The 220,300-nt window shown below is 49.9% G+C and overlaps 8 protein-coding genes across 23 annotated transcripts; 5 read left to right on the forward strand and 3 right to left on the reverse strand.

Moving 5' to 3' along the window:
• The first annotated feature begins 9,914 nt into the window (after positions 1–9,914).
• Positions 9,915–45,982, forward strand: CANX (calnexin). 3 transcript variants are annotated; one of them, XM_047729382.1, is made up of 16 exons: positions 9,915–10,081; positions 10,375–10,416; positions 27,380–27,556; positions 27,811–27,884; positions 29,002–29,060; positions 29,520–29,661; positions 30,162–30,243; positions 30,775–30,967; positions 33,576–33,765; positions 36,358–36,471; positions 37,031–37,187; positions 39,473–39,688; positions 40,380–40,499; positions 41,380–41,506; positions 41,682–41,761; positions 43,612–45,982. In XM_047729382.1, exons 3-16 carry the CDS (start codon positions 27,383–27,385, stop codon positions 43,663–43,665), a joined length of 1,782 nt encoding a protein of 593 aa, XP_047585338.1. In that variant the 5' UTR covers positions 9,915–10,081; positions 10,375–10,416; positions 27,380–27,382; the 3' UTR covers positions 43,666–45,982. The 3 variants fall into 3 exon arrangements, with proteins under 3 accessions (XP_047585338.1, XP_047585337.1, XP_047585336.1); XM_047729381.1 differs by lacking the exon at positions 10,375–10,416 and adding an exon at positions 18,752–18,914; XM_047729380.1 differs by lacking the exon at positions 10,375–10,416.
• A 1,789-nt stretch (positions 45,983–47,771) lies between these two features.
• On the forward strand, positions 47,772–93,322 carry MAML1 (mastermind like transcriptional coactivator 1). The gene is made up of 5 exons (XM_047729846.1): positions 47,772–48,417; positions 82,334–83,746; positions 85,863–86,102; positions 88,427–88,523; positions 89,881–93,322. Exons 1-5 carry the CDS (start codon positions 48,070–48,072, stop codon positions 90,858–90,860), a joined length of 3,078 nt encoding a protein of 1,025 aa, XP_047585802.1. The 5' UTR covers positions 47,772–48,069; the 3' UTR covers positions 90,861–93,322.
• Positions 93,323–94,120: 798 nt separating this feature from the next.
• On the forward strand, positions 94,121–114,632 carry LTC4S (leukotriene C4 synthase). Of its 4 annotated transcripts, none has more exons than XM_047730224.1 (7): positions 94,121–94,960; positions 95,782–95,949; positions 108,569–108,674; positions 113,775–113,874; positions 113,985–114,055; positions 114,141–114,222; positions 114,382–114,632. In XM_047730224.1, the coding sequence occupies exons 1-7, from the start codon at positions 94,613–94,615 to the stop codon at positions 114,521–114,523; spliced, it is 1,017 nt and encodes a 338-aa protein (XP_047586180.1). In that variant the 5' UTR covers positions 94,121–94,612; the 3' UTR covers positions 114,524–114,632. The 4 variants fall into 4 exon arrangements, with proteins under 4 accessions (XP_047586180.1, XP_047586182.1, XP_047586181.1 ...); XM_047730226.1 differs by having other exon boundaries at positions 95,813–95,949; XM_047730225.1 differs by lacking the exon at positions 95,782–95,949.
• Positions 114,633–115,624: 992 nt separating this feature from the next.
• On the reverse strand, positions 115,625–125,293 carry MGAT4B (alpha-1,3-mannosyl-glycoprotein 4-beta-N-acetylglucosaminyltransferase B). Its single transcript, XM_047730222.1, has 15 exons — positions 125,162–125,293; positions 119,874–120,059; positions 119,643–119,783; positions 119,426–119,559; positions 118,978–119,024; positions 118,551–118,664; positions 118,292–118,367; positions 118,063–118,177; positions 117,613–117,743; positions 117,388–117,495; positions 117,058–117,251; positions 116,574–116,652; positions 116,403–116,490; positions 116,193–116,305; positions 115,625–116,107 (listed from the first exon to the last, which is right to left on the reverse strand). Exons 1-15 carry the CDS (start codon positions 125,256–125,258, stop codon positions 116,084–116,086), a joined length of 1,647 nt encoding a protein of 548 aa, XP_047586178.1. The 5' UTR covers positions 125,259–125,293; the 3' UTR covers positions 115,625–116,083.
• Positions 125,294–125,299: 6 nt separating this feature from the next.
• LOC125100230 (spidroin-1-like) lies at positions 125,300–130,184 on the forward strand. Of its 2 annotated transcripts, none has more exons than XM_047730238.1 (2): positions 125,300–125,746; positions 129,300–130,184. In XM_047730238.1, the coding sequence occupies exons 1-2, from the start codon at positions 125,300–125,302 to the stop codon at positions 129,324–129,326; spliced, it is 474 nt and encodes a 157-aa protein (XP_047586194.1). In that variant the 3' UTR covers positions 129,327–130,184. The 2 variants fall into 2 exon arrangements, with proteins under 2 accessions (XP_047586194.1, XP_047586193.1); XM_047730237.1 differs by lacking the exon at positions 129,300–130,184 and adding an exon at positions 126,308–126,863.
• A 6,161-nt stretch (positions 130,185–136,345) lies between these two features.
• SQSTM1 (sequestosome 1) lies at positions 136,346–147,257 on the forward strand. Its single transcript, XM_047730223.1, has 8 exons — positions 136,346–136,589; positions 138,371–138,466; positions 138,951–139,180; positions 139,293–139,434; positions 140,446–140,526; positions 144,864–145,075; positions 145,271–145,466; positions 146,406–147,257. The coding sequence occupies exons 1-8, from the start codon at positions 136,391–136,393 to the stop codon at positions 146,555–146,557; spliced, it is 1,308 nt and encodes a 435-aa protein (XP_047586179.1). The 5' UTR covers positions 136,346–136,390; the 3' UTR covers positions 146,558–147,257.
• MRNIP (MRN complex interacting protein) lies at positions 146,821–171,752 on the reverse strand. 8 transcript variants are annotated; one of them, XM_047730235.1, is made up of 8 exons: positions 171,568–171,752; positions 169,062–169,121; positions 163,364–163,452; positions 159,258–159,333; positions 157,765–157,919; positions 157,056–157,143; positions 155,803–155,812; positions 147,809–148,155 (listed from the first exon to the last, which is right to left on the reverse strand). In XM_047730235.1, exons 1-8 carry the CDS (start codon positions 171,631–171,633, stop codon positions 147,950–147,952), a joined length of 750 nt encoding a protein of 249 aa, XP_047586191.1. In that variant the 5' UTR covers positions 171,634–171,752; the 3' UTR covers positions 147,809–147,949. The 8 variants fall into 8 exon arrangements, with proteins under 8 accessions (XP_047586184.1, XP_047586186.1, XP_047586188.1 ...); XM_047730228.1 differs by lacking the exon at positions 155,803–155,812 and having other exon boundaries at positions 146,821–148,155; XM_047730230.1 differs by lacking the exons at positions 155,803–155,812; positions 171,568–171,752 and adding an exon at positions 171,026–171,097 and having other exon boundaries at positions 146,821–148,155.
• A 4,660-nt stretch (positions 171,753–176,412) lies between these two features.
• TBC1D9B (TBC1 domain family member 9B) lies at positions 176,413–216,169 on the reverse strand. 3 transcript variants are annotated; one of them, XM_047729646.1, is made up of 23 exons: positions 215,964–216,169; positions 212,656–212,766; positions 208,474–208,592; positions 204,775–205,003; positions 203,712–203,970; positions 202,764–202,971; positions 200,176–200,388; positions 191,751–191,760; positions 190,302–190,450; positions 189,905–190,055; positions 189,204–189,418; positions 187,498–187,615; positions 186,365–186,650; positions 185,177–185,306; positions 184,949–185,047; positions 184,140–184,208; positions 182,760–183,000; positions 182,322–182,387; positions 181,031–181,102; positions 180,736–180,786; positions 179,286–179,348; positions 178,657–178,763; positions 176,413–177,638 (listed from the first exon to the last, which is right to left on the reverse strand). In XM_047729646.1, the coding sequence occupies exons 1-23, from the start codon at positions 216,079–216,081 to the stop codon at positions 176,952–176,954; spliced, it is 3,771 nt and encodes a 1,256-aa protein (XP_047585602.1). In that variant the 5' UTR covers positions 216,082–216,169; the 3' UTR covers positions 176,413–176,951. The 3 variants fall into 3 exon arrangements, with proteins under 3 accessions (XP_047585602.1, XP_047585601.1, XP_047585603.1); XM_047729645.1 differs by lacking the exon at positions 191,751–191,760 and having other exon boundaries at positions 190,302–190,460; XM_047729647.1 differs by lacking the exons at positions 180,736–180,786; positions 191,751–191,760 and having other exon boundaries at positions 190,302–190,460.
• Between the last annotated feature and the right edge of the window lie 4,131 nt (positions 216,170–220,300).

Here is a 220,300-nt window from a genome sequence, read left to right on the forward strand (position 1 = left end):
CGCTGAGCGGGGAGCTAGAAGGGGTACTCGATCCCAAACCGTAAGATCATGACCTGAGCGGAAGGCAGATGCTTAACCAACTGAGCAACCCAGGTGTCCTGGGAAGTTTATGTCTATAGGCATTTGAACAAGATTGTGAGGTGGGTTAATATTTTGGAATTTTAGCCCTTGTATAGTTTGTCCTAAATAGTTCCCTTTTACACAGGTCCTTGTTACCACTTAAATGAAAGTGAGTCTTTTGTGGAAAACAAAGCAACTTTCTGGGCTTTCAACTTCCAAATCAGCCTCTGAACAATTTCGTTGGATTGTGAAAGCCTGACTTTTTTTTTAAGTTGTAAAGCTGAAAATTATACAAGGAGGGACACCTGGGTTGCTCACTCAGTTAAGCCACTGACTCTTGATTTCAGCTTGGGTCCTGATCTCAGGGTTGTGAAATCAAGCCCTGCATTGGGCTCTACACCAGGCATGGAACCTGCTTAAGATTCTCTCTCCCTCTCCCTCTCCCCTTCTCTCTACCCTCCCTCCCTCTCACATATGCTCTCTCTTCCCCCAAAATAAAAGTAAAATAAATAAAAATAGTACATGGAACACCTGTATACCCTTTATCCAGATTCCCCTACAGTCAACACTTTACACTATTTCCTTGATCATTTCTGAACCATTTACATATATCATGAGACTTTGTCCCTAAATACTTCAATCTTGTATGACCTTGTATGGTCTTGTGTGGTCTTGTATGACCACAGTACAGATATCAACCCAATGAATTCATTTCACTACAAATTACTTTAATCGACCATCCATGTTTCAATATCATCTGCCTCCTTATAATGCCCCTTAGTAGTGTTTTTCATTACAGGAGACCAGCTAGAGACTGGCATTGCATATAAGTATTGCGAGGGAGTCCTCTGTACTGTGGACAGACACTCTAAGACCATGTAAATATCCTGTTCCTCATCAAAATTTCCTTCCACATTTAGCCTCTGGTGGCGATTCTTACTTCAGCTAATCTTTACCATTATACTTGCAAAGTGATGCTTTTCCAATGCTAGCACTAACTTCATATTTGTCACTTAGCTCTCAGCATTCTACTATAAGCAAGAGGTCTCCCTTCTCTATCAGTATCATGAGATCATAGAAAATCTATATACTCTTTGTACCGCTCCCCCTCAATTCCCGACACAGGGCTTCTAAAACCCTTCCAATATCCTATGTGGTAACAGGACTAGGTGCATCTTTTGCTATCATATTTGACCTTTGACCCTTCTTTCGGATACAGACCTCCCAAATCCCTTGGAATTTTCCCAGGTAATAGCTGTGTCTTTTGTTCTAATGAAGTAGATGTTGGTGGGCTCCTGCATGGAGGCTGGTCACCAGAAAGAACAAGCCATGATTAGAAGCTTGGAACTTTCTGCTCCATCCCCCATTCTCCAGAGGGGGCAGAGAGGGTGGAAATAGAGTTAACCCCCCATACTTTAGGGGTTCAGAGAGCTTCCAGGTTGATGAGCGTATCTGTGTGCAGGAAGGATGGCTTATCCCCAAAACTACAGTATGGAAGTGCCTTTGCTTGGGACCCTCCCAGACCTCGTCCTATGTATCCTTTTAACTGGTTGTTCCTCTGTATCCTTGATCACATCCTTTCATAAGCTGGTAAACATAAATAAGTATTTCCCCAAGTTCTTCAAGCTGTTCTAGCAAATAAATCAAATCCAAGAGGAGGTCGTGAGAGCCTCTGATCTGGAGCCAAGTTGGACAGATGTTGTGAGTAACCTGGGGACCCACTACTTGTGATTGGCATCTGAAGCGTGGTCAGTCTCATGGACTGAGCCTTGCATCGGGGGGATCTGACGCTAGCTATCTCCAGGCAGATGGTGTCAGGACTGAGTTAAATTGCAGGGCACCCAGCTGGTGTCACAGAATTGCTTAGTGTGGGAAAAATTCCCACATATCTGGTGTCAGAATGGTTGTGAGTATGGTACTGGTATGAGTAAAGGGGAAACACAGGAGTGTAGGGTGGTTTTTTTTTTTTTTTCGTTTATCTATTTTTTGGTTATCTCTACACCCAATATGGTACTTGGAACTCATGACCCTGAGATCAAGAGTTGCATGCTTATCCCAGCTGAGCCAGCCAAGTGCCCCCTAGGTATTTTTCTTTACATTTTATTAATTTGTTTTTTTCTTTTTAAAAATTTGTTGACATTTTAATTTTTCACTGGCTTATAATTATTTTGAGTTCCAAATGGCTGTGCTCTCCCCCTTGAGATTCTGATGTAATGTTCTAAGGGTACAGCTTGGGCACTAGGATTTTTTTTTTTTTATAAGATTTTATTTGTTTGACAGAGAGAGAGAGCACAAGCAGGGGGAAAGGCCAAAGGAGAGGGAGAAGCAGACTCCCTATAGAGCAGGAGAAGCCCGATATGGGACTCGATCCTAGGACTGTGGGATCATAACCTGAGCTGAAGGCAGTGACTTAACCAACTGAGCCACCCAGGTGCCCGGGAACTAGGATTTTTATAAACTTTCCAAGTTTTTCTAATGGTAGACATGGCCCTTGCAATGTGACTCATAGAGACCAATGCAAGAAAACAGGAAAAAAGCAATGTCAAGGGAAGACATGCAGAGGGAAAAAAAATCTTCAACTAAAAGTATATGGCAAAGTGTGGAGATCAACAATTTTCTCTCCAGGAAACAATGATAAAGTTAGAGGAAAAAAATAAATCCAAAAAAACATTTAGGGGCGCCTGGGTAACTCAGTCATTAAGCTTCTGTCTTCAGCTCATGTCATGATCCCAGGGTCCTGGGATCAAGCCTCACATCGGGCTGCCTGCTTCTCCCTCTCCCACTCCCCCTGCTTGTGTTCCTCTTGTAAAAAAAAATCCTGTCTCTCTCTGTCAAATAAATAAATAAAAACTCATATTTATTTATTTTAAAAGAGATTTTATTTATTTGACAGAGAGAGAGATCACAAATAGACAGAGAGGCAGGCAGAGAGAGAGGAGGAAGCAGGATCCACACTGAGCAGAGAGCCCAATGTGGGGCTCGATCCCAAGACCCTGGGATCATGACCTGAGCCAAAGGCAGAGGCTTACCCCACTGAGCCATCCAGGCACCAAATAAAATCTTTTAAAAAAGAAGAAGAAAAAAACCATTCAGGGTTCTGGAAATAGACAAAAAGCAAAGGAGAAATTGAGGGGCATTTATCCATGAAAAACCACTGAACTCTGGGTGAGAACAGAGTCTGTGGTATTCTTGCCCCGGGCTGCTTGAATTCCCCCAGCCTGGGCAGCAGAAAGGCAGCCGACCATGACCGGGCAGACTGCACCATCCAACAGCTTTGCTGCCAGAAGGGGCTCACTGCATTTGGAACAAACCACAGCGAGCTGCTCCTACATACCCACTAGAAGGGCTACAACAACAAACACAGACAATAGCAAGTGTTGGCCATGCTGCAGAGAACTGAAACCTTCCGGCATGAGACTGTGAAATAGCACAACTACTTTGGAAAACAATTGGGGAATCTTCTAAAGCTAAACACAAATCTACCACAGAGATAGGCAGTTCTACTCTTACAGAGTACCCAAGAGAAAGAGAGATGTTTGTATAAAAACTCATATACAGGGGCGCCTGGGTGGTTCAGTCTTTTTTAAGTGTCTGCGTTCGACTCCGGTCATGATCCCAGGGTCCAGGGATCGAACCCCATGTCGGGCTCCCTGCTCAGCGGGAAGCCTGCTTCTCCTCTCCCACTCCCCCTGCTGGTGTTCCCTCTCTTGCTGGCTCTCTCTCTGTCAAATAGATAAATAAAATCTTAAAACAAAAACAAAAACAAAAACAAGTTCACATACAGATGTTCATGACAACATTACCTACGATAGCCCCAAACTGAAAAGAATCTAAAGGTCAATCAGCTGTTCAATGGATAGACAAATTGTGGCATAGCCTTGCGATGGAATATTTTATTTTATTTTATTTTTTAACATATAATGTATTATTAGCCCCAGGGATACAGGTCTGCGAATCATCAGGCTTACACATTTCACAGAATTCACCATAGCACATACTCTCCCCAATGTCCATAACCCAACCACCCTCTCCCGACCCCCCACCCCCTGCAACCCTCAGTTTAAGATTAAGAGTCTCCTATGGTTTGTTTCCCTCCTGACCCCATCTGGTTTCGTTTTTTCCCTCCTTAACCCCCATGACCCTCCGCCCTGCCTCCCAAATTCCTTATATCAGAGAGATCATATGATAATTGTCTTTCTCTGATTGACTTAATTTCACTTAGCAGAACACCCTCTAGTTCCATCCATGTTGTTTTGCAATGGAATATTATGCAGCAACGAACAGTGAATGCATTCGTATACATGCTGCTAACATGTATGGAAAGAAGACTACATATTGTATGATCCCATTTATTTTTAAAATTTCTATTACTTTATTTTTTTAAATTTAAATTCAATTAGCCAACATCTAGTACATCGTTAGTCTCAGATGTAGTATTCAATAATTTATCAGTTGCGTATAACACCCAGTGCTCATCACATCACATCACATTCCCTCCTTAATGCCCATCACCCAATTACCCCATTCCTCTCAGTATGATTCCTTTTATGTGACCTCTCTAGAAAATGGAGATCAATAGAGGGAGAAAGCCGTTCAGCAGTTGCCTGGAGTTGACTGGGAGTTGACTGCAAATATGGACAAAGGCTCACATATCCTGAACTTGGATTGTGGTAATGGCTGTAGAATTCTCTACATTTACTAAAAATTATTGAATCATTTACTGACAATAGGCAAACCTCATGGTATGTAAATTATATATCAATAAAGTTTAAAAAAAAAACCTATGTGAGGGTAGAATAAATAGATTTCTTAAAAATATTTTATTTATTTACTTGAGAGAAAGCTAGCAAGCATGAGTGGGGGAAGCAGCAGAGGGAAAGGGAGAAGTAGGCTTCCCGCTGAGCAGGGAGCTTGATGCGGGGCTTAATCCCAGGACTCTGAGATCATGACCCAAGCAGAAGGCAGATGCCCAATGGAACAGACTGAGCCACCCAGGTGTCCCAGAAGATTTTTCTGGTGTGTAAGATTTCAACAAAACCTTACTCCATAGTCTTGGGAAGCACCAGGAAGATGAAACTACCAATCATGGTAGTAAACCACAAAGAAAAATGGAAGATGTCAGGTTATTCAGAGAACATTAAAAGAGATGTCTGTACAAAGAGTCCATAGCTATTTTATACCATAGAGCCCCAAATTCGAAACAGCCCAGATAACTGTTACTTGGTGAATGGGTAAACAGACAGGCATCCTCATACGATAGAATACCACTCAGCAAGCAAAAGGAACAGATTTGTGATAAATGTTACCTTATAAATGAGGATCCTGGAAGACTCTGTTGAGTGAAAGAAGCCAGACACAAAACACTATATACTCTATGGTTCTATTTATATGAAGCTCTAGAAAAGAGAACTCTGTAGTAACAAATTAAGTCAGCTTTTGCCTGAGGCCAGCAGTAGGGATGGGCTGGGAATCGCTATGAAGGAATGGTAGTGTAATAAAAATCGGTCTTTGTTCTGGGTTCCTGGTGCACAGCTCCTAAAATCCTTGGAATTTCCTGAACGAGAGGAGCATCTTTTTTAATTTTTTAAGATTTTATTTAGTTATTTGACATGGAGACAGAGATCACAAGTAGGTAGAGAAGCAGGCAGAGAGGGGTTGGGGAAGCAGGCTCCCCGGTGAGCAGAGAACCGATGCGGAACTCGATCCCAGGACCCGGAGACTATGACCTGAACCAAAGACAGAGGCTTAACCCTGAGCCACCCAGGCGCCCCTTATTTTTATTTTTTAAAAGATTTTATTTATTTTGAGAGAGTGAGAGAGCAAGAGCAGGGGAGGTACAGAGGCGGAGGGAGAGAGAGAAACTTTCAAGCACACGCCACACTGAATGTGGAGCCTGACACCGGGCATGATCTCAGGACCCTGAGATCACGACCTGAGCCAAAATCAAGAATCGGACGTTTAACCTACTGTGCCACCCAAGTGCCCCAGGAGTGTCTTTTGTTATCCATAAGGACCCCCTTTTGGCCACACCTGAGTTTATGCTAATGAGGTGATTATTGGTGGACCCCTAGAGAGCTTCCTGTTGGAGGCTGGTTACTAGCCTCACCAGTAGGAAAGAACTAAAGAGGAATGTACAGTGCTCCCTCTGGCTGTGTGCCCCCTTTCTCTTTCAAGCAAGGGAAGGAGGGGATAAGCAAGAGTGAGGGCTGCTTTGCAGATAGGTAGAAGGCAAGTTAAGTTATAAGAAGCAATTGGTTAGGAAGGAGGGATTGGTCAACAGTTTTGTTTACAATGAGTTTTAAACATTTTATTAATTTTTTTTAGAATTTATTTGACACACACACACACACACACACACACAGAGCACATAGCATAGGGAGCAGCAGGCAGAGGAAAAGGGAGAAGTCGTCTCCCCACCGAGCAGGGATCCCACTGTGGGGCTCCATCCCGGGCCCCTGGGATCCTGACCTGAGCCAAAGGCAGATGCTTAATGACTGAGCCCCCCAGACATCCCTAAACATTTTATTTTTTAAAACTAAACACAAAAGCAGACATTTACATGATTTTAAAGTAAGCTCTACACCTAGTGTTGGGGCTTGAACTCATAAGCCCGAGATTAAGAGTCACAAAATCTACCAACTGAGCCAGGCAGGTGCCCCCATTTATGTGATTCTTCATTGAAAAAATAATATACACACATTATGAAAAAGCCTCCTTTTCACTATTCACTTGCAGAACCCACATATTGCACAGGAGGTACCTGAACCTAAAGTCAGAAAATGAACAAATCCACAAGTGTGGTTATGGCAAAATCAACAAGGACCAATTGCCCTGTCAGATAACCCTTGGATTTCTCCATCTCTTGGTAAGTATGGCATTATCTGCATGGGGGATCTGATTGATGAGATCTTCACTGTTGGAAAACATTTCGGAGAAGGAAACAACTTCCTAGGGCTGTCAGATGATCATTTCCACAAGCGGAATCAAGAAAAAGACCACCCATTTTGTAAAAGGTGGAGATATTGGCAACATGGAAGACCAGACTTGCAGGCTTAGTAGAGGGATGAATTGAGCAATTATTTTTGTAATTTGGTCAGTTAATCAACAGTGACTGCTTTTAAATTGCGAGAGTGGGGGGATATATTCCATGAGGTTTGTCCTTTGCCGCTGCCTCCTCCTTCTTTTTAAGATTTTACTTATTTCTTTGAGAAAGAGAGAGCACAATTTGGGGCGGGGAGAGCGGCAGAGGGAGAGGTGGAAGCAGGCACCCCGCCGAGCAAGGAGCTCTACTTGGGTCCTGGGATCATGATCTTAACTGACTGAGCCACGTGCCCCTTACTTCTTCCTCTGAAGAACATTATGCTCTAGCCAAAAAAATCCCAAGCAGGATTCTTAGCAAGATCTCCAGTCTTGCTCAGTCTTTGGCCCAGAGAGGATCCCCTAGATCAGCCAAGCTTGAATTCCCTCTTTTGGGGGGCTATACAGTTCACCTCCAGTCCCCCAGGCTCACACTCCCAGTGTTGGCATTGATTCCTCTCTTTCCCTATCCTCCTGAGTCCAATGGACCATTCTTCAAGCATCAACATTTAATGCTTTTGTTTCTATACATGCTGCTTTTCCCTAACCCTGCCCTTAAATCAGCTCCAAGAAGAGGCTTCCTAACTGTCCTCATAGTCTGTCTTTCAGAATTCCCTGGAATAATACTGAAATAATCTAAAATCCAAACCAGGGGCGCCTGGGTGGCTCAGTCAGTTAAGTGGCTGCCTTCGGCTCAGGTCATGATCCTAGGGTCCTGGGATCGAGTCCCACATCGGGCTCTCTGCTGAGCAGAGAGTCTGTTTCTCCCTCTCCTTCTGCCTCTGCCTGCCTCTCTGCCTACTTGTGTTCTGTCTGTCAAATAAATAAATAAAATCTTTAAAAAATAATAAAATAAAATCCAAACCATCTCCCTGCAGACTCCTTGGCTAGGCCTTCAAGGGTTAGCCCCTAACCCAATCCTAGAGCTGACATCCTATTGCTTGCTTAAACACCTTTCTCCAGCCAAAGAAATAAAATCTTTTAAAACACTCCAGCCTAGGGGCACTGGGTGGCTCAGTCGGTTCAAGCTTCTGCCTTTGGCTCAGGTCATGATCCTAGGGTCCTGGGATCGAGCCCCATATCAGGCTCTCTGCTCAGTGGGGAGCCTGCTTCCCCCGCTCTCTCTGCCTGCCTCTCTGCCTACTTGTGATGTCTGTCAAATAAATAAATATAAAATAAATAAACAACATCTAAAAAACAAAACAAACAAAAAACACTCCAGCCTAAACACACACTACCCATTTTCCTGTGTTTGCATATGCCGTTGCCTCATCTAAGGAAGACTTCAACTCTCTTCCAACTCTCCATCTACAGAAATCCTGCACACCTTACCAGGTCCAGCTCAAGTCTTCTTTCCCTGCCCATTCTAGATGAAAGCAGTTCCAACCCAAAGCTACATTACCTTCTCTTTCTTTTTAAAAAATTTTTTTAAAAGATTTTTATTTATTTGAGAGAGAGAGCAAAAGAGATCACAGAGAGAGGGAGAAGCAGACTCACTGCTGAGCAGGGAGTGGGATCATGACCTGACCGGAAGGCAAACTCTTTAACAACTGAGCCACCCAGGCACCCCTTCCCTTCTCTTTACTTTTTAGCCCCTTTACTGGAGTAGCTCTTTTGCTCGCATACAGTTCCTATAACTACATTATAAGCTCACTGTTTGGAACACGTGGCATAGGGAATATCATAAGTAAAATTCTCTTACACAGATCTGAGTGTTGAAGAACTGGAGAATACTAAACTCAGGCAGACATCAAACTCTGTCTCCTATTTTGTCCTCACAAGCGCCAGGAGGGAATAATGCTGGTTCCTAGGATAGGATATTCCGTTTCCTAAATCAGAGGTAAAAAGACTTAACCGTGGCTGATTCTTAACCTGCTGATTCTAGTTTTTTCCATCTTAAGATTCAGCCTTTGGGTCTCCAAACAAACGGAAGACCAAGACCAGGACCTATAAAGGCCGAGAGAAACCATTTTCTGAGGTTCTCAGCACATTAAAACTGAAGATGTGTCTGAAGTGGGTTACAAAAACTGATGTGTCTGACATCTTCCCATCCTTTTCCCCGAATGCCGTCTGTCTCCGGGCCCTTACGTGTAATCTTATTCAAGGAGACATCCCAAACTGAAAAAGGAAATAACCTTGGGTTATAGCATTCTGAACTCTGTGCTGGGTAAGGCGGCGGCAGGCTGCTACGCCCAGAGAGATGACTCTGCAGGAACGGTGGCGCCGGGTTACATGCAAAGCGCTGCGAAGTCAACTCCAGGCCAGGCCAGGGGAGCCCGCGCCGGGTTCCGTCCCGGGCCCGCACATGCCGCCTCCGGGAACCGGCCCCTCCCGATGGCCCAGCGGAGCTCCCACCCGGTCTGCCGACTGCCATTTGACCCTAAGCCAAAGGAACGGGATGCCCATCCCGGGGGCCAGGTCCAGGCCCCGGCGGCGTAGGAACCGAACAGCTGGGGATGAAAGGCCGGGCAGCGGGCCCACTAAGGTACCAGGGCAACCAGGCGCCCGAACGCCGGCCCCGCCCCAGGGCGCGCGCGCCCGAGGTTCCCGATTCCGGGGCGGCCCACCTCCTTCCCTCCCGCCCAATCAACAGCCACTTCCTGCCTCATTCCCAGCCAATCCTCACACTCCACGAAGAATAGCCCTAGGGGGCGTATGGGAAGGTGCATAGAGCGATGGCCACACCGGCCAATCAAAGACCGGAGCTTGTGCGGGGGGGCGGGACTTGGCGCCGGCCCTAGCTACTCAGGAGCGAGGGGCGGACGCAGGGCTGGGCTTCGCGCGGTGGGGCTCGCTCGCGCGGCAGCGGCGGTAGCCGAGGCCTCTTGGTTCTGCGGCACGTGACGGTCGGGCCGCCTCTGCCGCTGTCTCCACTGCAGCGCCGGGCCAGGTGTGCGGGCGGGTGGAGGCGCTGGCACCGCCCGCGGTCGCCGTAAAACTCGAGGTGAGACAGGAGGCCCACGCGTGTCCTCGGGCCTGTGAGGACCCTGGGGGGCCTGGGTGCGGGGCGCGGCGGCCGAAGGGCCGGGCGTGGCCGGGGCCGAGGGGGTCGGGCTGGGTTTGAGGGCCCAGGCCCCAGCAGACGCGCCGGTGGTGAGGGACGAGGCCCGAATCTGGGCTGCTCGGTGTGGGGAGCCAGGCCCTGGCCGCGCCGCCGGGGGCGGGAGGCGTGGCAGGTGCCCTAGAGGCTCCCTTGACCTCTGGGTGGCTAACTTCTTCCTATGGCTTTGCTTCTAGGGCTTTCTGAGGCCTTTTACTGGCTACCTGGGGAGCCGCGAGGTGGGTCGGAGTCAGCGGGGAAAGGTCTGGAGTGGGATCGGGCCTAGTCGGCGCTCCTAGCAGTGGGAGAAGGGGGTCTCAGACCGGGAGGGAACGTCTGGGATTAGCCTTACAGGTTCGGTGGGGGAAGATAAACCCGCGAAGCGAAGACTGAACCCTAGCACCCCCGAAGAGTGGAGAATGTGCTAGAACACGCCTTGGTTGAAAAACTTCAGTCTTAACATTTACACCTGTTTGGGGGTGGGGAGGGATCCAGTCGGAAATTCAGGGGACGTTATTAAAAAGCAGGAAAGCACCCAAAAGCTCACCGAGGGCAGGGCGCTTTATGGTGGAGGAAACGGGAGACCCAGAGCTATGAAATGACTGGCCCAAGGTCATGCCCATTAATTTTATGATCACGTTTGGGATTATAGCTGAGGGCAGGGCAGTTTTGGTGGAGGGGTTGAGGGTATAACGGCCCTGGTTCAAGCCCTTTGGATCATTTGTTGTTGTGTGAACTTAGGCAGTTCACTTACCGTTTGGGTCCTAGTTCTCCACAAATAACGGACGTGATAATACCTGATGAAGTTGTTGTTAGAACTAAATTGGGTGTACAGTAAGGTGGGGAAGTCTGACACATAGTGTTAGACGAATAATGATTGCAGTGTTGCTCAAATCCCAGTTCATTTGGTCCACTGCACTCCCATGCTGCGTTTCGAGTTAGGTCCTGTTGCCCAGTATCTGAAGTCACATTTACGTCTTTATTTTTAATTCAAACTTTAATGAACGTACAGCGCAGTGTTTGTTTCTGGCTGAAGCTACGTTTACAGTAACGGGAGGGAGAACTGGATCTAGTGGGTCGGCTGCTGGGAATGGCACACGTGAGTGAATGCCCGTTGAGGGAAGTTAAACTGAGTTGAATATTAAAAGCTTGCGAGGACAAAGGTGAGCCACGGTTAAGTCTCTTTTCCTCTGATTTAGGAAACGGAATATTTTGTTCAATTTTGTAATGAGTAGACTTCTGTCTTTAAGAGAGGAGTTGTGTTGAGTTTTGAGGTGCTAACTGTATCTTAGCTTTTTCCGGATCGTTTGGGGGTCATGAATAGAATCACTGCCATGTTGTACACTTGCTGTAATTATACTCAGAGCAGACTTGGAACCGAGAGGTAAAGCACTGTGTGGGAGTTCTTCGCACCAGCCAGGGTGCACAAGCCAGCAGGCCTGGTAACTGAATCACGAGAAGGCTGGAGTGAACGGTGTATTGGAGTGAATGAGTCCCACAACGGCAGATTTTCTGACCTATCTGAAAATGGGTGTTAGCATCCCGCTCCACCTAACTATCTTAATTGGTCAGGCAGTTCAGCTGACATTATCTTCCAAGAACCATGAGAGGTAAACGGTTGGGCAGAAGCTGTTGCTGCCCTTTTAGCAATCATGCTGTTGCATCCTTTCATGAGAGTTCACTTTGCCCTGCAAGATAGCTTCAGGCATGAAGTGACGGTTGGTAAGCAGAAGGCAGAGTCTTGAATTCCAGGCCCAGCATGGTAAGTAACTGACTTAGGAGCCACCTTGGTTTCCCCATCTTCAAGGTAGAAATGGGAAGTCTCCTGGCTGCCTCACCATTCGGGGGGGGGTTACTGGGAGGGACAAATAAGATGGTGAACAGGGAACTGCTACACTCCTGGCAGAAGAACTGGCAGTCCATAACAACTCCTAGGAAAAATAAAGGGCCCGCACATAGTTGTAACCTGTATAGCTTACTGTAGAACTTCATTGGGAAAGTGCTGCTGGTTGGTCGATTTTTTTAACTGCAACAGATGTACTTGTAAATTAAGCTTACCTTTGAGCTATGAAACGATTTGGAGAATTTTTTGTTTGTTTGTTTGTTTTTTGATAAAGAATTTAGAGGATTGGGCGCCTGGGTGACTCAGTTGTTAGGCAGCGGTCTTTGGTTTGGGTCCTGATAACCAGGGTCCTGGGATCGAGGCCCCCGTCGGGCTCCCCACTCAGTGGGAAGCCTGCTTCTCTCTCTGCCTGCCGCTCCCCCTGCTTGTGCTCCATCTCTCTCTCTGTCAAATAAATAAATAAAATCTTGAAAAAAAAAAAAAAGAAAAAAAATCCCCTTGAAAAAGGGGATCTTCAGCAATGTGTTTTGAGTATTCACATGTTAAACCTAATTAGGTTATAGGAAAAAAAAAGTGGTGGTATGGAAAAACCAATTATGTTCCCATCAATGAAAAACAAAATTCAAAACTCAAAACAAGGTGTGTGTGTGTGTGTGTGTGTGTGTGTATTTTTTTTTAAGATTTTATGTGAGAGTGATTACGAGCAGGGGGAAGGGTAGAGGGAGAAGCAGACACCCCAGGGAGCCAGATGTGGGACTACATTCCAGGACCCTGGGATTACGACCTGAGCCAAAGGCTGACATTTAACTGACTGAACCACCCAGGCACCCATATAGATATATTTTTAAGTGGATAAGCATTCACAATAAAGATTATGTTTTATGTGGGGCCCCCGCCCCCACAATGCTTTTACTTTTTGACTAGATGCATGTGTAATACAGTCAGAAGGTATAGAGTAGTAAATTGGTTCATCAGTGACTGGAATCAAATCCCTTTTAACTGATTCCTTTCCAATCGAAGACTTACAATTTCTTGCTTGCCTTAAAACTTAGAGTTTTATGGGGCGCCTGGGTGGCTCAGTGGGTTAAGCCGCTGCCTTCGGCTCAGGTCATGATCTCAGGGTCCTGGGATCGAGCCCCGCATTGGGCTCTCTGCTCAGCATGGAGCCTGCTTCCTCCTCTCTCTCTGCCTGCCTCTCTGCCTACTTGTGATCTCTGTCAAATAAATAAAATCTTTAAAAAAAAAAAAAAAACTTCGAGTTTTAGAACCATTAAAACTTACGTGGTATCACTAGGCCATATGTAGCAATAGTAGAAATCCCTGCTAGGGTTATGCATATATCCTGCAAGCCAGGCACTTGCATTTTGTTTATACAACGACCCTAAGAAGTATATAGTGTTCTTATTCTCATTTAAGAGATGCAGAAACTGAGGCCCCAAAGTTAGCAGTTCACTCACTGTACCAAGTTACTGGATAGTCCAGGAGCGATTGTGACTTCTGAGTACCTGCTCACAAACACTGCTGTGTGTCTAATGTGACCTCGGACAGTTTCTGTAATTTCTCTTAGCTTTAGTTTTCTCCTATGTCAGCTGAGGGTGATCAAACCTCCTGGGGTTCTTGTAGGGATTAAATTAGACAACCTGAGATATTTAAACCCCATAAGACCAACATTTTGAAAGGGTGTATTAATAGATGAGTGGATAACCTGCATGAAAGAAAGACTGCCTCATTTCTTATATGCTGCCTTAAAAAATAAATTGGTTTTTTTTTTTTTTTTTTTTTGAACAACCAAGAACATTAGGTAGGTCATTTCTTCTGTTCCTCTTTCTAATTTCTCATGGATTAAAGGAATTATTTGAAATAGCTTAACTTCTTTTAAGAGACAAGTCCCACAAAGAAAAGCCCAGAACCAAATGGCTTTACTGGTTAAATCTACCAAATACTTAAACAAGAATTAACATCAGTCATTCATAGACTCTTCCAAAAATAGAAGAGAGCACACTTCCCACTCATTCTATGAGGCCAGTATTATACTGATACCAAAACCAGAGACTTCACAAGAAGACTGTAGACCTGTATCTTTATGAAAATAGATGCAAAACCCTCAAAATGCTAGCAGATAGAATCCAGCAACATATAAAAAGGACTATACGCCATGACCAACTGGCGTCACTATCTCAGGAATGCAAGGTTGGTTCAGCATACAATAATGAATGTAACACTCTATGTTAATAAAGGACAAAAACCATATCTCATAGACACAGAAAAAAGCTTTTGACAAAATGCTCCCTTTCATGATAAAAATAAATAAACTGGGGAACGTGGGTGGCTCAGTTGGTTAAGCGACTGCCTTCAGCTCAGGTCATGATCCTGGAGTCCCCGGATTGAGTCCCGCATCGGGCTCCCTGCTTGTTGGGAGTCTGCTTCTCCCTCTGGCCCTCCCCTGTCTCATGCTCTCTCTCTCTCTCTCTCTCTCAAGTAAATAAAATGTTTATTTAAAAAAATAATAAACTGGGAATAGAAAGAACTTCTTCAGCTTGATGAAGTGACAATCCCTTCCTGGGGATTTCTTCTGTTCCTCTTTCTAATTTCACATGGATTATAGGAATTAGGGTTGAAATTTCCTAACTTCTTTTAAGAAACAAAGTCCCACAAATAAAAGCCCACAACCAAATGCCTTTATTGGTAAATTCATTCAGAAACCTAGGGAGCAATTAATACCAATCCTTCCACAAACTCCTCTGAAAAATAGGAGAGAGAGAATATTCTCAACCCATTTAGTAAGGTCAATATTCCCTAAATACCAAAACCAGACAAAGCCTTCACAAGAAAAGAAAACCATACACCTATATATATATTTTTTTAATAAAAATTTTTTTTTATTAACATATAATGTATTATGAGTCCCAGGGGTACAGGTCTGTGAATCATCAGGCTTACACACTTCACAGCACTCAACCATAGCACATACCCTCCCCAATGTCCATAACCCAGCCACCCTATCCCTACTTCTCTCCCCCATACACCAAAATACATACATATATATATATATATATATATATATATATATTTTTTTTTTTTTTTTTTAAACGTAAGTTCTACGCCCAGCATGGAGCTTGAACTCCTGACCTGTGATCAAGAGTCGCATGCTCTACTGACTTAGCAGCCAGGTGCCCCAGACCAATATTTCCTATGAAAAAAATAGACTTAAAAAGGTAAAATATAGAAATTTTAAATTTAATGAACTCAAAAAATAAGGCTCCATTTGTTTTAAATACCTTTTTTTCTACACAGACCCTTATTGAGAATAAAGTTTTGTGCTTTACAGGGTACAAATTTACTATTTCTTTAGCGTGCCCATTCCTAAAGTTGATCTAAGTGGTTATCTGAATTTGCTGAAATTCAATGCAGAATTGTCTGTTTCTGTTAAATCAGATATTACGTGTACAGGTGAAGTCTCCTGTGTTATTAAATGTATGTAGTAAAATAGTTGGGATTGTCTTTTTTCAGAATGTGCTGAGAACAGAATTAGAATTAACCAAGAAATAAATTGAATTTTGGAGAATTCATGAACAGAAATAATCAGTGACAAAGCAGGAAAAAAATCACAGATAAACATGGACATTTCTGTCTACGAATGCTGAAATTGTAGAGACACCATTGCAAGGAAGAGTTAAGAAATCATACAGTGTGGTTGGAGGAAAGCAAGTTTTTCTGGCCATGCAAAATTATTCAGCTTTGCTGAAAAACGTTGGAGGAGGAGGCAGGTGTATTAGACCTATGGGTCTTGTATGAGAATTGAACTAATTCAATTGGTTGTACTAATTGTGCATCAAAGAACGAACTATTTGCTTATACCTACCTATAAAGTCCTGGACTCTGATAGACTTTGTATTACCTTTTTCTATTTTCACAGCAGGCCTTCCCACCAGTAGTACTATTACCCACAGCTGTAAAACAGGGAAGAAGACTCCTGGGAGTTCAGTAAGCTGAGCAGGGCCACAGGGAGGAGCAGGGGAGTCTGGGGCCCAGGCTTCTCTGGGTTATACCAGCTACATGTGCCGTACTGCCTTGGGTTATCAGGAATTACTTTTCTGAATTGTCCATTTTAAGATAGGAAATTTCCAACTCTAGAAGTCAAAATGAATTCACTCTTGTAAAAGTTAAAAAGTGTCGACTGCAGTATTAAAAGTGAGTAGATTAGGTGCTCTTGAAGACTCCTGTCCCTGAGATTTTGAGAGCTGGACTTAGTGCTCTGTCCTTGGGAAATTGGGAATCAAGCCAGAAGTCATGTATATTATAAGTGTATAGTATAAATGTGTGTGTTTGTCCATGTGAATCCAGAGGGTGGAGATACTCTGGCATGGATATAGGTAGATAATTACATTTAATTACCAAAAACAAAACCGTTATTAACTGGAAGGAAAAGAGAAAGACTTGACCTCTTCAAGTTCAGATTTCTAATCCAGCTCATTTTTCTGAGTCTTCCTTTATAATTTTAAGCTTTACAGAAGGAGGTCAGTTTAAAGCTGGTCTCTGGACAACTTTGCTCAAGTCTGAAGTGCCATCTTTGTTGATCCAGTATACGTCATTTAAAAACATTTAATTTCATGGGGCGCCTGGGTGGCTCAGTGGGTTAAGCCGCTGCCTTCGGCTCAGGTCATGATCCCAGGTCCTTTCAAGCCCCACATCGGGCTCTCTGCTCAGCAGGGAGCCTGCTTCCTCCTCTCTCTCTGCCTGCCTCTCTGCCTTGCTTGTGATTTCTCTCTGTCAAATAAATAAATAAAATCTTTAAAAAAAAAAATAAAAACATTTAATTTCAGGGGCACCTGGGTGGCTCAGTGAGTTAAGTGTCTGCCTTCAGCTCGGGTCTTGATCCCAGGGCCCTGGAATCAAACCCCACATCGGGCTCCCTGCTCAGTGCGGAGCCTGCTTCTCCTTCTCCCTCTGCCTACTTCTGCTCTCTATCACTCTGTCAAATAAATAAATAAAAATATTTTTAAAAAGACCATTTAATTTTGAACTAATTATAGACCTGTAAGAAGTTGCAAAAATAGTACAGAGCAGTCTCTGGCAACCATCATGCAACTTCCCCCAATTGTAGCATTTTTTTTTTTTTTTTTTTTTTTTTTTTTTGAAGTAGGTTCCATGCCCAGGGTGGAGCCCAGTGCTGGGCTTGAACTCACAACCCTGAGATCAAGACCTGAACCAAGATCCAGGGTCAGACACCTAACTGACTGAGCCACCCAGGCATCCCCTGAGTTATTGCTTCTTACATAACTATAGTTCAATCTCAAATCCAGGAAATTGACATTGGTACAATCTACAGACCTTACTTAGAGTTTACCAGGATTTACATGCACTTGTGTGTGTATATAGTTCTATGCAGTTTTATCATGGGAATTTATTTTTGAAATTGCTGCTTTTTTGGCATTGTTTTTGTAGAAAGAGAATACTAGCATGAGTCTTAAGTGGTACTAACCTGTGCATTTTTTGCAAGTTAGATAAAGAAAAGAAAAGGTTATAGTATTATGAGTTTATTTTGATACTGACCCCAAAACCCCCCCCAAATTGATTTGTAGAACTACTACTACAGTATATTCATTAAGTCTGAAAACACAGGCAAGTATACATAATGTCATCAAGGTCACTTTTAATCCGTAAAACATTTTTATGTTTCCAGATTTTTAAAAATCCCCTTGCCCCTTGTGTTTTCAGACTTTATGGACACCATATTACAGATTGAGTTCCTGATTGACTTTTTTTTTTTTTTTTTCATATTTGATACCTCCTTGGCACTCGTGGAATTGGATACCATTAACAAACATTGGTTTAGTGTCTTACTCTAGCCACGTTTTCTGATGGGCATCAGATGCATTTTTTCCTTTAACCTTTTTAATATATAATTCCCAGTCTGAGCCTGTGATTGCCAGAAAACAATCTTGAACTCTGCCACCCAGCTTTTTTTTTTTTTTTTTTTAAGATTTTTTATTTATTTATTTGACAGAGAGAGATCACAAGTAGATGGAGAGGCAGGCAGAGAGAGAGAGAGAGAGGGAAGCAGGATCTCCGCCGAGCAGAGAACCCGATGCGAGACTCGATCCCAGGACCCTCAGATCATGACCTGAGCCGAAGGCAGCGGCTTAACCCACTGAGCCACCCAGGCGCCCCCATGCCACCCAGCTTTTATCAGAAGTCCAGTTGATTGACTGATGAGGATTTGAAGGATATGCAGTCTGTTGATTTCTCTAGAACCTAGGTATTGTAGGTTTTATTTTTATTATTTTATTTTTTAAAGATTTATTTATTTGAAAGAAAGTGTGTTCACTTGTGAGCATGGGGAGGGGCAGAAGGAGAGGGAGAGAGTCTCAAGCAGAGTCCTGCTGAATGGGGAGCCTGGTCCCACCCTCGATCTCACCACCCTGAGATCAGAACCCCAGCCGAAATCAAGAATCAGATGCTTAACCCTGAGCCACCCATCTGTCCCGTAGGTTTTGTTTTAGATCAAGTTCTGGATCAGTAGAAATCAGAACTTGGACCATATGGAGTTGGCCCCCACAGTTACTGGTTTTACTGACTAAGCCTTTGCTTAAAGGGTATCATAAGACAGAACCACACAAAACTCCCATTTGTATATAACTGAATGGTATTTTTGAGACAAGTTGTCCACTTCAGTAGATTCATAGATGTTGAAAGATTTTCATATTTGTGCTTTTGTTTTCTGATTGCAGGCTGTCCTGGGGGTCCATGACTGTAGTGATTTTAATTTGGCTAAGATAGGAATTTAAACAGCCCATTGTGAAACTCTCATAGCACCGACTAGCCTAGCTACAGGTGGTTCATCCACCCAGCATTTGCGTCCTGGCTCAGAGGGGCTTTGCTGTAGAGTTTAAGGTAAGAGTCTTGCAGTGATAAAAATTATGAGAGACAGGGAGAGAAGATGGCCTCTGAAAGAAGACCAAAAAATGAAGTGATCTAAGAATATAATGGCTTAAAGTTGGAGGTGGGGGGGCTGTCATGGCGTGCAGGAATGTGGGAAGCCTTGCTGTCAAAGAGCTGATAGATCTTGGCATGAACTGTGAAATAGAAGAGAATTTTAGCAAATGTGATCAATGTTTCTTTATTATAGGAGAATGTTCCTTGCTTTAAAGGTAATTGCTTTATGCACTTTTACTCCTCAACCTTCCAAATCTATGAACCACTTGCTCTGTGGCTCTGGGGAAGTTGGGGGGGTGTGTGTGTGCTGTTTGTTTTCTAAATTAAGCATTCTTGCTTTGTTGTTGAACTCCTTGTTATAGATTTCCTATCGATAATCTTAGAAACAGGAAAGCAAAGTGACAGTAGAAGTGTGCTCTCTGCTTAGGATTCTGTCAGTGTAAAGACAAATGAAGACTTTAAAGGGAGAAAAAAACCCTCTGAAATCTTCCTAGCTGTTAAAATATGTGAAAAATCACTTTGTGTCTTTCAGACAAAAGCATTTGTGGAATTACCAAGTAGGGTGCACTGTACCAGGCTGCAGGAGCCTTGGCTTCTGATCCTGATTCTGCCAATAACTGATTGTTGGCAAGTCGGTCTCTGGACCTCATTCTTGTGCAAAAAGGAGAGCTAGACTAGATTCCTGTGGTATATTTCAGCTCCAGGATTTTTTTGAAGGGGTGGGAGATCAACCATTTGAGGCATAATTGTGGAACATCTTTTTTTTTTTTAAATTAATTTTTAGAAAAGGCTTAGGTTTATAGAGAAATTATGAAGACCACACAGAGGAGTCCTATATGATGCACATCCAGTTTTCCCTACTGTTAACAACTTAAAATTAGTATGGAACATTTGATTATAATTAATGACCCAATCTTGATACATAAATATTAACTAAACTTTTCTTTAATTCATGTTTCCCTTGTTTTTACTCACTGTCCCTTTTCTGTTCCAGGATACATTGCATTTAGTCAGATTTCCTTAGGCTTTCCTTGGCTGCAACCGTTCTTTAGACTTTCCTTAGTTTTGACGGCCATGACATTTTTGAGGACTACTGGTTGGATGTTTTGTAGAATGTCCTCCTGTTGTTGCGATTTTGTTTAGTGCTTTTCTCATGATTAGGCTGGGGATACGGATTTTTGGGAGGAAGACTGCAGAGGTTAAAGTCCTTTTTTCATCACATTGTGTCAAGGGTACATACTCTCAACATGACCTCTCACTGTTGATGTTGACCTTGGTCACCTGGGTGAGATAGCTTTTGCCAGGTTTCTCCAGTGAAATGTTTCTCTCTCTTTCTCTCTCTCTCTCTTGGTTTTCCCATACTGTGCTCTTGGGAGGACATTACTGTGTAGCCCCCTACATGTAAAGAGTGGGGGATTAGGCTCTCCTTCCTTCAAGGAGGAGTAGCTGCATAGATCAGTTGGAATATTTCTGCATGGGAAACTTGTCTCTTCTCCCCCATTTCTTTCTTTACCCGTGTATTTGTATCAGATGGACATTTACTTTATACTTGGGGTATTATCTAGTACCACTTATTTTGTTGACTCATACTGTTCCACTTTGGCCACTGGGCACTCTTGTGTTCCTTTAACATAACACCCCCCCCAATCATGATGGGTGTTTTATTTTTGTTTTCTTTTTTGAACATTTCTCTGGCACTGTGAGATGTTCCAGGCTCATCTTTATTTATTTCCTACCCCAATCCTAGAGTTGGTCACTTCTCTAAAGGGCCCTGTTTCCTTTAATTGGAAGTGGTATTAAAAATCAAGATCTTGGGGGCGCCTGGGTGGCTCAGTGGGTTAAAGCCTCTGCCTTCAGCTCGGGTCATGATCTTGGGGTCCTGGGATCGAGCCCCGTGTCGGGTTCTCTGCTCAGCGGGGAGCCTGTTTCCCTTCCTCTCTCTCTGCCTGCCTCTCTGCCTACTTGTGATCTCTGTCAAATAAATAAATAAAATCTTTTTTAAAAAAATCAAGATCTTGGGGTGCCTGGGTGGCCCAGGGGGTTAAGCCTCTGCCTTTGGCTCAGGTCATGATCCCAGGGTCCTGGGATCGAGCCCCGCATCGGGCTCTCTGCTCAGCAGGGAGCCTGCTTCCCCCTCTCTCTCTGCCTGCCTCTCTTCCTACTTGTGATCTCTCTCTGTCATATAAATAAATAAACTTTTTTTTTTAAGATTTTATTTATTTATTTGAGAGAGAGAGAGAGAGTATGAGAAGGGGGAGGGTCAGAGGGAGAAGCAGACTCCCTGCCAAGCAGGAAGCCGATGCGGGACTCGATCCCAGGACTCCAGGATCATGACCTGAGCCGAAGGCAGTCGCTTAACCAACTGAGCCACCCAGGCGCCCTAAATAAATAAACTCTTAAAAAAAAAATCAAGATCTTGGTACTAGGTATATTTATTGCTACTGAGGTGTAGTTTCTTCTAGGCCTTCACAGGTGACACAGCAGGGAAACGTGTGTACTAACGGGCATATGTGTGCATATCTAGAAATACTACATGTAACCCTCTGTGAATTAGCTGCAGCATGAGTTTACACTGATGTCTCCAGCCCTCTCCCATTACTATAGGGCTGCTCCAGCCTCTTGCCCTTGCTTACCGGTCAGTGCGCACACCTAACAGTGAGAAGGTGGCTCCCACCTTCCACCACCCGTATACTCACTTGCTCAGTTCCCGTGTCCATATACAGCAGTATCAGGATTGTCAACCTGTACGCCCCTGGGAACGAACTTACCAGCTGGTAAAGTGCTTTTGCACAGTCTAGTTTACACACTCCAAAGTTACGTAGGTCAGCATCCTCTCTCTACCCCTTCCAGTGAGGTGGTTTAATGTATGTGTAACAGATTGTCACATCCTACGTGCTGTCCTTGGGTCACTCGACCTCCTAAATGATTTTCTAAGGTTTTCATCCAGTGAGATTCACTCTCTGTGCTGTGACGTTTCATGGGTTTTGACAAATGGAGTTATGTATCCATAATTCTAGCAACCTACAGAGTAGTCTCACTGCCTGAATTATCCCCCTGTGCTGATGGCATTCATCCTGACCACCTCCCCCGAACCTCTGGTGACCACTGATTTTTTTACTGTATTGTAGTTTTGCTTTTTCCAGAATGTCATATTGCAATTATACAACATTTTTCCCTTTCGGACTGGCTTCTTTCACTTAGCAATATGCATTTAAAATTCATCCAAGTCTTTTTGTGGCTTGATAACTCATTTCTTTGAGTTGCTGAATAATATTGCATTGCAGTTTGTTTATTCATACAGCTATTGAAGGATATTTTTGGTCCTTCCAAGTTTGGGGTGGTTATGGATAAAGCTGCTAGAAACACTGGTGTGGAGGGTTTTGTGGATATGTAATCCTTCAGATCAGTTGGGCAAGTACATAGGAACATGATTGCTGAATAGATGGTAAGACTCCGTTTAGTTTTGTAAGAAATTGCCACACTGTCTTCCAAAGAGGCTATGCTGTTTTGCATTTTCACCAGCAATAAATGAGAGCTCCTGTTGCTTCACACCTTTGCCAGTGTTTGGATCTTGGCCATTCTAATATGTGCATGGTGGTATCTTGGTTTAATTTGCAAGTAGCCAGTGACAGATGATACTGAGCATCTTTTCATGTTTATTTTTCATCTCTGTATCTTTGGTGAGCTATCTTCAGAATTTTTTGTCCATTCTGTAACTGGATGGTTGGTTTTCTCTTCGGTGAGTGTGAGTTCTTTGTACAGTTTGGAAACCAGTCTGTTATCAGTTGTGCGTTTTCCACGCATTTTCTCCTTGTCTGATTTGTCTTTTCATTCTCTTAAGTCTTTCACAGAGTTGAAGTTTTTAATTTAATAAAATCTGGCTTACTGATTTTTCTTTCCATATATCTTGCTTTCGATGTTGTATGTAAAACCTTATTGTGAGACCCAAGATCACCGAAATTTTCTCCTATGGTTTCTTCTAGAAAGCATAGTAGTGCAACATCCTGTGTAAATACCCACCCAGTCAGTGCTGCCTTTTGGACTCCATTCCATGTAGGGGGCTGAAAGAAGATGGGGGGATTCTGTGTCTTAGTAATGTTGGATTTTCATTAACAAAGCAGAGAATTAAAGTCACCTTAAAATTTATTGTTGAATTCTTTGTAAATATGAACAAATCTCTAACACAACTTGGAACATTTAAGTTGACTTACTAGTGGATCTTGGAACTAGAATGGACCTATTGGTTGTAGCATTTGGGGGGGATATTGGCAAATAACTGTAACAATACTGGTGTAACAGTACTGGTGTTAACACAGCGTATGTGGAGCTGGCAGAGGGTAAGGCTCATTAAGGTAAGAGCTCTGAGAGGCGTGGTTTGGCAGGACTGATGCCTCACAGGTTCCACGGCCTTCTGGATTATGTGAAGGGAATAGGTGAATGCCTGCACACTTCTCTCACCTAAAAAACCAGGTTCTGCATCCCAGAGTGTAGAGGAAACTGCAGTGGGTGAGAAGTGCATTTTCTGAAGCTTCCTAGAGACTTCCTGTGTTGTTCCTGACAGCCAGGTAGCCAGCCTTCTGCTCTGTGAAAAGGGTTTTCCTTGTAGTGGGACCACTCTGCCTCCCCGACACAGATGCCTCCCCCCCATCCCCCCATCCTAGGCCCACAGCCTGGGCTCACTCTTCCACAGTCGCTCTGCCCTCACTAACCCTATCTGAACCTCCCCATTCCAGATCACTCCTAAAGGCTCCTCCTGCCTGGTCGTCTTCCTGTCTTCTCTTCCGTTATGCCTTCTCAGTATGCAACTACATAGTAGCATTCTGTTTAGGGTAATAGAAATAGAGGATTTGAATTCTTTGAGTCTCACTTATTAGTTGTGATAATAAGTAGGTTATTTTGATTTCACTAAGTCTTGCTTCCTAACCCATAAAATAAAACGAGAGTAATACCTCACAGGAGATTTATATGAACAGTGTGTATGAAAATGCTTTATAAACTGGAAAACGAAGCCCAGATGGATTATTCATAAACCCTAAGCAGTGGTCTCAAAGTGTGGTTCCCGGAACTTGCTGGAAAAGTAAAAATCCAGGCCTGGACTGCATCAGAAACTCGGACCCAGTCCAGCAGTCTTCTTCAGCAAGTCCCTGTGTGATGCTGACAGCTGTTTAAGTTTGAGAAACACAGCTCTACATTTTACTTAAAAACTGAAGGAGAGCTGTTTTGGTTGGCCTGGGCTGCTGAATAGAATACCACAGCAGGGGCTTAAATCATAGGAAATGATTTTCTCTCAGTTCTGGAGCCTGGAAGTCCCAGATCAAGGTGTTGGGATTGGTTTCTGGTGAGGACGTTTCTCCTGCTTGCAGAGAACTGCCCCCTGATTGTGTCCTCATACGGACTCTCCTCAGTGCATGAACGCTCCTAGTGTCCTACGTGGGTACCAGTTTCCCTGGATTAGGGCCCTATGCGCCCTGTGACCTCTTAACCTTAAGTCCTCTCTTAAAGGTTTTGTGTCTAGATACAGTCACATTGGGAATTAGGGCTTCAACATGCACATTTGGGTGGGAGAATCTAATTCAGTCTATAGCAGCGATATATCAACACATTAAAACTTACTGAGAAAAAAAAAATCAGTTCTGTCTTTTTTAAAGGCAAGTGTTTAGCCCACCATACCATCTTCCTGATTAGCTTTTTTCTTTGGACAATGTGTGTTCCAGCACCAGTACTCAGTTCTAAGTAATCCATTGCTTTTGTACTTTTAATTACTACTAGTCTTAGCACATTTTATTTACTTTCAAAAAGTCTTAGCTATATGTTGTTTTAGCTGTGTTTGGGGCTAGTTTGGTTTTATAGCTTATACCTGGGACTCTAATCGCCATTTATAGCTTTGTCTCTTTCTTTCTTTTTTTTTTTTTTTTTTAGATTTTTATTTATTTAGGGGCATCTGAGCGGGTTGGTCTGACTCTGACTCTTGATCTCGGCTCAGGTCATGATCTTAGGGGTCTTGAGATAAAGCCCCTCATGGGCCTCCATGCTCAGTGTGGAGTCTGCTTGAGATTCTCACGCTCTCTTTCAAAATAAACAAAATCTTTAAAAAGAAAAAAACCTGCACACAAGTGGGGTGGAGGGGCAGAGGGAGAGGGACATGCAGAATCCAGGAGCCTGAGGCTGGCCTCCATCCCAGGACCCTGAGATCATGACCTGAGCCAAAGTCAGACACTTAACCAACTGAGCCACCCAGGTGCCCCATAGCATTGTTTCTATGGGCAAGAACTTGGGAATTAGATAAAATTGATTTAGATAAAAGGGTTAAATCAGCCTGTTTAGTTTCAAAGAGCAAGTTGTAAATCAAATAGCAATATTGCTATGCCATTCCAGAAAACAGAGGTCTTTCCAGTGAATAAATGAGAGATTACTTGTGTTTTTAAAGTATATAAGAAACTGAAGCAGAATGTTGATATTAAGAATTTTTTCTAAAGAGGCGCCTGGGTGGCTCAGTTGTAAGCGTATGCCTTTGGCTCGGGCCGTGATCCTAGGGTGCTGGGATTGAGCCCCACGTCAGGCTCCCTGCTTGGCAGGAAGCCTGCTTCTCTGTCTCCCACTTCCCTTCCTTGTATTCCCTCTCTCATTGTCTCTTTCTATGTCAAATAAATAAATAAAATCTTTAAAAAAAAAAATTTTTTTCTAAAAACCAGTCCTAGAGAAGGTTGTGAATGATTTTATTTAGCACTTTTATTTTCCGCACTAAATGCTAAGCATTTAGGAATCCAGTCTCTACCTTCTTTCATTCTATGAACACAGTCCTAAGATGCATAAATAAAGAAATACCACTAAATGATGCATGAAAATATAGTTATTTGTGTTGAGTTACTCATTGTAAAGGATTAGAGAGTTTATAAGGAATTGGCATTAAACTGAGCATGAGAATAAATTGATTTACATTTTTCTAGAAACTCAGCTGGTCAAAATGGCAGTGTTGGTTGTGAATTGGGGCCATTTGAAGTTTATGAAGGCGCTCCTTCAGTTTTTTTTCTTATTTATTCTTTTTGGATTTTGCCTGAGAAATAAAGGTCTTCATTGTAAATAAGAGACCAAAAATGTTAAACTCAGGTTTTTTTCCTTAAATCATTTTTTTGTTGTTGCCTTAAAACCACATAAGATTTACTGTCTTTTTTTAAAAATTAGTTTTTGTTGTTTGTGGTGATTTACTTTCTTAACCATCATTAAATAAATGTACAGTTCTGTGGCATAAATTACATTCACATTCTTGTGCAATCATCCCCTCCATCTGTCTCTAGAACCCTTATTCATCTTGCAGAACTGGAACTGTACTACGTACTATTGAATCATGTTGTCCATCCATGTGACTCGGCTTTTATATCTTTAGATCTCTGGTCCTTGGAAAGAGGACCCACTACCACCCATGACAGCCTAACACAATACACAAGGCACTTACGTGTTTAAAAGAACAAGAGGTAAGGGACGCCTGGGTGGCTCAGTTGGTTGGACGACTGCCTTCGGCTCAGGTCATGATCCTGGAGTCCCGGGATCGAGTTCCGCATCGGGCTCCCGGCTCCGCGGGGAGTCCGCTTCTCTCTCTGACCTTCTCCTCGCTCATGCTCTCTTTCACTGTCTCTCTCTCAAATAAATAAATAAAATCTTAAAAAAAAAAAAAAAAGAACAAGAGGTAAGAGTAGCTAGTCCTTGGTTTAATATTTTTGTTCAGTCTTAAAACACCAACTTAAAACCATGTCTAAACTTGGTGATCTTTGAACAATAACCATATCTATATTAAATCATTCATGTGAGGCTATTTAGCCCTTCTGTTACCATGTCATTGTAAATTGCAAATTAATATGTTAAAAAACTTTTGTCCATCATTGAACTTTTTTTTTTTTTTGAATTTTTTTTTTTTAAAGATTTACTTATTTATTTATTTGACAGAGATTACAAGTAGGCAGAGAGGCAGTCCGGGGTGGGGGAAGCAGGCTCCCCGCTGAGCAGAGTCCGATGCGGGGCTCAATCCCAGGACCCTGGGATCATGACCTGAGCCAAAGGCAGAGGCTTTAACCCACTGAGCCACCCAGGCACCCCCATCGAACTGTTTTTAAATGCAAGAAGTGAGTTGGAAATTACATTCTGACAGCCTGGTTCTGGGAAGCCAATGTGATAATTCTATATGGGGACAATCGTTTTGAGTTTCATTTGGAAATTTTTGTGAAATTCAGTCTTTTAACTATCTTAGGAAAACCCCCTTTATCTCTCTGGGCTCATTTTCTTTATCTGTAAAATGAAATAGTCACAGTAAAGTTTTTTTCTGATTTGAAGGCCTTAATTTTAAATAAGAGAGGGGTCAGTGATCTTTAAAAAATATTTAAAAGGACGCAATAACATTTCACTGATTTTACTTTTTTTTTTATATGTAGAACATGGAAGGGAAGTGGCTGCTGTGTATGTTACTGGTCCTTGGAACTGGCGTTGTTCAGGCTCATGAAGGACACGATGATGATATGATTGATATTGAGGACGACCTCGATGATGTTATTGAAGAGGTAGAAGACTCCAAATCGAAACCAGATACCAGCACTCCTCCATCTCCCAAGGTTTGAAGTGGTCTTTGAATCTATTTGTTTGACCTCTTGAGGTAGTCAAAGGATGAAGGTAAATTTGTCTCCTTTTCCACGGGCAAGCAAAGTTAGCTAAAATAGCAGCCTTTCTTATATGTTGCCAATGATAAATTACATATATTGAATCATGAGGCAGCTATAAAAGTTTGGGGTAATTGAAAGCAAATCTTACTAAGAAGGGAATCGTGCTGAAAATTGCAATTTTTGATACATTTTTAAATTTAACACAGGTTACCTATAAAGCTCCGGTTCCAACAGGGGAAGTGTATTTTGCTGATTCTTTTGACAGAGGAACCCTGTCAGGGTAAGTGATCTTGGGGAAAAATGTCTTGTAGGCAAGCATCATGTAAGTAAGATGTGATAGTGGATTCCTTTTCAGATAGCATTTTATAATTTTTTTTTAAAGATTTTATTTATTTGTCAGAGAGAGAGGGAGAGAGAGCAAGCACAGGCAGACAGAATGGCAGGCAGAGGCAGAGGGAGAAGCAGGCTCCCTGCCGAGCAAGGAGCCCGATGTGGGACTCGATCCCAGGACGCTGGGATCATGACCTGAGCCGAAGGCAGCTGCTTAACCAACTGAGCCACCCAGGTGTCCCCAGATAGCATTTTATATAGTAAAATGTCTTAACTATAACTATTTTATGTCCCCAGTGTTTGTCGTCATTTAGACGGAATTTAGAACATGTCCATTTAGAAAAGTTTTTTTAGAATATGTGGGTCTAATTTCCATTTCTCTTTTCCCCTTGATCTTATATATTGTTCTTTGGAACTGAGAAATTTTTTTCTCTTTAGTCTTAAAAGGGGAGGAATGCCTTGGTGACTTCAGTTAAGCATCTGACTCTTGGTTTCAGCTCAGGTTCTGATCTCGCATTGATAGGGTCGAGCCCCACGTCAGGTTCTATGCTCAGTGAATAGTCTGCTTCGGATTCTCTCCGCCCCCCACATCCGCACTCGCTCTTTCAGTAACTAAAAATCTAAAAAAAAAAAAAAAAAAAAGTGGAATTATTTCATGGGTTTGGTACTTTTTCTTACAGGTTTGTGAGTTGAATAGTATGTATTTCTGTTTGGCAGATTTAAAAGTTGAAAGTACTAGAGTGGGAGCACCTGGCTGGCTCAGTGGGTTAAAGCCTCTGCCTTTGGCTCAGGTCATGATCCCAGGGTCCTGGGATTGAGCCCCGCATCAGGATCTCTGCTCAGCAGGGAGCCTGCTTCCCCCTCTCTCTGCCTGTTTCTCTGCCTATTTGTGATCTCTGTCTGTCAAATAAATAAATAAAATCTTAAAAAAAAAAAAGGAAAGTACTAGAGTGATTAAGTAGGCTAAGAAGACTTGGTAGATGCTGCTTGTGTTAGTATTTACATTGTTTCTTTTCACAGGCCAGCTGGCATTTAAATCTTAATTTGGGGGTTTGTCCTAATTACAGGTGGATTTTATCCAAAGCCAAGAAAGATGACACTGATGATGAAATTGCCAAATACGATGGTGAGAGTTCCATTTGATTTACATAGAGTAGCAGACTGAGGCTTCACGTGTGGTTTCTATAGTGTGTCTTAAGGCAGGTCTGCAAATAGTATGTATACATTTTAAGATTTTTCCCTTAGAAGCTTTGCTGTCTGTGTGTTCATAGGATTAGACCTGTTGACTGCTTTACACCATAAAATGGAGAGGTAATGTGTCACCTGTGCTGCTGTCTATGTTAAATGGAAGGTCTTTCTAGGTGTAGATGAAGTGAATAAGCTACAGGTTTAAAAACCATATCCTAATACTTGTCACATGTGTGTGGTTAATGGGCTAGTTCTCATAGGTAAATGGAGTAGGTTAAAAATTTGCCAGTATGATAGATGTGCATGCCTTGGAGTTTTGCTTGTTACCATTTAAGAGATCTTCAAAGGCATGATTAGTGAGTGGATTTTTTTTTTTTTTTTTCCTGATGTCTTGCAGGAAAGTGGGAGGTAGATGAAATGAAGGAAACGAAGCTCCCAGGTGATAAAGGGCTTGTGTTGATGTCTCGGGCCAAGCATCATGCCATCTCTGCGAAACTGAACAAGCCCTTTTTGTTTGATACCAAGCCTCTCATTGTTCAGTGAGTCAAACGTTTGCTTGATAGAAACTTCCCAGATCTTAGGAAATTATAAGAATAATTACCTATCACAGTGGCAGGTTTGCAGTATATTTAAGCATCCTGTAATCCAGTACTTTTTTCCTGCCCAGTAAATTCTTTTGAAACAGATTAACTTAATTTTCTCCTGATGGCGAATGATCAGGATTTTGTCAAAAGTGTATACTGGGAATCTGCATTAAGGTTTTATTTTATTTTACTTATGCTTTGGGGGTGATTGAACAGCCATTCAAAAGCAAAAGAAAATGAGGAGCACTCAGTAAAGCATGAGACTGTTGATCTTGGGGTGTGAATTGGTGCCCCAGTGGGGCATAAAAATTACTTAAGAAAAAGGTCTTCAATAGGGTGAAATTTTTCTTAAGGATAAACATATGACCTGTGATAAAACATGTGACCAAGACTGGTCAAAGAAATTTGATCTTTCAAAATGCCTTACGGTTTTCTGGTTTTCTCTTTGAAATCAGGTATGAGGTTAATTTCCAAAATGGAATAGAATGTGGGGGTGCCTACGTGAAACTGCTTTCCAAAACCCCAGAACTCAACCTGGTACGTCCTTCCTGTTTCCTTATATGGCCACCCACAGTTGTCTTTTAAGAATCTTAGAGAAAAGGAAAGAGAATCTTGTAAGACCTGAGAAAATGAAGGCCTCCTCTCCTACTGTTAAAATATTTAGAGGATTGGGAATATTGACTTCGATGCTTCTTTTTTATTTGAGATGTGAATTTCAAAGCCATTGTGCCTTATCCCTGACTTCTGTTCTGTGTAATTTTTAGTTTTGGCAAACCTATTTCTTTGTTTTATGAAAGAAGCAGTAACTATCTAGATACATGCATTACTCTGTTTTGTTTTTGTTTTGTTTTTAAGTACTTTCATGTATCCTCAATGTAAGTTTCCCCGGGTAATTTCTGGTTATTCCTTTTCAGTGGTATCTATATAAGCCTCACAAATGAATCAGCATTTTTTTAAGGTGCCAGAAATTTACCTGGGATTTTTTTAGAGGAAATAGCACATTTTGAAAGTTTGCTTTTGAACCCTTTGATTGAGTCACTTAAAAATAATTAATTTTTGTTTCTGTAGGATCAGTTCCATGACAAGACCCCTTATACGATTATGTTTGGTCCAGATAAATGTGGAGAAGACTATAAATTGCATTTCATCTTCCGCCACAAAAACCCCAAAACGGGTGTATATGAAGAAAAGCATGCTAAGAGGCCAGATGCAGATCTGAAGACCTATTTTACTGATAAGAAGACACATCTTTATACATTAAGTAAGAAAACATATTAATTTGGGGGTATTATGGCACCATACATTTATTATCTGTTTAATTTAAAGATTACATATCTGGAGAAGACCGAAGTCTGCAAGTAAGAGTCTCTGTTGACTTAGTATTGTAGTGGTGAAAAGAACTTAATTTTTCAGCAGCAAAACTGCTTTTCCCATAGGTTGAATTGAAAAGTGGGGTTTGAGACCATCTTAAGAGTAAGTTTGTATGTTCCGTAAAAAACTTTGCTGATTCCCCTCATGTTCTCCATTGTGTATTTTCTTGTTGATAACATGTTAAATAATGGGACACAATAGAAATACATGTTGTGGGGCGCCTGGGTGGCTCAGTGGGTTAAAGCCTCTGCCTTCAGCTCAGGTCATGATTCCAGGGTCCTGGGATCGAGCCCCGCATCGGGCTCTCTGCTCAGCGGGGAGCCTGCTTCCCTCTCTCTCTCTGCCTCCCTCTCTGCCTGCTTGTGATCTCTCTCTGTCAAATAAATAAATAAAATCTTAAAAAAAAAAAAAAGAAAAAAAGAAATACATGTTGTTGTTTTCAAATTATCTTTCAGTTAAAGTTTGGATGCTCCAATACCTGGATGGTTGAGGTTTGTGTGTGTGTGTGTTTTTAAGATTTCATTTGTCAGAGAGAGAGCACAGGCAGGGGAATGGCAGGGCAGAACGAGAAGCGCAGTACGGGACTCGATCCCAGGACCCTGGGATCAAGATGCTTAATCAACTGAGCCACCTGGGCATCCCTAGACAGTTGGACATTGGAATGCATTTTTTATTTTATTATTAAAGATGTATTTGTTTATTTTTGAGAGAGAGAGAAAGACCATGCAAGGGAGGGGAAGGGCAGAGTGGGAGAGAGAGAGAAATCCTCTGACTGAGCTCAGAGCCTGGAATGGACTTGAGACCAGGACCAGAGCTGAAACCAAGAGCCAGCTGCTTAACCAACTGAGCCACCCAGGGGCCCCTGGAATGCGTTTTTTATTTTAATGAAGCTTTTCCTGCTGGTTTAAGTATATATAGACAGACCTCTTTTCCTAAAGAATACAGTAACTTTTTTCCTTTCCCCCTTTTTTTTTTTTTTTTAAGATTTTTATTTATTTGACAGAGAGAGACACAGTGAAAGAGGGAGAAGCAGGCTTCCCACTGAGCAGGGAGCCCAATGCGTGGCTCAATCCCAAGACGCTGGGATCATGACCCGAGCCGAAAGCAGATGCTTAACGACTGAGCCATCCAGGGGCCCCACCTTTTTTTTCTTTATAACCGAAGTAATACATACTCCATATAGAATTTAAAAGCTAGAAATAAGCAAAATAAATTACATTTAAAATTATTTGAAATGTCAACATTGTAATATGTATTTGACCGTATCTGTATAAATACGTGTAGTGTTTTATTAAAAGTCGAATGCTGGGGTACCTGGATGGCTCAGTTGGTTGAGCAGCTGGCTCTTGATGTCAGCTCAGGTCATGATCTGGGGTTGTGGAATTAAACCCCAAGTCTGACTCCATGCTCATTGGGGAGTCTGCTTCAGAATTCTCTTTCCCGCTCCTTCTGCTCCTCTCCTTGCACACATGCATGTGCTTTCTCTCTTAAAAAAAAAAAAGTTGAACGTGCTGTATTCCACTTACTCTCTTCACAAAGGTGTAAGAATATCTCTGTGAGAGCACATATGACTGACAACGTTGCCGGCCTTCGTTAACACTGAGGCCAGTGGCATAGGTGCTCCCTGCTTTCCATAGTATTCTGGATGTGCTGGGACCTAGTCAGTTGCCAGTGAGACATTTAGGTGTGGGATCCAGGCTTTAGAGTAAGTCTCACTTCAGATATGTTTATGGATTTAAAGTTCCACTGGACTCAAAAGTACAACCATAAGTAGACATGTGGTTTAATATATAAAATCAAACGCTTGTGTACTTGGAAATTTTGGTAACATAGATGGTAGTAGTACCAGTTCAAAAAATGAGGAAATGGGCTTTTCCTTATTGGGGGGTGGTGGTTATAATAAATAAACTTATTTGCCTGTTGATTGGTGTGTAACCATTTGTGTCAGACCATTATTTTTTTTTTATTTTTTATTTATTTTATTTTTTTAAAGATTTTATTTATTTATTTGACAGAGAGAGATCACAAGTAGATGGAGAGGCAGGCGGGGGGGGGGGGGAGCAGGCTCCCTGCTGAGCAGAGAGCCCGATGCGGGACTAGATCCCAGGACCCCGAGATCATGACCTGAGCCGAAGGCAGCGGCTTAACCCACTGAGCCACCCAGGCGCCCCTGTGTCAGATCATTATTGCATGAGTTTATATACCTTTGGTGTTTTGATGTTTTTAATGTCCATAAGTGAAGTCTTCTGCAACTTTAAATTTTATGTGTCATTTGCTTTAGTTTTAAAATCCCGAGGAACTAGCATTTATGATTTACAGATAAGGAAGAGAGGGTTAACTACATAAGGCTCCCAAGACCATCTTCTAACTCTGACACCCTGAGGTCATTACTCTGTGCTTCCATTTCCTATTAGAAATAGGATCTTCTGCTGTGGTAAAGAGAACTTGGGAAATGAGTGGTTGATTTATTTTTTTAAATTGCATTTAATTTTTTTCAGTCTTGAATCCAGATAATAGTTTTGAAATATTAGTGGACCAGTCTGTTGTGAATAGTGGAAATTTGCTAAATGACATGACTCCTCCTGTAAATCCTTCACGTGAGATTGAGGACCCAGAAGACCAGAAGCCTGAGGACTGGGATGAAAGACCAAAAATACCAGATCCTGATGCTGTCAAACCGGACGACTGGTGAGTCTTCACAGTGCAGCATTTCATATGTTCCATGTGGCTTAAGCAACTGATGTTGGCTAAGATCTCATAATTTCAATAATCTATGGTGCTCTCTAAATGGTAGGAAAAATGGGAGACCACTATAGCTGAAAAGGGGCCATAGTGATCATCTCGATTGCCTAATACCATTTTACAAGCCACAAAATGCTGAAATTGATGATAGAGTTTGCCTGTGGGAACATGGTGGGTTTGTAGCAGAACCTTTGTTCGCTTGGCCTTTCCAGGGCTTTTATGAATTCACATTTAAAAGTCTTGAAATTTTATGGGGCGCCTGGGTGGCTCAGTGGGTTAAGCCTCTGCCTCAGCTCAGGTCATGATCTCAGGGTCTTGGGATCGAGCCCCACATCGGGCTCTCTGCTCAGCAGGGAGCCTGCTTTTCCCTTCTTTCTCTCTCTGCCAAATGAATAAATAAATTTAAAAAAAATCTTTAAAAGTCTTGAAATTTTATTTAATTAATTTGTTTTTTAAAAGATTTTGGGGGCACCTGGGTGGCTTAGTTAAGCATCTGCCTTTGGCTCAGGTCACGATCTCAGGGACCCAGGATCAAGCCCTGCTTGATTTTATTTCTTTTATTTTATTTAATTAATTTATTTGAGAGAGAGAGAGAACGCATGCATGCACAGGAACAAGTGGGGAGGAGGGGTCGGGGGAGAGGGAGAGGTAGACTCTGCTGAGCAGGGAGCGTGAAGTGGGGCTCCATCCCAGGACCCTGAAGTCATGACCTGAGCCAAAGGCAGACGCTTAACCAACTGAGCCACGCTGGTGCCCTAAATTTTAAATTTTAATTTGTAAAATAACCTTTTTCCCATTTAAACAACACTTAAGACTCCTCTGCTCTGTATTGGGCAGTGGAAAACAAAGCCACAGGGATACCAGCTGCCCACACGGCTCCCAGTCGAGTTGTGAGGCAGGCAGACAAGGTGGGTGTGCGTGTGGTGAGTGATCTGGTAGTAGGTGTTAGTGAGTGACGAGAGCACCAGCTATGCCTGGTCCAGGGCCAGTTTCTTGAGCAGGGAAGTCAGACTGAGACTTGGAAGTGGGTTAAGGAGTCAGGCAAATGGTGAAGATGGGGAATGGTACTCCCAGCTGAGGAAAAACAACATGTGCAGTAAGTAGAGGGGTAGGAGTGAGCTTGGCATGTGTGAGTGAACTTGAGTATATGCTGTATAGCCTTTCTTGTTGGGTACGAATTGGAGAGTGATGAAAAGTGAAAATAGGCAGGGTTGTAGTCTTGTGGCCATGTTGGAACTATGATCCAGTGACTTTTAGAAATGTCAGAGAGTGACAAAGAGCAGTTAAATTCTAGCTGATGTTTTTCCTTCCTTAAAGTATGTGTACCTGAATTTTTATGCTGCACTAGTATAAACACTGAATTTATTTGTATATTTGTGAGTGTAGACCTGGACTCCGCCTATTTCAGTATCGTACTCCTTAACTAGCTGTTTTATTTTGGGGGTGGGAGTGTGAATGTTCAGCTTTATTAAAAGGGCCAGCTGAATGTTGTACAGTGTTCTGCGGTGTTCTCATGCAATTAATTTAGAACAAGCATGGGTCAAAAGCATAATCTTGGCAGAGGATAGAAGATGTCTTTGCTTACCAGTTAATGTGGGCTCTGTTTCATAATGCCTGCATAAAACTTTGAAATAAGCTACTTCTTGATGAACTTTTCTTTTAAGAGTAAATGTTTGAGTTACTGTTCACATACTAAAATCCACCCTCTTTCTGTCTCCCTGGTTAACCTGTTCTGGACATAGCTACTAACCTATTAGATTAACCTATTCTGGACATCCATATACTGTAATATATGACCTTTTGTATCTGGCTTCTGTGCTTGGAATAAAGACTTCAGGGTTCATCCATGTTGAAGTGTGTGTCAATACTTCATTCTTTTTTCTGAGCTAGAAATACTCCATCATGTGGATACCACCGCACTTTATCCAGGCCCCAGTTGACTGACGTTTAGGTGGTTTCCCTCTTTTGGCGGTGGTTATGAATCATGCTGCTACGAACAGTCATTACAGGTGTTTGGGTGGTTCTACGTTTTCATTGTCTTAGAGTGGAATTGCCGCTGTTTTCCTTTCCCGCCAGTGACATTACGAGATCTCCACATCCTCGCCAACACTTGTTTTTAGCAGTCATTCTTATAGCCATCTTATAGTCATTCTTATAGCCATCCTAGTGGGTGTGAAGTGATATTTTATTGTGGCTTTGATTTGCATTTTCCCAATGGCTAACGATGTTAAACGTCGTTTCATGTGCTTTTTGGCCCTTTGTGTATCTTTGGAGAAATGTCTGTTCACATCCTTTGCCAGTGTTTAAGTTGGGTTGTCTTTTTTATGGAATTCTAAGAGCTCTCTATGTATTCTGAATACTAGACCACTGTCAGATGAATGAATTATTCTCTTCTGTTTTCTAGAAGGGGTTATTTTAAATCTTGAGAGTAAGCATGACCAAAATATTTCCAGATTGCCCCTGTTTCAGATTTATAATGTGGGATCACACTGTGACTCTTTGGCCAGTGTTGTCCTGACCGGCTTTTTCTGTTGTAAGGGATGAAGATGCACCTGCTAAAATTCCGGATGAGGACGCTTCAAAGCCTGAAGGCTGGTTAGACGATGAGCCCGAATACGTACCTGATCCAGACGCAGAGAAGCCAGAGGACTGGTAAGAGCTTCGGTGAACTTCTTTTTTTTTTTTTTTTTTTTTTTTTAATTATTTATTTTATTTATTTTTCTTTTTAAAGATTTTTATTTATTTATTTGATCGAGATTACAAGCAGGCAGAGAGGCACGCAGAGACAGAGAAAGAGAGAGAGGAAGGGAAACAGGCTCCCTGCTGAGCAGAAAGCCCAATGCGGGGCTTGATCCCAAGACCCTGGGATCATGACCTGAGCTGAAGGCAGAGGCCCCAACCCACTGAGCCACCCAGGCACCCCTTCGGTGAACTTCTTAAATTGCCTGCTCTTTTATTGACATAAAAGTTACTGATTAAAGATAGCCAGGTGTCCAATTTAAGTGTAGGGCTCAACAAATTTAATTACGTGGTTGTTTTGAAGGCATCTGTCCTGAAAAACCCTTGTTACTAGAAATGCAGGGACAAAATGATACTCTGGTGACACAGTGTGACCCTGGAAGCATTACTGCAGGACTTCAGGGGAGCCTTGGCGCGGCTGTCCTAGTCATGGATCACAGAATCTGTTTGTAATTGGTTTCTACCTCCACAGGGATGAAGACATGGATGGAGAATGGGAGGCTCCTCAGATTGCCAACCCCAAGTGTGAGTCGGCCCCTGGGTGTGGTGTCTGGCAGCGACCTATGATTGACAACCCTAATTATAAGGGCAAATGGAAGCCTCCCATGATTGACAATCCTAACTACCAGGTGTGTGCCTCCTCATGGTTGAGTTGCCTCATTGATCTCTTTGTTTGGAGAGAAGTTTTGTCTATAGGGAGGCAGCATGGTTGATCACTATATTCAAACAATTGAATTAAAGACAAACTTCAGGGGCGCCTGGGTGGCTCAGTCAGTTGAGAGTCCGACTCTTGATTTGGGCTTAAGTCTTAAGAGTCAGGGTGGTGCATGAGGCTCCCCGTCCAGCTTAAAAAAAAAAAAAAAAGCAAAAAAACCCAAACTTCGGAATTGAGAGAGAGCTTATATGTTAAGCGTTGAAAAAAATAAACCTAGGGACTGGAAAGAGGTTTCATGATTGCTTTGTAACTTGTGTTTAAAATCAGAAAAGAAAAACAAAAACTTGTGATTTGGGCAGCCTGCTGTCGTGTGGTAGGGGCGTCGCAGCCACTGGATCCAAACTGGCAATCGGTGGGATAGACCATGGAGATGGGAGGGTGCTCCCTGACTGCGAGTCCGCTCGGTGCTTCGCTTCAGTATCTCAGCTGTGAAAAGACTGAGAGGTGCAAACAAAATGCTAGGCATACAGATGGTGACCACTCAGACCCTGGTCTCCTCAGTTTCTGTCTTAGATGATTTGTCATCGTTAATTTCCACTTTGTCCCCCTTTATTGTATCTTATTTTTCACAAAATATTTATTTATTTCGGAGAGGGAGGGAGCAAGCGAGCGAGCATGCAGTGGAGGGGTAGGAGAGGGAGAGAGAGTGTTAAGCCAACTGTGCTCTGAGCATGGAGCGTGACAGCAGGCTCAATCTCAAGACCCCGAGATCACAACCTGAGCCCGAATCAAGAGTCAGATGTTCAGCTGACTGAGCCACCCAGGGATCCCTGTCCTCCGTTATAATGTAAGGTATGAGTGTGTGTCTCTGTGCCTATACTGTGTGTATACATTTCTGTTTGTAAGTGTATTTTTAGTTGTGTAGTCAAGCAATAAAATAAATTAAAATAGCCCTTTAAGTAAAATGTCCCTTTAGAAATACAAATCAAAACCACAGTGAGATACCACCTCACAGCAGTCAGAATGGCTGAAATTAACAAGTCAGGAAATGACAGATGCTGGTGAGGATGTGGAGAAAGGGGAACCCTCCTACACTGTTGGTGGGAAGGCAAGCTGGTGCAGCCACTCTCTAAACAGTATGGAGGTTCCTCAAAAAGTTGAAAATAGAGCTACCCTATGACCCAGCAATCGCGCTACTGGGTATTTACCCTAAAGATAGAAATGTGGGGATCCAAAGGGGCACGTGCACCCGAATGTTTATAGCAGCAATGTCCACAATAGCCAAACTATGGAAAGAACCTAGATGTCCATCAACAGATGAATGGATAAAGAAGATGTGGCATACACACACACGCGCGCGCGCGTGCGCGCGTACACACCATGCAGCCATTAAAAGAAATGAAATCTTGCCATTTGCAATGGTGTAGATGGAACTAGAGGGTATTACGCTAAAGTGAAATAAGCCAATCAGAGAAAGACAATTATATGATCTCTGATATGAAGAATTTGAGAGGCAGGGCAGGGGGTTGTGGGAGGTAGGGAGGGAAAAAATGAAACAAGATGGGGTCAGGAGGAAGACTAACCATAAGAAACTCTTAATCTCATGAAACAAACCGAGGATTGCTGGAGGGGAGAGGGGTGGTAGGGATAGACATTGGGGAGGGTACGTGCTATGGTGAGTGATGTGAAATGTGTGAGCCTGATGATTCACAGACCTGAACCCCTGGGGCAAATAATACATTATATGTTAATTTAAAAAAAAAGAAAAAAGAAAAAAAAGAACCCGGTCCTTTAGCTGTTCTGTGGATGGCCATTTGGGTGGATTGCCTTCCACCCATGTTTGCTCTCAGAGTCTTTGCTGCAGTGTTCAACCCTGCGCACGTCTGGGTATGTGTGGTAACTATTCTTCTAGCTAGTTATCAAGAAGTACACTTGCTGGTTGAAGGTCACATACATTGCAAATCACCACTGAGCAAGCCTGTGCTTGTTCAAGGCTGTTCGTTGATAAGAGTTTGTTGGAATATGCCAGGCAGAGCAGGTGTTGGTTTGGGTCAAGGTCAGGGCTGAGGTTAGAAATTGAAAGTAGTTGGGAATCCAGACATCTTCATCGTTTATTCCCGGGTACTCAGTTACATTTTACAAAGTCAGCACTTACCTTCGTTGATCATGCAGAATTCATCTTAATTCTTATTTAGGTTCACCATACATTTGTGTTTTTCATTATCTGAAATGTTTTAAAAACTGTATTTTTTTCTCCAGGGAATCTGGAAGCCCCGGAAAATACCAAATCCGGATTTCTTTGAAGATCTGGAACCTTTCAAAATGACTCCTTTTAGTGCTATTGGTTTGGAACTGTGGTCCATGACCTCAGACATTTTTTTTGACAACTTCATTGTTTGTGGGGATCGAAGAGTAGTTGATGATTGGGCCAATGATGGATGGGGTCTGAAGAAAGCTGCTGACGGGGCTGCCGAGGTTCGTTCTCACTTGCTTCTCATGCATTTATGTCTGTTATTGCTGGTGACAAATCGTTTCTTTTATGGCAGCCTATCTTCTAAGATTTATCTTTTCCCCTATTTGAGAATATTGGCATAAAATATGTGACCGGATGCTTGCTAAAGACAAAATACTGGGCGTTTGGACATGATTTCATTAGTCTTATGTAATAGCTTTTTAGATTCCCTATTTGTGTTATGGGTAGGGTGTGTTTTGTTTTGTTTTTAATTAATGTGCTAAAACACAATTTAAGAAATTAGCCATTTAGGGTATTTTAATGCACTCTTAAATGTTGAATCTTGATTTACTAGTATACATAATTTTGCTCCAGTTTGGCCACATGACCAAGCTGTGAGTGGGAGAGCCAGAGATTACAGAGATCAAGAAATTCTTCATTTACTGGCCCTGAGGTTAAGGGGGCCTCTAGCAGGTGATTAAGAAACCTGCGTTCACATCTCTGAAAGGGAAATCACCTTGATGATAAGAGTAGGGGGGGAAATGGAGGTTTTTCTCTTACTTCCTTTTCAGGTCGTATGATTATCTTGGCTTGAACCCTTTGACAGAGGAGGAGCCTGAGTAGTGACATGCAGAAATTGAACAGTGAAACAGTGCAGCCTATATTTGGTGTCAAAACCCAAGGACCTGAAATCTGTCCTGTCCTGTTTTTCAGCCAGGTGTAGTGGGGCAGATGATTGAGGCCGCAGAGGAGCGCCCATGGCTCTGGGTGGTCTACATTTTGACTGTAGCTCTGCCCGTGTTTCTCGTTATCCTCTTCTGCTGCTCTGGAAAGGTATGAGCTTTTCTGTTAGTCACTTTTAAAAAAAGAACTCTTTTTATATTAGTATAAGATCTGTTGCCTGAGGTTTTCTCAGTAATGACTAGGCCACATCTGAAACCTTATTCAGTGCTCTCACTGGGCATTTATGGTGCCCAGATGGGAGCAGGATTTACAGGCCTTCAGTTTCTACTGGTGTTTTAGCCTGCTGTATTACTCTTCCCTAATATTTGGCAGAAGTCTTCTAGAAAACAAAAATAAAAAACCCAACAACTTAGATACAAAACCAGCCATCTGGGCCCAAACCAGCTTTTCCTCCTTGGTGTAGTTGTTTGTATCCATATGCTTCATAATTCAGTCTTTGATTTTTTTTCATTATCCATTCTTCCCTCATTATCCCTGCCCTTCCCCCCAAAAAACATGTGGGGATAATCCAGCCTTATTTTATTTTAAAGTTTTCTTGTTTAGTCTTTGTTGTATGCAATCCAGAAACCAGGAGAGAATATTCTGTTTAGGCACTCTACTTCTATTAAATGAGGATTGTGTTTCACCTTGCATTTGATATGTTTTGTAACCTGATCCCCAAAGTTCCTTTTTCAGCCATCTCCCCCACCATGCTTCTGTCTGTGTGTCTGTGCCTCAGTCATCTTGGGTGTTTAGATCTGCATGATCCTGCCTCACCCCTTTATTCTGATTCTTCCTTCTGCCTTTGACCCACACACACACTCACTGAAGAGAAAGCTCTCGGGGTGGGAATGTCTTAATACTTTTATTTATCTATGCCAGTATAGGGCCTCCCTCATGCAGAACTTCGCTCATAGGCATTCAATAATTACATGATAATGTAGTACATAAAAACATGAACAAAACTGTTGCACTTTGGGGAATATTTCAGAAACAGTCCAGTCCCGTGGAGTATAAGAAGACCGATGCTCCTCAACCAGATGTGAAGGAGGAAGAAGAAGAAAAGGAAGAGGAAAAGGACAAGGGAGATGAGGAGGAGGATGGCGAAGAAAAGCTTGGTAAGTAGACCCCAGAATATCTGCTTTAAGCAAGACCCTAAGGTGTTTCAAACTCAGAAACAAGTGACGAAAAAGATTGCCCTAGACTCCAGAAGTGTGTTCTAAGGCTGCTGGTCTAGTTAAAAACAAGTACGAGGTTTTGCTCATTTTGTTGTTCTTTTGGTCTCTGTCTCAGAAGAGAAGCAGAAAAGTGATGCTGAAGAAGACGGGGGCACTGCCAGTCAGGAGGAGGACGACAGGAAACCTAAAGTAGAGGTAACGGCAGGGGGGAGTACATCTTCTAGCTCAAGCAGCTCTGGGAAGGTGCATTTAAGTAGGGGCTTATTTTCAGAGGATAATTTTCATGGGCTGTGGCAATAAGAAAAAAATCCATGAGGATTAATTTTTTAAAAGTAGAATTCTTAGCAACATAGGGAAGCATTTCCTTGGATCATTTAAAACTACATCTGAATCTCAGAAGTATTTTTCTCTGCTGTAATTGATTTTCTGGAGTAAGCAGAAGGTTTCAGGGGAAAACCAATAACGTGTTTGCGAAGATGGTAACTTCAGATTCGGGTTATTATCCAACACGTCTGTCTCCTTTCTCTCTCCTCACTGTGCCCTGAAAAAGTATTTCCTTCCCTGGTGGTCTAGTGGTTAGGAGGGGGAAAAAAGTATTTCTTGAACAATGATTTTATTGTATTCTAAAATTTTTGTCCCTGTTGTTCATGGATTTATTCATTCAGCAAGTGCCTGTCATGGGCCTCACATTGTCCGTGAACAAAACAAAGATACCCTTCCTTTGGGGAGTCTAAATTCTAGTGGGAGGAAACTGACAATAAGCAGTAGGCATTATAATGAAGTAAATAATATGTTAGGAAGTGATAGGCTGTGAAAAATAAAAGAACAGAAAGAGGTATTGGAAGTACTGGAGGTGGGGTGGGGTGCAGTGTTAGAGATGGTAGGCCTTGTTGAAGAGGTGACCCTGGGGCCGACTTAAAAGAGATAAAGGACTTGGCTGTAGAAATGTCCATGGGAAGAAACATTCCTACAGAGACAACAGCCAGCCCAGAGGCCTGAAGTAGTAGTCTAGAAGACCATGTGGGCCAGTAGAGTCGGGGGTGGGGAAGGCTCCAGATTAGGTGGGGCATCCCAGGTGGTAGTGTGGGCTTGGCTTCTCCTTGTGAAATGGGCAGCCATTGCAGGCTTTGGGGCACAGGAGTGACAGGATCTGATTACGCTGGCTGCCGTGTTTTCTACAGACCGGGGAGAATCAATGAGACCAGTTGGGAGGCTGCTGTGATAATGCAGGCAAGATAATGGTGGCTATGAGCAGGGGTAGAGGAGAGTGTGAGAACTCACTGGGCTTCTTGGTACAGATTTTGGGGGGATTGAATAGTAGGATATATGAGGGAAAGAATAATCTACATCTTTCTTGAGGCCCTTTTGCAAGCACTGCTCTGTTTCAGTCTGCTCCTTCCTCGAAAACCCTACCCAGTTTCCATTCCAGCTTCTACAACTGCCCCTCCATCGATAAAGGTCAATGCTGTTGATACCTTCTGTGGCTATATTCTGTCTCAACTACAATGTAGACTTTGAACTAGATGTACTTCTTTCAGGTAGGGACCGGTCTCACACATGTATTTTATATTCCCCAATCTTCCTCACAAAATAGAAGTAGCTCTGTAGAGTACAAGGAGCCCTGGGCTTACAGTCTTGAGTGCTGTGTGGGGCCTGCTGGGACAGTCCCCCATCCCCTGAGATCCTAGCTTTCTCAGCCTCAGAATGGGGCTGATGTGCCCACAGGCCAGTAGGTTATTCAGGATTGAGCAAGATCACGTGGGAAAGCAGGGCATCTGGTCCTTTTAAAAGAAAATTTTGATGGATTAGATTGAGGAAAGTGGATGTTTACAGAAAACAGTACAGACAAAATTAGAGCATACAGAACCCTGCTGCCTTTGAGAAAACCATTGTTTCTGGTACATTTTCTTCTAATCGTTTTTCTTCTCTTGTTTTTGCTGCAGATGGGTTACCCTCAGCCTGGCTGATCTTGAAAGCTTGGTGAAGTTTTCACTTATTTAAAGCATTACTAATTATAGTGAATTTCTTATTTTTTCAACCAACAGGAGGATGAAATTTTGAACAGATCACCAAGAAACAGAAAGCCACGAAGAGAGTGAAACAATCTTAAGAACTTGATCTGTGATTTCCTCTCCCTCCCCTTTCCCTGCAAGTGTGGTCCTAGGAGAGGGCCTGGCACACCTTAGGTTGAAACTCAGAAAACCTCCAGACGTCACCATCGACAGGCTCTAGTCGAACACTAGCCCGTGTAATTGTAAACATCTAAGCAGTCAGTAATTGCAGTTGTGACATAAAGGACCCTGTGTCTGTAGAAAGAAAGCATATAACATTAATGGTTGTGAAATGTAACATGAAGCAACTAACTTGTATTTTGTTTTCGTTTTTGTTTTAAACATCTTTGTTTTTTAAAATAGAGTGATAGAACTTTGCCAGTCTTTAAAATCTTGGCTTAATTTAATATATTAATCTGTCCGTGCAGAAATAACACCAACCTTTAGAAATGCTAGGGGGATGAATTGCAGTTTTTAGAACCAAATTTGTTTTTTAAGTTTGGTGTTACAAAACATTCAAGTGTTCTCTGTCCCTTAAAATTGATAATCATGTTGAAAGTGCAGTCGTTTGTGGTTATAATCTTGTTTTGCTTGCTTCCATCGCCCAGTTCCTCCTAAGGAAACTGAGGAAATGGACTGGATGGAAGCCCAAATTTATGTAAAGGTTCCGTTTCAGTTGTATTAAAAATAGACATACAGAAAGAAGAAATTTTTCCTCTTGATGTTGGTTAGACCATACAGTGCGTGTGTTCTGTTGCCCTTGGAACAGCTCCGTTCCCAGACAGCTTTGCAGTCAGTGGAGGAAGTGGCATAAGGTGGCACACGGGCAGTCATGCTTCCCAAACTGGGGGAGTCTGGGCTCCAGCCGTCCGGAGCAGGGGGCTGTTTAAGGAATGCTCCCAGGGCATGGGGGCTCCCAAGTAGACGCAGATGTTTTCATCACTTCCACTGTGTTGACACTGTTTCCTTCCCTGTTGCCTCAGATCCCCAGCTTTCTCCTCTGCTATGCATTTTCTTCACAGCGCAGCTTGCAGTCCGTCGCTGAAAATGATTATACGCTCCGAATAGTGTTAAGCTTTATTGTGATTGTTTCTTCTTCCTTTTTTAAGCAGACCCACACCTTTCCAGGGTCAAAGTACAGGATAGAATACTGTCTTTCATCTTTATCCATTTCTTTTTACTCTGTGTAAAGACTTGAGAAGTCTAAGCCAGAGGTGAGCCAATTCAGAATTGACTGTAATTGAACACAGGCTAAAAGTATTTATGGGAGGAGTGACCTACAGCATGAATTATCTGATTTTTTTTTTTTTTTTAGCTGCTAACTTTTTAAGTCTTCATTTGCAGTTCTTATAACATTTGTGTCTTAAATTACATGATAAAGCAGTCCTGTTGAAAAAAAATTTTTTTGTTTGGGTATGTGGCTTGTAGAATTCTTTAAAAAGTGATCTTAGATTTGTTTTTTTTTCATGTGGAATGCAGATGGGTGCTATCAGAGCCTCTCCCCCATCACTCTAGTGTAATATCATTATTACACCACACTGAAATGTGTTCAGAATTGTTTTAGCTTTATTCTTTCTTCAGAGGTGTTTCAAATGTACCGATGACACTGTTTCTTGCACTGAATATATAAACACTCCAAAGTGTTTATATTGGGGAGATTTGGGGAGGAAGTATATTCGTAAAAGATGAAGGCTGTATCTGTTTATTTTGTTTATCTTCAATTTTTTACTGGTTCACTGAAATTCTTAGGAGGGTGGGATGAATTTTTCTTGCTGTTCCGTGCTTTATCCTTTTCATCTGTTGTTATGTGGTCACAGTGACCTTAGCTATGTAGCAGACTTTCCCAAATGTATTGAGTGCAAATAAACAGTTACTTAGCAAGACCTGAAAATATGTCTGCAGGTTTCTCCTTGAAGCAAATGTGTGGGATTATTGCATTTCCAGAAACCTGCCTTCCTCACTGGTGACCTTACGTCTCCTGTCTCACCTAACAGTTTCTTCCAGCTGATCTGTGGAATGACAAGTACAAACTAGAAGGTTCATTTGCCTTTCTGGGATTATTTAGTAGCAAAGTTTGTTTAAAAAAAAAAAAAAAAGGAAGAAAAAAAATCTTTTCTTGGTTTTCTCTTTGTTGAAGGTGCGCCCTTCCGATTAAATGTCTGACACATTAATGAATGACCAGCAGTATTTAGCTCTTAAAATGCACTTAAATTAATAGTTTTCCATGCTGGCTGTCTTGTCACAGTGTTGTAAAATCCCACTCCATCAGATGTGTTCAATTTCTCTTATCCACAAAATACTCTCCATTTTTCTCAAATTGTCACGTCACTAAATGGTATTACATTAAAGCCCTGTGTTAAGTGTCTGCTTTTGACTGAACTTCTTCATGGTAACTTCCAAGTCAAGTGTTATGCTGCAGAAAATGTGGATGGTTGAGTAATTACTTCATGTCACTGTGTGGATTTGATCCAGTCAATTCAGTGTAGATTGGGCATTCTTTCTCTGCTGGATTGCAGGTCAGCATTTCCTGTTGTAGAGTAGGAATAGCAGCTCAGAAATGGGGGAGGGGGCAGTAACTTGTAGATAATTTTTTTTTTTCTTTAAGATTTTACTTATTTATTTGACAGACCACAAGCAGCAGGTGGGGTGGGAGAGGGAGAAGCAGGGTCTCTGCTGAGCAAGGAGGCAGACGCTGGGCTTGATTCCAGGACCCTGGGATCATGACCTGAGCTGAAGGCGGAGCTATAACTGACTGAGCCACCCAGGCACGCCCCCCCCCTTTTTTTTTTTAAGATTTTATGATAACATTCTTTGATGTATGGGAGCCATTGAACTCTTAATTTTTATTAGAGAATGTCTGTTCAGAATCAGACTCTATCTTTCACATATTAAGTATTTCAAGGATGTTTTTGAAGTTAGGTCAAAACTTCTTAAATATGTGCTAAGGCTTTTGGATTCCTCGCTGGAAGGGAAGTACACAGAGTGTAGTACTCTTAGTTACTATTCTCTCCCCTATTAGAAAGTAGTTTAATTCTAATGTAAAATATATGTTTGAAGACGGGGGGGAAAAAACCCAGAACCATTGATGTGGCCTTCATGAGCTCTGGACACTTTTGACTTGAGCCTCTTGTATTTATTTTTTTACAGCATTGGTATAAAAACATACTACGTGAGTAAGAACTTTTTTTTCCTTCTGATTTTAAAATATTGTTGTGGGCCCTAGCAAAAAGTTACTGTAACAAATGTTTGAATTGGTGGTGGTCCTGGCACCTCCTGTTTAACTTTTGAGCAGTTAGGTTGCTCATGACTGTTCCCTACCTCTTGGGCCAACGTAGGCTTAGTTACCTAGTTTTAGTACTGAGTCACTGCTCCTGTTCCCCACCCCCAGTCTCCCACCCCTTATGCCTACTGGTTATAATACTAAACGTAATTGTCTGGTTGGATTTTGTTGAGTGACTCAATTTTACCTAAGCCACCATCCTTTAATGGCCCTGTTTTTTGGCTGAAGCTTCAGCCTTTACAGTTCTAGTCCCCAGTAATGGAGCCAGAATCCTCTTCACATCTGCTGGGGCTTTTTTTTTTTTTTTTTTTTTTAAGTAGTACTTTTGAAACTTGCTCAAACTTTTATATCAAGTGGAAACTGACAGTGATTCAGAATGGTGCAAGAGGAAGCCTCTTCCAGCTCACTCGTGGACAATTCCGACCAATGATGAGGCTGGATGTAAGGAATGCAGTGGAAAAACAGCTGACATTGAAAAAGCGTGGCTACTTTTGAGTTGATGGAAACAGCTCAAAAAGGCTGCAGGGGAAGAAACTGGTGAAGCGCTGTAGTGCCAGGCGGGCGTCTGGGTCAGGCAGTTAGCGATATGCTCTGCGGACGGCCCCTTTCCTCCGCGGGCCCGGAAGGGCCTGCCGGCGAAGGGTGGCGTTTAGGACCGGCTCCCGTCGGTCACACTTGGCCCTGTGCCCGGCACTCAAGCCCGCCCAGGGGCTTCCCTCCGCCCCTCACTTGAGAGTTCCTTTTAAACTCCGCTCAGGAGCCCCAACGCACCTCTTGCGTGCTCGCCCCCACCCCTCGGGCGGCCCGCTCTGCCTGCTCTGATTGGCCGCAGTGCCTGCTCATCAGCCGTGACGCCAGGGTCGCCTGCCGGAGCCCCGCCCTCTTCCGAGAGCCCTGAAAACAATTTTAAGATGGCGGCGACGGCGGCGCGGAAAACAATGGGGCCGGGGCGGCGGGGACAGGCCGAAGCCTGAGGTGGGCAGCGAGCGCCGGCCCGGGTTGGGCCGAGCGGGGCCTGAGGAAGACCCGCCGCCGCGCGCGACCCCGCTCCGCAGCCCGCGGGGCCATGGCGCGGCCGTGAGGCGGCCGGGCCGCCGGCGGGGAGCGGAGCCCGCAGTGCCAGCCGGCCCCGAGAGGCCCGCCCCGGGCCCGGCCCGTGCAGCCCGCGGCCCATGGTGCTGCCCACCTGCCCCATGGCGGAGTTCGCGCTGCCGCGGCACAGCGCGGTCATGGAGCGCCTCCGCCGGCGCATCGAGCTGTGCCGGCGCCACCACAGCACCTGCGAGGCCCGTTACGAGGCCGTGTCGCCCGAGCGCCTGGAGCTCGAACGCCAGCACACTTTCGCCTTGCACCAGCGCTGCATCCAGGCCAAAGCCAAGCGCGCCGGCAAGCACCGGCAGCCGCCCGCCTCGGCCGCGGCCCCGGCCCCGGCGCCCGCCGCCACCCCGGCGTCCGCCGCGCCGGCCTCGGCCCCGCGACTCGACGCCGCCGACGGCCCAGAGCACGGCCGCCCCGTCGCGGTGAGTAGGGCGTGGGGAGCACCCCCTGTCCCCTGTCCTGAGGGAGACGCTGCCCCTGACGCCGCCCGGACGCCTTGTGGCTTCCCCGGTGCCCGCCGCTCCTCGGGTCCGGCTCGGGGGAGGCTGACACGGCAGGGACGGAGCGGTTGTCATCTGCGGGAAACGGCACTGTGCCATTTACTTTGGGAGAACATGACCGTAAGGACCTGACTTAATTAAGGCCCCGGGCTGGGGAGGCTGGGAACTGTGGCTGAAAGGTTATTCTTCCGGGCTTGATTCCGAATGTTTGGTAACTTTTTGGGGGGAGCAGGCTGGCACAGAGTTGCCTCTGATAGTGGCCTCATTTATCCTGCGAATATTTATAAGGTCCCTGCTCTTTGAAAAGCCAGGGCTTGCATATGGAAATAAGCCGATCCGCGGTTGTCCAAATTAGACGGTTCTGAACGGAAAAATCCAAAAATCTTGGGAGATCACAGCAAAAGGCATAATACTGCTCACCGAGTTGCGAAGAAAGTATTATTGCTTGTTGAGGCAGCCCCGAAATGTGTGAACTTGTAATTCCAGTAATATTGTCGACAGCTCCCGTTTTAATTGATCAACCTCTTAAGAATCTCCGATGATGTTAGAGAATTTGTTGGTTAGAGGTTTACCTCCGTGAAACTGATTTATAAAAGGAAGATTATTTATTTATTTATTTATTTATTTATTTATTTTTTTTGGTGGTGGTTTTCCTGGTGATTTAAAGTTTAAAACAAGTGTTACCGGTCTAGTTTGTTCTGTGTGTTTTTAAAATTTGTGCCTTTATTACCTCTCACTAGGCTATTGCTGTGCTGGTCCCTTACTAGTCTTTGGTGGTTCTTTCTCTCTAAATGCTCTGCCCCCATGGGTCCTATGCTCTGGTGAGTGCTTTTCCTCATTCTTTCCTACACTGGGCTGCTGGACATTTCATTGCTTATTGTATCCACTAGTCCAGGCTTCTGAACCTCACTTTTTCCGTCTGTAAACTGTGGATGTCGTTTAGCTTCTTATCCTCCAGGGTTCTTACAAGACTCCAATGAGTGCGGGTGTGAAAATATTTCCTATTTCTTAAACAGAGAGGCTGCTGCCTGCAGGGCCCTTCTCCCCTTTCAGAATCCAGCCCTCATCCTTTGGCTCATCTTCCTCTTCTTTAAAGCTGGTTTCTGACCGCCCTAGCCCACCGTCAGAGTCTTCTTTGTGAAAACATTCGGAAAAGGTATGGCACATAGTGGTACTGCTTTAGGTCATGTCTTGCCAAGCCGACGGTAAGCCCTGGGAGGCAGGGAGGAGTTTGGCTCAGTCCTGTGCACATCTTAGGCCTCCCGCACATGCTGAGTGATTGATACTCAGCTTTGTAGTACTTTACTCAGTCATCTACCCTTCTACGCGCTAACCTTAAAAAGTAAAATGGCTTAATTTCATGAGCCACCTTTACTTACAACTCTTGTTTTAAGGAAAGCCTGTAAGAGTAGTGGATGGTCATTCCAATTTAAGTAAACAACGAAAGCTCATAAAAATTCTAGTTTTATACTCAAACAGTTGCCTTGAACACTCTGTAGAAGGTGTATGAGTAGTGATTCAATTTGTTTAAAGGGAGTAAGAGCTTAGACTATGTTATTTTTAGTGCTGATTTACTGGAAAGAAATGAGGCATGCTGTTTGAAGAGAAATTAATTCTGAGTGTGTTAGAACTTGAATATGGCTTGTCATTCATTCCTTCGGGTGTTAGAGCCTAAGCAGGTGGACCGTGTTATGTTGATGTCTTATCACATTAAACTTTGACCCAAGGATTTCATGAGTTTAAACTTCAGAGTGGAACTGCTCTTCCGCCTCCCTCTTAGAGAGAGGGACCCTTTTCACTTCAGTCTACAACTGATTCTGGCTGAGCTCTTTGGCCTTGGAATGGGGTTGTAGTAACAAGAATAGGTCCGTGTCACTAAGAAAACAGTGGTTTCCATTTTAATGGCTTACTCAGTTCAGAGAGGAGAGCGTCCTTCCCCAGATAGGACTTTGGCTTGGAGAGAGAGCACAGCTTTCCACAGAGAAGTGGAGTGGAGAAGGTGCCTCTTAGTCATTGTTATTTTGGACAGTTGTATATGTGTACTTGATCTGATTAATATCCCTTACATAGGGAATATTATTAGTTCTTCCCCCCCCCCCCCCAGTTGTACTATAATACTGGTAGGCAGCTGTTTCATCAGCAACCGTTTGTAAAACTGAAAAGGGATCAGATTTATAGAGTTCAACCTTCAGGTTTTTTCCTTTCTTAGGATGTCCCACCACCAGCAGTCTTAACCTTATTCTGCTTATTCTGTTAAAGAATAAAGAAGGCACTGAAGAAACGGTGCCTCAGACTTTTTTCTATTCTAGTTGTCAAGGAATGACCTTACTGTGTTTTCTTTATACTGTATGTGTATTAAAGACCAGATTGGTTTTTCTTTTTAAAATTTATTTATTTGAGAGACAGAGAAAGAGAGAGAGTGAGCAGAGAGAGGGGCAGAGGAAGAGAGAGAGTCCCAAGGAGACTCTATGCCAACTGCATAGCCCAGTGCAGGATTTGATCCCAGGACTCTGAGATCATGACCTGAGCTGAAATCAAGAGTCAGATGCTCAACTGACTGAGCCACCCAGGTACCCCCAGTATTGCTTTCTAATGACAGTTAAGACTGACTTCTTTTGGAATACCTGGGTGGCTCATTCGGTTAAGCATCTGCCTTCTGCTTAGGTCACAATCCCCAGGTCCTGGAATCAAGTGCGGTGTCGGGCTCCTTGCTTAGTGAGGACCCTGTTTCTCCCTCTGCCTGCCACTCCCCCTGCTTGTGCGCTCTCTCGCTGACAAATAAAATCTTTTTTTAAAAATTTCAACTTTTTTTTTAAAGATTTTATTTATTTATTTGACAGACAGAGATCACAAGTAGGCAGAGAGGCAGCTCCCCTTGCCAAGCAGAGAGCCCGATGGGGGGCTCGATCCCAGGACCCTGGGATCACGACCTGAGCTGAGGGCAGAGGCCCTAACCCACTGAGCCATCAAGGTGCCCCCCCCCAAAATTGACTTTTTATTAGGAATGCTAGATTATAGAGAATTATCTAACCACTTTATACAAGCGTTCTGTAATGAAAATCGTCTTATGCAATAGCTTAAGCATTTTCTTTTAGTAAAATGCCGTAAAGGTTTATGCTTCATCCCTTTATCCACTATTGTTACATTTTTGCTGCTTATTCCTGAAGTAGTTGTGAAAGTCTCTGGAGAAATTTGGTAGTTGCCTGCCAACCATTCATGGAAGTTGCCTTCCCTGCTTAGTTTAGGTGTAAGAACTTTACCTTTCTCTCTCTCTTTTTAATTTTGTATTTGTACATAATTTAAAACTTAGACAAAAGTTACACAAATACTACAAAGACCATTTGTACATCCTTCACTTAGATTCTGCCCTTATCACCATTGTGTCCCATTTGCTTTATCATAAGCCTACACGCTCTTTCTCCTGTCTACATCCATTCCTCCATCTCTTTCTCTCTCTCTTAAAACACCTTTGTTCTCTGAACTACGTGAGCACTACCTGCAAATCTCATAGCTCTCTACTCGCAGACACCCCAGTGTGTGTTTTTAAGAGTTAAGAAACATATACAGCATTTTAGTAATGATTTTGTAGACCAAACTGTGTTAGAATTATGCAAATAACAAATTACTTCCAGGGAATAGATGTTTCTGAACGTAAAATAGACATCTTACTGTAATCATGTGGCATAGTTTTAGAGAAGAGATGACTAATGTGGCTTTAGGATCCCATTTCTTCCTATAACATCCGGGACCTTGTCCTGGCCTTCTTTCCTTTTTTATCTTTAGTCCCCTTTCCCACTGGCCCTTCCCTTCAGCTTGAAAACATAAGCAATTATTCTCCTTTCTTTTGTCTTTTCTCACCCTCAAAATAGTATTCCATCTTTTTCCTTCCCTTTGCCCTTTCCCCTTGAACTTCCCATTTACTCATTAGCCCATTGTAATCTGCCTTTTCCCTCTTCTTCTCTTCCGAAATTGCCCCTTTAAAGGGCACCAAAGATGGAATTGCCAAATTCAGTGGCTTCTTAGTCATCATTCTTTTTGACTTCCTCCTTCTCAAGGCTCTTCTCTTAGTTTCTGCTCTCCTCTTCTTCTTCTTCTTCTTTTTTTTTAAAGATTCCATTTATCCACTTGACAGACAGAGATCACAAACAGGCTGAGAGGCAGGCGGGGTATTGGGGAGGCAGGCTCTGAGCAGAGACCCCCCCCATGCGGACTCGATTCCAGGACCCTGGGATCATGACCTGAGCCAAAGGCAGCAGCTTAACCCACAGAGCCACCCAGGCACCCCTCTGCTCTCTTCTGATTCTCTTTCCAGTTTTCTGGTTTTTTTCTCAGTCTCGTGCTTTCCCTTAATAATTCATGCAACGAGTACTTGAGTGCCTACTGTGGGCCAGAGGGGATTTTAAGCACTAGGAATACAGCAGTGAACAAGACAAATTAAAACTCCGGCTTCACGGAGAAAGAGATAGATAATTTTAAAAACTAATTTTTATAATATTTTAATGCTAAGAAAATATGAGAGGAGTATTGTGCTACTGGTTGACTTACAGTAGCAGCTTTAGATAAGATGCTCTGTCTTTATCTGGGCCTGATTGACAGGGGGTCATCAGTCAGCTGGAAGTCTCAGAAAAGAACATTCCAGTTAGAGAAAACCACCAGCACAAATTCTCTAAGGCAGGAACCTTCTGAGAAAGGAGGTCATTGTGGCTGGAGAGATGGCAGGTAGGTAGCTAGTGTGAGATGTGGGTAAGAAGGGCCAGATCAAGTGCACTGGGAAGAGTTAGCAGGGTTTTAAGCAGAAGCATGACTTACATTTTAAAGGCCATTCTGGTGCTATGGAGAATGCTTGGTGTTGGTGTACACAGGAGTGGATACAGTTAAGGCTTTTGCAGTGGTCTAGACTGAGGCTGGATATGGCAGTGGCGATGGAGAGGAGGAGTTGGGTTTTGTATAGCTCCCAAAGGCAGAGGTGACAGGGCTCAGTGATGGGCCAGATGGAGTAGATTGGGGGGTTGGGAGGAGGAGAAAGGGAGAATTCTGAGTTTTTTGGCTTGGCATGCCTTTTAGATACTAGTATTCCTGGGTTACTCTGCTCTCTACTTTTTCCACACAGTCCTGTTTTCCTGGGTCATGTCATTGTTTCATGGCTCCGTCTACCACCTATAATAGTAAGAGTCTGCAGATCTCCAGATCTTTCTTCCAAGTTTCAGATCCATATTTCCAGCTCTCTACCGGACCTTTCCACTTTTATTTCCCACATATCCAAAATGGACTCTCCCTTTTTCCTGCCAATCTTCTATTCCTTCTGAGTATTTTCCCTAGGCCAGTCATCCGAAGTAGAAACCTGTGAATTGCCCACTCCTTTCCTACAGTTGCCACTTTCCATTGGTCTGTTCAACCATTTGAGCCCCTGCTAAGAGCCAGGAATCATGGTCATACTGGACCTAGGTCTTGTAGCCTCAGGGGAGTAGGTGGCAAGCTAGTTTTTGCACAGCTGTGTTGAGGGCTGCAAAGCCTGGGGGAATACTGGGGAAGGGCTGCCTCTTGGATGAAGCTTGGAAGGCTTTAAAGACTTGACTTTTAGGGGCGCCTGGGTGGCTCAGTGGATTAAGCCTCTGCCTTTGGCTCAGGTCATGATCCCAGGGTCCTGGGATCAAGCCCCACATCAGGCTCTTTGCTCAGAGGGGAGCCTGCCTCCTCCTCTCTCTCTGCCTGTCTTTCTGCCTACTTGTGATCTGTCTGTCAAATAAATAAATAAAATTGAAAAAAAAAAAGACTTTTAAATGTCTTAAGATTTTGCTAGATGCTTTGCCTAAAAGGTGTTCTGTGGAGCATTAATTTTACAGAATATTAAAAGAGTTCTAGAGTTGGAGAAACAAATTTAAACAGTTTCTGTTATTAGGAGTTTTCCAAGCCTTTAAGTGCAACTAATATACATGGGGACTTGAGCTCTTATCACAGGGCATCTAATAGGATTTTGATCCCTTTGGGAAACTAAGCAAAAGCACAAAATTATGACAGTAAATAGTTCTTTGAATTTGGGGCTTCAAGTGTTAGAAGCTAGAAGGTGAAGCTAGAAAGGTAGTCATATCCTGAAAAGCTGTGTATTTGATACTGGGTGTTTGGACTAAATAATTCTTTACAACACTGCGAACCCCTTCAACACTTTTTTTTAAAAGATCTTATTTATTTATTTGACAGAGAGATCACAAGTAGGCAGAGAGGCAGGCAGAGAGAGAGGCAGAGGCTTTAACCCACTGAGCCACCCAGGTGCCCCCCCCCACTTCAAAACATTTTTATGTGGACATCTAAAACTTCATCCCAGGTTTTTAAGCTTACCAAAAATCGTAACGCAGGGGCGCCTAGGTGGCTCAGTGGGTTAATCCTCTGCCTCAGCTCAGGTCAGGATCCCAGGGTCCTGGGATCAAGCCCCACATCGGGCTCTCTGCTCAGCAGGGAGCCTGCTTCCCCCCACTCTCCCTGCCTCTCTGCCTACTTGTGATCTCTCTGTCAAATAAATAAATAAAATCTTTAAAAAATTTTTTTAAAAATCATAATGCGTTCATTGTGTTGATCAACTGTATGCTTAATTACCGTAACTCAGTTTATTAAGTAAAATATATGAAACAGTCTTATAAGCGCTTACATATATTCAGTATGAATCAACTGTTTTAAAAAGAGAAAAGACAGAAAATGCTATTTATAGTTTCAGGGGCTGTAGCTTTCAGAGAATTATAAATATTAACATTTAAAAATAAGATGGTTACATCACTTTTTAAAATGTAGCCTGTAGAATCTGAATACCTTAGCAGTATACTTTTATCATCCATTTAACAAATGCTTTTCTTTCATAGAAATTTGAAATCCTCTTGCAACTTGCATTTCTTTAATACTTGCCCCACATAGTTTTGGGTTTTTTTTTTTTTTTTTTTAAGATTTTATTTATTTAGAGACACAGAGAGAGAGAGTGAGCGCAGAAGCAGTGGGGGAAGGGCAGAGGGAGAAGGAGAAGCAGATGCTGGACTCAGTACTATGGTCCCGGGATTATGACCTGAGCCGAAGGCAGATGCTCAAACGACTGAGCCACCCAGGAGCCCCTGCCCTACTTAGTTTTATTCTAACATAATGTGTGTGTGTGTGTGTGTGTGTGTGTGTGTGTGTGTGTGTGTTTAGGTCTTTTTATTTTATCATTCTAGCAAATTTCTCAGCAACAATAAAGGCATCAAAATTGAAACTGAAAACTTTTCAATTTACTTTGACTATAAAGCTCTATGGATATTTTTGCTCTCTTTAAGAAAGGTTGAGTGAGTGCTGTGAAGTGTGTAAACCTGGCGATTCACAAACCTGTACTCCTGGGGATAAAAATACATTATATGTTTATTAAAAAATTAAAAAATTAATTTAAAAAAAGTTGATTTAAGGGTGTCTGGGTGGCTCAGTGGGTTAAAGCCTCTGCCTTCTGCTTGGGCTGTGGTCTTGGGTTCCTGGGATCAAGACCCCGCATCAGACTCTCTGCTCAGCAGGGAGCCTGCTTCCTCCTCTCTATCTCTCTGCCTGTCTCTCCGCCTACCTGTGATCTCTGTCTATCAAATAAATAAATAAAATCTTTTTTTAAAAAAAAGGTTGATTTATACAAAAGAAAAATATAGGTAGTATTTATAAGTTTTTGTGTGTTACATGTTTTCTTATTTTAGTAAGTTGAGTTAGACTAACTAGTGCACAACAAACAACAAATAGTGCACAAACAAACAACTAATATTAGTGCACAACAAACAACAAATACATCATAAATTTTTGTAAATAATCATTAAGAAAAAGAGCACAAGTTTATTAGAAATGCCTCACTTAAGGGTCCCTGGGTGGCTCAGTCGGTTGAGGGTCCTACTCCTGGATTTGGCTCAGGTCATGATCTCAGACTGAGCCCCAAGCGCTCAGTGCTGAGTCCAGTTGGGATTCTTTCCCTCTTCCTCCCTCTCCCCCACTCTGCCTTCTCAACCCTTCTCTTGCATGAAGTATCTCTCTTTTTCAAATAAGTAAAAAAAAAAAAAAAAAGAAAAGAAAAAGAAATGCCTCCCTTTGTGAGATGGATGAGTCTTTCCCCTTCCGCAGTTTGTTCATGGGACCATGAGTGAATATTGTTGATAAAATAAGAGTTTTCAATTCTGTCCCTATTTTTTGTTTTTATAAATGTAAGCTCCAGAAATCCTTATTCACATTAATGCAAAAGCAAGGAAGAAATTTAGTTCTAGCATTGTTACACATTTTTTTTGAAGCCTGAGTTGTATACCAAAATCACATGGTGATCAATCATCAAAAATTAGTTTACTAATTAACCTCAGGAATTGGTTATGTACTCTTTCAATTTTATTAAAAACAAAGAATTAGAAGCCATCTTGGATCTAGAGAGTGTAATGCGAAATAAGTGAAATAAGGCAGAGAAAGACAAATACCATATGATTTCACTCTTATGTAGAATTTATTTATTTTTGGGGTGCCTGGGTGGCTCAGTGGTTAAAGCCTCTGCCTTCGGCTCGGGTCATGATCTCGGGGTCCTGGGATCGAGTCCCACATCGGGCTCTCTGCTCAGCAGGGAGCCTGCCTCCTCCTCTCTCTCTCTGCCTGCCTCTCTGCCTACTCGTGGTCTGTCTGTCAAATGAATAAAAAAAAAAAAATCTTTAAGGAAAAAAAATTATTAAAAAAAAGATTTATTTATTTTTTAAAGATTTTCTTTATTTGAGAGAGAGAGCAGGGGAAGGGGCAGAGGGAGAAGAAGCAGCAGACTCCCCGCTGAGCCCAGAGCCCAACACGGGGCTCAGTCCCAGAACCCTGGGATCATGACCTGAGCTGAAGGCAGACACTTAACCAACTGAACCACCCAGGCCCCTCATATGGGGAATTTAAGAAAGAAAACAAGCAAAAGAGAAAAAAGACAAATCAAGAAACAGATTCCTAATTATAGAGAACAAACTGATGATTACTAGAGAGGTGAATCAGGTGTCAGGAATTAAGGAGAGCACTTGCCATGATGAGCACTGTGGGTGATGCATGGAAGTGTTGAATCACTACATTGTGCACCTGAAACTAGTATTACACTGTATGTTAACTAACTGGAATTTAAATAAAAACTTAAAATTAGAATCCATCTGCTAATGAAAGGATTAATCTCATTAATCAGTCACTTACTCATTTACTGAGAAATATACAAAAGGCTTTATCAAGTCTTATCAATTGATTACCGATTATACCGATTTTTCTTTTCTTAGAGGTACCTTGTTTAACCTAATATTCTCAAAATAGGTTGGGCCAATCAAAACACACTTTTCTACACTTTTGTCAATACAGTGTTTTTGATAAAATCCTTCTGTTGGCTTTGAATATATTTTCATCAAACTGTGACTATAGTTTGTTTAATATCTGAAAAGTTTGGACAGTCTCTGCCATGTAGCCTAACTGGCAAAACCAGTCTTTATTGTTAGACTTATTAGCCACATCAGGCTCAGCTTTCTATCAGAAAAGGTTTGACTTTATTTTTCAAATACTCATCCCCATGACTTCCATCTCACTTCTGAATTCTAAGGGGGAGAGTTAAAGAGCATGGAGTCTTGTGGTGAATTTTGTTACCTGCATCAAATACCACTCATTGCCTTCATATTTCTTACCCTGTTCTGTCTGCTTTCTTGTGGAGCATTCCTTCAAAGAGCTGATTTGATTACTTGAGGATGGAGGAGTGATGTCTTTAAATGGAAAATGCCACAACTCCAGCTACCCGGTCTATGGTGTGTCTGAATTTAAAGCATCCTAACTCAAAGACCAGATGTTCGCCATGTTAAGTGCTCAAGGCCCTGAGGTCCATGGAGAACTATTGTGTCTGTCAGAGCAGAGCAGCGGCAGAGACTTGGCACACGGTAAACATTTGGAGCAGCATTGGTGCTACGAGGCCTAGTGGAGCAACGGTCATCGGTGTGGCATCCAGTACCATGGGAATGAAGCCAGGTGATGCCCTCCCAAGATCCCCCAGATACTTTGAATGCAGTTCTTTGAAATGGCCTAAATTCTCTAGGTATCATCACATGTATCTTTCCCCAGTCTTGTAACATCTGCAGCTCCTCCTCATTCAGAATTCTGCTCATACATCATCTTTTCCGGGACTCCTCTCACGTCCCTCCTCAAGCTGGGCCAGGTGCTCAACCTCTGTCAGAAAAATCACGTTCAGCTTTAGTTAGTGTGTTTGCTGCTCTCCAATAGACTCTGAGCCACCTGCGAGCAAGACCAAGAGTCTAGAACCATACCTGCCACATATTCAGCAAGTGTTTATTCAGTGGATGACATTGCAGCTGGAACTGTGAATGGGGGACTCATAAGCTGTATGTTTTCAAGCTGGGATCATTTCAGAAGTGGAGTAGGCAGAAGTAAGACCTGTAGCCCCCAGTTTGCACTCCCATGTTCAATGCAGCATTGTTCACAGTAACCAAGAGGTAGAAGCAACCTAAGTGTCCCATCTGGACATGAATGGATGAAGAAAATGTGGTGTGTACATACAATGAAATGCTATTCACCCTTAAAAAGGAAAGGAAGTCCTGTCATACGCTACAACATGGATGAACCTTGAGGATGTTATCCTAAGTGAAATAGACCAGTCGCCAAAAAAGGCAAATACGGCATGATTCCACTTACATGAGATATCTAAAATAGTCACTCTTAGGAATAGAAAAATAGGATGGTAGTTGCCAGGGGCTAAAGGGATGGGGGTTGGGGGAGCTGTTCATTGGATACGGAGTTTCAGTTTCGCAAGATGAAAAAGTTCTAGAGATCAGTTGCACAGCATGTACCATATACTTAAAAAAGGTTAAGATGGTATATTTTATGGTACAGTTTTTGGAAAAATTAGCTACAAGATAAAATCTGTGATTTTACAAACTATATACCCTGGAAACTTCTTAGAAATATTAATGATTCTTAATTAAATTTATGTCAGTGAAATTAGAGAGACCAGTTTCATTCAAAAATCAATCAGAGAGGGGCACCTCAGTGGCTCAGTCTGTTGTTAAGCGTTTGCCTTTGGCTCAGGTCTTGATCCCAGGGTCCTGGGATGAGCCCTGCATCAGGCCCCCTGCTCAGTGGGGAGTCTGCTTTTCCCTCTCCCTCTGTCCTTTCCCCCCCTTCTTGTGTGCACTCTCTCTGTCTCTCATGCTCTCAAATAAATAAAATTTTAAAAAATCAGAGAAAGATATAATAGATTTTGTGATTCTCTGCTTAAATATAAAACAATGAAAAACTTCATGTTTTGTGTATCTATTTTGCATCTCTATTTCTGTATAGTTATGAATAAAAATTTGTTGATCTAAACAAAACTAAAACAAACAAACAACCCCCCCCCCCCCCAGTATGTCTTCCCTATGGCTCAGGGAAGGAAGGTGCTGTAGATTTGCATGCAAAAGGGATGAAGCTGGTTATGGGCCTGGATCCAAAAACCTGAATACAGTGACAGTTTTGGCCTAAAGTAATTACATGACTTTAGGTATGGTACTTTGTCTCTCTCCTCTCCAACCTCCCTTGTCTTTAAAAGATATTAAGGGGACAAAAAAAACTAACAGACCAGAGATTGTAAATTAAGTGGAAACATTTACTTCTAATCAGAGAACACAATCTAGTATGGTTTGGGCTCTGGGCATGTGGTTCAGGGGAGGAAAAATAGGGTGGTTCTTTTAAAGCCAGAAGACCACAGACCATCTCTTCCCTTGCTAGGAAAGTAAAGACTCTGTGTTGCTGACTGGCTAATGATAATCAGCACCTTTCCATTAAGGAAGCCCTGGGTTGCCCAGAGGTGGGCTGCTGTGTGAAGGGGCTACCCGCCTAGGATTTAGCCTTTGGCCGCCTCTGCTATTTAGATCATGATGTGCCTATCTTTGGATCATGGCATCCACTCACATTTGCTTTGATCTAAGTAGTCAAGGAACTCAGGTCAAAAGAAAATTTTAAAAGGACCAGACTCTCTTTCTTTCTTTCTTTCTTTCTTTCTTTCTTTCTTTCTTTTTTTTTTTAAAGATTTTATTTATTTATTTGACAGAACGCAAGCAGGCAGAGGGAGAAGCAGGCTCCTTGCTGAGCAAGGACCCGATGTGGGACTTGATCCTAGGACCCTGTGATCATGACCTGAGCCAAAGGCAGACGGTTAACTGACTGAGCCACCCAGGCGTCCCAAGGACCAGATTCTTTCAATATTTTGTCATTCCGTCCTCACAATGGTCTCATAAGGTGGATATTATTGTGGCCAATTTTACTTGTAAGGAAACTAAGATTCATAGGTTAAGTTGTCAAGGTTGCCAGCTCAGTGGTAAGACAAGGATTCAAACCAGAGTCCAGTACCAGAGCTCTTTCTCTTTCTACTGTGCCATTTAGGTTCTGCAGATGCCATACATGCGAAAGAACTTTTCAAAGATCAGAAGCCTTTTTAGAAACATATTACTGGTTAATACATGATTTATGATAGCACAGTTAATACATTATTTAGTATGGTAAAGACACTTTCTGTGGCAGGGGACATATGAGAATTGGGGCACTTGTAAAATATACATCTCCTTGCCTTCTGATGCCCTCCCTCCTCTATCTGTCCCCTGACTTTTATCTTTAGTCACGGCTAAAATGAGTTGCTGTTATTGGGGCTCCTGGGTGGCTCGGTTGAGTGTCTGAGTCTTGGTTTCAGCTCAGGTCATGATCTCAGGGTTGTAGGATCGAGTCCGGAGTGGGGCTCTGTGATCTGCTTGAGATTCTACCCTTTTCCCCTGCCACCACCACCGCCGCCGCCCCCCACCCCGCACTCTCTGTTTCTCTCTCAAGTAAATAAATCTTTAATACGAGTTGCTATTATTGATGGGAGAATGTCATATCCCTTAATTGTGTGTGTGGGGGGGTCAGTTAAATGTTTGGTCTCAGTTCTTCACTTTATAGGTCATTTTTTTTTAAGATTTTATTTATTTATTTGACAGAGTTCACAAGTAGGCAGAGACACAGGCAGAGAGAGAGGAGAAAGTAGGCTCCCTGCTGAGCAGAGAGCCTGATTCGGGCTCCATCCCAGGACCCTGGGATCATGACCTGAGCCAAAGGCAGGGGCTTTAACCCACTGAGCCACCCAGGCACCCCTATAGGTCATATTATACACCCACACCTTTGGCATAGCTTTACTTCTTCATCCCTTGATTTGGGGGCTTGGACATGTGAATTATTTTTGGCCAATGAGATATTATTGAGAGAGATTAAGAAGATGCATTGTATTTATGGAACAAGAATTTTAAAAATTCAGAAAGCAAAATCTTGGAATGTTTTTAAAATATGAAGTATATATGTGAACTATGCATATGAAATAGGAGTAATTTTCCCAAAAAGTAAAGAAGAAAAAGACAAAACAGATGGAAAATAAAAAAGAAAATTAGACAGCCAGTATAGGAGGTCCAACATCTGTCTGAATAACAGAAATAACAGGAAGTGAGGAAACAAGGTGGGAAATGATTAATAAAATAACTTGAGATCTGAAGAACAGGAGTTGCCAGATTCAAAGGGCATGCTGTGTGGGGAAGCACTGGGGAAGAAAATAGCCCCATACCAGTCACTGGGTTTAAAGAAAAGATTCTACAGGTTGCCGAGGTAGGGTACTAGGTCACATATCAAGAATCAGAATTGGAAGGGGCTCCTGGGTGGCTCAGTGGGTTAAAGCCTCTGCTTTCGGCTCAGGTCATGATCTCAGGGTCCTGGGACCGAGCCCCACATTGGGCTCTCTGCTCAGCAGGGAGCCTGCTTCCCCCTCTCTCTCTCTCTGCCTGCCTCTCTGCCTACTTGTGATCTCTGTCTGTCAAATAAATAAATAAAATCTTAAAAAAAAAAAAAGAATCATGGCTTTGGATTTCATGGCAGCAACATTGAAGCCAAAAGACATTAGTACAGTGCCTTAAGAATTCTGAAGGCAAATGATTACAAGAACTCTAGACCTAGACAAAATATACAAGAATGAGTATAGGATAGTCATTTTCAAAGATAAAGATTTTTCAAAATTTAACTGCCACACACCCTTTCTCAAGGACCTACTGCAAGATGTACTCCACCAAATTGAAAGGTAAGTCAAGAAAGAGTAAGACGTGAGGTGCAGAAAAGACAGGACTCAACATAGAAGAAAACGAAGAAGGAATCCCTTGGAGGATGAGGGAGCACTTCTGGGACGCCAGCTCTGGGGCTGATGTGGACAGGGCTGAGCCATCCCACAGTGCTGTGACCCCAGAGACAGCTGGGCATCACGAAGACCCCTCCCCATTTCCATCAGGCCATCTTCTTAAACCAAGGCCAGAACGCCCAGGACGGCTTGGCCCAGATTCTCATGAGGATTTGGCTTGTCTTGAACATGTGCTCCTGAGGGTCTCTCCCCTGATGCTCTGCTGAGTGCATTTGTGTCCCTCACAGAAGTTCTCAGCTTTTCTCTGAGAGCGGGAGGCAGCCCCTTCCCTCTGGCCATACTTCTGCTGCATGTCCAGTGCCTGGTCCAGATCTCATTCTTGCTAAGCACTCCAGTGTGAAGAGCCCCATGTTGCTCAAGCCTCACTGATGACCTTGCTTGCAACTTCCCCAGAAGGGGCCTTGTCACCTCCCAGGGAAGGGGAAGTCAGACCACAACCTGACCTGGAGACTCTTCTCACCTCCTCCTGGACTCTCTGTCCAGCAGGGGCAGTACTGCCCTCTTCTTGCACAGCTGGCATGTGCAGGAGACTAGGGCAGCGATCATTTGGGCATAGATTACGTGAGGCTGGTAGAGCTGTAGACAAAATCAGATAACACGAAATCAGGACATTCGTTCTCTCTTGTGGAGTGAAGAAGGAGGGTGCAGGAATTTATAAGGAAAGCTTCTGAGGCTTAATGTGTGTATGAATCACTTGGAGTTGCTTTTAAAATGCAGATTTATAGGGATGCCTGGGTGGCTCAGTCAGTTAAGCGTCTGCCTTCGGCTTGGGACACTATCCTGGAGTACCGGGATCGAGTCCCAGATAGGGCTCCCTGCTCAGTGGAGAGCCTGTTTCTCCCCTCCCTCTGTTTGCTGCTCTGCCTACTTGTGCTCTCTGTCAAATGAATAAATTTTTAAAAAATCTTTAATTAAAAAATGCAGATTTCTAAGAGGTGACAGTGACAGAGATGCAGTATTTTGTAACCTTTCAGGTGATGCCAGTTCTGTTGGTCCTGGGACCACACGTTGAGTGCCAAGGTCTGAAGTGTTTCTTAACTTGAGCAGTTGGAAAATGGTATTTGTTTTATTACTGTTCTTTGCACTGTGATGTGTGCATATGTGTATGATAACCTTCATAAGAGCAAGAAAAAAGTTCATTGCTAAAGAAAACTATGAGAAGGATGTGTTGAGCAATACGCCTGGAGACATAAGCAAGTCAACTCATAAAAGCCTTACATACTGTATTAGGGTTCTCCAGAGAAACAGAACCCATGTGTGTGTGTGTGAGAGAGAGAGAGAGAGACTGATCGGCTGGTTGATTATAGTAAGTTGGCTTGTGCAGTTATGGAGGCTAGCACGTGCTAAGATCTGCAGTTGGCAACCTGGAGACCCAAGAGAGCCAATGGTCTAGTTCCAGTCCAGATGTTGACAGGCTTGAGACCCCACAAAGAGCCAGTGTTTCCTGTTTAGTCCAGAGGCAGGAAAATCCTCATGTCTCAGCTCCAGGCAAGCAGACAGGAAGAGTTCCTTCTTACCTCCATCTTGTTCTGGTAGGCTGAGTGGGGTCCACCCGAATCAGAGAGGGCAATCTGCTTTACTCAAGCTACTGACGCAGACATTAATTTCATCTGGAAGCCCCCTCAAAGATGCACCCAGAATTATGTTTGGCCAGATAGACATTTGGACACTTGGTGGTCCAGTCACATTGATGCCCGGAATCAACCATTGTGTATACCATGGCAGGGAGCTTAAATTTGATTCTTTTTCATGTACTGTGGAGAGCCGGTTAAAGAATTTAAATAACGGTGAACCGTTGAGTAAATTTGTGCCTTAGATAATCTTTGCGTTGGTGTGGAGGATGGTGTGCAGGATGAATTGAGCATAGGTAGTAGAGAAGGGCTGTTTCATTGGTCTAGACAAGATATGATTAGGAGAAGCTAGAAAGTGGCAGTGTGGGCCAACGAGGTGGTAAAATTGGTGAAATTGGGGGATGTATCAAGAGGTTCTGATTTCGGGCACCTGGGTGGCTCAGTGGGTTAAGCCTCTGTCTTCAGCTCGGGCCATGGTCTCAGGTCCTGGGATCGAGGTCCGCATGGGGCTCTCTGCTCAGCAGGAAGCCTGCTTCCCCCTCTCTCTCTGCCTGCATCTCTGCCTACTTGTGATCTGTCAAATAAATAAATAAAATCTTTAAAAAAAAAAAAAAAAACTTCTGTTTTCTAAGATTCCCTTTCCTGATCCTGGATCAGGAGAAACCCTTCCTGGGCCAGGAGTTGCTGGGAAGTTCCATTTAGCCACGGGCGCCTCATTAGTGACCTTGCCAGGGCATTTGTGGGGGCCGGGGTGGGGGCATCAGATGTGGAACTAGTCTCCAGCTCCAGATATGCAGGGGTCTTGAGCTGCAGCCCCTTTGGAGCTTTGCCTAAGGTGCACTATTAATGTTGCACTGATCCATTTATAATTTCTACCTCAACTTGCCTCAGGTTGTCTCTTTCACCTCTGAGTTTCGTTTGAAAAAGTTGAGAATCTGTGTTGTAAGTTGGGTTGTGTGGTACGACATGATCCCATGCATGCAGCCTGTCTAAGGCGTTATGTGGAGAGTTAAGAATTTACATGTGTTCTGGGTACTGTGCCAGCCTTTCGTGTGGCAGGCCGCCAGCCACCCCCAGGACTGTGAAACGGCAGGGTGATGTTTATAGCTTATACCCCGCGGTGTTCTCTGCTGTGCCTTCAAGGCTTGTTAAGATGTGAGCAGCTGTCACTCCCACGTTCAGTCCACACCCGCACACCCACACACACTCTCTCCTGCATTGCTTCTGAGCTATAGTTAACCACAATCCTCCTCCTCTTTGCTCTGGTTACTCTCTCCAAGCCTTTTTTCCCTCCTCTGGGAAATGGTGACAACAACACCTGCTTTGCAGAGTTGCTCTGCCTGGAGCAGAATAGGTGCTTCATAAATGGTTGTTTTGGGGGTGCCCGGTGGGGCTCAGTGCGTTAAGCGTCTGCCTTCAGCTCAGGTCATGATCCCAGGGTCCTGGGATCAAGTCCTACATCAAGCTCCCTACTCAGCAGGGAGTCTCCCTCTCCTCCCACTGCTGTGTGCACTCGGGCTCTCTCTCTCTCTCTCTCTCTCTCATATAAATAAATAAATTCCTTTTTAAAAAAATGGTTCTTGTTTAGGAGGTTTTTTCTTTTTTAATTAATTAATTTTAAGTAAAACTTGGGTCTTGAACTCACAACTCTGAGATCAAGACGTGATCTTGAGGGAAAAAAAAAAATTAGATGCTTAACTGACTGAGCTACCCTGGGTATTTGCTTTTTTAAGTAATATACCCAACTCAAACTCATGATCCTGAGATCAAGACTTCTCACTGAGCCAGGCAGATGCCCCCAGGAGATTTCTTTTTAAATGTTTGCTGATGTGTTTACCTCTGATTACCTCTGTTAATCAAGTATGAGCCTTTGCCAGAGGACCTAGCCAACCACGGACTATTCTTTTGGTTGGCAAACTAGCGGGTCCCAACCACCAGGCAGAATTTAGAGAGCTGCTGACCGAACACTGGTGGTGATGAGTCAGGTGCCATCTGGTGCTGCAGAGACAGGTGAACAAGGGAGTGACCGTGCTCCAGGAGCTGACAGAGACAGATGCAGAGGCCAGTCATCACTGTGCTGTGTCATATGTGCCACACCAGAGGATGGTACGAAAAGCTAGGGCAGACTCTTCCGTCACCCTTGGGAGTTGGGGAAGACTTTGAGATGTGCTGCCTGCTATCTAGTGCAGGGGGGTGCCCACAGAGCTCCCTGTGCTCCTGGAAAAGCCACTTCTCCACCTCCCTCCATCCTTAACCCCACAGACCTGTGGCCTCTCCCCCTCACCAGCCTCAGAGTCCATTGGGACTGTGCCAGGGAGACTTAGCTCTCTGCTGCCACCTGCCCTCACTCACTGCATGCTAGCCAGGGAGCCTGCCAGGGACACTCTTCTCCCAGAGACCCCTCAGGCCAAGTGCTCTCAGCAAACCTCACCAGCTCTGCCTTCCGCATACATCCAGAACTGGCCACTTCTCACCACCTCTGCCACTACCACTTGGGTTTTCTTACCTAGAATATTGCCTCCTAATCAGTTTCCCTATCTGCCCGAACCTTCCTACAGTCTGTTGGCTGTGCAGCAGGTGGAATGAACTTGTTCCCCTGCTCAGTTTTCCATCTCATCTGAGGGAAAAGCCCACCCTTAGCCAGGGCCAAAGGCCCTCTGCAGTCTGGCATGCCTGGCCTTCAGGCCCTGTCTCGCTTTCATTCTCTTCCCTCTTCCAGGTCCCCTCTCCCACCATCTTTTCATGCACCCCACCTGTGTCCCCTAGGTATACTCCCACTTGGCCTCTGTGCCCCCTTTTCACTTAGCCTGGACCCTCTTCTGAAGATGTTGCCATGGCTCACTCTCTCATCTTCTGCTGACTTTGGCTCAAACTTCTCATGCTGTGTAAGGCCTTACCTGAGTATCTTTTTAAAATTGTAAACCCCACAAACTCCCTTTCTGTGCTTTATTTACTTGGGAACACAAGCCAACTAGTAGGTTCCAGGAGAGCAAGGGGGTTGTCTGTTCTTTGCTGTAGTCCAGGACCCAGATAGTGGCTGACTGAGCTCTCAGTAACTTTTTGTAGAATACATCGAATAAGATCATGAGGGTGGTTCAGTCGGTTAGGTGTCTGCCTTCGGCTCAGGTCATGATCCCAGGGTCCTGGGACCAAGTCCCACATAGGGCTCCTCAGTGAGGAGCCTCCTTCTCCCTCTCCCTCTGCAGCTTCCCCTGCTTGTGTTCCATCTCTCACATACACTCTTTCTGTCAAATAAATAGAAGAAAAAAAAAAAGAAAATCATGAAAAGGAGTTGGGGAGAAACAGAAAGGAAGATCAGGGTTGAGTACTTCCAGTACCAGTGAGGAAGCCACCTGTGCAGAGACACAAGGGGGCCTGGTGTGTTGAAGTTCAGCTTTCCTGATCAGGAGGGCAGGCTGCAAGGAGGAGCAAGGAGCTAAACGTACGGTGAGGCCCCCACTGCCTAAATCAGGCAGCAGGTTCAGGGTGCTTCCTTTTATCTTAGTACTGTCCTGAAAACTTACATTCAAGGCCCGTTTCTAGAGCCATGTCATCTGGTACAGTAGCCACCAGCTACGGGGGGCCTGTTAAGTGCTTGCAAGGTGCCTAGTCCAAATTGTATTGTGCCAAAAATTGGATTTTGAAAACTTCTTATTGAAAACCACTCCTCTAAAAAAGAAAAAGAAAGAAAACCGCCTGCTCTAGGGGCGCCTAGTTTAGTTGTTAAGTGTCTGCCTTCGGTTCAGATCATGATCCCAGGATCCTGGGATTGAGCCCCACATCGGGCTCCTTGCTCAGCAGGAAACCTGCTTCTCCCACTCCCCCTGCTCGTGTCTCTCTCTGTCAAATAAATAAATAAAATCTTAAAAAAGAAACCACTGCTCTTAACGAAACATTGATTTTTTTTGTTTACAAATGAAAAATTTTTTAAAGATTTTACTTTAGAGAGCATGTATGTGAGTTGGGGGAGGGGAGGGCAAAAGGGGAAGGAGAGAGAATCTGAAACAGACTGTGCTGAGCTCAGAGCTGAACATGGGGCTCCATCCCAGGACCCTGAGATCAGGACCTGAGCTGAAACCAAGAGTCGGACACGTAGCTGACTGAGCCACCCAGGCATCTCCATGTTGGTTATTTTTGAGCTGGGAAGGGCATTTTTTTTTTCTTTTTAAGTAAGCTTACACCCATTGTGGGGCTTGAACTCATGACCTCCAGATCAAGAGGCACATGTTGCAATGACTGAGGTAACCAGGTGCCCTGGAGGGGGATAATTTGAAGAGAATTCTCAGATAAGGCAGGTCCAGAAGGAGTAAGAAGGTGCAGCTGAAAGCGGTTAATACTTGCAAGGAGAGATGTTTTCCTCTCAGAGAGGAAGGAGAGAAGAGAAAAGTGAAGACTTTAAGAAGTTTTGAGATAAAAAAGAGGCGCATTTGATGGGGCCACATAAGTTGGACTTTGGGAAATTACTTTGAATTAAATAAATCTGTTCAGATCTTGGTTTCGTGCTCACTTTTGCAAATGCTTTGACTGCTTTAAAAGACCTTGGTGCCTTGATCTTGAAATTGGGGTAATGGTACAGCATGGACCCCAGAGGTTGTTGTGAAGATTAAGTGAACTAGAACTGTCTCCATTATAGGGCACAGATAGCCCGTGAAACTGAAAGACCGATGTGCTGGTGGCCAAAGAACAGTAGAGTGTCCATGAAGGGGATCAGTGGGGCAGGAGGGAGGCTTCATCTGGAAATGGTTGTTGGGCACCTGTAACTTGCTGGCGCTGGGGGTGGAGAGGGCAAGGTTCTTGTCCTCCACAGATGGGGCAAGACGCAGAGAAGTAGGTCGGTGTGTATTTTCAGTGTGGTTCCATGCTTTACCTTGAACATGGAGTATACTTTTTATATAAAATCCTTTGTTAGAGCACTAAGGATGGAATAAGGAACTTGACCAGGTGTGGGGTAAGTGGCCAGGGAAAAAAATACTACAGAGGAGTTGATGTTTGTGCTAAATCCTTAAAGTTTAGTAGGAGATCACCAGGCTAGAGGTATATTCTCAGCCCTGAAAGAAGTTCACTGTAAGTTGGGGCCCAACAGGAATGGCATGGGATTAAGTGGAAAGGCTCATTGGGATCAGATCAAACAGGCTGTTGGTGCCAGAATAAGGAATTTGACCTTGATCTGTAAGTGAGGGGGGAATAAGGGATGTAAAGTGGTTCAGATACGTGTTTTATAGAGATCACTCGGTAACAACATAAGGGGTGGGTTGGAACAGAGAGAGAATAGAAATAGATCAGATCAGCATGAAGTTATTTCAGTAATCTATTTTTTAAAAAACAAGGCATTCAGCTAAGACGGAGGTGTGGTGATGATGTGGAGAGATCTCACTGGAGATTGATTTAGGAGGTAGAGTCAGGAGAGGACAAGGATTGAGGCGTGCACTGAGTGAGGGAGCTTGAGAGGAAGAGCCAGGTCTGGAGGATATCCTGTTGGATATCCTTGTGGAGATTCCTGGTTACAGTCGAATACGTCTAGAGCACAGGAGAGAGAGCTGGGCACAAAGATGAAGACCCCAGGAGTACCCGGGTGACTCAGTGGGTTAAGCATCTGCCTTCAGCTCGGGTCGTGCTCTCAGGGTCCTGGGATCTCACTGGGCTCCGTGTTGAGCGGGGAGTCTGCTTGTCCCTCTCCCCACCACTGCTTGTGTGCTCCCCCCCTCTCAAATAAATAAAATGTTAAAAAAAAAGATGAAGATCCAGGAAATGTTCACTCAGTAAATATTTGAGAGACCACTCTGTGCCGGGTTGTTGGGCTGTGGCCGAGGCCCTGAGTGTGGATGGGGTACCTGGGGAAGACAGCAGTGGAAAAGGGGGAAAGGGGAAGCATGAGAAGCAGCAGCCTGCAAAGGGCCTTGGAGGCAGGTCCAGAGAGCCGTCTCTTGGGCCTTAAGGGAGGAACATGCATGTTTAGAGAAGAGAGGTGTGGTCATCAGAGTTCAAGTGCCTCAGAAGGGTCAAGCAGATATAGTTTAAAAGTGTCCCTTGGGGGGTGCCTGGGTGGCTCAGTGGGTTAAGCCTCTGCCTTCAGCTCAGGTCATGATCTCGGTCCTGGGATCGAGCCCCGCATCGGGCTCTCTGCTCAGCAGTGAGCCTGCTTCCTCTTCTCTCTGCCTACTTGTGATCTCTCTCTCTGTCAAATAAATAAATAAAAATCTTTAAAAAAAAAAAAAGTGTCCCTTGGATTTAAGATCCAGGAGGTCGGGACGCCTGGGTGGCTCAGTTGGTTAAGCAGCTGCCTTCGGCTCAGGTCATGATCCCAGCGTCCTGGGATCGAGTCCCACATCGGGCTCCTTGCTTGGCGGGGAGCCTGCTTCTCCCTCTGCCTGCCATTCTGTCTGCCTGTGCTCGCTCGCTCTCCTCTCTCTCTGACAAATAAATAAAATCTTTAAAAAAAAAAAAAAAAGATCCAGGAGGTCACCTTGGCACATAGGGCAAATTAGAGACCCATCCTTGAGGAAGCTCCAAAGTGAAGGAAGGGGATTGGCTGAAGGGTGAGAATGTTATCAGCTGCTTGGTTAAGCAGTAGGGGTGTGCCTCACAGCTCCCCCAGGAAGTGACTGTCCTCTGCACACCACCCCCCGCCAGCCCCTCTTTAGATGAGGAACCAGAGCTTCTCGAGATGCTGTTAATTTGCATGTGAGCACACAGCTGTTAAGCAACCAGAACAGGATCTGAACCCAGTTTAGCTATCCCCTTAACCCTGAGCTAAATGTAGAGTAGGATGGGGGCTAAAAGATGGGGGTACTGAGCATTGCAAATAAATGCTTAGCGGGGGAAAGACCTGGTAAACAGGGAGATGGATGGAATGGGAATGGGATAGAGAACCCAGGTGGAAGGCACAGCTTGGGAAGGGTAGAGTATCATCCTTACGTGCACAGACTCATGCACAGCCCCTCAGTAAGTCAGGATCACCTTGTGCAGGAGAAGATCTTGGTGTTTATGCTTTCAGTTGTTCGTGGTGCATCTTTTTCATATTTATCTGTGAATGCCTGATTGCACAGTATCACAGAGTTCCAGAGGATTTTATAGATCTGGTCTAATAGATAATTATCTGCTATTCTTTTTTTTTTTTTTAAGATTTTATTTATTTATTTGTCATCGAGAGAGAGAGAACACACACAAGTGAGGGGGGCGGCTGGCAGGCAGAGCAGGCAGAGGGAGAAGCAGGCTTCCCGCTGAGCAAGGAGCCCAAGGTGGGGCTCAATCCCAGGACCCTGGGATCATGACCTGAGCCAAAGGCAGCTGCTGCTTAGCCAGCTGAGCCACCCAGCCGCCCCTTATCTGCTGTTCTTTAAGTGAGCTCAAGTATTACCCCAAAATAACCCTTCTTTGACCCTCTCTGGCTACCCGGTCTCTCTCCCTCACTTAAAAAAATAATAATTAACTTATTTATTTATTTATTTATTTATTTATTTATTTATTTATTATTTCCTGAGAGAGAGAAAGAGTGCATGAGCTGGGTGGGGTGGGGCAGAGGGAGAGGGAGAGAGAATCTCAAGCAGACTCCCAACCGATCATGGAGCCCAATGTGGGACTCGGTCTCATGATCCCGAGATCTGACCTGAACCGAAATCAAGAGTTGGATACAACCAACTGAGCCACCCAGTTGCCCTTCCCTCACTTTTTTTGGCCTTTATTGAGATCCAATTTCCATACTATACATTTCACCCATTTAAATTCATTTCCCATATACAGGTTCCATAGTATAGTGGTTAGCACATCTGCATTACATTTCCCACATACATTTTAGTGGTTTTACATTTATCCACAGAATTGTCTGACCATCAACACAGATTTTAGAACATTACCTCATCCCAGAAAGCCCCACAACCCTAGCTGTCACCCATCAATGCCTCCACCCCCCAATTCCTGTCCAAGTAATAGGTTAATCTACTGTGTCTCTCTATCTCCCTTTTAAAATTAAACTTGGGGGAGGGGTCCTGGGTGGCTTGCTCGGTCATTAAGCATCTGTCTTCAACTCAGGTCATGATCCCAGGGTCCTAGGATCGAGCCCCACATCAGGCTCCCTGCTTGGTGGGAAGCCTGCTTCTCCCTCTCCTGCTCCCCCTGCTTGTGTTCCTGACTCTCTCTGTGTCAATAAATAAATAAAATATTTTAAAAATAAATTAAACTTGGGAAAGAACAATTCATACTCTTGTTACTTGCTTCCCAGTTACTTCTGAAGTCAAGGGTTTTTACTCCAGTCAGCCTTCTGGAACTGCTTTGGACAGTGGCATCAGTGAGTGACCTTTTGGACATGTTCTGACCAAGTGGACATTTCAGCTTTTATCCTTCTGGACCTTTCGGATGTATTTAACCCAGCATTCTCCCTTGTGCTCCGTCTTTATTATGGGCACTTCATCTGCCCCTTGGCTGCCTTGTCACTCTTCTGAGTGATTGGATCTGTGCTCATGGTTTCAGCTGCACACATTGCTGGTGACAGTCTTCCCCCTGGACTCATCATCAGTGTTATTCACTGCCTCTTGGACATTACCTGAATGGTCTAGTCATCTCTTCATGGCTAAAACTAAACTGTCATCTTCCCCCACCAAAACCCTGCCTTGCCTTTGTTCTCTGTCTTACTTGTGTGCCCAAACTAGAGAAAAACTCCTTTCTTCCTCAACCCCAATATAAGATCAGTCTTCAGGACCTGCTGAATTCCGCCTCCCAACTCTGAAATCCTCTCTTCTTCCTCATGCCTGCTCTCCGGCCCTCATCTCTTTCACAGACTACTTCGGTAGTCTCCTCCTTGGTGATCGCTCTGGCTGTGGCCTCTCTCCCTAAAATGTATTTGCCATAGAGGCATTAGAGATAGCTTATAAAAATGCAGATCCAAAAAAAATAATAATAATAATAATGCAAGTCTGACTTCATCTGCTAAGATCCAATTAAAGTGACATGCAGGGCAACATCACACTTAAGTATTTATGTAAAAAAAAAAATCTGAATCCGATCAAGCTTCTATCAGTTTACTGGAAATACAGAGGATAGAAGAACTTGTAAATGACACCTTTGGGTGGGCATACAATTAGCCAACTGTGGAAATGGAAAATGCTGCAGGACAAGGGACTACGTGTCTTGGACAAATAAATGGCAAAATTAAGAAAGGGGGAGAGAGGGGCGCCTGGGTGGCTCAGTGGGTTAAGCCGCTGCCTTCGGCTCAGGTCATGATCTCAGGGTCCTGGGATTGAGCCCCGCATCGGGCTCTCAGCTCAGCAGGGAGCCTGCTTCCTCCTCTCTCTCTACCTGCCTCTCTGCCTGCTTGTGATCTCTCTCTGTCAAATAAATAAATAAAATCTTTAAAAAAAAAAAGGGGGGGGGGAATTGTTATGTACTAGAAGTCCTAACAGCATGTCAACCAGATGCAGTGTATTGGATCCTGACTTGAATAAACCAAACTGCAGCCATGATTTGATTTTTTTTTGACATTCACTAATGATTTTGTGGTTATTTTTTGAAGAACTTTCATATTTTAGTGATGCGTGCTGAACTATATAAGGAGAAATGATATGATTGCTGTGTTAGCCCAGGGGTAGGGTATGAATGAGACAAAATGGGCTGGGCGTTGTTTCACTTGGGCAGTGAGTGCATGGAGGGTCATTCTACTTTCTCCCTATTTTAGTGTGTGTTTGAAGTTTTCCATAGTAAAGGGGTTATTTTGTTAGTCTCGGAAAGATCTTAAGACAGGGAAACTTGAACACTGCTGGCCTACAGGATGATAATAAGGAATTAAAAATTTTTTAAATTGTACTAAAATAAAACAAGGGGTGCCTGGATGGCACAGCTGATTTAAGTATCCGACTTGGTTTCAGCTCAGGTCGTCATCTCAGAGGGATGTGGCATCGAGCCCTGTGTTGGGCTCCACACTCAGGATGGAGGCTGCTTGGGATTCTTTCTCTCCCTCTCCCTCTTTAAAAAAAAAAAAAAAATACACACGTGTGTGTGTGTATGTGTGTGTGTGTAAATTTACCAGCTTAACCATTTTTAAGTATACACACTAGTACTAAGTACATTCATGTTGTTTGTGCAACCACTACCACCATCCGTCTCCATAGCTCTTTTCATCTTGCAGAACAGAAACATTAGCTGCCTACTTCCCTCTCCCCGCAGCCCCCAGACACCACCATTGTCCTTTCTGTCTCTGAATTCGATGATTCTAGGTACCACGCGTAAGTGGAATTCTACAGTATTTGTCTTTTTGTGACGGGTTTATATCACCTGACATAATGTCCTCAAGGTTACTCCATATTGTAGCACATGTCTGAATGTCTCTCTCTCTCTTTTTTTAAAGATTTTATTTATTTATTTGACAGACAGAGATCACAAGTAGGCAGAGAGGCAGGCAGAGAGAGAGGGGGAAGCAGGCCCCCTGCTGAGCAGAGAGCCCGATGTGGGGCTCGATCCCAGGACCCTGGGATCATGACCTGAGCAGAAGGCAGAGGCTTTAACCCACTGAGCCACCCAGGAGCCCCATCTTTTTTAAGCCTGAATAATATTCCATTGTATGGAGTTTATTCATTCATCCACTGGTGAACTCTTGGGTTGCTTCTACCTTTTGGCTACAGTGATTTCGCAGCTATGAACACAGTCTACAAATTATCTGTTCAAGTCCTTGCTTTCAGTGCTTTTGGAAATGGAATTCTTTTAGAAATGATATTGCTGTCTAACATGGTATATCTAGGTTTTTTATTTTTTGAGGAACCACCAAACTGTTTTCCATAGCAGACGCACTATATGGTTTCTCCATGTCCTTGCCAACACTTGTTATTTCAGTTTTTGTTTGTTTGTTTGTTTGTTTGTTTTGGATTGTAGCCATCCTAATGTGTTTGAGGTGGTGATAATTATTAGTGTTGGGGAGCTTGGGTGGCTCAGTTGTTAAGCATCTGCCTTCACCTCGGGTCATGATCCCAGGGTCCTGGGATCAAGCCCTGCATCAAGCTCCCTGCTTCTCCCTCTCCCACTCCCCCTGCTTGTGTTCCCTTTCTCGTTGTCTCTCTCTGTGTCAAATAAGTAAATAAAATCTTTAAAAAAATAATTATTAATCTTTTAGGTGTGATAATGCTATTGGGATATTATACACCCATGTATATTTTTAAGAGTTTTTACTTTTCAGAGATACATACTGAAGTATTTGTGAGTTGAATGGTATTATGCCCAGGATTTGTTTCTTAAATAATCCAATTTGGGGGGTAGGGAATAGGGAGGTGGAAATGCAACAAAATGGCCAAATACCAAGAGTCGTTTAAGTTGGGTGAGAGGCGCATGAGAGTTCAGTGTACTGTACTCTCTCGTTTTGTCTATTTTTTGAAATCTCACATTATTAAATAACATTTCGGGGTCATATTGGCGTCCGTTCCCAGCCTGACTTTCAGCACTTCCTGTTGTGCCATTTACACTTGAGCAATATTAAACTGCGACTTATTTTTTCTGCTTGCCTCCCTTCTGTCCACTCCCACTCTCAGTGTTCATTTGCGTATCCTTGCCTATGCCTCTCAGCCTGGAATGCCTGCCCCCTACTTCTGGATGACTTCTTTGTTCTTTTAGTACCTAACTCAGGTGCCCCCCTCTCCTTCCACCCGTAATACTCTGTCCCACCTCCATCGCTCCACCATCTCATCCCAGTTAGTGGGAGCAGGAACCATGCCTTATTTGTCATTTTTAACCCAGGACCCAGTGCCCTGCCTAGAATACAGTAAAAACCAAGTGCTTATCTGAATTTACAATTATTTTGTGCTCAACTTGAGTAGGGCAGTGTCTGGCAAATAGTAGGATCTTGTGTATGAGCAGTGCATGGGGATACCTCTGGGAAAAGTGGTGGAAGGATACATAGGACCTCTCTGTACTCTCTTTACAATTTCCTGTGAACCTCGATATTTTTTAAAAATTTTTTAAATTTGAGTATAGTTGACACAGGAACCTATAATTCGTTAAAAATAAAACATTAAAGAAATTATGGTAAAAATGTCTGGACCCCAAAGTATAAAGTTTTCTGGAAAATGCATTTCTCGGAACTTGCCATTTTCAGCATGTTCTTACAGGTGGATTCAGTGGGAAAGAGTAGTGTTTACTGATCTCTGTAGTATTTACCATCCTTCCAAAATCACTGGTGATTCCAAACTATGAAGACAAATATCTTAAAAGTGGGAATCTTGGGGGCACCTGGGTGGCTCAGTGGGTTAAGCCTCTGCCTTCGGCTCACGTCATGAATTCAGTGTCCTAGGATCAAGCCCTGCATCGGGCTCTCTGCTCAGCAGGGAGCCTGCTTCCCGCTCCCCCTCTGCCTACTTGTGATCTCTTTCTCTCTCTCTCTCTCTCAAATAAATAAAAAGAAACCTTTAAGAAAAAAATGGGAATCTTGGGGCGCCTGGTGGCTCAGTCATTGAGCGTCTGCCTTCAGCTCAGGTCATGATCCTGGCGTCTTGGATCAAGCCCTGCATCTGGCTTCCTGCTCAACAGGAAGCCTGCTTCTCCCTCTCCCACACCCCTGCTTATATTCCCTCTTTTGCTGTGTTTCTCTCTCTGTCAAATAAATAAATAGAATCTTAAAAAAAAAAAAAGTGGGAATCTTTAGAAGCAGGTTATATTTGGTTCTGTGATATTTTTCCTTTTCTTTAGTGTGTATGTGTGATTTCCTCACTGCATGGCCCGTTTTTCTGGTCACAACACCTTGATGGGCTTCTTCATGCTTGGCAGAGGGGAGGTGCTATTCTCACATCTTGCAGCTCTGACTCACTCCCTGCTGCCTGGGTTTCATACCAGACACCTCGCTCAGCCTCACAGGTGGCAGCAGAGTTAACGTGGGCCCTTCCCCATCAGACCAGGAGGGAGGCGGGGCTGCCAGGAGGGAGGGTCGGCAGCAGACCCTTCCCTTCCTTTGAGCCCCAATGCCTCCCGCCTTGGGAAGCATCCTGCAAGGATCATCTGCTGAAAGACAGGATCAGTGATCCTCCTCCGTAGCATGCCTTTGAAGGTTGCGTGAGATTCTGACACCATGAGGAATAGCTAGGGGCAGGTACTGAGCAGTCAGCAAGGCCACTGAGGAAGTAATGACTTGGCCCTGTGGCATTTGGCTCAGACTCGTGCCTTCCCGAGGTTGCTACTCAACACGGATTTCCTTCATTGCCCCTCAAATCACTGAAATCTTGAATGGTGCTTGAAAGTAGGTCGACTTTACCTGGAGATGGGCTTTTCCACCAACAGTCAGGGTTCCTGAGTGTCCGTACAGGGTACAAAAAGAACATAGGGGAGAAGGAAAAGTGGGTATGGTATTAGGTTGAATTGCTGCCTTTAAAAGTTAAGGATTTGTATGTTTCAGTCTACACTTTGGCAGCACTCCAGGGAGCTGTAGCACTGGTGTACAGCATGGGTGTGGTGGGAAAGTTGGTGGAGAGTTAAAACTAGTGCCGGAGCCAGGAGGACAGCGGAGCTGAGCTGAGGGTGACCAAGACCTAAGGGCAACGAGGTGCCATTGAAGAGCTTTCAGGAGGAGAGGGACAGGATCAGATTTGCCCTTCGATGCAGTCACTCTGACCGTAGCACGGAATGTAGTTGAAGGCAGAGATTGCAAGGAGCCTGGCTGTAGACATGGTTGAAATGATTCAAGCAAGAGAAGTTAGTGTGTAGATAGATCCAAGAATGCTGAGGAGGTGGGCTCAGCAGGACAAGGGTGTTGATTGGATGCAAGGAGTGGAAAAGAAGGGGCTAGAGCCATTCTCTGGTTCTGGTTTATATGGCTAGGTGGATGGTAGTGACACTGTTGGGGACAGGAACAGAGAAAGGAAAATGGGACTGGGAGAGAGGCTGCTTCAGGTTGGGACAGATTAAGTCTGGATTATCTGTGGTACACCCTGCACATCAGGTGGGTGGTTGGACAGACGGGGGTCTGGAGCTCTGTCGACATGGTGGGTAGGAGCACATTCATTCACAAATACTTATTGAGTGCCAGGCACTGTTCTAGGTAGTGGGTTTCTGCTTTTCATTCTAATGGGGGAAGCTCGGCTTATTCACGTGAGTGCCTCCATGGGGGACTTAACAAGGAGATAGGTTGGAGAGATGGAGAATAGTCGTTCTATGACTTTAGGAGATGAGGGACCCAAATTATGTGCTCCTAGGGAGATGGGGAAGAAGTGTTTTGGGCAAAGAGAACAAGTGCAAAGGCCCTAAGGCAGACAGCACGTTTGAGAAACTGTAAGAAGGCTGGTGTGACTCAGTGTGCTGTACCGTGGGGAGCATGGAAAAGGGGTTTGGATGGAGGGTGAGGGCTGATAGATCAGCACTTGATCCCTGACAGTTGGGTCTATTCTGAGTGTGATGTTCATTCATAGGAGTTTGAAGCCATGGGAGTAGATAAGATCAGAGTGTGTATAGAATACAAGAGGGGGCAATTGGGTGGCTCATTTGGGTGTCCGACCCTTGCCTTCGGCTCAGGTCATGATCTCATGAGTCGTGGAAGTGAGCCCCTTGTTGGGCCTGTGCTCAGTGAAGAGTCTGCTTGGGCTTTTCTCTCTCCACTTGCCGCTCCCCCCTGCTCATACACTCGCATGCACACTCTCTCTCTCAAATGAATCAATAAATCTTTTTGAAAAATTAAAAAAAAGAGGACTCCCATACTCATTTGAAGGGGAGACCTATCTCAAAGGAGACTAGAAGAAACAACCAGAAAAGTAGAAGAGAAAGCAAGATAATGTGGTAAAGAAATAAGAGGATAGAGAACTTTAAAATGCAGGGAATTGGGCGCCTGGGTGGCTCAGTGGGTTAAGCCGCTGCCTTCGGCTCAGGTCATGATCTCAGGGTCCTGGGATCGAGTCCCACATCGGGCTCTCTGCTCAGCAAGAAGCCTGCTTCCCTCTCTCTCTCTCTCTGCCTGCCTCTCCGTCTACTTGTGATCTCTCTCTGTCAAATAAATAAAGTCTTAAAATAAATAAATAAATAAATAAAATGCAGGGAATTATTAAGAGGCAGATGATGGAGGGAAAGACTGAAATTGTGGACTGCATTTAACAGCACCAAGGTCTTTGCTGGCCTCAGGGAAAGCAGCTCTAAATTCTCCCTTCTACTCATCTGCATCCAGCATCCCCAGAGGATGGAACCCATATTGCAGTGGGTCAGGGTACTGACTCTCCAGACGGGGGTTAGGGGGTCGTGTTTGGCTGATAGGAGGATGACCGAGGAAAAGAGGACCTGAGAAGGAGCAGGAAGCACTGGTGCTGCCCCAGGTGACTACCCACATGTAAGGAATATGGAGGAGAGAGCCACCCCTGTCTTAAGCAGCCACACGTGTTTGTTAACTCAGTGCAAGAGTACAGGTGTTAGCCTGTGGTTAGTCTGACCAGAAAGTGCACTAGAACTTCAGTGGTGGGTGGTAGAGGCCTGCAGGGTCCTTTGGTGGAAGACTGGGTGAGCGTACAGGGCCTCCAGCTTAGCATCAGGCACTTGGTACCCTTTAACAAAACCCCCTTGCAAAGGAAATGAACATCAGATCACGTTGTCTAGGACCAGATCCTCCTGGAACCCTGATGGTTAGGACGGGAGCCTCTGCACTGAGCACCCACAAGTACCAGATCTGCTGAGAGCAAGCCCATGTGTTTATCCATGGCAGCCAGTTTTGGATGCTTTGTCTCTTATACTGTTTATTCTTATATAATTTATAATCCTTTCAGGCTGTCTGCCCACTCTGTTGTAAATTCCCGGAGGTTAGTCTCCATGGTTTACCCATCTTCGTCTTCCTCTCCAGTGCCCTGCACATATCAGGCATTCCTGCAAATGCTCCAGATTGAAAAATCTGCCAGGGCCACCACATTCCACACTCCTCACCCCCGCCTACATCATTCCAGGTACACTTTGTGAGCAGTTGAGAAAATGACCCACTGTTTCCTTTGGCCGAAAGTAATGGGATTGCAAAATTGAGTTGTTCCTTTGGAACTTGTCTGCAGCTGTTTGCATGCAGATATTGAAAGAGGGAGTGGTGGCTTTTATAATTATTCAGGCAAAGAAAGATTCTGTTTCTAATCTGGGACAACCAGCTGACTCATCAAGTGTCCTGACCTCCTAGATTTCCATCTTCCCTCTTAGGAGAGTGGAAAACTGAGCTCCCAGGTTCACAGATGGCCCCAAGCTGACACTGAGGAACAAATGATTTTCCAAAAAGAAATAATAGAAAGATTAAAAAATCCAAGGAAAATGAACTCATTTTGATTTCCTTATGACGGATTAAATGGCTATGAATTGACTTCCCCAAAGGAAACTTCCCAACAGTAGATCTTAGTAAGGTCCATGTTAAGAGCATGGGTCCCTTCCCCGCTCCCGCCCCTAGGTGGCAGCAGGAAGCAGAAGAACCCACATGAAAGGAAGGCCGCTGTCTTTTTGTAGGGTCCTAGGATCAGCTTACACCTCTGCCCTACTGTTCCGCCTATTGAGTATCCCTAAGTGTTTAGGAGCTGACTTAGGTACCCAGACATGGATTTAGAGAAATACAGACTCAGCCAGGATTTATAGAGCCCTGTGCAGTGGGCTTTAACAGTAAAGAAAGCGGGAAATCTTGAAGGCAAGGGAGCAATGGAATTGGAACTCCAGATTGAGAAAATTTGCCCTCCTTGTTTCCTTGCTCGTTGTGCATTTGTATCTAGGCAGGAGTCCGGGTCAGAGCGCTCACGCACGCAGGCTTCTCGGGCTGCTGCCCTGGGTCTGTGTAGCCCTTCTCTGTAGCCGGACGACAGCGGTCTGGAGTTCTAGGTGCTACTGACTCCTCTGGTGGCTATTTAAAGATACAATGAAAGCTACCATTCGGAACTATGTAAATAGCATGGTGTAGATACTTAGGGTCAGTGGGAGGAAGGGTGAAGGACAAAAATGTAACCAAAGTAAGCCTGGAAAGGAGTAGCACCCTGTTAAGAGCTAAGTGTAGGTACCTCCACTTGGAGGAGTCCTGTCCCAGGAGCTGAAAACAATGCTGGGGAAGGAGTGGAACGATACCACCTTCTCTCCTCCCCACTTTCATTGTCACATTCTCTTCACGAAACCCCTGCATCTGGAGCCCTGTCTCAGGGCACAGTTGCTCAGCTGTTTCTGGAGGGCCTCTGTCTTCTTCTGTAGCCGTGTCTGCTTGGGTTCTGTGGCGCATGAATTCCACAGCAGCCACCACTTTTGTCTTGATCTGCACACAGCCCTTGTCCCCCCATACAAGGTGGACTGTTAGGAAGGTTAGCTGAACAAACCCTCTGAGGAGAAGAGGGGGAAGCAAGGACAGCAGTGTAAGGCATACTGGGCATACTGGCTGTGCTCAGAGGAATGCTTCTGATAAGAAGTGGGGTTTGTTGGGGCTCGTGACTGGGCACAGGAGATTGGAAGCTGCTTGGCCTGCCGCAGGGAGGAGGGTGGGCACATGGGAGCAGCCCTGCCTGGGGAGAAGGGATGGGGCCAGGCAGTGGCTCCTCGAGAAGCTGCACAGGGCAGGAAGCGTGGCCTGGTGCTCATGAGCTGCCCCCACTGAGGCCTGAGAAGGAGCCCCTAGCAACCAGGGCTCCTTCCTGCGGAAAGCGATAGAAATCCACGTTAAATCAGCTTAAACACAGGAGGAATTCTTTGGTTCCCCGAAGTGAAAAGTCCAGGGGCAATGGTCTCCTGTACAACCCGGACTTAGCGCCCTCGAGAACGGATCTGTATCTTCTGGTTCTTTCTCATTGGCTCCATTCTTGGGCACACTCTCTGACTAGATGACTATGGGCAGCATCAGGCTTGCGTCCTGTGGGAAGAGAGGGCCCCAGAAGCCAGGAACCCATGTGCTGACTGACGCGCGCTCACTTTCCTGGAGCGCAGGTAGTGGTCGGGAGTCAGGCCCAGCCATGGGACGTGGGAGAAGGGTAGTGGGGGTGGAGGGAGCATGAGCTGGACAAGCACAATCATTAGAGTGCTGTGGGATGTGGGCCTCGACTGACGTCACCAATAGACGCGGAGGGGCCTCCTACAGGATGCTGTGTCTTAAGTCCCTCTTGTCCATGTTTTGCAGCATCTCCACGATACGGTGAAGAGGAACCTCGATAGCACCACCTCTCCTCAGAATGGCGAGCAGCAGAATGGCTATGGAGACCTCTTTCCTGGACACAAGAAGACCCGGCGTGAGGCTCCTCTGGGTGTAGCCGTTGCTTCCAATGGCCTGCCCCCGGCCTCCCCCATGGGGCAGCCTGACAAGCCCGGCACCGAGGCACTGCAGGCTGGCAGCAAGCACTCCCTGGGGCTGGACTCCCTCAGCAAGAAGTGTCTGGCAGATGCGAGCCTCCACTTGAACGGGGGCAGCCACCCCGGGGAGCCCTTTCCTCTGAGCCTGAATAAAGAGCTGAAGCAAGAGCCCGTCGATGACCTGCCTTGCATGATCACAGGGGCCGGGGGCTCCATATCTCAGAGCAACCTCATGCCTGACCTCAACCTTAACGAGCAGGAGTGGAAGGAGCTTATCGAGGAGCTGAACAGGTCAGTGCCCGATGAAGACATGAAGGATCTGTTTAATGAGGACTTTGAAGAGAAGAAAGACCCAGAGTCATCTGGGTCAGCCACACAGACCCCATTGGCACAGGACATTAATATTAAGACAGAATTCTCTCCGGCAGCCTTTGAACAAGAACAGTTAGGCTCTCCACAAGTGAGGGCTGGGTCTGCAGGACAGACCTTTATGGGGCCTTCAGCTGGCTCTGGCAGCACAGAGTCACCCAGCCTGGGGGGCGCTCAACCTCTGTTCCACGCCTCTGGTCAGCCCGGGGCCGACAACCCCAGTCCCACCCTGATGCCGGCATCAGTGCAGGCCCAGAATGCCCCAAGAGCCCTCTCTGGTGTGGTGTTGCCCAGCCAGGGCCCAGGAGGGGCCTCGGAGCTGTCCTCTGCCCACCAGCTGCAGCAGATCGCTGCCAAGCAGAAGCGCGAGCAGATGCTCCAAAACCCACAGCCAGCCGCCTCCGCACCAGCCCCAGGCCAGATGTCCCCATGGCAGCAGACCGGCCCCTCCCACAGCCCCCTGAACGTCCCTTATCCCTTGGAGAAGCCTGCCAGCCCTCCCGGCTACAAGCAAGACTTTACCAGCCCCAAACTGCTCATGATGCCCGGAGTGAACAAGAGCTCCCCGCGGCCCGGAGGCCCCTACCTCCAGGCTGGCCATGTGAACCTGCTGAGTCACCCACCGTCAAGTAACCTGAATCAGAGCACCGTGCCTAGCCAGGGCTCGGTGCTGGACTACGGCAACACCAAACCCCTGTCTCATTACAAAGCCGACTGCGGGCAAGGCGGCCCCGCGTCCGGCCAGAGCAAGACCGCCCTCATGGCTTACCTTCCCCAGCAGCTGCCTCATCTGAGCAATGAGCAGAACTCCTTGTTTCTGATGAAACCAAAGCCAGGAAACATGCCCTTCCGGTCACTGGTTCCACCTAACCAGGTGAGCTCGAGGCTTCCCTCTCTGTCACTGTGTACCCCTGTGGTCAGCGGGAGGGAGGCAGGGAACAGCTGCCCTTGGCCTTTGAGTCCCTGGGAGGAGAAAATCGGCTGAGCAAAGTGGGCTCGATTCTGAATAAGCAAAAATAAGGTAGAATTCCCTGGTGTAACTTGGTTTAAAGTATCCATATGTTTGAGGCATCACTGGGCACCTGGGTGGAGGCATTGAGTTCTCCTGCCTGCCATGCAGCATAAATTCAGTCAGGTGTGGTCTGTGTTCTGCAGGGAGAGGTCACACTTGATGTGCTTCTTAGAGGCTTTGCCTTTTTAAATTTTAAACCACCTTTCAGATCTTTGCAAAGTACCTTAAGATTTAAACCCCATGCAGCCTGGCAGAGCTCTGTAGGATGGAGAATGGTCAAGCACCAGTCTTACCATGATCACTGTTTGCATTTCTCCTCATGGTCAGATGTGTTCGAAGATGTCTCTTCCCTGGCAACCTTCTCACAGTGATGGCGTGTCCCCCCAGCTTCCTCCAGGACAGAGGGGAGCGCACTTGTTTTTTCCCTCCACAGAGTGTCCTGGACTGTCCTTCATGTCTGGACATGTAGCTCTCTTGATACTTGTTACCAGTTGTGTGGCCACAGTTTTGAGGCATGCCCTGGTGTTGGTGTACCCCGTCGTCTCTGGGTCTTCATGACTATAAGGAAGCCTGCGGCCAGTACCCTTGTGGCTTTCGGTGTGGATTTATGAAATTTTAAATATTAAAATCCCAGTGTTGGTAATGATAAAAATTGGGAAGTCAATGTCCTTCTGGTGAGGAGGGTGTGTACACAGGCCTGGTGCTGGTAGGAAGTAATTTGGCATTAGATATTCTTCTTAAGCCATAAAAATGTTCGTAAGCATCAACACATTATACCCCTGCAAGAAACAATCCCTAAAAAAATAGGAAAGTTAGATACAGGATATTCATTGCATCGTTATTTCTAATTGCCCCAAACTGGAAGTAGATTGGGCATCTCCCAGCAGGAGTGCATGCATGTAAATGTTGATGCTGCTGCTGCCACTGCCAGCCAGGAAGCTCTGCACAGCCCTGGGAGCATCCTTAAGAGCGTGACAACTGCCAGTGCTTAGCGCCTCACAAAGCACTCAGAGCCTGAGCCTGGAGACTTGGAGGGGGGGGGCGGGTGAGCAAATTACCTCGGTGCATCTGCTCGAAGATTAGACTCTTGTAAGGATGAAATGTCCAGGCTCATAAGGACTGGAACGTTGAGATCCTTTAAATGATCATTGCTTTTTCCCTTTTTCCCTTTTCAAGTTAAATTTCCCCCTTTTTTTCTTTATTTTTTTTTTCTCCAAGATTTTATTTATTTATTTGACAGAGATTGCAAGTAGGAAGAGAGGCAGGCGGGAGTTGGGGGATGGAGCAGGCTTCTTGCTGAGCAGGGGGCCTAATGCGGGGCTCGATCCCAGGACCCTGAGATCATGACCTGAACCAAAAGCAGAGGGTTAACCCACTGAGCCACCCAGGCACCCCAATTTCCCCCCTTTTAAATGTAAGTCATGACGGGATAATACTATGGAGCCTCTGACATGACTCTCACTTCTACCCTTTGTGTTAATTGAGAATATTTATTCAAGTTTTCATTGATATTCAGTATTTTGTGAGCGTATCTGACAAAAGCCCAGCAGTCTGCTCCCAGGAAAATGCTCTACACAGACAGACACGTGGTACGGCTTCAGGCAGTTCAGGGACAGTCCCATGGCGGGGGACATGAGGTTGGCCCGCTTGGAACATCTTGTCTCCATCCGGCAGAGGGTTCCTCCTCTGGGGGCCCATCTGCACTCACGCATTCCAGAAAGTGAGGATTTAGAAGCTCCGGCTGCCGACCGGGAGTCATGCGTGCGAATAGATGGGCTTAGATGTCAAGTCTTGTCTTTACCACTGGTTACGCTGCTTCTTGCTGTGCCAGGATACGCGGGTGTTCTCCTCTCCACCTGGCCCTGGAGGACGTGTGCCCTTGGCTCTGCAGTGACTGGGTAGGGTGCAATGGGCAGAAGCTTGTAGACTCCACTGTGTGCCCCCTGACCTGAGACCCACCCCTTCTCTGCGCTCACAGGAGCAGAACCCGCCCAGTGTCCCTGTGGCTGCCCCGGCAGGTGGCGTGGGGAGCCAGCCGCCCACGGCATCCGCGGCCAGCACGCGCAGCAGCGCCCCCTATCTCAGCAGCCAGCAGCAGGCGGCAGTCATGAAGCAGCATCACTTGCTTTTGGACCAGCAGAAACAGCGGGAGCAGCAGCAAAAGCATCTGCAGCAGCAGCAGTTCTTACAAAGGCAGCAGCACCTTCTGGCAGAACAGGTAAAGCGGGAGGGGAAGACGACCCCCGCCAGCTGCATCTTCACCTGCCTCCGGTGTCGCTGCTCGGCCGTCAGCCCCGCTGTGTATGCGTGCGTGCGCGTGTGTATGGGCCTGCTGTGTGTCCTTTGCCCTTTCTAAATTTTTTTAAACTTTATTATTATTTTTTTTAAGATTATTTATTCATTTGGCAGAGAGCACAAGTAGGCAGAGCGGCAGGCAGAGAGAGAGGAGGAAGCAGGCTCCCCGCCGAGCAGAGAGCCCCACATGGGGCTCGATCCCAGGACCCCGGGATCATGACCCAAGCCGAAGGCAGAGGCTTTAACCCACTGAGCCACCCAGGCGCCCCTAAATTTTATTTTTTTTTTTATTTTATTTTTTTTTTTTAAAGATTTTATTTATTTATTTGACAGAGAGAGATCACAAGTAGACGGAGAGGAAGGCAGAGAGAGAGAGAGAGAGAGGGAAGCAGGCTTCCTGCCGAGCAGAGAGCCCGATGTGGGACTCGATCCCAGGACCCTGAGATCATGACCTGAGCCGAAGGCAGCGGCTTAACCCACTGAGCCACCCAGGCGCCCCCCTAAATTTTTTTTAAAGATTGATTGATTTATTTTAGAGCGAAAGACTCAAGCAGACTCCCCTTGAGCAACTGAGCCACCCAGGTGCCCCCCCCTTGCCCTTTTCAGCCCCTTCACAGGAGTGTGGCGTTTCTCAGGCAGTGGTGGCCTGTGTCAGAAGCAGCTTTCGTGTCACTTGGTGGGGATTCATGAAGGCAAGTCTGTGGCTTAAACTATATTTGTTAGGGATGTTTTTCCATGTCCTGTGTCTGCAACTGCCAGAGCACTGAGCTCCTTGGTCTCCTGGTTCAATGTGGGATCTGGCTTTGTTGTAAGCGTAGTTTGTGATGAGCCAGAATATGACACAGGCAAATGGAAATGTCCCTGCGGCCCTTGAGTTCTAGAATCAGGCCCGCCAAGCCCCACCCACCCACCTCACATCCTGCAGTTCACCTGCTCGGTCCCCAAGTCTGGTGCACAGACACCATGGTGACAGCAGTGCTTGGGATTTCAGATTCCATCTTTAAAGTCATAAGAGAAGCAGCAGCTACCCAGAAGACAAAGGTGATTGAGAATGACTTTAAAGCCCACATCTCTGCCTCAGTTCTGCCATTTTTAAAAATACCAGCTTTATTGGGACTCGAGTCATGTGACCTTGAATCCACCCATTTGAAGTGTACAATTCAGTGGTTTTCACTATATTCACACAGGAGTGCAACCATCACCACAGTCGATTTCATCTGTTTTCAGCCCCTAAAAAGAAGCCATATGCCCATTTAAAGCTACCGCCTGTTGGGGCACCTGGGTGGCTCAGTGGGTTAAGCCTCTGCCTTCGGCTCAGGTCATGTTCTCAGAATCCTGGGATTGAGCCCCACACCAGCTCTCTGCTCAGCAGGGAGCCTGCTTCCCCCTCTGTCTCTGCCTGCCTCTCTGCCTACTAGTGATCTCTCTGTCAAGTAAATAAATAAAATCTTTAAAAAAAGCTACCACCTGTGTTGTGGTGCACACCAGTGGCTGAGCAGTACTCTCTTTTGTGGATAAGCTCTATTTGATTTATCCATTCACCGGTTGGTGACATTTGGGTTGTTTCCCCTTCTTATGGTTGGAGGTTTTCAGCTCTGTTGAGTGTATTCCAGGAATTGCTGGGTCCTGTGGTAGCTCTTACTTGGTGCCCTGCGAGGAGCTGCCAGACTGTTCTCCCAAGCAGCCATGCCATTTTACATGCCCACAGTGGCGTGAGAGCGCCAGTCTCTTTTCAGCTTTCTCGTACTTGTCTTTTTGGTTCTCGCCTTCCTGGTGGGCGTGAAATGGTATGGCACTGTGGTTTTGATTCGCATTTGCCTGATCTGCCCTCCCAACTTTGGGAGAGGGGCAGCGGGAGAGAGAGAATCTTAAGCAGGCCCCATGCCCAGCTCCGAGCCTGATACAGGGCTCCATCTCACGGTCTTGAGACCGTGACCTGAGCCGAAACCAAGAGTGGGACACCCAACCGACTGAGCCACCCAGGCGCTCCCCGCCCAACTTTTTTTAAACCAATACACCACCGTTGTTTTTGTTTTCTTTTTTAAATCATTGCTCCTTAGGTCTATGCCATTGTTCTGTTTCACACAGTTTATTAAAAATCCCCCAAACGAAACCATAAGCATTGTGTCCACAGGAACGCATCTGTGAGTAACAAACATAGGGGTGTGCTTTTGTCTGCTCTGACTCTATTGTTTTTGTTTTATGTGGGTCTTGTTGTTTTGTTCTTCCATCCTTGGCATTTTCTAGGAGAAGCAGCAGTTTCAGCGGCACCTGACACGTCCGCCTCCCCAGTACCAGGACCCATCCCAGAGCACCTTCCCCCAGCAGGTTGGACAGTTCCCAGGTGAGGGGACCGCAGAGGTGGCGCAGGCAGCACGGGACGCAGTGGGTGGCTCTTGCTGTCTGCATGGCTTCCTGCTAAGAGCTAACTAGATCAACTGGCTTGTGTAAACATCAGTGTGCTGGTAGAGCCTGCAGGCCCAGGGTCGGGGGGAAAGGGTCACAGGGGCAGACCACTTTGGCGGACACTCTGGCCATGCCGTCTTTTGAAGTGAAATCATTTCTGGCTGGAGGATAGCTAACCAATAGGAAATGGGTTCTGTAATTCTTAAGAAAGTTCTTTGTTTCTGCTGTGATGTGCCTTCAAAAAGTGACCCTCTCATTTTCTAGTTAAGGAGAGACTTGGGGTAGTTTGTGTGACCTTTTTACTGCTTCTCTTTCTTCCTGTCGGCTCACTTTGGTGTCATAGGCAGATAGCACTCGGAGGTCTCAGCTGTCACATCTCAGATGTGCACGGGAACCTGACTGCCCTTGCTTGGGCCATCCCTCCAGGAATATGAGAGGACCTCACACCCTCCCTCTTTCACCCCGACAGTGCCAGCAGCTCACACACCCCTCCCCTGAGTGATCTGAGTAACCACTGCCTGGGCCTGGAACCACTGTTGCCATCTACTTGCCCTGTTGCCCTGCATTCCTGCCCTTGACATGCCCCCCGCAGCTTCCCTGAGTCTGGCCACAGCTCTCTGTCCAGTTGTATCCCCAGCCTGTGGGGACACCCTCCCCATACCCCAGCCACAGAGCTCCCCACACAGACCACCTCTCGTAACTCTGGCATTTTCACACTCTCTTCTCTGTCTAGAATATTACGTTTCTCCAAACTGTTGAAATCAGTTTTTCAATTCAACCCTTTGAAAACCCGATGTCTTTGTGACCATTTTTCTGAAGCCGTCCCCAGATCTTCCAAGGCACTGAGCCTCTGGTCCCCTGCCCTGCCAGCTGTTGTTACCACCCTGTCATACCACAGAGCCTTTGCCTCCCCGAGGCAGACCCTGGGCCATATCTATCTTGGAGTCCGCCATGCTGGCGTGGGGCTCCCACGAAGCAGAAACAGAGTGGGCCTTTGACTGGTGAATCATTGAGTCTCCTGGCTTCCCCCGCCCTGGGCTTTGGCCCCCTCCTCTGAGCTCGTCTTAAATTCATCACTGCTCCAGACTGGCCTCCATTCCACCCTGTGGGAAACCTGCTCCCCTTTGGCCCACAGGGCCGTCTTCTTTGAGGGTCCACTGACCTTAAGATACCTGGTGTTCTGATTTGGCCTTTCACGCCAGAGAACAGTGCCTGCAGCTGGGGTCCTAGAGCCTCTCGGTGGCAGCGGGCCCAGAAATGCCAGCTCGATTGACTGGCTCTTCTCTGCCTTCTAGGGTCCGCTGGTGCTGTGCCTGGCATGAACAACTTGGGGCCATCTAACTCCAGCTGTCCTCGAGGGTTCCCTCAGTCTGGGAATCTGATGCCAATGGGCCCTGGACACACTTCGGTTTCCTCTCTTCCTTCAAACTCAGGCCCACAGGACCGGGGTGTGGCTCAGTTCACTGGCTCCCAAAGCCTGCCGCAGGGCGGTCTCTACGGCATGGCCTCCGGCATCACCCAGATCGTTGCCCAGCCGCCACCACAGGCCACCAACGGACATGCCCACATCGCACGGCAGACTGGCTTGGGCCAGAACACCTCTGTCTCCACTGCCTACGGGCAGAACTCTCTGGGGAACTCCAGCCTCTCCCAGCAGCACAATAAGGGGACTATGAACTCTGGCTTAACCAAGCCACAAGTCCCAAGGGTGTCAGCCACTGTGGGAGGCCAGAACGCCTCGTGGCCACATCAGGGCCTGCCAAACTTGAGCAGCCAGACCCCGGGGAACAGCACCGTGAGCCCCTTCACGGCAGCCTCCAGTTTCCACATGCAGCAGGCCCACATGAAAATGTCCAGCCCCCAATTCTCCCAGGCAATGCCCAGCAGGCCCATGGCCCCCATGAGCTCGGCAGCCGCGGCGGGGTCCATGCTGCCCCCAGTGAATGCGCAGCAGAGGACCAGTGCCCCCGCCCCAGCACCTCCCCAGGGAGCCCCACAGCCAGGCTTGCCGGGCCTGAGCCCCAGTGGGCCTGAGCTGGGGGCCTTCAGCCAGAGCCCGGCACCACCCATGGGAGGCCGGGCGGGACTGCACTGCACTCAGGCATACCCTGTGCGGACCGCGGGCCAGGAGCTGCCCTTTGCCTACAGCGGGCAGCCGGGGGCCAGTGGGCTGGCCAGCATGGCCGGAGATGCCGACCTGATCGACTCCCTGCTGAAGAACAGGACTTCGGAAGAGTGGATGAATGATTTGGACGACCTTTTAGGGCCTCAGTAACTGGAGGGTTTGCAGTGTTCTCAGTGTTCGTACAGCCTGTATTTTTGTTCTCAGATTCAAGAAATATCAACTACTTTGGACCAAAAGCTCGTGGCCCAGAGAACAGGGCTAAGGGGTGGGATTGGAGCCCCAGGGCTGAGGCGGGCCCTGGCCAGGGTCTTCGGGGACCCCACCCCCTGACCTCCAGCTCCCAGCCAGCAGTTGCGGTCCGTCGGGCTGGCCCCAGCCCCTCTGCTGGCATCCACTGCCTGGTGTTGGGACAGCAGGACAGGGTTCTGCAGGTGGTTTTCTATCTAAATGACCAAAAAAAAACCCAAGAATAACGACGGTGAAACCCCACGATGTGTGCCATCGTGTTGACTTAATCCAAGATTTCACCACTTGCCCCAAGGCTGGGGACAGGTTTCGTTGCAACTTTGTATAGCAGAACCATTCACAATTTGTAGCATAGAAAAGATTTTAAAAAATGTTTTTAAAGATTTGAAGACCGATTAGGATAGGTGGTGGTTTAAACTGATTGGCATTGGAACTGAGGGTTTCCTTGTGGTCAAGAGCCTTTCTTATTCCTGCTCTTTGTCTGCTTTTCAGGGGATAGAGAGGGTCCCTGGGAGATCATTTCCGTCAGCCTGTGACTGTATGTGCCAAAAAAGAACAGGATGCCACAAGGTGGCAGCGCTGGGAACACAGATGTGGCCTCTCCAGCCACTTGCCTTCTTCCTCCTCCCACAGTGCTGCACCCTCTGGGTCGACACTCATGACTTGCCCCCAGGCTACGTGCTGAAATGGAATGTTTGGGGTGCCTGTGTCTGTCTTTGCCCTCCTTCTGCAGTTTCTCTGAAAACTGGGATTTGCTGTATCAGGAAGGTGATCCTAGCTGAGCTGCGCACAGAGGTCCTCACCTCATCTCCAGTTCCCGTGACCTTCCTGCCTCCCCTCTTTGTCTCTCCAGCCCAAATGGAAAACCTCTTGAAGGCAGTGTACCAGATTGGTGGGGAGTCACTAAAATCCCTTAGGGAGCCCCAGCGTTGTAGGTGGGAAGGCAAGGGTGCGGGGGAAGGAGGGAAAGCCAGGAGTGTGGGGGCCCCGAAGGGGGAGGGGTGCAGGCCAGGCTGGAGGAGAGAATTCCACTTGGTTTCACCACTTTGGCCACTCTCCCACGCCAGATGACTTGCACTTTTTGAAGAGAATGGCTTTATAACACTAATACATCCTTCTCGGGATTTGAGTGGATGTCTCTCTGAAGGTCTATGGACTTGACTAAGCTAAAAGTCCACAAAACAGGATTCCCTGTGGGCTGTTTCTGGACAACACAGATGGAGAGAGCACTTGGGTTAGAATGAAAGCAGAGTGGTAAGTGCAGGGTGAGACCCTTTTAAACAGTGTCAGAGAGCAGAGAGGACACTGAGAAGAGTGGCTTCCATGCAGAGTGGTCTCGGGACAAACTGAAACCCCGTGTTTATTTCCCTGGAGTCTCAAAGTAGATGATTCAAGGAGTGTCCTATGTAAAGAATTGAGCCAGGGAAGATAATCTGCGTGGGCAGCCTGAGTGGCTTTTGAGGGGACGAAGGGTTGTGCACACAGGGGTAATTATTCTGCACCAGCAGTGCCTTTGCTGGGGGTACTTGGACCCTCAGATCCTCTTCTCTATAATAGCCATTTGCCACCTTGGGTGGTGTCTGGGCCATTTCCCCTTTAAATGCCCTCCCTTGCCCTCCCAGATGCTGAATTTAGCTTTCAAAGAAGGGAATGAATCATAAAGCCAGTGAAGACTCCACCCTCTGTGTGAGTTCCCCAATCTGAAGGGGAAGAGGGTGACTTCAGCGGGTTTTCTACCAAAAATAGAGGGCTGAAGGCTGGTGATGGGTCCTGTTCCTCTCCTGGTCTGCCTCTGGCTGCTCACCTCTGTCCCCTCCTGGGGAGGGCTGCCCCTGCCTTAGTCCTTGGGCCTCCAGACAGACAGCAGGCTTCTCGCTGCAGTGTCAGAGCAATAAAATGTGATGCTTGGGGTCCCCCCAGGGAGCTGCCCATGGCTTTATTTATGAATCTGGTTTTTGGGGAGTCAGGGGAGGAGACGTCTCCGCTTCAGTGCAAATCCCCTCTTCCAGGAGCCATGACTCAAAAGAAGGGTGCTCGGACTTTGTTATACACATTTGCTTTGTGTAAATAAATGTTTACAATTTTATATTAAAGAGGAAATAAGCGTTAGAGTTTCTGACTGTATATTTTTTACTTTTATAGATTTTAAAACTATGATCCTTTATATATGTGTTTTGGGGGAGTATGATAAGTTTTATGGCAAACAGTTGGTATTGTTAACTTTTTATTGTCATCAAAGTACATAAAAATCCCATTAATTCCCTTATTCTTCTACTGCCCTTAACTCTGGTATACACCAAAAAGAAATCTTTACTTTCCTTCTTTTATCATTATAAAATAATAAAAGTATTTTGCTAGTATGGAAACCGCCTGTGTCTTGGACCTCACGTGGCCGCGCCGGCAGGGTGGGTGGGGGACCGATGTGTGACTTCTTGGGTAGTTGGTGTCCATCCGGGATGGAGCTGCTTGCCTGCTGCGTGGTGGTGGAAGGAGGGACATTTGGTCTGGTTTACCTCAGAGTAACTTTTATTACCTGATGACGGGTAGGAGGGTGGAACTTGGGGCCACCAGCCTCTCCCCTCTTGTGGATCCCCCACCCCGTCCTTATGTCTAATGGGAGGGAGGAAGTTGGACCCAGTGACTTGGATACTTTAGGTCCTCAACAGTTGAGATATTTACTGAAAGCCCTGAAACTTATCCTCCAAGCACCCCACTCCCCCAGGTCCTATCTGGTGTCCTCCCCCCCCCCTTTTTTTTAAGAAGAACATATGCTCCAGCCCACCCACCCACTGTTGTCACTGTCCACTGTGGGAGTCATCACATGATGGACCCACCCTTCCCCTTTTGTCTTCACACTGGTAATGCACCTTCCCCTCTTCCCTCTTGGCTGTGCTTATGCTTCAAAGAGAACTGACTGGCTGAGTGGCTGCCCTAAGCCCAGCCCCAGAGGCTAGCCAGTGCCTATAGACCTTCTCAGGGAGGTTGGGAAAGATGATCTTTGGACCCTCACCCAGAGCAGAAACTGACATAGGAAAGGCGTTAGGGTTCCAAGCTGTCAGTCAAGAAAGAACTCTTGAGACCTCTCTGGTGCAAAAAGGTGATTTTATTAAAGCACAGGGACAGTACCCATGGGGAGAAAGCTGCACTGGGGTTGTGAGGAGCAGCCCATTATACACTTTCAGGTTGGGAGGGGGTGAGGGGGGAGTGTTAAGTGACTAAGGAATTTCAGAAGCAAGGTATCCAGGACCTTGAGAGGGCTAGCTGTTGTTGGGACAAAGTCATTTATTACTGTCTCATAAAACCTGAGTCACGAGACCCTTCAAATGTTTATCGGTGGGCTGTATGTTTGGGGGATGATTGCCAACACATATTTTGGGGTGTTTAGAGATAAAGGAAGTTTCCAAAGGATTTTTTGTATGTTAAAGTAGACTCACAGGGTCCTGGGCATTGAGGTAAGATTGCCTTTTGCCCTTAGCAAAGTATTAGCACAGAGGCCCTTGAGTCCCTAGAAGAATGTCACTTTGCCTGTTTCAAGGACTTGTCAATGGGCTATAGCTAATAAGGATATTTAATAATTTTTCTTCCACCTTTGTTTCCCACATTAGAAACCGCAGGACAAAGAACTCACCCATCCGCCTTCATATCTGTGTCCTGGAATGCTATCTCTGAGGGAGTTGGCCTGCGTGAGGGGAAGGGAAGGACACGCTGTGTGCTGCAAAACCATAATGACAACAGCTAGAGCCAGAGCTGTTGGACCCGGGGGTGGGGAGAGGGCGGTCCAGTGTCTTCCCTGCTCCAGGCCACAGGTCCCGGCCAGCCTGCAGGCATGGAAGGAGCAGAAGCCACAAGGTAACAGCCCAGGGACTAGTAGCTCGACAAGGCCTGTGCAGGAGGCTCCATTTGTTTCTGTCCCTGGAAAGCAGAACTTTTCAAGACTGCCAAAGGAAAAGCTGGCATTCTATATTCAAGTCACGGAGGTAGTAGCTTCCCTTGACACAGCCAAGGTGAGTGCTTGCTAAACTATCTTTGGATCTCTCCCTCCTGACACACCATCGCCCACTGTCTTGTTTTGAATGTCAAGGTTTCAGATGGGTTCCGTATTTTCTTTTTTTTTTTTTTTTAAGATTTTATTTATTTATTTGACAGACAGAGATCACAAGTAGGCAGAGAGGCAGGCAGAGAGAGAGAGGTGGAAGCAGGCTCCCTGCAGAGCACAGAGCCCGATGCGGGGCTCGATCCCAGGACACCAGGACCATGACCTGAGCCGAAGGCAGAGGCTTTAACCCACTGAGCCACCCAGGCGCCCCAGGTTCCGTATTTTCTTAAATACCTAGCTGCTTCTCTGCACTGTGGGGGGCAGAGCCCAACCACTTACTGTCATCTTCAAGGTCAAGAGCTTCAGCTAGCCCATTACTGTGTCATGTTATTCTTGGTGATAGAGAATCGGGGCGGGGGGTGGGTGGCTAGACCCTGAGTAGTGAAAAAAAATTTTTTTAAACCCCATCTATTAGTTATATCTGCCACCCCCATGCCATTTCTTCTTTTTGATATTTGCTTGTGCAGTAAAAGAGATTTTGCTTAAATCCTGCACACTAGAGTGACGGCCAGATAGGCCCACCAGCCAAGTATGTTCCACAAAGGGAGCCTGAGGACATCCATAGACCAGAAAAAGGGCACCCTGAGGGACACCACCCCTTGAGCAAAGGAGAGACCCTGCAGCTACAGGGAACATCAGCCAGCCTCTGCCATCCCACTCCGCCCTTCCCTGTGCTGGAAAAGGGGGCTTATGAACGGACTAGCTAGGGGTCGGGGGGCGTCTCTGCAGGATCCCAGCAGCATGCCTCTGACTCACCCAGGTGCTCGAGCATCATCACTGCTTAGTGTCCACCCTGCTAGCGACAGACACCAATGCCCAGCCTCTGAGTCAGCCCACGTCTGGAGACCAGCTAGCCACTTGGTACTACGTCTGTCCCTCCCACGCCAGGAAAGGATGGTGAGTCATCTTTTTTTTTCCTTTTTTTTTTTTTTTTTTGTTTTCTGCCTCTTGGTTTAGCTAGAACCTCAGATGTACCAAACAAACAAACAAACAAAAAACCTACAAAAAACTCTGAAAAGAGGACAAAGGTCACAAAAGTGTGCTGAGTCTCAATGGACACAAAAACCATGTGTCACAGGAATGAATGAATCCCTTTATGTGAAATGTCCAGAAAAGGCAAACCAGTAACGACAGAAAAGATTCAGGTAGCCTGGGGCTGGGCTTGCTGGGATGATGAATTTGCTGTAACACCAAATCATGGTGATCCTTCGCACAGCTGGGCAAATTTACTAAAAGTCGTTGAGTTGGACATTTAAGATGGGTGAATTTTATGGTATATAAATTCTATACCTCAGCAAAGTTGCCATTCTGAATGCTTAGATATGGTTCCCCCAGCTTCCCCATCCTTTATAGCAACAGTATAATAGTTTTTTAAAAGATTTTATTTATTCACGAGAGAGAGAGAACGCATAGAGGGAGAGGAAGAGGGAGAAGCAGGCTGGCTCTCCACTGAGCAAGGAGCCTGATAGGGAACTCGATCCCAGGACCCTGGGATCATGACCTGAGCTGAAGGCAGACGCTTAACTGACTGAGCCACCCAGAGGCCCCAACAGTATAATTATTAAATACAGGAAATTAGGGGCACCTGGATGGCTCAGTTGATTAAGTGTCTCTCGATCTCAGCTCAGGTCTTGATCTCAGGGACATGAGTTCAGAAACCGCCCCCCCCCCCCGCCCAAATATAAAATAAAACAAAAATTGGGGCGCCTGGGTGGCTCAGTGGGTTAAAGCCTCTGCCTTCAGCTCAGGTCATGATTCCAGGGTCCTGGGATCGAGCCCCACATCGGGCTCTCTGCTCAGCGGGGAGCCTGTTTCCTCCTCTCTCTCTGCCTGCCTCTCTGCCTACTTGTGATCTCTCTCTGTCAAATAAATAAATAAAATCTTTAAAAAAAAAAGATTTAAAATAAAACAAAAATTAAAAATAGGAACTTAATACTGAAACGAAGACTGTCAACTAATCCACAGATCTTATTCAGCTGTCGAGAGTTGTCCTGTAATGCCTGTTTTTCGAGTCTGGGATCCCATCCAGGATCACACTGCATTGGAGCTCTCCAGCCTCCTTCGTCTCCCATGATCTGTGGGGCTTCCTCGGTCTTTGTCACTGCGGTCATTGGCAGCAGCCATTCATTCACATGTCTGGAAACAGACGCTGCGTCTGGGTGTGGCTCTGGCTGTCCTGCCACTGACGGTCAAGAGTGTTTGACACTAGAGACAGACACTACAGTGTTTGACACCACAGACACTACAGACAGACACTACAGAGTCTGTGTCCTATAACACCTTGGAGGGAGCATCTCTGCACAGCAGTGCCGTCACGGGGAACACGGCATAGGATCCACTGTGCCGTCACCTCCAGACACCCGGGAGCTGCTGTCCAGGAGCACAGTACAGGTCAGGGGTCAGCTCAGTGAGAGGGCCTTGCAAGGAGAGGGCGCCATCCTCTAGGAAGGGGTATGTACCCCAGATCAGTGACTGGGGGACATGGGCCTCCACTAGATAGGAGACATGGAGGGGGAACCGGGAGCGGAGGTCAAGGAGATGTTGCTTGCTCTCACTCCGGAGAGCCCCCTGGGAGGTCCTTCCACTTAAGACTGTGTGCGACCAGAGACCCTGGCTCCTGAAGGACAACATAGCCACCAGAAGACACAGCAGGACTGTTAGGCTTGAAGCTACCTGCTTCCTGGGCCTTGGAGCTCCTTGTGCCCAGAAATCTGGCAGGAGGAGAGGACCCTGACCATCAAGGGAGGAGGGTGAAGTTCCATACTGGGGAGAGACAATGCATGCCACCTCGCTGCCCCGCTGGTGCGCCTCTTGGTACAGTTTTGGTGGCAAGGGGACAGGGCCGCCACCAAGCATTGCTAGTGCTGAGTGATCAGGGGCTCGGCCCCCTCCCGGGGAATGGGTTTGGGTGGCCCCTCCAGGTCCGCTGACATGTAATCGGATTTAAACTTACTGGATGAAGAGGACCCGAGTGGCGCAACGTGCGGATTCTAGGTGACGCTGTGACGTCCCCCAGTATTGCCCCCGGGGGGCCGCGGGATTCTCCCTGGGAATGGGCTGGGCCCAGGGCTGCGCAAGCGGCTGCCCTTCTCGTGCGCTACTCCCCTCCGCAAGGCCGCCCGCGTTCAACGCCGCCCCAGCCAGCCCTGGACCGCCCTGAAGGCCAGAGCAGCTGCAGGGCCCCCTCGGCGGGGCGACGGGCTGGGGATCGGCCGCGCCCTGTCCCAGCTCAGCGGGCCCCTGCCCCTCTCGCCTCCCTCACCTCTGTTACAAGCATGCACATTCTGGGACCCAGTCCCCAAATCCGGGACGCAGTCCCCATGCGCTCGGTTTCTGAGCAACCTGCTCAGTGCAAACCGGAGCTCATCAGCATTTCAAAGGCTTTTTTCCTGTCCCCCAAACTGGGGGTCCCGCCCTCCTTCAGTCTCTCCGCAGAGCCTGTGGGGATGAAAAGGTGTCCTTTCTCACCGCGGGGCCTATCTCACTGCATGGGGCATCTGGAAATAAGCAATTTCCGTGTCTTTCTTTCTGATTTTAAGCTCTTCTAAAATTGTCAGGAAGAGGGGGCGCCTGGCTGGCTCCGTGGGCAGAGCATGCAACTCTTGATCTTGGGGTCCTGAGTTCAGGTCCCACTTTATAGGTGCACACAGCACTTAAAAAGTAAGTACAGGACGCCTGGGTGGCTCAGTTGGTTGAGCTACTGCCTTCAGCTCAGGTCATGATCCCAGAGTCCAGGGATAGAGTCCCCCATCCGGGTTCCTTGCTTAGTGGACAGTCTGCTTCTCCCTCTCCTTTTGCCCCTCCCCCCTGTTCATTCTCTCCCTATCCCCCTCCATTTCATAAATAAATAAATAAAATCTTTAAAAGAAAATAAGTAAATACACAGGTAGAGAATTTCAGTGAATGTCACCAACAAGGCTCATTGGCCATGATATTTAAATCAGTATGTATATCATATTGTTACTGGACAGAGAACCTGGCTAGAACTCAGATTTCGCTGCTCGCTGCCTGAAAATCAATGTGGGAGAGGAAAGGCTTTATTCAGGAAGCTGGCAACCTGTGAAGACGGTGGACTAATGTGTCAGAGACCATTCCCCACACCCAACCCCACCCAAGGGAAGCTGGAAGGTTTTAAAGGGGGAAGGATGGAAAAAGGGTATGGGGGGTGTTGCACAGGAGAAGCAGGTGATCAGGAAGTTAGTTATAGGTTAGTAGGTTAGTAAGTCCTGCCTTTAAAAACCTTTCCTTTTCTAGGGCGCTTTAGGGCTCCCCTCTACTTGCTAGATGCGGATGCTGCCCAATTCATGAATCATTTAATATTAAAGCCAGTGAGATCTTCACATTTCCTTGTTTGAATTTTGTTTTCTTTTTTTAAACAACATTTTTTTAAAGATTTTATTTATTTATTTGAGAAAGAGAGAGCATGAGGTGGGGGGAGGGTCAGAAGGAGAAGCTGACTCCTCGCGGAGCTCATTCCTGAGACTCTGGGATCATGACCTGAGCTGAAGGCAAATGCTTAACTGACTGAGCCACCCAGGAGCCGCTCAACATATGTATGCATATATATATATGCACACCTGTTTCCCAGTTCTCTCCATCAGGAGGGTGTAAATGCAGAAAATGACACCCTGGCCAACCATGGACAACATGGACATCCCAATAAATAACAACAAAGAAGTATAACCCTTGAGTAAAATATGAATTTTTTAATTTAAGAATTTATGAATTTATAATGATTCAAATACGTACTCAGGTGAACAAGAAGGGAACGTTCTTTTTCACCAATGTAGAAAGAACGGAATTAGAAAAAGACCATTGGGCTAGTAAGTGACTCGGGCAAGGATCCCTAATGGTGGTTAAAATCAGTCGGGGAAAGTTTGAGGAGTAACAGGATTTTTTTTCCTCAGGGCCTCAAGGGGTGACCCGACAAAGAGAAGTTTCAATGGGGAAAAGAGTTATGTTTTGTCAAAGATCAACAAAGCCAGGGTCAAGGTGCGGGAGGTAAAAACAGACTGGGGACTCCCACAGAGTCAGGGACTGAGAAACGGCCAGAAGCAGCTAAGACGGTTGGTCATTGTCATTGTCAAAGTCATGAGGTGCTTCATGAAGTCAGGCTTCTCCCTCCCTCTGAGACAGGGAGACAGAGGCCCCAGCCTTCCTGAGGACGCCTTTTCAGAGGGACATTTCAGAGAAGGGACTTAAACAGTTGTAAGGTTTTTCTACAAAGGCTCTAAGAATGGGAGGTCAGGAGCCCATCTTCTGGGGCCGGCTGGAACAGTCCATTCTTTCATCAACCTTTAACTCTGCCAGACTGGCACTCAAGGGGGCTGGGTCATCCCAGTGGCTGAGGCTTAGGTCTCGGGCTGCCAGAAGCCACAGGAGCATTGGGGCAAAGTCCATTAGTGCGAGGGATGTGGACAGAGTCGGCGTGCGGAGAGTTCTTGCAGATCTCGCTTCACAGCAGAAAAGCCAGCAGACCTCATGTTAACAGCACAGTTCAAACCTTTCCAGGAACAAGCCTTACTTGGTGGAGCATGCAACTCTTGATCTCTGGGATGTAGAAATTACTTAAAGTCTTCGGAGGAAGAAGAAAAAAAAAAAAACCCCAAAACACGAAACCTATCTTCAGAAACAGGACAGACTGACATCACGTATCTTCCTGACAGTTCCTCAAGAGGAACACAGCGCCTTTCCCCTGACTCTCTTGCTCAAAGCGCATGATCAATTGTCGTCAGCGGAAACATCAGATAAACCCAGATCAGTGGATTTCTGCAAAATAACTGGTCTCACGAAAGATAAACGTATGTGAACTGATGAACGCTTCCAGACTAAAAGGAACTGAACACCCTTGACAGTGAAACACAGCGCCGAATCCTGTGATTCGAATCCTGTGAATCCGAGACAGGCATATCTCATGGAAGTCTGTTGATTCGATAATGATAGTGTCTTTTTTAGTTTTTGTTTTATTTTTTATTTTATTTTATTTTATTTTATTTTAAAGATTTTATGTACTTGTCAGAGAGAGAGGGAGAGCGAGCGAGCACAGGCAGACAGAATGGCAGGCAGAGGCAGAGGGAGAAGCAGGCTCCCTGCTGAGCAAGGAGCCCGATGCGGGACTCGATCCCAGGACGCTGGGATCATGACCTGAGCCAAAGGCAGCTGCTTAACCAACTGAGCCACCCAGGCATCCCTTTGTTTTATTTTTTAAAAAAGATTTTTTTCTTTGAGAGAGAGAGCAAGCATGATCAGGAAGAAGAGGGACAAGCAGACTCCCTGCTGAGCAGGGAACCCGATGTGGGGCTCAATCCCAGGACCCTGGGATCATGACCTGAGCTGAAGGCAGATGCTTAACCGACTGAGCCACCCAGGGGTCCTCATGGATAAACTTCTTACAGTAAAGTTCAGAGCTTGCATGCACTGCAAGCCACTGTAAGGACTCTGAAGACACCAGCCTCTGGTCAAAGGGAGTCCCTCCCTGGGCCAGTTCTGGCCAGCAGCTGAAAGAGGTGCTAGGGTTGCCGCGGTAGATGACCTGGGCACTCCCATGTGCCCAGGACCCCATTCAGCCAATAGCAAGCCTCTCTTCCCTTGTCTGTTGGTCCTGTGTTTTGACTTGTTCGGTCCCATAGAACCAGCTGAGATGACAGGCTGCTCTGGCCACATTCTCACTTGGTGCCCCAGTTTCCTGTGGCCCCATATGGGGTCAAGTTTTGCTTCATTTTCAGAATGATGTACATTTCCTGGGGCCTCACTCCAGGCCCTGAGGGTGGGCGCCAGGCTCCAACTGGGGCTTGCTAGAGATATAGGGCATCTTTTTCTCTATCACAGATACTTCTAGCCCCAGGGGATATACTGGGTCCGGTGACCAAACAGGAGGGTGCTTGCTCCTTAGTCCTTGCTGTAGTGCCTCATCCTTACCTTAGGTCCTGCTCACAGCTGGCAGCCTTCTGTGACATCCAGTAAATGTGTCCCTGTGGGGTCCCCCAGTGTGGAATATACTGCATCCCAAACCCAGAGAGACCCACCACGTCTCTGTTCCTTCTCCCATTGGTGGGAATAATAGCCTATACTTACGGAATGCCCGACAGGTCACTGAGGGGACGAGTCCCTGACACCCCCGCACCCAGTGTGTGTGTCTTACCAAGGCCACCCATGTCCTCGGCATTTCCTGCTCCTCTGATCAATCACATGACATCAGCCGTATACTGGATGCACGTGGTTTGGGGGGAATGCCCAGAGCATCGAGGTCCCTCCGAACTGTGTTATGGCGGAGAGAGTGGGACAGTTCCAATAGTCCTGGGGTGAGAGAACACATTGTCCATCCCTTGCAAATGCAAACTGCTTCCGATCCTCCTTCCCCACAGGAATGGAAATGAGCGCAGCCAGCGGCTGCACAGCCACTACTCCAGCCTGCTGATACGTTCTGATAAGTATGTCACATCTGTCACCGCTGCTGCTGGGAGGGCAGGCTCCTCAGCTTTCTGCAGAGGCCAGCCTGGTAAATAACCTGGGGATGTGATGAGAGCCACCGCCCTCCAACTGTTAAAGGCTTTCAGCATGGCAATTTCCTCCCAGAGGCAATCTCGTTCTTGGCTTTTCCTACTCCAGTAACTCCTACTCTATAGGTCAAGGAACCAGTGTATGAATCTGCCTGTGTCAGAGGCTCCCCAAGGCCAGCCTGGGTCCCATGATGTGCTGGGAGAACCCCCAGGACTCAGCAGTAATGTTGCTCATAGTACAACTTCTTGCACTCAGTAGAAGGCCATGCTGGATTCCGGCCAATGGGTGCAGGGCAAAATCAGCAAAGGGGAGAAGGCACATGGGGTGAAGACTAGGGAAGCAGATACTAGCTTCTGGAGTCATGCAGGACATGCTTCATTCCTCCAGCAATAAGATGTGATGACACGTGTGAATTATGGCCAACTGGGAAAGCTCATCAGAGACTCAGCACCCCAAGGATTTTACTAGGGGGCTGGTCATGTAGGTCTCATCCGTCTAGCATGAGCCACAGTGCCAGACTCCCCAAAGGAGAGTAATGCTCCCCGTAAACCCAAATAGGTTAGGCACGGTTGAGCCATTAATCTCAGTTAATGGTGGGAACTCTCCCAACATCTTAAGTTAGCAGACATCAGCCAAGGGCCAGCCCCACGAGGACAGCAGTGACAGCCACGTTGTGCAAACTTTGTTTTTGCACAATGCCAACCGCCCAGTACAACCGACTAATGATACAGCTAGGAACCAGGGAAATGACCCAGGGCCCTCAAGCCCGGCTCATTCCCTGTGAAATGGAACTTGGCTAAGACTCCTTTTGGAAGGCCCAGAACACGCTTGAGTTTGTTACCTGACTCTCCTTGGCTGCTGTGGTCTGGGATGGGTGATAAGAGATGCCATGATAGAACAGGGTGCCTGGGGAACAAATGGAAATGATAGAGGCAGAAAACCTAGAGCACAACACATACCTGGCAAAGGCCATGTGACAATGACTCCCATGATGGTTTGCAGGACCAAAATGGCAGGGTCTAGGGCACCCGGGTAGGTCATTTGGTTAAGTATCTGCCTTCAGCTCAGGTCATGATCTCAGGGTCCTGGGATTGAGTCCAGCATTGGGTTCCCTACTCGGCGGGGAATCTGCTTCTCCCTCTCCCTCTGCCTTTCCCTCTCTCTCTCAAATAAAATCTTAAAAAAAAAAAAAAGGGTCTAGAGCAATCGCTCACAGAAAGTGGGGTACCTAGTGACAACAGTAACAGGCAGCTGATGGGGGATACACTGCTTAACAGATATCATAACCAAAGGAGATCCAGAACAGACAAGCAGAAAAGCCAAGTTAGCCAAGCCAGTGGGAACACATGATCCCTTGCCCGTTTCCAAACCTAAATCAGTTCTCAGACCCAGAACCCCACTGACTGAAGCAGAGGCCAAGTGTCCTTGTGAAAACCTTGCGATACTATGGCCAGTGCCCCCCCCCAACCCTCCCCTAAAGGGAACTGCCCTGTGTACTCAGGTCACCATGGGCTCACTATCAGTTCAGTGGTTTCTGGGGGGCATGTGTGGGGGGGAATGGAAGCACAGCCAGGCCACCTGGGCAGCCCTCTGTTTCCTCATTCGTGGCTCCGTTTCTTTGAGCGCCCACTCCACACCGAGCCTAGGAGCCAGGCAGAGCACAGGTGTCTCCTCTCAGGCCCTCCTGGAAGGGTGCAGAGATAGAAAACCGAACTAGGAAAATGGAGAGGGACAAGGGAAGCCAGGGAAGGGTCTCAGGAGTCCTGGCAGGTGCCTAAGGGGCCCCAGTGCCCAAAGGGCATCAGGCTGAGGAAGACCCAGTTCAGAGCCATGAATCAGTGAGGGACTCTGCTGGTGGAGTGTGGGCTGAGGGCAGGCTGGGCTGAAAGTCTAGAGCAGGAAGTGCCAGCATCAGCGGTCCCTTCCTTCCTTCCCACATTCCTTCCTTCCTTCCTACCTTCCTTCCTTCCTTCCTTCCTTCCTCCTAAAGCTTATAGTGGTGACCTATGGAATTCATGTCCCTTCTGACGTGAAGGGCACATGGCACATCTGTGGCATTCTTGTCAAAACTGAGTCTGAACTCAGTCTAACACGTGACAACATCAGACAAACCAAACATGGACTGGCAGTCCTCAACAGTGCCGAGATCATAAAAAGACAGAGACAGGCTGAGGGACCATCCAGTTGTCCCAGCCTGGAGTAAGCTAAGGACACATGATCCTCCATCAGATCCTGGACCAGTAAAAGGACATTATGGGACAACTTTTGAAATCTGGATAAGATCTATTGATTAAGAGTCCTGGATCAATATTACAAAATTACCTGGTTGTAATCATTATGCCGTTGTTACATAACATGCTATCATTTGAGGAAGCTCAGTCAAGCACATACACACATTCTTTGTATTCATAAAAACAACTGCATGGAGGTATATAGCTGGCACTTGAAAAACATGGGTTTGAACCGCACAGGTCCACTTAGACGCAGATTTTTTTTGATAAATACAGTATAGTTCTGTTAAATGTATTTTCTCTTTTTTATGATTTCTTTTTTTTTTTTAAGATTTTATTTTTAGGGGTGCCTCGGGGGCTCAGTCGTTAAGCATCTGCCTTCGGCTCAGGTCATGATCCCAGGGTCCTGGGATCGAGCCCCTCATTGGGCTCCCTGCTCAGAGGGAAGCCTGCTTCTCCCTTTCCCACTCCCCCTGCTTGTGTTCACTCTTCCATTGTTTCTCTCTGTCAAATAAATAAAATCTTCAAGAAAAAAAAATATTTTATTTTTAAGTAATCTGTACACCCAACGTGAGGCTTGAACTCACATCCCTGAAATCCCAAGTCACACGCTCTATGGAGTAAACCAGCCAGGCGCCCCCTTGTGATTTTCTTAATAATTTTCTCTAGCTAACTTTATTGTAAGGCTGTAGTATATAAGACATGTAAAACACAAAATACAAAATACATGTGAATTGATTACATTATGGGTAGGGCTTCTGGCCTACCATAGGCTGTTAAAGTTAAGTTTTGAGGGAATTATACTCAGATGTTTGACTGTGGTACATTCGTTGTTCAGGCATCAACTAACTGATATACCACAAAATTTGCCCATTTTATTTTATTTTTTTTAAGATTTTATTTATTTATTAGAAAGAGAGAGAGAGAGAGAGGGAGCGAGCATGAGCACAGGCAGACAGAGTGGTAGGTAGAGGCAGAGGGAGAAGCAGGCTCCCTGCTGAGCAAGGAGCCCGATGCGGGACTCGATCCCAGGACGCCAGGATCATGACCTGAGCCGAAGGCAGCCGCTTAACCAACTGAGCCACCCAGGCGTCCCAAAATTTGCCCATTTTAAAGGTACCATTCAGTGACTTTACTTTTTTAATATTTTATTTATTTATTTGACAGAGATCACAAGCAGGCAGTGAGGCAGGCAGAGAGAGGGGAGGAAGCAGGTTCCCCGCGGAGCAGAGAGCCCGATGTGGGGCTTGATCCCAGGACCCTGAGATCATGACCTGAGCCAAAGGCAGAGGCTTAACCCACTGAGCCACCCAGGCGCCCCCCATTCAGTGACTTTTAGTAAGTATACTGAGCTGTGCAAACATAATCTGGTTTTAGAATGTCTTCATCCCACCCCGAGCCCTGGACTCCCAGTGTTCTACTCTCTGCATCTTTTGGTTTGCTTTTTCTGGACATTTCATGTAAAGATCATATAATATATGGCCTTCTGTGTTTGGTATAACTTAGTATAATGGTTTTGAGGCCTTTGTCCCATTTTGGTGGGACAGTTGGTGTATGTTAAATAAGGTCTCTAGAATGACCAGTGATAGATTTGTATCCATATTAATTTCTCAGTTTACATAATGGAATTATGGCTTATCAGATTTTAACATTAAGGGAAGCTGGGCAAAGGGTATCTGGGAACTGTGTACTATTTTTGCAATGTTTTTGGTAAGTAAAATAATTTTAACATCTTTTTTTTTTAAAGATTTTATTTATTTATTTGACAGAGATCACAAGTAGGCAGAGAGGCAGACAGAGAGAGAGGAAGGGAAGCAGGCTCCCTGCCGAGCAGAGAGCCCGATGCGGGGCTCGATCCCAGGACCCTGGGATCATGACCTGAGCTGAAGGCAGAGGCTTTAACCCACTGAGCCACCCAGGCGCCCCTTAACATCTTTTTTTAAAGGTTTATTTATTTAAGTTATCTCCATACCCAGTGTGGGTCTTGAATTCACAACCCCAGGATTTAGTCATGAGCTCCAGTCAACTAAGTCAGCCAGTCCCAGCAGCCCTCCTCTTGCTCCCCTCAACCCCGCTCCCCTTTTAGTATTACTTTTTTTTTTTTTAAAGATTTTATTTATTTATTTGAGAGAGAGACAGTGAGAGAGAGCATGAGCAAGGAGAAGGTCAGAGGGAGAAGCAGACTCCCCTTGGAGCTGGGAGCCTGATGCGGGACTCGATCCCGGAACTCCAGGATCATGACCTGAGCCGAAGGCAGTCGTCCAACCAACTGAGCCACCCAGGCGTCCCTAGTATTACTTTTTAAATTTAGCTTAGCGTCTGAGTTCTTCACGCTTATCACGGTCTGTTGTTCTGAAGTTGTGGTTTCTTCTCAACAAAATGGCTCTGTTGGCTCTTCGTTTCCTCAGAGGTCCTTGATGAGCTCAGCTTCCAGAATGTTCCTCAGGGCCCCTGTAGGAGAAGTAGCACAGAGGGAATGGTCCAGGGTCACAGAGACGTGTCCTGCAGGGGCTCAGGGAGGGGCTTTTCCACTTCCTTCATGATATGAGCACCTTAGGGCTGCCCAGGAGGGTGGCCATGCCCAGAGGGGCCTCCGGCGACACCTCAGTCAGCCAGAGCAGTTCCAGCCCAGGCAGGGCCCTGAGAGGCTGGGCGAGGGCAGGGAGGGAGGTGCAGATGAGAAGGCCTGGGGAGAGCTCCAGGGGTGGAGACCCCAGTTATGGCCTGGACCTCTGCCCAAGGACTTCCTCAGAAGCTGCTTGGGCTAGGCCTCAGCTTCCTGTTGCCAGGGCAGGGGATCGGCTTGGAGGGGAGGATGTCTGGGCCTCAGAGGAAATGAGGCTTTGGCAGAAGGGATCCCCTGAAATGTGTGGAGACCCACAGACACACACGTGAGCTCCCACACGCGACAGGCACAGAGGCCCCAGGGGACACACACCATGCCTGCCCACAGACACGCATGGTCCTCACAGTCGTCCCCGAGGGGGTGGGAGAGGAGGCCGGAGCAGGGGGCTGTGGTCAGGACCGCTTTCAGGGAGGAAGGGGGCTGAGTGGCAGAGAGAGAGTGAGTGAGCTGGAGGACACGTCTCCACCCCTGAGCGCCCACTCCTGCAATTGGCAGAGCTGGTCTAAAGCAGGGCACTGGCATGGAGCCCCCACCCCTGTTGCCAGGGAGCCTGCAGCGCCCCCTGATGGCAAAGGGCATTCCTAGGACACTGGCCAGGCCAGGAGAGGGGTGAAAGGGGCTCTCCGGGAGCCCAGCAGACTACGAAGCTCTCAGGCTAGAACCCGTGCTCGTGGGGCAGCAAGGAAAGAGGCCAGCTGGGTTGCGTAGTTATTCTTAGAAAATATATCGTAAGCCCTAAGGGATGAGTGTGGGAGGGTCAGCAGCAGTCCTGTTCTCAGGCTGTTGAACACAGTGGCCCCTGGGAGCAGGATCCCCCAATCCCCAGGGGACAGGGCATGAGTTAGAAGCTAGGAAGGAATGTAACCTCAGTCCTCCCTTTCTGCACCCAGAGATTGCTAGCACGAACATCCGCTCCTCCCTTATCCCAGGACTGACTCCCTGCCTGCCCGTGCCTAGGGAAGAATGCAAGCCCACTTCCAGATCTTTGCCCCTTTGTACTCCTTTCCCACTCTTGGAGGCGTCTGTCCTTGCTTTTTTGATTTAAAAAAAAAAAAAAAACAAAATAAAAGCTCTGTGTGGGATTCAGTGGCGGTTGCTCCCCCTAGCAGAGGCAGCCCTGCATGGCTGCTCAGGTTGGTGACTGAGAATTTTATTTCAGTGCGCAATGACATTTGGCGCTTGGATATCTTCAGGATCTGGTAAGAGTCCTCGTCTGCACATCACTCCTCAAGCCCTAGAAAGGGAAAGGACGTCCGCTCATCCAGGTAGGAACTACAGGCACTCGATGTCTGTGACGGAGTAAACATTGACCTCATTTTTTCTCTATTTTGTGCAGAATTTACTTTCTATTTCATCGTGATCTACTTTTCTGTCTGTTATAAACCTGTCAGTCATGGGAACATATTTAAGGAAGGAACAGGTTCTCCTAAAAAACAGCTACATATACCGCTACATTCTATAGGATGCGAAGGAATGAAGATTCGACACAGCTGTTGTCTGTAATATATCAACATTGCCTAGGGCACCTGCCTGAAGGTTCTTTCGGTTGAAGACTGAGAACACGTGGGCAAAAGGCTAAAAGATGCTTTGGGTCCTCTTAAAATTTCTCATTCGGATCCATGGAATCTTTACCCAATTGCTATCTGCTCTTTGCAGAAGAAAAACAGCTAAAACTAGTTGGCAGGGCTTTATTCCTCCCCCTTTCAAATCTGGCCCTCACCGTCCCCAGTTGCAACAACAGCCCCTAGCACCCCACCAGAGGCTCCAACATTATCCCCTAATAAATTGCCTCATCCTCCGCCCTCTCTGAGGGCAGAAAATAAAGCTGTTGGAGAGAGTGCCTCCTTTTCCATTTAAAAAAAAAAAAAAAAAAAAAAAAGGTTATAGAAAGCCCCCAAACAAGAAGGCTTTATTGGAGCATTTTCTGTCCTTTAAGCCCACGCCTGGCTCTCAGTCCGATTGTCCGGGCCATGGCAAGGGGGGATCTCGTCTATAATAACTGGTCTATGCTTTACAAGAGAGAGAAAAAGAACAAATATGTTCGTAGGTATCCCATTAGCAGCCGTTTTAACCATCGCTGCTGTTTCGGCCATTGCTGCCGCATCTTTTCTATCTCCAAACTGCGCGACAAATGCATTCATATATGCAAAACACTACATCTAATTTAGAAGAACGGGTCAAGGTCGAGCCACACATTTTAGCTACACGGCAGGCTCTCAAGGCCGCTGTTGTCTGGCTAGGAGGCGCTAGATCCCAAGCACTCTGGACCAGATCCCAGCGAACTCCCGACTCTTTTCTCCCGCTGAGTTACTTCAATTCCCTATAACCAGACTTGGGGGCAATTGAAGACTCATCTTCATCAAGCCTTTTCCTCCTCTTTGAATCTCTCCATTGAAAATTTGAAACTTAGGTATAAGCACAACTACAGGGAAGTCAACAGGCTATCATGAAGAATGTCAGGGACGTTTCTGTGTGCTCAGTCCAGAAAAAAAAAATTGGTTCCCTGGGTTCAATTTCTACTCTCGGTTTGACATGGGCATACTGCTTTTAATGATCTCCTTTCTCATTATAGTTGTCAAGGCAAGGGGGAACTGTGGAATTATTCTTAGAAAATATATCGTAAGCCCTAAGGGGTGAGTGTCAGCTGCGGTCCTGTTCTCAGCTGTTGAGTGCAGTGGCTCGGTGGGAACAGGATCCCATGATCCCCAGGCACAGGGCATGAGTTACGAGCTAGGAAGGAATGTAACCTCAGCCTCCCCTTTCTGTACCTGGAGATTGCTAGCACGAACATCTGCTCCTCCCTTATCCCAGGACTGACTCCCTGAGTGCCTATGCCTAGCAAAGATATTTGCCCCTTTGTACTCCTTTCCATGGTTGGAGACATCTGTCCTTGCTTTCTGATAAAAAAACAAAAATAAAAACTCTGTGCGGGATTCAGCGGCAGCTGCTCTCCCTGGCAGAGGCGGCCCAGCACAGCTGCTCAGGCTGGTGACTGAGAACTTCATTTCCATGCACCACAACACTAGGTGGCAAGGACAGAGCTCCTGGGGTCCCAGGACACTGACATGTGGAGACTCCCCCAGAGCAACCAGGCAGAGGGTGCCAGGGTTTCACAACGGCCCAGGACTAAATGCAGAGGCGGTTGCCCCAAGGACCCGGCCACTTCATTCCTCCTGCAGCCGGGCCTGCCTGTGTGTGCGGCCTTGTCAGCCCCTGCCCGTGTGCCCCTATCAGGCTGGGCTCTGCCATTGTTGACCAAACCCAGCTCCAACCAGCCCTACCCAAGGGAAGAAGTGGCTGCCTTATGAAATGGCAAGGCTGCCCAGCTAGAGGGTTGCTCTGGGCAAGTTGGCCCTGGGGCTCCAGGACATCAGCCACCTCCTTCCTCCCAGTGTGGCCTCGTGTTGGCTCTCTCCTCCTCGGGGTGGCCAGTGGCCATAAAGGGCCCTCAGAAATCTTCCTCCCCCCCAGAGTTCCGTTTCCCAAAGTTCTAAGGAAGTTTCCAGAACTGCATCTCACCCTCTTGAATTAGCCTCGGCCAGCACAGTCAGTTCTGACTCAAATGTCCATCCCTCAGGCCTGGGAGGGGTGGCAGGCAGCTCTGTCCACACCATAGGACCTGGGAAGATGAAGGGTTGGGATCCCCCAAGTGGGGGACGTTGGGCAGGTGGAAACAGCAGGTGACCATTCTAGCTAGGGTCAGAGCCCCAGGAGAGGATGGGCTCAAGGATCCTGAGGGGTCTGACCCACCGTACCAGGCTAGCAGTGTCGTCTTCTGGTGGTCTGTGTGCACAGAGCCCAGGCAGCTGTGAAGCTGGCAGACAGCAGGTTTCCTGAGGGGAGCAGGGACGTGGCTGTGCCCAGTGTGGTCTGGGTGCGGGGACAGTCCTGCATCAGGGTTCCATGTTCCATCACAGCCCTGGTTGGGCGGTGGGGGCAACAGGTATGTGAGCATGTATGGGTGGGGGTGGGGTGGGGCTGGGAACCCTCGAGGATCCCGTGACCTGTGCCCCGATGAGAGACGACTGAGGCAGGTCAGGGCTCGGAAGGTGGCACGGGGTGGATTTGAGAATGAGAAGGACTTGATGGTCAGTGGAAAGTGATAGCTGAAGGGAGGGGTTGGCGGGGGAGTTGGGGAGGACCCTCTGGTTTCCTGGGACCAGACTCAGGACAAGGGGAGGTCCGGAAAGCCAACGGGGACTGCTGTGGGTGCAGGGCCTGGAGGACGCTGGGTGGACAAGGGAACCAGGCCCACGCAAGGCTGCAGGAGGCTCGGGCAGATGCCTGGAGCTCTGCCAGCACAACGCTAGGCACAGAAGAGGCAAGAATGACCGGGAAGGGGCGCCTGGTGGGGCCTCAGTCCATGAAGCCTCTGCCTCTTGGTTTTGGCTCAGGTCATCTCAGGATCATGGGATTGAGCCCCACATAGGGCTCCACGCTCAGTGTGGAGTCCACTTGTCCCTCTCCTTATGCTCTCCCTCTCTCAAATAAATAAGTAAAATCTTAAATAAAACAAAACAAAACAATGATTGGGAGGAAGTGGCCAGGCTGCCCCCAGGTCGCTGCTCCATCCTTCCCTGGGCTCCGTCTAGCCCTGGTTTCCGCCTGCTCAGGCTTCTGCCCTTTCACTGGCTGTGGTCACGCCCCTCTCTCAGGCCCCTCCCCTGAGAAGGGGCGGGGAGAAGGGCCAGTCTTCCTTTCCTGCCAGCCTCTTGAGAGAGCCAGCGGACTGGGGCTGAGAAGAACTCTGCAGTGACTCTCTTCACACACCAGCCTGGGCCTGTAGAGCTGCCAGCACCATGCAGGACGAGGTGGCTCTTCTGGCCACTGTCACCCTCCTGGGAGTCCTGCTGCAAGGTGAGATGGCTCCTGTTTGGGGAGGTGGATGGGCTCTGGACTCCTGAAGCCTGCCTTCTGCCCTCCAGACCCTGGGGAGGGGCTGGAGGGCCTGGGGAGGGGGGGATGGTAGGGGCAGAGGCAAAGTCTGGAGCGCCCAGAGTCCTGGGGCCCTAGCTCTTCTGGCTGCAGTTGAAGACTGAGAAGCTTGCATGGTTCTGGCTGTGGTCTCGAAGAGGGGCAGCCGTGGGCCTGGTGCAGCCCTGCTCCAACGGATCCTGTCCTTGTCCTCTCCCTCCCTTTTCCTCTCCCACTGTCCTCTTGCTGGGGTTCCCAGGAGAATCCAGCTCTGCCTTCAAAGGCATCCTCTCTATGCTGGGATCCACATAGAGCTGGACAGGATTGGAACCTGCTCCCTGAGCTCCCAAAGGGGCCTGTGTGTTGGCCTTTTAGGCTAGCCCTAGAGGACACATTCCCAGGCTAGGTATCCTTGGGACCCACTTGGGACACCGTGACCCCATGCTGTAGGGGCTAGGACAAGGCATAGCCTGGGCAGGGTCCCTGCTGGGGGGCTGAATTGATCTTCTGCTTCATGAGCAAGCTTGTCTCTTAGCCCTCCTCATGCAGCCACAGGGCCTCCTCCAGGTCCTACACTGATAGTACGCATGCCCTCCGCACCCACAGGGCAGCTGGGAAGGTATATGGCACCTAGGGCACCAAGGCCACAGGAGTTGCTGGAAGACAGCTGGTGACAACCAGCACCGGAGCCGTGTGTGTGTGGTGGGGACCCTGTGCATGCAGATCCTTTGGGGCCAGCCCACCCTCCACAGCCACCCATGCTGAAATGGAGGGAGACAGAGCCCCAGGAGGCCTGGGGTGGGACTAGAAGTGTCCCAGCAGCAACCACCTGAAGAGAGGGGAGGGAATGTCTGTCAGATTTAGGTTGGGGTCCAGAACACGTGAACTGAGAAACTGGCCTGATGTAGGGTCAAGAGATCCTCCCCACCCAGTGGGCCTTGTAGGTGGGGACCAGAAACTGTAGACCGCAGAGTGTATACTTTCCTGTACCTGGAAGGATGAGCCACCTCTGCCCTCCAGCCCCAATTGTGTGCCCTCTTCAGGGACCCCCAAAGTTACGGTCCGTGTCTAAAGAGCAGGAGCTAGTCATTTGCCTGTGTTTTGCAAGTCAAAGGACTCAGGAGCCAAGCTCCTGAGCTCCGGACCTGAGCTTCCGGTCCCTCCCCGGTACAGATGTGTCTGGGGAGGTGGGGAGGGGGTGGGGGGACAGGGCCTCTTGGCATCCCAGGCCCTCACCCTGCCCCCCTCTTGAGCATCTTAAATACAGGGCGGGCCCAGAAACAAGGGGGGGGAGGCGAGAGAGCCTCTTGGCTGGCCTTTATTTTCCAGGAGAGCTTTAAAGGGGAGTCGTGACAAGGTCGGCGTGGAGAGGGCGGAGAAAAGGTGGGAACGGACAGAGGGTGCGGGCCTCCGGGCAGCCAGACCTGACTCCCGCCCCTTCTCGCCCCCAGCCTATTTCTCCCTGCAGGTGATCTCCGCGCGCAGAGCCTTCCGTGTGTCTCCGCCGCTCACCACCGGGCCGCCGGAGTTCGAACGCGTCTACCGAGCCCAGTGAGACTTGGCGGGAGGGAGCGGGGCCGGAAGGGAGCGAGCCCGGGAGGCGGCAGGGTCCGAGCGCCCCCCACGCCTCCATCGGCGCCCTCATGCCGCCCCCACCGCAGGGTGAACTGCAGCGAGTACTTCCCGCTGTTCCTGGCCACGCTCTGGGTCGCCGGCATCTTCTTTCACGAAGGTCTGCGCTCGGGACAGGCGCGCCCACCCCGCAGCCCCAGGGTCCGCGCCGGTCGGCTCACCTTGCCCCGCCCGCCCTCCCCCAGGTACGGCGGCCCTGTGCGGCTTGGTCTACCTTTTCGCGCGCCTCCGCTACTTTCAGGGCTACGCGCGCTCTGCGCAGCAAAGGTGAGGACCCGGGCGGGGATCATGGGAGGGCGCCAGGGGCCGAGGAAGTGGGGATCGGACGGGGCGGGGCGGGGGCCTTGTGGGCGGGGTCTGACGGCCCGGGCAGGGGGGGCGGGGCGGGGCCGCCGGCCCCCCGCCCTCGCTGAGCCCCGCCCGCAGGTTGACCCCGTTGTACGCGAGCGCGCGCGCGCTCTGGCTGCTCGTGGCGCTCGCGGCGCTCGGCCTGCTCGTCCACTTTCTCCCCCGCGCGCTGCGCGCCGCGCTCCTGGGACGGCTCGGGAAGCTGCTGCCCAGGGCCTGAGATGGAGGAAGCCTGGTCAGCGGAACCGGAGAAGGGCCGGAGCTTCCGGGAGGACAGGGGAGGGGTGCCCGCCCCATCTCAGTCTCCAATTAAAGTGTCGATGGCTGGACCACGGACGCATTCTCTGGGTCGGAGGGGTTCGCGCGTCGCGTGCCGTGGAGCCCAGCCCCGAGCCGCGGCGGCCGGTGGGCTTCTGGGAGGGTGGGGTGCTGCGGAAGGACGGCCCTCTCCGGCCCTGCTCTTCGTCCCTGGGGCCGCCCTTTTCGCCGGGGTTCACCCCAGGGCTCCTCTTCCCTGCGTTCAACGCTTTCCTCGCCTGTCCCCTCCTCTGAGGCCTGCTGCCTCTTCACTGTCCCCCCGCCGCCCTCTTCCTCGTCCCCTGGCTTTCACAGCTGACACCAGGGCCATTTTCGGGTCAGCACTCAGTGCCTGGCGTCCAGCACTGTGTAGATGCTCACGCACCGTGGCGCGCAGCCGTGGGGGCGGCGACCAGTGCAGGCAACGTAGCTGTGACAGGCGCTCTGGGGGGCGGGGAAGGGACGCCCGGGTGCCTTGGGTGACCAGACCTGGGCAAGGCCTGCTGGCCGGACAGCGTCCCTAAAGAGGAGATTTTTTAGCCCAGTCTGCAGAAGAGAGGAGCGTTCCAGGCAGGGCAGCCGCGCGTGCACTGGCCCCAACGTGGGCGGGAGACCCTAAAATATGTCGGATACGGGGTGGGGGGCGTGGCGGGGTGAGCGGGGCCTTGGGGACCGAAGACTAGAGCAGGGCTGGGACTCACGAAGTGGGAGATCCGGGATGCCTCGCGTTTGAGAGGAGCAGGCAGTTGCGGCGGGATGATGGGTGTTAGGGGGCGTGCTTGGCGGGGGAGGTCGTCCGGAAGCAGAGGGGGCTTTGGGCTCCCGACCCGGGATTCCGCGCCGCCTCCACCCGCGAGTCACCGCTCCGGAGGCCCGGGCCCTCGGGGAAGCGCAGCCGAGGTCGTGCGGAGCTGCGCGGCGCGGCGGGCCGAGGTGGCCGCGGGTACCGGCGGCACTGCCTGGCGCCCGGCCTCCCGCCACCGGCCGGAGCTCTGGGAACGCGCACTCACACCGGAGGCACGCGCTTCATTAACCCTTTATTACAAGTCACGCTCTTATAGAAGTATATGTGGACTTACGTGAAAAAATCAAATGTATCCAAGAATAAAAAACACAGCACATAAAGTAGTATATGCATTCCAGTGTTCGCGCCGGAGACAGCGGGCGCCCAGGAAAAAGCTCTTCTAAAACGGCCTGGCTCGATCCGGCCGGGGATGCGAACGGTTCCGGGCGGCAAGGGCCGGCCTCAGGCACAGTGTGGGGGCCGCCTGCCTCCTCCCGCGGCCGGGCGGGCGGGGGCAGCACCAGCTCCTGGGGCCTCCGGGCCAGCGGGGATCCCAGGCCTGCGGAGCGGGGCGCCGGGCAGAACCCCTCAGGCTTGGGGCGGCGGCGGCACCGGGCCCTCCGGGGCAGCAGCGACAACATCCTGGGTCTCCCAGGGGGCTTCAGGGCCGGCCAGAGTGCACCCTCAGAAGCCCTCGGCTTAGTCGGCCTTTTTCAGGAAGATCTAGAAGAGCAGGGCTCGGGGTCAGCGAGGTGCGGGGGGCCTCAGTGCTCAGCCCTGGTCTGGCTCCCTGACCTGCCCGGCTTACCTCGCTCAGAATGACCCACACTGGGGAATCCGTCTGGATGGAGAGGCGCAGTGCTTCCAGGGGGCCAAAGGCAGGGTCCACCTCGCCCTCTGCCACACCCTTGGAGAAGGAGCCTGAGGGAGGGCAGCGCTGAGCCAGGAGCCCCAGACCTCTGCTCAGCCCAGCCCCATCCCCCCAACCCCCGTGTCCTCCTGCCTGCCCCCCACTCACCTATCTGGAGGTAGCCGTCAGGGCTCCTAGGGTACCGGAGGGTGGCTGAGCGGCCCTCCTGCAGGGCCTCCTTGTCTGACTGGGGGTTCTGGGGGGCAAGAGAAAGGGGCTGAAGCCAGTGGCCATGGGAGGGGCCGGCCTTCCAGCACATCCTTCCCCTGCCGCACTCACATCGAAGGGCAGCACCTCCACTGACGTGTTGAAGAGCTTGTCCTCTGGGTGCTCGATGTTCCCGCTGCGGAAGAAGAACCTGCGGCCAGACAGGCCTGTGAGTTGCTGCCGGGGTGGGGGAGGGAGAGGGGTGGAGGTGCAGCCTTGGCCCCCATCTGGCACAGAAAAGGCCAGGCCTGGCCCAGGAGGATAGCAGGTGAGCCCTGGGGTGCTGAGCCAGGCGGGGGACCACCCAGGGGGGTAGACCTTGTTTTGTGCAAGGCAACCAGGGACGAAGGTGATGGGCCACTGTCACAGAGCTACTGTGGGCACTGCCTTATTCTTAGTAACAACCATGCTGAACCTTCCTCTTCAGATAAGGACACTGAGGCAAGGTGAGGTTAAGTCATTTGCTGGGGGCCCAAGAGGGGCATATGGTGAGGCTGATCCCCTGGCGGTCTCCCTGCCCCTCCCCTTGGGTGGAGCTATGGGTGCCAGCACTGACCGCTCAAGGCGAAGCGGCTGGAAAAAGCGGAAGCGGATGAAGTCCCCGGCGGCAGGTGTGAAGGCCCAGAAGAAATCCTCACGCAGGTAGGCCTTCTCCAGGGTGAAGTGCTGGTATGTCTTGAGGCTTGTGCTCACCTCGGCCGGTGGGTTCACGTGCTCCTTCCTCAGTGCCTGCTTCCCAAAGTCCTTGTCCTGCCACCGAGGAGGAACAACAGACTTAGAGAGGGCCCCCTCTCGAGGGGGACTTGCCCTGCCACCCCCAGCCACCTTCCCCAGCTCCCTGGGGCTCTGCCTGTCCCCAGCCAGGCCCAAGGGTAGCACAGCCCACCTTCAGTTTCTGGATCTTGCCAGCCAGTGAGGAGTGCGTGCCCACGTGCTGGAAGAGGGATGGCTTGAAGCGGATCCGCAGGTTGGCCTTCTGCCGGTCACAGTGCTTCTGCAGAGGGATAGGGATAGCTGAGGGCCCAGCTTGGCTGTCTCCTTGTGTCGGTCCATGCTGGAGGCTGCGTGCCTCCCCCTGCCCTGCCCCGCCCTTGGTGCTGTTCCTGCTCACCGCATCCTTCTCGGGGTTGCAGACCTTCACCCACAGAATGTGGTCTAGGAGCCAGTCAATGGGCTTGTCCCGGTAGAACATGAGGATGAACTCCACAATCAGGCTCAGGTCCAGCGACTTGAACATCTTCCCTGGGGGTGGAAAGGGGGGAAGGGGTGCTGGGTGGGTGTGTGGGGGGTCACTAAGAAGGCTCCCACAGCAAGCCCCATGGCCAGCTACAGGCAGGGGCAGGCACGAGGGGACAGAAGGGTGTGGTGAGCCCCAACATCCTGAGGTAGAGGGCGAGGGGAAACAGGCCAGCTGGGGCTGCAGGGGACACTCCTGACAAAGCTCGCAAGCATGATGTTCTGTGGTCCCAGGGCTGCAGGGACAAGGACAGAGAGGCCAAGGTCACCCAGACTGAGGGGCCCTGGTCAGGTCCGTGGCATGGGGTGGGGTGGAGGGGCGCACCAATGAAGCCCAGCTGGGAAAACTCCAGGATCATCCAGTCCTCTGAAGGCTGCTGGAGTGCAAAGTTCTTCATGGTGCTCAGGTAGTTGGGCTTGGCGACAATGTCATCCTCCAGCTGCACAGGGGTGGGTAGAAGGGGGGCTGGACTCAGGATGGGCACTGGGGTGGGGCTGGGCTCACCACCAGGGGCCAGGGCCGATCGGGGGCAAAACAGGGTCTCGGTGCTGACCTGCACGTAGTAGATGCCTTTGGACTGCGCATACATCATGAGGAAGCAGTAATCGAGGTTTTGTTTGGTCCTCCACCTGCAAGGCAGGGGCAAGGGCTCAGGAGCTCAGACCCACCACCCCAAACCCATGCAGGGATTCTCTGATGGAGAAACGGAGGCACTGCCAGGAAGTGCCTGGGACTTGGGCACCCACAGACCGGGTTCTCAGCACCAGTGGGCAGGTGGTCAGGGTGCACAGGGAAGGGGGGAGTTCTCGTACCTGACTCTCTCCTTGGGGTCCCCAAAGGACTCTCGGAGGCGGGAGAAGTCAGGGTAGAAGTGGGGGGAAGGGGAGATGACTTCCAGGAGCCCGGAATGGATCTCCGTGGGGAACCTGGGGGGACGGAAGGCCAGTGGGTGGGCAGTATCTAGGCACAGCAGTTGGGGCAGTGCTGAGCTAGCTGGACCCAGTCCCTCTGCTCAGGCCCCCCAGGCAGCCATCACCCAACAGCACACCCACCCTAAGGAGGCAATGAGGCTCCAGGGAGCTGGGCCACCTCTACACACTCACTGTCTTTCAGAGAAGAGAGGTAGCCCCCTTTCCCACATCGGAAGCCAGGATCATGTAGGGGAAGCAGGCACCTGCCTGCCCCACACTCTGCAGAGCCCCTCCCCCCCACCAGTTTTATGGGTCCGTCAGTACTCACAAGGCTTTGATGTTCTCTGTCACCACCGAGGTGTACTGTGGGTCAGTCTGTGGGGAGACCAAGTGCCCTCCCTAAGCCTGACTGCCACCCAAAACGCCCTGGGAGAAGGGGTTTGGGGAAGGGCGCGGGCTTCAGATGACCCCATACACAGAGGGAGTGAACCCCCCCATCCTGAGGGCCGAGTAAGTCTGGGCCTGGGGGCCACAGGAGTGGCCTTCTGTGTACCCGGGGCCCTGGGGGTGGGGCCGCCTAGGTAACTGGCGTCTCCACCAGGGGGCGCTGAAATGTTTTTTTTTTTTTAAACTTTTCATAAATTTGTGAATGAAACTGACAATCGAACCTCTAGCAGTGTTTTCCTCCAGAATGTTGCTCGGTTTTCATTTCTCCTCCTTGTTATTTCGTGCCCTGTGTTCCCCGAATGCTCCACCCCGTCCCCCAGCCCACTCGCCTCGGCGATCAGCACCACGATGACCGAGTCCTCCTTCTCCTGCGGGCTCAGCTCCGAGATGAGCGAGTGCAGCGTGTCCGTCAGGTACGAGTGCACCTCGCGCCGCACGCTGGGGATGCCCATCACTACCGACACTGCAGGGGCATGAGGAGTCGGTACCGGCGGGATGGTGGGGCCCGCCCCCCACCGCCCAGCCCCTGCCGGGACCTGCCCCTACCTCCGGTGCGGCCCTGGCCCACGCGCACGGCGGGCTGCAGGCTGCTTTCCTTGGCCAGCAGGTGCGGCAGGTGGTGGAAGACGGTGGGCAGGTGCAGCACGTGCTTGTGGGAGACGTTCCACGGCTTCAGTCGTGGATCCTCTGAGCGGGTCGGGGAGGGACGGGTCAGACGAGGCGGCCCGCCATCCGCCCCGCCTCCCCGGTCGCCGCGGGCGCCGCTCCCGCTCTCACCAGTTAGGCGGCCCCAGGTGCGATTGCCCTCCCCCTCTCGCAGCGCCTGCCTCTCCGACACGGCCCTCTTGATCTCGTCCAGCACCAGGTTGAGCTCCTTGGAGCGCTTGAGGCTCTCCTGCTCAGCCGCATGCAGCCGGTCACGCAGAGCCAGGAACTCCCGCTGGTACACGTCCACCACATCGCCTGTGGGAGTTCGCACGCTGTCACCAGGGGGCAGCCGAGCGCTGACCTACTGCCGGGGGAGTATGCCAGCACGCGCATTTTTGTGCCCATCTGTGCGATGGTCCACCTACATCTGTTCTTGTGCCTGTGCACATGCCAGCTCCCTGTGTGTGTGTGTGTGTGGGCGCACGCGCGCGCAGGGGGAGTGTGCATAAGGGTCACTCTGAGGTCACACTGACACACTGCAGGGAGAAAAATCCTCCCTGGCAGGATCAGTACTCTCCAGTGCTCTCCCCCTCCCCCATTATCTTCACTTTTGAGGGGACAGCTGAAGGAGAGCTTCGTGGTCACTTCCAGCCCCAGGTGGGGCAGTCCTTAGACTGAATGATCACCCAGTGGCTCCCAAACCCTCTCTTGGTTCTTTCTGTAGTATCCACTCCTTCCAGGAGGATCGATGCCCAGGGTATCCCCCAGGGCACAAGGATGCAGCCCCCTGGCCTGTCCCCTTCCCTCCCCTCGGCTTCTGCCCTTTGCTCCTCACTGGTGTTCACAGAGGAGGTCACAGGCAGCCCCAAGTCCCTCTGGGAATGGCCCTCCCTGGGTTCTCATTCTGTCCTCCAAGTAGCAATGGAAGTGCTCATTGTGCACTAAGTGCACTAAGTGCAATAGTGCTCATTGTGCACTAAGCACCAGCTCTGGATTCTCTGTCGCCCTCCAGCCCCACGGGGTAGCTGCTGCAGTTAGGGCCTCCCTGTGCTCCAAGGAATAAATGAAATTGAGGAACTACTCCCAGGTCACTCAGTGAGTCAGCAGCTGCAAGGGGACACAGCTCCAAATGCCCACGGGCCTGGCTCTCTGGAGACCTGTACTAAGCACGTGTCCCCCTCCCCCAGGAGGACCTGTGTTCCAACCTCCAGTCGGGCCCCAGCTGCGGGGCATTAGGGGTGCAGGCAGAGTGGGAGCACCACCAGGGTGCTGACAGTGGAAAGGGATTCCCAGGGTGCCAAGCACCTGGCCCCACTGGTCTGGCATGGACCAGTGAGCAAGAATGAGACAAACAACAATCCCCCCCCCCAACCAGTGGCCAGTGCAGGTGTGTCCCGTGGGGCTGTGCACTCAGGGACTGTTCTCAGCTCGCTTCTGCTCTATTTGTCATCCCTACACCGGCTTTTCCTTGGCTCCTGTTTGTGTCTTCGCATGTGCACTCTCTTCTGCCTAGGAGCTCCTTTTCTTTTCTGGGTCTAATGAAAACCCATGAAGCCTTCCAGGCCTAGTTTCAAAGTCCAGTGTTCAAGTCCAGGAAACCTTCCAGATCTCCCCTCTCAACCCTAGGCAGCTCTTCTGTTTCTTGATTTCCCTGTGGGGTCCCAGCCCCCAGAATGCCCCAGGATAGTGGCCACCCCCACCCAGCAATGTGCACCAAAGGTCATGACCAAGGCAAATTTCTGTCATCTCGGGATACCCCTCTCCCCTTAAGGTGCAAGGGGCAGAGGTCTAAGAGCTAAATCCAAGGGGAAGAGGAAGGGGGGTGGAGGGTGTGCGGAGGGAGGGGAGGCTGGGGAGGTGAGCCAAGTGGGCCCTCCAGAAGGCACTCCAGACTCATCTGCTGGCCCCACAGGGACAGCCCTGCAAGAAGAGGGAGGGGAGAGTCAGGTTACAAGATCTGTGAGGCTCTGTGCTGGGTTCAGTGGCCGGGTTACCCTGGAAACCTGACCCCTTGAACAGGAGCCAACCACCCCCATCAAACACTCACCCACCCTGCCCAGAGTGGGGTGGCACCAGGCACCACGAGCTTCTTCCTCTGGGGCAGCGGTCCCACAGGAAACGGGGACTGGAGTGCTCAGGGCCCGGGAGGGAGTTCAGAGCTGTTCTGTGAAGTTGGGGGAGGGGAGGTGGCCTCCCTGGCCTTCTCTCTTGTGTAGACTAAGCTTTGTTCCACCTTCACCCGCCTGGGCAGACAAGCCAGATGGGCAGCTGTGGGCACCTGAGTCATCCTGGCCACCAAGGCCTGGGCCCAGCCTGCTCCCTACTCTGACCTCCCTTCCTAGGGGCCTCCCCAACCCCGGGTCCTGAACTTCCTCTGTTTACCAGAAGGCAATAGGCCCACACCAACCCTTCTGTTCTTTCCCTCCACACCACAGGCCCTGTCCCTCAGCAGCCTGCCCAGCTCCTGCCCTGCCTACAAGGTCCCCAACTGGACCATCGTCCGTGATGTCCCTGGTCCTGGGTCCACTGTCTTTGCCTCGCAAAGCTGGAAACTCAAGCTCTGTGCCTGCGTCTCTCTGGGCTGAGCCTTAGGTGGCGGGGCTCTGCAAAGCCATCCTGGCACCCCTACGACCTTTTCAGGCTGGGTGGCTGGACTGCCACGGTGAACAGGCTAGGGGGGTGGCTCAAGGGAGGGGAGGGGCAAAGGGACAGAAGTTCCTGGGAGCTAGGGCTGAGGGCACTTTGGCTTCTCTCTCTGCACACCTTCCTAGCCCAGGGAGGAAGGGTGGAGGTCTGGTCTGGGTGCAGCTGGCCCTAGGGAAGGACAGCAGCTGGGGCCCCACTAGGGTGCCTTTCCCACTCCTCCCCCCACCCAAAGGCAAAGTAATCAGGACATCTGAGGATCAAGGACCACAGTCTTTCCCTGGTTCCCCCCTTGATTGAAGAAACAGATTTAAGAGCCAAGCTGGGCACAGGCCATGTGCCATGTACTTAGGAAAGGGGAAACAGGCTCCAAGGGGCACAGGCAGGTGTCAGGCCCCGTGAAGGGGTGGGGTTAATGTGCAGGTGGGCCCGGGGTGGTCTCCTCTCCAGGCCTCGCAAACCCCCTCGCAGGGGGCAAGGAGGGTGCCAGTGGTTGCTGACATCCGGGCTGCTGGGATGCTGGGCAGGGCTGAGGCCAGCCCCACAGGGTCTGCTGTTCTCCCTGGGGATGGGCCTGCAGCAGGTGCTTGGCTCAGGGCCAGAGTCTGAGTGCTAGTGGAGCTGTTGCACAAATCTGGTCAAGGCTGGTTATGAAAGTGGGCCCCAAACCCGGATGCAGGGTCCAGCTGGCCAAGGCCTAGGTATCCTTCCTGGCCCTTGGCCCTAGGCTTCCAGGAAGCCACTTGCTCCTGCTGCCTCCTTCCTCTTTGGCACCCAGCCTACCTTTCTTACAGATCCGGGTTCTTCTGCCCTTCCCCTCTGTACTGGTGCCTGGGCTAGCCCTGTCCTAAACCCCTCACTTTACTGCAGCCAGAAGCTGGGGTCAGGCCTGGCCTCCCCACGTGCAGGTGTCTACACGTACAAAGGAGAAGGGTTTGCCTAAGAGCCCAGATTCAGGCTCTTCTTGAGGCCTCCAAAGACCTGGCTTTGCCGGGCCCCCTAAAAGAGGAACAGCCTTTGACAGAGAAGTGCCTGGTCACCCTGTCACCGTGCCTCACAGGCTTTTGGGCTTCTGTGAGGACCCCTGCCACTGAGCCCCACATGTCTTTGGCTTGGAGTGCCAGCCTCCTGGATGGCCCCCTTGGAGACAGTGGGCCCTGGATGGAGCTTCTGGTGTCCGCTGTCCCTCTGCTGCTCCTGGAGGTCAGTTCCCTGGGCCAGCCAGGCTCCCAGAGAAGGGGTTGTGTTGGGGGACACCTGCACTGCAACTCCTGATCTCAGGATGAGGGCACCTGGCTGTTGCAGGAGGCGCACAGGAACGCGGCCTGGCTGAAGATGGGGTGCAAGGGCTCATCAGCCCACTCACGGGCAGACAGGTGTGTCCCAGCGCATTGGATCCAGGACCACCCTGGTCTCCATGCCACCCTGCTTATGTGGCTACTGTCCCGAAGGTCTGACATGCTTTCCTCCTGATGACACACCCACCTACAGAGGACTCTGCCCCATCCATGCCTTCTCCCAGGTGACACACCCAACCTACAGACTTCCAGAGAACTCTGCCCCAGCCATGCCCTCCCTGTGCCAGGCCCCAGGGACCTCTGGAGCCTTAAGGCCCTGACCCAAACAGGCTGGTGGACCGAAGTGGGCTGGGGGCTGGTCAGGCAGGAGAGGCAGGTGGGGGTCGTTGGGGCTTGGAGGGTCAGGAAGTTTCCAGAGCCTCCCTCAGGCATCCCTCCTCCAGCTTCATGTAGCATGGGGTTGAGAAAAGAGGGAAGCAGGAGGTAGGAGGGAGGCAGAGAATCAGCTGGCCCCAGCCCATCCCGCTTAGACTTCCCGCAGGAAGGCCAGGAGGCAGGAAGGAAGCGGCTTTTCCCGGAGGCTTCTATGCTGCAGGCCAGGGGGAATGAGGCCTGTGAGGGCCTCCTCAGCCCTGGCCGTCCCAGTCCCAACCAACATCAAGCGACTTCAGCCAGAGCTGCGGCCTGCCCCTGCCCCCATCCCCAGGTGTGCAGACCAAGCTCAGAGGAGTGGTGGTAGTCTGGCCAGCCTGCCCAAACTTCAGGTGGAGGGTTGGAGGTCCGATGAGACCACACGAAATAAGTTAACGGGTAGCCGAGGCTGGGTGGGCTACTCACCAGGCCAGCGGCGGGCCAGCAGCCACGGGAGTGCTCTCCCAGCACCCAGGCCCCCGCCGAGGAATCCTGGGGCCAGACCTCATGGGGGAGGGCAGCGGAGGCCCCAGAGAGCGGCCCCCCACCTTACGCTGGCGTGGAGAGGTGGTGTGGGGTGGAGGGTGCTGCCGGGCTGCCCCCTCGCACCTGTCTCAGGGACACTGCACCTGCTCCTGTCCAGGTGCCTGGAGAAGGTACCTTGGGGCCACCTGGCCACGACCATCTCCTGACCTTGTGTCTCTGCCCCTCTCTGGAAACTCCAAGGTCCCTAGGTCGCCCGCGGGAGCGACCAACCCTAGTACAAGCGCAGCCGTACTCATCAAGGCCGATCCCGCGGTCCGGAGCGCCGCCCCGGGCCCCCGCCGACCGCTCGGCCCCGGCGGCGCAGCCCAGGCCAGAGGAGGATTTCGCTATTCCGGCAGCAAACAAGTGGGGGCGAGGATGGGAGGGGCGTCCTCCCGCGCCGCCCGGGCGGGGAAGGGGCGCCTGCGTCGGCTTCCGGCCGCCTCCCGCGGCCGTCGGCCGGACCCCGCTACGGCCGCCGGCGCCCAGGTGAGCCCAGGTGCGGGATGTGGCGCGGGGCCCGGCGGGGGAGGGGCTCACCTTTCTGGCCGCTGAGCGCCGCGTACCAGGAGAGCGAGAGGAAGGCGCACAGGCAGAAGAGCAGCAGCGTCAGGAAGGTGCCATTGCGGAGCCTCATCTCCTCGGGTGCGCGGCGGGCGCCGGCGGGGCCGAGGCCGCATGGCCCGGGGAGCCGGGGCCGGGGCGCGGGGGGCCGGGAGGCGGTGGGGGGCCCCGGCCCCGGGGCGGGATAGGGCTGGGGGCCCGGGGCCGGGCGGGGGCGCGGGCGGGCGGCGCCGGGGACACGGGCCGGGCGCCGCGCTGACGGCTCCTCGCGGGCGCGGGGCGGGCGGCGCGGGCGGCCTCGACTGGGCGGCTGGGCCGGGCCGGGCTGGGCTCGGCGAGGCTGGGCGGCGAGAGCCGCGGCCCGGCCTGGATCCGGGGCCGCCGCGGAGTCGGCAGCGCAGGGCGGGGCGGCCCGGATTTAAAGGGGCCGCATCACCCGCTGCCGCCGCCAGCACCGCGAGGGGGCGGGGTGGGGTAGCGGCTCCCGGGATCCCGCCCGCGCGGCCCGGGACTGTGGCTCTTTGCGTGGGCTCGCGCGGCCCCGGCGTCGGGCCGCCTCGGGTAGGTCGAGGCCGGGGCCTTCGCGAGTGCGGGTCGGCTGCAGGGGAGGTGGCGAGCCGGGGGTGGGGAGCGGCGGCTGGGACCTCGGTTTCTTAATCTCTCCATTAGGACCCACTGCCCCTTTCTAGCTGAGCCCCAGACCCCACGTCCCCTTTACCCCGGGACCCTCGGGCGTAACAACAACGCACAACAACGCGAGGTGCAGCTGGAGCTGGCGGTGCCTCGAGCTGGGAGGCTGGCCCGGAGTGGCCGCTGCCTGCACCACGCCCCCGGCGCTTCGCCTTCCAGAATCTTTCTCAGTCGGCGGGATGAGGGCGCGCAGGGGGCTGCCGGAGGCGCTACAGCTCCGCAGAGTGCGGGCAGCGGGCCGTTTTCCCGAGCAAAAGAGCCGCTGTTACGCGGGTGCTGGGCACAGTGGCCAGTCCAGAGCGGGGCTGGCTCCCGGGGTGGCGCGGGTGGGCGGGAGGCAGGGGGACCTCAGGGTGAGGCGGGCCACGGCCCTTCGCGGTCCCTCGCCTCTCCCCTCCCCGCGGGGCGTTCCGGCCTTCCTTCTTTCCCCAGCCCTCGGTGAAACCGGGGCGGGTGCAAACTGCAAACGGTAAAAGGATTCGTCCTACTGAGGTTCGGGCCGGGCATTTGGGGAGAGCCCTTTTCCAGTTCCTAGAGTCATGGTTCCCAGCATTGCTCGCAGGCTCCGCCCGGTGGGAGAGGCTTCAGACCAGGAGTCGCTGGGGGTTTGTTTTTCCTTCCAGCCCGGGTCCACATCTGGGGGTAGGATGTGCTCCGGGGAGCACGGGAGGGTCTGGGCGGGAGCCTCTGCAGAGGTATTTATGCCGGGAGCAAGTAAGGAGACAGAGTCTAAGCAGATTCCACGCTGAGTGCGGAGCCGGTTGTCCCTGGGCCCCATCGCAGGACCACGAGAGCAGGACCTGAGCCCAAACCAAGAGTCCATCACTTAACCGACTGAGCCACCCAGGGGCCCCCTAATTAACTTTATGAACTGACACGAGGCTTTGTTGGATTCTTTTCCTTCTTCTTTTTTAAGGTTTTATTTATTTATTGGAGAGAGCGAGACAGATAGTGAGAGAGGGCAGGAGCAGGGAGGAGAGGGAGAAGAAGGCTTCACTGGCAGCAGGGAGCTCCATGCACGACTCCATCCCAGGACTCTGGGATCATGACCTAAGAGGAAGGCCGTCGCCCAACCAACTGAGCCACCCAGATGCCCCCCGCCTTTTTTATTTGAGAGAGAAAGAGAACTCTGGGATGCATGAGCAGGGGGGAGGGGCAAAGGAATAGGTCTGAGAGGGAGAAGCTGACTCCCAGCTGGAACCCAGGACCCTGGGATCATGACCCAAAGAGCCGAAGGCAGGTTCTTAACCCACTGAGCCATTGTTGGAGTCTTTTTTTTTTTTTTTAAGATTTTATTTATTTGACAGATAGAGATCACAAGTAGGCAAGAGAGGCAGGCAGAGAGAAGAGGAAGCCGGCTCCCCGCTGAGCAGAGAGGACTCTGGGATCATGACCTGAGCTGAAGGCAGAGGCTTTAACCCACTGAGCCACCCAGGCGCCCCTGTTGGAGTCTTCTGAAGGAAACTGTGTTCTTGTGTTTTTACAGGGCATCTACTGGTTGTGGCAAGGGATAATGGTTTTTCATCTGGACTGTGATACAGGGGTTTTTAAATTTATCTAAATGTCTAAGTTTAAAAGCAAGTTGATTTAAGGAAAATTATTAAACCAGTAAAAATTAAAGAGATGGCCTGTCTGTGACAAAAGTTTGGGGAACTCATCAGAGTCCCCTCCCACAGACACTCTGGCTTTGGGGAGGAGGAACCGGAATTAGGGATGCCCCAGGGATGGAGAGAGAATCCTGGAGATTGCAAAGCCTCTATCAAGAATGGGACTATCTGGGGCACCTGGGTGGCTCAGTGGGTTAAGCCTCTGCCTTCAGCTCAGGCCATGATCTCAGGGTTCTGGGATCAAGCCCCGCATCAGGCTCTCTGCTCAGCGGGGAGCCTGCTTCCTCCTCTCTCTCTGCCTGCCTCTCTGCCTACTTGTGATCTCTATCTGTCAAATAAATAAATAAAATCTAAAAAAAAAAAAGAATGGGACTATCCAGGGCCATGGTGGGGGAGAACGGTGGTGATCGACTTCGAGAAGTGTAAAATCTGGAGTGAAGGGGAGTGGGAGAGGGGCTAAGGGCTCTGGCTAAGGCTGGAGGGGGCCACACACCCGAGCCGGTGGTTGGGCAGCCACAGGGGTCCAGGCTATGGCATTTTGGGAGCAGTCTTCCCCAGAAGGGATTCCCCACGCACTTGCCAGTTTGTCAATGCCATGCCCGAATGTCCTGCTGGGATTGTAAGCTGAGGGAGAGAAGGGACATCCCCAAGAAAGCCGGTGCTGCCACCAGAAGGGGGCTGGAAGTGGGGTGGTCCTGGCAAGAGAACAGAAGCCTGCAGAAGTGACATCCCCAGGAGGGGAGGCCCGGTGTTTCTTAATTCATTTGTTCCTGGATTCATTCGTTCATTCATTCTGCCCACTGTGGTGGGGGTCTTGCCGTCCCAGCTCCTGGAGGACTCCTACCTTTCTCCTTTGAAACGGGAGCATTTGCTGGGCCCCCATGCAGTTTTCCACGCTCTCTGTGCCCTTGAAATAATTCATTCCTCAGGGACTGTCCACAGCCAGACTCCCTCCAGGCCCTTTCAGGCCTGGGGAGCAGCACCTCCTCACCCAAGGGTTCAGCTTCTGTCCTGGGGTTGGCATCTCTGATCCCCACCCAGAAGAAAGCATGGAGCCAAATGGGCACAGAAAAGTCCTGCTCTCTCCCCAGACTCCAAGCTATTTGTCCTTCTTCCCTTGTCTTGCCTCCTACAGAGCGAAAACTCCCCCATAGCGGGATCACCTGCCAGCCCTCAGCCCACTTTGCCTTCCTGGAGATTTTCTGGCATGGCCCTTGGCAATGGCTGGTCTTTCCATCCTTCTCTCCTGGGCTTCTCAACCTGTGGTCCAGGGACCTGGAACTGGGGAGGTCTAGGAGATAAGATGAGAAAGAAAAAAAATCCATCTTAAATGTTTACTAATCTGTAACTGCAATGCAGCATTTCCTCCAGTTATGAACAGAGGTGAGGGAAGTTGGGCAGAATGAGTGGTATTTGAGACCACTGCACAGAAATTTCAGGGACTTTCAGACTATGGGTGTCGCAGGTGCCTCTGAAGAGCAGTAACACACTTCTGCTTGGTGATTCTCGTGTTCATCAGCCCTGCCTCTCTATGTTTTAATGGAATGAGGTGCGGCGCCTGGCTCTGTCGGTAAAGCACGGGACCCTTGATCTCAGGGTCATGAGCTCAGGCTCATGAATTCAAGCCCCCCTCCAACATGGGTCTCAAATTCAGGACCCTGAGATCAAGAGTTCACGGACCGAGCCAGCCGGGCAGGCACCTCCCACATTTGTGTTTTTATATTTTGATAATTGCATTTAATATTAGTACTCCTTGTGTGATGCAATATATTTTAAGCATTTCAAAACATGGTCTAAGCATGTTTTGTCCTCTCCAGATGCTAAGGGAATCTCCTGCCCCATGAGAGTTTGGAAGTCCTGCCCTAAGCCTCACCTCGGCCCTCAGCGGTCCCTTCTTTCCTTGGATACCACATTTCTATTTTCATTCATAACCAATGTTCTGAGTGTTTGCTGTGTGCCAGACATGCCTGAGTCACCAACGATACCAGGGACACTAGCAGGGACACTACCCAGCCGGCGTCCTGTCTCTGGCCACTCCACCCAGTCCTGGAAAGGTAAAGTCCATGGAGCTCAGAAAGCTTACAGTGGGGGAAGTTCCCTTGTCTGAAGATAGTGGGCCTTCCTGGGGAGATGAGGTTAGTGATATGCCCCAGGGGAGAAGGAGGACTGGCCCCAGCAGAGGGGGTCAGCTGGATCAGCCGTGGAAGGAGTCCCTACAGCTCAGTGAGAGAAGGGGTGGGTGGGGAGCAAGTCCTTGCACACCTCGTCAGAGGTTGGGGGTTTTACCCTTGGAGCTACGGGGAGCATCCAAACCAGGGACTGAGATGGTCATACTGACATTTTGAAAAGATCACTACAGCAAGAGGGGAGAGGTGTGTGGAAGGGGCCGGAGGGAGGAAGAAAGAAAGCAGGGAGATGAGCAAAGGGCCCTTGTAGGTGAAGGAGTCCAGAATACATCACTGGGGCATGAAAATTGTATCGAGCTGAAAGCATCTGAAAATAGGCTTTTCCTTGAACTCCCTTATCTGCCTGAAAGCAAGGCCTCCCAAAATAACTCAGTTGTTCTAAATCCCCTTCAGAGTGGCTTTTATAACCTGATAAGCCCATTGTTACAAAACCATCAATAATACCTCTCATGTTCTCCTGAGCAGCCATTTATCTTTCCTAGAAGTTTTTTGTTTCCCTCTTAAGTACCATCTCCTCCTCTGCTTTCCCTATTTATTTATTTATTTATTTATTTATTTATTTGACAGACAGAGATCACCAGTAGGCAGAGAGGCAGGCAGAGATAGAGGAGGAAGCAGGCTCTCCACTGAGCAGAGAGTCCGATGCGGGGCTCGATCCCAGGACCCTGGGATCATGACCTGAGCCGAAGGCAGAGGCTTAACCCACTGAGCCACCCAGGCGCCCCTGCTTTCCCTATTAAGTTGGGCTATCAGCCCCCAAATTCTAACTGCCTAGTACTGAAATAAAATTCTGACTTTTCTCTTGCTAATCTTTTTTTTTGTTGTTGTTAATTTAATTCACAGGCTCTAGGTACTGAACCTAAAAAGGTAGTGGTAGAGGTAGATGCCCTGATGCAGGCATCTGGGAGCAAGACGGCCTGGAATGGGGGACAGGTTTTGGAGATGAAGTCAATAGGTGCAGGACAACCTTCAGGGGATTGTATATTGTTGAGGTCGAGAGAATGGACTAGAGAGGCAGCCTGCCTGGGTTCATAATCCTGATTCTAGGCAAGTTACTGAATCTTTTCTCTGCCTCTTTCCCTGGGGTGAAAAGTGGGGATAATAATCAGTCAGGATAGGCTTCATAACTGCACATTTCCATGATTTAATAATGGAGTATTTCTCAAAGCCATATTCTCTCACGGGTCGTTGGGGAACTCTGGTTGTGGTAGTTCCTGCCCAGGCTTTCAGATGTGACCGTCTGAACATTATGGGCTTCCCCGACAGGGACAGAAGCTTTGACATTGGCAAATAAACACATGCTCTGGCCTATAAGTCTTATGGGGCTCTTGTCTCCGGTCCTGGGCTGGAACGAACGGTGTGACGTTACCTCAGGGGAGCAGGTGAGTTCATACATAAAATATTCAGACAGCTTCCTGGCATAAGAGAAGCACTTGCTGAGTGTTTTACTGTGATTATCTGAATGTATGACCAACAGGACCTGCCACGGGTCTGAAGGCACCGCAGGGTCACAGCTGAGCCCCACCTGCTGGCCGGCGTTGTGCGGAGAATCCTTGTTATTGGGGGCCCTGGGGCAGGCGTGACGGGTGGTCGGTAGTACTCGTGGTTACCACTGACTGAGACCCAAATCAACTGGATTAAGGCATCTCGTGATACAGCGTCAGGCCTGCCGGGGACCAAGGAGCTTGGAGGCCGAGGTCAGGGTCGGTGGCCAGCTAGGGTTAGCCGCCCAGCCCTGACCCGGGGTGCCACAGTGCTCTAGTTGGCCAAGCTTGGGCATGACCCTGTCCCACCCTCCCCTCAGCCCTTGGAGAGAAATGAATCCTTAAGGGACAATTTCCATCCTTAAAGGAAATTAGGAATGCATGTGAAATGCAACAGTGAGGGCTGTAAACTTCCTTCTCTCACCCGAACTTTTTTTTTTTTTTTAAGATTTTATTTATTTATCTGACAGAGATCACAAGTAGGCAGAGAGGCAGGCAGAGAGAGAGAGAGGAGGAAAAATGCTCCCGGCTGAACAGGGAGCCTGATGCAGGGCTTGACTCCAGGACCCCGGGACCTGAGCCAAAGGCAGAGGCTTTAACCCACTGAGCCACCCAGTTGCTCCTCACCCAAACTTTTATCAAGGGGAACTTCAGCCCCCGCCCCGACCCCTCTGCCTCCAGCTGCAGTCACCTGCTCTTCCAGGCCCAGATGCCTCCTCTGGTCTCCTGTCTTGGATCAGCCTGGGGCACCTAAACCTGTCCGGGGTCGCTGCACTCTCTCATCATGGTCCCCTCTCCCATACCACCAAGCTTCTCCACGGATGATTCCAGAACCATCTGCCTTCAGGCTGGCCCCCTGGGGGCCCACAACAGTGCACAAAAGAATGGGAGAGGCTTTCGAGGTCTGGCTCCGTTGTTGGATCTCTGTCCGTGACCCCAGTGACCCTTGTCTGAGCCTCCACCCAGGCGTGCGTAGGTTCCGAGTAATCAATGGCCTTAGGGGACCACCAGATCTGATGTGTGTGCAGTGGGGGTGCTCTCCTTGGTGCTGTGGGTGGGGGAAACCAGTGCCGCTGCTGGCATCTCCACAGGGCAAGGACCTACCCAGGGCTAAGGGCCCAGGGACACACGATTGAGAGGGGCCTGGCCAGTGGGCACCAGTAGTGAGGACGAGGTCCAGTCCAGCCTCTACCCAGGTGGCCTATGGCTCCCTCCAGGGACTCCTGCCTTGGGCCAAGCTCTGGCTGCACATTTGTTCCTGGCCACGCACGTGGGCAGGCATGCGACTCAGCTAGAGAGGTCCCTAGTACCGCCCAGCCTGGGCACTGAGCTTGCTTGCTTTCTTCTTTTTTTCAGATTTTATGTATTTATTTGAGAGAGAGCAAGCTGGGGGAGCAGCAGAGGGAGAGAGGGAAGCAGGATCCCCATTGAGCAGGGAGCCTGATACAGGACTCGAACCCAGGACCCCAAGATCATGACCTGAGCCAAAGGCAGATGCTCAACAGACTGAGCCACCCAGGTGTCCCCGAGCTTTCTGACAGGTATTTACACATATGGCCCGAATTGGGCCTTGGCATGCTTCCTTTCCCTCATTCAGTGTTGATGAGAGCGGCCTCCGCAGCCTGCTGCCCACGGAGGAGCATTGTCACGTGTAGAGGGTGCCCCTCAGTGGCCCATCTGGGACAAGTGTCCCGCCCCCATGGGAAGGCATGCAGGCAGCTGAGCCCAGATTGAAGCTCCTGTCCTCCAGCTACATGCCCGGCAACTTAGCATTCCCGAACTCTCCAATCATGACGCCTTGCGGCTTTACTGCATTTCCCTGATGCTGCACACCCTGAGCCCCTTTTCTTTCTTTCTTTTTTTTTTAAACATTTATGTATTTATTTTTGAGACAGCAGGTAGGGGGGAGGGCAAAGGGAGAGGGAGAGAGAGAGATTCCCAAGCCAACTCTGCTGAGCGTGGAGCCCAACCTGGGGCTCGATCTCTCCACCCGAGAACACGACCTGAGCCGAAACCAAGAGTCGGAGGCTTAACCAACTGCACCACTCCTGTACCCAGAGCCCTTTTTCTTTAAGAACACCCCCACACCCACCCCACCCTCACCCTGCCACGGCCCCCCACACCTCTTGGCTGGGCTGTGGGCTTTCGCAGGAGGGGTTAAAAGGAGGTAACATCCAGTGCCTGTGGGTTTTCCCAAGGGGGTGCTCAGGAAAGGCCTACCCCCATGGAGGAGATGCCAATGCAGGAGGAGGAGGGAGAGTTCCAGATAGGGAGGAGCCTGGGGAAAGTCATCAGGTAGAATGAGTTGGCAGGATCAGGAGCCAAGGAGGGGGTGTGTTCCTCCCTTGTGGAGGACGGTGTGGAGCTCCCACCCACGAAGCACACTGTTCCTCCACGGAGAAATAAGACTCAGCCCTTGGGCCCCGAGCTGGGTTCTGGAGGAACCTGATCCCCTGTGAGCCTCAGTTTCCTCAAGGTGGCCCAGAGCATTGTGGCCGGAGTCCTGCCATGGCCTTGTCTCTGGTTGCCTCACCACCCACCTGTAGGCTTGGCTCCATACCCCAAAGAAAATACACAGGACATCAGAAATCCGTGGTCAAGGGATGGGATTACTTCTGTAAGGGAGGAGGCCTTGGGGGGGTTACAACCTAGAGAGGGCAATAAACCCAGTCAGATGACCTCCCGGCCACCCCTGCTCCTCCCCCAGAAACTCCTGACTCATGTCTCTCTCTGCTCTGCACCTCAAACCCTACTGTAGTCTCCTTCCTGACACCCCAACCCCCCAGCTGATGTCCCCAAAGGCAGCCAAATCCCAGCCAGCTCCCTGGAAGGAGCCCCATTCTAGTCCCATTTCAGAGATGGGGAAACTGAGAGGCTTCTCATATGCCTGAAGATGACAGAACTGGTGGATGGTGGGTCTTCCGATTCACGTCCCAGTGGGCACAGGGGAGGTTCGTGGAGTCCTGGGAGGGGACAGGCAGCAGATCTCAGAAGGGGGCCTGGGACCCCAGGGACAGGTCTGGCTGGCTCTGGTCTCCCTGCTGCCACTGGGGCCTCTGTGGGCTCTTGCGGCTCTGGAGTACTGCTCCTCACCTTGGTGGCATGGCTGCCTGTTAAAATGTCACCCAGCTAGGTGGCAGTGGGGCGGGGATCCCCCCTGTTATGACGGGTGGTCATGGGACACTGACTCACTGCCGGCCAGACCACCTGACCTCTCCCCGCAGGCTAGAGGGCCCTGCCAGGGGGTTCCCCAGCTGCCGCCTTGTTTACTTCTCACTGGCCTTGGGGGAGGAGAGGAGGGCAGGGCCACAGCCAGGGCTCCGCTCAGCAGGAGGGCATCCTGGGAAGGCCAGAGCAGGGACTCTCCAGGGGTGGGGGCCTCCAGGTTGGCTTCCCTGGGGCCATTTCCTGCCACTCTCTTTCCCCCTAAGCTCTCCATCCGTCCTCGAAAACCCACCACAGTCCCCAATGGGGCCAAAGGGTCAGAAAGCAAAGAGGTTCTGGCGGGCAAGTGTCTGTTTCCCCCGCTTATTTGGAGAGGGCCTGCGCCTCGAGCCCTTCCTGAGACTGGAGGTTCCCAGGGCCCCAGGGCTTTCCTTCTGCACCCCCACTCGCTCTGATGAAGCCACTGAAACTTGGGGGGAGTGGGAAGCTGGGCTCTGGGTCAAGACTGCCCTGGGACACCTGTGGGCTGCGGCAGCCTCTGCCCAAAGCCACCCCTTGTCCATCCTCTGACCCTGGGGCAGTGGGCATCAGGTGCCTTTCCCAGGCTCACAGCAGGGATGCAGGGAGGGGCTTGCGAGGGTATGTCCTTTTTTTTTTTTTTAAGATTTTATTTATTTGACAGAGAGAGATCACAAGTGGGCAGAGAGGCAGGCAGAGAGAGAGAGAGGAGGAAGCAGGCTCCCTGCTGAGCAGAGAGCCCGATGCGGGACTCGATCCCAGGACCCTGAGATCATGACCTGAGCTGAAGGCAGAGGCTTAACCACTGAGCCACCCAGGTGCCCGGGTATGTCCTTTTTAAAGGGGTGTGCCTACTCTGGAGCTCCCTGGGAAGGACCATCTACACCTGTGGACAGGTCCCTGCTGTGTTCCCATAAGCAAATCACCTTCACACCTGACAGCCAAGTCCACCCACCCTTCCCTTCGGGGTTTCCCATCCCTTGAGGTTTTGCCTCCTCCCCCAAACCCCACCATGAGAGGACGTGACTCAGCAAGTCTGCCTTCTACTCACAGGACCCCACCTGGGAGACTGCATAGGGTGACCGAACCTTCTTGCCCACCTCCTTGGAAGACCCTCCCCCCACCTTCCTCCAGACCTTGTGAACTGGTGGGTTTGGTTCCATAAAACCCTGTTTCTTGGTTATTAGCTGGACGGCTGTTGGTCTGACTCCTGGGATGCCCATGTGGCCAACAGGCCCGAGGCCATGCTGGCCCTTTGGGCACCACCTGTGGAACTGAACTCTGTGCTGACCAGCAGGGGTCGGGCTGCCCTTGGGGAGTCTCTTGGGCTATAGTGAACACCTGAGGACCACTGAGGCACCAGGGCCAGGTGAGGGTAGGAGACCCCGTGCTCCTGAGGCACCTCTCAGCCTTACCCACCAGGAGCTCCTCTGATGCTCAGGCCCGATTGCGGGTATGTCCCTCACTCCAGTAAGGGGCCATCATGGAAAATGCTGGAGGTGCTGGAGCGGGCTGCCACCTGGAAGCCAACTTCTTCCAATGGACGGGAGGCTGTGAAGAGTGAAGTGTCCCGCACAGGACCTCGGGAGCCAGTTAGTTCTGGCCTGGGGCTTCGGGCCGCTGCGCTGGGCATCTCCGGAGGCCTTTGTTCTGCTTTGCTGAGTCACGGTCAGGCCCAGGCCTGGAAGGGTTCCGGGGCGGGACCCCCGTGGGTGCTTTCCTGCAGGTAAGAAGGTCGGAGCCCAACCCTAGAGGTCGGAGTCCCGGGCCGGCCTCTTGGGGTCCCCGGGGCACTGAGGACAGTGAGGAGGGGGTCGGCTGTAGGGGGGTGCGGGACACCGTGAGGGGATAGCGGGGGTGGGGGGGCGACACACGGAAGGGGGCCCCGGGCTCGGGCCCTCGGCAGAGCGGCTCACGCATAGCGGCGCAGAGGGGCGGGGCGCGGAGACCCCGCCCCCAGGAGGCCGGCCGGAGCGGGGCTTGCCGCGATCCTTATAAAAGCGCGCGCCCGCCATCATCTGGGCCTGCTCGTCCCCAGTCGCCCGACCGGCAGTGATGGCGTCTCTCACCGTGAAGGCCTACCTTCTGGGCAAGGAGGAGACGGCCCGCGAGATCCGCCGCTTCAGCTTCTGCTTCAGCGCCGAGGCCGAGGCGGAGGGCGCGGCCGGGCCCGGGCCCTGCGAGCGGTTGCTGAGCCGGGTGGCTGCCCTGTTCCCGGTGCTGCGGCCCGGCGGCTTCCAGACGCACTACCGCGGTAAGCGGGCCGGGCGCCCTCGGGGGGCTGCGGGGAGCCGTGACGCCGGCGGGCAGGGCAGCACGGGGCGGGGCGGGCGGCTGCCTCTGCTCCTCCGGCCTGGGGGCGCCCGCGGGGTGGGGGTGGCGCTCCCGGCGGGGGTCGGGGCCGCCGTGACGTCCCCCTCCCCCCTCCCTGCCGTGACGTCGCAGGTCGGGGCCCGGGCGCACTGGGGCGTCCTCGCCTGCCGGCGGCGGGCACTCGGGTTACGCTGACCCTTTGCTGCGGCCGAGTCGGGGCTGCCTGGGGCCCGGGAAGAGCCGGCCCGCCGCGGAGGAAGGGCTGGCGGGGGAGGCGGGCCAACCAGCGCGGGGGAGGCTGGCCAACCACCACCGGGGCGCATGCAGGCGGCGCGGCGGGGCGGGCGAGCCGGGGGCGGCGCCGGCGGTGGGGAGGAGGCGGCGGGGAGGAGCGGGCGGGAGCGGCCTAGGAGCGCCGGAGGGCGGCCTGGGTGCGGACGTTCTCCCGCCGGTCGTGGGCAGGGGGACCCAGTCGGGCCGTCCTGCAGCAGTGTCAGCGGAGATGCCCAGGAACGCGCTCCGTCTCTTGCGGCGCGGGTGTGGGCCCTGGCCGCTGGGGGTGGGGCGGGGGAGCCGGTCGGGGCCGGGAGGGGGCGGGCAGCCAAGACCGGCCCCTGGGTGGGGCAGTGCGGAGCCTTCCCTAGGAGCGCTGCCAGCTGGCCCACCCGGTTCCTGGCTTGTTTGTTTTTGTGACAACTTCATGGAGCTCTAATCCACTTCCCGTGTAACTCCCCCATTGCGGGAACAGTTCTAGAGCCTTTACGTCACCTGAGAAAGGACCTAAGGTTTAGCTAAGGCATAGGTGGCTCTCCTTCTCCTCAGCTCTAAGCAACCGCTAATGTTTTTCTTGATGGATTTCCTTATTCTGGACGTTTCCTGTGGACAAGGAACCCTGTATTTTCCTCCTCTTTTGCAACTGGCTTGTACTCAGCGTAACACTTTCGAGGTTTAGGGGCTTGTAGCTTGTGTCTGGACTTCATTCCTTTTTGTGCTGAATAACAGGCCATTCTATGCACATAACCACGTTTTGTTCTTCCGCTCCTTAGCTGGTGGGGGTTTGGGTTATGATGTTTTGACGCTGCGCTTGTTCTTACGGCAGATGTTGTGTCCTGGGCCCACAGAGCGGGCGCAGCCTGCAGGTGCGGGGGTGTGGTTTGGCCTGCATGGTGGGACTTCAGCACCGTTTGCTAAACTAAAAATCAGAGAGTACATTACAAATCCTGTAGCTTTATTGGGGGCGGAAGCAGGCAGGTGGACTCCTCTTCTTGGCTTTCCTAAAAAGCCAAAGGCCAAGGCCTTTGGAGGGGCTGGGCCCCCCAGGAATCCGTCACTGGTGGGGGTCTGCTACAGTTGAAGATGGGTCTTGGCCTGGCCAGACGTGGACCGAGGCAGTGCCTGCTTAAGGGGCCGCTGGCTCAGAGGCAGAGTGGCAGCTGCAGTACGCCCCCACCAGCCGCCCCCCGCCCTCAGCAACCTCCATTCGCTGGCACATACTCTGTCTCCCGTCGGAACCCAGGGCCCATGTCGGAGAGCTTACCTTCCAGGCAGTGTCACAGTGAGTGGGCAGTCCGGCCTTTGCCCCGCCGGGCACTGGCTCACTCAGGTGTGCCTCAGTTCCTAGGCCTGCAGATGCCCCTCTAGTACCAGCCTGCCTCCTTCTCAGCAGCTTGGGTCCAACTGAGAAGCCTTTGGTGCTCACATGCTGTCTTGTAAACAATCTAGATGAGGATGGAGACTTGGTGGCCTTTTCCAGTGACGAGGAACTGACCATGGCACTGTCCTATGTGAAGGATGACATCTTCCGTATTTACATTAAAGGTAAAGGCTTGTTCTGGGGGCCCCCTGAAGCATGCTTCTTGCTGAATAAAACCTGCTTGAGGTTCTTGAGCAATCCCCTCCGAGGAGCAGGGAAGGTCCTGGGGTTCTTTAAGAGCTAGACTCTGTCCTCTCTGTGCTTGGCCTGAGAGAGGAGTCCCGCAGGGGTTGGGCCTGGGGATCTCTGGGTTCACTTTTGATGCTGCCCCAGCCAGGTGCCAGGGGCGGCTTTGGGGATGCAGTGGGGCGGCAGCACTCCCTGCGGCTTCTTGCTTGCCTGGGCCCCCTGTACTGGGTACCAGGCACAGGACTGCGAGCCTCATGGCAGGTTCTTGGGTCCCCTGCTGCTGTCACTTGAACAGCTGGGTTGCCCACGGACCCCGTGTCTGGAGAGCAGGACCAGGGGCCGGCTGACTGAAAGCCCCCCGCAGTGGGGATGAGCGGGAACCGTGGGGTCACACCTTCTGGCTCTCTGCCCTTCCTGCAGAGAAGAAGGATTGTCGGCGGGACCACCGCCCCCCGTGTGCTCAGGAGATGCCCCGCGGCCTGGTGCACCCCAACGTGATCTGCGACGGTTGCAATGGGCCAGTGGTAGGGACCCGCTACAAGTGCAGTGTCTGCCCGGACTACGACCTGTGTGCTGCCTGCGAGGGGAAGGGCCTGCACCGGGAGCACAGCAAGCTGGTTCTCCCTGCTGCCTTTGGGCCCTTCCCTGAGGTGAGCAGGGCTGTGCTGTAGGCGGGGTGGGGGGCATGGAGGGCCAGGAGCTGGAGGTGGGGAGTCCTCTGCTCTGGTGTCACTGGGCCCCTCCGTTCCTCCCCGCCCCCAGGGCTTCTCTCACAGCCGCTGGCTGCGGAAGCTGAAACACGGGCACTTTGGGTGGCCCGGCTGGGAGATGGGCCCACCAGGGAACTGGAGCCCGCGTCCTCCCCGGGCAGGGGATGCCCGGCCCAGCTCTGCAGCAGAACCAGGTGAGGCTTGCGTCTGCTGGCTTCCGATGGGGGAGGTGGCCAGCTGGCGGCCTGAGAGCCTTCCCCATGTCCTGCAGTCCTGCATGGCTGTGGTGGTATCCCTCAGCTCACAGAGCCTGGGGAGTGGGGAGCGTCCCCTTTCTCTTCCTTGCACACATAGAGTGCCCGAGGCTGCTCATTTGTCTGTACTAGCTGAGTGCTCAGCCCTAAACTGCACCCTCATCAAACTGTTTTTTTTTTTTAAAGATTTTATTTATTTGACAAGCTTCTGTTTTTTGTTTGTTTTTTTAAGATTTTATTTATTTATTTATTTGACAGAGAGAGAGAGAGAGAGATCACAAGTAGGCAGAGAGTCAGAGAGAGAGAGAGAGAAGCAGGCTCCCCGCTGAGCAAAGAGCCTGACGCGGGGCTCGATCCCAAGACACTGAGATCATGACCCGAGTCGAAGGCAGCGGCCTAATCCACTGAGCCACCCAGGCGCCCCAAGCTTCTGTTTTTTAAAGTGAGCTCTACACCCAGTGTGGGGTTTGAACTCCTAACCCTGAGCTCTGAGAGTTGTGTGCTCTCCTGACTGAGGCGGCCAGGGGCCCCTGCTCAAGTATTCTGGAGCACAGTCCCGAAGTGAAGAGCTTAACATCTGGCTTGTGTTCCAGAATTTTGGATTCTGGTTCTATTCTGATCTTATTAACTTAATGTCTTCTGATGTCCTCTTTCTTTGGAACAAAGGTGGGGATATTTGATCCTGATGGGGTTTGAGCTAGAACGTGGTCAGTATTGTAAAGTATATGTAGCAAATCCCCCATGGGCTGAGCACCAGGGGCACACAGGAGCCCGGAGCAGGAGAGAGTTCGGGAAGGCTGCCAGGACAAGACCCCCTCTCCCCGGGGGGATGGGGGGGGCACCTGTGAGGAAGGTGATAGGATCATATCAGGTACTGAAGTCTGCTTTGTACATTGTTTGTTTGTTGTTGTTGTTGTTTTTTTTTTTTTTTTTTTTTTTTGGAAACTGAAGCTGCTGGTCCGTCGGAGGATCCCAGTGTGAATTTCCTTAAGAATGTAGGGGAGAGTGTGGCGGCTGCCCTGAACCCTCTGGGTAAGTGGTGGCCTCTGTCCTTTGAGAGCAGCAGTGTTTTACTCGGTGAGGTGGTGGCTGGTGGGTTGCTTGTCACCACTTGGGTTGCCGTGGAGGAATGGTGACTTCCGGGCCCTGAGGGCTGGCCAGCATTTGTTGCTTCACGCCAGCCTTCGCCCGTGCGCTGTACCACAGGCCACTCAAAGTTGAATTCCCTGACACTTTCTGGAACTTTCCCTGTGGAGTGAAGTGGAATCCACAAGTGTTAGGTTGGGATGATCCCAGTAGCCTCTGCTACAGGGCTGGGCCCTGCGGCAGTGGGAGTCCACTAGGACTGAGACTTCTGGTTCAAGGGTGCAGTGGACCCCTGGTCTCTGACTAGAGGCGTGCTCCGCTTTGTGACTGCCATGGCAGCGAGTGTCCACGTGTGAACGGATGCTGATGGGAAGGGGAGGCAGGCCTGTTCTTGCCCCCAGCTTGAGGGCATTTCAGCTCCCCCTCCTTTGGGCGGGGATGGTGCTCAGTGGGGACCTCCTGGCGTTGCTCCTCCGTGAAACTGTGCTGACTGCAGTTTCACACTGGAGTTAAAGGCTCTGGAGAGCAAGGAAAAGAACGGCTGTTTTTAATGCTTTCTAGTGGGATAGCAGAGGGGCGGTGACCAGGTTCTCCTCAGGAGACAAGCTGGTGCTGAAGCCCAGCTGCTGCTCAAGATGCCGTGATGGGAGCCATGATTTGGGGGGATGGGAAGCTTCTCTTTGGAAGCTGGTAAATGGCCAGTGGTTCTCAAGGCTGGCTTGAGCCTCCGAATCACCAACATGGGGTGTTTTGTTTGTTTTTTGGTATGTTTTGGCGTATGGAAACTTGTCTAAAATTACTCTGAAGAACAAAGTCTTTCGCTAAAAGAACAAACCAGACAAGCCGGGGAGTCCCAAACCCCATTCTAGGTCCAGGTAGGGAACCTTGAAACTGCAGAGTCCCAGGTCCACCTTCTGGATTCTGGCAAATTGGTCGTGGGTCAGGCCTGGGAGCTGTGAATTTCAGAGGCTTGCCAGGGACTTTGAGTTCCACTTGCTGTCCATCGTGAGGCCCATCTGAGTGTATGACCTGTTTCAGAACTTGACCCGGATTTCCCACTTGGGACAGAGGGGAATAATTTTGGCCACGCTCAGAGGTGTAGGATAAGGGTAAAGGCCTTTTCAGGTCTTGCAGAGTGGTTGGGAGCTGCTGCGTACCCACTAGGGAGGAGCCTGAAGCTCTCGCACAAGGACAGTTTCAGTACCTATGCCTCTGAGTGGTTTCAGTTGAGGAAAGCCACTTGCGGAATTGATTAAACTCTATAGAACTCGGGGTATTTTCCTTCTTAGGAGGTCCTGACAGCTAGGATGACTCCTATGCTAATGGCCTAGAAGGGACTGTTCCCAGAGCAGGGGCCCAGAGGGACAGCCAGTAACACTTCCCAGAGGGCGGACTATATGAGTGACTCAGCAATTTTAAAGCACGGCCTCAAGGCCTTGTTTGGTAGGTGCCCTGAGAGCCAGCTGAGCAGGTCCACCGCTGAGGCCCAAGACCGCTCCCAGCCTGAGTTTGCAGTCACTGACCTCTGCGACCCAAAACTGCAGGTCCTTTCCTTGTCCCAGGGTCTTCAGAAGACCCTCCTCTTCACAGGCTCCGGGGGAAGCAGGCCACAACCAGTGGTACAGTCTGTAAGCCCTTAGGTCTCAGGTTATCATCTGCTGGAGAAATTGGGGTTCTAGAATCTCTCTGGTTCATTTATGGAAGTCCTGTCATTTGTCCACATAGAAAACCGAGACTGTGTATGGGTGTTTATTGTATTTCCTTCCAATTTTTCTGTTTGCTTGAACCTTTTTTTTTTTTAAGATTTATAAAAAAAAAAAAAAAGATTTATTTAGAGCACGTGTGGGGGAGGGGCAGAGGGAGAGAGCATCTCAGGCAGACTTCCCAGTGCGTGCAGAGCCCGATGCGGGGCTCCACCTCACGACCCTGAGATCGTGACCTGAGTTGAAACTAAGAGCCCGAAAGCTCAACTGACTGAGCCACTCAGACACCCATGCTTGAACCATTCATGACGAAAAGTTGGGGGAGGATAGAAGAAGAAAAAGGACTTAAATATTCAGATGAGGGTATTGGCAGCTAAGCCCGCTTTTATCTCTCTTTGCTCCTCACGCTGTACCAAATTAGCAGTAAAGGGATTAAACACAGGAATATAAAGCAACATGGACAAAGAAAAGGGGGAAAAAGTGCTAGAGAAGGTAAGAAGACCTCACACCTTGAATGGTGGGAAAAGAGTTTGAGGGTGGTGACCAGCAGCGTGGAAACCCACGTGCCTGCTCAGGGGTCCTGGGGCCTGTCAGGAAAGGCCAAGGAACTGGGTAGGGGGTGGTGTGGGTGGTTGAAGGCCGCTCTTCAGGATCATGTGGAGATCACTGGCTGGTCAGCCGGCTGCTGGTCGTTGCCCACACACACACACGAGACCTGATGCTTTGTTGCTGGAGCATTTGACCCAGGGAAACTTCAGCCCTAGGGACACAGGGCAGGGTGAGGCACTAGCCTGAAATTGGGTAGGGGTGTCTGGCTGGGGTGTGAAGGGGCAGTGGGTCTGGCTGGGGTGTCCCTGCTCAGTAGAGGCCGGACAGGCCAGAGCCAGATCCCACAGCTCTGCCGCTTGGGATCCCGCTGCTTGGGCAGACACTCAGCCACCCTCCAGAGGGAGACGAATGATGGCTCTGGCCTCTCCGAGAGGGCCGTGGTAGGGTCCAAAGGCCACGGTCTCCAGTCTTTTGGGCACTTCCTGCACATGGACGAGAAGGAACTTGGGGACAGGCTTTACAGGAGAGAGAATGTCAGCATCCAGCTTTTCCATCCTTGAAAAAAGAACAAGATACAACTGGTATCTTAAGAGCAGATAAACAGTTCAAGAACATTTTTTTTTTTTTTTTTTTTTTTTTTAGAAATTAAGAAAAATAGCCAGAATAAAGAACTTTAAAAGAAGGCTTAGATTTTAAGGTTACTTCAAGGAAATACTCCAAAAACAAAATAGAGGTGAGAAGAGAGAAAAGGTGAGAAGAATCAAGGATTAATTCCTGGATGCCCAGGGTAGGACAGCTAACAGGAATTCTGTGAAGAACGCAGACAAAACTGAAGGAAGGAAATGAACAAAGAATATAAGACCATCTTGGCCCAGAGGACATTAACCTCTAGATTGAAAAGGACTCCAAGTGCCCTGGCCAGTGACCAGAAAAGATTCCACTCCAGACCTCATTGTCCTGGCGCAGAATCCTCTGGAGAACGGGAGGCTCTGGAAATGCTCCAGGTTACTCTAAGAGCTCGAGAGTTCCAGGGGCCAACACCGGAAGACTGTGGATCAACCAGTGACTGTGAACGTCTGAACAGAACTGGCTTCTCAACCTTGAGCGCCATTCCCAGCTGAAACGCTTAACGTATGAGGGCAGAGCAAAGCTGTATGTAGTGGCGTTCACCTGAATGCGGAGTGTGGTTTTCACTGAAGAGTTTCTGAAAGGACAGGGGAAGGGGAGCTAAGTGTTGATCTAGAACAAGAAGCAGTGAACTCGAGCCATCAGAGAAAAGGTGGCGTGGGGTGAAAGCTGTCTTTGGGGAGTGGGTGGGCTGTGTGTTGGGGCCAGGAATCTCTGCTTGAGCCTTCTGGAATGGTTGGAGTCTAAGCTGGGGGCATGTGGCCGTCTGAAAAATTAATTAGAAACAGCATCAGTGACTCTGCCCTCCGTCCCCTCAGTGGGCACGTGCACCCTTGTGAGGGGCTGCAGGCGACCTGCTGGCTGGCCCAGGCTTCCCTCCTAGTGGGCTTCCCACAAGGCCAAGCAGGATTCTTGGGTTTCCTGTCATTGCGCCGCAACCCCCCACCCAACGTGTGAGGCTTCGTGTGGTCCTGGGCGCTGTGGCTGGGGCTCTCTGGCCACATCTGCTATGTGGCTCCCTGTTTCTAGCCCGCTGCCCACATGGGGCAAACGGGGGCTCTTTATGGGCTTTCTGGCTCCAGTGCTGACCTGGGATGTTCACTGAGATTAGGTTGCATTAACTTGGAAGAAGAGGAAGGGCCAGTTAAGGTGCACAAGTCAGCAGACATGTGCTGGGAGCCAAGGTTTGGGGCCAGGGTACAGGCAGCAGTTAGCCCTTGGGGATCCTGAAGGGCAGATGAACGGCCATCTGCCTTGTGGCGGCGGTGTATGCTGGGTCCCTTCCCCACTACTCTGTGGGGCCACCTCCTACGCTGTGGGGTCCCCTCCCCACTACCCTGGGTCCCCAGCCAGGAGGCCCTCTGGAGACCTCAGAGGTGTTTGCTTCCTCCTCCGTCTCTGCAGGCATCGAAGTGGATATTGATGTGGAACACGGGGGGAAAAGAAGCCGCCTCACCCCTGTCTCTCCAGGCATCTCCAGCACCGAGGAGAAGTGCGGCTCTCAGCCGAGCAGCTGCTCTTCAGACCCCAGCAAACCGGATGGGGACCCAGAGGGCGTGGCGCAGTCCTTGGCGGAGCAGATGGACAAGGTTGCCCTGGAGTCAGGGCCACCCGAGGCAAGTGCTTCCTACCTCGACCCCCGGCCTGCACACAGCCCACCAGTCTGCGTTCCTGGCAGAGGGCCGTCTAGGGCGTTTGTGTCGTTCTGCAAACCCGCTGCTTGAATGTTCCTTACCATTTGCAGGAGTGGAGGCTGGGGGCAGGTGGGCTCGGTGCAGGGGTCCTGTGTGCTCACGGGATTTCTGTTCCAGGAGCAGATGGAGTCGGATAACTGCTCGGGAGGAGACGAAGACTGGACTCATTTGTCTTCAAAGGAAGTGGACCCGTCTACAGGGGAACTCCAGTCTCTACAGATGCCTGAATCTGAAGGGCCAGGCTCTCTAGACTCTTCCCAGGAAGGGCCCACGGGACTGAAGGAAGCTGCGTTGTACCCGCATCTGCCACCAGGCAAGTGGCTTCAAGCAGTTGTTTCTGCCTCTTTCTCTCTGAACATCCCCTCCCCTCTTTTTAGCGTCTGGACCCAGAATCACGAAGGCCGTCGGACTTAGAGTACGCCTCCAGTTTCCCTGAGGAAGGTGTCGACCTCTGGGCGGGGTCCATGGCCAGGGTCCCTTCTGAGCCAGGCAGGACACCCAGCAACGTGGAGAGGTGGTGTGTGTGCGGCAGTAAGACCCGGTGGCGACTGTGGCAGCCTGGAGCACAGCTGAGTAGCAGGGGACAGCTGATCCCTTGCTCAGGCTCGTTATTCTCACAATAACATTAAACAGTAAAACTGGTGAAAACACACCTGTGGGCCACATTTGGCCCTTTGGGCTACTGATACTAATCTCTGCCTTGGAGCAGGGACAGCAAGCTATCACTTATAGGCCAAGAACTGTTGTTTTAAAAAAAAAATTTTTACTTATTAGAGAGTATGAGCAGGGGGAGGGTGCGGGCAAAGGGAGAAGCAGGCTCCCTGCTATGCAGGGAATCCAATGCGGGCCTCGATCCCTGGACCCTGAGATCATGACCTGAGCCGAAGGCAGACACTTAACTGACTGAGCCCCTAGGCAGGTGCCCTGTTTTTTCACTTGGATATTGGTTGGGAAGAGGTCAAGATGTGAAAACTGGAAGAAGGTCAGATGTCCGTATTCGGGATGGAAGTTGCCGTGGAGCATGGCCGCGGCCTTCTGTTCAGACTCTGCAGTGTTTGCTGTAATGGCAGAAGCGAGTTAGGAGACCATACAGCCTTGCAGAGCTGCTCAAAATCCTCACCATCTGGCCTTTTCTGGAAAGCGCTTGTCTGGCTGGGAGGGTCGCTATGCCGGGCAGAGGGCTCGTGGAAGGGCTGGTCCCTTGGGTGCTGGCTGGCTGCCCCCCTCACGGCTTCTGTCCTCCTTCTGGCAGAGGCTGACCCCCGGCTCATCGAGTCCCTGTCACAGATGCTGTCCATGGGCTTCTCCGACGAAGGCGGCTGGCTCACCAGGCTCCTGCAGACCAAGAACTACGACATCGGGGCGGCGCTGGACACCATCCAGTATTCGAAGCACCCGTTGTGACAGCTTCTGCCCCTAGTCCCGTCCCCCTTCTTGTCTCCTGGTCGTGTTGAGCTAGTGTAGAACAGCGGGGCCCTCTCAGGGCCAGTTTCTCTGCATTCTTCTTCCAGAATCGGGGGTGGGGATGTACCAAGCCATCCAGGGCAGTAACGCAAGTGATGGGAGGGGGAGGCCCACGTGTGTGGCTGCTGATGTCGGAGAAGCGTCTGCCGGCTCCTGTGGGTGGACGAAGAGTCCTTGCTGGGAGGACGCGGAGGCCCGATGGCCTTCTGCTGCTCTCCCCCCACCAGGATCACACCAGCAGTCCAGAATGTCTTGCCTAATGGTCTCTGCTTTTTCTTTTTTTAATGACTATAATAGTAAGCTGACCTATAGTTGATTTTCACCAGAAACCTGATCGGCTCCAAGTTCAGAGTGAGGACAGCAGACATTCTGTCAGGTGGGGCAAGAGTGAGGATGGGGAGGACAGGGCAGACAAGGCAGTCCAAGCCTGGGCTTCTTGAATCTGTGACTGAGGAGGGGTTCAGAGAGGGAGGCTGGTGCTCACAGAATACCGCCTGTTCCATAACCACTCTAATTCTCTCACTTTTGAATATGGCTGTTGCTTTCACAGTAAGAAAACCCGTTTGTAACCATTCTGTTGCTGTGTTGCAAACAATCTGTAATTAAATGGTAATTAAATGGTATAAGCACTTTAATCCAAGATGTTGCAACCAGAGACGACTTGATAGTTTGTTCTTGTTGACAGTTTGTATAAATCATCCCTGGTCCTTTTTTTTTTTTTTTTTTTTTAAGATTTTATTTGAGAGCGAAAGTGAGGGAGAGAGGGAGGGAGGGAGGGAGGGAGGGATGGAAGCATGAGCAAGGGGAGGGGCAGAAGGAGAAGCAGACTCTCCCTTCCCTGTCCCCCGCAACCCCCAGGCAGGGAGCCAGATGCAGGACTCGATCCCAGGACCCTGAGATCATGACCTGAAGGCACAGGCTTTACCAACTGAGCCTCTCAGGTACTGCCCCCCTCCCATCCTATTTAAAAGCTAATTTTTTTTTTTTTTGGCAGTGGCCAAGAGGTCCAGGGGATAAGGGCTCATGTAACATGTGTCCGGGTGGGTAACCTTGTTTAAGTCACTTCACAGATCATCCTCAAAGTCCTCACCAGTTTTAAAAAGGTCACATAGTCGCACAAGTGGGGACTCCTGTACTCCTGTGACGAAGGGACTGCCCTTTGCCAGAGGACCAGTGTCCCGTGGTTGTCCGGAAGGCTTTACACAGGGCCTCTGAGACCCCGATGTGAAAGTGTGTGCAGGCCAGGGAAGTTTGGGTGCACCGAGTGGCCTGCTGGAGTGCCCTTCCCTTGGGGTCTGGACCCATAGGGTCCCCTGCTCAGCCAGTGCTGCCTCAGCATGCTTGGGGTCTCTCTGTAGGGCCAGTGAGGGCTCCATGTCTGCACGTGGGCCATTTCCAGGTGGCAGAAGGAATCGTTCCCACTTGGAAGATGTAGCTCTGACCTGTGGGGCCAGACGTGGAGAACCCACCCGAGGAACAGTTTCCCTGTCCTTGTGGCCCCCGCCTTCTTTGACCTTCCCCGCCAGGCCAGCTTCGTCCTGCAATGGAAATGACAGGAGAGAACCATGTCCTCTATTCTGAACAAGTGCCAGTGGCCTGGCAAGACCAAGGGAGGGGAGGGAAGGATCCCCACGCCTGCACTGCTGCTTTCTCCTCTCCGCCTTGAGGCTCCCACACGTCTCACTCTCTGTTCCACCTATTCTTCCTGCTCTCATCTGGTGGGTTAGCAAAGCAGGGCAAACAAATGCCCTCACCACCACCACCACCAGATTTCATGACCGGGCTTCCCTCAAGAGAATATTCCCACGGAAGCCTTAGAATCAGGTGCCTGAGACCATCTAGAAAGGGTGGAAGAGCTTCCGTCCTGTCTGCTCAGTGCCGGCAGATATGAAAGTCTCCGGAACCACGGGGAGGGTTTGGAGCTGTGGGAGTGGCTGCAGAGGACCCCAGGAGGAAGCAACCGCAGCACCGGGTCCTGACTGCCTATAGAGGAAGGCTCACGATGACAGGCAGGACCCTGCATCACAACCCCAGGGCGGTGTGGAAGAGGCTCGTGGTGCTCTGTTCCAGACGCAGTGCCCCTGACCTGCCGGGACTCCACTCAACTATGGTGCAGCCTGAGTTCCTCCCCTTCAAAACAAACTGCGCCCGTGTGAGCCTTCCCTGTGAGAATGCAGCTGAATGTTAACCTTGGGCCTGGCCCATCAGTAACTGCCATTATTCTATGACTCAGAGCTTCAGGGCCACACAGCTAGACGCAACATCAAAGTCTGACCTTTGCACTACCAGTTGAAGCTGGGCAGGCTGGCCTTGGCCTTGTTGGGGGATGGCAGAGACCGATGCCCGGCAGAGGGCCTTGGCCTCCGTGCCTGTGGCTCCTGTGAGACAACAGCTGAGCCTGCATTCTGCGGCCTTAAATGTGCAGTGGGGTCTGGCCTGCCAGGCGGGAAGCCTCTAGAATGAGCAGCGGTGTGGGGATGGCGTGGTGGGGTGGAGTGTGGGGTGCAGGGCAGGAGGACCCTGAGCTTACCTCTTACCACAGACACACCGAGGCAACAACTGCACGTATTGCAACTAACTGAAGACGCTGTGAAGCCAGCAGGACTGACTGTCTACGGCTGGCTGTAGCAAGGTCACATCACAAACGGTAGGAGGGGTGGACGTGTGGTCAGGAACCAAACCCCTGGAGTGACTGGCCACAGATGGGAAGGGCCTCACAAGCTCTGAGAACATGGGGTCAGACCCCACACTGGGCATCCCCGGCCTTGGGGACCTGCACTGGGCAAACCAGTCCCTGCATCACATCCGGCTTTGAAAATCTGGGGCCTAACACCCAGAGCTGGAGGGTGACAGGACACTAAGTCCCTGCCCTTAAAAAGCCAACATGCTGGGGCGCCTGGGTGGCTCAGTAGGTTAAGCCTCTGCCTTCAGCTCAGGTCATGATCTCAGGGTCCTGAGATCGAGTCCTCCACCGGGCTCTCTGCTCGGTGGGGAGTCTGCTTCCCTTCCTCTCTCTCTGCTGCCTCTCTACCTACTTGTGATCTCTGTCAAATGAATAAATAAAATCTTAAAAAAACAACAACAGAAAAACCAACATGCTTAAGAGCCCAGCCCAACACTGCATGGAAATAGCAGTCGGAAAAAGCACCCGGTATGCATGTGAAGGTTTAACGACTAATTTTAGGATGTGTGTTGGCAGGCCAGGGAGCTACAGTTTCCCCCCCCCCGGAATAACAGTACTGGCGGGGGGAGCATTTCACTTGCCCTGCCCCGGCCTGGACGAGCAAGTGCTCGCGGGAGCCAGCTCCATCCCCGTGCCAGCTCCAGGTGGGTGCTCTGCTCCAGCACCCCTTCGGTCTTACTCCACCCAACCCCCCTGCCTGCAGAGTGGCTCCTGCCCTGGGGGTGGGGGCAGGGACCAGTGTGCCAGCCTGCCCTCCTGGCTAGCTATGAAGGGGGCAAGCCCGGTGCTCTAGTGCCCCCACTGCTATTGTGGGGCTGACTCAGGCCCTGCTCCTGAGAACCCCTGGTGGCTGCGGCTGGACCTCTAAGGTGCTGGGAACAGACCGTGCCCGTGTAGCCGCAGCAGGGAAGCAGGGCACTGCGGCCAGCCCCACCTGCAAGCACGCCCATAGTGGCCACAGTTCAGACACAACAGGGGCACACCGCTCACAGGGGACACCCCTAGCACCACGGCATGGTTCTGCTGACCATGTGGGACTGCACTACAGAGCAGCACAGGAACGCTTCTCCATGAAGCCACTATTTGCAAGAGCAGGAGACAGCTGACCTACCTAATCTATAGAAACAAATAGAATCAGACAAAATGAGGAGACAGAGGACCATGTCCCAAATGAAAGAATGGGACAAAATCACAGAAAAAGAACTAAACAAAATGGAAATAAGCAATATGCTGGATAAACAGTTCAAAACAATGGTAAGAAATGGTTGCTGAACTTGAGAGGTAAGTGGGTAAACTCTGAGACTGTCAACAAAGAGATAAAAATGGTAAAAAATACACCAGAAGGAATTGGTGGCAGATTAGAGGATGCGGAAGACCGACTCAGCGACCTCGAAGACAGGGTCATGGAAAGCACCATGCTGAACGCAAAAATAATGAGAAATGAGACCAGGTGAGAGGACCTCTAAGATACCAGCAAACTTCACAACATTCACATTGTAGGGGTCTCAAAAGAAGAAGAGAGATGCGGCAGAAAATTTATCTGAAGAAACAATAGCTAAAATCCTCCCTAATCTGGGGAAGGAAACAGATATCCAGAACTAGGAAGCACAGAAAGCCCCAAACAGGATTCCCACACAGGACATAATGAAGATGGCAAAATCAAAGAGAAGATTTTTTCTATTTATTTGATAGAGATCACAAGTAGGCAGAGAGGCAGGCAGAGAGAGAGAGGGGGAAGCAGGCTCCCTGCTGAGCAGAGAGCCCAATGCGGGGCTCAATCCCAGGACCCTGAGATCATGACCTGAGCCGAAGGCAGAGGCTTAACCCACTGAGCCACCCAGGCACCCTTCAAAGAGAAGATCTTAAAAGCAATCAGAGCAAAGCAAACATACATACAAGGGAAACGCCATAAGGCTATATGCTGATTTTCTGTAGAAACTCTGCAGGCCAGAAAAGAGTGGCATGACACACTCGAAGTGCTGAAAGGAAAAACCCACAGTCAGGAATATTCTACCTGGTAAGACCGTTATTCAGACTTTTAAACGTGCTAAATAGTTCCCCAGACCAAATTCAAAGGATCACCACTAAATCAACCTTTACAAAAAATATTAAAGGAACTTTAACAAGAAAGAAAAGCCCTTAAGTGGAGGAAAATTATGAAGGGAAAAAATCCAACAGGGGAAAGCAAACATCTAGTAAAGGTAGTGGGTTAATCACTTATAAAGCCCCTATGGAGATTAAAATGCAAAAGTAGTAAAATCAGTGATATCTACAGATAGTAGTCAAGGCACACACACAAAAGATATAAAATAAACACATAAAATGTGGAGGGGGAAGTAACAATTTATGGCTCTTAGAATGTGTTTGAACTTATGCAGCCATTAATTTAATACAGACTGCCATACGTACAGCTCTTGTTCTGTATGAACCCAACAGTAATCACAAATCAAAAATCTAGGATAGTTAAAAAAAAAAACTACAAAAAACTGGGGCGCCTGGGTGACTCAGGTTAAGTGTCCAGCTCTTGATTCCGGCTCAGGTGGTGAGGGCAGGGTTGTGGGACTGAGCACCATGTTGGGCTCCACTGCCCTCAGCAGGGAGTCGGCTCCAGATTCTCTCTCCCTCTGCCCCCGCCCCCACCGACACTCTCTCTGTAAAATTAAAAATCCTAAAAAAAAGAAAAAAAAAAGCTATGACAGATGCACAAAGAATAGAAAGGAACCTAAGCACAACACTAAGGAAAGGAACAGAGAAGAACCACGAAAACAACCAGGAATAACAAAATGGCAGTAAACACGTACTATTGATAATTATCTTAAATCGTCTCAGTGCTCCAGTCAAAAGGTATGGGGTAACTGAACGGATAAAAAGGCTATGTGCTGCCTACAAGAGTCACTTCAGACCTAAAGACAGACTGAAAGTGAAGGGACAGGAAAAGATACACCATGCAAATGGAAGTGAAAAGAAAGCTGCAGTAGCAATACTTCATCAGAAAAAGTAGACTTAAGGACTATATGGGCATTACATAGTGATAAAGGGATCAGCCCAACAAAAGGAGGTAACAGCTGTAAGTATCCGTGCACCCAACATCAGAGGAACACCTAAACCCGTAAGTATTAACAGACGAAGGGGAGAAGTTGACAGTAATAGAATAATTGTAGGGGACTTTAACGCCTCTATTACATCGATGGACAGATTATGCACATGGAAAATCAATAAGGAAATGGTGGCTTTGAAAGACACAGAGGTACTTAGCAGACACATACAGAACATTCCATCTAAGAAAAGCAGAATACATATTCTTTTCAAGTATACACGGAACTATCTCCAGGAGAGGTCACATGTTAGGCTCCGAAACAAGTCTCAATAAATTTAAGAAGATTGACATCACATCAAACATCTTTTCCAACCATACTCTATGAAACTAAATCAATGACCAGAAAAGAACTGGAAAAAACACAAACATATGGAGGCTAACAACATGTTACTAAACAACCAGTGGCTCAACCATGAAATTAAAGAGGAAAAAAAAAATACACGGAGATTAAAGAAAATGAAACACAATGGTCCAAAATCTTTGGGATGCAGGAAAATCAGTTTTAAGATGGAAGTTTATAGCAATACAGGCCTCCCTCAAGAACAATAAAAATCTCAGGGGATACCTGGGTGGCCCAGTCAGCTAAGCATCTGCCTTCAGCTCAGGTCATGATCCCACGGTCCTGGGATGGAGCCCCGCATCATGCTCTCTGCTCAGTAAGGAGCCTGCTTCTCCCTCTCCATCTGCCCCTGTTCCATGGTCTCTCTCAAATACATAAATAAATACAATCTTTTAAAAAAGGAGAACGATAAACATCTCAAATAATCTAATCTTACACCTTAAAGGAACTAGAAAGAAAAAGAACAAAGCCCAAAGTTAGTAGAAGGAAGGACTCAAAAACAGAGCAGCAAAAAAGGAAAAAGAGACTAAGAAAACAACAGGAAAGACAAATGAAACCAAGAGCTGGTTCTCTGAAAAATAAAATTGGTACATCTTTAGCTAGACTCATCAACTAAACTCAAATACATAAGATCAGAAATGAAAGAGGAGAGGTAGCAACCATCATCACAGAAACACAAGACTCTGAGACTACCATTAAAAAATTATATGACAACAAGTTGGACCGCCTAGAAGCATTACATAAATTCCTAGAAACAAATCTTTCAAAAATGAATCAGGAAGAAATAGAAAATTTGAACAGACCAATTAGTAGTGATGAAATAGAATTTGTAATAAAAAAAATTCCCAACAAACCAAAGTCCAGGACCAGAAGGCTTCACAGGTGAATTCTAGCAAACATTTAAAGACTTAATACTTATTTTCTTTACACTACTCCAAAAAATTGAAGAGGAAAGAAAATTTCTAAATTCATTTTATGAGCCTTCTACCAGCATCACCCTGATACCAAAACCAGAAAAGGCACTATGTAAAAAGAAAATTATGGACCAAAATCCCTAATGAACATAGATGCAAAAATCGTCAACAAAATCTCAGTAACCCAAATTCAGTAATACATTAGAAGGATCATTCAGCACGATCAAGCAGGATTTATTCCAGTTACACCAGGGTCATTCAATATTTGCAATTCAATGGGACATATCGCATCAAGACTAAAGATAAAAACCATATAGTCACCCCAACAGATGCATAAAAAGCATCTGTCAAAATACAGCATCTACTCAGGATAAAAAAAAAAAAAACAAAACTCTCAACAAAATGGGTTTGGAGGAAACATACTTCAACATAATAACAGCCACAGATGTCAAACCCATAGTTAACACCATACCAAATGGCACAGAAGTGAAAGCGTTTCCTCTAAGAACTCAGGAACAAGACAAGGATGTCCACTCTCACTACTTCTATCCAACACAGTACTAGAAGTCCTATCACAGCAGTCAGACAAGGAAAAGAAATAAAAGGCATCTGAATTGGTAAGGAAGAAGTAAATTCCCTATTTACAGGTGACATGATACTTTATACAGAGAACCCTAAGGACTCCACCTACAAACTTCTAGAACTGATAAATGAATTCAGTGAAGTTACAAAATGAATATACAGAAATCTGTTGTGTTTCTATACACTAATAACGAAATAGCAAAAAGAAAAAAAAAACAAAAATAAAAAACAAAAAGGGAGGCCTGGCTCACTTGGTTAAGCGTCTGCCTTCGGCTCAGGTCATGATCCCAGGATCCTGGGATGGAGCCCTGCACTGGGCAGGGAGCCTGCTTTTCCCTCTCCCCACCCACCTCGTGTTCTCTCTTGCTATTGCCTCTCTCAAATAAATAAATTAAAAAAAAAAGAGTAAAATACTTAGGAATAAATTTAACCAAGGAGGTGAAAGGTCCATACTCTGAAAACCAAGATGCTGATGAAAGAAACAAGATGACACAAACAAATGGAAAGATAAACCATGCTCATGGATGGGAAGGGCCAATATAGTTAAAATGTCCATACTACCCTAAGCATTCTATGAAATTCAGTGCAATCCACAAGAAAATACCAATACTATTTTTCACAGAACTCGAACAGATAATCCTTAAATTTGTATGGGATCCAAAAGACCTTGAATAGCAAAAGCAAACTTGAGAAAGAAAAATACCTATCCCAGATTTCAAGATATAGTACAAAGGTATCGTAATCAAAACAGAATGGTTCTGGCATAAAAAGCTGACACATAGATCAATGGTACATAACAGAAAGTTCAGAATTAAACCCACAATTCTATGGCCAGATAATCAAGGATGAAAGAGGCAAGAATATACAATGGGCCAAAGAGAGTCTCTTCAATGAAAGGTGGTGAGAAAATGGGACCGCTTTCTTACATGATATGAGAAAATAAATTCAAAGTGGATTAAAGACCTAAATGTGGGGCGCCTGGGTGGCTCAGTGGGTTAAGCCGCTGCCTTCGGCTCAGGTCATGATCTCAGGGTTCTGGGATCGAGTCCCGCATCGGGCTCTCTGCTCGGCGGGGAGCCTGCTTCCCTCTCTCTCTCTCTCTCTGCCTGCCTCTCTGTCTACTTGTGATCTCTCTCTGTCAAATAAATAATAAATTAAAAAAAAAAAAAAAAAAAAAAAGACCTAAATGTGAGAAATGAAACCATGAAACTCCTAAAAGAAAACATAGCCAGTAAGCTGCTGGACATTGGCCTTAGCAACGTATTTATGGTTATGTCTTCTCAGGCAAGGGAAACAAGAGCAAAAATAAAATACTGGGAGTACATAAAAATAAAAAGCTTTTGCATAGTGAAGGAAGCCATTAACAAAATGAAAAGACAACATACTGAATGGAAGAAGATTTTCACAAACAATGTACCTGAAAACATCCTTAATATATAAAGAACTTATAAACACCAAAACCCCAAATAATCCAATTAAAAAATGGGCAGAGGACCTGAATAGACATTTTCCCAAAGAAGAGATACAGATAGGTAACAGACACATGAAAAGATGCTCAACATCACTCACCATCAGGGAACTGCAAATCAAAACCCCGAGATTATCCTCACACCTGTCAGAATGGGTAGTACCAAGAAGACAAGAAATAACAAGTATTGGGGAAGATGTGGAGAAAGGGAACTCTTGTGCAGTGTTGGTGGAAATGTACATTGGTGCAGCCATTGAGGAAAACTGTATGGAATTTCTTCCAAAAATTAAAAATAGAAAATCATATGATCCAGTAATTTCATTACCCATGAGAGCAACACTAGTTGAAAAGATCTACGCACCCCTATGTTTGCTGCAGCATTATTTACAACAGCCAAGATAGGGATGCAGCCCAAGTGTCCACTGATGGGTGAATTGAAAGAGAAGATGTGGTGTGTACCTACATAATGGAATATTACTCAGGCAGAAAAAAGAACTCATAAGTACAGAGAACCGGTGGTGGCCCAAGGGGAAGGGGACGAAGGGATGGGCAAAACAGATGAAGGGTATTGAGTGGTACAAACTTCTGGTGAAAAATAAGTAAGGAGATGAAAAATATAGCAGAGGGCATAGAGTCAGTAATATTGTAACAACGTGTGCCGATGGACGATGACTGGCCTGGTGAGCACGGACTCAAGTACTAAACTGCCAGATCACTGTGTTGTGCCCCTGGAAGTAATATACCATCATCTGTCAACCATACTTCAAAAATGAAAATAGAAACAAGACCGGGGGGGGGTGCCTGGGTGGCTCAGTGGGTTAAAGCCTCTGCCTTCAGCTCAGGTCATGATCTCAGGGTCCTGGGATCGAGCCCTGAACTGGGCTTTCTGCTCAGCAGGGAGCCTGCTTTCTCCTCTCTCTCTGCCTACTTGCGATCTCTGTTAAATTAAAAAACAAACAGAAAAACAAAAGAGCAGGTCCTAGGTGAGGACAGTGCCTCGATGCACAAGGACCACCTGGGTGGGTGACGACGAGGCTGAGAACAGCTCTTTGGAAGTCTGGGGCAGGTCCCATGCTGGACAGTCAGACAAAGACCTGCCCCGGCACGTCAAGGGAAGAGAATGGTCCTGACTCAGAAAAGCCCTACTGCTCAACCTTGGTTGATTCCAAGGCAACAAGCTGTCCTTGTGCCCAGCAGCTCACATCACTGAGACTCGGCATGGCAGGGAGATGGTCAGGCCAGAGAACGAGGATGGTTTAAGTCAGAGCAGACAAAACACTCGGGTAGTTAGCAATTCTTTGTGTGTTTCATGGTTACCGGGACCAGAAGAGAAACACTGTCCTTAATCACTGACCTTCTGGGGCTCCAAGGTAACCTCAGAATCACCTAGGTTCTGGACATCAGGGCTGGGTGGAGGCTGGCCTGTGCTCTGGCTCCATTTCCTGGTAGAGAGAAAGCACTGCCAAGAATCCAGTCCTGTCACCATACTTGGGGTCATCCCAGCACAGGTAGGGGCCTGTCCTCCCATACAGCCTCCCACCCAGGTGGCCGCTCAACTTCTGCTCGGCTGCCAAGAGCAGGCTGCCCGATGACACCCAAGGCAGCCCACTTCTCTGCCCCAGAGCTTGTAGTTGCTAGAAAGTTCTTACTTTGAACTGGAATCTAACTCCCAATATCACTTGCCCTGTAGGGGCCACCCTGGTTCTAGACCAGGTACTGTCTCCGAAGACTCATGGAAACTAGAGGAGCACAGACCTACAAAAGGTCAGGTCTTCCCTGCTGTAGGCTACAAGCTCCCAGAACCGAGAACCACCCTGGCCACACTGCACTTTGTGTGCAGTCACAAGGATGTGAGCACCATAAAAGGCGCCTGTGCTGGCATCCTACCCGACCCTGACCACCACACAGCAGCACTTGGGACCCCGCAAGGCCAAGAAGGGCTTGGTGGTGACGGCACCTCCCACCAGGCTGCTCTACGCTGCTGACTGCCAGAGGCCACTTGTCACTCCCTGTGAGACACCGTGGGGACAGGGCGGTGGCTGGATCAGTGACGAGCTCGGCACCTTTTTTTAGGCAGGCCTGTGTTGAAGGAAGGCTCTGGCTTCTCTGTCCTGGACGAGGGTGGGCTCTCGAAACACACGCCTCCTTCCATCCCCAGCCCTTTCGAGTCTTTTTCCAGATACTTCAGCCAGCGGTTCTCTGAGGACTGGGGTTTTTCCTGCAGGATTGGGAAGCAAGTTTATTCTCAGGACCCATATCTGCCCTGGCACCAGGAAAGGCATTGTGTGTGTGTGTGTGATGGGGGGTGAAAATGGGGAGATGGACGTCCTATGGCACACTGGGGGCTGTGCACTGGCACAGAGCGTGGGAAAGCTGCTGGACACGACTCATCAAGGAACTTTCCAAATGTCCACGCTCCTGGACCTAGTGGTTCCAAAGGAAGACAAAAGCACAAAAAGGCTCATCCAAGTGACATAAATCAGAGTGAAAACTCACCACAGCAAAAATCTGGAAATAATCTACATGCCCATTCATCATGGGGTAAGTACCTCCACTATATTCTGTAGATACTGGGCATCACTGCAGACTCTACAGCAAGGGAACAACACACGTGAAAACTCCGGGGCGCAAACTAGGATTTCTCATAATCGTGATGATGTGAGATGGAGTCCCTCAGCAGACAAAACCGGAAACAGAGCGCCAACCATGTGAGAGTTGTGTTAAAGTGGCGTATGAGCAACACTCCCGTTTATAATAAAAATATGGAGGGCACATGAGTGGCTCAATGGGTTAAGCCTCTGCCTTCGGCTCAGGTCATGATCTCGGGGTCCTGGGATTGAGCCCCGCATCGGGCTCTCTGCTCAGCAGGGAGCCTGCTTCCCTCTCTGTCTCTACCTGCCTCTCTGCCTACCTGTGATCTCTCTCTCTGTCAAATAAATAGATTTAAAAAAAAAATCTAAAAAAAAAATATGGAAAGCCAGCAGAGGGAGGACGTTGCCAATGCGATTCTGTGAGCAGAGACGGGATCTGTCCTCCGGTGGGCGGGGAACCTCTGACAGCTGTTCCCATGCCCCGGGCCCTGGCAGGACAGTGTTCCGTGTACCCACAGCACCCTGTGTACCCATGGTGTCACCTCCTCCGTCACTCAAGCTCTGACACACACCACCCACCCACCATGGCCTGAGCACCTACTTTACTGGGCACTGGGGCAGAAAACTGGATGGGGGCCCCATGGGGAGGCTCTGTCTGGAGAAAGGGAACATGAAAGCCAGGGACTCTGCAACAGCATCTTTCCCCTAGCTGAGGTGTGCCCAGAGCGCAACGGGGCCATGGGGAGAAACACGAGGAGGTGAAGTTCAGGTGAAGTTCAGAGAGCTCCTAGCCAAAGACAACGCCCTTTTCAGAGTCCCGTAATAACCACTACACACGGCTGTCTCCAGCCTCACCAAAGGGATGGGTTTACTTTGTGTTCCCTGCAGCTTTAAGCCAGTGTGTGTTACGGACAGCATTTGTTGCACAAAAGACCAACAAGAGAACCCCTCTGGGACATACTTACCTGCACACTCTCACGCTCAGCCTGCCTGGGCCCCGCATTTTCCTCTTCATCAACATTTCCAGGTTCTTCCAGAGACCTCAGTGAAAGATTATACATGTGTCCTTAGTGAAATGACCCGGGAGACAAAGGGCAAGGAGATGGAGATGCCAGGATGTGCATACTTGACAATGGATATCAAGGACTGCTCTAGGGATCTTAGGATCTTATGTCTGTTGTTTTGATGTAATCTGGTGATACTCAAACAGTTCAGAAGGGCCTGCGAGGAGGGACCCTTTGTTGTTCAGATTTAGGCTGGTCAAGCCGTCCATCAACAAGAAAGGTGACACGGGCAGAAAGGGCCGACTCTTCACCTAGACAGACCTGTGTTTGCATCCTGGCTTTGCAAGTGACTGCCCGTCACTGTGACAGTGTGACTTTGGGTTCGTCAGTGTACCCCAGTTCCCTCTCCACAAACACAAGATGGCGTGGGTGACTATGAAGATGAAAGAGATGACATGTGCCCGTGCCTTGCTGAGGGTCTGGGATAGAGGAACGTCAGCGGAAGCCTTATAGCAGAGTCCCTCCCGTCAGCAAAGGCGAGGAGGTGTCCGCTGCACAGTTATACAAGTATGTCTTCAGAGTTCTACCTTTATGAGTGAGGATAGACACTGTGTGTGTGTCACAGTGACTTCTGCCAGTCTCCCTGGGGCAGCAGGGTCCTCTTGACACATAGAGAGTGGGGGGCCATGGCCTCCATGGCCTCTGAGGGGCATGACTGGCCAGGAGAACACTTACTGTGCCTGCGCCGGAGGCTGGAGCAAAGCCACGCGCCCCCCACGTCGGACAGGGTGGTTACATCGAACCATCAGACGGGACCTCTCTCCAGTGAGCGGCCGAGTGTGGGCATCTGGTCTTCAGTTTCTTCACTGGTACGCAGACATCCATGATCTTCACAGAGCGATTATAAAGAGGCAACGGGAGCATGCACATCCAACACCTACCCGGCCATGGGGCTGATACTCTGGCGTTCACTTGAGCCGTGTCCTACCAGCTACCGGCCAGACCTCTGCTCACCTTTCTGATTCACGGACTCAACTCCAACAAAGGACAGTTCTCAACAGTCTGAAGATAGCAGTCTGTCTTCTCGCTTTAAAGTTACCACTGAGAAGTTCGGCCTCTGCTGTTCCTTTGTAGGCAATCTCTCTTTTCTCCAGCTACTTTTCAGCTCTTCCCTTTGTCTTCTGTGTTCTGTAATTTTATCATGTTCCTGTGTCTAAGGGCAGATTTTTTTTAACCTTAAAAATTAACTTAAGGTAGGACATACACTAAAATTTAAGTGTATAGTTAGATGAGCTTTGATGAATTATATCTTTGAAACTATTATCCAATTAAGATTGAGAAAAAAAATTTTAATTGAGATATAATGGACAACATATGGAAAATTTTCATCACCCCCAGAAATTCTCATATGTGTCTTTAGAGGCAATTCTCCTCTACCTCAGAAAACCACTGATCCCTATAATATGTAGACTTTTGTGTCTGGCTTCTCTCACTTAGCAATGTTTCTGAGATTTGCCTGTTATTTTGAATATTGTATCATCCCACTGCAGGAACATACCTGTAATTTATTTATCCATTTACCTTCTGATTTATCTCTATGTCTAGCCTTTCACCAATAGCGCACTGTCTCAATTACTATAGCATTATAGTAGATCTTGAAACCAGGCTGCACAAGTCCTCCAGCTCTGTCTTGGTAAATTATAGGTACTATATATATATTTTTTAAGATTTTATTTATTTATTTGACAGGGAGAGAGAGATCACAAGTAGGCAGAGAGAGAGGGAAGCAGGCTCCCCGCTGAGCAGAGAGCCCAACGTGGGGCTTGATCCCAGGACCCCGAGACCACGACCCAAGCCGAAGGCAGAGGCTTCACCTGCTGAGCCACCCAGGTGCCCCAAGGTACTGTATTTCTATATAATAGGATCAGTTTGTCAATTTTTGCAAAAAAAAGAAGCCCACTGGAATTTTGACTTGGATTAGGCTATCTCTACCAATTTAAGATAAACTGAAATCTTCGTGATATTGAGTTTTCCAATCCATAGCATGTTATATCTTTTCGTTAATTTAGCTCTTTTTTAATTTCTCTCAGCAATGTTTTGTAGTTTTTACTGAACAGATCTTGCATATATTTTGTTATATTTATCCCTACATATCTAATTTTTTGATGCTGTCCTAAATTGTATTTGATTTAAAAAATAATTTTCCGGGGTGCCTGGGTGGCTCAGTTGGTTAAGTCTTTGGTTCAGGTCATGATCCCAGGTCTGGGATTGAGCCCCACATTGGACTCTCTGCTCAGCAGGAAGCCTGCTTCTCCCTCTCCCACTCCCCCTGCTTGTGTTCCCTCTCTCACTGTCTCTCTCTGTCAAATAAATAAAATCTTTAAAATTTTTTTTTCTAATTGCTCATAGCATTTATATAGAAATAATTTAATTTTACCTATTGACTTCTTTAGATTTTATTTATTTATATGAGGGGGAGAGAGAGAGAGAGACTGCACAAGTTAGGGGAGAGGCCAGGAGCAGGGGAGGGACAAGCAGACTCCCTGCTGAGCATGGAGCCCTATGCAGGGCTCAATCCCAGGACCCTGAGATCATGACCTGAGCTGAAGTCAAATGCTTAACAGACTGACCCACCCATGTGCTCCTGTATGTTAAATTTGTATTGTTGTGATCTTGGTAAAATATTAGCTCTAGTAGCATTTGTATAAGTTCATTAGGATTTCCTTATATACAACCATGTTGTTTGCAAATAAAATAATGACGTTATCCAGTTTGAGATTTATTGTTTCCTAAATCGAAGAATGTAAGACTATGAATCTGGAAAATGCTTTAGTCTTTTCTCTTCAGATATTGCCTCTGCCCCACTTTCTTTATTCTCTCTCACTGGAACTCTTCCCTGTAGCTTCCATGTTTCTCAACTCACATTTTCCGTCTTTTTATTTCTGTGTTGCATTGTGAATACTTTCTTCAGATTTTGCTCCCATTTCACTGATTGTCTCTTCAGCTACATTTAATGCTAAACCTGTCCACTGAATTTTTAATTTCAATGATTATATTTTTCATTTCTATAAACTCTTTCTGGTTGTCTGTCACCTACTTGGGCATTTTTAAAAGTCCTTTGCTTCCTTTTTTTTTTTTTTTTTTTCACTCTATCCCCAATGTGGGGCTTGAATTCATGACCCTGAGATCAAGAGTTGCATGCTCTACTGACTGAACCAGCCAGGTGGCCTGAAGTCCTTTACTTTTTATATTATCAACACTGTCTTTTATCTCATTAAATGTATCAAATATACATTCTGTAGTCTGAAGTCTCTGTGGGTCTCACTTTTCTGTTGTTTCTGTTCTCTTTTGCTCATGATGACATATCTCCTTGAGTGTTTAATGATTTTTGAACTCTGAGTATATGCTTCCTGGAATTTTATCTGCAGAAATTCTTTCAGGCCTGGGTTGAAGATGTATGCTCCAAAGGCGCTGCATTTACCTTTGCTTCCTTGGACGATTTAAAAATAAATTCTCAGCTTGAGGCTTTTCACACAGAGCATGTAAAAGGCTGAAAAGCCACGTGACCGCTTTCTTGTGTTTATAAATTCCTAGAGAGATAGTTCCATTCCCCATGCCAAGGCCAACATGCTCCCCATTGCAGAAAGGGTGTATTTCTAGTTCATTTGCTCATCCACTGAGGGTGTAGTATTTTGGGGACTCAACTGTAGGTGGTGGTCTCCTACTGACCCTCCCACATTGACCAGGCCATAGGCCTTGTCTTTGTCCCCCACACCCTTCCTAGCCATATAAATGGGAGCTCCAGAGCAGCTCAGGCACTTACTCTCTGGACTTTGGCTTTTGCTTTATTTTTGACTTCTGATATTTCATTTACTTCCCTGCCATCTCATCAGGGTACTCAAAATACTACAGTTAGCATTTTTAGTTATTTTCAGTGGGAAGACCCTTCAGGGGAACTAATCATCACATGGAAATCTAAGGGATTTCTCCATCTTCTACTTCCACTAACCATTCAAGGTGAATGCAGGCCAAGACAAGATAACCAGCCCCTTCTCAAACAACTATACCTGAATGCCATCTCTGAAATCTGTCCCTGTAGCAGATTTAATTTTTGGACATGGCGTCTACAGTCAGCACCGGAGCCCTCACCATAAGTCTGAAAAACAAAAAAAAACTGTAAGTTTAAGAAACGTGGATGGAATGCTGAGAAACAGATCCATTAGTGATGTACCTCAGGAAGTGGAAAGCTGTACTTTGCAAGGCCCAGAAGCAACATGCAGAAATCCTGATGACTGACCACTATTTCTGGAGTGATTTATTTACAAACTAACTAAAGTTTGTAGTTTATTTACAATTTATTTATTTGTAGTTTATTTACAAACTAAACTCAGGAACTAATAGTTCTGGGCTATCTGGCTGTCCTTTTTTTTTTTTTTTTTTTTTAAAGATTTTATTTATTTATTTTAAGAGAGAGAGAGCGAGCAAGCGAGCAGGAGAGGGGAGAAGGTCAGAGGGAGAAGCAGACTCCCCATGGAACTGGGAGCCCAATGTAGGACTCAATCCCAGGATTCTGGGATCATGACTTGAGCCGAAGGCAGTCGCTTAACCAACTGAGCCACCCAGGTGCCCCTCTGGCTGTCCTTCTAAAGCACTCAGAACTCTGCATATCAAAGACACACTCAGCCCCAAACCTCACACTAAATGGTTACTGAATGTAAACAAGAAATTTGGAAGAGAAGTAAAACGAACCACCAATAAACATACAATATGATACTTACTATTCACTGATAATCAAAGGAACATAAATCAAAATACAACGAAGTACCTTTTCTTTCCCACCTAGCAATCATTTGTTTAACATTTATTGCATACCTATTATGTGCCAGGCCCCTGGACCAGGTAAGGACAATACAATACAAGAGTGGACAAAAATCACTGTCATGTTGGAGTGTACATTCTAGTGTGAGGAGACAGACAATAAGCATATAACTATGTGGCCATCAGATGATGAGAAGTACTACCCAGGAGAATAAGGCAATGAAAGGGGTAGAGTGGAGACAGAGCAGACAATTTTATATAGGGTTTTCAGGGAACAGATCACTAGGCTGACATCTGAGCACACAACAGGAAAATATGAGGGCCAGAGCCATGTAGGCACCTGGGGGTAGGATTCAACAGAAGCAATGAAAAGGACACGAGAGTAAGGGCCCTGTGCCTGGCACTTTGGGGGAACCATAAGGCAGCCACATGGCTAGACCTGAGTGGTCTGAGGGAAAATGGCAGGAGGTGAGGTCTGAGTGTAGTCCCTACCACAGGCCAAGCTGGCTTTGTGGGCATGAGACCTGTTTTATTGCTGCCATCTTGAAAACATTTTTTTTTTAATTTGAAATTCTTAATAATCTTACCTTTGAACTTGTGTTGCATTAAGTGGAGTCTCATGGGACAATGGGTCGTGTCTGTAAGCAGGGATACACACGCTATGCACGCCCATGGTTTTCTGCTGCACTATTCACTCACAGCATGCTCAATGACCCAGGAGCACAGGATTCCAGCAGACTCACAACAAACATGTGGGAGTGTTCACGGAAAGTCCGAGTGTAGACGCTAAGTGTTTGCTGTCTACACCTGAGTATGGGGGGCACCCACAGCCTGAGAAGCCAGGCTTTCCACAGAATAAGAATCTGCTTCAGATGCAGATAAAAGGCAAGGGTATTCTAAACATACACGGATGACCAAGGAACCCTGTCATATCTTTTATTTCAGTTACTTGCCTAGACAGCTGATCACTGATGCTGAAAAGGAGGACACTGAAGGGAAAGGCAAGAAAGGGAGACCCTCGTTCCTTTCCCTCTCAGTCCTTCCTTACACATCAGGGAGCTGATGAGGGGGAGTGTGGGCAGAATGTGTGCATATCACTAAGTAGAAAAAAGCTGAATTAATTTTGTGCAGCATTTCCACTGTTTTGGGAACAGTGAAATACATAGGCATGTATGAGATCCAAAACCCAAGGAGGACAATCTGGATGATTCTGTATATACAGTAAACACTCTTATGTTATTTGGCTCACAGCTAAATGCTCTTTGCATTTTAAACTGGTGTTGTGGGGTGCCTGGGTGGCTCAGTGGGTTAAAGCCTCTGCTTTCAGCTCAGGTCATGATCCTGGGGTCCTGGGATTGAGCCCCACATCGGGCTTTCTGCTCCACGGAGAGCCTGCTTCCTCCTTTCTGTCTCTGCCTGCCTCTCTGCCTACTTGTGATCTCTCTCCTGTGTCAAATAAATAAATAAAATCTTAAAAAAACAAACAAACTGGTGTTGCACAATACCAATGGTAAAATTCACGCTAATAATTTAAAATACTGGTTTTTCTTAACTTAGGAAGACATGCCACAGTAAATTAAAAACATTATGAGGAGTCAAGAGAGACCAGGAAAGAAAGGAAAAACTTACTATTTTAGTACCTTTCATGGCTTTTTTTTCTGCTTTTGAACAAGGGGCCTAACATTTTCATTTTGTACCAGGCATACTTGGCCCTGTCTGTAGGACCACAGATTTTGCTCTAACCTGGAAGGCTGGGGAGAGTGGCTTGGCCCTGCACACGTTTTAGTGGGACCTGAGGCTGCAGTGCTGAGGGCAGGCTGTGCGCAGCAACAGGGCGGGTAGCAGGGGGTGTCACCAACAGTGGTGTGGCTCCAACCACTGGAGTAGCAAATGGTCAGGCTGGGCGCATCCGCAAAGCAGAGCTGACAAAATCTGCTGATGGACTGGACGAAGAGTGTTTAAAAAAAAAAAAGACGAGTCATGATATCCTCCAGGTTTTAAGCCCAAACAACTAACACATACGTGAGGGGGAGGACTGTGGGAGAGCAGGTGGGTGGGGGCTGGTGAGGCCTTCTGTTTGGAAAGGGGTCTCTGGATGCCTATCCAAGAACCAGTAGAGCCCTTAATGGGAGGTTCAGGGCTGGGCGTGGGGTCCGAGACAGACATCCCAGAACAGTCAGATGACCTCCTCTCAGAGCGCGAAGGGAGTGAGGCCAACAAACTGAGAGCCAGAGCGATTCTCAAATTTAGAAGTTGGCTAGCTTAGAAAGAGCTAGCCAAGAGGACTGAAACCCAGCCAGAGAGACAGCAGGAGAACTAGGAGTGGGATGACTGGAAGTCCAAGTGAACACAGTGTTTGAGGGGGAGGAAATGACAAACTGTGACAGACGCTGCCAATAGGTCAAGTCCCTGGAGGCCTGAGAACTCACTACTGTTTTTAGCAAATGGAGAGCACCGCTGACTTTGACAGGAGCCCTTTTACTGCACTGTGGGGAATAAAAGCCCAGCTGGGGCAAGTTCAAGTGAGAGGGGGAGAGGGGAACTGAAGAACGAAATGAAAAAGCTTTGCAAGACGTTACTTGACATCTGGCATAAATGGCAGGGACCACAGCCAAATGCTAAAATCCTTCTCCCCTCATCTGGGCACAAACTGGACAACGTTTTCTAGTCTTCCTTGCAGTCAAGGGTGGCCAGGAGACAAGGTTCTTTCTAGTGGGATGTGAGCCACTTCCAAGCCTGACCCCTAAAAGCCTCCTGTGTAGCTCCTTCCTGTTTTTGGCCCTCGGTGGCCGCAGGCAGCAGGAGACAGGCCTTGGGGAGTAAGAAGACCTTGAGATGAAGGGGGCCTGGGTACCTGCATGATGGCACCAAGGATGGCCACGCTGTTGCTCTCAATCCCTCCCAGGATTGAACAAGAGAGACAACTCTATCTGTCAGGCTACCACCATTTTGTTGTCTGTTGTGTCACTGTGGCCTAGCCTACAGGAAGCCAGGCTCAACTGCACAGGCACGGAGGTGCGAGAGGAGCTCCCCTCCAGAATTTGGAAATACATGCTGACATGGAAAACAAGCAGCAGTCACTAGCTCACGAGCCCGCTCCTTGTCTTCGGGGTGGGCCTCAGCAACTAAACTGCTGACCAATGACCTGATTGTCCCTACTCCCACCATCCCAGTTGGCTTGACCAGATGTGGCCATCTGGGTCAACGGAGCTGATCAGATTGCTTCTCCCAGTTTATTAATTGGGACTCAGCCACTCTAGTTGGCTTGAAGTGAGAGTCTGTGGTCTGTGGGTGGAGTATGTCACCGTGAACTATCTGGGGAGAGAGAGGAAAGGAAGGAGAGGAGGCAGGGAACAGGGAAGGAAGATACAGGGAGAATCTGGGTGCAAGGAAACCAGGGGAAGAAAAAATGATGCCTGCGTCGTCTGCAGCTTTGTAGTTTCTGGGGCTGGTCCTTCAAGGGCTCAGGGAAGAAACTCCTCCCTTGCAAGCCCCAAGATACCCCGTTACCTTGCCAGTCCTTTTTTTTTTTTTTTTTTTAATTTTGCTGAAGCCATCCTGAAGTGTTCTTTTTGTTTTGTTTTGTTTTGTTTTTTCTATTTGAAACTAAAAGAACCTTGGTCAAAAGATATCCTTTGAAATAGCAATTTGACTTCTAGGAATTTGTCCTAAGGAAATAATTGGTCAAGAAAGAGGTCTTTGTAGGAAGCTTCACCGCAGAGCTGTTCATAACAATGAAAACGAAAATCAGCCTAAATGCCAATCACTGTGGGCTTGGTCATTTTCTGATTCAACAAATATTTACTGGGTGAGCCAGTAAACTTATCATGCCAGGCACTGTGCTACGTGAGAGGGTTTATCAGTAAACAAACCCGGCGAAGCTTGAACTTCCAGGAGATAAATGATACTCACGTAAACACACTCGGACATAATATCTAAACCAGGAAAACGAGAAGAGCTGGGGGAAGCCGCAGCAACACGCACAAAGGCTGTGAGAGTGCGGCGCTGGACCGTTTCAAGGTCTGAAAGGAAAGGCTTTACGGCTGGAGGAGGAGAATGAGAAGCTGAGGCAGAAGTGGCATCAAGGGCCAGAGAAGGTGAGCGAGGGCTCGGTGAGGCAAAGGGTGCAGGACAGTTGGTGGTAGTGAAGAGATGAGGTGGCGCAACAGGAACTCGCCTGCAAAGGACTGAAGTGGCCTCAGTGAGAGATTTTTTCCCGAGCTTCCTTCAGTCCATACACTCTCTCTCGAGTGTCTCCTAACGGCCTCCACTTCCTGACTGAGCCCACCTCACCCGAATGCTGTGCGCACTGACACATACCCACCGGCTGGGTCTGATGGCCCCGGTCATCTCCTTACAGGCCCTGCCTTCTCCTTGCATTTCTCAGTCTAGTTTAATTTTTAATTTTTATTTTTTTAAAGAGATTTTTTTAAAGACAGATCACAAGTAGGCAGAGAGGCAGGCAGAGAAAGAGGAAGGGAAGCAGGCTCGCTGCTTCGCAGAGAGCCCGATGCGGGGCTCAATCCCAGGACCCTGGGATCATGACCTGAGCCGAAGGCACATGCCTTAACCTACTGAGCCACCCAGGCGCCCCTCAGTCTAGTTTTAAATAACCTGTGTGTGTGCATCAGATTCTCTTCCACGTGAGCAGATCTGTGAGGGCAAGAACGACAAAGTTTGGCCTTCCCTTGTTTCTCCTGTGCCTGCACACAGAGGGTGCTCAGTAAATACTTGCTAACTGAATAAATAATGAAGGGAACTTTCTAGCCACTGCTCCATCCAGTTCACTTCCTGAAGGAACAGGAACCCACGGGGCGAAAGTTCTAGATCTAGCGAACTTGGTCCCAATACTGGAATCCTGGGGCTCCACAGTAACACGCTTCTGTAGGGCTGGGTCCCACCCGCTTTCTGGCATGGCTGTTAGAACCCCTGTTTCTCAAGACTCACCCGCAAAAATGACTGCTTCTCTCCACAAGCTTTGCATGTCCACTTCAGACCCTTTTTCTCCTACAATGAAATTCCAGAAATTTGGCTTAGATGATTATTTAAAACAGGTGGAGCTGAATCATAATGATTTTTAAAAATCAATGAAGAATAGAAGCCTAAAAATAAATCACCATATATGTAAAAAAAAAAAAAAAAAAAAAGCTACTATATTATAAAGGTGGCATTTTAGGAATGAGGAAAAAACAGACTATTTAATAAATGGTGCTGGAAAAACTTGCTGTCCATATGCAACAAAGTCAAGTAGATCTCTACTACTTCCACAACCTTTAATTTCAATTCTTGAAAAGTTTAACTAAATGGGTTCTCTCTTAACATGAAAAAACACCTTACATTCAGCTCTAAAACTGGAAAATCACTACCAACACTCCCATGAAAATCAAGAACAAGCCAAAAATCTCCATTACTATTCAATTTCTGCCAATGGAATTGGGAAAGAAAAAGTAATGAGGTATGAAAACCAGATAGGAGGGAAAAAATAACATTATATATATGATTTTTTAAAAATATTTATTTATTTGACAGGCAGAGATCACAAGTAGGCAGAGAGGCAGGCAAAGAGAGAGGGAGAAGCAGGCTCCCCGCTGAGCAGAGAGCCTGATGCGGAACTCAATCTCCAAACCCTGGGATCATGACCTGAGCCGAAAGCAGAGGCTTTAACCCACTGAGCCACCCAGGTGCCCCAGATATGATTTATCTACCTGAAAACTCAAGAAAATCAAATGAAAAAGTACTAAGAACAGTAAGACAATTAAATAGAGTGGGGCTGAGTACAAAGTTAATAGAGCCTTTACATAAAGTTAATAGAGCCTTTACATAAGTGAATACCTAGTTAGAAAAGGTAATGGGAGAGTCCATTTATAATAGCAAGAAAGAGTGTTATCAAGGGACACAACGTTGCTTTAAAAAAATGGAATGAAGCTGCATGCTTAACATCAAGATGCCTGGGTTGATATATGAAAATTAATATGAGTATGATCCTAATACAATCAGTCTTCTTGGGGAAGTACCCAAAAGGATTCTAAGGAGGACAGCAGCACCTAAAGCACCTACTACAAATTTTTGTGGGCATATCTGCCGATTCAGCACTTCTGATTCTCTAGCACCTATCTTCAAACACCATAAAAATACCGCTTTCTATGGGTACATCTGGAGGTAAGAAATGCACTTTAAAAAAAAGGTCTGGAAGGACATACAAGTGGCTAGCTCTAGGGGTGTGGAGTCTGGAGAGAGTGTGTGAAATGGTCCCATCTGCAATTACCCTTAACTCTTTTCTCGCTTTAGTTTCAAATAATTTCTCATAGTTGAAAATGACCGTAAGAATGCATACTACAGGGGCGCCTGGGTGGCTCAGTGGGTTAAGCCGCTGCCTTCGGCTCAGGTCATGATCTCAGGGTCCTGGGATCGAGTCCCACATCGGGCTCTCTGCTCAGCAAGAAGCCTGCTTCCCTCTCTCTCTCTGCCTTCCTCTCCATTTACTTGTGATCTCTCTCTGTCAAATAAATAAATAAAAATCTTTATAAAAAAAAAAAGAATGCATACTACATATGTGTAATAACTGAAAAATGGAAACGATTTCCATTGAATCTCAACTCCTAAAACAGTGCAAAAAAGTGAAGTAAAAACAGTTTCTGAGCCCCCTGGTAGCCCTTGGGGGGTCTTAGCAAGCTTACAGGTGATACTGAGCATCTGACTTTTAAACACTCATTTTGAGTGAGTTTGATGTTATCCTTTTCCAGGACACAGCAGACGAGCAGATAACCAGGGGGAAGTGAGAACTGTCAAGAAGTAGGTATGCTGGACGGCAGTATTAGGTGACAGCAAGCAGGAAGATGAAATGCAATCCAGGAGAAAACAGGTTAAGTGACATCCCCTCTCCTGCGTCTTGACAGTCAAGGAAGCAGTACCTTTTGGAAATACCGAGTATCTTGTTTAAAACGCTCCATGCGAGGGTTGTTCACCGTCTGGGGAACAGCCCCTCATCACCGGGAGGGAGACACCACGGAGCTAAGGGCTGGACGGCAGGGCACGCCAAGTCGTGTCTCAGTCTCAAAAACAGTAATCCCTCTCGTAGTGAAATTAAGAGCGAGCCGCTCTGGGAGGGGGCTATCCTCAACCTGCTTTCCCCAACTATCCACAAGAAGCCACGAGGCTGCCTCCGCAAAAACCATTACCCCCGGTTTCTACGCATCTTATAACCATCACGCCGGAAACTTAAAAAAAAAAAAAAAAGCCCGGAACGACGTTCTGGCGGGACAGCAAAACCCAGTCCTCAGGGCCAGTCACCGTCAGGAGTCCCGGCATCCGGGAGACCCAAGCAACCGCACGAGACGGCGTCCGCGCCTGGCGGCCGCAAGGCACACAAAGAACGCCCAGCCCCCCGCGGCCCCGCCAAGTCCTGCCCGCCCTCTCCGCGCCCGGAGGAGGGGGAGGCCGGTGCCCGCCCCACCTGGTGCGCCTGGAAAAGGTGACAGCGGCAGCACCGCAGCACCCAAACGCGCTGTGGGGGAGTCATTGCGGACGCCGTCGCTGCTGCGCACGCGCCCTGTGCTCTTGTCCGTTCCGGCTTCGTCTTCCGCGCGCGTTCGGTGTCCTTTAGACCCCGGCGCGCCTCGCGTGCGCGTGCGCTCTGCGCTTCGGCCCGCCCCTGCAGCGCCTAGCTACCCTCCACGCGTTCGGGCCTCTCTAGCCCGCCTAGCGTCTCGGCGGTCAGCCGTGGTCCCTGTGACTGCCCAGGCAAGGCAGTCGGGCATCGCAAGGGGTTTGGGTCAGCCGGGTCACCACCGACTTGCTGCCCGGAGCAGGCCCGCCCCCGTCTTCGCCGGGGGTCGCTGGGAAGATTGAAGTTGCAAGGGCCGGGCCTCCAGCGCCGCTCCGGGTCCGGCTTCTGCCCGCGCCGTTCCCTCTGCGGCTTCTAGTCGCCCACCGGGAATGGGTGGGCTCCTCCCCGCTGCGGCCCAAACCCTGGGGATCGGGGTTGGAATTCGAAGGACCTCTGGGCGGAGGCGGCCTTTGGTAACCTTTGAGCCCAAGCCCGAGGGCTTCGGAACCGGGGATCCCGGGAGGGTGGCTCATGAGCCCCACGCTTTCCGTAGACGGGAAGCTGCTGGGGACGAAACCAGCCCCCCGGGAAAGCCCCGCCGCGACCCCCTCAAAGGTAGGAGGGGCAGGACCCCTTCTGTCCCAGCCCGGCAGCCCGCCAAGAGTTCCATCACCACACCCTGACAAGGGTCTGGTGGGAGGAACTCTTCTTAACGGATCCTGGTAGAAGGGTAAAATGGAAAACCATCTTAGAGCAGTTACCCCTGCTCTAAGAAAACAATCTGACTCACCCAGACTTATTATTTATGTACTAGTGTTCACTGACGTAGAACAGGAAAAAGGAAGTAGACGTGCTAAACGGACCATCGTGCAGGTCCGTTACAGACAATCTGAGTTTCCCTGTGCAGATGCTGCATGTGTATTGATGGGAAGCAAAGAAGTTACAGACAGTATATAATTACAATTAGGTAAAACCAGGCATTATTTCCAGGGGTGGGGAGGGGGTTACTGTTATAGAAGATTTAAAGTTGTTTATATTTTCCAAATTTTGCACAGTAACACATATTAGGGGAAAAAAACCAAATTAGCTTAAAAAATTGTTTGAGGGGCGCCTGGGTGGCTCAGTCGGTTACACATCTGACTTCTGGTCAGGTCATGATCCTGAGGTCCTGTGATCCAGCGTCCCCCTCCTTTTGCCACGCCCCCCCATACTTTCTTGTGAGCTCTCTCAAATAAATATTTTAAAAAATGTTTAAAAGGCTGGATTTACAAACGGACTGTGACCAGATCACACATGAAAACCAACCCCCAACCCTCCAAGCCAACCTGTTACAACCTCTAGGCCAGACAGGGCTCAGTCAATAAGGGCCAATTTCCTTATATTTTGCACTTCCGTCTTCATCTCAGGACCAACCAGAGAAAGCCAATTATGCTCCTCACACCAACACAGAAGAAATCCTTCCAGTTAGCCAGCTTCCCCTTCCAGGCCAACAGCCTCTAATCAGCGCACCCCCTGAAACCTTTCCTAGTTTTCACGCTTAAGGCTTTCCCACTCCTCTACCTTGAGTCTCTGCCAAATGCAAGGGATGATGGGTGGCTCCTTTTCTAGCAAGCTCCAGATGCACAGTCCCTGTTCTCATTTGGGTGGTCTTTGTTTATTCCCACCTGTTTGAGTTATTGTGGCTAAAAGCAGAAGGCAGCTGAAAAGAGTGTTTTATGCTTAATGAAAAGAGCAGAACAATTTCATGGGACACCTCGATGGCTCAGCTGGCAAAGCAGTGAAGCGTATGACTTGATTTTGGCTCTGGTCACAATTTCTGGGACTGTGAGATCCAGGGAGCACAGCGTCTGCTTGAGATTCTTCCTCTCCTGTTCCCTCTGCTCCTCTGCCTCCCTGCCCCCACCCCCACAGGCACGCGCACTCTCTCTAAAACCTTAAGTTATTTTTATATGCGGTATGGGTTCAGGTTTGAAAAAGATAAAAAAATAAACACAGGGGCGCCTGGGTGGCTCAGTGGGTTAAAGCCTCTGCCTTCGGCTCAGGTCATGATCCCAGGGTCCTGGGATCGAGCCCCACATCGGGGCTCTCTGCTCAGCAGGGAGCCTGCTTCCTCCTCTCTCTCTCTGCCTGCTTCTCTGCCCACTTGTGATCTCTGTCAAATAAATAAATAAAAATCTTAAAAAAAAAACACAAAAATACGGAGTAATCTTGGGGCACCTGGGTGGCTCAGTCAGTTAAGTGTCGGGGTCATGATCCCAGGATTCTGGGAATGAGTCCCCCAGTTGGGCTCCCAGCAATGTGGGGAGCCTGCTTCTCCCTCTGCATTTCTCTCTCATTGATAAATAAATAAAATCTTAAAATACTGAGTAGGGGCGCCTGGGTGGCTCAGTGGATTATGCCTCTGCCTTTGGCTCAGGTCATGATCTCAGGGTCCTGGAACCGAGCCCCGCATCGGGCTCTCTGCTCAGTGGGGAGACTGCTTCTCCCTCTCTCTCTGCCTACTTGTGATCCCTCTCTGTCAAATAAATAATAAAATCTTAAAAAAAAAAACTAAGTAATTTTAAATACTAGGAAAAATCATTTTTCTACTTTTCCTTTCACAACAAATAGGTAAATTTTTTTTAAAAGATTTTATTTGACAGAGAGAGAGAAATCACAAGTAGGCAGAGAGGGAGGCAGAGAGAGAGGGGGGAGGAAGCAGGCTCCCTGCGGAGCAGAGAGCCCAACTTGGGGCTCGATCCCAGGACCCTGGGATCATGACCCGAGCCGAAGGCAGAGGCTTTAACCCACTGAGCCACCCAGGCGCCCCAACAAATATGTAAATTTTAAAACTTCATATAGTTTTCTTAGGAATTATAAAATTGACGTGGTTTGGTACAACATCACCTGGTAAGCAGTTTTAAAATATAATTACATTCACTCATAGAAGGAAAATATTTTTAAAGCTTTACTTGTATTATCCATCTTTTTTTTAGTGTTACTGTTCTAGTTGTCATTTTGAATGTCATTGCAGGTTGAATGATTAATAGATGAAAGTACTATTGTACATTTTTGTATATTGTTTTATCATATGAAAGGCTAGATTCCGGTTTTATATTCTTCTGTTTCTTTGGTATATTCTCACATTTAGACTTCCACATGATATATAAAATACATATCCAAATTTCACATTATTTAAATCTAATTGATTATAATTTAAGACTTAAAACTGCCAACTTTGTGGAATTTTTTTTTTAATATTTTATTTATTTATTTTGACAGACAGAGATCACAAGCAGGCAGAGAGGCAGGAAGAGAGAGAGAGGTGGAAGCAGGCTCCCTGCTGAGCAGAGAGCCCGATGTGGGGCTCGATCCCAGGATCCTGGGACCATGACCCGAGCCGAAGGCAGAGGCTTTAACCCACTGAGCCACCCAGGCGCCGCCAACTTTGTGGAATTTTTATGTTTATCTTTACTTAATTTCATTATGCCCAAGAATATGGTCTTTCTGGTTTGAGCCCTTTGACATTACTTTATGGCAAAGCATGTAGTCAGTTTGTGTAAATACTAGAAAGGAAGTTACATTGATTGACATTTTTTGTTGTTGTTAAGAAAGCCAAGGTATGCAGTTTCCTTGCTGTTGTTTTGCTGCGTTTACTGAGACGGGACCCAGCAGCTGTGAACAAGGTAAAATCATGGAGACTGTTATTTAAACAACCAGCCATAAAATCTAAAGATAGAAAGTAGGTTAGCGGTTGCTTGGGGCTGGGGGTGGAAACAGGGATTGGCTGCACATGGGTAGGAGGGTATGTCTCAGGTGATGGAAGTATTCTAAAATTGCATGGTGGTGATAGTCACACTATAAATTTACTCAAAATCATTGAATTATAACTCAAAATAAGTGAATTTTATGACACGTAAATGATGCCTCAATAAAGCTATTAAATTAAAAAACAAAAACAGAGGCGCCTGGGTGGCTCACTTGGTTAAGTAACCGACTCGAGCTCAGCTAGGGTCTTGATTTCAGGGTCGTGAGTTCAAACCCTACACTGGGCTCCAGGCTGGGCATGGAGCCAACTTACAAAAACAAACAAAAAAAAAACAAAAACAAAAAAACAGAGGAAAAAGCCTCCCAGCCTCAGATCTGCATATATTTTTTTAAGGTTTTATTTATTTGTCAGAGAGAGAGAGTGAGCCAGCAGAGGAAGCTGCAGGTAAAGGGAGAAGCAGGCTCCAGGCTGAGCAGGGAGCCCAATGCCGGGCTCTACTCCAGGACCCTGGGACCATGACCTGAGCTGAAGGCAGACGCTTAATCAACTAAGCCACCAAGGTGTCCCTCAGATGTATCTTTCGGTAGAAGAGCTGCCCCATGTGGTGGGGATGGGGGCTGAATGTTAGACACTAAAGATCAGCTTTTGCTGCAAAGCTAGGGAGTGCTCCTGGCTCGGTCTGTCACCTGTGGCCCCACAACACCTTACTGAACCCAAGTGCTTGCTACAGCCCAGGTCCAGGCCCAAGCCCACACCTGCACACTGGACCCAGGCTGTTTGTACCTGTGGAGCTTGGGACTTCCCCCATTGGCAGACGTCAGCTCGAGCTCTTCTGGGCCTGCAGTAGCACCTTCTGTGTCGTCCTTCTCCCTGGGGGCCCTGAAGCCCCACCCTGTGGGGGTCTGAGTGGCCAGAACCCCTGGAACATGTCCTGGGCCCCCCACCTGGGAGGAAGCCAGAAGCCAAGCAGTAGCTGAGGCCACATGAAGGCTCTGTACACAGTGTGGTATTGAGTTCTTTGGGGGTTTATTAAGGCATTGCGCACAGTGTGATTTTCTGCCAACCGAAATGAATACAAGGAAATCTACCAGGACCTGAGGGATGTGCTTGTAAGGTTAACGGTGAGGCTGACGAGCTGCGAGAGGATATAGAGTAATGCCCTCATGGTCCGCTCTGGTGCACCCCAGGGGCTGAGCCAGGGGCTCAGGCTCCAGGCTCCTAGAGAGCACCAGGACCCCCACCCCCTCACCCCAAGTGTGGAAGGTGCAGTGTGGCCTGGCCACAGAACGGGGCACAGAGGCACTGGGCAAGCAGGCCAGGATGGGCGGCCTCTGACACGACAACACAGGGACCAAGGCAGGTCCTGCCAGGCAGGCAGGAAGAAGGGACTGGGAGCCTCTGTCTGGGCCCTACTGTGGCTATTCTGCCTTTTTTTCCATTTACAGCTCACTGGATCCAGGGAGAACAGGAGAGGTGTGTCCTGAGAGAGCAAACAGAACAAGAGGGAGGAGGGGGCAGGGAGGAGAGACAGGCCAGGTCCCTGTCAGCCTGAAACTCCAGACTGTTCGAGGTCACTGGACGTGCTGAACTGTCTCTCCACCTTCTTTTGGTCCTTGATCTTGAGTCCAATGTCCACCCTCTTCTCAAAGAAGTTCACCAGGACGGACTCTGTCAGGATGGAGGCCAAGATCTGCTCGAAGGAGATGCACCAGTCCGTGTCCACAGTGCCCCCGCCGCGGGTGGGGGCCGGGGGGCCGCGGGCCTCCGCGCCCACCAGCACCGTGTCATCGGCCAGGTCCTCACACTGCAGGGAGCCTGTGCTGACCACCGAGTACGAGGACATGGACATGTCGTCTTTGGTTTCATCGTCAGACAGCAGCTGGGACGGGGAGCCCCGGCCCTCGCCACCACCCCCGTCACCCACCACCTGGGTCTCCTGGGGAGCCTTCCCGAGGTGGGTGTCCCCGCCGGCTTTGGCCTGAGGGTCCCCTGCAGCTGGAGGCTGAAGCTCCAGGGCTGGGTCCTGTGTGGGGTCAGGGGCTGGTGGCTCGTCCTCCTCAGCGGCACCGGCCCTGGGCTTCCTGCCTGGTGGGGCGGAAAACTTCTTCCCCACCTCGCCGATGCGAAGCAGCAGGCTGGCCACGGTGGCAATGGCGTGGTACAGGGCCTGCTCCATGGGGTCCTCACTGAACATATTGTACAGCGTCTTGCACAGCTCAATGAACTGTTCCTTTGCCAGGGAGACACAGAGGAAGGACAGGGAGATGGTGAAAGACGGGTTAGTCTGGCCTGGAATTGGCCAGACTGCCAGCACTGCGCTGTCCTGTTCATGGTCTCCAAGACCTGTGCCTTGTGCCCATTTCACAGACTGGGACATGGAAGTGCAGAAGAGGGAAAGTGCCTTGACTAGTATCACAGCCTTAGAAGAGTGTTCTCTCCCAGCTGCCTTTCTTTCAGCACAGAGAGTGACTGAGAGCCTCTCCCTGTCCCTACAGCGGCGCTGTGGGCAGAGCCAGGCCGATTTCTATTCTATCAGGACCTTCCAGATCCAGTGGCTACAAGGACTTCTTCAGTGTGTTTTGCAATCACTTTGAGTTTTTTGTTATCTTTGACCAGGATGGAGGGTGAGGACAAAGCAAGCAGAGCCTGGGTCGGGTGAGGGGGTACAGAGGTCTGACACTACACACTCAGGCCTCCTGCCTTGCTCCATGGGGGACCCCACTCTTTGGGACACAGGCGAGAGAGTGCCCAGACTGCAGGGGGCCCCTCTGGGCAGGGCAGGGCTGTGGTCGGGCTGCGGCCCCAGCTCTGAGACCCTTGGCCAGATGCTGGGCTCCCGACCCAGAGGCCAGCAACTGAAAAAGGGACCGTGGGCAGAGATGGCCTGGGTGGGCACGGCACCGAGGAGGGGCTTGGGAGGAATAGGGGCACTGTGAGGCTGTCCTATAAAAGGGGTAGTGTGGATCTCTGTGTGTCAGAGGCTAACCTTCCCTACCGCTTCTCTGGTGTGTAGATACTGATGAAATGTGAATGGATCATCGCCACGATACACCATCCAGGATAAAGCCCCAAAGAACTGGCCCCCGTCATTCTGGAATCCTCCCTGATGGCTGTCTGACTGGCAGGTGCAGCAGGTAGGCAGGAGAACTTCCACCCTCCAGGGAGCGCTGGGAGGGAGGGAGGGGAGCTGCTGGGTTGGGGGGAACCCAGCCTCGAAAGTGTCTGTTGTGGGCTCTGAGTGGGCCTACCTGGTTCATTTTTGGGAGATCCTTAATTGTCTCCTTCTGAACCTCTTTCTCTTTGGCCCACATGCGAAGGTAATGCCGATAGTCGGGAGGGCTGGTCCCCTTCTCCTCTGTTGAGTTGGGAGAAAAAAAATCTGTGAAATTAGAGAAAGAGCTGGGAGCCGGTAGCAGGTAGTGAGTGGGTTTCAGTGTTGTCTGGCACGGGGTTACCTGCGCCCTTTTACAAAACACCCTGGTTTTGGGGGAGGTGGTGTTGGAAAGAACACTCCAGAACACCCGATGTCTTCCCCGAGTTCTTATGCTAAAGTAAGGCCTGAGGTGATGAAGATGGCCCCACCCTGTCTCCCCCAAGATGGTGAAGGAGGGATGATGTGGAGGGTGCGGAGAGGCTGGCAGGAGAGGGAGGGAGACTGGACACCCCGAAAGGTCCTGGCAGAAAGCAGGTGCCCTGAAAGGAGGTGGTGATGGGCGTCGGGGGGTGGCAGCTACGAGAGATTCAGGTCTGGGGCTGATGAGAGTGGCTTCAACCCGCAGCAGGCTTCCCTGGGTGGGGGTCCCACCCACAGGGAGGACGGCCCAGCCCCAGGGCCCTGGGATCTGGATCAGCACCGCAAACAACAGCCTGCCTGTACCTCCTCTTTTTTCTTGGCTGTCTTCATTTCCGCCTCTTTCTTGCTCTTCCTGCCGTAGGGTCTCTGGACAACCAGAAAAGAGAAAGCACACAGGGAACACTCCTGTTTGCAATCGCAAACCACGGAGGTCTGTGAGCAGCCTGCTCCAGCCTCCCGCAGGAGCAGTGGGCCCAGCGCCCACTCACGTTCTTCACCTGCTCACAGGGACCGACGCGCCACTAGACCCGCCTTCCTCTCTGCCAAGGGAACACAAGTCTCAGCCCGCGGGGAGAAAAGCCCAAGAACTGATTTCTGTAGTGTCTGCTGAAAAGGGTCAAACTGAGGGCGGTCCTGATCATCAGTTCAACCCTCCACCAACCAGCACACTGACTGATGAGGAGTTTTATGTATAGGAATTCCGTCCTGGGCACCGTTTCTCAAAGTGACACATTTGCTGGAGTTGGCCCACACTGTCTGCTATGGGGCCCATGAACGTGGGGAGGAGCTGGCAGCCCAGCTCTCCCAGACCTGGGGGTGGCAAGGCCACCGGGGGTCCCCCAGTGGGTGGCAGCCTCCAAGCGCAGTTAGCAGCAGGGAGCCTCTGGGCTCAGGCTTCTCACTGTGGAGTGGAGACCCACTGCCTGGGGCTGCGTGGGGTCTGAGGACAGGGCTCTGTATCTCTAGGCCCCGGCCTTAACTAGAAGCCCCTGGGAAAAGCCAGAAGTGCCTGTATTTTCCCAGATTCTCATGGTAACAGAAGACCCATCTGCTTCTTTGCTTTGTGTACCTGAAATCAAGGTCCTCAGGCTTCCTATCAAGTTCAAATAAAGCCTTTGACACCACCGGCAGGCCTGCCTTGGGTATCCTGATATGCACTGTGTTTCATCTCTCTCTTGGCTCTGTGTCATCCTTGCTGGGCAGTATCTACCATGAGAACTGACAGGCTGGGGTTTTGGCCGGTGAACCCCAGGCCCGGAACGCACCATCACCCTGGATGTAACGCTCTCAACAGGCTTTACGTGTAGCAGGGAACACCTTTAAAAAGGCACCCCACAAATCTCTCTCTCCTTAACAGAAGACCATGTACACAGACCATGAGAATGTTTTCCACTGCCCTCCTCCCCTGCTGCCTGTCCGTTTCCCACTGTTGCAATGATGGCATTTGGACTTTCTCCCTTGAGCCTGACGATGGAATGCTGTTTGCGTGTGGCTGGGGAGCTGATGCCTAGTACTGTGCCGTATGTCCTCATTTGCTATGCCCCTCGACCAGCACAGAGGCCACCTCCCTCCTCCCCAGTACGCTGCGGCTTGGTCCTGGGTCCTCCTCAGACCTCATTCTCACAGGAGGCTTCCCTGGACCAAGGAGGGACCAAGCGTGTCCAGGCCTCCCGACCATGTGTGGTGGGGGGTGGGGGTGTTAGGCAGACACAGCCCAGCACAAAGCAGGTGCCCCTGGCCCCCAGGGACTGACCTTGAGCCTCCCAGGGCAGGAAAAGGTCCAGATCTGAGGCCAGAGGAGATGCTGGAAGGGAGAGCGGAGTAGAGGAGAGAGGGAGGGAGAGACCATGGTCCAGGAAGGCAGAGACAAGAGAAACAGGAGTAAGAACATCCCGGGGGTCCTCCCAGAGAGAGAGGCTGTTGCCGTCACCCGTGGCCTCCCAATCCCACCGAGGGCCGCGGACCATCTGTGCAGGTCCTACTGCACGACTGCCCCACAGCAAAGCTGGAAGCTAGCTCCCCTCAACGCTGGGGCCAGTGGCACTCACCTTCTGAGGAGCTGTCTTCCGTGAAGTAGAGGGTCGCTTCCAGGGCTGACTCGGCCTCCTCCGGGCTCAGGGCTGTGCTCAGAGAGAAAGGGGAGTGAGAGCATAGTGAGGCACCCCACCATGGGGCCCCAAGATACGGTGTGGGCAGAGCGGTAACAACGAGCACAGATCTTGGGTATTGCTCCTTTCTTGACTTCCACGTTGTGTCTGAGAACGTCACAAGTGGCTCATCCGAATACCCTGTCATTCGTAGCTGGGAGTCCCACCAACAGCCAGCCTCCCTCCCACCCTGCTGGTGTGGTGGGAAGCGTCCTGAGGGGACCAGGCCCCTGTGGGCAGCTGCATGGGGACCAGCCACATACAAGGGACTTGCTCTTCTCGCTCTATGCATCTTGGGCATCGTTCCCCACTGGTACGTTCTTCGTGATGATGTGGTCCCCAGGGTTTGGGAGCCACGTGGTTCTGTTGAGGGGGGGGGACTCGTTCTCCCCACCCCCAGTGCAGATGGGAATGCAATGACAGGGATTGAACAGGTGGCACTGGGGGTAGGTGGCAGAGTGTGGTCTGTGGGCTCTGGGAGCCCCGGATGGAGCAGGGCAGACACAGGTGGCTTGGGAGTGGGCGAAGATGGTCCCACGTGCCCTCACCCGGAGGAGTGTGGCCCAGTGGGGTCTGCCCAGCCCAGGCCTTTCCCTCCACAGGGTCAGAGGTGGCTGGCACCAACCTTCCCTGGAGGCATGCCTGAGGCCACTGTTCGTGTTGAATTACAGGCAAAAACCAGCCACAGGCGAGAACACCTAGGTCCAGGCCTGCGGCTTCCAGCTCCGGCCATCCAGAACCAACCCCCAGGCAGCTCTAGAACTGCATTCCAGGCCGATGAAGTGACAGCCTCGGGGGCGCACGCAACACTGTGTTCTAAACCACTGTGCCAGCCGCTCCACGTAGCCCTGGGGCAGCTGGTGAGCAGCAGCAGGGACTGAGCGGCTCCACCCCTGGGCTGGAATTCACCTCGGCCTGAGTCTTCGTTTCCCAGTGGAAACAAGGAGCCTAATCTTGGAGAACTCTCTGTGCTGGGCAGGGTGAGCTGGGCCATGCAGTGGGAACCGAAAGACTATGGGATTCGGCCCGAGGACTTGCTGCCTGTCATCCTTCTCCCCCTGTGGCCTGCTGGTGACCCTGGGAAGCTCAAGCACAGCGCAGAGAGCCCAGGGAGAGCAGCTCCTGCTATGGGCTGCACAGCAGGGTCCCTACCCCGTGCATGAGAGGCCCTGACTGGTGAGGGGGCCCTCACCTGGGGGCAGGTGCAGCTTGTAGAGGGCCTTGAGCTTGTCGGTCAGGTCCCCATGGTACATCCCACCTGCAAAGGGAAGCCAGTGAGGAGGCCTGCCAGCAAGAGGGCACCAAAGCCCCCCAGCCAGTCCCCAATGGAGACCCTGCCCTTGGAGTGAGTTCTGGTGCATCCCTCCTTCCAGCCTCTCTCCTGGAGAGCTCTCTGGAGGGAGCCCCAGGCCCCACACTTGCCCCGAGCTTTGCGCTTCTCAGAGTCAGCAGACCCACCCCAAGCAGCCATGGCCCGAGGGAGGGGAAGTGGTGGGGAGGACCCCACTGGACGCCCACATGTCCCCAGTGGGAAAACTGCCCTTTCCATATCAAGGCTGCTGCTGCAGTGGGAGAACTGGTGGGGCTGGCATCTGGAGGCTTCTGGGGGCAGGGCCCTGGAGCTACTCACTCATCCCCATCACAAACTCCTTGAAGTTGATCAGAGAGTCCCTGTTTTCGTCTAGGAGCCGGAACATGCGCCCTGCCAAGACTGGCGTGTGGGCGCCACAGGCCCAGGGTGTCAGGCTGGTGAAGAGCTCCCGGAACTGGCTGGCGTCAATGCGGTACTGCTCCAGGTAGGGCAGGCTGGGGTCCCGACGCACAGCGGTGGGCCGGCTGCCCCCCCAGTACTGACTTGCCAGGTGCTTGGCCTGCAGGGGACACAGCCTGGTGAGATGGCCGGGCCCCCCAGCTCAGGACTGCCCGGCTCGTCCATGTGTCCTACCCGCTCCGTTGGAGCCTGCGGAGTCCCGGGCCAGGGACCACCAGCCCGACACAACATCTCACAGAACTGCCACACAGGCCCCATTGGCCTCTCATGGACAGATGCAGAAGCGGAAACACAGCCCTAGGGCTGCTGGCTACAACAGGCCATAGCGGGTGGGAGGCGGCACTGACTGGACCGTTGTGACCGTAAGGCTCAGGTCTGAGTGCCAAACCAGAGGCCGCCAGGAACCGACAACAGGTGGTCTGGACTTAGCTGTTTCTGCCTGCCCTTCACAACTGCTCCCCTTCAGTTAACAGCATGTGAAATTTTTGGGGAGAGCCCCTCCTGTCCCATCCTCAGGCTGTGAGGTGGGCACATGGCCTAGATTTCGCTCAACAAACACCCTCCTGTAGCCACAGCACCTAACCTGAGTTAGTCCAACAATTAACTCTGGACTTCTTGTTAAAACCACTTGGAAAGAAAAGGCTCTTTCCCTTGAGAGAACGGGATGAGCCTGGAGCTGCAGATGACAGTCCTGCCATTCTGTAGGAAGAGCAGTCCAGAGGACATCTGAAGTAGGGGAGCTGGGCAGCATGTTTAAGCACCTGGATCTAGCCATGCATGAAGTTATGCATTCCTAGACTTTCCAGTAACATGAACCAATATATCTCCTCTCACGTAACTGTAAGCTGACTTGAGTGGATTTTCTGCCTCTTAAGAAAGTATTCTGCCTAAACTCCCTGAAGGAATAAATTCTGCCCTAGGAAGTCTGTGGTAACTACATCTGAGGATGCTTATAAATTGATTTCTCGGGGCACCTGGGTGGCTCAGTCGGTTAAGTGTTTGCCTTCAACTCAGGTCATGATCCCAGGGTCCTGGGATGGAGCCCCACGTCGGGCTCCCTGCTTGTGGGAAGCCTGCTTCTCCTTCTCTTCCCCGCTCATGCTCTCTCTCTCAAATAAAATCTTAAAAAAAATCGATTTGTTCTTTGGCAGGAGGTTGTTGCACTGAGGACGCACTTAGGAGACTTAGGGGACGCACTTAGGCTGGGGTATTGGGCCTGCCCTTGGTCTTGGCTGTCACCTTAAACACCATGTAGAGGTCCTCCAGCTCTTCAATTGAGAAACCGATGTCCCCAGGTATAGCTCGGACCTAGAAGGAAAGGGCAACAGGATGTACTGAGGGATTCTCAAGTTCCAGGTCTCTGAGAGAACCCCCAGCAGACAAAGGCTAAGACAAACCACCCTGCCAGGGTGCTGCCAGTCGGCCAAGCCCAGGACGGCGGTCCATTCAGGGAAGGGGGTGTGGACCATACGCTTCTCCCTGGTCACCCATCCCACCACTCAGTCCACACTCCAAGTTCCTTTGTGGTGAGTGCCACAGGGGCCTTTCTGTCCCGAACACCCAGTCAGGGACACGGGGTGAGGGCAATGATGCAGTGACTGCTGTCTGGATCCTTGGAAAGACTCTGGCACTGGCTCTCTGGAAGGTGTCCTAGAACTTCCCAGTAAGGGATCTCTCGAGAGTTGGGGAGGACAAAGGCTTGTAGTAGAGACACAGCGGGTTGGGTAGGTGGAGGGTGGCTGAGTGTCATTACCCAGGGGCATGGGGGAAGCCAGGCTGGAGGACTCAGCCCACAGGAGGATGACCCTTGGCCTTTAGGTGCTGGGGTGTCAAAGAAACTTGAGGTGACAGCCCAGGAGCAGAAAATAGCCACCAGGCCCCTCCCACTTCCTCAAATTTGCATCTTCACTCCCAGATTCCAGTCCCACACGAGGCAGCACTAAGGGACTCTGCCCCACACCCTCTGGGGAAGAGCAGCCCACCCAGGTCAGGCCCACCGCCCCCGCCCCCAGCAACCCACGGCCATCAGAGCCCAGCCCTGTCCATACCACGCTGCGCTTGGCCGTGTCCTCCAAGGACTGGATCACTTTCAGCCTCTGTTTAAATCGCATCTGTTCGATGTCATCGGCCCTCAGGCTGCTGAATTTCTACCGGCCAGAGGTGACTCAGTGAGAGGAGGCAGAACCACAGAGCAGAGAAATGCCCTGGCCCACGGCCACCCACACCCACACGCCCGGATGGCGCAGATTGGCTTGAAAGCCCCAGAGGGTGCTGACCTCATAGGACACCTTCAGGAGGTCGAAGATGTCCACTTCTGCTGGCGGGTCATCTCCACTAGTCAGCAGGGCATGGAGGTGTGGGATAGGAGGAGAAACACTCTGCTTGTTGACCACGTTATCTAAGTATCTGCAAGGATTAAAGGACAGAAGCCTGGACCCCCACAGGCAACGGGGGTGTCTTACCTACTAAGTGACATGGAGAACCTAACCTGCATAGACTCCCCATCAGTAAGTGACGTGCCTTGGCAAGTTGGGAATCCCCTTGGAGGCAGTGAGAGGCCTCACCCCTCATGAGGCCTGAGCACTAACTCTAGGAAGCCAGGCTGTCCTCTGGGGGTTCCTTGGGTCAGGACCCTGTTTAAGCCCAGACCCAACCACACCACGAGAAAGGTCTGTCCCAGTAGGAGGGACGACAGGGCTCTGGGTTGGCTCGGTGGGCAGGTGGCAGCACCCCTGGCAGGCCAGGGTTGCTGAGAGTGTTCCAGGCCAGGCAACTATGCACACATGGCCAGCAGGGCCCTATAGAACTCAGGGCCTGGGCCAGTGTGAGGCTGGGGCGGGGCAGGGGTCCTGGATGCAGGGGGCACGGGGAGTCCCAAGGCCAGATTCTGAGGTGAATGAGCTCTGTGGGATGTTGCTGGCTGGGGCCAGCGCAGGCAAAACTGTGATGAAGCAGGCCCAGGGCCCAGGGTAGGGGGACTGTGGGCTAGCACGGAGATGAAGGGAGGGGCTGGATCCCAGAGAATGTGCAAGGGTGGGATGTGGGGACTCAGGGGGCATGTGGCAGCCAGGAGACAGGTATGTATGAATCCATTCAGCTGTGCGGGCAAGCCTAGCGTGGGCCTCTTCATCTGGGTGACAGTGATGGGGAGTGATGCGGAACGGGGAAAGCAGCATCAGGACTGCTTTGGGAGGAAAGCAGATGCAGGACGTCCACCCGTGGCTGGAGGCCATGCTGTTCCAGCCCACTTTATCTGCTCCCAGAGCTATCACACCCCAGGGCTGTTTGTCGCCATGTTCCCCCCAGAAAGGAGGCTCCCCACTGCCCCGGACCCAAGTGTGCTCAGTGGGCTCGTCGGTGCATGCTGAGTGAGGAGTGCCCAGAGCTGCTGGGGGGCTGGGCTCTGCCATATGCGGGGGTGCCGGCCAGCAGCCCGGCAGGACGAGGGAGGCCGGCTCGGTCACCTGCCCAGGACGGTCATGGCCTCGCCCTCATCGCCGCAGCCCAGCAGCTGCTCCATGTTGGCATCCAGGATGGCCAAGGCCACCTGCAGGATCACCTTGATGCCCTCGTAGAAGAAGCAGTCAACGATGACCACAGCGCTCTCGAAGGGCATGACGCTGAGGAAGAGGGTCAGGAACCAAGAGAGAGAGATGCTGGAGATCACCCCCAGGTCCTGCATCTTCTCCGAGAGCTGGGGCAGGAAGTCTCTCGTGAGCTCCTCAAAGATGCCTTGGTCCACCAGGGCCCCTAGGGAGAGGACAAGGGAGTCTGAAGGCCAAGGCCATGCCGCTGGCTTAGGCCCCAGGGGATGCGGGGAGCCCAGTGGATCCCCAGCCAGCTCCGCTCACACGCAGGGCCAGAGGGGATGGGCCGGAGGAAACAAGAGAGAAATAGCGTGCGGGCTTCCCTTCCTCGGCGTCCAAACTACTGTGGGAGAAGAACACTTGCTCCCACTGTGCTTGGATTTGCTTTGGGGGAAACACAAATCCCTCCCTTCTAGAAGTGTCAGGAGTAAGCAGGAGCCATGGGGGCTACTGCTTGTCATGCCCTGAAACTCGTGAACCCCAGTGGGGGAGGTCCCCCAAACCAAATGGTAGGGGAAGGGCATCTTCAAATAGCAGACTGAGTCAGGTCTGTAATTAAACACTTTGCCAGTGCATTTCCACTTAATCATACAGACTCTTCGGGCTGTCGCTCATGGTCGTCAGGCTGGGTGACAGGTGCACAGGGAGGTACTACCCCTTCTTGCTGCAAGATTGGAAATCCGGCACAATGAAAACCCTTACACAGAGTTAGACAGCTGAGAACGGAGGCCCAGGCTGACCTCTGAAAACCACTGAATGTGTAATAGCTTCTCTCCCTGCCAGCAGCTCCTGGGGAGCTGCACGGAGTCTGGGCAAGGTGGCCGGGGGTCTGCGTGGCCTCTTCCTTCCAGCTATGTGGTCATTTCTCAGCGTCATCTGGGGAATGGAGCCGTGAGGGTCTGCAGCCTGCTGTACATCATTGAGGACCCCCGAGAGCTCACTTGTGCTGAGTGCTCGGGGCGGGGGCTGGGCCAGGGGCACCACCCCCACGGGGAGCCTTGGGCACTCACCCACCACCCTGGTGTTGTAATAGTCGGGCAGCATGCGCTCACAGAGGGCCACCAGCAGCCAGAAGGCCTCCTCCTCACTGCCGTAGAGCAGGAGCACAGAGGTGACGATGTTCATGGCCTGCGGGCACAGAGACAGCAAAGGGGAGGCTCACGGAGCTGGGCTGCCACGTAAAACCATCCCATCCCCTCAAGGGCCTGCATGGGCTCACTCTCCACGCAAGTCCGACTACAACAAATGACAATAGCAGGCAATTTGCCAAAAGCCCATTTGCAGGAAACCAATTTGGCAAGAGCCATCAGCCAGATCCCTCCAATCGGGCCAGTGGGCGCTTGGAAAGCCGAGAGGGAGGGAATGAGCATGTGGCTCTTCTTCAGAGAGGTTTCTGGGGTCAGAGGTGTGACACAGGGACAGGAGGATCGGTGAGTGAGCTCCACGTGACAGCCACACGGCTGAGGTCGAACGGGGCTGCACACAGTCTGCACTGAGAGCAAGGCTACTCAGGATAAGATTCCATCTTAAAAATTCTCTTAAGCCAGCACATGGACTTTCCCTGTCCCAGTAACAGGTCAGCAGAACACTGGCCATTGGGAAAGGGGATTCTGAGGGGAGAGCATGCTTCTTGGAAACCCAGACGCAGTCTCAGGGAAACAGAACGCTATCGGACGGGGCCGGGAAAATGGCCTCCCCAGATGTAAAATCAGATGCTGCCGGAAGTGCACCTCGAAACCACGATGAGGGGCGCCTGGGTGGCTCAGTGGGTTAAGCCGCTGCCTTCGGCTCAGGTCATGATCTCAGGGTCCTGGGATCGAGTCCCACATCGGGCTCTCTGCTCGGCAGGGAGCCTGCTTCCCTCTCTCTCTGCCTGCCTCTCTGTCTACTTGTGATCTCTGTCTGTCAAATAAATAAATAAAATCTTTAACAACAACAACAAAAAAGAAACCACAATGAGAGGCCACCTCACACCATTAGGGTGGCTACGGTCCAAAGACCAGAAAGCCAGCGTGGTGAGCACGTGGGGCAAGTGGAACCTTGTGCATCACGGTGTGGGGGGCCGCGCGTGTAAGATGGTGTCATCACTGTGGAAAGCACTATGGGTATTCCAAAAACAAAACAAAAACATTAAAGGTCAAATTACCATATGGTCCAGCAATTACACTTCTGGGTATGGACTCAAGAGAAGTGAAAGCAGGGAGAGGAACAGGCACCGCAAGGGCCCGCTCATGGCGGCGGTATTCACAAGAGCCCGAAGAAGAAGCCACCACATGCCCAGCTAAAGACGCAAGGGAGAGCGAGTGTGGCCTATACACGAAGAGCAGTATGGTTCGAGAGATTCTGACATGGGACCCAACAGGGATGAGCCCCGAGGATGCTGTGCTAATGGAGTTGGCCGGTCCCCAAAAGGCGAATCCCACACAACTCAGTTTTGGGGAGGTACTTAAGGCGTGCAAAGCTATAGAGATGGAAGGCAGTAAGGGGATTGCAGGGGAGTCGCTGGCAGACACCAGACAACCAAATGCTCCGGAACCCAGACCTGAGCCCGCAGAAGGAGTCCCTGCCAAGGGGCGAAGTGAGCAGGTAAGAGTGGCTCCCATTACACCGCTCTTGGTAGTTGGGCTCTTCCAGGGGACACAGGGCACACTCTGGCCTCTGTTGAGTGAGCCAGTGGCGGGAGGTGTGGCCCCTGGGCCCGGCTCACCCCCTCTACCTGACAGTAGCCGATGGTGGGGTTTCGGAAAGCATAGGCAGTTAGCACCCGCCGGAGGGCAGCAATGCCCAGCTCGTTCTGGAAGGCGGGGTGCTCAGGCATGGAGCGGTGGAGGTCTCGCTCGATCTCCTCTGTGGCCAGGCTGTACTTCCCCATGGACTTCTCCACCAGCTCGGCGTAGTAGCCCGGGTGAGTCACCATCTCGTTCCAGGCCCCTGAGGAGACAGAGCCGGCAGCTGTCTCCCGCCTCCTCCCTTCCTGCTGGGGCCATGGGGACAGTGACAGGGCAGGCCGGGCGTGTCAGTGCACCACAGAAGAGAAAAGGAACTCTGGGGCCCATCAGGAGGTGTGAGGCAAGGGTCCCTTGGTGGCAGCTCCTGGGAGGGGTCGCCCCACTACAGCTTAAGTGGTCTTCTCAAGAAACCGTCCAGGTGGCTAAGGGCGTGCGTGCTGACAGAGCCTGACCAGAGGAGAGGAGGCCTGGTGGGGGTGGGAAGACACCATCTGGGTGACAGAGCCCCACCCTCCATGTCTGCGCCCCAGGACAGTGCCCCAAGCTCGGGCCCCTCACAGCTCAGAGCCCCATTTTGGCCTTGGAAAAGGGCTGGCAGCTCCAGCCCGGCGGACACAGAAGGCTGGCCCGGGGCCGTGGGGCTCTCACATGGCGGTGCTGGGGGCCGGGCCGATGCCAGGCAGCTCACCAGAGAAGAGGAGCCACAGCTCCCCACGGAGGCTCTCGGGGATGCCCTTCAGCACCAGCTCCCGAGTCTTGGCTGTGCGGTACATGCACACACCGCGGCCGTACTCGAAGAAGTGAATGTCCCATGACTCCTCTTTCATCTTCTCCTTGGCCTGGGGGAGAAGCAAACGCTCTGGGTGTGTGGGTCAGGGCCCTCCGCCATCTACTGCACATGGCACGAGGGCCCATGCCGGGCAGCAGGGACATGAGCCTCCACGTGAAGGCCTCGAGCCCAGGTCGGGCAGGGTGCCCCTGAACACTGTCCCTCGGGGTCCAAGGACCTGAGGTGGCATGCAGGCACGAAGCCTCCTCCCAGGCCTGGGTCCCGTGCGGTGATGGGGTCCACGCTCCGGGCTTACCCCCTTGGCCCCCAGGTCCTCCATGGGAGAGTTTCCCTGGAAGAGTTTAAGCAGCCCCTGGGATGCGGTCGGTGCCTCCTGCACACTGGAGCCCTGGCGGCTCCCCAAGGGGGTGGTGGGGCTGGGCTGATCTGCGGCCTCTGCTGGAGCTGGGGGGCACTGAAAAACACAACAAAGGGTGGGGGTGGGAGGGAGAAGAAGGACCCAGTGAGTGGGCTGCCCAGCGCGGGGTCTCTGATGTGTTTGCCCATCGGCTGTTTGAGCTCTTGGCCCCAGGCCGCGGGGAACTGCTCATGTTGGGCCTGCAAGGACAGAGCAGCGAATCCCACAGAGCCCAAGGGCCGGGCTGCACAATGGAGCAGAGGCAGGGTGACCTGAGGGCCCGGCCTGCCCGTTGTATGTCGACAGAGGCAATCGGTGCTGCAGGAGCTCCTGATGACTGCTGGGCCAGGCCAGGAACCCTCTTCTGCCCCCTCTCCCTTGGGCGACCTGTCCACTGGGCCCTCAAGGGCCCTTCCAAGAAGAAGGGGCTCCCAAGAGGGCTGCTTGGTGCCCCTACAGCTCCCTGCATTTCTATCTTCCTCTGGTCCACACGCCTGGTGTGGGGTGTGCCCCACAGCGGCCACACGACCCTTGGTCCTGGACACTCGTGTCAGCTGGGCACTGGGTACTGTGGCATCTGGCGTACTAGAACTGGGTGTGTTCTAGTACACAGAGAGGGTTTGGACCCTCTCTGCCTTGGGTGCCACTAGCTATTTCCCCCATGGGGCCTAGCCATAAACAGGGCATCAGAGGGCGATAGGCCCCTCCCCGGGGTGGAGGTCCAGGGGTCTGTTTTCACACCACATAGCCAGCCAAGGAGCTGAGAAAGGGAGCCCGGAGTGGCCCAGCGAATGTACCAGGGTGGGCGGCAGTATGGGACTGGCAGAGGGAAGGGAGGATTCAGGGACAAAGGTCTATAGGGGAGCCCTGACTTCTAGGGCTCTTCCCCTGGTTTTCTGGAACCGGTCCCCTGGCAAACACATCTCCTCAGGGGAGCGCTGGCAGCCATGACCCTTCAGGCCCAGTGTGGGTGATACCTGACATCTGCTCCCTGCTTGTCCACTGTCCCTGTGGCCTGACTTCCAGGGGAGCTCGGTGCGGGCGACGCCCTATGCAGGGAGCTTGCCTCGTCCCCTGGCCCAGGGGGTCACGCGGGCCAGAGCTGGTGCCTTCTTCCTGTTCTCCCCTCGGCTCCCTCCCTGAGCACCCACCGACAAGAACAACACTGCTCTGAGGTGGGCACTCGTCACTGGCTCCCCACCAGTCACTTCCCCTCCTGCCAGCAGCAGTTCCCCGTTTTTATGTGGGGGCACACTTCTCTCCACTCTTGGCCTTGTACTTTGTGGGCTCCACTGAGAACCGGGGTGATAGCCCTGTACTAATGATGAGCTTTTCCCACCGCTGGGCCCAGAGGGTGGTTGGAGGCACAATGTTACCCAGTCACCACCAAGGACAACACGGCTGACTCTGCAGGGAATGCTGGGATGAGCCAAGGAGGATCCTGGTCCCACACACGGCCTGGGAACTAGGCCTTCCTGGTGAAAAGCCCTGTCCAGCAGGGAGAGGCCCCTCTGAAGACAGGCGGCCGACTGCGAGGACTTCGTGGCTTGTGGACCTGTAACCCTCCCCTGCCTTTGCGTGTCATGTTCTAGTCTGGGTCCTGTTGTCTCTGATCCCAACCCCCCGCATGGTCCTGTCCCCCAAGTGGCAGGGACAGGGGAGGCTGGCTGGCTTCCTACGGGACCTCACCCTCTCTGTGTTCCTTATAAGAGAGCCCTCTTCTTGGCTGTGATGACAGGTGATGTAGGGAATATGTGTTAAACCCACCGAACCCTAGTCTTTGACTATATATGGCATATTATATGTCAGTTTTATCCTGGAAATGCTGTTTTAATAAAAGGTGGGGAAAAAAGAAAGGAAAAAAAGAAGCGAACTCTGCTAGGTCCCATCCACAGTCCATCTCTCTGTCCCCCGCTGGTGTTTTGGCAATGGATTTTGGGTCTGCTCAGTCTGTGGGACACAACCCCAGTCCAGACCGACATGGAGATTCTGCTTCCTGCCCGAGGTTCCCCAAAGGGACCAGGGCGCAAATGGACTTGCAGGCCCCAGAGTACCTCAGGGAATCACACTCTCAGTGCCAGTGAAGGGCCTGGACTCCAGGATGTGGCCTTGGCTGTACCATCCTCTGTGACAGCCGTGTGCGAGACGGGAAGCTCACGGGCTACCTGGGAGCCTTGTGTTTTCCTGGGGCAGGTCCTTCCATGCCTGCAGGTGACCACCTCACACATCTGTCCAGTGCCAACCTCCTGAACCACCTGCCCACCTCGTTTCCTGCTCAACAGAACCTCCGGCCTCCTGTTTGAGTGAGCAAGCGTGAGCATCGGGGTCCGTCATGGCCACGGCCGCCAGCCAGCCTTCCTGCATCCGTGGCCCACAGTCCCACCATTCCACCTCCAGGACCTCCCTCTAGGCAACTACCCACCCTCCCCCCAGTGGGCCCATGGACTTGATCCAGGCTGCGCCGTCTCTACAAGCCCTCCTCGCACTTCCACTGGTGGATGGGTTATACTTCAACTGAAGTGACCCCTGTTCTTCTCAGCTGACCTTTAACAAACTCCTCAAAAGAGCTGTTTAGACTATTAGACTGTTTCTTTTCCCCCAGTCAGTCAGAAAGTATACCTCCATGTTCTACTATCTAATACCTAGTACCCGGGTCCTTTCTTCCTAGACCCTGTCAATTCCCTCCCGTGGGCAATACTGAAATCGGCGAGTGAGCTTCTCCCCATCCCTGCTTTCCCTGTCGACATATAGTAATACACTTTCACTCTCAGGTAAGGAGGCAACGGACGAACTTATTTTACTTTCCATGCCTTTGAAAAAAAAGATTTTATTTATTTGAGAGAGAGAGAGGAGGGAGGGAGAGAGAGAACGAGCAGGAGGAGAGGCAGAAGGACAGGGAGAAGCAGAATCCCTGCTGAGCAGGGAACCTGATGCAAGGCTTGATCCCAGGACCCTGAGATAATGACCTGAGCTTAACCGATGGAGCCACCCAGGCGCCCCATAAAGCTGTTAGATTTCTTAAATTCTTTCATGTTCTTTACTTATTACCTATGGTCTTCACTCTTGAATCTTAGTTTGCCATTATAAAATTCTTCACTTGTGCTTTTTAAAAATTGTGTTATCTTCAAAATGTTATTCTGGGGCGCTTGGGTGGCTCCGTGGGCTGAGCCTCTGCCTTTGGCTCAGGTCATGATCTTGGAGTCCTGGGATCGAGTCCCGCATCGGGCTCTCTGCTCAGCGGGGAGCCTGCTTCCTCCTCTCTCTCTGCCTGCCTCTCTGCCTGCTTGTGATCTCTCTCTGTCAAATAAATAAATAAAATCTTTTAAAAAAATATTTTATTTATTTGAGAGAGAGAGGGGAGGGAGGGAGAGAGAGAATGAGCAGGAGGAGAGGCAGAAGGACAGGGAGAAGCAGAATCCCTGCTGAGCAGGGAACCTGATGCAAGGCTTGATCCCAGGACCCTGAGATAATGACCTGAGCTTAACCGATGGAGCCACCCAGGTGCCCCATAAAGCTGTTAGATTTCTTAAATTCTTTCATGTTCTTTACTTATTACCTATGGTCTTCACTCTTGAATCTTAGTTTGCCAATATAAAATTCTTCACTTGTGCTTTTTAAAAATTGTGTTATCTTCAAAATGTTATTCTGGGGCGCTTGGGTGGCTCCGTGGGCTGAGCCTCTGCCTTTGGCTCAGGTCATGATCTCGGAGTCCTGGGATCGAGTCCCGCATCGGGCTCTCTGCTCAGCGGGGAGCCTGCTTCCTCCTCTCTCTCTGCCTGCCTCTCTGCCTGCTTGTGATCTCTGTCAAATAAATAAATAAAATCTTAAAAAAATGTTATTCTGGGGGCGCCTGGGTGGTTCAGTTAATTGAGCATCTGACTTGATTTGGCTCAGGTCATGGTCTCAGGGTCCTGGGATTGAGCCCCACGTCAGGCTCTGCATGCAGTCTGCTTGAGATTCTCTCTCTCCCTCTGCCACTCCCTCTGGCTCACGTGCTCTCTCTCTCAAATAAAAAAAAAGAAGTCTTAAGAAAAAAAGACATCTCTGATGCTTATTTTTAAGAAAATTAAAAATAAAATGCTACTCTATATAAAATGTTGCTATCTGAAAGTCTGAACCCACTCTGATTTTCTTCCTTCATAAATGACTTGGGTCTTTTTTGACTGGTTGTCCCAAAGATTTTTTCTTTTTAATCTTTAAATAGTTTTTACTGCATTCTGCAATAATATTGACTATTCTGGACTGGTTTTTCCCAGATGTATGACATGCCCTTCCACCATGTACCGTCAAGTCTTTTTACGCTCAGAAAAGTTGTCTTGACTAGTAGTTTCTATCAGCTGTTAGTCTATGCTCTTTTGCATAAGTTGGACCTTCTTTGTCTGACTTCTTTATCACAGCTTCTGACTATTTTTTTCTCTTTCTTCACTTGTTTGGCCCTCCTCTGACCCCCATCCATTCTTTAACCCTTCAAGACTATTCATTGTTGCCTTCTCTTTGCATAATACTTACTTCTCAAAAATTTCTCGAGTCCCGTCAACTCTCTTTCCTGTTGACTTGTCAACTTCGTTTCCGAGCTTTCTAAAAAATTTTATTTATACCATTCTTTGGTAGTTTCTATTACTTTTCTAGGTTTTTTTTTTTTTTAGATCATTTTGAAGTATTAGGGTACGGTTTTCATCTGCTTTGGGGGAACACTGTTCTGACAGACTTTCATTGTGGAAGGTTACTTGGGTATGTTTCCCCCCATGATGCTTTTGTATGGGGTGTGATCATAATCCTCTGTTGCTTGGGTTTAAATGACGTGAATCCTTCTGTACTTTTGGGAAGATCATGTACATGTTGGGGAGATGACATTAAAAGCACAAGAAATAGGGGCGCCTGGGTGGCTCAGTGGGTTGAGCCGCTGCCTTCAGCTCAGGTCATGATCCCAGGTCCTGGGTTCGAGCCCCACATCAGGCTTTCTGCTCAGCGGGGAGCCTGCTTCCTCCTCTCTCTCTGCCTGCCTCTCTGCCTACTTGTGATTTCTCTCTGTCAAATAAATAAATAAAATCTTTAAAAAAAAATAAAAGCACAAGAAATAAAAGAAAAATAGATAAACTGGACTACTAAATAGATAAAATGTAAAACTTCCGTACATCAAAGGACACAATCATCAAAATGAGAAGACAATCCATGGAAATTAGAGAAAATATTTGCAAATTATATCTCTGATGGGTTAATATCCAGAACATATAGAGATTTTCTATAGCTTGACAACAAACAACCCAACTTAATAAAAAAGGTGAGGGACTTGAATAGACATTTCTCCAAAGAAGCTGGACAAATGGCCAAGAGGACATGAAAAGATACTCAATATCACTGATCACTGGGGAAACACAAATCAAAACCACAATGACATACCACTTTACACCTATTAAAATAGTTATTACAAAAAACCTGGAAGGTAAGTAACCAGCATTGGCAAGGATGGGGAGGAACTGGAACCCTTGTGCATTGCTGGTGGGAGCATAAAATGATGCTGCTGCTGTGGAGAAAGGTGTGGAAATTCCTCAAAATACTCAACACTGAATTACCCACTGACCTCTTCTCAGCAATTCCACTTCCCGGTATCTCCCTCTCAGAACTGAAAGCAGGGTCTCAAAGAGATACGTGTATACCTACATTCACAGCAGCATTATACAATAGCCCGAAGACAGAAGCAACCCAAGAGTCCATCGAAAGACGGACAGCAGCTGCCTGGGTGGCTCAGTGGGTTTAGCGTCAGACTCTTGATTTCAGCTCAGGTCATGATCTCAGGTTTATAAGATCAAGGCCCGCATTGGGCTCCATGCTAAATGTGGAGCCTACTTAAGATTCTCTCTTTCCCTCTACCCCGCCCCCCAAGGCTCCCGCTCACACACTCTCTCTCTTTAAAAAAAAAAAGGGTGAATGGAAAAACAAATATGGCATACATCTACAATGGGATATTATTCAGCCTTAAAAAGGAAGGAAGTTCTGACATTGCTATCATGAGGACGAACCTTGACGACATGACACTAGTAAGATCAGCCAACCACGGAAGGGCAGATACCATAGGATTCCTCTTCTATGAGGCCCCTAGAGCGGTCAGAGTCATAGAAGTGGAAAGGGGAGTGGTGGTTTCCAGGGGCAGCAGGGAGGGGGACCGGGGATAGTGTTTCAGTTCTGCAAGATGGAAAAAGTGCTGGGGACGGACGGTGGTGGTGGGTGCACCGCACAAGTGAATGGACATCACGCCACTGAACTGTACGCTTCAAAAAGGGTAAGGTGGCGAGTTTTAGGTTACATGTCTTTTACCACAATTAAAAAAAAAAAAAAAGACCTCCTGAATTTGACCACTTCTCCTGAGCGCCTCTGCTCCTACCCTTAACCAAGGCTCTATCATTCCATGTCTTGATTACTTGAGCAGCCTTCAACTCCTGTCTACTTCTACCCAGACCCTTCTTGAGCCTAGCACTGCCTGAGAGAAACAGGATGAGAGCAGCCTGGGTGGTTCAGCTGGTTGGAGATCTGCCTTTGGCTCAGGTCGTGATCCCAGGGTCCTGGGATTGAGCCCCGCTCTGGGCTCCCTGCTCAGTGGGGACCCTGCTTCTCCCTCTCCTCCCTACTTGTAGTCTCTCTTACTATCTCTGTCTCTGTCTGTCTCTCTTAAATAAATAAATAAAATCTTTAAAAAAAAAGAAGAATGAGAAAAGCTTATGTAATTTAATGCGTTCTAGCAGCCACGTTAAGACACAGGAGAGAAACTGGTGAGATGAGTTTTAAATAACCGATTTCATTTGATCTGCTAGAGCCAATATATGCTTACTACGACATGGAATTACTATAGAAAGTTACTGAGATCCAAGGGCTCCAGAGCCGCATGTGGTTTCCGTACAGAGTAGCTGCGCCTCTAACCCATTCCCAATCTGACATGCCAGACTCACTCTATGAAAGCACACACAGATCCTGTTGCTCTGGCCAGAAGTCCCCAACAGCTTCCCATCTCACTCAGAGTCAGAGCTGAAGTGCCCACAAGGCCTACAGGCTTCTGTGCTCGGGCTTCCTGCTTCCTCCCTGACCTCACCTTCTACACTGGTCTTTGCTCGCCTCTGTAACCGGTGCCAAGCCCAGTCCCACCTCTGGGCCTTTGCACCTGCTATTCCCTCTGCCTCCAACGCCCCTTCCCCAGGTACTTCATGGCTTGTTCCCTTGCTTCTTTCAAGCTGGATCGGAGCCCCTCCAGTTCCCAAACCCTTTATCCTGTTCTATTTTTATCCATAGATCTTATTACCACCTGCTGTATCTCAGATGTTTGCTTACTGTCTGTCTCTCTCACTAGAATACAAGCTCTGTCTAATCAGTTTGCTGCTCTATTCCCAGTGCCTGGGGTAGCACCTGGCACCCAAGGGAAATGCAGTAAAAACATGTTAGCGGAGGCTGCCTGGGTGGTTCAGTGGGTTAAGCGTCCGATTCTTGGTTTCAGCTCAGGTTGTGATCTCCGGGTTATGGGAATGAGCCTCACATCAGGCTCCCCACTCAGCGCAGAGTCTGCTTATCCCTCTCCCTCTGTTCCCTGTCCCAACCCCTGCTCGTGCTCGCTCTCTCTCTCTCAAAATAAATAAATAAAATCTTAAAAAAACAAAAAACAAAAAACAACCCAAAACTATGTTGGGTGAATGGTGAGCGTTTAGAAGGGGCCCAGGGTTTGTGCTTACTCTGGCCTGGTGGGCCCTGTCATTTGTCGTGTTGGGCCTCATGAAGGCCTCAACATTCTTGCTTGTTTCCCTTTTCACCCAACCTAAACTCACTCTCTTGAAATCCCAGGTCAAGCCTACCTTCCTGTAAGAGACCGTTCTCAATGTCTCCAGTGAGCAGTCTGTCTGGCCCCTCCGCATCCCTTCCCTACCTACTTAACAGCTTACTGAGCATTGACCATGGGGATAGAAAATACAAAGGCCTCCATGGGCCAGACCAGGTGGGGTTCTGGGCATGTGCCACCGCTCAGGTCCAATGCCACCCGGTGGGAATGTGGACCCCGTAATGCCAACGCTGCTGATTTTTCCAGAGAAGCCAGCTATGTGGATCTTTATAAGGACTCTTCTACTCATCTCAGACCGACCCACAGCACACATACCTTGTCATACTAGGAAGTAATTAGATATGGCCACCGCTGTGCCAACCTCAGCGAGCTCCCTCTGGTCCCAGATGGACATGAGGGTAATCACTGCCATGGACTGAAGCACATTACACTGCCTAAATCTCTAAGTTCATAATTATACCACAAACTGAACATTGCAAGTGACTCGATCATGTTTGGAGGATACTAGAAATGCAGCTCCTCATTCTAACAACTGGTGAGTAAAAGCAGGGATAAAAGATTTCCTCTGCCTTTCCTAGGTGAACTGTGCCTCAAGTAGTGAAGTAGTCGATGAGGGGGATTCTGCCTAGGGACAGATTCCAGCTCATAAACAGAAGGACTGACACCAGCAGACTGCTGTCCTCTTGCAACCCCTGATGAATTTCCACATCTATGCCAAGCCCGTCAGGGGCTGGAAACAGCATGTGACAAGAAAAGTGGGTGTTGGATATAGGTCCTCAAGCCTACCTACAAGCAGACTTGCCCCCTAAATGCACAAACAAGTGAATCTGAATCTGATCTGGGTTTTGCTATTATTTAGACAAGGACCAAGAAACATGCTAAACGCCTCCAGAGAGATGCTGTCAGGAAGAACCAGACCGCGAGGCCCTCTACAGCACAAATGACCCCCTTCCTTCCATAAAATACTGCAAGAAAGAGAGATGGAGCAAACATCTCCAAAAATTTCAAAAGGAATTTGAAAGACATATCAGCCGCCTACCTATGACCTATGTGCATTTCAAGGCCAATGGTGCTCAACCGGTAAAAAGTAGGCCTGTGTTTGTGGAAATGTGAACACAAGTACTCCTACCTCTGAGTAGCCCAGTTCTGAGCGTGCAGGCCCCCTATTTTGGATAAACACAGTGCTGTAAATGTGTCTTCCTTCCCTTACGATTTTTTTAATCTCATTTTTTTTGCTATTGTAAGAATACGGTATATAATACATGTAATATACCAAATCCAGGTCAATCAACTGCTAATGCTTAGTAAGGCTTCCAGTCCAGCGTGGGCTGTTAGTAGTTAAGTTCTGGAGGAGTCACAAGTTCTACACGGATTTCTGACTGTGTGAGGGGTTGGCACCCCTTACCTTTGCATTGTTCAAAGGTCAACTGCATTTGATGTCAAGGAATTACTGTTAATTTTTTTGGCACAATAATGATCTTGAAGTTAAGTCTTCAAAAAGGATGTCTCCCCGCCCCACCAAAGAAAATTAAACTGAAAAAAAAAAAAAAAAAAAAAAAAAAAAAAGAATAAAAAAATCTTTCCCTGTGAAAATCCCTGAAAGATTCAAGAATGACGAGAGAAATACCAGTAAATAAACCCAAGCTGGCTAGGCCTCGATAGTATGGCAGAAGTTCCTAACGGATGGACATGAGGTTGGCTGGTCAAGCCAGAGGTGGTTTCTTATATGGATGGGGTTTGAGCCAGGCAGGTGACACTCAGGAGGACTGCGGGGGCAGAGACAGGTATGGCTAGAACACCTGAGTCAGGCTAGCTTAGGCTTGCCATCCTGCACCCAGAGGGAGCCCTCCCACCTGAGGCCCACGGCAGGCAGCAGCATGGAGGCTGATGGCTGCCCGGTCTCTCTTCCTGGCCCTGACCACTCCGGCCCAGCGCTCCCGGGGGCCCCCTGACCTCTGGGGCCGGGTCCGCGGTGCTGGCTTTCCTTCCCCCGCCACTGCCTCCTGGCTGCTTGGATGGCATCTTCTGGAGGAAGTCAGAGATCCTCTGCACTAAGAAATCACGGTCTTTCAGGTTGGCGAATAGGAAGGTCATTTTGCTCTTGGTGCTGATGGACAGAGGGCTGGGCAGGACACTGGAGCTGTCAGCTTTTTCGACAATGGTCACCTGAAAAGGCAAATTAAGCACCGGGTGTCAGTGTCTAGGGACGGGAAGCTGATCGGCTCTGTGCACGTGGGAGCACAGTGGCCTCCCGTCGTTGTGTCTGGGCCAGGGGCACTGGTTGGGCACCACTGTGTTCCTGTGTTGAGTCTGCTGCTTGCCACTGGGCAACTCTGAGCAAGTCATGTGCATGCGCAGCCTGGTGTCCCCCCATGGATGGGCGAGGTGAGCTCGCCAGCCCTGCTGCCAGTCCATTCGGCTTCCCAGAGACATCCAGTTACTCTCTGAAGCACAGGGAGCAGCCCTGCCCACGCTCTGGCCTAAGCATGGGCTGCCCTGGCATAGGCCGACAGGTGCAGCCCCAGGCCCGGCTCTGACCTTGAGACATGTGCACAGCATCACAGGCAAGGGGGTTGCAGTACGGGCTTTCATGGGATGCCTCTGCACAGCCTGCAGCCCAGAGAGGGCAGACACACAATAGACATGCAGGGGCTGGCCTGCCAGACAAGGACAGGCTGGAGAAACTGGTGCAAGAGTGAGCACGGGTGGGGCACGTGAGTGTGTGCAGGTGTGCGTAAGTACATGTGTGCATGTGTGTGTGTGTGCACAGGTCTGCATGCATGGGAGCTGAGATCTAAGGGGCCAACGGTTCACTGAAGGTGCACAGGTCATGGCCGGGCACCAACAGGCGCTGACTGATGTTCTGAATTCCATGGGCTGCTGTCAGGGTAGGGGAACTAGAGGGGGGCAGGGGCAGGTAGCACCCTCCTGGCGGGGGGGGGGGGACAGCTGTGGGAAAGGGACGTGCTACGGGTGGGGCGCGGGAACAAGGCCAGCATCCAGGCCAGCTCCTGCTTTTCAGCTGAGCGGATGGACGGAAGAAATCCTGGTTCCCTAGGCGGCGATGAGAAGAGCACATCTGGGGGCGTGATGTCCAGAGCCTGTGGGAGGTGGGTGTGGAGCCTGCTCTGAGGGGGAGGCCCTGAGAAGGCCCCTGGTGGGCACACTGAGGATCATCAGCTCCAGGCCTCAGTCCCAACCCCAGAGACCAAGTCAGTCCTGCTTCCTGCCTCAGCCAGAGCTCTCTGCCATCAGAAACGGCGGGGTTATCAGGAGAAACAGAGCTGAGGACTACGGAGACCTCTGCACCCACCCCCAGGCCTTGGCCTAGGACAGACTCACGGCCTAGCAGGAACAGGAGATATAGGGTCAGGGGTGCCCTGAGCCCTCAGCCAGGAGCTTCTAGAGCTGTGGCTCCTTCCAGTCCTGTGCCTTAGACTTCCCTGGGGAAAACAAGGCAGCACACAGGAACCCCCTCTCACTGACCCCATACCTATCACCGCTGCACCTACAACTGGAGAGCTTTGTAAATGCAAGGGGAAATCTCATCACTCCAGGTTGTTAATAAAATCAGGACAGTGTGATTTAGATTATAACTTAAGCACCTCACTGTGCTTCACAGAGCTGAATAGCCAATCTGCCCTGCTGTGCCATGAGGAAAAGGAGGCCTGGGGACCTTCTAAAGGCGGGGGGGGGGGGGTCTGTCAGTGTTTCTCATCTGGGAGGGAGCCCTCTCCCTCACTGTCCACACCCCTCACTGTGGCATAGGACAAACGGCCTTGCTTCCATCAGGGTCACTGTGGAAGCCTAAGAAACACGAGGAAAGAATGACAGGTTAGAACTGACCCCCTACCTGCGACAAATGAGAGCTGTCCCCTACCTGTGACTGCTGAGAGCCGACCCCGGGACAGGTGACAGCTGACTCCTGCCTGGGACTGGTGAGATCTGTCCCCATCCCTCACAGGTGAGAGCTGACCCCTACCTGTGACAGGTGAGAGCTGTCACCATCCCTGACAGGTGAGAACCATCCCCAACCTCACAGGTGAGAGTGGACTTCCAGCAGCCCTGCTGGAGTCTGAGTCACAGCCAAGACAAGTGTCGGGAGAGGAACAGTGAGGTGGCCTCTGAGAGTGACATGGTGGGGCTGGTCAGGGTCAAAGTCCTCCCAGTCCAGCCAAAGTGGGGCTTTGCTAAAGTCCAACTGCTGGGCCAGGAAGGCAGGACTCGGGGACACTCCCCTGCAGGAAGCCTCTGGGATCTGATAGGGGAGGCACAGGTCTTTCCCAAAGTTAGCTGAGCTCTCCTGGCATGCCAAACCCCAGCCTGTCTCTCCATGAGGAGAGGTGGACCCCGGGGGAGCATCCAGCTCACCCCATGCCTGGAGGGGCCTGACACGAGGCAGGGGCTCAGGGAAGCTGCTGACTCACTAGGTGCTCCCTACGTGCCCACTACCAAACCCCAGAGGGCTGCCTGGGCTGGCGACCTCCACCAGGTGCCCCAGGGAGTCAGGGGAGAGCTGGCTGAGGGGGCTGGGGGCTCACCTCCCGCAGGGGTATGATGAGGTGGCAGGCATCCTCCTCCTTGCTGGCGAAACAGATGTAGTTGCTAGAGATGAACATCTGGCCAGGGATGTGCAGCTTGTTGAACGGGGTCCACAGGGTACAGCCTGTGTGGCCATCCAGGCGCTCATCCCTGGGCAGCCGGAATGTGGCCCGGTAGCACTCGTTCTTGGCTCGGGCGTCTAGGTCTCTGGGGAAGCACGGCAGGGTAAGAGGGGGAAGGGGAGAGTAGTCAGGGCCAGTGTGCCTGCAAGGGGGCTACCATGTGGGATCGGGCTCTTTGGGGTCCTCCCGTGAGCAAGTCATGCCCAGGGATCTCAGAGTTCAATGGAACACACTTGGCAGATGGCCAGATACCATAATACACAGCTGTAAGACCAGCAGAGATCGGTCAGCAAACAGCACGCCCTGGAGTCCCGAGGGCTCTGGAGGCTTGACAGGGTTTGACAAGTCACCTGCTAGATGCTGAGGGCAGACAGGGGCCCAGGGCCTAGAGGCACCCCACACCTATCCCACGCCTCTGCCCTGAGGCTGCTGCTGCCACCACGGAAGACCCGGCCCCATGGAGAAACCCAGACGAGCACCTCCTGAGCTCAAACCCATGGTACTGCGGATGGACACCAAGGCACGCCTGCCCGATGACCTTGAGAGGCGGCCGCCTGGCACCCTGCTCTTGGCCTGCTTGGTGGCTCTTTCCTTGTAAGCATCTCTCCCTCCAGTGCCACGGGGGCTGCTGGCCACCTGAGCAGGGCCTGGTGGGCACAGCCTGATGGACACTGTCAAGTCCTGGCCCTCGCTCATTTCCTTTCTGGAAGGTTCTAAAAGCACCCCGTCACTGGCATAAGGAGAGTGACGTCCTTGGATGGTGCCCTCCTGTAACTATGGGCAACCAGCCCTTTCTGGGCCCTCCCACCCGAAGGGGCTGCGCACCGCTTCAGAGCTGAGATGTTTCTGTGTGGCCGGGCGGGCCGGGGCAGCGCCTTCTCCTCCAGGAAGCCCTCGCTGTCCAGCAGCTGCCGCATGGCCAGGTTGGCCAGCTGCTCCATGAGCTTGAAGGTCTCACCGATGTTGAGGAACATAGAGAAGAAGAGCTCCTGGTCCCGCGTGTCCACACGGATGCTCTCAGGGAAGAGCAGAGTGGCATTCTTCTCTAGCCTCGTGACGTCCACCCACTGCACCACCAGGCTCACTGGACACCAGCAGGGACACAGGCTGGTGGGTCACATGGGCCAGAGAGTGGAACAGCTCCGGCGCCTGAAACCCACCAGGAGAACCATACCCGAGGGCATCACGGACCGTAGTGGGGCCCCTGCCCCTTCCCCATGCCTGAGCCTGGCTGTGCTGGGACAGGGGTCCTGCAAGGAGGGGGCCATAAGGGTCTCCTCTGGACCCCTGGCCAAACTAGCACTCCACCCTGAGGAATATCTGCCCCACAAATGGCTGAAGGATGATAAAGGGCACAGGGAGGTGAGCCAGAGGGGACCCTGCCCCCTGAGGAGGTGCCAGGTAGGAGGAGGGCAGGGGAAGGGTGTACAACAGGTGTGTGCACAGTGGGGCAAGGCCTTGATGTGCTCGGAAGCACTGAAACCTTGAGAGCTCTTCCTGGGGGTGGCGTGGCTGCCCTGGGGACTGTGCCTTATGCCCCAAGGCCAGGGCTTCCCCCAGCAAGGCCCTTCCACCATGTTCTGCCACTCAGGGATGGCAGCGGACCTAGAATGTTCCGACTTCAAGGAGAGCAGAGAGCCCCTGACCCGTCATTCTGGGAAGAACCCCATCGGTGGGTGCAGGTGGGCCAGGTACCTGCCTGCCTCAGATCGGGGCCTCCTTGCTGTGAACCACGGAAGTGCACTGAGTTTCAGGGAGACCCTCTGGGGAGGGGAAGTGGTGTACGGGCAGATTATCAGGGGGCCATGGCGGGGGGAAGCAACTCAGGAGCTCCAGCGGGTGGGAGAGGTGGGGACGGCTGGGGGGCAGGGGTCTGGGGGCCGCTCACCTTCCTTGCCCAGTAGGAAGGAATAGAAGCACAGGTGGTTGACGCTCAGGTAGAGCCAGCCCTGCCGGGGCACACGGCCCTTCCAGTAGCTGCAGGAATAGTAGTTGACCAGCTTCTCCCCCTCGGGCATCCCGAACTGCTTCCGCATCTTCAGCTCAGCTTCCTTGAACTTCCCAGGGTCCTCATCTCCCTGCGGCTGCAGGTTCTTGTTCTCTTCTGCGATGATGCCCTGCAGGGGGACAAGCGGACTGATTCTGGCAGACCCTGGCAGTGGGGGAGGCGGGGGGGGGCAGGTGCCTCGACCCAGGACTCCTGGATGCTGGCCCCAGGGCCACAGGCTGGCGAGGCCAAGGCACGTGGTGGGACAGACGCCAGGCAGGTTCCCTCAACCCCTGAGCTGATACTCCCTCCAGCATGGCTGACCGGAAGTAGGGACTTTTCAAATAAACATTTATTTCTATGTAAACTTTCTGGAAAATTTAATAAATGTGGTAAAAAACACCGAGTACAACAGTGTATTCAGTAAGCATGGAGCCTCCCGCTTGCCCACTCTGCTGGTTCCCTTCGGACATGAGGGCACCAACGTTCCTTTGCGCACACACATGGTTTTCTCTTTCCCTCTTTCTTTACCCAAATGGCATCCAGCTGCGGCAACATTCAGTGAAGTGCTTTTCTCATGAGAAGGGTGCTCTGTATTTCTTTGACTTTCTCCCCACTCCCTCAATACACCAGGGGCTCCTGCTCCTTGACCCCACCCCCAGACCAGCTGCAGGCCCCTCCCAGCTCAGGACACAGCCATGCTGTGCTCTGCCAGCATCTTCCCTGGTCTCAGGATGCCCAGAGATACCACCCTGGGCCACAGAGCCAGCCCAAAACCTCTTGAGGTAAAAGATGTTCTTAGCACCCTTGGCTCAAAACACATGCAGATTTTCCAGGAGGATGATTCCTCAATAAATGAAAGTAATTCAAGGGCAGTGTTTGGGGTCTGGCCTACTGCCCCCACCAGGCCTCCTGGTGGCCTCTTGCCCCTCCATCCAGAGGCAGGGCGGATAGCCAGGGGCCTGGGTGAGGGCCAGAGGTTGCAAAGTGCCTGCCTTGTTACTAAGGCCCCACCTTTGTCTTCTGCTGCCCTGTCCCACCTACTGGGAGGCTAGGGAGGCGGGCCCACTGGTGGAGCGCGGATGGGCTGTCACCCACACCCTGCTGCATCTGTCACCTTCCTGGGTCTCAGTCGGAAGCCCCCTCTTCCCTTCTCCCTGCAGCTGGGACCCCAAAGCAGGGCGTAGAGAGGCTGACCTCTCCTGCTCTGCCTTTCCCTCTGCGATCTCCTGGGGCCCCTCTTCCCAACGCCTTACCCTTTAGGAACAGTGTGGCAGGAGGAATGGTCCCTACCAATGGGAATGAGCTGGCCTGGCTCACAAAGCTCGGATTTGGTTTGTTGGCTGACTGAATGGGACTGCAGAAATTACTCGGTTGATTTTAAATGACTGAGTCAATTTCTTTAATAGTTTCAGGCATATTCAGCTTTCTTACTGCTTCCTGAGTCCCAGTTTTAGTTATATTACATGGTAGGCCAAATAAGAGCTCCCCAGAGATGTCCACAGCCCAAACCCCAGAGCTGGGCACGGTTACCTTATGTGGCAAAAAGAGCTCTGTGGATGTGCTAACATATGTATTCTGACCCAGGGAGAAGGCCCTGGATGATTCAGGTGAGCCCAGTATATCATCACCAGGGTCCTTGTCAAGACACAGGAGGGTCAGAGCCATGGAGGGAATGAGAGGACAGGAGTGGGGAGAGAGAGGACGTGATCTAGGGTGCCATGCTGCTGGCATGCAGATGAGGGAAGGGGCTCAGAACTGAGGAAGACCTGCGGCCCTGTAAAAGGAACTGGTGGGGAAACAGGTCCTCCCCGCCCTGAGCCTCCGGAAGGAGCCCCATCTGCCCACACCTGGCGTTCAGCAGAGACCTGCTGAATTCTGCTGACTTCCAGAACTCCCAGCTAATGCACCTGTGTGGGGCCTGAAGTGTATGGGAACTTGTGGCAAACAGCAATGGAAACGAACGCATCCTATTGTGAGAAAGTATCCGTGTTGCCTAAACTCTTGGATTTCTTGGCTCGAAGCTATTCAGGGCATTTTTCTCTTTTCTAAAACTCTGCTTTTTTATAGGTGCTCCTCCTAGTTCCCTCCTAACCCTACCGGTTTGAGGCTTCCTGCTTTGGTCCTGCGTCCCATTTGCCACAGGTCTGCTTATGTCTTAGGTCATTCCCTGGACCTGTTATCTTTCTGCACCGTTCTCTCGTTTCCTATGGAGTTAACTTCTGCCCTGTACTAATTCCTTCGGATTTCCTCATTTCTGGGCTTAGACATGCTAACTTATTGAACTTACTGAGCTTGGGTTGTGAAATTCCACCCACTCTTCTCCTCCTAAGATTTAAGCCTTCGAATGTCCTGCTGTGTCCTCCTTTTGGGCAGCCTACAAATTCGGATATGCCGTGGCATTCTGAGGATCATTCGGTTCTAAATATTTTCTAACGCGCATTTCTTCTTTAACCCATGTGTCATGGAGAAATTGTTTTTCCATTCTGTTGGTGACTTTGTTTGGGTCTGGCGTGCAAGAAGCATACATACAATAATCTTGTTTTATTATTATTATTATTATTATTCTTGCCCAGCTTGCTCACTGGGAGAAGGGAGACTTGCCTCTGCTCTCCTTGCCTTTTCTCATGGAGCTACAAAGGTGATGTGGGTCCTGCTTGGAGCCTCAAAGTGCACAAGGAAGAGCCAAGGAGCTCGCGCCATCTGCCTGCATCTAGAAGGTTCCGGAATAATGAAGTCATGGGGACCTGGCCAAAGCAACCCTGCACGGCTAAACTTGGACCCAGTAAAAGCCCTCCAAGAAACCTAATCTAAGGCAAAATCACGGGACAGAAAGACGACGATGCACAGGCCTGTGCTCTCAGGTAGAGGCTCGTTACCACATGAATGAGCTCCTGAAGAGAAGCTGAAGCAGCCCTGTGGGTTTTGCACATGGCTCCAGTTTTTACAGCTGTAACACACCCCATGTAGTGTACCGCATGTGACTGAACTGGATGAGCTGGGTGCAGGACTCGGTAGGAAGTGCTCGATAAATGCCAGGCCAGCAAGCCGCTTGGCTCTGGCTCTGAGGAATCGGCTGCGGCTACTTTCCCTCCCCGCCTCAGCCTGGAGGTACTGTTTCTGCTGCCAGCACTGTAGGGAGCATCCTGGGACCCATGTGTTGCCCTGCACATGTGCCTATGCTGTGGGACCAACACCAGGCAAGGGACAGGCTGAATCAGAGGCACATGCAGTTGTAATTTCCTAAGTGAGATGTACCTCCGGCTAGCCTGGTACTTCCAGCATTTCCCTGTTCTGTGAGACGGACCATCAGCGATGCGTGCCCCCTGCTTGCTCTAAGATCCTCTGCAGGGGACAGGAAGTCGTGGCTAAGTGCAGGCTGACCCTGGGCCCAGCCTGAGAGGAAAGGCCCTGCCTGGCAATGAGTTCAATCAAACGCCCCTTCCCGGAGCAGAATGGGAGCACACGGTTGCCTTCGCTGCTATTAAAGGGAGATGAGGGCCACACCACCCTGTCTGATGAGTAAATGAGATGACACAGACCAACACTGCCCGCCCTGAGCCGGGCATGGGAACCAGAAGTGGAAAAGGTGGACCTTACGTGGATCTTGCCCTTGACAAAGGTGGTGATGTCTTCCTCATTGTCGAAGATGGACAGCGTCTGGAGTAAGTTATTTTCCAGCCATTCCCAGTGCTTGGTGATCTCTTTGCGGGAAGAACCTGGGGGAGGTTTGGTGGAGTAAAGAGGAAAATCATTACACTCACCAGGCCTTAAACATAAGTTCGGAGGCTAACATGGATGACCTAATTTGCTCTACCCAAGACACTACAATCTTGAGGCTGCTTTCTCTTTTCCTTCCTCCAGCATTCTGTATGGGTACATGACAGTAGTCATGAATGGTCCTGGTGAACCCGAAAATAACTCAGGCAGAATGGCAGTCATGTGCAAGGTAAGGCCTGCACCTCCCCTAACACCACAGAAGAGTGGCCACTATTCCCCATATGCCCTTCCAGAAGCAGTCTGTAGGTCTGTGGGTTTGCTAGGTTGTCATGATTTTCCTTCAGGATAAAGGATTTCCTGTGGTCTCTGGTATGCAGGGGACTAACCAGACACAGACTTGGTGTAAGGGAATGAAGTCCTCCAGACAGTTCCTTCTTGTAGGACTCTGGCCCCCTGGCCGGCTGGTCTCCTGCTGCTCTCACCCCCTCTCTGAAGCCAGATGCAGCCACCCAGGTCTTTGCCTGCAGCCTCTCCTCCCGATCCCTGCTCACATCCCAGCCCTGCTCCTGCCTCCTCCAGGAAGCCCTGTCTGACCCCGTCAGCTTCTGGCTGGGCCCCTGTGTCTGTCCCGCCTCGGAGGTGGTCCTGTGCTCCTCAGGAAGGGGCCCTGCGGGGCACAAGTCCACTGGTAATGGAAAAACTCAGAGAAGGCAGTTCACCACCACTCCCAAAGGGCGGGGTGGCTGTTTTCTCTGCCCCCACCCCCGGAACTGGGAAAAGGGCCCCCCAGGAGGAGAAGCAAAGGGTGAGGGAAGTCTCTGCCTGGCCTGCCTTCCCCTGCCTCCCTGGGGTTTTGCTTGTGCCTGGCAGGGGCCTTGCACTCAAAAGCTGTTTTCTGAAGGAGTGAACACAAGAAGAAGGGGGAGGGCCCTGCCTCCTCCCAGCTGACCCAGGGTGGGACAGTCTATGGATTGAGAGTGCCAAGAAGGCCCAGCTGATCCCCTGTGACCTATGTCTACATGGAGGGAGCCCGAGCAAAGACACAAGATCAACACGGCTGTGGACCACAGACATTTCTGCTAGGCTGCCTGATTCTCTGGTAGCCCGTCCTTCCCTACCTGGCAATACTCTTCCACCTGCTGGAGACTCCTGAGCCCACCCTGGCCAGGTCGAGTTGGTCCCCACCATCTCCTCTGTCCAGGGCACTTGCTCATTGCTCTGGCACATATCACAGCCCAGCTGTGTCTTGGTGAGGAGTGATTGTTTCTTGACCTTTACCCAGGGAGTTCACTACTGTATAACCATTCTGATTTAGGGCCCTCCCCCTCCCCTGTGGGCCAGCGTGAGGCTGCCTCTGTGAAGGCGATTAAAACCCAGGATCATATGACTTACAGTGAGCCACAACACACAATCAACGGGACCCCAGCAAGCCCCTTCAATCATCCATAAATGACCTGTTCCCCCCATTTTTCTTTGGGCTTCTCATGTGGCCTCCTTTCCCTGGTGTACAAAGGCCAAGGTCTAGCTGCTGGAAGAAGGGATTTCCCTCTTCTTCTGCCAAGATCCCACGTTTGAATTTGGAAGTTAAATCTGCAAGCAATGCAACTCAAGCGTGTCATTCTCTTTTACACTCGCATTCCTGGCAACCTCAAACAGAAGAAATCTTGTCCACACTACCCGTGTGGATCTGTGTGCATTTTGATTATAAATATTTATACGTGTGCATTTAAAAGAATTATTAGTTAGCAGTAACTCAGTCTTCATTTAGCACTAACTGAACACAAACTATGCCATCTCTGTGTGTTAGGTTCAGAGACTATAAAAAATGTAACTGCTAATTATTATAAAGTGCTATTTTGGCTTTCAGACCTTTTCGTGATGTCTCTTGTTTATTTCTTAGAGAATCTTGGAGACAGGACCATTATTTTCATTTCACAGGAAGAAACTGAGGCACAGAGAGGTTAAGTAAGTGGCCCAGTGTCACAGAGCTGGGAAGTAAGCAAAGCACAATCCTAACCGAGGCTGCCTACCCTCGCCCCAGAGAGCTGCGTGTCGAGTGGGAGAGCCAGTGAGCCTGCAGTGTATGAGATGCTGATAAAGACACGGCAAGGGCGCCTGGGTGGCTCAGTGGGTTAAGCCGCTGCCTTCGGCTCAGGTCATGATCTCGGGGTCCTGGGATCGAGTCCCGCATCGGGCTCTCTGCTCAGCAGGGAGCCTGCTTCCCTTCCTCTCTCTCTCTGCCTGCCTCTCTGCCTACTTGTGATCTCTCTCTGTCAAATAAAAAAAAATAATAAAAAATTAAAAAAAAGACACGGCAAGTCCAGGGGAGCAAGAAGGAAAGATGGATGTCTGGGTCTGGGGAATCTGGTTTTCCATAGGAGCTGACACCTGGGCGGGGTCTCAACAGAGTGGTAGGTTAGGTGGATGTGGGGGGGGACACCAGGCACAGGGACCAAGACAGGTGTGGCTGGGAACTTCGGGTCCCGTGAATGTCTGTCTGGTCTGGCTGCAAGCCAGGTGTGAGCTGAGGGGAGGACAGGAATGGAGGCGGGCTGATCCCGAAAGGCCTTCAGGGGCAGGCTAAGGAGTCGGGATTCACTGGGCAGGTGTAGGCATGACCAAACCTGGCTTGGCAGAGCTGGAGGGGAGGGGCGTGCCCAGTAGAGGTCAGGGCAGGGCCGGGAGGCCTGATAGAAGTTGCAGCAGCTGGGAGCATGTGGCCTGAGGCTAAGGACTAAGGCTCTCTAGCGTGGCCTCCCACCTCCCTCACTGCCTCCAGATTTGTTCCCTGAGAAAGAACATCAGGGAGACAGAGGGAAATCTCGAGGGCCCATTTTAGACTCACGTCTCTGGCTCTATCCCAAGCACACACCAATCTCCCTGGGCCCCATCCCATGGAAACCCCTCTCTCCTCCAGGCTCTGGAACCAGGAGCACCGCGGTCCTGCCATGCCCCACTTGGCCGTGGGCAAACCCAGACTTGGATTCATACACAGGGTAAAGGGCACCTCCGTTCAGACCCACCCCCAACCACAGAGGAGCCTGACTTCCAAAGCCAGGATCCCAGCTGTGGATGCTCTTGTCACCTTTCTCAGGCCTCCTAACCCCCTCGGGGCCACTGCTTTATCTTCAAAATAGAAAAAAAACCCAAACCCCAACCCCCCCCCCAAAGTTCCACCTTCTGAAGTTCTTGGGAGATTTGCTAAGTGCCTGGCCTGTAGGAAGTGCTATCTGAGTGTATCCGTGAATGTGTCCAAGTGACCTCAGCAAGGCCAGTACGGGCTGACGGGGACCTCTTCCCAGACCTTGGGAGGGTGGTGTGTGTCTCTGCCCGGGAGGACAGCTACTGCTGTCATTACTGGCGGCAGCTGCGTTCCATCACGTCTCCTGGAACATGGAACAGGCCAGGACGGATCCCAGGGGAGCTGTGGGGACGGCTATGCTCCCGAAAATGTGGGGTCACACAACGTCTCCATCAACCGATCAGTCCATGACTGTGTTTCACGCAGCCTTCTCTTTAAAGGCGCCTTATTTCATATATATTAATTCCCTCCCATCGCACTTGAGGCCAGCGGCACCGGCTGTAACTCGGGCCTGAACAGAGCCTCCCAAACACACGACCTCTCTCCAGGAGGCCCAGTACCATGTTTGTGCTGAGGGACACAACTGGCACCTTGGCACCCCACTTGGGGCCACTGGCAACAGCAAAACCACCCACAAAACCTACAAAATGCCCAAAGTATGGCTCAAAGACTGCAGACAGGACCCCTGTTTTATAGTCTGACAACTGCCAGAAAGCAGAAGGATGTATTGTCCCCCTTGGGCTGGGAACCCAAGTGTCGGGAGACTCAAGATGCTCATTGCACATTTCCATGACTGTCCATGGGGTGCCCATGACCATCTGAGCTGCCTTCCTAAGCGGGATGCCAGCCTGGCCATGTGGGCTGAAGGAAAGGCAGCACTGGGTTCTCCAGAGGCAACATCCAGCCCAGGAATGCAGGCTGTGTCCCCTTCCTCCCGGGGTCCCCCCACTCGTCCACAGCAGGCCCTACCCAGCACCTACCACATGCCACTGTCCAGTAGACCTGCGAGTCCTGGGTCTGGTGCAGGATTCGGTAAGGGGCCACGCGGGCACTGGAGTCCAACACCACGTCCAGGGTGCCCACGAGAAGACCTGGGGGCAGGGCAGAGAGAAGAGGGTGAGGGAGGGCCACGCTCACAGGTGAGCCCTGGAGGCTGCCCAAAACAGTGGCACTGCCCTCGATGCCCCGGTCCAGACGGAGACACAGCTGGCACCCCCCTCATCCACCAAAGGACTTCTTTTTCCTCTAAGGCCTATGGAAAAATCCCCTCCCACTTCTTCCTGGCAGCTTCTGCTCACTCCCCGGACTCACAAACACTTGGAGGCAGGGGCTGAGGCAGGTTTTAGGGGGCCTTCTTTATAAGCTTAAGCCATTCTGGAAGGCCCTTTTTAGGAAAAATTAGGTTGTTCTTTAATTTTTAAATTTAATTTAAATATTTTTTTCAAACATTTTTTCAAAATTCTCAAATATGAGAAAGTACAACTGTCACAAATTAAAGACAAAAACAACACCATGGATATCACAAAATCCAGACAAAGAGTACAGTATGTTCTATTAACTGCCAGACACATCTCTTAAGGTACATTTTCCCGACATTTTTGGCCATGTACTCTGCCTGCTTTTTTAAAAAAAGTAAGACGATGATTTTATAGTATCATTTTCCATTATCAACAACAGGAAGATAATGTAGTTTTTCCTCCACCAAGTAATCACAAATTTTTATTCTGGGAAGTGTTAAGAAAGTTCCTTGTGGCTTCAAAAGTCATGACTGAAGAGGACACAGCAATTTTTAGAACTGTCCAATGCTCTGAAGCATTTTAGAGCATTTCAGATTTTCCTTCTCCTCACGTACAGCCTTTGTCAATGACACCATCTCCCCCAACAAATCAGAGATGTCTGCCTTTTACCGCTGTGTTTGATTCTCTCCTCTTCGTTAAGTGAATTATCAAGCTCTCTGAAAATCTGTTCACTGTTCCTATTTGGAATTTATGTTTTCCTCTTTGATGAAGTGCTGCTTTTGGTATGCTCTGGAAATAGTCTGTTACCATTTTCCTGTTGATGTCAGAATAATTTTTACTGATTGTATTAACTTGAATATAACACTTTCATTTCATATTCCATTTTTAATTATTTTTTTCCCTCCCCAGTCTTGAACAAATAAAATTACAATTACAAAAGAAGGTACTCATCGCATACACCCAAGTTAGGAGCCTGTAATCTCGCCTATTTAACTGAAATGTTCTAAAATGTCTCTCTACATAGTCATTAAAGTGGCATATATTCAAGCTTTATCAGTGTGTAGAATAAACTTTTTTTCATGGTTCCTGTTGGGGTTTCTCTTCTGGTCTTGGAAACTTTATTTCAATGCTTATTCTATTGGCATATCCATGTTTCGAGACCTGAAAGCTCTTTCGTGGGCAGACCATCTCATCATACTCAGACTCTTCCTCCTTCTCCTTCCCCCTTTTTTTAAAAAAAAGATTTTATTTATTTATTTGACAGAGAGAGAGAGAGAGCACAAGCAGGGAAAGCAGCAGGCAGAGGGAGAAGCAGGCTCCCTACTGAGCAAGGAGCCTGATGTGAGGCTCGATCCCTGGACCCGAGGATCACGACCCGAGCAGAAGGCAGACGCTTAGCTGACTGAGCCACCCAGGCCCCTCCTATACTCAGACTCTTCACTGAAAGATCCAGGCTCGTGTCTGTTTGTAAAAGCCATCCTGAACAAAACCACATCACTAACTGTTCCTCCCTTGGGGAAGATGGGGTACAGGAGGCCATGATGCCTATGATGGCACAGGGAAGGCCAGGCAGAGGCCCGGGCAGGACTCACCAAACCTAACTGGAATGGGAAGTTGAAGGAGTGGTTCCTGGGGTGGGGTAGGGGAGGGCTGGGCTCCATCCTGGCGGACACAGAGAGATGCGTGAGGTGGGAAAGGCCTTCTGTGCACAGAGGGTCCCAGCCACCCTCTGAGATGATCCTCTGAAGCACTGAAAACCGAACAAGCTGGTGGAAGCGCACTGACCAGACTGGACACACTGGCACGCTGGTGCAATGTAACAAAAGGTTCTGGGCACTATGCCTCGTCTTCCTGCTCTGGCTTGCAGTAGCTTCTGAGGCTGACCACTGTTCAGACTGTCCAGAGGGGCTGCTGTCTCACCTCCGCTGAGCAGCGAGTCCAGGATACAGGTCCAGCGCTGGCTCTTGGGATTCCTGAGGCTGTGGGGAGGCAGCCCCAGGCAGTGAGGGAACAGTTTTCTTAGGAAATCTTCCACATTAGGAGGTGTGGCTCCAGAGAGGGTGGCAGAGGACATCCACGGGAAACTTCTGCCTGTATTTGGCAGGACTGTATTCACTGCTAATGTTTCAAATCAGGATGTTTCACAGAAATTGCTGCTGGTAACTTGGAAGATGCGCCCGCAGTCTTGCATGGCCACAATGGGCCACTGATTGGTCTGGCCCCCAGACTGCCCCAGCTCAAGAGTGGGGGGTGTGGCCACAACGGGCTGGGAGCAAGAGGGACCTCAGACCACACCTGCAGAGGGCACGCCACATGGGCCTTCCCTGGATCCCAGGTGTCACACGATTTCATGAAGTGCCTGTCCACCGTTACCGGTACTGCCCAGGTGGACAAAAGGGCACCCTGGCTGGCTCACCAGAACAGCCAACTCTGGTAATCAGGCACGGCCTGCGTCTGCCGCTCCCGGTCACCAAGAAACAGAAAAGGTGGGCGAGGAGAGACCGACAGGAAGGATGGGGGCTGAGGCCAGCAGCAGCTCGAGGGACCTCTGATCTCGCTCAAAGGGCAATTTTGGGGGGAAGGAAAGAGGCAAAAGAGAATATGTGCTTCTGTCACTTGGCCGCTCAGAGGCACTTGGGGAAACTGAGGCAGAGGACGAAGCCCGAGGAGGCGTCGCCGCCTTTCAGCTGTGAATCCCACTCCAGGAAGCTGCACGCGCCTGGGCTAAGTCCCAGGGAGCTCACGGGCGCCGCGTCCGGGCAGAGGCGGCTGCCAGCTTTCCCCTGGGCGCCCTGGGTCGGCCGCAGTCACCCACCACCCTTCCAACGACAGCACCTTCGCCTTCCCCCGGTCCTAGGCCCGCGCCCCCGGCGCGCCCCCGCCCCCGCCTCCTGGCCGCGGCCCCGTCCCCCCGCACCCCGCCTCGCAGACACCCCCTCGGCCCTCTCCCCCTGCGCCCCGCGCCCGGCCCGGCCCGGCCCCCCGCCGCCGCCCGCGCGCCCTCACCGCCCGGCCCGCCGCCACAGGCCCGACCGCCGCGCGCCCCTCACCCGTGAGGCCGCCACCCTTGCCGTGGCCGCGGCGCCGCTGCAGCACGAAGAAGGGGTTGGCCCGCTCCGTCACCCACAGAGCGTTGGCCACCAGCACCTCCTCCGGGCCCAGCCACATCGTGGGGCCGCTCGCACCGGGCCGAGGCCCGCCAGGCGGAAGCGCCGCCGCCACCGCCGCCGCCGTCGTTGCTGCCGCGGGAGCCCAGCAGGCGGGGCGGGGCGGGCGGGCCGAGCGGGCGGCGCCCCCTGGCGGGCGCGCGGACCAACACACGCGGGTTCCGGGCCCGCCGGGCGCGCGCACCTCCCGGGGCCCCGCCCGCCCCGCCCCCGGCCTCGCGTCACTGGCTGGCGTGGTCCGGCCGTGTCCACCGCCTTCTGGCCCAGGCCTGGCCGCTGCAGACTCAGCTAGGAGCGACGGGCCAGCCCCGGGGACACGGGCAGAATGGCCGAATGCCCAGGCCACAGGAACGGGTGGTGCAGAAAGCCGGGCCCCTGGCGTTTTGTGAAAACCAGTCCAGGGGCTTGTGGGGACGGAGAAAATGTAAAGAAATAGCCTTTGCAGAAACACTTTCTTCGGCTGATTGTGCTGCGCACCCCAGGGCGTGTTGACTTTGCAAAGGGCTGCTGGGGACGGGTGGAGAAGATTGTCGTCATTCTCAGAATTCTGACACTCGGGCGGGAGACTAGGAGAACCGCCCGGAGCGCCGAAGCTGGCAGGATCCTCAGAAATCCCTGCAGTTCACTCACCTGACAGATGCGGACACTGGGGCTGGGTGGTGTAGGGTTCGGGGACAGGGCTGGCCTTGGGACTTCGGGTTTTTTTGCATAGGCAAGGGCAGCATTACCCGCCCCCACCCTTGGGGGATGTGGGTCCCTGCTCTCCCGGCGCTAAACCCCCAACACTGACCCTTTTGGGGAAAGGGGGAGCTGTGAACTCCCTCTGGGGCAATCCAGAATGTCCACGGGCCAGTTGGGTGGCAGGATCAGGCTGCTGGCCTGAGCCTGCCAGGACCCCGAAGGAGGGCAGAGGGAAAGGGGCACTTTGGGATCATCCTGGAAGTTTAAGCTGGTTGCCCATTGGGTTTCTGTCACGGGCATTCAAGAATCCAATATGATAGATGGAGGTAAAGTAGGCAGTTTCATGGTGGACAGCCAGAGTAATCAAAAGTCCTCTGAAATATTGCTTGAGACTGAATTGAGATGCAGAGGCCATTTCCCCCTAAGACCTTGGAAGCTTACATTGATAGTGTGCTCTCTGGGGAGTAATCTACCCTTAGGAATTTGGAGTACTTGTTAACACCCTGGGAGGTGGTAAATGGTTATTTTGTTCTTTCTCAGGTTTGAGCATGCATCAGAATCAAACGCAAGGCTTATTAAAACGCACATGGTTGGGTCCCACCTCAGAGTGTTTGCATTTCTAGCAAGTTCCTAGGTGATGTTGATGCTGCTGATCACCTTTTGATAACTATGCTTTATAAGAAGGAAAAGAACAAACAAACATTTATTGAGCACTTAGGCTGTGCTAAGCCTACTTCATTTTCCCCCTTCTTCTAAGATATAATTCATGTTGCATAAAATTCATCCTTTTAAAGTGCACAATTCAGTATTAGTATATTCACAGAGTTGTGCAATCATTACCACTAATTCCATCACTCCAAAAAGAAACCTCTTAGGGACGCCTGGGTGGCTCAGTCAGTTAAGCTGCTGCCTTCGGCTCAGGTCATGATCCTAGAGTCCTGGAATCAAGTCCTGCATGGGGATCCTTGCTCGGCAGGGAGCCTGATTCTGCCTCTGCCTGCTCTGCCTGCTGCTCCTCCTGCTTGTGCGCTCTCTCTCTCTCTCTCTCTCTATGGCAAATAAACAAAATCTTAAAGAAAAAGAAACCTCTTACCTATTAGTAATCACTCTCCATTCCCCAACCCCCTCCACCCTTGGCAACCATGAATCTCTTTCTGTCTCTCTGGATTTGCCCATTCTGGACATGTCCCAAACATGAAATCATACACATTATGTGGCCTTTGTGTCTGGCTTCTTCCACTTGCTGGAATGCGTTCAAGGTTCATGTTGTAGCAGGTATCAGTCCTCATTCCTTTTTAAGGCTGAATAATATTCCATTGTAGAAACACACCCCATTGTGTTGATCTATTAATCAGTTGGGTATTTGGGTTGTTTCCCCTTTTTGGCAATTATGAACAATGCTTTTATGTGAACATATTTTCAGTTCTCTTGGCTATGTTTCTAGGAGGGGAACTGCTGAGTCCTGTGGTAAAGCTGTGTAACTCTTTTTCTTTTTAAGTAGGTTCCATGCCTGGTGTGGAACCCAACATGGGGCTTGAACTCACAGCCCTGAGATCAAGACCTGGACTGAGATCAAGAGTCAGATGCTTAACCAACTGAGCCACCCAGGCGCCCCTATGTTTAACTTTTTGAGAAATCACCAAACTGTTCTCCAAAGCAGCTGCACGATTGCATATTCCCACCAGTGATGGGTGAGGTTTGCAGTTTCTCCGTATCTCCATTTGTTATTGCCTATCTTTTTTTCACATAGCCACTTTAGGGAAGTAGTATCTTATGTGGTTTAGATCTGCCTTTCCCTAATTACTTATGATGTTGGGTATCTTTTCATGTCCTTGATGGTCATTTGCATATCTTCAATAGAGAAATGCCTATTCATATGCTTTGCCCATTTTTCAATTGGGTTGCCTTTTTATTGTTGAATTATAAGATTTATTTATAACTCAAAAAAAAGATTTATTTATAATTCTATTTTTTTTTAAAAAGATTTTATTTTTTTGACAGAGAGCACAAGTGGGGTAAGGAGCAGAGGGAGAAGAAGACTCTTTGCCGAGCAGGGAACCCAACGTGGGGCTGGATCCCAGGGTTCCAGGATCATGACCTAAGCTGAAGACAGACACCTAAATGACTGAGCCACCCAGATGCCCCATATATATTCTAAATACTAGATTGTTACTGGATAAGTGATATTAAGCCTACTTCTTACATTCCTTAAACTCTAATCTCCACATGTTAACGCCACGAGGTATTTTATGATCTCTACATGAGAGATGATACAACTGAAATCCAGGCAGAAGAAATTACCTGCCGAGTTCATACTAGTGAGTGGCAGAGGTGGTAGCGATGTCCAGACCTTTTTGAGTACCAACTCTTTTCTACACATGTTGGACATTTGCTGCTTTTGTCCCAGCATCCACTTCTTCGTGTGCAGCATCATGATTTTGTTGAGGAAACCCCACCTTCAGAACTCTCAGCTCCCATCTTTCAGGGAAAGCCACATTCACTCCATGGCTGCAGAAGTGAAGCACATGCTGGCCTCGGCCACTGGCACACATCAACTCTGTGACCACAGTGGCTGGTTCAGGGAGAGGGCCACAGGCCTCCAACCAAGCCAGTCAGGCTCAAGGAGATGCCCATTCCGGTCTGGGTTACCTCCTGGGGAAGGAGCCCAGCTCCCATGCTGATGGAGCTACTGCCACCCTACGCCCGAGCCTGGAGCCTCCCTGGGGGGGAGCTAGCAAGTGTGTCCTGGTGTCCGTGTTTGCGGGCTAACCCGTGCTGCAAGTGACGTGAGGACAGCCCTGGCATTTTAGCTTTTGGGAGCCACTAAGGTCACCTTTTGCTCAAGCCAGTTTGGGTGGGGTTTCTGTCACTTGCAACCAAGGGGGTCCTCGCGGATACAGATTACCATTATGGCCAAAGCAGCTTTGTCAATAGGTTTTTATTGGAACGGTTATATTAGCAAATCCCCACACATACAGGTATACACTATCAGCATGTAGGTATAGACCATACCATTTCACTACTTAATTATACTTACATTAACCATATGGACCTAGGCATTGTGCTGCCCAGGACATTTCAAAGGGCTTATGAGATCTGCTTGCCAAGAAATCAGCTTACATTCTATTTTCAAGTATCTGTGTTTCTAGACAAGGTAACCCCCCTTCAGTGAGCCCCTAAACTAAGCAAGTGATCGATTTTGCTTTTGATGTGTGTTCTTTCTGGCACAAGCTATCCACTGGTGAATGAAAATTCAAGTGCATAGTATCCCTTTCATCCCTCAAGGTGGAAGGGAAGTCATTTGCCACATTTAAGTATATCCCAAGCCTCCCCCACCCCCAAATTACCTGTGCTACGGTTAGAAAAATAGTTCTGTATGCCATCCTCTGAGATGTTGTGCATAGTTAGCAGGAACTCAGAATGAGAGGAGCTCTGTGAATGACCCAAATGTGAAAGGGTAACTTGAATATTTTAGATGAGTACAAAAGCTGCTGAGGGTCAAAAACAATTGTGATGTGTGTAGCCTATGGTTTGAACCA

This window comes from Lutra lutra, chromosome 5 (assembly GCF_902655055.1).
Source record: "Lutra lutra chromosome 5, mLutLut1.2, whole genome shotgun sequence".
Classification (NCBI taxonomy): domain Eukaryota; kingdom Metazoa; phylum Chordata; class Mammalia; order Carnivora; family Mustelidae; genus Lutra; species Lutra lutra.

What these genes read in the sequence shown, in the direction of transcription:
- SQSTM1 (XM_047730223.1), top strand. Translation starts at nt 136,391, where the DNA reads ATGGCGTCTCTCACCGTGAAGGCCTACCTTCTGGGCAAGGAGGAGACG. An exon ending in CCTTTGGGCCCTTCCCTGAG is followed by an intron (nt 139,181 to 139,292) that starts GTGAGCAGGGCT and finishes CCCCGCCCCCAG; the next exon opens with GGCTTCTCTCACAGCCGCTG. An exon ending in TGGAGTCAGGGCCACCCGAG is followed by an intron (nt 145,076 to 145,270) that starts GCAAGTGCTTCC and finishes TTTCTGTTCCAG; the next exon opens with GAGCAGATGGAGTCGGATAA.
- LOC125100230 (XM_047730237.1), top strand. Translation starts at nt 125,300, where the DNA reads ATGGCCCGGGGAGCCGGGGCCGGGGCGCGGGGGGCCGGGAGGCGGTGG. An exon ending in CCGGCGTCGGGCCGCCTCGG is followed by an intron (nt 125,747 to 126,307) that starts GTAGGTCGAGGC and finishes TTCTTTCCCCAG; the next exon opens with CCCTCGGTGAAACCGGGGCG.
- MGAT4B (XM_047730222.1), bottom strand. Translation starts at nt 125,258, where the DNA reads ATGAGGCTCCGCAATGGCACCTTCCTGACGCTGCTGCTCTTCTGCCTG. An exon ending in CACCTGGGGCCGCCTAACTG is followed by an intron (nt 119,784 to 119,873) that starts GTGAGAGCGGGA and finishes CGACCCGCTCAG; the next exon opens with AGGATCCACGACTGAAGCCG. An exon ending in TTCCCAGCTGGGCTTCATTG is followed by an intron (nt 117,744 to 118,062) that starts GTGCGCCCCTCC and finishes TTCCACCCCCAG; the next exon opens with GGAAGATGTTCAAGTCGCTG.
- CANX (XM_047729382.1), top strand. Translation starts at nt 27,383, where the DNA reads ATGGAAGGGAAGTGGCTGCTGTGTATGTTACTGGTCCTTGGAACTGGC. An exon ending in TGAAATTGCCAAATACGATG is followed by an intron (nt 29,061 to 29,519) that starts GTGAGAGTTCCA and finishes GATGTCTTGCAG; the next exon opens with GAAAGTGGGAGGTAGATGAA. An exon ending in ACCAAGCCTCTCATTGTTCA is followed by an intron (nt 29,662 to 30,161) that starts GTGAGTCAAACG and finishes CTTTGAAATCAG; the next exon opens with GTATGAGGTTAATTTCCAAA.
- MAML1 (XM_047729846.1), top strand. Translation starts at nt 48,070, where the DNA reads ATGGTGCTGCCCACCTGCCCCATGGCGGAGTTCGCGCTGCCGCGGCAC. An exon ending in AGCACGGCCGCCCCGTCGCG is followed by an intron (nt 48,418 to 82,333) that starts GTGAGTAGGGCG and finishes CATGTTTTGCAG; the next exon opens with CATCTCCACGATACGGTGAA. An exon ending in AGCACCTTCTGGCAGAACAG is followed by an intron (nt 86,103 to 88,426) that starts GTAAAGCGGGAG and finishes GGCATTTTCTAG; the next exon opens with GAGAAGCAGCAGTTTCAGCG.
- TBC1D9B (XM_047729645.1), bottom strand. Translation starts at nt 216,081, where the DNA reads ATGTGGCTGGGCCCGGAGGAGGTGCTGGTGGCCAACGCTCTGTGGGTG. An exon ending in CTACTGGACAGTGGCATGTG is followed by an intron (nt 208,593 to 212,655) that starts GTAGGTGCTGGG and finishes AACCTCCCCCAG; the next exon opens with GTTCTTCCCGCAAAGAGATC. An exon ending in GCCATGACCGTCCTGGGCAG is followed by an intron (nt 185,307 to 186,364) that starts GTGACCGAGCCG and finishes TAATCCTTGCAG; the next exon opens with ATACTTAGATAACGTGGTCA.
- LTC4S (XM_047730224.1), top strand. Translation starts at nt 94,613, where the DNA reads ATGCTATCTCTGAGGGAGTTGGCCTGCGTGAGGGGAAGGGAAGGACAC. An exon ending in CGGCATCTTCTTTCACGAAG is followed by an intron (nt 114,056 to 114,140) that starts GTCTGCGCTCGG and finishes GCCCTCCCCCAG; the next exon opens with GTACGGCGGCCCTGTGCGGC. An exon ending in GCGCGCTCTGCGCAGCAAAG is followed by an intron (nt 114,223 to 114,381) that starts GTGAGGACCCGG and finishes CCCCGCCCGCAG; the next exon opens with GTTGACCCCGTTGTACGCGA.
- MRNIP (XM_047730228.1), bottom strand. Translation starts at nt 171,633, where the DNA reads ATGACTCCCCCACAGCGCGTTTGGGTGCTGCGGTGCTGCCGCTGTCAC. An exon ending in AGAAGCAGTCATTTTTGCGG is followed by an intron (nt 163,453 to 169,061) that starts GTGAGTCTTGAG and finishes TTTGTTTTTCAG; the next exon opens with ACTTATGGTGAGGGCTCCGG. An exon ending in CTGAGCGTGAGAGTGTGCAG is followed by an intron (nt 157,920 to 159,257) that starts GTAAGTATGTCC and finishes CCAATCCTGCAG; the next exon opens with GAAAAACCCCAGTCCTCAGA.